The sequence below is a fragment of the Leuresthes tenuis genome, unplaced genomic scaffold, assembly GCF_036924035.1.
Source record: "Leuresthes tenuis unplaced genomic scaffold, fLeuTen1.0.hap1 SCAF_22, whole genome shotgun sequence".
NCBI classification, from domain to species: domain Eukaryota; kingdom Metazoa; phylum Chordata; class Actinopteri; order Atheriniformes; family Atherinopsidae; genus Leuresthes; species Leuresthes tenuis.
In genome coordinates, this window is record NW_027325376.1 from 4545555 (window position 1) to 4831621 (window position 286067).

Genomic DNA, 286067 nt, shown 5'->3' on the forward strand with positions numbered 1-286067 from the left:
TGTTTCTGTATTTATCAGACGCTTTTATCCAAGGCGACTTACAAGTAAAGATACTAGCTATATAAAAAGCTCACAATAAGCTACATAGAAGGAACCCAGGAGTCCGACTCTGTCAGAGGGGACAGAGTAGAGATAGGGTGCAGGCATAGAAGGAAGAGCAGAAAGATAAAGTGCAGAGATAGAGGGGGTAGGGAAGTACAAGGTAAGTGCTGGGATAGGAGATGCTCTCTGAAGAGCTGGGTTTTCAGGAGCTTCTTGAAGATAGACAGGGACGCCCCTGTTCTGGTAGCGCTCGGTAGGTCATTCCACCATCGTGGGACGACACATGAACAGAGTTTGGATTGTCTTAGGCGTGGTGTAGGAGCTGCTAGACGACAATCCTGGGACCAACGGAGGGACCCAGTTGGGACAGAAGCCTTTGCAAGAGCATTCAAGTAGATGGAGCCGTTCCATTAAGCTCTTTGTAGCTAACATCAGGGACTTGAATCTGATGCAGATCTAAGGGCAGCCAGAGGAGCTCAATGAACAGAGGGGGGGGCGTGTTCTTTTAGGCTCTTTTAGGTTATTAAAACAATCAGGTCACTTCAAGTAGCCACCTGGACAACAGCTGATGCTTCTACCATCTGTTTTTCTTTTAGTAGCCTCTTATCCTTCCTCTGACATTATTTATTAAACCAAATTAACTTGTCCAATCTACATTTTTCTGGTACTGGGCCAATGTGTAAAAGCTGTGTACTCAAAACAGAAAGAAACATCAGCACATGTACAGAATCAGTATCTGATAGATTTTTATGTCATGCAGTGAAGCAGCTGCACCTGAATGGTTAAAGTGCCCAAAAAATACGTCTCCGTTGAGTTTCATATGAGAACAATGTGCAAAAGAAAGGTTTTGTGCCCCCGAGGGTCCCTCACCAAAAGTGACAAGTAATAAAAGGCATCAACTGACTCACATTCAGAGTTGAGAGCACTCTACATGGCTGGTGAAAGAGACTGAAAGGAAACAAACCCACCTGTGCATTGGGGCAAAGGAGCTCCTGATCAGTGGTGGCCACTGGACGTACCTGCGGGCCTAAGACCAGCTGCTGGAGCTCTGTGTACGTGGCCCTTTGGAGGGCCTCGCAGTCACCATTCAGACGAGCTGCGGTGTAGCGCTGCTCACGGCGGACACCGGCCAGAGCGTCTCGGGTGAGCTGGAGGTTGTTTGCCAGATCTCCAGCAGCCTTGTCCAATGCTTCAAATGTTCGAAAAGGCTCTGACCGACTGTGGTCTGAATCAAGGTCGAGGATCTGGAGTAGCCTGAAGAAAGGATGGGAAATAACAGCAAGTTACATTTCAAACTGAGACAGTCTTCTTTCAGAGTGTCACGAGTATAAAACCACAGCAGGGATCAGGTGCACTTTACGGCAGGTAAAACTCCCGTTATAAGAAGCTTTAAACACACGTCTTAAGTTCCCACAGAGCAGAGCTTCCTACCTGCTGAATGCAGCATCCTTGCAGCTGATGATGGGGTTCGGTCTTGGGTTGATTGCCAGGTCTGGGTGTGCCAGAGACTCAATTCTTTCAGACGCTGCTTTGCTTTCTTTCAGCAGTCTGCCGTCGAGTTCTCTCAGCTGCTTGTGACACGTTTTCCACCTCCTCATCTCCATCTCCTGAGCCAGGAGGACCAAGTCAAAGGACGCTTTCTGACGTAGTAAGTAGTTACAAACCTGTGTGGAAAGATTAGTGTTTCATTTAGTTTATTGCAGATGATTTCATTTACATTGTCCTACAATCATAACACATTGTTTTTTCTTAATGTCCAAAACCAGGATCTTAATCTTTAATGAACTCTGATGACTCTCGGCCCTTTAAGAGCACAAATGTTTGCTAATATGTGCTCCATAACAATGTTTTAGAGCAAGTCATATCAATTCTCACTTGTCTGGCTCTGACGGTTTACAAGTCTGCTGTTTATAATGTATTTGTATCACAGAAATGGTCTCAAGGGGAAACTAGTGGTGTCAGATAGTGACCTGGTCCTGTCTGGAAGTGTAGTAGTCTTGTCTGGCCAGTTGTAGCGCAAGGTCTCCCCTCACAACTGGAACATTAAGCAACCTGGCCGACTCCCTGAGGGCAGCAGGAACTGGTCCATGAAGCAGAGCTTCCAGCTCAGCCTCCACAGCCTGCAGCTCTTTTCTGGACACGACTTCACGCACATGCAGGGAGGAGGAGGTGGAAATGCTCTGGTAGAGTGAGGTGAGAGATACAAGAGATTTAGAAAATAAGTCAGGGCAGTTTAAGAACACTACAAACTAAAAAAAAAAAAGTCATTTTACCTTAGTATGACAAGCATTTTCAGAGAGCCAGTCCAATCCAGCTTTGACACTCTTCTCCTCTGCCATGGCCAGCATCAGTTGGTGCTGAGCCACAAGATGTGACCACTGAAGTCTGGCCATCTCCGTCCTCCTTCGCTCAACTGCACTATTTGCCCCGTCTCCTCCTTCGTGCTCATTCTCTTCCTCCTCTTTATCGTCACAACAACTGAGGTCAAGAACCTGAAAGCGCTTAGAACAAGAAGTTTCCACAATGTCTGAGATTCCCTGGAAGAAATGCTTTCTTGTGAACTCAGCAAGTGTTTTGGTATTGAGCTCCTCCTGCTGCAGGTAGGGACTCAACGACAGCTGAGACAGGAGGGCAGAGGATCTCCGAGAGATAGATGGGTTTGAGTGGACCGCAGGGTCTCCTTTTTGCTTGGCTCCTGACTGAGGGAGATATGACGCAAGCTTGTTCACCTCATTGTTTAGGTTTTGTAGCAGTGTGTTGGTGTCGGCATTCTCAGCACCAACAGAGGCACTGGCTTCCTTTAGCTTACACGCAGTGCTGTCCAGCTCTGCGGTCAGTTTCAGGTCAACATCTGCACGGGACGTGGCCACAACTTGCAACTTATTGTATCGCCGCTGCTTCAGCTCTTTCTCTTTGCAGAGTGCCTTTAGCTCTGCTTCCAAATCCTCTATGGCTAAATCCTCCCCCTCTGGAAACAGGGAGGATGAGGAAGAAACGGGCCCAAGGATATTTGCACTGCTCTGATCTGAAGGCCCGAGGGTTTTAAGGACCTCACCCAAGGCTGCCTCATCCAGAACTGGTTTGCCAGACTTCCGTAGCTGCTGAAATGCAAGCGCCTCCTCGGTGGTGAGGACATTGCTCCGGTTGAGGGTCCGACAGACAAAGCGCAACAAGTGAAGGTTCTCCGGAGCGCAGTCAAACAGCCAATCGAACTCTGAGGCCTTCAGTGAAGATGCACCAGGATAACCTAAACGGCCCAGGGCCTCCACAAACTGGGCACCGTCTAACATATTTAGTCTCTGTCCCCACTTACACTGTGCTGTACAATGTAGATTAAGAAGGAATAGATAGAAAGCAAATAAAGTGAGAAAACATACAGCAAATATATTTACAAACTTTTGAGATAGGGTAGAGAGACATCAAAGCTTAAAAAATACAAATATAACACATATAACACAACACAATATTTATTATAACATAATAAATGTGTTTTATATGGCCATAGATTAAATATAGTAATGTTTTTGTTAATTAGGACTAAATAGAAAAGTCTAGTGGTAAAGTTGACATAAAATCACGTTAGTAAGTCATGTTTTACTAGGACAATGTCTTCAACCCAGAAGTAAATTACACCTCAACCACGTCAATTTAATATGACTTAATCAATTGAAACAAAAGTGGCTCCTCGTAACAGTAACGAAATGGTAACTTCTACGTCTATAGGTCTTTTTCCTTTTACACCGTCGACCGACTTTCTGAAAAAAATTTGATATTGTTGGAGAGATATAGAAAGATTTGAAAGACTACGGTCGTAAAGCCACAAGCTCTGCATTTAGCATGCAAACAAATCTGACTACTAGCTCGCGAGCTAAAGTTAACGGTTGCTATACGTTGGCCCGTTTACGGCTAGTGAGACGAGCTAGCCTCGAAAGTTTCATGGTTTTGGTCAGTTGCGATAGTACCGTTTCACAACAATACTTACAAATTTATTCAAAAATTAAATTTTGTTTGCATTTTGTCCGTTGTTCTTCCTGTCGGATATCTGCCCGCGCCAAACCTCCAAACTGAGTGTGCGTCATCACGTAGTAACACCCTTACACCTTGCGTCATACGTCCACAGTTACGTTACATTTTCAGCCAATCGTATTTGAGTATAGAGGCTGGTCTCCCGCCCCTCCTCCTCCCAAGTTTCTAAATAAAATCACAGGCGTCAACTCATGCTGTCAGTGCATTAACAGCATCTGCTTTATATTCTACAGAACAAATATCGGTGAGTGAATTGAATTAAACGAGGAAGAAATGGTTAACACAAGGAAGTGCAGCGGTACATTTTTATTTCTAAGTTGGCTTTTTGTATCTTGCTGTAGATTATCTGTAGATTATATTAATAACAATTTCAAGACCAGTGAAATTGCATGATCAGAGAATAGAAAGTGTTAAGTCGTTGACATGGCTGTGTGTTACTGTTGTTTGTCTGTTTTTGACCACTATGATGTGCTGCCTTTCTTTGTGAAAAAGGCCGTGATCTCAATGTTTTTTTGTTTTTTTTTATCTGGTTAAAAAAGCTTATAAGTATAAAGTTGATATTTATTGTCTTATTCCTGGTCTGTGTGTGATATTTATACATATACTTGTGTTGGTGGGTCAAGATTTTATAATTTCTCGAGAATTACTATGTTTTAACAGAGTGTAATTACAGAAAGGCAATTCAGGTGAGCAAAAATAGTAACAAATAGCACCACCTACTGAAACTAAGTTTATCTCTACAGGTGCTGTAGTCGCTACCAAATAGTTTCAAAATAAAGAGGTTTACTTGACCTGTCATCTAGTTTCAGAAACTGTTGTGTCAGTGTTTAAATCTTGTAAAGGTTCTAAAGCTTTTTATCAAACAGAGTATGGGCAACTATTTGATTTGAAGCTTAAAAATGAAGTTAAAATCTGTATCAAATCAAAGGAATTAGCAGGTTAAAATAATTTACACTTATTATGTTCAGCAGAAACATTAGAAGCTCTCAAAAGCTCAATAATTGTGAATGAAATTATGTGTGCAGTTCTTTTAATAGTTGTGTTATCTGATTATTAGTTATTGTAACGTCTTAACACAAGTTTTTGTTCTTATCGAGCACCAGTGAAGAGAATGTCTGACAGTTGTTATGAATAAGTTAGATTAGTTTTATTTTTCATGTTTTCTTTTCAATTTCATGACTGAATTGGACTTTACTGAAGTAATTGTTTTAATATTAAAGTATTGCATCTAAATAGCCTAATTTTTCACAACGTTGGGTGTGACACTGCTGGACCATATGCTCAGTGTCGGTTTGTTGGCAACTAACAGCTTTTATTGTTTGCAGCTGCCAAAAATAAACAATCATGGTCCAGGCTAAGTCGTGGATTCTGGCCAAGCACTTTGACGGCTTCCCAAAGAAAAGCGACTTCCAGCTGCAGGTGGAGGAGCTCCCTGAGCCCAAAGATGGAGGCAAGATGACTCTCTTTGTCAACTTTAACATGAGGCATTTTAAACAAGTGTGCATCTAAAACCTGTTTCCTTTCAGAGGTTCTGCTGGAAGCAGTTTTTCTCAGCGTGGATCCGTACATGAGGTGTGTGGAGAGTCCGAGGAGCAATCTGCATGACTGAGCCCATTATTAAGATTACAAAATCATTTCTAGAGCTAAAAAAGATGTAATATCTGCTGTTGGTATCCCCAGGCCGTTCAGTAAGCTTTACATGAAGGAAGGCGACACGATGATTGGAACTCAAGTGGCAAAGTAAGAAAAACAAACCCACCTGCAGTCACACAAAAATTCTTTTATCTGTCATGATGTTTTGCAGATTGATTTGTGTTTATTTGAAGAAGAATTAAAAAGAAAAAGTGAAAGTTCAGTTTCTTGATTTTAAATTAGTAAAAATATAAAATCAAATCAAATTTTATTCATATGGCACATTTCATACTTTAAAAGCAATACAAAGTGCCTAAAAAGAACAAGATAGAGGCTAAAAGAGGCTAAAAACAACAATGATAAAACACACAAACCCTCCCACCCCCATAAATACCCAGAGAGACACGGGGAGGCACCTATCAGACAGAGACAGCCGGGCACCCAGAGCCAAGGCAAGGAAAAAGCCACACTGACACCGACCCGGGCAGACAAGAGGCCCCACACCAAGGTGCAGAGTCCTCCAGCCAGCCGGGCCAGAGCAGTCCACAGAACAGCACCCCCCCATTGGACCAAAAGCAGCTCCCAGTGTGGTCGGCCCCCATGAGGAAACACTGGAGCTAAAAAATGAAAGACTAAAACAGTAAAACAAGATAAAAAGGTGTAAAATGAACAAAATAGATACAAAGCTTTTCAGCTCACATAGTTAAAATGTCGAACTAAAACATGGAGTTTAAAACATACAATTAATACAAATTAATTAATTAATTAATACAAATAATATAGAACAAAAAAAAAAACAGATCCAGATTTTTTTAGACATGAAACTACTTTTAATTTAAACATTTTGCCTGTTTGACATGCATAAGAACGCCTGTGCAGCTGTTATCAGGATTGTTTTGTTGAACAAATGATCTCAGTCAGTCCAAAATATCACTGATCCTGAAAACCTGTTCAAGGAAGTAAAGGAGAGAGAGAAAAACTGCAATTAAGAACACAAAAGGAAATCCAAACAGCCCATTTTTGTGTGATCATTTTAAGACTTTGCAAACCCTGAATATGAATCTTGACTGACAGCTTTCTGTTTTTTTCATCTCTTTTTCATGATCATTTTCGTTCAGAGTGATCCAGAGTAAAAACCCAGCATTTCCCGTGGGAAGCCATGTTGTTGGTAACTGTGGATGGCGGTCCCACGTGCTCTCTGATGGGACGGGCCTCATTCCCCTTATGTCTGACTGGCCTAAAGATGTCTCACTGTCGCTGGCTCTTGGTACCATCGGCATGCCAGGGTAAGACATGCGAAAAACAGTCTATAAAAGGTGATTTAGTGGACAAGAATCCCTTTATCGAGCAGCTAAGGGCATCTAGAACTGAAAATATGAATGTTATTATCCCAGGACTAACTGTTAGCTTCTGTTCAGCAGCTGGGTGAAAACAAAGTTGTTGCTGAAGTCATCTCAAAGACTTGATTAGTGGCGAAAAGAAGCCAGCAACAAGAACTAAAAGACAGCAAGGAAAGAAATATCTTTTAGAGGACAAACAACTTGTTTAGAAGGATGAAGTCGTCCTGCCACTGCAGTTTCAAATGTTTAGCTTTGGTATAAATGGGGAAAATAGTGTCCTGAATTGCTTTTGCACCTTTTGCATCAGACTGGGTTGCAGGGGCGGCCGGCCCATAGGGGGCGCCACCCTCCCTGATAAGAGGGGAAATGTAAAATATCCATCCATCCATTTTCTATACCGTCAATCCGTTAATCGGGTAGCGGGTGGGCTGGAGCCTATCCCAGCAGTCGAAATGTAAAATATATTTTTACAAATTCGGTTAAAAATGTCGGTTTACACTCTAGTGTGTGTCTACATACATTATGGATTATATACACAACATTTCACACCTACTGACGTTCATTCACCTGTGAATTTCCACAGACAGACTCGTTTCTGTCATGGGGCTGTTGCCAGGGCAATTTAATAAATAATTGGCCAATCAGTGTCGCAGAGTTTTATGGGCTTGGGGCGCTGAAAATAGCGCAAAGGCAGCAGATTTCAGGTTTAAAAAAGGCTTGTGCAGCGCGATAAATCAGCGGGGTGATGGCGAACTTCAGGAGATTCTTATTTATCTAGTATTGTGCAACTGAAAATGATTAATTTACCTGATCTGTGAAACTGGTGATATGGTTTTAATGCAGATTCTGGGCTAAATGATCTCGAGGTAGGAATAGTCCGGAGGTTAGCTCCATTCCCTTCCAGGGTTCGGGTTGCAGGATCGACACTATAACCCGTAAATTGTTCAGTGGGGTGATTGAGGAAAAAAGAAAGTTTTCTTGTGAAAATAAACAGGTGAGGCTCCTTTAGTCCGTTTCCAGTCACTGGGAACGTTTTTATGGAAACTATTACACAGAGTTTTCATGACTGAAATCAAAGATGTGAAACTGGAAGGAAAACATCCGTTTTAGAAGCGGTGTTTTAGCCGTTCTCCTTGTCTCCAGACTGACGGCTCTGTTCGGGACAGAAGAAGTTTTGAAACTGCAGAAGGGCGAGACCCTGCTGGTGAATGCCGCAGCTGGAGCAGTGGGCACCGTGGTGGGACAGATTGCCAAGATCAAGGGCTGTAAGGTGGTGGGTTCAGCGGGGTCTGATGCGAAAGTAGCTTACCTGAAGGAGCTGGGATTCGATGAGGCCTTCAACTACAAAACTGTCAGCTCCCTGGAGGAGGCTCTGAAGAAGGCCTCTCCTGATGGATATGACTGCTTCTTTGAAAATGTAAGAAAGGCTGAGTTGGACTTATTACAGCTGGTGTTTTTTTTTATATTTGTTTCAGTAAAACTTCTGTCTTGGGTTTAGGTTGGAGGCATTTTTTCAAGTGTTGCCATCCAACAGATGAAGAACTTTGGCAGAATAGCTGTTTGTGGAAGTATCTCCACCTACAATGATGCTGCACCCCAGACAGGTTGGTTTTTGTCTGTAGTTCAACTTTATGCTTGTTAAAACACAATTAAAATGCAGTTAAGAAAGTCAAAGCTTGAGGGCAACATTATCTCCCTGAAAAGTCACAAGAACTGTGCATAATTTAAAAACATACATTGTTTCACCTCTCTCTCAGGTCCGTATCCATTGATAACCATAAACATGAAGCAGCTTAAGATCGAAGGTTTAATGCAGAGCCGATGGGAAAAAGATCATCCTGAAGGCCTCAAGAAACTGATGGCTTGGCTGAAACAGGTATTGTTTTGACACCAGATTATTTTAATACTCTTTATATGTTTTAAGTAAATATCTAAACTTCAAGTGTCTGTGCCTGAGTGTAATTAATCAGATTTATAAATTCTGCCTCCGCAGGAGAAACTCAAGTGCAGGGAGCACATCACAAACGGCTTTGAGAACATGCCAGCAGCTTTTATGGGGATGCTGCAGGGAGAAAACACCGGCAAGGCCATCATTGCAGTCTGATGTGTTACCAGTTAATGACGTTATTTTATAATTCATACCTGCAGGAATCAACATGTCACTGTATATTTTTTTTATGAACAGTGTCAACAAAATCTAAATAAAAGTATTTCTGGGCTCAGCTCTCTCTGTTTGATCTTTTAAAGACGTGACGTACAATTTCAAGCATTACTTTGACAATTCATACCTGAAGGAAAGAGCAGTTTATCCAAATAGAATCATATAAACATGTCGATGTGAATGTTTTTTTGTAACCTTTTCATAAAAAAATGTTAAGAAAGTGTAAATGAAAGCAGTTATTGGTCCTAATCTGATGGTATATTCGTTCAAAGACATGTGATGTATTAATCCATGAAAATAGTTTTTCTCCCATTTGTAAACAAAAGTCCAACATTTTTCGTACCTGAAGGATTCTGTTTTCTTATATTTATTTTAATGCAAATTTGTTTTCACACAAAACACAAGATAAGAATCTTTTCTGCACCACTTCATGGGTACATTATTGATAAATATAAATAGTCACACAGACTGTGGGACTCAAGCATAAAATTATACATATAAATATTAAAAAAGCGCTCAATTGTATAAATAGTTTTAAAACAAATCTTTCACTCTACCGTAAACTACCGAAATGACAAATGTATTTGCTGAACAAGATATCCACGATGAAATATTACTGAAATGTTTAGTTACATATGATTAAGACGTTTGAAACTGCTGAAAATGTTTAAAGCGGACATGACAAACGAAAAAAAGGGGGAAAATATGAATGAATACAGAGATGTCATGAGGAAAGGGGAAATAATTACTTAAGTACTACTAAAGCAGACGAACGAACCCCTTACAGGAAAATATCGCGTTGTTGGCAATTTTCAAAATAAGTAGCAATAATGTTGAAAGAGTTTGAATAAGTAAGTAAAGAACATGCAATATATACAATTATGATGAATACAACACTTAAGAGAGTGCGGTTAACACCCTTGAGGAGCAGAGGCCTAGTTCTGACTCGTTTATGAACCCAACTATAAGTTATATTGTTTTATTTTGAAAGGCAAGGCCGTCTGACTTCCGCTTGATTTGTGTAACTTTATTCCACTGTAATATAGGCGCGTCGCGTTTGCGGGAAGGAGCGCATTTCCAAACCCGTCAGCTTGTCATTTTACAGGAGGACACACAACCGCTAACAGTCACCATGATTCGCGAAGTGGGAAGTATGGTAAGTCTTTTCATATTCATGATGAAATCTTTATTTTATCGTGATATTTTAACGCCCAACGGCTGATGTTTTATACTTAATTATCAACGTTTGTTGTGCATCCGCGCGCCTCTTCTCCCCCCCCCACTGCTCGTGGCTCGTTCTCATGTTAAAACCCACTTTCGAGGGGTTTATTTAGCTTATAGGAACCGGTAACACCCAAAGAAAACTGCCTGCTAATAGATTACATCCAGAGAAATGCTTTTAGCATCGCGTTTTCTTAAGGTTTCTTTAACGGTGGATAGAAATGGAAGAAAAATACGGGGTCGATAACGTGAACTATTACCGTGTGTGAGGTTGTTGGAGTTTGCCAAAAGTACCTGTACCAACTCGTTGCTTATCCCGGCGCTGCCACATTCAACCGCCTTCCCCTGCAGGCATTTGGACGTTCACTGCGCGTCTCCAGGCGGTGTGTGGGAACCATGGTGTCCTCCTCACCCGAATGAGCCGTTTTAAATGATCCTCAAACGATGCCAATTGTTATTTTAAGAGGTGTGGAAATTACTAAATAAACTCAAGAGGATCAATGCAGGACTGTGTAGTAAAGTATGTTAGAAATGCAGCAAATGGACAGATTAAGGTGTTTGAAACCGTCTGGTTGCGTTGCCATACCGAGGCCTGACTTCAGCAAACTGTGAAATATTTCCGGTATAATGCTGGAAATGTTGCGTGAGAAGCTCCTGCAGCTAACAGCAACAACTAAACCGTGCTGCTCTCACATCTGATGCTGTGATACCTGAATTCAGATCAGTTGGTCCTCTCACAGGTGACTAAACACGAGTATTATGTTGTGTTTTCATCTTTTCTGCAGGATGAGCTCCATTCCATCCTGAAGGAGGCAGGAGACACGCTGGTGGTGGTGTACTTCACAGCTACATTGTGTGGCCCCAGCCTAATGATCGCCCCATTGTTCGCTGTAAGTTCTTGCCAAAACCAGCTGAATTGCTTTTGAAATGTGCCCTAATAAAGACGCACGTTGGTTTATTTCTTCACTCGTCGGGACTGTAGCTTAAAGGCTGTGGCACCTGTTGTATTTTGTTAAGCTCCTCCCACCTTAAAAAGCCTGCTTGACTGGAAAATACGTTGGCTAACTTTGACATCTCTTTAGAAAAAGAGCAAGTAATCCATTTTGTAGACTTATTTTTGGCTCTCTGTGTAAAACGTCGTCTCTTCTGCAGAAACTCTCGGAAAAACCCGAAAACAAGAACGTGATTTTCCTGAAGGTGGATGTGAATGAGGTTGCGGTAAGTCTGTGTTTGACTTTTAATGGATTCACTTCTGAACCTAAGAAGCTGCTGACAGAGGAACTTGTAAACGGAGTCCTGAAGCATTTTTATTTACCGAAACATTTTAAATCTTTCCCACTTGTGAAACATTGAATAAGAACCTCTTGTTTTATGTGAAGATGACATATGAACCTCTTTATTCCGTGGTGAGGGGTAGCTGTGCCACTAATGCTCAAAAACAATGTGAAATATTCCTTAAAATCCATTTCAACAGGCCTTTGGAAACTGCAGGTTGCTCACGTGACCAGTAAAAAGCCAAATATTCTGTCTCCACTACACCGTGCCAAAATACAAGTTTAAAATTTAATTTGGGGACATAAAAATGCAAATTAACACATGAAACAGGACGGACAGGACAGGCTTGTTGGTGTGTTGAAGTGTAACCGCATGGTGTAACTCTCACACATATTGTGACATGAGTGTGTTCACATTTGTTGGCCAAAGAATATAAACGCCACCCGTTTACCGCATTGGATTCTTTGCTAATGAAAAGTTTTATTGATTACGGTCCCGGTACCTCGGTATAAATGTTTCATATGAGCAACGGAGCAAAATCTGAAGACGTTGAGTGTTTTCTTTCCGTTTTTCAGGATTTGGGCCTCATGTACGAGATCAAGATCACGCCAACATTCCACTTCTACAAGAACGGGCTACAGGTGAGTCTCAGTACTTGACGAAGGCGAATTTACTTTGGTAAATGTTTACTGTGTACGTTGAAAAGACTGAAGCGTTAAAATCACTCACTAAAGAAACACAGTTTCTGCATGTCTGGTATCGTGGCAACCCGGCAACGTCACAACGACAACGCGCGAGCACCTGAAAAGCATGTTGTTGTGGCTGATTGTTAGCATCTTGGTAAGCTAACTGGCTAGTTAGCTGCTAAAATTAGCGTAAACAGAGAGTTAACTTGCTACTTACTCGTACTGATAGCTGTAAACGTTAATATTACCCTCCTGACCTAGGGGTGTCAGGGAGGGTCTCGATAGCCTTTGCCGCGACGTCGGTAGGCTGTATGTAAATACAAAAAAAGCAGAGCGATATCGGCCTTTATACTGCAGGATTTATTCTGCAGAAAAATCTAACAATGCACATTAGTAATTATTACAAACCATGCATAAATGTGACGCTTCTGTCCGTCACCACAACAAAACAACACAAAACAAACCCCTTTCTTTCTTGCTTACACTTTACATTGTACCCGGTTAGCTACGTTAGCAGTTAGCAACCGTCACCCCAACGCATGACATTAAAACAGTTAAAACTCAAAATTACTCGGTTGTAACTCCCTATACTTTCCACTCATAACGTTGATACTCTTGAAACTTGTTTTTAAACACAGACATGTACATTTGGTTAAGTTAACCCCACCTGTATGTAAATACAAAAAAAGCAGAGCGATATCGGCCTTTATACAGCGGGACTGCAGGATTTATTCTGCAGAATCTGCGTAGGGGTTTTGGGTCTCTCAGGCGTAAGGCGCCCCCTGTTGACATGAAAGAGTATCGCGCTACTACCGAAAACAACAACAGAACAATGAAATGAGCACTGAAATCCTATTTTCTGATACAACAACATGAAATAAAAAATAAAAAAACATTTATAGAGGTGTCTTGTTTTCTTTTTGTTCGTTTTAAACCATTTCAAACACAAATTTTAATGCACTCAGTATTTTTTTTTACACTTAATGAGCTTAGTTTTTAACCCTTTACATTAACATTAGCGATGACGATTTGATTAATTAGCGTTAGCACACATTTCATGTGTTTTCTGTCACGTTATAACAGTGATGTGTTTGAATAGGAACGCTAATGTTTTCTAACGTTATGTTTCAGTGCTAAAAAAGTACGTTAATCTTCAATGGTCGGCTTGGTTACAAAGCTAGCTACATGCAGGTTACATGCTGCCATTCCGACATCTCGCCATTCCGACATTGGCCTCCAATTGACACTTAATTTTTTATCAAACGTCCCGCCATTCCGACACTTTTTTCCTCCTATGGTCGGAATGGCGGTATGTTTTTTTTTTTTTTTTTTTTTTTAACATACCGCCATTCCGACAGTTCCTTTTAATAGCCTATTTTTTACCCAAAACATTTTGCACTAATGATATGCCGGCGCAAATACGCCCTAAAGTTTGGCGCACAAACTCTGCACATGCGGAGGCCACAGCCTCGCAAACAAACTTGAATAATCTATTATCAAAATCCCCTGAATTTCAAATATAAAAATACAGATATTAATGTAACTCTGGCGAGACTGAAACTGATTAAGCAGAAATACAGTGTCAGTGAGCTGTCAGCAGCCAGCTGGAGCGGAGCTCTCCACAGAGCCCATGCGTCTTTTCATCATATGCAAAAGTAATAATTGCAATTACAGATATCACGGCTACTGCACAGGACACAGTTGCGAGCACTCTGCCTTGCCTTGCCAATAGGAGAAGAGAGAAATGACATCATAGAACGTATAAAACACAACAAAATGCAGTAAAAACGTTTATTCTGTTATTCACGTGATTTATGAGTACTCGCTCCAATTATGGGAAGCGGGGATGGGCTTTGCGCATTTGGCACAAACACACAGCCGTTGCGCAAGGCTTTATACAGCCTGTTGATATATTAAGGACCTAACTGGTCACACCTGGGAGTAAATGTCATGTAGAGATTGTTTTTACAGGACATTACAGCTGAACATATAGCTTTCATCCACAAACCAACGTGGGAGAGCCCGAAGACGCATGTGCCAGACGCACATAGGCATGCGTAAAATTTTGACCACTTCATGCTGTTTATTTGCTTTCTTGTAGTTAACTTTAGTTTCTTTTGGATTCTTGTGCGTGTTATGGAGCCGTTTCGGTCCATATTTGTAAGCCTTTTTTTCCTGGATTAAATTTTCGGAAGTTGAAACAAGTGGCATTGGAGTGTGTGATTGAAAACCACCGCGGTCTGCTTCTCCTCCTCCAGTTGCCGAGACTTTGTGTCTTTAATAACGCTTATCTGTAAACATGTGTTAAACATATAAATTGCATTAACAGAAAGAAGGGACTCGCCTGTTGAGTAACGCACATTTCCTTATACTGAAAGCCTTGTCGGAATGGCGGGATTTCGGAATGGGTGTTGCCACCCTGTGTGAAGTTAGCCGACTGTCACAGAGCACGGAGTAAATAAACTGTGCTGCAGGGGGGCGTGTGGATGAAGTGGGCCCAGTAGAGTGCCTGTGTAGAAATCCCTCCGTTAGCTCTCCTATAGCTGCAAGTAGCCACATAACAGCAGCTATGAGCTAACAGAGCTATAGTACATATATATATAGTATAGGACGTTTGCATGTCGGAATGGCGGGATTTCGGAATGGGTGTTGCCACCCCTACATGCACATCTCAGCAAGCTAACGGAACGGTGCAGCTCAAAGTGCTTCGACTCGGTTCAGTTTCGTGAAGGCGTGCGTCCAGATCAGAGGCTGGTGATTGGGATGTAGCACATCTGTGTCAGCTGGCGTCTTACTGCCAAAGGAAACTGCTCGTCTGAATATCCGTCTATTGGACACTAGTTTATACTAGGGCTGCCACGATTGGTCGACTATGAAAATAATCATTTGGGGCAGCCCCAGTTCATACCTGTGATAACATTATGAGCAGATAGTGAAAGGTTCAACTAGTTTTCACATGTTCAGAGCTTCATCTTTGCTTCAAGGCAGGTGGCACGAAAAGGGTCCATCAGCCAGCATAGAGTGCAACCCCCCCCCCCCCCCCCCCCCCCAAAGCAGCTTCTGGGCCTAAAATGTTGGTTCCCAATCAATCAATCAATCAAAAAAAAAATCTATTTATTTTTAAAGTGCTTAGAAAATTCTGATAGATACTAGAAGATTAAAATCATAATAAATGGATTAAATGAAATAAACGAGCACAGTGCAAAAAAAATGAACCAAATTCAACGGTGAAGAGTTTCATGAGATCTGTGGTTATTTTTCGAGTTTATTCCACATGAAATATGGATTTAAAATCAAAATTTACAACAAAGCCATCGGCTCGGAACAGAAATCGATGAGAGAACGTTGCTCATTTCATAAAAACAGCCGACCTGACTGTGGTTAGGAGCCGATGGCCGGTTGTGTGTTGGTGCTTTCCTGCACTGAAAGCCTCATTAGAGAGACAGCTGTGGCCTCAGGTGGCCCAAAGGTTTTACCTGAAACCAGCCCATCAGAGGCTGGTGATTGGGATGTAGCACATCTGTGTCAGCTGGCGTCTTACTGCCAAAGGAAACTGGTTTAGGATGACGGTGAAAATGCTTGGGGATCGGTGTGTCTGACTTAATGGCTCCTCTTTCCTCTCTTTCAGGTGAATGACTTCTCCGGTGCCTTCGGGTCGAAACTGGAAGAGCTGCTGGCTGACCTGAGATAGATGGAAGTCCCACAGACCAGTCCACACACAGCCACTTTGTACAAACCCTCAGTTGTAGCTGTTTTACCTCTGAAATTGCCTGATTCCACTTTCATTTAATATAACCATCAGATCCTCTGTCGGTGCAGGCAATAATTCATTCCACTCATCATGTGACAGTGACGCAGTCCTGTTAGTTCGGTGTGTGTTGACCGTCTTACCAGCTCGATTCCAACCTGACCGTCACTTTTTATTCTATGTCCCCCAACATCTGTATGTTACGTGTTCAAAGTGGATTTAATAAACCATGACTGGATCAGACTTTGTGTTGTTGCTACTTTTAAACGCCCTCGACTCGCCGCAGCCCGACTTTGACCCAAAAACAAAGAGCTTTCGATGTTTTATGCTTTAATAAAAACGTGAGAATAGTTTACACATATACATTGGACCATCACATCAATAGTTTTTACACATCGTACAAGTTTTTATCCAACTGAGGATTTAACATTACAGCTAACATCAAAGCTAACAATGAGCTATGTGGAAGGAAACCAGCAGTCAGGCTCTGTCGGGGTGACGGTGCAGAGATGAGATGCTCTCTGAAGAGCCTGCACCAGGAGCTGGGTGGCGTGTTGGGTCAGGTACGCCTGATCTTTCTAATTATCTTTTTTCTTGGGGCGTAGAGTGCATGTTACATAAACATTCTTGCCTTTCATCAAAATAACCGAGAAGTAGTTCTTCCAGTTTGAGGACGCTACCTTCGAATTCCTCTGGCTCGCCGCCATTGTCACTGTCTTGTTGTGTTTGGCAGTCAGAGCGTGCTGCGAGACGGCGTGAACGGAGCATGATCCGCCCACCCGGCCGATCCTCATCACACGGATGGGTTTCGATCACATGCTCAACAGCAGATATTGATTTTAGCAAAGAAGCTTTGAAACATTTGCACTAGCAGACACACAAGGCTCTTTTTGTGCAGTTCCGATGGCATTTTCTTGGCATTACACAACATTTCCAGTGTTTAATTACCCCGTTCCAACGGTTTTTGCATTAAATTGCATTAAATAGGGACTGGATAGTGTAGTAGTAGTAAAAAGGTGTAAAATGAACAAAATAGATAAAAAGCTTTTCAGGTCACATAGTTAAAATGTCGAACTAAAACATGGAGTTTAAAACATACAATTAAAATAATATAGAACAAAAAAAAAAAACAGATCCAGATTTTTTTAGACATGAAACTACTTTTAATTTAAACATTTTGCCTGTTTGACATGCATAAGAACGCCTGTGCAGCTGTTATCAGGATTGTTTTGTTGAACAAATGATCTCAGTCAGTCCAAAATATCACTGATCCTGAAAACCTGTTCAAGGAAGTAAAGGAGAGAGAGAAAAACTGCAATTAAAAGCACCTTCCATGTGGGAGACCTGAGTTCAAATCCCCTGCATGAAAGGTACAGTAGGGACAAGTCTAGGCAAGACCCCTTACCCTACATGCCTAACTGTAAGTCGCTTTGGATAAAAGCGTCTGCTAAATACATAAACATGAATTTGAACCTTTTAAACAGTTCCAACATTTCCTATGTTGTCTTTGTGCTTTTCTAAATCAAAGAGTCTAAATGATTCACTTTGTTTCGAGGACAACAGCTTGTTTGGAAACAGCTTTACGCTGACACCAGTGACTCATTTCAATCGAGTAAATCAGTTATTATTAAACCCAGAATACATTCTTCTTTCACTGCTATCTGCCATAAACAGACTGATGATACAACAGTATGTGACACTTATGTTGATAAAAACTGTTGGCGTTCTATGGTGCAGGAAATGTTGGTGCTTTTAAGAAGCAGAGAGAACCACAATAACACATTTTCCCGGGTTTTCCTTTTCTGACTCTGCTCACTGAAAGATATTTGATACTTACGCTCCTCACAGAGCCGACCCATCCAGCCCTCTGGGCAGGCGCAAACGTTGTGCCGCTGGCACACACCTCCATTCTGACACTGCAGCAAACAGGTAATGCAGGAGTGCAGACAGGAATGCAAATAAGCTGCCGAGGGCCCAACCCTCATTATGCACATGTAAAAAACGATACTGGCTTCTCTTTCTCTTCTAGCATGAAACTCAAACACTGGTTGATTCTCTGATTTGTTGCCTGTTCCTTCAGTAGCATTTAATTTAGAAGTGCTTTAACAGAGCACAAGTTTAATTAATACAACCTCATCATATGTTTTGAGTCATTATAACCAAGTAATAACTACAGTATCTGCTTCTTTCTGTGCTGCTGCAACACATTTCTTATTATTGCCTGGATTCAGCTCAAATAAAACAGCTCTCAGCTGAAAAAGCAACATATTTTACACTTTAGTAAATATTCTCTGGCTTTAAAACAACTGAGTTGATGCTTCAGGAGCGACTTCAACTAAAACCTCGACCTAAAATGTTTTATTATTTTCAAAGAATGAAAAAAACTGTGATTCCAACAGTGCTGGAAAGCCAAACGCACGATCAGAAGTTGTGGAGTTGTGGAGCTGCTTTTCAGGTTTCTGCCAGAACAATATCCTCTCCAATCCTCAAGAAATACCAAATAGATCCCCAAAAATTCCTTTTTGGAAATAACTTACATACAACCCTCCTTTTCTCATTTTGTCTGCACAAAATCAAACAAAATCTGATGATTACATGACATAAAGTGTGCTTTCTCTATTAATCTCATGCAGCATATGCTAGTTCAGTGGTGTGTCTCTTTTAACTCTCAATGAAACTTCCCCTCAGACAAAAAGGACACCGATAAGCATGCACAAAGGAGAACAAAAGACCATGCAAATACAGGCAACGTGTCATAGCAACGTCAGCATCTTTGGTATGGATGTAAACGGAGGAAGATGAGCATCTAATTCACTGTAATGTAATCAAATCTGTTTGTTTTTCGCTTGATGTCTGATATGGGAGGTCTGCAGTTTAAACGGTTTATTCTCATCAATCATTTAACATACGATAATAATGTGAACAGAAAAGATTTTATAGGTTTAATTTTGTTAAAATCAAACATTACTTTGGTTCTATCAGACAGACAACAGCCTAAAGATATTTGATTGTTATATCAGGAACTGGAGCCTGAAAATGTCTAAAACTTCGCTTGAAAAATGACTCAAACTAATTATTTCATCTCTCTGACGAGAAGGCCGTTAGACTTGGTTTCATTTTGAGAAAATACCCTGAAATATGAGTCAAAAACCTGTGAAATCTTGCAGAAGATACCAGGAGAAGTGATTAATAGATCATCACAGTCGATGATGCGTAACCGATTAAGAAAGTCTGTGATGTTGCAAAGAATTGCAGCACAGTCTGTGTTGCAAGTGTTTCACAAATCTTCAGGCTTTTTGTGTCAAAAAAAGAGTTGCCACAGCTGTAAAAGCTGTAAAAAGCCCCTCCCACACACACACAACTGCTTTGGGTGTGTCTGAGAGCTGAAGATTCCTCACGTTGGCAGGTGGGGAAGGTGGAGCTCCAGGTGTTGCTGCCCACACACACCACCAGCTGATCCCCCACCAGGTTAAATTAGATCAGTTAAAGCATCAGTGAATTAGCCAAATAACCATAAACTTCGACTTTATGAGTCCTTTACAATAATTCAGTGTGTTTGAACTTGTTTTCTTGTCGCCTCACAAACCTAACCCTCATAAAGATGAATAGATGGATAGATCTACAATTTATCTCACAGAAAGTGAAATTAGGTTTGATATGTGGCTGTTCTAATCAACCATTTAGCATTTAAGTCATTGCTCACATAGGATTTCAGCAGGGGCACAGCCTGGTCACGGTACAGTAACCCCCCCCCCCATGCCCCACACAGGTTAAATGTGTTGAAATAAACATTATAATAACGTTTTTCAATTGAAGACAAATGGTCGTTGTACAGCTCAACTGGTTGCGCAGGTGTACCAGACACAGAGGCTATAGTTCCTCCATGCAGCTTGAGTCTTCCCCGACTCTCTCTGCTCCCTTCCCTGTCTACCAGCTGTCAATTAAAGGCCAGAAGTGCCCCAAAAAACTTTAAAAAGGAATATAATTGGAGAAGAATGTCTGTTTTTTAATATCATCTCCTGGGGGCTAAGCCCCCTTAGTCTGTAAACCCAACATTTCCGATTAGGTTTGTAGAAACTGTCCTCTTCCACAAAACGTGTGAGTTCACAGCACAAAAATGCGATCATTATTTAATGAATAGCGACATCTAGTGAATGAAAGAGCAATTACACGTGAAGTGTTAAAAAGGCGTCCGTGGGGGTAATGGTCGCCTCATTAAAAGAATGTGTTTCAGTCCTGCACGTAATAATTTTGTCACCTTAACCGGGTGTTTTTGATTTCTTACCCAAAGCAAGTGATGATATTTCCTAAACCTAACTAAGGAGGGATCGATTTTTTTTGTGACCGACAGCTAAATTAAACTTTTTTTTTCGAATATTTCTTGAATATTTGTAGTTCCACAGCACATCACAGTTTTTTGTAAGTGTGGTCAGATTCTCGTCTTTTCCTAAGACTTTAAGAATGATTCCAACCTCCTTTCCTTAACTTTATTTTGTTTTCTACCTAAGCCAATGAAAATAGCTTCGGAAAAGGCGACAGGAGGTCACTTTTTAAACTATTCTACCGAAGCTGAGGACTAAGCAGAGGAATCAGGATGGTGCTGCTTTGAGAAATGGAGTTAAACCAGCCACCAGTCTCCTTTCTCCTCGATTCATTCGTCCATATCTCTCCTTAGAGCAGTGTTTCTCAATTCCGGTCCTCATGACCCACTGCCCTGCATGTTTTCAATGTTTCCCTCCTCCACCACACCTGATTCAAATGAATGGCTCCTAATCAGGTCACTGCAGAGCTTGATGACGAGCTGATCATTTGAATCAGGTGTGGTGGAGGAGGGAAACTTCGAAAACATGCAGGGCAGTGGGTCATGAGGACCGGAATTGAGAAACACTGCCTTAGAGGGACAGGGGAGTCATGAGGAGGTATTGAGCAAGTGAAATCTCCTAATTGGGCGTACGTGAGAACGTAAGGAACAAGACGACGCTCTCCGTCATACGTCAGACGCGACGCTCAACTTCCAACCAATCAGATGCAAGAAGAGAAGCTCGCTGGTGGCCCCCCGAAGAGTTCACATCTTCACTCAGCAGTCAGCTCGTGTTTCGAGCGAGTTTTCTCATCTTCTACCTTTTGTTTGAGGAGGAAACCCGCGGGTGAGTGACAGAAACAGAGTCAACGCGCGCAATTTTTAGTAGAAGAGGAAGTGAAAGAGTAGCAGGCTGCAACAGGGAGTTCACCTCTCACGTTGTTTCCTTTCATCGCACGGTATTTATTTTCTCATGTTGCTGGTATTTATAGATACTTATATCAAGAGAAATGACACACTGTGTTGCTTTGTTCTGTTTTCAGAGGAGAATGTAAAAGCAAATGTCATTAAATATCGTCCAATGTTCCGATAAACAAAGACTGCATTTGTATTGTCGTCCGTGTGAAGGCATGTTTGTGTTCAGTGTTTCACATCATCTGTGATTTCTGCTGATCAAACCACAGTTATTTGAGGGAAAGCTACCAGTTTAAAATGTTGAGTAACGGGTAAAATGTTTTATTTGTCAAACTGTCCTCTGTTTTTACTGAATTTTTAATGAGGAAGTCAGCGTTTCTTTTTGTTTCGTTAGTTGATGTGCAGTGCATCCAAATAACCTCGTTTTTCACAACGTTGGGTGTGACACTGCTGGACCATATGCTCAGTGTCGGTTTGTTCGACCTTGTAGTTCCCAAATAAACGATCATGGTCCAGGCTAAGTCGTGGATTCTGGCCAAGCACTTTGACGGCTTCCCAAAGAAAAGCGACTTCCAGCTGCAGGTGGAGGAGCTCCCTGAGCCCAAAGATGGAGGCAAGATGACTCTCTTTGTCAACTTTAACATGAGGCATTTTAAACAAGTGTGCGTCTAAAACCTGTTTCCTTTCAGAGGTGCTGCTGGAAGCAGTTTTTCTCAGCGTGGATCCGTACATGAGGTGTGTGGAGAGTCCGAGGAGCAATCTGCATGATTATCGGAATGATCGTGTCCCGAGTTAAAATGCTGAGAATAACTCCCTCTGTTGGGTTTCAACAGGCCGTTCAGCAGGGTCCGCATGAAGGAGGGAGACGTGATGATCGGAACTCAAGTGGCAAAGTAAGAAAACACACAGCGGAGTCTTTAATCTGTGATGTGCGTGTCTGATTTTCACTGCTGCAGAACACAGCCCTGCACCTGCTATGAATGACCAAAACCTTTGAATGATTAAAGAGCCACAGCATTCCTGGCCGAGTGTTCAGACGCAGAAATCGGTTTCACGTAGAACGTCCTGTTTATACAGACCGGATGAATTACTCAGTGAACATACTTCACACACAGCCTCACTTCTTGGAGTCTCTTTCAAACCCAGATGTTGTGTGTTTTTCTGTTTGTTGGAGGAAGCCACGGTGTGCTGAGAAACATCTGCCGCTGGGTCGTCTTGGTTACCAAACATGTTTACAAATGCACAGTAATTAGTGGGTGAATTATCCGATTAAATGCACATTTTTTTGATGCCCTGACTCATTTTCTGAGTATCTTCGCTTGGCTTTGGGAGGTTTTCCATTGTTTCAGTCAGACTAACTTTGGTCGGACGAAATCAGTTTGTTTTTGTTTTCCAGTGTCATGTAAACCATCTCATTCATATTTCTCTTCATTATATCCTGTATCTATTTCTGAAAAGTCTTATCTGCCAGCACTGGGACGTTGAATCGGCCGATATTAGCCGTTAATATTGGTCAACTCGTGTATCACTTTGATGGAAGCAGCCTCATACTTTTACCGTCCTCCACCATGAAAGCGGATGACCTGAAGGGCTGTGCTCAGCGCTTTAGTGATGAGGCACAGGTACCATCTGCTCCATCATGGGTCAAGAATCTCACTGCTTTCATCTGTCCACAAACGTCTCCCTTCAGGTGTTTCTTGGGTGTTTGCTTCGACTTATCCGTGCTTCAGCCTTATTTAGCTTGGTCATGCCTCCTGGAACTCTGCAAACTTCAGGTAAAAAGCGCCTCTGAAGGATTCCATTTAGCTTTAAGCTACTTTTCCAAATCTGTGTGCTTTTTGCAGGCTTGGTGATGACATGCAAAATATTTTCATCTTCAGAGTCAGCCCTATGAAAGGCACTTTGGACTCTTCACCTCCTGTTAAAGCTCCTCTTTGGCCCTGGTAGGTGGCCCCAATGTCAGGCCCAGAGGCCGTTTGACCTTTTTCTTTCACGTTATTGAATCCGATCCTCCTTGGAAAAGGTTTTCATACAACCCTGATGGAGGCCACATCCTCTCTCGTGACTGTTTGAAACGGGATGAGAAGCTTGAATGACTAATATTTGTCTTTTTTGTTTTTGTACAGAGTGATTCAAAGTAAGAATCCTGCATTTCCTGTGGGAAGCCATGTTGTTGGTCGTTGTGGTTGGAGAACCCACGCGCTCAGCGATGGGACAGACCTCGTTCATGTCATGCCTGACTGGCCTAAAGATGTCTCGCTGTCTCTGGCTCTCGGTACCATTGGCATGCCGGGGTAAGACGGGGGTTAAGCTGCCTGTATCCCAGATAATATAATAGATGTGTTTTAATTGAATAAGAAAAAGAGAGAAACATGGATTCCAAGCTGTTTATGGAAGAAACTCTTTCTTCTGTTAGGAAAATAAACAGATAAGGCTCCAGATGTGCTCTTCCTGTGGCTTTATGCACTGTTAACATTGTTGTGGAACCATGACGAAGCGTTTTCATGATTAGAATCAAAGAAGAGAAGCTGGAAGTGAAACGCTGGCTTCAGAAGCGGTGTTTTAGCCGTTCTCCTTGTCTCCAGACTGACGGCTCTGTTCGGGACAGAAGAAGTTTTGAAACTGCAGAAGGGCGAGACCCTGCTGGTGAATGCCGCAGCTGGAGCAGTGGGCACCGTGGTGGGACAGATTGCCAAGATCAAGGGCTGTAAGGTGGTGGGTTCAGCGGGGTCTGATGCGAAAGTAGCTTACCTGAAGGAGCTGGGATTCGATGAGGCCTTCAACTACAAAACTGTCAGCTCCCTGGAGGAGGCTCTGAAGAAGGCCTCTCCTGATGGATATGACTGCTTCTTTGAAAATGTAAGAAAGGCTGAGTTGGATTTATTACAGCTGGTGTTTTTTTTTTATATTTGTTTCAGTAAAACTTCTGTCTTGGGTTTAGGTTGGAGGCATTTTTTCAAGTGTTGCCATCCAACAGATGAAGAACTTTGGCAGAATAGCTGTTTGTGGAAGTATCTCCACCTACAATGATGCTGCACCCCAGACAGGTTTTTTTTTTTACATATTTTCTACACAAATAGACCATCAAATGTTAATAATTAAACTTTATGCTCGTAAATCGAATCTAATGCAGTTGAAACTGTTTTATGCAATTTAATGTCTTAATACTACATTTTACTTTCACTAGAGGGCGATGTTGTGTTGCTGAAGTTTCACAGAAGACGATAATTTAAGCATAACTTGTTCCAATTTGAATATTTCTCAGGGCCATATCCACACCTGACGATGATCTTCAAGCAGCTTAAGATGGAAGGTTTCATGCAGAGCCGATGGGAACACAAACGTCCCGAAAGCCTCATGAGACTGATGGCCTGGTTTAAAGAGGTATTGTTTTGACACCAGATTATTTTAATACTCTTTATATGTTTTAAGTAAATATCTAAACTTCAAGTGTCTGTGCCTGAGTGTAATTAATCAGATTTATAAATTCTGCCTCCGCAGGAGAAACTCAAGTGCAGGGAGCACATCACAAACGGCTTTGAGAACATGCCAGCAGCTTTTATGGGGATGCTGCAGGGAGAAAACACCGGCAAGGCCATCATTGCAGTCTGATGTGTTACCAGTTAATGACGTTATTTTATAATTCATACCTGCAGGAAAAAGCAATCAAATCAAAATGTCACTGTATATTTTTTTTATAAACGGTTTTAACAAAATGTAGATAAATGTATTTCTGGGCTCAGCTCTCTCTGTTTGATCTTTTAAAGACGTGACGTACAATTTCAAGCATTACTTTGAAAATTCATACCAGTTTATCCAAATAGAATCATATAAATATGTCGATGTGAATGTTTTTTTGTAACCTTTTCATTAAAAAAATGTTAAGAAAGTGTAAATGAAAGCAGTTCTTGGTCCTAATCTGATGGTATATTCGTTCAAAGACATGTGATGTATCATTTCAAGCATTACTTCATGAGTAGACTGTATCCTGAAACATAGTTTATGTTGTATACGTTGAATGGTTTGGCCTGTAACAAGAACATTTTCCGCATCTGAATCTTGGGCATTTACACATTAAACACGAACAAAATGAGCCATGTGGTTTGTTTTTAGTGTAAGACTTTGTGATTTTCTGCATATTTCACTTCATGTTGGAGACTCTGGTTTATGATACAGGATCAAGTTGAAGAAAGAAAAATAACTTGAACATATTCGGTCAGTTGTTAAACTTTTGCTGCCACCTGGAGCCTCTTGTTTGATCAGGAGGCAGACGGCATATTTGAATTTCATGAGGTTGTAGTGGTGCTGAGAGGCGGATCCATGGTTACATTGGTTGTAGTCTGTGTTACAGCCGGTGGTAATCCATGAAAATAGTTTTTCTCCCATTTGTAAATTTGTAAATTATATATTTAAAAAAAAAAGCGCTCAATTGTATAAATAGTTTTAAAACAAATCTTTCACTCTACCGTAAACTACCGAAATGTGAACATGACAAATGTATTTGCTGCACAAGATATCCACGATGAAATATTACTAAAATGTTTAGTTATATATCATAAAGACGTTTGAAACTGCTGAAAATGTTTAAAGATACGTGATAAACGGAAATAAATGGGGGGAAATATGAATGAATACAGAGATGTCATGAGGAAAGGGGCGCTACTCTCTCATTTACGGTAAACCAAGAAATTTGTCAAGTCATTGTGACTTGAATCCCTCTAAACTCCTTCCCGGATGTTTCTAACGTAACAACAAAACATAAATTATTTTTAAAATAGACGCTTATTTTATACAGAGAGCATTTAACAACCGATAACTGCATCACATAGTAGCTCGCAGTTACTAACAGGTTTATTTTTGTGCGTTATGCTCTCACAAATTGATTTGAAAGCAAAATAAAAGCTTCTTGGTACTATTGTGGAAAATGTATACGCAACATTTTCGCAGAAAAAATTAATTAAATACTATTAAAGTAAGAAGACTGACGAACCCCTTACCGGAAAACAAAATATCGCGTTGTTGGCAATTTTCAAAATAAGTAGCAATAATGTTGAAAGAGCTTGAATAAGTAAGTACAGAACATACAATATATACAATTATGATAAATACAACACTTAAGAGAGTGCGGTTAACACCCTTGAGGAGCAGAGGTATAGTTCTGACTCGTTTATGAACCCAACTATAAGTTATATTGTTTTATTTTGAAAGGCAAGGCCCTCTGACTTCCGCTTGATTTGTGTAACTTTATTCCGCTGGAAATAGGGCATTTCCAAAGCCGTTAGCTTGTCATTTTACAGGAGGACACACAACCGCTAACAGTAACCATGGTTCGCGAAGTGGAAAGTTTGGTAAGTCTTTTCATATTCATGGGGAAATCTTTATTTTATCGTGATATTTTAACGCCCAACGGCTGATGTTTTATACTTAATTATCAACGTTTGTTGTGCATCCGCGCGCCTCTTCTCCCTCCCAACTGCTCGTGGCTCGTGACTCGTTCTCATGCTAAAACCCACACTCGAGGGGTTTATTTAGCTTATAGGAGCCGGTTACACCCAAAGAAAACTGCCTGCTAATAGATTACATCCAGATGCTTTTAGTATCGCGTTTTCTTAAGGTTTCTTTAACGGTGGCTAGAAAAAATACGGGGTCGATAACGTGAACTGTTGGACTTTGCTGTCGTCTGGTCCGGCGGACACGTTGCCGCAGTAGAAATGCAAAGAAGGTGTTAAAATCGTCTGGTTTGCCTCGTTCAAACAAGACGAATCTGTTGTGGATGAAGGCGTGTCGGTTGCTGGTGGTTGCAGCGGATGCTAAAGCACCTGCACCAACTCTAAGCTAATCTCAGTTCAAAGCCGAAATAAAAACATACTTATTTGAACTGGTTTTTCACTGAAGCTGTGACTCGCCTTTTTGTTGTTGTCTTGTGTTATATGTAGTCTACTTTTAAATCTATTTCTGGAATTGTGAAGCACTTTGGTCAATCTCCGGTTGTTGTAAGGTGCTATATAAATACATGTTGATTGATTCATTGATTGATTAATCCCGGCCACATAACATTCAACCGCCTTCCGGTATAATGCTGGAAATGTTGCGTGAGAAGCTCCTGCAGCTAACAGCAACAACTAAACCGTGCTGCTCTCACATCTGATGCTGTGATACCTGAATTCAGATCAGTTGGTCCTCTCACAGGTGACTAAACACGAGTATTATGTTGTGGTTTCATCTTTTCTGCAGGATGAGTTCAATTCCATCCTGAAGGAGGCAGGAGACAAGCTGGTGGTGGTGGACTTCACAGCTACGTGGTGTGGCCCCTGCAAACAGATCGGCCCAAAGTTCGTTGTAAGTTCTTGCCAAAACCAGCTGAATTGCTTTTGAAATGTGCCCTAATAAAGACTCACGTTGGTTTATTTCTTCACTCGTCGGGACTGTAGCTTAAAGGCTGTGGCACCTGTTGTATTTTGTTAAGCTCCTCCCACCTTAAAAAGCCTGCTTGACTGGAAAATACGTTGGCTAACTTTGACATCTCTTTAGAAAAAGAGCAAGTAATCCATTTTGTAGACTTATTTTTGGCTCTCTGTGTAAAACGTTGTCTCTTCTGCAGAAACTCTCGGAAAAACCCGAAAACAAGAACGTGATTTTCCTGAAGGTGGATGTGGATGAGGCTGCGGTAAGTCTGTGTTTAACATTTAATGGATTCACTTCTGAACCTAAGAAGCTGCTGACAGAGGAACTTGTAAATAGGGCTGCACAATTATGACCAAAAATCATAATCGCAATTATTAATCATGTCTGGAAAAACATGTATTTTTATTGCACCATTTATAAACAATGTGCCAATTTTAATGGAAAATTAAACTTTAAATTAGAATAAATGATAAATAATGCAAAATAAAAACAAAAACCCAATAATTTAACATTTTAAAGTACTGACTGTATTGATCGGACACATGTCTTAGGCCAAATAAAAAGATATGGCTGTTATTTCTGCGTGTCTTTGGGAGGGAGATGGATCGGGTTCAGGCTGCTGTAATGGTTGTTTGGGTCGGCGCTTTATGTATTCCTCATATTAAGGTTTGTGATGTTTTTTCAGGTGATTTAACAGATTAGTGGTGTTACTCTGACACTACTTTGCTACACTCTTTGCAAATAACTTGTTCTTGTTTAACGTCACTTACACTGAATCTAAAACAAGTTCAGATAATGGATGTCGGCCCGTCTAACTCAGACTGTCCAACGAGCTGCTGCTGCAGGCGCTTGTTATTTTGGCAACTTAATGAAGCCTTAACCATGCTTTCGCCCCCTGGTGGTCGGTGGACTTCTGGTTGAGAACATGTGGTTAGAGGCAGGCAGCAGAGCTGCATTTTGAATGTAAATATCGTTGACGATCAGGTTAATTTAATTGTGGACACCAAAATCAAGATCAAAATACGATTAATTGTGCAGCCCTAAATGTAAACGGAGTCCTGAAGCATTTTTATTTACCGAAACATTTTAAATCTTTCCCACTCGTGAAACATTGAATAAGAACCTCTTGTTTTATGTGAAGATGACATATGAACCTGTTTACTCTGTGGTGAGGGGTAGCTGTGCCACTAATGCTCAAAAACAATGTGAAATATTCCTTAAAATAAATGTTTCTTATGAGCAACGGAGCAAAATCCGAAGACGTTGAGTTTTTTTTCTTTCCGTTTTTCAGGATGTGAGCAGCTTCTGCAAGATCAACTGCATGCCAACATTCCACTTCTACAAGAACGGGCTAAAGGTGAGTCTCAGTAGTTGACGAAGGCGAATTTACTTTGGTAAATGTTTACTGTGTACGTTGAAAAGACTGAAGCGTTAAAATCACTCACTAAAGAAACACAGTTTCTGCATGTCTGGTATCGTGGCAACCCGGCAACGTCACAACGACAACGCGCGAGCACCTGAAAAGCATGTTGTTGTGGCTGATTGTTAGCATCTTGGTAAGCTAACTGGCTAGTTAGCTGCTGAAATTAGCGTAAACAGAGAGTTAACTTGCTACTTACTCGTACTGATAGCTGTAAACGTTAACATTAGCGATGACAAAGCTAGCTACATGCAGCTCAAAGTGCATCGACTCGGTTCAGTTTTGTGAAGCGTCCAGATCAGAGGCTGCTGATTGGGATGTAGCACATCTGTGTCAGCTGGCGTCTTACTGCCAAAGGAAACTGGTTTAGGATGACGGTGAAAATGCTTGGGGATCGGTGTGTCTGACTTAATGGCTCCTCTTTCCTCTCTTTCAGGTGAATGAGTTCTCCGGTGCCAACGAGTCGAAACTGGAAGAGCTGCTGGCTGACCTGAGATAGATGGAAGTCCCACAGACCAGTCCACACACAGCCACTTTGTACAAACCCTCAGTTGTAGCTGTTTTACCTCTGAAATTGCCTGATTCCACTTTCATTTAATATAACCATCAGATCCTCTGTCGGTGCAGGCAATAATTCATTCCACTCATCATGTGACAGTGACGCAGTCCTGTTAGTTCGGTGTGTGTTGACCGTCTTACCAGCTCGATTCCAACCTGACCGTCACTTTTTATTCTATGTCCCCCAACATCTGTATGTTACGTGTTCAAAGTGGATTTAATAAACCATGAATGGATCACACTTTGTGTTGTTGCTACTTTTAAACGCCCTCGACTCGCCGCAGCCCGACTTTGACCCAAAAACAAAGAGCTTTCGATGTTTTATGCTTTAATAAAAACGTGAGAATAGTTTACACATATACATTGGACCATCACATCAATAGTTTTTACACATCGTACAAGTGTATAGCAGCAAATGTTTAATACTGTTGAGTCTTTATATGAAAAAATACAGCTTTATTTTACAAAATGGTTCTTTGCTTCGCAGAGAAATGAGTGAATGGTTTACAGGTGTCAGTTAACTATACAAGGATTCCCTTCATAAGATGATTCACATGGAGGCGAGTGGAGCTTTCAGAAGTGGTAGTATACGGATTTCCTCTTCCTGTAAAGACAAGAAACTGATAAATTCTCAGTTCTGAGCAGCTGTTTAATTAGCATACAGAGTTTAAATGTGACTGGTCTCTGCGCTGAGGCTGAGAACGGGAGCAAGAAGGGTTTAAATTTGTGCTTTGGATCAACGTTCGTTAGGATCTGAGAGCAAAAATGCCTTCAAACTGAATAAAAAGTAAAAGATTCACATCCAAAAACAGTTTATGAAGGCATTGAAGTGTTAATTTGATCTGTAATAAGAGCAAAAGTTGGGGTTCATAAGGCTGAAAGATGAATAAAAAGGTAAAGAGGAAGGTTGTTAGCTTGGTCTTAAAAGCAGAAAGGGGCATAAAGGCTGAAGTATTTAAGGAGCTTTATAAATGACAAGTAGAATCTTTTGTCTTTAAGGGTTGTTTGGATAAAGGCACAGATGCTTCTGAACTTAGTTATTATTATTTAACTTATTTAACCAGAGGCCCGTTTAACGTGTGAATTTAAAGACGAGGCAAAGTAGCTACGTTTAGAGGGTGAAGAAAGTAGAAAATAACAGCTCATCCAGGCCTTAATGTGACCGATTTGTTTCTCTGGGGATCTTCTCCAGTCAGTTTGTTGCAGCAGAAGCTTTAAGCGCAGCAGGTAAATCTGATTTTACAGCAGAACAGACCAAACGAGGCTCTGAGCAGCACTACTTCCTCCCACATGAAGGCTTTCTCCAGTCAGTTTGTTGCAGCAGAAGCTTTAAGCGCAGCAGGTAAATCTGATTTTACAGCAGAACAGACCAAACGAGGCTCTGAGCAGCACTACTTCCTCCCACATGAAGGCTTTCTCCAGTCAGTTTGTTGCAGCAGAAGCTTTAAGCGCAGCAGGTAAATCTGATTTTACAGCAGAACAGACCAAACGAGGCTCTGAGCAGCACTACTTCCTCCCACATGAAGGCTTTCTCCAGTCAGTTTGTTGCAGCAGAAGCTTTAAGCGCAGCAGGTAAATCTGATTTTACAGCAGAACAGACCAAACGAGGCTCTGAGCAGCACTACTTCCTCCCACATGAAGGCTTTCTCCAGCTCAGACGGGCACAAACTGAAACGGTTGAGCTGAAAACACTGAACACATCAGCAGGAAGTAGATCACTGTTCATACAGGGCGTGATAAGATTCAGGAGATATAAGCTCTTTAATCCGAACAAGTCGCTCTTTCTTTGTGTTTTACAGCTTTTCTGGGACTTATGTCCACACAGAGCAGCACATGTAAAATAAAGGTGTGGGTGGATGAGTCATGAAACTGCTGAGCTTGTGGTCAACTTTACTCGTTTCACTTTGATTTTATGATCACATGAATCCTTCTGCGAGTGCAGTGTGGGCAGAGTTACAAACAGTCATTTAAAGGTGGATTTTTTTCACTTAGTCTCCCTAAACAACTAAATTAGAAAAAAGTATGAGAGAAAGAAGCTTTTAGTTGAGTGGTTACTGGTCCATAAAGCTAACAGTTTGGTTAACCCTCCAAATCTGCTGTGGTGCTTTTAGTTAATGTGGTCCAGTTTCATTTGAACAAAGTAGCTGCTGACAACTGTGTCCACGTTCAAAACTGAACTCAAAACATTCCCCTTCTCATAAACCTACATTTAATCCATGTTTTATCACTCAGTGCAGTTACATACGGGCCAGAGGATCGGATTAATGGCTAAATTACAATAATTTTGAGTTATTCAGCTCATGTAGACACCTTAATATGGCAAGAAATCGAAGCAGATCGGGTTACTTGCGATTGAATTCAGACCCCAGATAACTCTATCCAAATGCCCATTTAACGCGCCTGGAGACAACGGTGGATCGGATCGAGCGTTCTGCGCATGCTCGACAATTTTTCCCGCGATCGTCACCCGGAAGTCGAAGGAGACGATATTCCTGTTGTTGTCGCCGCCGCCGTCAGAAAGAAACAAACAACGCGATGGAAAATGCGCCGTTGTGCATAGTCTGTGCCATAACCAGCTCATCACAAATGTAGAGGGACGCAGCTTCATCTTGCTCTGCGTTCGCCATCTTTCTGAATGCCTGAGTTTGTTGTTGTTGGTGATGACGTCAACCGGAAGTGGCTCTATTAGCGATTCGATTCATTCACCGCCAGATATCCAAAGATAATTACCCTCAGATAAGGAGCATAACCCTATACTATAGCTATAATAAAGTTAATCTCATCATGTAGACCCACTGAATGTGAAGCGTTCTCACCTCCTTCATCTTTATTCAGCACCATGGGTTCACGGGTAATTAAATATGTAAATAAAATATTCTGATTAAATACTTTCAGCTTTGTGGCCTGGTTTGAAAGACTAATTCAGGGAGGAAGGACGGTCGTTCCAGGCTAAAATACCTCACTGATGATATTCCATTTTCCCATTTTACATAAGCTGATTGCAGAGTTTGTTACATTTGGTCATTGCAGCGTTCAGGGAGACTAAATGAAATGAGTCAGAGTCAAAGGTAATGTTGTCATCGTCATGAGTCATGTATATTTGATCAAAATACTTAGCTGAAGGAAGTAAAAAATAAGCACAAATTAACCAGTTCAGTAGAAACTGAACATTTAATGGCAGGTGTGAGCTCTCTTTAAAGCTCTGGTCATGGAATTTGGCTCAGGACTAGTTATAGTTCATCTCTTCCTTTTCCTGCTGGATGTCTGCTTCAGGTCGCCGTCCTGCAGCAAGACCGAAAACCTCCACCGCTGTACTTTGTCCCAGTTTAAATGAACGGGAGGGGAATCAAATTAGCTATTAAAGTACGGCCAAGGCCATGATGGTGTGGACTGTGCGAGCAAACTGCCTGTGTGGGAGATCATCGTATTATTCTGAATTGTGACCTGACAGGTGATTTTATCAGATGAAGCAGGATTTTATTAGAGCAGAGCGACCGTCTGGAAATGATTTAAGGGCTCACAAGTCACCACATAATCCTAATTAGCTGATTTTCAATCACAAATGTGAATGACAGCAGCTTTTTTGGGAATTCAGCTGTATTAATACACATTTATCTTTAAATGTTTTTACCAAATAGATACAAAAATCCCAGTTTTTTTTTTTTGAAGTGATGCCTGGTTTACATCATCTCAGGGAGATCACAGTTACAGTTTCTTTCCTTTGCTCTTCGAGGCTCGACTCGTGCAAGGAAGAGTTGAATCTCACAGATCTCACTAACTGAGCTGCTTCCTAACATTTCACACCCTTAAAAAAGAGATTTTAGGTTCTTTAATGAGTCTCTGGTGGCTTCTGTGGCGTAGTTTCACATCTCTCTCAAGTTTTTGGTTATTTCAGGTCATGTGAACACCACTGAGTTTAACTTCTATTTCATTTTGGTTCTCCTTTTACTACATTTTGCTTTTTTTGTTTGTTAAATTTCATCAGAATATCCTCGTTTCACAGAATTTGTTCAGTTTGACCGTAACGCTGAGTAGTTTTCGTGCTAATTTAAAAACAATCGCAGTATTTTTCACTGCTGTCAAACTGTGATATTTGGGTCTGAGAGTACCCTGCAGCTGTCAGAGGTTCTGTTTAGTGCGAGTGTGTCTGTGTGTGTGGTGACCTGGAGCAGTCGTGCCCGCTCCAACCCGGACTGCAGCTACATCTGTTCGGCCTGATGCATCTGCCTCCATTTAGACAGGGTGACGAACACACAGCTGTCAGCGACAAACAGGACAAACCACAATCATTAGAACAAACACTTCTTGTTTCTCACGATGAAACACTGACACTGAAACACTCAGAGGGAGGAAATGCTCATTTTTCCTGATAAGGAAGTCAACTCGTGTTCTGCAGCCAGTGATTCTGGTGTTCCAGGAGTGTTTCATTCACTTCCTGCATTTTTCTGGGTGCCATTTATCATTCTAACCCATTAACTTAGTCTGTGATGAACCAGCTGAGATGCTGTTTAAGATGTTGTCTCTTTCATTGGCACAAAGATGAAAATGTGAGCTTTACAAATGACATCATAATGCTACAATAAAAAGAAGAAGATTTCTTTAAATGCAGGCCACAGAATAACTAAATGATCACCGATAATCCTGGGATAACATGAGCAGTGAAAGCCTCCACTTTAACTCACCAGTGTGACAGCGAGTGCCCGTCCACCCAGAGGGACATTCGCACTGATACGGCGCCACGCAGCGCCCTCCGTTCAGGCACGGTAGGATGCAGATAGCTGTTTTCAAAGGGGAGACGAGCAGCAACAGGAAGTCATTTAGTGGCAATAATCCTGTCTCTCTTTGGCAAGACCACAAACATTTCACTCAGCTTTGAAATCAAGATCTTTGTGACTGCGTCGGCTATGAAGAGCGCAACAGAAGACTAAATCAATATCTATGTTGATTAATATTTCCCCAATTGTGACAAATAATCACAATTAAACTGTTAAATTTTCATTTATGTCAAAAAAAGGCAACAAATCCTTGCGGTTAAGAAGCTCGACTGGATAGATATTGACTTTTTAACTGGACAAAAGGCGTGTAAATGATTATAAAACCTGACTTCTGGTCAGCTCGCAGCTTGTGTCAGTTTATTTAAATAGCTCAGGCATTATAACGCTGCAGAATTAAAGGTTTTAGCTCCAATATTTCTTTATTAACACTGACAGCTGAGGCTGATCAGGGGTTTTACGCTTATTTCGCTCACAACATGAGAAGATCTTAAACTTTGTAATAATATCCTTAAAATCTGATCAGACCACTCATCAATTAAAGATGAATGGTCTCATGACTTGGCTTCTCCTCCAAGCCTGAATTCTGAAAGCTAATCTTTAAAACTTGCACAGATGTGCTGTTCACACAAGTTACCCTCCGGATGAAACGAAACCCGACCTCCAAACAAGCTCCGACTCTGATTAAAACACAAATAAAAGCTGAAAGCAACGATTTGCTAAGTGTTGAAACCTCTCATTGGACAGATAACATATTAAATGTCTAAATTAATGCTTATTTCACCTCTTTTAAAAGCTTTTTGTGGAAATAAGTTGCTGTTTTTTTAGATTTTTGCTTAAAATGTGGCGTTTGAGGCATCCTTCGCCACCTCTTTCATCTTATGATGCACCCTGAACTGCGGGAAGCTCGGTTTTAAAAGAGCCACGTGGCTGTCATTGTGTTGCTGAAATAGACAAAGCCTTGCCTCTAAAACATGTTGTCTGGATATTATGTTGCTTCTAAGCATCTTCTAAGTGTTATAATATTATTCAGAGCTGCCCGAGGGCCTGAAGGTCACAGCCAGCCAGTGTCGGGTCTTCAGCTGAGTACCTTTCGTAGCCTACAGGGATTTTTAGGAATCTTTTAAATCATTTGGAGAAACTAAACCTTCAGCTACACAAGCTCTTTCACAAAGTGAAACCATCCCCATCTTTACTTCTGAAAGCCCCCCTGTGATGCTCATCCGACAGTTGAACTAATTCATTGTTAAATGTTCCACCAGATGCTTCTTTCTTAGCATTACACAACATTTCCAGTGTTTAATTACCCCGTTCCAACGCTTTTTGCATTAAATTTTAACCTTTTAAACAGTTCCAACATTTCCTATGTTGTCTTTGTGCTTTTCTAAATCAAAGAGTCTAAATGATTCACTTTGTTTCCAGGACAACAGCTTGTTTGGAAACAGCTTTACGCTGACACCAGTGACTCATTTCAATAGAGTAAATCAGTTATTATTAAACCCAGAATACATTCTTCTTTCACTGCTATCTGCCATAAACAGACTAATGACACAACAGCATAATTAGCCACTTTAACTCCGTTCCCTCCGACTGTCTTTGTGCTCTGTTGTCTGCTGAAACCTGCTCAGACAGCTGGCTGGATTCCTGACTGCTGTGACTCTTTGTGTGGGCTGTGTGGCTCTAAGGATCGGTTCCCGGGTTTTCCTTTTCTGACTCTGCTCACTGAAAGATATTTGATACTTACGCTCCTCACAGAGCCGACCCATCCAGCCCTCTGGGCAGGCGCAAACGTTGGGCCGCTGGCACACACCTCCATTCTGACACTGCAGCCAACACCTCGCTGTGGGAGAAGAGCATTAAACCGAGGACCAACACACAGAATATGCTCAACCGTGAAATGAGGAAACAGCAGTTAGGGGTTTTATTTATCGTAACCTCATGCATGCAAACAAAAGCAGGATTCACATGCAGCAGATTCATTTACTCAGGAACACCCAGATAATGCAGGAGTGCAGACAGGAATGCAAATAAGCTGCCGAGGGCCCAACCCTCATTATGCACATGTAAAAAACGATACTGGCTTCTCTTTCTCTTCTAGCATGAAACTCAAACACTGGTTGATTCTCTGATTTGTTGCCTGTTCCTTCAGTAGCATTTAATTTAGAAGTGCTTTAACAGAGCACAAGTTTAATTAATACAACCTCATTATATGTTTTGAGTCGTTATAACCAAGTAATAACTACAGTATATGCTTCTTTCTGTGCTGCTGCAACACATTTCTTATTATTGCCTGGATTCAGCTCAAATAAAACAGCTCTCAGTCGAAAAAGCAACATATTTTACACTTTAGTAAATATTCTCTGGCTTTAAAACAGTTGAGTTGATGCTTCAGGAGCGACTTCAACTAAAACCTCGACCTAAAATGTTTTATTATTTTCAAAGAATGAAAAAAACTGCGATTCCAACAGTGCTGGAAAGCCAAACGCACGATCAGAAGTTGTGGAGTTGTGGAGCTGCTTTTCAGGTTTCTGCCTGAACAATATCCTCTCCAATCCTCAAGAAATACCAAATAGATGCATGTGCTGCTGCAACACATTTCTTATTATTGCCTGAATTCAGCTCAAATAAAACAGCCCTCAACAAATTTTACACTTTAGTAAATATTCTCTGGCTTTAAAACAACTGAGTTGATGCTTCAGGAGCTGAAACCTCGACCTAAAATGTTTCTTACGGTTGAATTTTAATGATTTTTTTTCAAAGAATAAAAAGAATGTGATTCCAGCAGTGCTGGAAAGCCAAACGCACGACCAGAAGTTGCTTTCTTACATGTGTAAAGAGGTTTCTTTGCTTGATCCAGGCTACAGTGTCAGAACTGTGTGTTGTGGAGCTGCTTTTCAGGTTTCTACCTGAACAATATCCTCTCCAATCCTCAAGAAATACCAAGTAGATCCCCAAAAGTTCCTTTTTGGAAATAACTTACACACAACCCACTGGAGGCCCACAAGTTTAGGCCCAGAAATTGAAGCGTTGGAGATAAGCAGCTTAGAAAGGGGTTAAAAAGCAGCGTTTTGTGCAGAAGAGACAGTTGGCGGCAGCAGGACGTGTCCTCAGAGAGGGGAGAGTCCCTTCTACCTCTGCATGTGGGAGGTGGCGTCCAGGTGCCGTTCTCCTGACACCTGCTCCTTCCAACGCCCTCCATGGTGTAGCCTCCAAAACACGAGTACACCGCCACGTCCCCGAACTGGAACACCGCCCCCCGCACCACCCCGTTGGCCACATGGAGGGGGGGGCCGCAGGACACCCCTGCACAACAGCCCAGATGGAACGACCCACGAGTTACGAACTAAACCATGTTTTTCTCCTCGTTCTAAGTGTGCGTCCGTCAACAAAATCTTTACAGAAGTTTGGGTGAAAATATCAAAACAATAAACACTTTTAAAGGGAATCATCTGAGATGTCAGCTCAACTTTGCTGCTTCTGATGTTTCACTTTCATACTGAAGCGTCTTTTCTCAGTCATGCACCGACTTTCTGGCTTCATTTAAGGTTAAGACAGAGCTCCATTACTGTTTTCGAAGCTCCTTTTCTCATTTTGTCTGCACAAAATCAAACAAAATCTGATGATTACATGACATAAAGTGTGCTTTCTCTATTAATCTCATGCAGCATATGCTAGTTCAGTGGTGTGTCTCTTTTAACTCTCAATGAAACTTCCCCTCAGACAAAAAGGACACTGATAAGCATGCACAAAGGAGAACAAAAGACCATGCAAATACAGGCAACGTGTCATAGCAACGTCAGCATCTTTGTGCTGCATATTCAGGACAACTGCGCCAAACAAAGATCAAAGTACACCGGACAAAGGTTGCCATAGAAGCTGCAGAGGTGCCTGTAATTAGTTCCACATACAGGACACAGACGCAGTGTTTGATGCAGCTTCATTTGTCCCGATTGAAGCTCATCAAGAGAGACAAAAACAGAGAGAAATGATGCATGAACCAACGGGCAGATTTAAACATGCGAGAGTGAGAAGCACGAGACGAGCATGCAGACATGTGTGGTTTACTCGGTTTTCACATGATCTAAAAGGCCTGGTTTGGTAGTCTGAGTACAGAGAATATAATCCTAATATGCTCCTAATGAGACACTGATAAAAGAGAGTAAATCACACAATCTGAGTCTAAAATCTAATCTAATCTGTGGGAATATATTCAAACATGTTTGCTATAATCAGGGTTTAACTTTAAGTTACATTTAGTTACATATCAGCCAATACTACTGAAACAGTAAGTTATAATATTAGTGATGGTGACTGCAGCACTTTTTCAGCGACTTACAGCTGATTTTCTATAAGAAGATTCCCTTTATATTTACTGTTGTTTGTTGCTCTGACTGAAAAAAAACACTTAAAATAAAAATTAAATCCTCATGACTCACAGTAGAAGTTCATTACTTGATGTGAACATGTCAGCTTTCTTTTCCACCTGGAACATGTGACTGTGATCTTAACAAATCCAGCTGTTAAAGGGGAACTCCGGTATTTTTAAACCTTATTTCTGGCATGAAATACAGAACAGTTTGGTGAAAGTCGGCGTCCTTCGGAAGATATTTAGATAACTAGAGATCCATATAACGGAGTGAACGGGGCTTAGAGGATGCAGCCTCTAAATAAGGCATTATCTGTCTTTATTTCACCAATACTTTAAGAAGAATGAATGAATGAACGTGTGCTATAGCTCTGTTAGCTCATAGCTGCTGTTATGTGGCTACTTGCAGCTATAGGAGAGCTAACGGAGGGATTTCTACACAGGCACTCTACTGGGACCACTTCATCCACACGCCCCCCTGCAGCACAGTTTATTCACTCCGTGCTCTGTGACAGTCGGCTAACTTCACACGGAGTTTGCTGCTGATAGTTTTGTGCAACATGGCAGGATATTTATCAGATTTTGACAACGTGAACGACGACTTTGAGTAAGATGGACGTTCTTACCGGAGTGAATGAGCTGTGCTGCAGCCATGCTGTGGATGAAGTGGTCCCAGTAGAGGTATGTGTAGAAATCCCTCCGTTAGCTCTGTTAGCAGCTATGAGCTAACAGAGCTATAGTACATGTTCGTTCATTCATTCATTCTTCTTAAAGTATTGGTGAAATAAAGACAGATATATGCCGATCGTGAGTTTTCTAAATAGCTTCTGAAGGACGCCGACTTTCACCAAACTGTTCTCAGTAAGTAGATGAACATATTTCATGCCAGAAATAAGGTCCAGGTTTAAAAATACCGGAGTTCCCCTTTAATGCCAGACTGACGGTGCTTTGAATGTTGAACACAGCCTCTTATCTGACATGATGTTACCTACTTTCACACACAGAACTGAGGGGGCTCCAGGTCAGGTCTGGCCTGCAGGAGATGGTCCCGCTGCCTTTCACCTGCTGCCCTTTTGGGCAGCTAACACGGACCGACTGTCCAACGTGGAACTTCTGCTGGGATGTGTTCCCACTACTGTTCTCCCTCCAGCCCGGAGGAGGCAGGCAAGACTTTGCTGTGAGGAACAGAAGCCACAGATTAATCATTTTCCCTCAGTGTATCCACTAGAACATAAATGGGGATTTTTACAGCCGATCTGGGTATTTTTGGGGTTGTTTACATCATAAGCAGTAATTATACTGGTTGGTATGGATGTAAACGGAGGACGATGAGCATCTAATTCACTGTAATGTAATCAAATCTGTTTGTTTTTCGCTTGATGTCTGATATGGGAGGTCTGCAGTTTAAACGGTTTATTCTCATCAATCATTTAACATACGATAATAATGTGAACAGAAAAGATTTTATAGGTTTAATTATGTTAAAATCAAACATTACTTTGGTTCTATCAGACAGACAACAGCCTAAAGATCTTTGATTGTTATATCAGGAACTGGAGCCTGAAAATGTCTAAAACTTCGCTTAAAAAATGACTCAAACTAATTATTTCATCTCTCTGACGAGAAGGCCGTTAGACTTGGTTTCATTTTGAGAAAATACCCTGAAATATGAGTCAAAAACCTGTGAAATCTTGCAGAAGATACCAGGAGAAGTGATTAATAGATCATCACAGTCGATGATGCGTAACCGATTAAGAAAGTCTGTGATGTTGCAAAGAATTGCAGCACAGTCTGTGTTGCAAGTGTTTCACAAATCTTCAGGCTTTTTGTGTCAAAGAAAGAGTTGCTACAGCTGTAACTTGTTTCCTTGTCTTAGTTAGCTCTGTCGCCTCACAAACCTAACCCTCATAAAGATGAATAGATGGATAGATCTACAATTTATCTCACAGAAAGTGAAATTAGGTTTGATATGTGGCTGTTCTAATCAGCCATTTAGCATTTAAGTCATTGCTCACATAGGATTTCAGCAGGGGCACAGCCTGGTCACGGTACAGTAACCCCCCCCCCCCCCCCCCCCCATGCCCCACACAGGTTAAATGTGTTAAAATAAACATTATAATAACGTTTTTCAATTGAAGACAAATGGTCGTTGTACAGCTCAACTGGTTGGGCAGGTGTACCGGACACAGAAATCTTCAGGCTTTTTGTGTCAAAGAAAGAGTTGCCACAGCTGTAAAAGCTGTAAACAGCCCCTCCCATACAACTGCTTTGGGTGTTTTATTTCTGTGTGTCTGGGAGCTGAAGATTCCTCACGTTGGCAGGTGGGGAAGGTGGAGCTCCAGGTGTTGCTGCCCATACACACCACCAGCTGATCCCCCACCAGGTTGTAGCCTTTGTCACACTGGAACTGCAGAGCTCGGCCAGTGTTCAGGTTGTGCTCCTGAACTTTCCCATGCAGCAGCTGTTTGGGGCTCTCACAGCCTCTGGCCACTGACAGAAGAGATGTTAAAAGCAAAAAAGAGACAAATGACCGTCATGATCAATGTGATCTTTGCACTGAAAGCTGGAGGTGCGTCCACCACACCTTCACACGTGGGCGCTGGCAGGCTCCACGTGCCATTGGCCAGACAGGTGAGAGTCTGTGGGCCGACCAGCTGCAGCCCAGCGTTGCACAGGTAGCCGACGCTGTGCAGGTGTGTCTCTCCTGTGGGCTGGAGCTGTGCATTCTTTACTGTGGGAGGAGGCCCGCAGGAGTGTGCAGAGGAGGCTGCAGATAAGAGTGAACAGGTGTCCGAGGTGAGGTGGAAACAGAAAGAGTGAACGTCCCAAAACACGTTAAATTCAGTTTTACAGATGTTACAGAATATGAGTCTTATATTTTTATGATTTTACCCATTTCTTTGGAGCATATATTAAAATGTAAATGTAAATTTATTTCTACAGCCCTTTACAACAATCCATTTCGGTACCAAAGTGCTTTACAGCAGATAATAAATAAAGAAAAGAATAAGAACAAAACAATAAAATAACAGCAAACGCAATAAAATACAGCAAAATTGAATAAGATAATATAAAAGAGTCACCATACTACTGGGTATTAAAGGCCATCTGAAATAAGTAAGTTTTTAGCCCTGATTTAAAGAGGCCCAGGTCAGAAATAAGATGCATCTCGGGGGGGAGCTTATTCCAGAGCCTGGGGGCAGCAACAGAAAAGGCTCGGTCACCCCAGGGCTTGTATTTTGACCTGAACACTTCCAACAAAAGTTGATTTGTTGACCTCAGAGCTCTGCCAGGGTTACGGACAGTTAAAAGCTCAGATAAATACGATGGGGTGAGGCCGTTAAGAGCTTTAAAAACAAACATTAAAAGTTTAAAATCAATTCTATAAAAGAAACAGAAACTATTTTCTCATGACAAGTTAACAGTCATGGTGAACGTCCCAAAACACGTTAAATTCAGTTTTACAGATGTTACAGAATATGAGTCTTATATTTTTATGATATTTACCCATTTCTTTGGAGCATATATTAAAAGAAACAGAAACTATTTTCTCATAAAAAGGATGTTGCAGATTCCATTCGAGGTCTGCTTGGTTTTTTTTCCGCTTTATTCCTCAGTCATTCGATATGTTTTGTGTGACTGGAAACATATTTCTGTGGGCTCCGTTTTTATTACCGTATTTTCACGACCATACGGCGCACCGTACTAAAAGGTCTCAGTTATGTGTGCCGTTACTGTGTTTTTAACACACATAAGGCGCGAGTTTTATATACAATCCACACAAGTTTTTGTATTTAAAAATAGATCGGGAGCAAAACTGAGTTTGTTTGTGCTTTATTTAAAACACACGGTTGAACAAGCAAGTGTGCGTCATAAGTCTTCATCTTCTGTTTCTGCATTGAACAGCTGTGCTAAATCTCCATCAAACATGCCAGGTTCACGGTCTTCACTGTAAAAGCCTCCGAAATGATGCCGGCTTTTGCGAAAGCTCGAACAACAGTGCTAGCAGACACGTTAGCCCAAGCATCTACAATCCACTCACAAGCTGTGGCGCAACTTGCCCGGCGTTGCCTTCCACCCTTAGTGCCTTCCACCCTTAGTCCCTTCCACCCTTAGTCCCTTCCACCCTTAGTGCCTTCCACCCTTAGTCCCTTCCACCCTTAGTCCCTTCCACCCTTAGTCCCTTCCACCCTTAGTGCCTTCCACCCTTAGTGCCTTCCACCCTTAGTCCCTTCCACCCTTAGTCCCTTCCACCCTTAGTGCCTTCCACCCTTAGTCCCTTCCACCCTTAGTCCCTTCCACCCTTAGTGCCTTCCACCCTTAGTGCCTTCCACCCTTAGTGCCTTCCACCCTTAGTCCCTTCCACCCTTAGTCCCTTCCACCCTTAGTGCCTTCCACCCTTAGTGCCTTCCACCCTTAGTGCCTTCCACCCTTAGTCCCTTCCACCCTTAGTCCCTTCCACCCTTAGTCCCTTCCACCCTTAGTCCCTTCCACCCTTAGTGCCTTCCACCCTTAGTGCCTTCCACCCTTAGTGCCTTCCACCCTTAGTGCCTTCCACCCTTAGTCCCTTCCACCCTTAGTCCCTTCCACCCTTAGTCCCTTCCACCCTTAGTGCCTTCCACCCTTAGTGCCTTCCACCCTTAGTGCCTTCCACCCTTAGTCCCTTCCACCCTTAGTCCCTTCCACCCTTAGTGCCTTCCACCCTTAGTGCCTTCCACCCTTAGTCCCTTCCACCCTTAGTCCCTTCCACCCTTAGTCCCTTCCACCCTTAGTGCCTTCCACCCTTAGTCCCTTCCACCCTTAGTGCCTTCCACCCTTAGTCCCTTCCACCCTTAGTGCCTTCCACCCTTAGTGCCTTTCACCCTTAGTGCCTTTCACCCTTAGTCCCTTCCACCCTTAGTGCCTTCCACCCTTAGTCCCTTCCACCCTTAGTCCCTTCCACCCTTAGTGCCTTCCACCCTTAGTGCCTTTCACCCTTAGTGCCTTCCACCCTTAGTGCCTTCCACCCTTAGTCCCTTCCACCCTTAGTGCCTTCCTCCACTTGCGAACCATCGATTCGTTGATCTTAAATTCTCTCACGGCTGCTCGATTCCCATCAGTTTAAACTGTGCTTCATAAGCTCTTTTTCATTTTCAGGGTTGTTAAAACAGAGATGTTCTGCATAACTCACACACCTGTTCTTTTATATACAATCAACGCTCCCACTTCACCCTTTAACTCTAAAACTTTTATGTGCGCCTTATGGTGGTGAAAATACGGTAGTTTGAGTCGCTGGGCGCTGCTCTCAGCCTTGGTGACTGCAGCACTAATAATTTAAATATTTCAGACATCTCCTTGTCTTTATATGTGCACAAACCTTATATTTTTATGATATTCACCCATTTCTTTGGAGCATATATTAAAAGAAACAAACTATTTTCTCATAAAAAGGATGTTGCAGATTCCATTCGAGGTCTGCTTGTTTTTTTGTCATTCGATATGTTTTGTGTGACTGGAAACATATTTCTGTGGGCTCTGTTTTTATTCGTTTGAGTCAGCTCGCTGGGCGCTGCTCTCAGCCTTGGTGACAGCAGCACTAATAATTGAAATATTTCAGACATCTCCTTGTCTTTATATGTGCACAAACCTACCAACACACACTGGCTGAGTGCCACTCCACGTTTTGTCTCCCTGGCAGGTCTGGATAGAGTCTCCCTGAGAGAAAAAGCAAGAAAAACATGGTGAGCAAAGCACAGCAGTGTACACATCCCAGTATTGATCTGCATGAAACGGGATACAGTTCATATCTATGATATAGATTTTTTTTCCACTGCAGGCTGAAGCTAATGAGCTTTTTTTCTTACGAAGCTAAGTGCTATAGTTTGTCCTCTGTGTGCATTTAAAGGCCCTCATTGTGTAAGTATTCAAACTGACCGAGCTGAGTGGGTATCATTGTATCAGGAAGAGTGACTCAGCTCTTTCCATCGGCTTTGTAATCACACACTCCTATTCCCTACTGAGGTGAAATCACGTGACTTTCTGTAATCTCATTGTTACCCATTAGCTCAGTGGTGCCAGTCAGTTGTTGAAAAGCACAGCGGAGGAGAGTTTTATGAGAAATAAGAGGCAGAGTCTGACTTCTTAAAGTCCCTATCCAACAAAATGACCATGTTTTCAAAGAATAATCAAAATCCTGTCGTAGTTCAGAGACAGATATTAAATGTTAAAGCTGAGATTTTGCTTTTTTTTTTTTTAAAGAATTAAAGTTACGGTTAAAGGAAACATTCATATTTTACATTTTTGCACTAATTCTAAGTAAATAAAGGCTTTAAATGACATGCATGCCTCTATTTACATAGAAGTCAGCATATGGGTCTCACATCCTTTCAATGACTGCAACTCTGTGTTAGTTTTCTCCTTGAATAGGTTCACTTATCAAACTCTGGACAACAAAACTTGGCTTTATGAGCAGCACCTTCATATAGAATCCCGGCAGGCAGGAGTACTGGACAGAGTCTCCATAGTTGTAGCTGTCACCCTCAATGACAGCGTTAGGAAGAGAAAGCGGCTTCTCACACACCACCATCTCACAGGAAACTGTGGAGACGCTTGGAGCCCAGCTTCCACCCACCTTATCCCAGAAAAAGAAGAAGACAGCGCCGCGTTACTTTGGCGTCTTTCTCACAGAGAGGGACGTCTTCATGAGTCTTTCCTACCTGACACTCTGCCACTGCTGACCCCTGCAGGTAGAAGCCAGGAGGGCACGAGAGGGTGATGGTTCCCCCGAGAGGAGTGAGCTCCTTCCCGCTGACCAGCAGATGGGGGATGGAGACGTTTGGCAGCAGGCAGGGGCCGGGCCGGCACTGAATAGTGTGTTTGGACCAGCTGCCGTCGCTCTGGCAGGACAGAGCAGCTGTCTGTGTGGCGAGTTTGTAGCCGTCCTCACACCTGGAGAGTAGGAGACATGCTCTATGACAGGGGTCGGGAACCTTTTTGACTAAGAGAGCCATGAAAGCAAAAAATGTGGAAATTTATTTCAATGAGAGCCATATAATGTATTTTAGTAGCTCTTGGCACGCTTTCTTTCTGCTGTCTCCTGCCGGGTATTTTGATGCAAAGGTAGCATGGCGCGTGTCGAGGTGCCGCTTTACATTCGACCGTTTCATCGATGTAATTTTGTCTTTGCAAATTAGACACACCGCAGAATTTGCTCTCTCCACAAAGGCGAATTCTTCAGTCCATTCGGCCTGAAATGTACGATACTCGTCTTCTTCGTCGAAGGGTTAGCTTTGAGCTAATGACCGAGCAGACTGATTCAAAAAGGGGGCGTTTACCTGTTTTACGCTGCCAACGTAGTCCAGTATCATCCAATTAAAATAATGCTCCTGCAGCCCTGAACAGGACATGAGCAGCGAAAAATCGATGGATGGATTAAAACAAGTGAGAATATTTTGTTTTATCTGCGATGCAGTCATCAAAAGAGCCATAGGCTCCCGACCCCTGCTCTATGACATGCTTTAATGATTTAATGTTAGTTAAATGTTGGTTGACGTCTTTAAACTAAATTGAACCCAGACTGCAGAGGTAATCACTTACCTGTATGTGATGTGGCTGGGGAAGGTGAAGACGTCTCCCACCACCTGAGCATGAGCCACTGCAGGTGGGTTTCCACAGCTCACCGGCTCACAGCGCATCCTGGGCTCCCCCCATCTGCCATCTCTTCCACAGGAGAGGAGCGGCGACCCTTTCAGCCGGAAGCCAGGCCGACACCTGTATATAGCTCTGTCTGGGAAGGTGGCAATGCTGCCCTGCAAGACTGCGTTGGGCACCGCAGGCGGGGCGACGTTGCACCTCCCGCGGCCACAGACCGGCACCCCGGGGCTCCACACCCCTCCTTTCTCACATACTGCGTGGGAAGGACCCAGCAGCTTGTAGCCCTCGTCGCACTGGAAGTGGACTCGGTCCCCACAGGCGCGGTCATCGCTGAGAACCATCCCAAATTTAACCTCAGGCGGGGCACAGAGGCAGGCCTGGCACCGGGGCACAGAGCCCACCCAGACGCCCTGATCAGAGCACCGCAGGACGGCGTCCCCCACTACCTCGTAGCCGTCGAAGCAGACGTACTCCACCACGTCGTCATAGTTGAAGCTGGAGCCGTTCAGGAAGCCGTGGCTGATGTCTTCAGGTGGGTCACAGCTGATGATGTCACAGCGGGGTGGCGGTTCGCTCCAAAGTCCGTTTGACTGACAAACAAGTGTAGGGTCTCCACTGAGCTTGTACCCTTCATCACATTCATACTTTACTTTACTGTTGTAGCCAAACTCTGACCCCAAAACACGGCCATGAGGGATTGGGGAAGGTTTCCCGCAGCGGGCTGGAACACAAGAAGGAGACATGTGGCTCCAGGTGCCATCAGCCTGGCAAACGCTTGTAGATTTCCCTTTTAAGACGAAACCAGGCTGACAAGTGAGCTCAATTTCACTATTATAGGTGTAGTCGTTGCCTTCAAAGGTGATGTCACTGGGGATTTTTGGTGGACCACAGGACACAGGCTCACACTGTGGCTTCTGCCCATTCCACCCCCGATCTGCCTGGCAGGCGATGGTGTCAACGCCCTTTAGGACAAATCCAGGATTACACTCAAAGTGCAAAACCTCAGGATAAACGAAATCCCCTCCGTGAGCCGTGCCATTAGCGATAGCGCCGGGATCCCCGCAGGACACTGGCTTACATACAGGGGCATCACTGGTCCACAGCCGGCCTGAGACACACTGCCTCACCGGCTCCCCCTCCAGCTCATACCCCTCCTCACAAGAATATGTGACCGTGCTGCCGAGCGAGGCATCGGTCACGTTCACCCAGCCGTGCTCTGGACCGGGTGGCGATTCACACTCCGCAGGGACACAGGACGGAGCCGTGCCGTTCCACCCGCCATCCTCCTGACACACCAGCCTGGTGTGGCGGGTGATGTCGTAACCTCTGTGGCAACGATACTCGATCAGGGTCCTGTGGAGGAAGTTCAAATCCAGGGTTGCAGCCGTCACAGCATCTTTAGAAGCAGATCCTGACGTTTCTGTGACCCTGACGTAATCTCCAAAGTCAATGTGAGGCGGCAGGCCGCAGTCTGAGGGCACACACATGGGAATGGAGCTCGACCAGCCGAAGTCCTCGCAGGTGAGATGGTCCTGGCCTACGAGCTGGAAACCTGGAAAACAGCTGTAGAAGATAGTGACTCCAAAACTGTGATCCTGGCCCTCAACAAAGCCATTGTCAATTGGTTGGGGGGGGGTGCAGGATATCTGCACACACACAGGTGGCTCCGAGTCCCACTCCCCGCTGGCCTGACACTTCAGAGTCTCCGGTCCTTGGAGGCGATACCCACGTTGACAGGAGTAGGCGGCACTGTGGCCGAACTGGAGCTTTCTATAGGCCACTTTCCCACTGGCGATCTCTTTAGGAACCGAGCACTCAATGGGGCGGCAGGAGGCAACGCCACCAATCCAGAGTCCCTTCTCTCCACACAGGACAGTGGAGTTTCCCACCAAATTATACCCAGTCTTACAACTGTACAGCGCTTTACTGAGGTACATCAGACCCTGGACATCAACAATACCATTGGAAATCTCCACAGGCTGAGGACATTCGACCGGGATGCATTCTGGGTAAGGACTGCTCCACTGTCCGCTGGCGAGGCAGGACACAGAGTCTTCTTTTCTTAAACTGAAGCCATTCATGCATGTGTAGGTCACCACAGAGCTGAAAGGGAAAGGCGGAGAGGCAGAGGAAGGCCCACCGAATGACACTTCAGGCAGGGGTCCACAGAACACTTGCTTGCACTCTGGAAAGGTGTCGTTCCACTCCTGCGACGGGGTGCAGCGGAGGAAGTGAGCTCCCTCCAGGACGAATCCTTCCTCACAGGACAACTCCACCGTTCCAGTCTCAGAGTCCAAGCCCTTCAGGACCAGGTGGTTCTCCTCCAGCGGCGGCTCCGGACACTTGACTGGAGAGCAGCGTGGAGGCCTCGTTTTGTCCCACTTACCGTTCTTCAGACAGGTCCAGATGGCGTCCCTGGCCAGCTCGTACCCTTCATCGCAGACGTACTCCACTTTGCGGCCCACCTGGAACTCAGAGCCCTTGTAGTGTCCGTGGGAAATGTCCGGAGGAGGGTCGCAGGTCAAAAGGACACAGATGGGGGGGTCATTGTTGGACCACTGGCGGTTGGCTTGACATTCTCGCTCCCGTCGACCAAACAGCTTGTAGCCAGCATTACAGGCATACGTCACCTTGTTTTTGAAAGTGTAACGACCTCTGACCTACAGAAGCACAAAAAGGGGGGGGGGTTTACATATAAAACACACGATAGTACATTTAAAGATTAAAGTGCAGACGCTGTTTTTTCAGGCCAACCTGAATGTATCCATTCCTGAGGGCTGGAGGGTCCGAGCAGAGCACAGGAACACAGGTTGGCAGAACCCCCCCCCACTCTCCATCAGCCTTGCACGTCCTCCTCTTCTCCCCCCGGATCAGGTAGCCGGTCTCGCAGCTGTACGCCACCACGGCTCCAAAGCTGTAGTTGGTTCCTCTCACATAGCCCTGATCGATGCTCTCGGGCTTGGAGCACCTCACCGGCACGCAGCCGATATCAAACGGCGAAGGCTCCCACGCCCCCCCCATCAGGCATCTGAGTGTGGCCGTGGTGTTGAGCACGAAGCCCTCCTCACATTTATAGCTCACCTCCGTGTTGCTTGCATACTTGGGTTTACTGACCGAATCTAAAATGGCGTGAAGTAGGTCAGGGGGACGGAGGCAGAAGTTGGCGATGCAGAGAGGAGTCTCCATGCCATCGGGGGGGACCCACACACCCTGAGCGTTGCACACCATCTTGGAGTTGTTGCCGGCCGTGTATCCGTCGGTGCAGTAGTAGCTGGCGGTGTCTCCAAAGAGCTTGTGGGTCTCGTGGGGCACAGCGTGGTCGATGGTGGGCGGCGGGCCGCAGGAGCGAGGGACGCACTGGAGAAAGCCTTCACTCCACTGGCCAGTTGGGAGACATTCTCTGGTCTCTGGGCCAATCAGAGTGTAGCTGCAGGTGAAGAGAGATAAACAAACACATCTTTAAGCATTTTTTACTGTTTAAGGACACGTCAAATATATATATTAGCTGAGTACGTAAATCCACATTTACCCTTCTTTGCAGACATATTGCACCTTGTTTCCCACGTCATAGTTCTCTCCTACAATCACAGCGTCGTTTAGCGCTGGCGGCTCGCTGCACAGGACGTTCACGCAGCGTGGGGCGGGCCGACTCCACTCCCCCGTCGCTTCACAAACCACCTCCATGGAGCCCTGTGGTCTTCTCAACACAAGGGCGTAACCATGGTTTAGACATTGGGGGGGTCCAAGAAAAACAAAAATTGTTGAGTGCATTATCTACAATTCTTTATTTATATATGAAAAATTGGACATTTAGAACATAGTTTAGAGGACTACATTGACCATGTAAGTTCACATCTAAAGGAATAGTGTAATTTCTCCGAGACAGTGACTGCCCCCCCACTTTGTTTTGGTTAGTTGCTTACTGTTTACTGACCTTAAACACACCTACCAATTACAATTATGCTCTTCCAGTAGTTCTGTAGCAAATAGGACAGCTTCCAATGGAAAACGACCAAATACCCAAAGCATGTTTATGGAAATATTTTAATAAGGACAACTAATGATGTAACAAATTACAGACTTTTCCTTTAACAAAAAATGTGCCGAGGACTTTTAAGTCCAGGTTCATTTCTATTGTGTCAATGTCTCAAAATGTGCATTAACAACAAAAAGTCTAATAGTCTAATGTTATTTTTGTTTTAAGTTCTTTTATTTTGAAAGGGAGCGGAAGTTTATTTTGTTGATTCTGTGTTGGATTTCCTGTTCTGGTACGATCTGCTCTGTTGAGTTTGGTGCGGTTGAGCCGCTGCTGAGACGGCGGCGCGCCCGGTGGGTCACTCTCATTGACCGCGGCGCAGCCGTTACCACGGTAACACACGGAAATAAGTTGAAAATAAATAAGACATAACAAGAGACCGATCCCTTGACAGGGTTCATAAAAGGAGAACATGCATTTTACATATTTTCTTCTGTATATTGGGGGGGACAGGTTGGTATTTTCTCAATATTGGGGGGGACACGACCCCCCCAAAGAATGCGTGGTTACGCCATAGTCTCAACAACATACTAATTAGACACTCACCGCACAGAAAATGCAATTTTGGCAGTCTGAACTTTATTTAACTAAGAGGTGGAATTATCCATACCTGTATCCCTCAGCACAGGTGTATTTAACAGTGGACAGGTATGTGTTTGTGTCAAAGACGTAGTCGGCGTGCTCCACAGTTGGCGGTCCCCCGCAGGTCAGTGGATAACAGACAGGCGGCGTCCCGCTCCACCTCAGGCTGGAGAGACACTGGAAGTCATAGGGGATCTGAGGCAGGAAGCCCGTCTTACAGCTGAGGGGGAACAAACAGCAATGTTGTCATTTTCTCTTTCTTTTGTGCCATTATCTTCTGTCACAATGACACCATGTTACTGTGGGGCAGGGATGTCAAACTCCGGTCCTCGAGGGCCGCTGTCCAGCAGGTTTTAGATGTTTCCCTGCTTCAACGCACCTGAATCAGATCAATGCATCATCAGCAGACTTGTGCAGAACTTAATCTTTCGAAGAGATCCATTTAATCTGAATCAGGTGCGTTGAAGCAGGGAAACATCTAAAACCTGCAGGACAGCGGCCCTCGAGGACCGGACTTCGACATATGTGCTGTGGGGGATGCAAATGGTACCTGAAAGTCACCTTGCTTCCATAGGTGAAGTTGCTGCCCTTCATGATGGAGTTCTCTGGAACAGTTGGTGCAGGGCAGGAAAGTGCTAGAGAGCCATGTTAACAGGGTGATCAGTAACTGCAGCTGCTCTCATTTCATCATTTCAGTATGAAAATTAAACCTAAATATTACTTTACACATGTTGAGAACCTCTCCAAGACTTTATCAAATATTAGAAGCGGCATATTAAAAAAACTCCAGATTCTACGTTGAGGTATGAGGGTTCCTAGGAAGAACGGAAATGATTTAACCTTTTATTATTGCTGCCTGTGATGACAGAGCGATAACCTCACACTCATTTGGACAACAGCCAGCCAGTGTGGGATGAAAGCAACAGACTGGAACAGTTCTACTTCCTGTATGTGGAGTATGATTTAGAGCAGGGACGTCCACATCCGGTCCTCGAGGGCCGCTGTCCTGCAGGTTTTAGATGTTTCCCTGCTCACCTGATTCAGATCAATGCATCTTTAGCAGACTTGTGCAGAACTTCACAATCTTTTGAAGAGCTCCATTTCATCTGAATCAGGTGTGTTGAAGCAGGGAAACATCTAAAACCTGCAGGACAGCGGCCCTCGAGGACCAGATGTGGACATCCCTGGTTTAGATGGAGGTCTTTTAGCTCAACGCACAGGACAGCCAGACAGCTGCTTATGTAATCAACCCTTCACAGAACGGTTTATAAGGCACATGTGAGGGTGCATGTGCACTATTTGCTCTCTCATACATCACAGATGTGTTTGTGTTTGTAACTAATCTTCATCTTACATGAGTATTATATGATAAGGTCTGTAGTTTTGGGTCATATCGGCTAATAGATTCGACTGGGAAACTATAAACAGGACCTTTCTAATCTAAATGACCTTCAAACGAATGCCTTATTCAGTTAGAAAGTGTCCTTAAAACTCCCAGCTGGAATAAATAAAACAATTTGATTCTACAAAGTTTGAGAGCCAAGATTAAAAAAGTATTTGGGGAATTATATTTATATATTTTTGTGGCCTTAAAGAAGAGACTAGAAAAGTGAGCACTTTAGATGTTTTACATGGGTTAAGATAAGGAAATCCCACAGACACCAGAGGGTTAAAACTGAGCAAACAGAGCTCATTTCCAGGTGTTGCTTCAGAACATCTGCCCCTGCTCCAACATTTTTAGTAGTTTCTGACATTCACAACTTCCCTTGTGGCCTCAAGCAGAGCAGATCCTTATAAAGACAAAGAAGATGAAAGGTTTTAAACGTCAGTATGTATTCTGGTCCTCTCACCTCTGCAGTATGGGACAGAATCGTTCCAGGTTCCTGAATCCAGGCAGCGGAGTCGGGATGAGCCAATCAGCTCGTAGCCGACGTCACAGTCAAACACGACCTCACCGCCCATCAGAAAGTTGCTGCCATCTCTGTGACCGAACTCCGGAGACTCAGGTTTTGGGCATTTAACAGGCTCTGAAGAAACACACACAGGGTTATACAAAAACAGAAGTCTCTAAAAGTGCATTAAACATGGAAGTTAGTTTCATTTATCATCTTCGATCAGCCTAAAAGAACACGCCCCCCCTCTGTTCATTGAGCTCCTCTGGCTGCCCTTAGATCTGCATCAGATCCAAGTTCCTGATGTTAGCTACAAAGAGCTTAATGAACGGCTCCCATCTACTTGAATGCTCTTGCAAAGGCTTCTGTCCCAACTGGGTCCCTCCGTTGGTCCCAGGATTGTCGTCTAGCAGCTCCTACACCACGCCTAAGACAATCCAAACTCTGTTCATGTGTCGTCCCACGATGGTGGAATGACCTACCGAGCGCTACCAGAACAGGGGCGTCCCTGTCTATCTTCAGGAAGCTCCTGAAAACCCAGCTCTTCAGAGAGCATCTCCTATCCCAGCACTTACCTTGTACTTCCCTCCCCCTCTATCTCTGCACTTTATCTTTCTGCACTTCCTTCTATGCCTGCACCCTATCTCTACTCTGTCACCTCTGACAGAGTCGGACTCCTGGGTTCCTTCTATGTAGCTTATTGTTAGCTTTTATATAGCTTGTTAGCTTTTTATATAGCTTGTTAGCTTTTTATATAGCCTGTTACATCTTTATCTGTAAGTCGCTTTGGATAAAAGCGTCTGATAAATACAGAAACATAAACCACACACACATTATACAAAAACAGAAGTCTCTAAAAGTGCATTAAAAATGGAAGTTCGTTTCATTTATCATCATTAACCGGGTGAAATGCGACGGAGTCATGCTACCTGTGCAGTTCTTGCCATCTCCGGTGTACGGGTGGATGCAGGCGCAGGTGTAGGAGCCCTCCGTGTTTTGACATCTGGCATGATTATCACAGTCGGATCCCAGCGCACACTCGTCCACATCTGGACGCAAACACAATCAAATACACACACACACGATGCTGATATTCCAAGCAGAGTATTCATCTCACGTGCATTACGTCACAGTTTAGTCAGTGCATGTACCCAGACAGGCAGGTGAATGTCCTCCCCACTTGCCGCTGCTGCTGCAGTGCACCTTGGTGTCTCCCAGCAGGTAAAAGCCAGCGTTACACTGATAGACCACAGAGCTGCCGGCATTGAAATCCTCTCCCTCAAACAAGCCGTTCTCCAGAGGATAAGGAGGTCCACATGACACTCCTGTAACACACAAAGAAGGAGGGCTACACATAAGTGTGTCATTCTTTAAACACCTAAAATCTGAAACAGACCTAAATGATAAAATACTGCAAGTTAATCACATAAAAATGCTAAAAATCCTGTGTAATCCGTAAAGGATGACATACCTTAAAGATTGAAGGATCATAAGCTTAATCTGTGTCTCTATTTTGTTTCCTAACTGAGTGAAATATCCCAAAAGTATCGGAGCAGCAGCCGCGATAAGAGCTGTTCGAATGGAATAATTAGAAAAAGAGCTCCGGTGCTTCCTTAAATCATCTCCTTTAGCTTAAGATACACCGGAGCATCCTTATGCCATCCCACATTTTAACTAACTGTGACCCATTAGGACCTTAATACTTAGTCTAAAGCCCTTTTTGTAGAACATTCATTGAATATTTGTAGTTTCAGGGCTGCAGAACCACAGCACAGATTAGTGTTCATGTGGTCTGATTCTCCTTAAGAAAGCATCCTGCCATCTTTCCTAAACTCTGTGCTGTTTTTCACCAGGTCAAAGGAAAAGAACTAATGAAAAGACAGCAGGAGGTCAGTTTTTTTGACTATTGGACGCTCGTCTCCCACCCTCAGCCACTTGAATCCTCATGGACTCAGGAAATACCTCCTTTCTTAAGTCTTAAGATACAATAAGAAGATATTATTCGGTTCAGAATGAGCGATTAAAGAGCATCTTTGAAGATTTAACATTTCAACTAACATTATCTGGTCCAAAAGTAAGAATTAAAACATGTTTTTTCCCTTAAAATGGGTCCTAATGCTAATTGCCAATTAATTACAATTACCCCTAGTTCTCCAGATGATGACACAAATCAACCAAAACAAGTGAAAAAAACATAGATTTTAGTCATTTAGTCACATCTGGGCCTTACGTTCACAGCTGGGTAGGGGGTGGCTCCACTCTCCTTTGTTCTGGCACTGCAGCACTGGCTCCCCCACCAGGTAGAAACCAGGATCACAGGACAGCTGGACCTGAGCACCGGGGCTCACCTCCACAGTGGAGGCATGCATGTGGGGCACAGCGTTCTCCAGCTTGGGGCAGTCTGCAGGAACAGAGGTGGAGCTGAGTCAGAGACTTGCACCCAACACGGCAGGAATAAAGAGCCACACCAGCTGCAGGCAAAAAACATCTCCGTTTCATTCTTACCTGCACAAAAAATGGTGTTGAGGTTTACTTTGACTCGGCCCACCACCCCGCTGAGGAAGTCAGGCCAGGCGAGGACGTTCCCCCTGTGGCTCACATGGGAGGCTGGACAGCTGCTGGACAGGACTTTAATCTGTCGTACGCCCAGGGAAGGTGAGCACAGTTGGTTGGACACAAAAAATACTTCATAAAACCATTATAAATCAAATTATATAGTGGCAAAGACATAGGGTCAAATCTTCCAAAGGAACTCTAAGTCTATGAATAGTTCAGTTTGAACCAAATCTACCGTGTTTACTGAGCTGAATCACGCAGAGGTACAAATACGAGAGCGAACTTTTACCTGCTGTGGTGTGAGAACGCGATCCCAGATGTTGAGCTGGCTGATGGAACCGACAAAGGATTCAACGGGGTTGAAGCCCTCGCCTCTCTGATCCTGGTCCTGACCTAATACGAGAGCCCCTCCACCTACAGAAGACAGGGGGCACCGAGGTTAACCACCCATCAGCGAGCAAGTTAACCTTTTCATCACATATCACAAGACTGTTTTCATCATTAACTTAGATTAAAAAACGATCTTTAATTAAATAAATGGTCTCTTTTGACAGGGGGTTGACCGGGCCGAGGATAGCACTACACCTGGGATAGTGGTGCCCACTGACAGGCCTTTGCCTCCGTCTGAAGGCTTTCCATTAATGTAGATTCTCCAGTCGCCATCCCAGCTCCTCCACGATACCCCGATGTGGTACCAGTGACCCGTGTTGACTGCAGGGCAGTCAGTGATCCGCTCTTTACCGTTCACATACAGCACCCAGCTGGAGGCAAGCGAGACAGCAAGAAAACAGAAGAATACAGTGAAAACGACACAGTGATTTGGGATCTACTGCCTTCCAGGTCCTGCTGCATCACTGACCCGTTGTAATCAATCAGGAGGAAAGCATTGTCGCTGCCCTCCACGGCGTAGGAGACAGGCGTGCCGTAATTAGTGGTGTCCGACGACCTCATCCAGAAGGTGCAGGTGATTTCTGTCAGTGCAGGCATCACGCCGTCCATCATCACATAACCATGGATGCCAGACACCTCAAAGTCCAGGTTGAAGGCAGAGGACATTTCTGAGAGGCCACACAGGAAAAGGATCAATAGGAAGGGGGGAAACGGACATTTCTGTGAGCTACAGGAGAGGAAAATATGACCTAAAATGCTGAAAAAGAACAAGAAAGCTGTGCTTTAACGGAAAAACGCAGCCAGATGTTACTGACAGGTGCATAAAAATGTACGTTCATAATAATTTTCTGTGTTTTCCTCCACTGGAGTTGCCATGGTGATGTGTCATCCGTCCTTTACAGTAGTACCTGTCTCACACCTGGTTCCGTTGAACCCAGGGAGGCATTGGCAGGTGTAGGAGCCCAGACCGTCCAAGCAGCTGGCCCCGTTCACACAGGGGTTTGGATCGCACTCGTCCACATCCACCTCACACAGACGGCCTCGGTAGCCCTGCACACACTGGCACCTGACACACAGAGCCAAGCCAGGGATCAGCAACAGCTCCGCATTTTCTTACAAAGTCATCTTTGAAATACGTTCACGGTAACATGAAAGCATAAATCAGCCCACTGTGAGTGAAAAATACTGCAGAGAACTGACATTATTGTATAAATAGGACTCATATGATGTCTCAGATGCACCAAGCTGTGTCTTTACATCGTAATATTTCTGTTTTTTTTACCTGAAACTGTTCACAGCATCCAGGCACGAGCCTCCATTCAGACAGGGAGCGCTGTAACACTCATCTACGTCGATCTCACAGCGATCCCCTGAGAATCCAACAGCACAGTTACAGCTGTAACCGCCTGTCAGGTCCTCGCAGACGCCTCCGTTCACACAGGGGCCGGATAAGCACTCGTCGATTTCCAGTTCACAACGAGATCCTGTTAAAACACGACAATCACGTTGGAGATTATCCCTGTAGGTCACATATGTCAAAGTCCGGTCCTCGAGGGCCGCTGTCCTGCAGGTTTGAGACGTTTCCCTGCTTCAACACACCTGATTCAGATTAAATGAAGCTCTTCGAAAGATTAAGTTCTGCACAAGTCTGCTAATGATGCATTGATCTGATTCAGTTGTGTTGAAGCAGGGAAACATCTAAAACCTGCCGGACAGCGGCCCTCGAGGACCGGAGTTTGACATCCCTGCTGTAGGTAATTAGTTTAACTGTCCTGTTATCTAACCTGTGAAGCCGGAGGCACAGCTGCAGGCGAACTTGTTAACTTCGTCAACACAGACGCCTTCATTCAGGCAGGGGGAGGAGATGCACTCATTTACCTCCGCCTCACACAGAGAGCCTGAGAAAGTACAGAGAAATGACCTTTTTAAAAGTCTATTAACTCAGGTAAGTGTCATTCGCAGGAGAGACATACAACATACAATCCAACTAATCGGTTTTAATGTAGCATAATCATAAACACGGGACTAAATTACTGAAAAACAGGATCAAATCTTCAAGGATGCTTTTCTAATTTCCTTAAAATAAGTTGAAAACTTCTTCGTGGGATCAAATCAGATAGTTTCGGCTGCTGTTGCAACATGTTCCAAGTCAAAGGGGCAGAGAAGAAGATTATAGTGACCAAATTATCACGGTTAACGATATTATCGCGGTATTCTTAACTGCTGTACAAATGTCCAAAAAACACAAACAATTAAATAATTTCATGAAATCTTGTGATTCTCTTATCATAATAAAACATTTGAAGCCAAAATCTTATCAAAATGAAACTTTGAAACATTAAAGGGACAAACAACTGGCACAGAAAGAGCTTATTTTGTCATTTGTAAACAAAATTTGTTTACATATTTTGTTCATACATAAGAAGTGTGTGTGAGAGAGGAGTGAATTAAATCAACACAGCATTTTATTTTATTATTTTAAGTATTTATTAAGTATTCTATTTTAAATTCACGTTTTTAACTCGTTATTATAAATATCACCGTATGTTCTTCCGAACGTTAATGAATATGTTTACATTAATTTACGCAACATCAGTGAAGCTCAGTGGAGCTAACAGTAGACTGGCTGCCTTCAGTCGCATTTCATTTGGAGACACTTAGCTACACAGCTGCTAACACGGCTAGTAGCTGCTAACACGGCTGGTAGCTGCTAACATGGCTAGTAGCTGCTAACATGGCTGGTAGCTGCTAACATGGCTAGTAGCTGCTAATACGGCTAGTAGCTGCTAACATGGCTAGTAGCTGCTAACACGGCTAGTAGGTGCTAACACGTCTAGTAGCTGCTAACACGGCTAGTAGGTGCTAACATGGCTGGTAGCTGCTAACACGGCTAGTAGTGGCTAACACGGCTAGTAGGTGCTAACACGGCTAGTAGGTGCTAACATGGCTGGTAGCTGCTAACACGGCTAGTAGCGGCTAACACAGCTAGTAGCTGCTAACATGGCTAGTAGCTGCTAAGCGTCTCAAAACGAAAACTGCTGGAAGCTTGGGAGACTTGGATGAGGCTGTTATTGCATGTCCCGATAATCCACTGCGAAATTAGATTAATTTAAACATAAACGGTAATCATTACCGTGTAAAATTCACCACGCTTTACCGTAATACCCGTATGATAACGTCACCATCATCAATAAGAGGTAAAAAGGTGGCAGCAACACACCATTAACTGGCATTGAATAAAAAAAAAAGTTTTATTCCTGTTTTAGTTTCATATTCTTTCAAATATGTTGTAAGGTGGCCTTAAAAGAGCCTGTCATCAATTGCGATGCCTAGATTTTTAAAGGGGCGCCTATAAAATGCACATTGCAGATGATCAAAGAGCACAGATATTCAACATTTGTGTCATCGGCATACAGACGAAGTTAACAAAGACTGGAAAAATAATAGGTCCTAAAACTGAACCCTGGGGCACTCCTTTGGTGATGTTTGGATAACTAGAGGAGAGACTCCTGACTGTCGATCCTTCCGTCCTCCATCGTGTCTATCTTACCTAAAAAGCCAGGCTTGCACTGACACTGGAAGTCTCCCATCCCATCCTTACACAAGCCTTCATTCTGGCATGGAGCAGAGTCACACTCATTTATGTCAATCTCACACTTGGCACCTGAGGGAGAAACATCAGAGGCTGAATTTAATGCTCATAACAAAGCGACACACAACACCGATGTGGTGAAGATGAACGTCTGAAGCCAGAAATGAAAGCACAAAAACACCGGTGTTACGGTAGTTATAGGAAACACAAATGACAACAACCGATGATCATTTTCACAAGCTCAGAAGCCCAATTTCTTCCCTACAGATGCATATAGATGACAGATGGATCAATAGATGTTTTACCTGTGAATCCAGGTGCACAGGTGCAGACATACCCCGCTCCAACCTCCTCACACGTCCCCTTATTCTGACATGGATTCAGGAAGCACTCGTGGAAAACCTGCAGGAACAGCAACCAAAACCTCACTTTGTGCAGTAAAATCCACTCGTAAATTTCTATGTTTTGGCTGTAAACGATGATTAAATGAAAAAACATTAAAAATGAAGTAGGTTTCGGAAAGCTGAGACTTACCTGACTACTGGCTTGGTAGTCCTCACTGACCTCCACCTCTGGAGCAGCAGTAACACTCTCCTCCTTTGGAAGGAAGCTGGAGCCAAAACCTGACAGCGACACCCAAAGAAAATACAGAAAATGTCAGCAAAGTCGAGTTTTCCTTTTGCCACCAGACTGGCAGACGAAGGCAGGCCAGCTGAGCAAAAAACCTGCATTTGTATTCACTGCTGGCAGTTGGTTCTGACCGCTGTTCATTCCCACACTTCGGGAATGAAGCTTTTCATTCCCATTTCGCTCCAGGGCAATAAAAGCCATATTTCCATTTCCCCAGATCCCAAACAGTAATCCAGTTTCCAACTGGAATGAGCTGTCAGAGAACCCATCAGACACCACACAAGTGGAGCAACGGCGACACAAAAACAGGTTCTTTCCTGCTCCGCTGACTCGACCTCACATGTCCTGCAGAGATTTAACATCAAGTACCAACTCATTATTACAGCAGGACTAGTCAAATATAACACTTTAAGGGTCTTTTAAGAGCAAACGTGGTTTTTTTTAACCACTTGTGTCATTTTATTCCTTTAAATACATTTATTAAATACCAACATTTAAAACTGTTCATATGAACACACCCATAGTAAACTCTCTTTTAATATATGTTCTAAATGCACCTTAAAGGGATATTTTTAATACTTTTAACCAACACAGGAGCAGATAAATATGCCTACTTTATGCTAATGCATGTTATATTTCTTCTTGCAACCATTAAAAATCTCAGGGCGGCCTAATTTAGGCGAGATCTCTGCACCGGCCGTTTGTTTTGCTACCAAGTGATATTCAAGCCTCGACATATTCGACACAATTCACATCGAAAGAATGGCAGATACCTTTGGTGTTGTCCAGAGAACCGTCTGGCAGGGTTTGGAAGATGAACAAGTTGCCTTTTATTGATCAATCTTAGCTTGTCATCCTTGTTATAGACACCTGGTGCCATGTTTGTATACTTTAAATCCTGATAAAACAGTCCTAAATCAGGCTCGTCGTGATGTTCCAGACACACAAGAGTTGTGCCTCCGATCATTTTCTCCACCCGCAAAATTAAAGTCAGGGTCATAGAGGGGCTGTAGCTAATCCCAGCTGCTATCAGGCTGGAGGAGTCCTCGAGGTTTTAGACGTTTCCCTGCTTCAAAGCACCTGATTCAAAGTGATGCCTTTGTGCAGAATTTTACCATCTTTTGAAGGGAGCCATTTAATCTAAAATGTTTAACCTCTGAAATGTCTTTTATTTCGTAGTCAGAATTTGTCAAAGGCAGATAAATGAAGGTTTTAGTGGACAATGTCAAACATTCAGGTTGTTTTCGAGCAATAAAAAGGAATCTGAGGTCAGAACCACCTGTGAAACCCCTTGAAACTTAGATTAAAGAGCCACTGCTTTATGATCCTTCTTGACAACTCTGTTCGTCTCAGTCCAGATTTCTCTCATCCGCGGTTCCAAGATGGCGGAACAAGCCTTCAGGTTCGACCTTCAGGAATCATTTAATCATTTAAACTCCTAACCTGAATTTACTCGAACTCGAACCTTGTTCTTCATAAACTTTGTCATTTATATTTATGCTGATTTACCAGGTTTCTTCCTGCACTGAAGTTTGAATGGAATTTCCTAATTTTTAAGTCTCTAAAAGCAATAAAAAGCATCTGCTAAATGTAAAATGTAAGTGTCTTAATGGGTATTTTTAATATAAGTACACAGAAATCGAATTGTTAGGAAATTGTAAATGTGCCTCCTTCCATCACATTTATTCAGACGTGTTTGATTTCTTGTAACAAATCCTCCGCATTTCAGGAAAGTTAGAATGTTTTTGTACTATTTCACAGTATAAAAGAAACAAATAGACAAAGAAAAGCCCGATCTGCTCTGCAGGGTTCAAGCATTTAAGATGAAAAGTAAACGAATCCGTAGCCAGGAGCACTTACTGGAGCAGTGCTGTATGGTGGTCGCTCCAGTAATAGTGGTGGTGCCATAAAAAGGACAGGAGAGGCAGTAAGAGCGGCCATGTTCAGGCTGGTAGTAATCTCTGGGGCAAGGATAGCAAGGAACCAGGCCGGTGCGGGAGAAGTGACCCGCCGTGCAGGGGACTGTGGAGCAGCCGAAAAAAGAGAGGAAACAGAAATGAATGAGTATAAAGGAGCTGATGAGGCGCCAACATCACCCCCAAAATATTGGAAAACATGCCGAGGCGCCAAGCCCGCAGTTTAAAAGGTAGAAGTTATTCATTAATTTAACTGGAAAAACTTGTATCTAAAGTTTCCAAACCTACTTTAAAGGAAAAAGAGTATTTTTTCAAACAGGAATTTGTTATTTTTGAACATACTAATAGAAGCATTTTTGCTTGGAGGCTCGGTTTTCTTTCCAAACGGCCTTCTGAATAACTCAAATATAATTAGGGCTTGTCAAATTTGACACATTTTAAGTGGATAGGACATTAAAGCCGTTTACTTTGAACTGTCAAACTACACATCACCTCCACACTCTGCCTCGTCCACCGCTCCTCTGGTGACTGTGGAGGTCTCGTCAGGACAGAGCAGACACTCTCTGGCTCCAAAACCAGGCTGAAAGTGCCCCAGAGGGCACGACTCACAGATCTCCAAGCCATTCAGAGAGTGACTGCCTGGTTTACACTGCCCTGCAGACACAGACCGGTCACATCGACAGGATTAAGTCTTATTAATACATTAATACATTAGAGAACACGATGAAACCCACCTTTGCACTCGGCGACGCTGCGGGAGTGCAGGTAGGCTGTGGAGGTTCCTTCAGGGCAGGATTTGCACTCCAGCTGGCCTTCCTGGTCCTGGTAGGAACCCAGCCAGCAGCTCTCACATTCATTATATTCCAGAGAGAAGTACGTTCCCACCGGACATTGGACTGCGAGAGCAATTACAGTTAGGGATTTCCTGGGAAAAATTAATCTTGTGGAGCATCTTTACATGATGGATTCACTCTAAGGAAATAAACCCTGAGATTTAATGAATTTAATCCACCTCCATCCACTCACCACACATTCTGCCTTTGAGCACTGAGCCCGGCCGGCAGAACAGAGACGCCTTCTTGCTCTCCAGCGATTTGGGATCAGCTACGATCATCTCCGAGGACACGTGGAAACTGGACAGCGGCTGCTTGGCCAGCGTCCGTTTCAGCCGATTCGTGAGAAGCTCCAGGGTCCGCATGAGCCTTTTCTGATTGGCCACCTCCACTGAGTCATTCCTCGACAGGGGCAGAGGGATGCTTGCTGGGAGAATGGCCAAAGTTTAAAGGACCGAACAGAAGTAACTGATGGAAAATACAAGTGGTTACTCTGCTGAGCAGGCAGAGGGTCCCATTTATTCTACCTGTGATGTTGAAATAGATCTGGATCTTCTGGTCTCTGGTGGGGCCTGTGATCCTTCGGTGCCTCTTGGTGCGTTGGTGAGGTTGCATGCCGCTGTCCCGCTGCCGGCTGGGGAGCTGCCTGCTGCCCGTGGCGAAGCCTGACTCAAAGTAGGCGTAGTCCTGGGCGCCCTGAGGACCCCAGCTGTTGCTCCAACCTCCCGGTGCTGATGAGCGTGAGGCAAGTTAAGAAGATGCTTCACTTTAAATAGCACGTTTCGTTTAAGAGGATGTAAATCCTACCGATAGAAAATCCGTTTTCATAGTCGTAATTGTATTCCAGACAGTGACCCTGTGACATCACCTCCAGCTTACAGGTGACGTCATCACTGCTGCAGATGTTCGGAAGCTGTGGAGAGGGAGGAAGTCAGCAGTGTGTGTCGGAGTTGATTCAAAGCGTGTGTGCAGTTGCTCACCATCCCTCCCAGTTTGGCGTTGAAGTCCCCGGCAAATGACTTGACCAGGTCTGCGTCGTCACACCGAGACGCTTTAAACAGCATCTCGAAGGGCTTGAACCCGTTGTTTGCGATACGATTCACTGGGAAAGAGGAACAGGGGAATATTGAGCACGGCACAAGTCTTAATGAACAAAGTAACCTGCAATGTCCTCGTGCCGCACTCACATGAGCAGTCAGGTCTGTTTGGAGAGTAGGGCGGCTCCCACACACCGTTGTAGGCGCAGAAGTAGCTGTGCACTGTATCCTGAGTGAAGCTATAGCCCTCTTTGCAGTGGAGGGTACAGTTAACTCCCTCCTCTTCTTCGGAGCAGATGAACTCTCCATTCACAGGGACATATGGCTGGTCACACGTCGTCCCTGGACAACATAAATCCACCATAATAACAACCAGCAGCATACATCCATGTATTAAATCTGAAGCAGAGCAAGTGTAATTCAATCAGATCTGGGCCCAGACAACAATAAACTGTGAGCACAGGCTCCACTGTCTTGCTTCACAGTTGATTCCAAGGGCGTAACCATGGTTTAGACATTGGGGGGGGTCCAAGAAAAACAAAATGGTTGAGTGCATTATCTACAATTCTTTATTTATATATGAAAAATTGGACATTTAGAACATAGTTTAGAGGACTACATTGACTGTAAATTCACATCTAAAGGAATAGTGTAATTTCTCCGAGACAGTGACTGCCCCCCCACTTTGTTTTGGTTGGCTGCTTACTGTTTACTGACCTTAAACACACCTACCAATTACAATTATGCTCTTCCAGTAGTTCTGTAGCAAATCGGACAGCTTCCAATGGAAAACGACCAAATACCCAAAGCATGTTTATGGAAATATTTTAATAAGGACAACTAATGATGTAACAAATTACAGACTTTTCCTTTAACAAAAAATGTTCTGAGGACTTTTAAGTCCAGGTTCATTTCTATTGTGTCAATGTCTCAAAATGTGCATTAACAATGAAAAGTCTAATAGTCTAATGTTATTTTTGTTTTAAGTTCTTTTATTTTGAAAGGGGGCGGAAGTTTATTTTGTTGATTCTGTGTTGGATTTCCTGTTCTGGTACAATCTGCTCTGTTGAGCTGCGGCTCCGTCAAAAGTAGAAGTCCAACGTAAAGATAAGGAGAGCCGCTGCTGAGACAGCGCAGCCGTTACCACGGTAACACACGGAAATAAGTTGAAAATAAATAAGACATAACAAGAGACCGATCCCTTGACAGGGTTCATAAAAGGAGAACATGCATTTTACATATTTTCTTCTGTATATTGGGGGGGACAGGTTGGTATTTTCTCAATATTGGGGGGGACACGACCCCCCCAAAGAATGCGTGGTTACGCCATAGGTTGATTCAGACGTGAATCGTAACAAAATAGCTGGTTTTGTTGTGTATTTGAAGTATTTGTTGGGTTTCGCACCTCAGAGCGAACATGAGTTCAACAAAAGAAAAGATAGAGGATAGAAATAAAGGGAGAAACATAAAGTTTATCCCAAAATTAAACTATTAATGGAGAATAAGTCAAATATTTAAACTGAATAATGACAGACTCCTTCAATAATCCCTTCTGACTACGGAGGGAGTTGTTTTTAGAGGACTACATGTTGGGCTTATTATACTGAAAAGGCACTTTTGGAGATTTATCAGATTGTTTCTACGATGCACAGAATATCTTCCAAATCCTATCCCCAAATACCTTGAATACCATTAATTATATTACATTAAGTACGTTTTTTCATGCCACAACTCACGAATTGGTCTTTTGCCATTAGTTATAAGTAATAAGTTATATATTTGACAGGGTTAGAGGTCAGACTAACTACCTTTTAGGGACAATTTGAGTTAAAATCTCCACATATGTGCGCTGAGAAGGCACAACAAAGGCTGTCAGTACGATACCTTGTACAGTTATGGTGAGGTTGCATGTGCGGCTGTTTCCCGCCGCATCGGTCGCAGTGTACTGGACCAGCGTCTCTCCTACAGGACACAGCGAGCCCGGACTGTGGCTGCTGTTTACTGTGAGGCGACCACCTGGAAAAAGGGAAATAGTAATCCCAGTCACTCTGCAGGTTAGGCTGCAGATCATTCACCGTGTTCTGGCTGCAAAATAGCATCATAAAGTATTAGTATTTCCCCTAAATTGAGTAAAATATTCACACAAAACATGATACATAACAGTAACTGTTCCACTGAGAGCTACGTTTCTCATCTATAACTTCTGGATTATCTTGAGTCAGAAATCCTGCAGAGGGCAGTCTTGGCCTTCCTTGACTTTTCAGGATTAAACGGGAGGTTCTTCACTGAACCACCTTAGTTCAAACAGTCTCTCTTTCTGAATTAGAGAGTGATGGAAAAGGGGAGTGTGCGACGCTGCGGGTCGGGAACAAAGAACAATGAGAACATCTGCAATTGTGAGGCACGAGGATGGCATTAAAAAGGAGGGGAAAAGTGACTGATCGGCCTTTCTCTCGACTCCAGTCCACCTCCATTAACAGTAGCGTCGCCGTGCCAACAGGGCTGACACACGTCTGGCCTGCTGGAGTCTCCCTTTATATTTAGCCGAGCGCGTGCGTCTGTCTGCGTGCGCCGAGGGAGTCATGACTAAATATAGAGCTGGCATCAGGGTGTGGGCCTGGAAAAACAAAACACTGACGTCGAAGCAGCGCTGGACTGACGTTGTGTGCACCCAAAGCAGCCGCAGCAGCCTGTTATTATAGTGCACGTAGGGGTGAGTGTGTGTGTGTGATGGGGTGCACCTCTGCAGGCAGGTGGGGAACGACCAGTTTGGGTTTTTAGTGAGTAGGACGTTAAATTTGGGGCCCTGAGTTTGTAAACTACGACAGTGTCGGGGCTATTTGGGTTCTACGCTCCTGGCTGTGGGCTGGAGGCATGAATAGGTCTGGTTTGTTGTCTGTCATCACTCCGGTTTGGGTACAGTAAGAGAAAGAAAGCAATCCCAGTCTACAGTATTCAGCCTGTCTGGTAAAGTGACCCACATCCACTCTATTGGACGATCGGTCTGAACTGGTCGTCTTTTAACTCCTCTTTTAAATCCTGACAAATGTCTCCGTGACAATCAGTCCAAGGTGCATGAATGAAAGTGATTTATTCAACATCTGCATCCTAATATATATCAAATATAATCATTACTGTGTATCAATCACAGTCAGGAGTTAAAAACAATCCATGCACGGCTACTATTAAGTCACAAAAACACAAGAATTTACCCTTAAAAGCCAAAGTATCTGTGTTCCTTCACTTATAAACAACCTATATGCTTAAATTCTTCATGTCTTTCCAGGTTTGGCAACAAAAACATCAGCAGCCAGCAGTGACTCAGACACGGTTACATGGGTATAGACTCACTTTTCAAGGTAAATCAAACACTTAAGTTGGTGATCCAGGTCACTTTTCAGGTAAATCATCCTCTGAGACTTCTTTCCTTTAACCCCCGGCACGGAGGGGAACATTTTCCAAACTCATTTTACTGCTATAAGCATCTTTTTCCAGGTATCGCTTCTTTTGATAGCGTCTTCCTTCATATATCACAGTCTCCCTAACCTCAGACGGCTGGATGCATAAAAATCTGTGCAGATTTACGACTAAACCAAGTCAGACATCCGCATTTCTTTTTACCTGGTGTTAGAAAAGTGTTTGGATGGTCCCTTTAAGGCTATAGTTTCCAGATAAAAACACTCCTTAGTTTTTGGACATGACAACGAAAAGATCAGCGCAGTTTGGTTGAATGTAAATCTGACTGGATGGAAAAAGGTAGTTGGTGCTTAAGACTATTTTAAGATGCATTTTGGGCCATTTTTGGGGCAAGTCGCACCAGTGTGACTTCGACATATAAGATGGCTGCTGTCGCTCCTCTTTGCTCATTCCTTTAACCTATCGACTCGTTTCTAATAACAAAATGTTCATTAAGACCCTTTTGCTCAGACTACAGTCCCAAATTGATCAAAATAAGATGTCGAATCAGCAGGTGACATTAGTCGAGAAACTAATACCAACATTCCTGAGATGAAGCGTTAAAACCTGAAACATGAGTTAGAAAACTAGCTCTTCAACAGTCTGACGTATCTGATATCTGCCAGCAGAAACAAAATAATCAATAAAACTGAGCAGATTAAACCAAAAAGGAGTCAAATTCAGATTAAACCATGTTGTAAAGGAAGACAAAAGGAGTCAAATTCAGATTAAACCATGTTGTAAAGGAAGACAAAAGGAGTCAAATTCAGATTAAACCATGTTGTAAAGGAAGACAAAAGGAGTCAAATTCAGATTAAACCATGTTGTAAAGGAAGACAAAAGGAGTCAAATTCAGATTAAACCATGTTGTAAAGGAAGACAAAAGGAGTCAAATTCAGATTAAACCATGTTGTAAAGGAAGACAAAAGGAGTCAAATTCAGATTAAACCATGTTGTAAAGGAAGACAAAAGGAGTCAAATTCAGATTAAACCATGTTGTAAAGGAAGACAAAAGGAGTCAAATTCAGATTAAACCATGTTGTAAAGGAGGACAAAAGGAGTCAAATTCAGATTAAACCATGTTGTAAAGGAAGACAAAAGGAGTCAAATTTAGATTAAACCATGTTGTAAAGGAAGACAAAAGGAGTCAAATTCAGATTAAACCATGTTGTAAAGGAAGACAAAAGGAGTCAAATTCAGATTAAACCATGTTGTAAAGGAAGACAAAAGGAGTCAAATTCAGATTAAACCATGTTGTAAAGGAAGACAAAAGGAGTCAAATTCAGATTAAACCATGTTGTAAAGGAAGACAAAAGGAGTCAAATTCAGATTAAACCATGTTGTAAAGGAAGACAAAAGGAGTCAAATTCAGATTAAACCATGTTGTAAAGGAGGACAAAAGGAGTCAAATTCAGATTAAACCATGTTGTAAAGGAAGACAAAAGGAGTCAAATTTAGATTAAACCATGTTGTAAAGGAAGACAAAAGGAGTCAAATTCAGATTAAACCATGTTGTAAAGGAAGACAAAAGGAGTCAAATTCAGATTAAACCATGTTGTAAAGGAAGACAAAAGGAGTCAAATTCAGATTAAACCATGTTGTAAAGGAAGACAAAAGGAGTCAAATTCAGATTAAACCATGTTGTAAAGGAAGACAAAAGGAGTCAAATTCAGATTAAACCATGTTGTAAAGGAAGACAAAAGGAGTCAAACTCAGATTAAACCATGTTGTAAAGGAAGACAAAAGGAGTCAAATTTAGCCGAGTTTAAGCGAATCCGACTCAGCTCATTGGAAGTTACTCTGATTTGTCCAATAATTCGCTGACATGCAGCGTAACACAATAAGGTTGATTTATTCTGAACATCAGGGCTGTTTTTTTTGTAATAAACTGACTATTTATCCAACAGAAATACCAAAGTGCTTGTGTTTAAGGAATGGATAAATATTAAGGGATCAATTAAAGCAAAAAATAGTTTAACTGAGCCGACCGATTACATTTAGTCTCACAAAGCTCTTCATTCTCCTTTGTTCTTTGTTTCATTTATTAGCAAAGCAGTCAAGATGGAAAAGTACACGAAAGTTTCTGTTAATTTCAGTTCTTTTGCTTCTGGTGGAAAAAGTTATTCTGGAGTCCTGAGCTCTGCAAGCAAAAGATCTGTGGAAGAGATAAAAATCAGCCTCATGCACAGCCATTATCCACATCTGCACCTATTTAAAACCTCTAAAATCTAATTAAAATGGATGGTGATAACAAGAAGGATGATAAAATCTGCTGTTATGAATTATGCTTTTTTTTTTTTTTTTTTTTAAAAGGAACAATGAATTAATTGTGCAAAAAGAAGCCAAAATGTTAATAAGAACCACAAGTTGTGTTTTATTTCATGGTAAAATGTACTTAATCTTATATGTCATATTTGTGTGCATTAGATCTTCTTTTTTAAATACCAGCTGATGTTTGGGGGCATAGTTTCTATGATTTATTCATCGAGCTCCAGATCACTGCAAAGCCGAGTCTGATTTTAATCTGGAGTCCTACTGAGAACTGATTATTTACACCTTTATTCACGTGGATGTTTTTAGGGCGTGGAGTGACCCAGACGCCTCGCCTCCGCCCGTCTCTTCTTCAGGCTCCGCCCCTTTTGACGAAATAACTCGATATTACAGCTTAAAGGAGCATCACGCTAACAGCTGGAGATCTCAGACAACGCAGCAAACTGGTGGAAAAGTACTTGACTGGCAATTTTACTCTCAAAAACGTACATTTTTCTCTTCTACAGTTGGACCACGGACAGCTGGTAGGCTCCTGATCCCTTTTAGACACGAGCCATGTGTTCAAGTCGCCCACATTGTTGAAACAGGCTCTCTCTTCATCATTCCTCCGGCTCAACAAACTCTGTCGCTGTTGCTCCATTCTTCTAAGTTTTATTTAAGTTGTTAGTTATTAAAACTGCTGAATATATGGACAATATTTCACCATTGTTTGTTTTTGCAACAGCTGGTACCATTTCTGCACTGATGGTGCATTCAATGGCACACAGAAAATCGGAATTTCTAGCTTCCAACTGGTCGAGCCTCCTTTTTGGGATATACAACATTCGTACAAAGAGTGTTATTAGCTCATTTATTTCTTCAGTTAGGTGAACTCTGTTGCTGATGGTGAGATTTAATGTTAACAGCAAAACAAAAGACTTCCAACTCCTCCCTTCCGAGGTACAGCAAACGAAGCATCATCTGAAGTTGAAGTTAGGCAGAAATAACGAGAAAAGGGATCGAATGACTTTGTAAAATGACATAAGTTTCCCCTGTAAATCTGAACGGCTCAGACACAATGTCAGGTGGTGACTTCATACACCCAAATATATGCTCTTTTCCTCGTATTATATCTCCTTTAATTCATCTTTAGTACAACTGGAGGGCATTTTGCTGTAAATATTTCGGTTTTCGTCTAACATTTTAAACACATTGGCCCAAGAAATCTATACTTTGTAAACAAATTATAAACTAAATGAGTATTGCAGAGGGTGGACAATGATTAACACCAATTCTTACTGTGTAAAAGATCTTATGGTGACTTTGTTATAAGAAAAAAACCATTTAAATCAAGCACCGAGTACTGAAAGTCAAATGCAGTATGAGCTCATGTAATTATACAAAGGACTGTGTGAGATATGGTTGGAATGAGTGCATATTCCCACAAAAGAGCCTTTTTCATAGCAATAACACCTGTGGCTCTCCATCTGTTTTAACATTAACGACATTAGCATACACTGTAGCTGCTTCCTCTGTCCACCAGTTCCATTCTCTCTCAATCTCTGTCTTAAACATGGATGCACAGGTCCGGCATCTCCCTCCTTTATTCACTCACACACACACAGCCCCGTCCTGATCCCATTTTTCCAATCTTTCCTTGGAAAGGATCCATCATCCACTGAGACAGAGGGTGGAGCAGAGTGGAACGGAGCTACAAAAGAATAAAGCATCTACAGAGAGGGGAACCAGACATACCTGAGTTGTCGGAAAACTGCGGCACTTCCCAAACGACCGCCGTCTCCGTGTTTGTGGCCTGGACTGTCGGCGGCGACCTGCACCTGTCAATCACCGGGGGCTCCGTATCTGGAAAAAGAGGTTGTTTTTTTTTAACCGTAGGTGTCTTACTTAACGAATTACGATCAAATCAGCACGTTATTATACTTAATTCTGGTAAACATCCAACGACAGCAGTAGAAAACCCAGTTGGTAGCACTGAGCTACACTCTGATCTGACTTTTTAAGTCAGAGGGCACAAGTTAAACACATGTCTCTAATAAAAAACCACAGCGTTCCACCGCCATAATAACACATGGAAATGTTCACGGCTACCATGCTTGAGGTTTTTCCCCCTGACTGCAGTGATTACTGAGCGGCTGACACGGGACACCCTCATTTTTCACTCCCTACAGCAACACTATTTGGCACCTGCTGGGGCAGACGGACTTCCTTACTGATGACGCTGTCAATGAAATCGCATTTTTTACTCGGAAATAACAGAGAAACCTGCAGGAAGACGGAGTGACAAACAAACAGGTCGGTGGCAAAGAGGATTTAGTCTTACTAAAGGGCTCATTTTATTATTTTAAGAGCACATTTCGAGGGTTTTTCCCTGTATTTATGCACTTTCTGTCCAGTGAGAGATGCAGAATCCTGATTAGTTTTATGTAAAAATCTCTGATTTATCTGATTTGGGAAAAGACCAAAGTAAAATCTTTGCCACCCTCTCTGAGGCCACATAAACTACCCGTTATTTGCTGCCCTGAACTCACCGATGACAGTGACAGTGAAGGAGCAGTTGGCCTGGTTCCCGGAGCGGTCGGTGGCGATGTAGGTGATGGTTTCCTCGCCGATGGGGAACAGCTGCGGCGGACTGTAGACCGGTTTCACCTGCACCATCACCTGCAGGAGAGGTTTTTTCTTACTCGTTTCTCAAGCAAAAACGTCCAAACAATATATTTTTCCGGTTTCCAACCTCTTCTTTGGAGTTGTCACTGGGAGCCGGGATGTTCCAGCTGACGTTAGCGGTGCCGCGCCGCTCGTCTGTTTCTGCAACAATGTCCGTGGGGCACTGGATCGACGGCGGCTCGATATCTAAAGGAGACACAGAGTAAAGGAGAGTCGGATAAGGGGCTTAATTAGCTTCAAGCGATTTAAAACAGAATTTCCATCACAATATGATCTCAGCCTGCTCTTCATCATGTGGGAGCAGCACCGTGATGTCATCTGACCTCTGACCTGTCAATCGTGTCACATCACAAACACATTATTGACTATTATCCAATATAAGACAAAGAAAATCCAGCAGCAACAGACCCTTTATCTCGATGTCAAACCGCAGCAGAACAAACATGAATCTGAAGCACGAAAAACAAAGCTATGAAACTTACCGTTATAATGAATAACTAAGGCTATGGATCAAGGATAAGTTACAAAACAAGATGCACTGCAGGAGAGTCGCTCACTGCAGGCTCGAGGGAACGTGGAACAGGACAAGACGAGACAAATGGCTGGTAATGAGGCTCACAATGAGACAACGCAGGAGACAAGGGAAACGCAGACTATTTAAACACATGAGGGACCGAGGGGAACAGGTGGAAACACTTTGGGAATCAGGGAAGACAATCAGACACGGGAGGAAGGGCAAGATACCTGAAAGGAGAGGAGAAGGTCAGTGACTTTTCAAAATAAAACAGGAAGTGACGAGACATGGAAGGGAAAATAAACCGTGACAGAAGCACGAATGCAGTGTCGTGACCTCTGTGTATGACACATAAACGCTGCTGTCAGCGGTCCCAGAGAAGATCGAAGATAAGGACCAGCTTGCATCCGATAGTAGTTCACTGCACCGATCCCAGTAGATCAATCAACCCACAGTCCACGTTCTACCGAGCAAGTTGAGCTACTTTGTGTGTATATCGAAGATGTTGCGTCTCTGTTTTTAAAGGATTAAATTGCTTAAATCAAACTGTCTCCACCTGAAAGTGCTGCAGGGCGACAGCTCAGCCTCTTTGTGGTTTGACTGGAGGGAAAAACTGTTCCAAAAAATCTCTCAGGACAAGTTCAGAGTTGTGTTACATTTTAACTGCTTACTGGCAAACGGCATCTTTGAGAATAGATCCATGCAACTGGAACTCGGGGTCATCCTGGACTCCACCTCTCTTTTAAGTCACAATCGCACCACCAACTCCGCCTTTTTTCATCTGAAAAACATTTCCTGACTCCGCCCCTCGATCTCTGACTGGACCACTGCAACAGAGTCCTGTTCGGGGTTCCCAGCTAAGACCTGGATGTGCAAAACTCACACCAGGTCCATGCAGCCCCCCCCCATCCACCTCCACTGGCTCCCGGTCAAATGCTGCATCCACTACAAACTCCTCCTTCTCACCTTTAAATCCCTTCACACCGTTGCCCCCCAGAACCTGTCTGACCTTCTCCATCAGCCTACCTCATCCTGGACCCTGCGTTCCTCGGACACAGGTTTGCTCTTCACCCCCCCACACCCTCGGGGAAAGAGCCCCCAGCGTCTGGAACGCTCCCCCTCCAGTTACCTGTCACGTCCCAACTCCAGACGCTCTTAAATCTGCCCTAAAGACTCACCTTTTCACAATTAGCTGCTCATTCAACACTTATAATGTGACCTCGGGTTCCTTTAAAGGTGCCAAATATGTACAAACAGAGCCCCGATTAACTCAAACAGCCCTCCTGTGTGGTCAGGAGAGCTGTTTGAGTTGATCGGGGGCTAATCAGGAGGTCAGGCTGATTAGACAGCAGCTGATGATGCTGGATTTTCATCTAAAACATACTAAGAATGACAAAAAAAGTTTATTTAGCACAACTTTACCACACTTTTGTGCCTGTTCGGTCTCACAGACGTGGGAAGGCGGCGCATTCTTACCCTGATCATAACTCACCTGCACCTTCAGAGCTGAGTCTCCCATCAGGAGACTTCATGCATGTTAGAATTGTTCAAGAAAGCCGCTCTGGATCTGCATCTGGACCTTATGACCCATTCATTTAGGCATCCATCTTTGCTCAATGCTTATGTCATTAATCTTGACGAGGGAAGCATATTTCCCTTTGGGTGTCATCGACATGATGTAAAAGGCCAGAAAAAGCCTGTCACATCCTTTGCTTCCTTAATTTCCTCATAAAGTGGCACATAAATTGCATCCCTGCCTCTTTATCCCTTAAAAACGAACTCTCTCAGTGTTTTAGGATCAGCAAAACTCGTCGTCTCTGTGCCAAACTATAAAAAAACACCTAGAGATGACTCATCCACCTCTCTCTGCGTTACCTCTCCATCTTTATGGCAGCTCTTCCCCTCCTTAAAAACAGCAGTTCCTTCATTAGCAAAACTCTCTGTGAGGAAATGAGGGGATGGAGGACATTGGAGGGAGAGGATGGGGGGAGGCAGAGCTGCTTCGCACCACCTGTTTCACCTGCAAGGCATCTGGAGCGCTGCCGTCCATTATAATCACCTCCAGAGCCCAGTCGGAGGCACCAGAGTTCGGAGTCAGCACCGTTCACAAAGCAGAGAAAAAACAGAGGAGGGGGAGAGGAGGAAAAACCTCCTTCCAAGTTCCCTGCTGCTGCTTTCTTTACTCCTTCCTCTTTCAGCAACAATTCCTGAATCTTTTTTGACATTTTTTAACAACCCTCGACCCCCGTTTTAATAAGGCCACATGTTATAAGTGTCACTCATTCTTGCCCTATAAAATTAACCGTAGACTCATTTAACTGCATTAAAACCTACCAAAGCAGGGAAACCTGGCTTCCAGAGCAGATACAGCCAAATAAGGCAATAACTCCCGGCCATGTTTCTGATCTGTTCGTGTTTTTTTACAGGAGGGGAACAGGTTTAAACAGACATAAAACTGTACAAAGAGCAGGTGTGAGCAAGAAGAAGCTACATCCTCAAGCGTCTGACCACCACAGAGGCGTCTTCACCTCACCGTTAGAACCCTGCAGCCAGTTTACAGCTCGGACAGCCGTGACCTCTGACCTCCAAGATGTTTTCTGAGGGGAAGAAGCACAGTGTGTTACCTGCACAGACAGCTTTATGGACGTTAGCCGTCCAGTTCCCGGAGCTCAGGCACACAGCCTTTCTGTTTCCCTGGAGACTGTAACCTTGGCGACAAGTGAGAAGGCAGACGAAGCCCGGAGCGAGGGCCCTTTTCCCGCAGGCAGGGGGCGACAGCAACATGTTCTTCGGGGTCGTGACTGGAGGACAGCGCACCTCTGGGGAGACAGAATGAGAAACATTTCTCATTCATTCATTTAGCATAGAAGCGTCATCCTGCTCAGGGTCGCGGTGGGGAACCCGGTCTATCACAAAGACGAGCAACCACACGCGCTCACTGCTCACCAGACAACTTAAAGTGCATGTTTTAGGACTATGGGAGGAAGCCGGAGGCCTTTCACGTGATTCGCCGGGACAACGTGCAAAATCCCAGCCAAGATTCGAACCACAAGCCTTCCTGCAGTGAGGAGAAAGTGCCGTGGAGCTCGTGTAGCTGCCTCCGTTTGTGCCATTTATAAAAAGAAGTTTCTATTTCTATTCACTGAACATTAGATATGAAACTGAACAAAGGTTCCTAGTGTGATGAAATCTCAATGTTTGCTGAATTCATGACTAATGGAAGTGATTAAGACACTTTTAGTCACTGTGTATCAAACAGTGGCAGAAAAACGACAAACATTCGGTCACTAATCAGGCTCGAGGAGCACTGACCGCAGTATTTATACGCTGGAAGCTCTTTAGGCATTTTCCAGGGAAGCCAGCTAATATGGCTTTCATTTGATGATGGACAGTTCTCCTCCTGTTCCCCTCTGAACTCCAGCTTCAGTGCTCAGGCTGCGGGATGTAAGCTCCAGCTCGGTTGGTGCAGAGCAGCAGAGATGCTGCACACTGATAAGCGGAGAGAGTTTTCCGGAAGCAGTTGTTTTAAATAGCACATCGAGCTGGTTTGGTTGGCAGCGAGTCAGCGCAGGCCGGAGACTTGTGGCTCTGACTTGTGTGCCTGACTCTTTGTGGTGGGCATGAGTGTGCGCAACTATTTTAACTTAACTATCAGTTTTGAAGTGTGTGAGTAATTTAAGTGCTGTGCATGTGCGGTGGCTTCAACTGCCATGAGAGAGCAGCTGCATCTTTCACTGAATATGAGCTCAAATAAACACCATATGTTTAACCGCTGTGCATGTGTGTTTACATACGTGCTTAAAACCACATGATTACGGTAGAAACACACAGATCAAGAGTTACTTTGGGGTCGTTCGGCTGATAAATTCTCTGTTTTTTTAGCAAGCAGAAGCAAAACAAATAAATACGAGCTAAAAAAATGCAGTCGTGCATCTGAATAACCTTACAGCTGCAGAGATTAATCATGGAAAACAATGCAAATTCAATAACCGAGCAATCTAATTCAGCAGATAATGACAGACTATAAGAAAGCGTGCCTGATGAATTCGCTTGGATGTGACACAAATAGTGTTATTAAACTGTGGATGATTTATTTCTTACGAGCATTTTAGCACAAACAGCCAAATCTATGCACGTTTCCTGAACCTCCGAGCAAAAACCTGTCAGCCAAGAGGCTATTGCCAAAAACAAGTCATGAATCACTTAAATAAAAGGAGATTGCAAAATAATAGATGGAGCAACTCTACATTTTCTCTTGCAAAATAAACGCTGACAGCCTTTTTTTGTCCAGTTGATCAGTATTTTTATTCTCTGCTTATTATTCTCCACAAAAGAAAAGAAAACGGATTTTCTTTTACATTTAATAGACGTAAAAAGATGAAATATCCAATTTACTGCTCACACTATGCAGACGGCTCACTTACAAACCGATTACTGCACCTTTTGCAGCCTTTTTTGGGGATGCTTTGCACACATATCCTGGTTGTTCCAACCACAGCGTGTTCAACAGGAGGCATTTTCAGCTCCCATTACAGACGCAGTACACACACTCCAGCCTGAGATACTGTGCATGTAAAGGTTTTATTTCTGGGTCAGAAACCAGGTGATGCCCCATGTCTGTAGCCTCTGAGATTCATTCATCATGCACCTCCCAGCAGGCTGTAGGATATATTCTGGTGAGGAACGGCTTCTGTCTGGTCGCTAACATTAAAGCTCCAGAGGTTGTTTCTCTGTGGAGTTCCCATCTACACAAAGGAGGTCCTTTCCAATCACCTTTGGCTTGCTGGAAGCCGGTCAGACAACAGCTCTTTATTTCTGATTGAAAAGTATTCAAACGACTTGTTGTTTAAAGCCTCTTCCCACAGATGATATTCTCCACCACACAGTTTGGCGTTAACTCTGACTTCTAACCTGTGACACCTTAAACATGCATGTGTCTATCTCTACTCTGTCACCTCTAACAGAGTCGGACTATTGGGTTTCTTCTATGTAGTTTATTGTTAGCTTTTTGTATAGCTGTTATATCTTGATTTGTAATTCGCTTTGGATAAAAGCGTCTGATAAATACAGAAACAGAAACATATTCAGTTTTTGCTTCATCAGATTGGTCTGAAATGTGACAAAATGTGGAAAACCATTTAGAAATGCTTCACTTTAGTTGAAATTTCTACCTTTAGGACTACCACCAATGGCCAAAGAGCTTTTTCACTGTTTTATTTCAGCAACAAATTGTGAGAAATGTGTAAGATGCAGGGTTGATAGTGGAGGGAAGGCTTACCCACACACCGAGGTTGGGGTCCACTCCATTGCGAGTTGGCCTGACAGGTGAGAGTGGAGTCTCCCTCTAATCTGTAGCCTCGATCGCAGCCCACCTGACACTCCGCCCTGTAGGACGCACCCCCGTTGCTGCACCGCAGGAAGCCGCGCTGGGGTCGGCTGAGAGGTGGGCAGGAGCGCTCTGAAAACGCCAGAAAACACAATAAACATGAGAATCCAAACCAGCAAGGCAGACAAACAACAGCCGACATATTTATTGTTGAATCTAACCGGATCCATGTCTTGCTTTATTGTTTCATCGTGGAAAAGTAGTCTTGAATATCTCTGAATCCTGTGATAGGGAAGAAAAACCTCTCGGCTGTAATAATGTCGCTGACGACAAACTGTATTTTCTGATTAACGCTGGTTTTAAATATCATGACAAACTCCACATGCATGCTATCACATATCGTCCTTCTCCTGAGGCCAAAAGCAGCCATTTTAATGCCTCTACTGGACAATGGAGCTGATATTTCAATGCATGCCTCCATGTCCTGGGTTCGCTCTACCATGGAGCACCGAGGTTCATTACAAGCCTTAAAACTCTCCCTCACAGCCCTAAGCTGTATTTTTGGCCCTATCTTCCCCGAAACTGAAGCACCTCTTTTATAACGCGGCTCTCGGTCTTCTCCTATTCTGCCAAATAAAAGCCCACGACATAGTCCTTTAAATTGTGCCCAGAGCTCATGTAGAGTTTGGGAAAAAGGATTTAAATGTGCTGACCCCTCCGCCTGTAATCAGCTGCCTGAATCCTGAAAAGCTGGTGTCACAAAATCCATTAAACTCATCTTAAACATCTGGCTGGAAGTGCTACGGCTGCGATAATTCGATAAGTCTGGAGCCTTTTTCTCAGTTCATGATGTTTATATTCTTGATGGCTTTGCGGTTTAGTTTCATGTGACGTGTTCATGTAATCATTTGTGTATTCGTGTCTGTATTGTTGTAACTTATCGCTGCTCCGAGCTGCTACCTGTCTTAGCAGGACACGCCTGAATCTTCTGTTTAAATAAAGGTTTAAAGAAGAAAGCAGCGAGCAACTGGCGGCAAACAGGAGTGACTCACCTTCAGCGGTAACTTGGGACCTATCATTTAACCCAAAGTGAGAAAGTCCCTCTGAATTAAAACAAAAACATTCTGGTGTGCGTGTGTCTGCTCTGAGTTATGCTGAGGTCTGGGAGAGGGTGTGTGGTGTGTTATTTCTCATCACCACCCATAGACAGACAGGCAGGCAGTTCAGAGGAGACCCCCCCCCCTCAGGGTCTGACGAGCTGGGAGGTCCTACAGTATGTGGCACAGACAAGACTCGGAGAAACACATACAAGCAGACATGTGCACACACACTTAGAAAATATATACTCAAAGCCACATCTATAAATCTCCAACTCACACCCTTAAATATTCAGTGTCTTGGTATTTCTATGAGTCACTCTGCTGCTGCCTTTCTGCTGAAACTAGGATTTTCCTTATTAATCTCTTGACCTCTCGAGCTGCTTCCTCTCTTCTTTCTTTCCATTCAGCTTTTCTGAACTCCCTCACACTTCTGTCCATCCTTTGCTTTTCCCGTTCCTTTCCTCCGACTCTCTCCACCATGAACTCTCGTCTCCGTCTAACCGATCCTCCCTTCCTTTCTTCCTCTAAACATCTGGCCTGGCAAAAAACAGTAGTCTCTTCGATTAATGTCGACTCCTAACTCAGTCTAAGCACACATGATCTCAATCTATGCAAGAAGGCTTTACATGCCGACTCCCACGAGCTGTGATTTGTAGGAGACTCTCAGCAAATCAGCACAACAGATCAGCTCATATCCTTCAGTGTGAAGTTGATTTAGTGCCATATTAATGTTTATGAAGGATTGCAGACATCACAGAGAGGTTTCCAAGGCTCTGATGCAGGTTTCATAGTTTAATTTATAGAACATGGTGTATGAAACCTGCTGCTATCAGGAACACAAACTCCTCTGTAGGAGCATATGAAGGCATGTAAAGACAGAATCCCTGAAAATCTGCTGCTTTTGGTCATTCCTGAGCTGCAAGCAGCAGAGTATCCACTTCATTACAGAGCTGACTGAGGTAATCTGGAAGTTAGACAATTCTTTACAAACACATGAAATCATCTCTACTTTCTCAGCAGTTCTGTTTAGTTTTTATAAGGTTTGTTTTAGGAAGCCAAAAACCAAAGCTGGGCACTGCTTTACAACCTTAGCATGAAATATTGGAAAGAACTTTTACATCTGAAGAGTAACAGTATAAGAGTAGATCTCATTCTGCATGGTTTGATGACATTTATCGATATATCAAGGACCTTTTGAGCAACAACAACCTCACTCTTACACGCTGATAATGGCTAATTTAGCATTTTGTTGAGCTTAAAGCGCTGCGGTGGGTGGTGGCGAGAGCAGAAAGACACACAAGTCAGGAGGTTGTAAAAGAGCTGGAGTTGATTACTTAAAACAGTAATAAAAAGCGGAACCGTATAAACCTAAAGTGACCAAACAAAAGACTAAGAGGTGATCAACAGCGCAAACTGGAACTGAACAGAGAACCATGGCGAGACTACAGAGAGAAACCAGCGAGCTTAAAAACTCAGGAGAACTAATCTGATCTAAAGTAACAGTAATAAAGACAAAATATGAGTGTAACTAATGACAGAAAACTAAAGACCAATGAGTCAAGAACTCAAACAGACTTAAACGAGGAGAACAGAGATCAACCAAAGAGTCATCTGTGATCAAAAAGACTGTGCAGACGGCTCACTTACAAACCGATTACTGCACCTTTTGCAGCCTTTTTTGGGGATGCTTTGCACACATATCCTGGTTGTTCCAACCACAGCGTGTTCAACAGGAGGCATTTTCAGCTCCCATTACAGACGCAGTACACACCCTCCAGCCTGAGATACTGTGCATGTGAAGCTTTTATTTCTGGGTCAGAAACCAGGTGATGCCCCATGTCTGTAGCCTCTGAGATTCATTCATCATGCACCTCCCAGCAGGCTGTAGGATGTATTCTGGTGAGGAACGGCTTCTGTCTGGTCGCTAACATAAAGCTCCAGAGGTTGTTTCTCTGTGGAGTTCCCATCTACACAAAGGAGGTCCTTTCCAATCACCTTTGGCTTGCTGGAAGCCGGTCAGACAACAGCTCTTTATTTCTGATTGAAAAGTATTCAAACGACCTGTTGTTTAAACCTTCTGCAGGTGCTGATATGAATCTAGACCAGAGACAAACAAATTCTAATAAAAAATAATGACTAAGAAAACTAGATAGAAACAAAACCAAAATGCAGTAAAAACACAAAAAACAAAACTTTTTCTGCTTATTAGGGGCGCTTTACCCACCGGGTCCACCCTAACGGTGCCTTTTACTGGTCTAAATGCCTCCCACATGATTGGTTTAAAGAGTGTTTTTCCCACCCAGAGCAGTGATGAGACAGTGTTGTGTAACCAGGTCTGAACATGAGGTGTGTGCCTCACCTCTGCAGCTGGCAGGGGTCCCTGACCAGATGCCGTCAGCCTGGCACAGTCTAATGCCGGTTCCCTGGAGCTCAAACCCTGGCTGGCACCGCACCCCACAGGCAGCTTCGAAGTGGTTGTTGCACACATTTTGCACAAAAAAGCCATTTTCTGGGGGAGACAGTGCTGGACAGTACACCACTGAGAGATGAGAGGGAGGAGAAGAAAACAGTGTGGTTAAGAAAGTCGGCAAAGACAATAAAGCACTTAAACAAACGACTGATTCTGACAGAAAAAACATCACACTCCAGGCTTCATTCTCTTATCTAAAGTAAGGGAGGAAGAGAAAACACAACGCAGTGTGTGAAACCGGTGATTAACGGACAGGAGTGCTGTCAGCTAACCTGCTCAGTGGAAAACTTCTGGCTCAAACTTCAAGGAACCGCAGATCAGATCAAATTAATGGAAGCAGAGTCGTGCCACACGATAGTCCAGCTTGATTTAGTTCTTATCCACCACAAATTCTTACTTAATGAATGCACATGCACGGGTCTTTGTGAACTCAGACGGTCTGAGATACGTTAACCGGCTGCTCTTTGTGGATAAGATGAAGAGCAGAAAGAAAAGTTCACACAGGGAAGGAAGGAAAGCTGCAGCTGTTACTAACCGGTACAGTTTCCCTGCTAATCTGTGTGTTATCAGATGAGTTGTACTGAGTCACAGAAAGGAAATCTGTCTTCTGCACACAGCGATCATGTTAATCATTTGGAAAAAAACACCTTTTTGTCATCACAGTGGAGATTAAACCGCAGCGTCTTACTGTGCAGATCGTACAAATTCATGGTTGCCAACTCTTCTTCTTCTTCACAAAGCTTTATTTAAACCGCACCACCTCCACGGCTGACTAAAACGCAAACATTTACTTAAATATATCAACTTTACACTCAGTTCTCCACAGTGGACACCAGCTGATGTGTGTTTTCTGCATAAACTGTCGTCGTAAAGCCAGAAAAGTAAAAGAAATATTTTCCTGTGCAGCAGAAAAAACAGTTTGACTCTTAATGTTTAGAGAAGCAGAAGGAAAACGTCTGCTGCTTATCTGAAGGCGTGCTCAGCAGGTCGTTTCCTCTTACCCTGACAGGTCATGCCGAGGGGCTGGTGCCCCGGCCTGCAGACGCAGTCGTCGAGGGAGGTGCTGCCGGGCTGGGAGGTGTGCTGTGCGTCAGGGCAGCTCAAGCAGGTGCTCAGACCTCCCGGCGCTCCCTCTGGTTTGTATGTGCCGGGTGGACACGCTGTTCAGGGGAAAGACACAGCGGTTAGAACCCAAAGAATCCCAACTTTTCCCAGCGCGACACATGAAAAGACGCGAGAGCGTCGGCGAAAGGGAAAAAAGCTGCAACGCGGCTGGAAAACAGCTTTACCGACTTATGAGGAGACTTTGATAATATTCATGTCTGGACGTGTTGTGGAGAAAATGTGGCAAAATGACCTCACCGGCGAGCTTAAAAAGACAACTTCTGATCAGAATCCTAATTAATCCAAACAGGCTACACCCTTCTTTTTGGCGCCGAGCTCCATCTTTTATTACAAAGAAATCCAGTAATCAAAGACAGCTTTATGAGCGTCTAAAAGCAGCTTTTTGTTGCATTTAAGAGCATGTGGGCTCTATTAGAAACTCCCTTTTGATCACCTGAATGTGCACACGTAGGCAGGAGTGGTTTTTATTAACATCACCTCAGTCAGATCAGAGGAAAAGCTGCAGCGATGAAGCAGCACAGCTCATATGAAGCTTGCTTTGTTTTGCCATGACTCAACTTCACAATCAGTCCAGTACTTGCACTGCAGTGAAAATGAGTCTTACTGGAGCTGAAACATCCATCTCACAGAGGATTCTTCATCAATTCCCGTTGACCTAATCAATGATGTCATCTGCGATCTTTTGCATTGAACTATTTTCAAAAATCTGATAACGATTACTTTAATAGTGTTATCAGGAAGGACGGTTTCACACATGCAAGCAGTTCCCATAATTCACTGTGACTACCGGAGTTTCCTGTTTTGGTTTCAGAGCGTCCAGGAAACAAATAAACTCTTAAAGATGATTGCAGTTATCGTATAAATCAGCCCACAAATAGTCGTGTTTATGAAAAAACTCCCATTAGAAATGCATCCATGGTCGGCGCCATCTTCTACATACAGAGGCGGCCGTGGCTCCGTGGGGACAGCGGGTCGTCCACTAATCAGAAGGTTGGATCCAAAAGATTGGTGAACTGACAGCTGGAGGGGGGGCAGTCCACCTCCTTGCCAGGGTGCTGTGCATGTCTGCCCAGAGCTTCAGTGCATATGGCATCTGTCTCCATGAGCGTGTGACCCTGTGCATGAGTGTGTTCAACAGGTGCCGACCTGGATGGGTCATGTGACTACATGACAATAAAGTAATCTTAATCTTAATGTACAGCCCAACACATGACCATAATGCTTCTATCCCAGCACTTACCTTGTACTTCCCTACCCCCTCTATCTCTGCACTTTATCTTTCTGCACTTCCTTCTATGCCTGCACCCTATCTCTACTCTGTCCCCTCTGACAGAGTCGGACTCCTGGGCTCCTTCTATGTAGCTTATTGTTAGCTTTTTATATAGCTGTTATATCTTGATTTGTAAGTCGCTTTGGATAAAAGCGAATAAAAATACATAAAGCATGTAAAATATGCATAAAGCATGTAAAATATGCATAAAGCATGTAAAATATGCATAAAGAATGTAAAGCATGTAAAATTACATACATAAAGCATGTAAAGCATGTAAAATTACATAAAGCATGTAAAATATGCATAAAGCATGTAAAGCATGTAAAATTACATACATAAAAGCATGTAAAAATACATAAAGCATGTAAAATATGCATAAAGCATGTAAAGCATGTAAAATTACATACATAAAAGCATGTAAAAATACATAAAGTATGTAAAATATGCATAAAGCATGTAAAGCATGTAAAATTACATAAACATAAACACATTCTTAAAGTTAAAAATAAGATCGCCACATACACTGCGTCGTATTAGAAAAACAAACAACACTGACTCGTCTTTTCTAAATGTAAACAGCCTGTTTGAGTCGGTGCCATGTACTGAAAATGAGAAAATCAGAAACTCCTCAGACCTGTCCAGGTAAAGCCGGCATGGAAAAATGAGCGACCGGGCAAATAAAACCCACAAAGATGACTTAAACGCTTAATAACTTTTTAAAAATGTATTCACGATCTCATGGGATTCGAAGCCCGTTGGAGTCAGCAGAAGGAATTCTGAGCTTTATGACCATTTTAGGACAAAAAAATGATTAACCGACGCTATTAGCCAGTAAATTGAGTTATAACTGAGAATCCAAAGAACTAATACTCTCAGCAACTCATTTAGTATTCTTCAAACCAGAGCCCAGGTGTGAATTTCCACTGCCGAGCCAATGCCAGCTTGGCCTCTGCGGTGAAATGCAACCAGTAAACCACATCAAACACGAACCCACGTGGAAAACCTGGTGTGGTGCAGCCTATGTGTGCCTCAGCCACCGATTCGTCCTCAATTCTGCGTCTTTTAAAGACTCAGAGGAGGCACATTACGGCAGAAAGTGTCCTCTCTGTTCAGGTCTTTGGGAATCTGTTTTACGGCTTCGTTTAAGGTTTACAAGAAACCCTATTTATTTTTAATGTGAAGAATATTTCACCCAGAGAGCAACAGTGGAAATACTGTATCTGAAAAATAAAAAAAGCTTCAATTCCTGGCAGGATGCATGAGCTGGCAGGTAGAAGACCAGGCCTGGCTAATGGAGACTGGAATGAGGGTGAAGAGGAGAGCTTTGAACAGGAAGGGATGGATGATGAAAGAGTTGTGGATCTTAAACAAATGGAGAAAACTGTGCTGCAAAACACAGATCCCATGCTGAAGGGGGAAGTTTTTGGATCCAAAGCAGGTCTGAATTATGCTGAGGCCAAACATCCCACTTTAGGTCCGTCTGCTTAATGCAGATGGCTCTGAAGTTAACTCTGGAGTTAACTCTGAAGTTAACTCTGAAGTTAACTCTGGAGTTAACTCTGGAGTTAACTCTGGAGCTAACTCTGAAGTTAACACTGGAGTTAACTCTGAAGTTAACTCTGAAGTTAACTCTGGAGTTAACTCTGGAGTTAACTCTGGAGCTAACTCTGGATCTAACTCTGGAGCTAACTCTGAAGTTAACTCTGGAGTTAACTCTGGAGCTAACTCTGAAGTTAACTCTGGAGCTAACTCTGGAGCTAACTCTGAAGTTAACTCTGAAGTTAACTCTGGAGTTAACTCTGGAGCTAACTCTGGAGTTAACTCTGGAGCTAACTCTGGAGCTAACTCTGAAGTTAACTCTGGAGTTAACTGAAGTTAACTCTGAAGTTAACTCTGGAGTTAACACTGAAGTTAACTCTGGAGTTAACACTGAAGTTAACTCTGGAGTTAACACTGAAGTTAACTCTGGAGTTAACACTGAAGTTAACTCTGAAGTTAACTCTGAAGTTAACTCTGGAGCTAACTCTGGAGCTAACTCTGGAGTTAACTCTGAAGTTAACTCTGAAGTTAACTCTGGAGTTAACTCTGGAGTTAACTCTGAAGTTAACTCTGGAGTTAACTCTGGAGCTAACTCTGGAGCTAACTCTGGAGCTAACTCTGAAGTTAACTCTGGAGTTAACTCTGAAGTTAACTCTGAAGTTAACTCTGAAGTTAACTCTGGAGTTAACTCTGGAGTTAACTCTGAAGTTAACTCTGGAGCACTGTACCCTCCGTTCAGGGAGGAAGTGAAGCGTCAGCAGATGACCATAAAACAGAAAGATCCCGCTGTGACTGGACCGGCTGCAGCCAAACGGACGGACAGCAGCTGGTCAAAGACATCAAATAACGATATGAGGGGGGGGGGGGGGGGGGGGGGGGGGGGAGCTCTTTACTCAACATCAGAGGAACTTTTGACTAATCCAAACCACTAATTATAAAGTGAAATGACATGTCTTCCACAGAAAGTCTGCAACGTGAGAGAGAGTTATTGCTTTAATAAAGGAAGTTATGAGAAGGCCAAATAAATATCTCTGTGAGGAGATAAGAAACAGACTTATCACAATGGATCTCTGCTTTGGCAGCGAAGCAGGTCTCCTTCATCATTCCTGAACGAAAAGAGGGATTTTCTGAAATCCCTCTTTGATTTCAGAGAGTAAAGCTGTTGATAGCCTTCTTCAAGTGTTCCTGCGGTTCCTCTTTCATTCATCAATAAGCTTCAAAAGGAGCCTGGTAGCGGGAAAATAAAAGCATTTACAGATGTTTCATGCTTTAAAAAAGCAGTGAAGACGCAGGTGAGGCTGGTGATATCAGCGTTACGGCTGAAGCAAGCAGTCCACGATGCCCACTGCTGACACGGCAGAAGTGGAGCTTGAACTGTGGAGGAGAAGCAAACACCTGCAAACACCTGCAAACACCTGCAAACACCTGCAAACATCTGCAAACACCTGCAAACACCTGCAAACATCTGCAAACACCTGCAAACACCTGCAAACATCTGCAAACACCTGCAAACATCTGCAAACACCTGCAAACACCTGCAAACACCTGCAAACACCTGCAAACATCTGCAAACACCTGCAAACATCTGCAAACACCTGCAAACACCTGCAAACACCTGCAAACATCTGCAAACACCTGCAAACATCTGCAAACACCTGCAAACATCTGCAAACACCTGCAAACATCTGCAAACACCTGCAAACACCTGCAAACACCTGCCATCTGTGGCGTGGAAGCAGCCCGCAGACTTCTACCCAAACTCTTCGTTCATCACGATGCTGGGATGGATGCAGGAGCCGTTCAGGAGACGCAGAATGAATCTCTTCTTCTTCTTCTTTCTTCATTTTTAAGGTAGTAATTTGATATAGTTCCCAAGTTGAACAGCTGATCATTACGTCTGTGCTGTTTTCTACCAGGTGATCGGCTCATCTCGCGTTTTGATGACATCAGCGAGTGAAATGGAAAACAAACTCAGATAGCCTTGAGGTGACAGCCAGCTCCACTGAATTGATCCTTCTCCTCTTCTTCTTCTCATGATGTCTGCGCAGTCCAAACCATAAATTCAAAGTTTTCCATATTTGTGAGAAGGTTTTACAACCTTATATTCACCATCTGTGAGTCTTTAAAAACTAAATGTAGAACAAAAAGCCCTACATTAATATGTGAACATACCCCCCCCCCCCCCACCTTTAACATCTATATTAGTAGACATCATTACTCATACAGAGTCATGTTTAAAACCTTGAAACGGTGACTTACAGTTCATGTGAGACTTTCCTATCTAAGCCGTCAGCCATCTATAATGAGGGAAAGTAAGAATAAAAGGAAGCTAAAAAGCACAGACCAGCTCATCTGCTAAAGTCCTTTCTCCTAATATGCAGTAAGTCGGTGAAACTGGCAGAGACGTCGTGTCCGGGAGCCAAAGTAACTATCACACGAGAATCTCCTATATCTCGTGGGGGGACACTGGGTTCGATTAGCCAGGCCTAAAAACAGACTACGACGGAAACGATGAAAGGAGATCCAGAGGGGAAGCCAGGACATCTGCCTCCTCGGCTTAAATGACAAACAGGCTGAGAGGGAGGCAGAAGAGGACACATTCTGCTTAGTCCAACAAAATCCACAAACATATGTTTAAAAACACCCATCCAGCACTCCTGCACTCATCGCTTCCCACATCTCATTTCAAACGTAAATCACTGGCGTTTTATCTCTTTCGAGTCAAAGGCCCAAAGACCATTTCTCTCACTGACTGGAAACGTCTTCTTACTTTGAAATGTTTAAGATTTAAAGCGCAATTTAGATAGGATTTTAAAGCAAAATCTTGGATTTTAAAAAAAAAGGACACTTTACATTTTAATTCAATCCCATTTTTTAAACTTTAAATGTCACCTTCAGCCGTGGGCGGTGATGCTAACGGTGATCGATCTTGGGCTAACGTCTGATCCTCCATTGATCATAGGTACGACTGTGAGCATGAACGGCTGTCTGTGTCTCTGAAAGCACTGGTTTCCACTGTACCTTACAATGATTTTGCATGTTTTTGTGACTCAAGAAGCGAAGAAGAGTCCGGTTTTACATAGTCAATGTTTAGATTTGGATAACTGCCAGCCCAGATCCCTTGAAGGAGGCGCTGAAGGTCTGTTGATCCGCACCAGACAGCCCAAACAAGGACTGAAGAACCAAAATTTCTGTCTTTTCAGGCCTCTGTTTCAGGCAAAATTAGCCTGAAACAATTTATGTAAGCTTAAAATACATAAACATGGGTGAGAGCAGATGAATTTGCTGTTGTTTCTTCTCCCCGAGACTCCAACGTCTCAGGAATTCCACTGGAAGGAAAAGTTAGCATATGTTTGTCAGTCATCTTTAAGCAGCGATTCCTGCGCTGAGATGTTGACAGAGAGAGCTCAAGGTGAAGCAGTCCATCAACTACTCATAGTCTACGTATATTAGGGCTGTGACGAGGTTTCCCGTCGCGCTAAAAATCTGTCAAGCGAGATTTGCGACATCTAAACTTCTATTTGTGGCCTGTGGGGGCAGTAATGCGCCTCTGCTACATCTAGCCTGCCAGAACCTAAAGAAGGAGAAGGAAAAGAAGAAGAAGAGGAGGAGTGGCTGGTGAAAATACCGGTATAACCACTGAAGATGCCCCCCCGCCACTTTCAAATCGTTTGTTTGGCAGCATTCTGGGTACCGGCGGAAATGATAAATGGCAGCAGAGTGACGGATAAGTTGTCAGTGACAGTTTCCGTTTGCACTATTTGCACTTTGTATTGACAGAGTAGAACTTTGATTTGCACATAATATTGTTTAATAATAATATTTAATTTAAGCAATATAACCTTTTCGGGTAATTTTCAGTTAGTTATTTGTTTTAATTGCGATTATACAACTAATGCTAACAAAATAAAACGTATAATCAAAATATATCCATTGCTGATGGACAGTTTGCTCTCAAATTTTTTAATTTTTTCTGGAGTGCGGCGTCGCGTTGCCATGGAAACGCATGGGGTCTGACTAATAACTGAAACACAATCAGTCATGTGTAAAGGAACGTAGTTTACCGCTGCAGCAAATAATCCCTTAGACCCTTAGTTACGACCTAGCAACAGAAAGCATTTTCTAGTCCCAGATGAGTGAACTCAGAGCTGCCGTCGATGTTCTCAGAATTAATATCGAAGAAATGTTTCAGGTGATGAGTCACGCTGATTTGAGCACGTTCTAAATCTCTTCTTGACCAATCAGATTGCTTGGTCGGAACTACTTGTTGTATAATTTATTTTAACTTTTATTTTAGTTTTAGTTTCAATTTGTGGAGGAAGAAGTTTATTAAAAGCTAAGAGTTATAATAAAACATCTTAAAATGCAACCTGTTGGTCCAGTCATATATTTGGTCACCATAGTTTTCTTAAAATCTCGTCTTGTGAGCTGAATGTATCGTCACACCCCGAACGTTTATGGATATGAAAGGAACAGGTAACTTCTCCGGGATGAACCTGCATCACCAGCTCCGGCCCCTCGTTGACTCTTGGGATAAAGTGCGTTTCCCAAAAGACAAATATGTGGCAGCAGCTCATTTAAAAAGAGCTTTGAAAGGGAAAAAGAGACCCATTTATTCTATTCACAAGGCAAATCTTTGGCTTTTTGTTCCAGATATCTAGTTTTATGCTGTGATAAAACCTTTAAAATATACTTCAGTCTGAAGGCAGCCTCCTTTGAGCTCTGAATAACATTCAGATTTAGAAAGAACAAATGTGGTTGACATAAAGTATGGTGACATTGTGGGAATTATGTGGAAAGCAAACAACTGAATCAGCAAATATTTCCGTGAAATTTGCGGTGACATGAATCTGTCTGTCGTCTTCAAAGCTAAAACAGTGGGTTCCAAGGAAGCCTTGCAATTCGACTAATAAGTTACCAAATCTGGACCGAGGCCTGGGCATTTGTGGTCAAAGGGCTTCTCACACGAGAGATGCCGTTAAGATGGGCCTTAAATTTCAGGGCTTTCCCAGAAAAAACACAGTTCACATGCGAGGAAAGTTTCCACTCGCAGCCGAGACTCCTCTTAAACACTTAAAGAGCACAAAAAATGGGAGTAGATGGTTCAAATGTACAGACTGGGCCTCAAAAACAGACGTACATTCACATGAAGGATCTGGAGCATGTATGAGTCTCACTCTGAAATCAAACGGACCACCAACAGAACCTTTTTAGATGCAGCTACAGGCTGCCGAGTCATTGCTCTGATGGTGGCCTCAGCACAGCCGGCTCTGCACATGACACATTCCCAAGCTTCACTCCTCATGGCTGAGGGAGGAAGATCTATACAGGAGGTCTATTGTGAAGAGAAGCAAACAACAACGCCCATTATTACGTCAAATTAAGCTTTTATCTTTTATCTAATATGAGCCAGAGAGGATGTCAGTGGAGATTCTCAGTCAGTCTAAGTCAGACTTCTTCTTCTTGGTTCTTGAAGATGTTTCACCTCTCATCTGAAAGACTTTTCAGGAGCCTAATGACCCACCAAGTGTCTATTATTTATAAGCCGATACACCCTAACAACTAGTTTAGAACTGAAGAAGAAGAAGAAGAAGAAGTCCGGCTGCTCTTATACAAGCTCTTAGGAACATAACATGAGCTAATGACCCACCAAGTGTCTATTATTTATAAGCCGATACACCCTAACAACTAGTTTAGAATTGAAGAAGAAGAAGAAGAAGTCTAGCTGCTCTTATACAAGCTCTTAGGAACATAACATGAGCTAATGACCCACCAATTGTCTATTATTTATAAGCCGATACACCCTAACAACTAGTTTAGAATTGAAGAAGAAGAAGAAGAAGAAGTCCGGCTGCTCTTATACAAGCTCTTAGGAACATAACATGAGGATCAAACCAATATGTCAGGTTTTAGCACAGGTTTTCCAACTCTTAATGCATGAGTCACCTGAAACAGGAAAGGTTTGGGAACCCTGTCCTTACAGAATATTACCAGAGTGCTGCTGAGGTCTGGTCTGCTCTCCAGCTGGATGGGCTGAAAAAAGTGGCTTGTTTTGAGACATGGCTTGCTGCACAGCTGTCAACATACACACAGCCTCCTTTTTGGGAGGAGAACAGACCTCCACAGACCCCCTGATGACAAGAAACCTCTATGAGGTGATGAAAGGAGGTCTGTAGAAAGGAAACTGCACAAGTCCAGTGGCTGCTTCTTCAATGTGTCCCTGCTTATTACTCAATCCTCTTCCTGAAAGGGAATTACTTCACCACAATTGCTAGATACTTCTTACGGATTCTCAAGGACAGCAAGGCTGTCCTGCTCAGTTATTACAGGCTCCAAGAACACTGACGGTCCCTGGAAGAATGAGGCAAACCGCTGAGCAACTGTACAAACACAGGCCTGGTCTCTGGTCAGGTTCGGATGGTTACAGATGTCACTATGCTGAGAAATGCTGTGACAGAAATGCTCTCAGTACACTTGGAATGAGACTCCATGCTGTAACACTAACATGTTTAAAGAGATTGGACTGTTTTCGTGTCCTTTTTAACTGCTTCGACAAACTCCTCAACACGTGCTGACCTGGCTTCAGAGGCCTCAAACTAATGTAAAAAAACAGAACCACTACCACATAAACTCCCATAGTAGCCTGGGAGTGGGGGTCCCCCGGCGGGGTCTGGAGTTCAGTGTTTTTACTGAGCAGATGCACTGACAGAACAGTTTGTGTGGCATGTTTAGGGCTCTGTGTTTATGGCTTTCTCATGTCAGTATATATGGGCTTTGTTTTGTGTGTAAAACCTGCAGAAACAAGCAGAGAAGAAGAAGCTGGAGTTTCTGGCTGGAGTTCTCCTGATACAAACATTTCACACACTCGAATTTGGCGTAAGGAGAGCCGAAAGATGGCAGTTTGAGGACATAAAGGCAGTCTGTTCGGTGGGTCATAACTAAGAGAAAAACAAACAAAGTGACAAATGCTTCTCCTCCACAAAGCTGGCAGCAGCTGACTTCCTCCATCATTAGCCTTTGACCCTGAACGCAGCGTGTGTCCCTCTTCATCGCCTCCTCAGAACGGAGAGCTTTCAGTCAGGAGCTCACAGACGAACACACATCAGAAAGTGTCGGGAAGCAGTTGTGAGCTTAAATCCAGAGACAGACGAGGGTCACCGACAGGGACAAACACGCTGGACTTGAGGAAGGGCAAAGGTCTTGAAGAAAAACACCAGCGAGAAGCACTTAAGATGCTAAAGGAGGCATTCATTCCACCTTCGAGTCCCTCCGGGACATTTTTCGGTTTAATTACGTGTGAGTGATGTGAAAAGGAAGCGCAAAGAAGTCATTTTTCTTTTTTTTCCTGCATACTGAAGGCATCAAAGATCATTTTAAAAGATAAAAGGCATCTATTGTGCATGTCTGACAATGATAAACGCTTCATATTTCATCATAACAGGAAAAACTGGCATGAAATGTGTTGTGTAGCATAACCCTGATTACCTTTGCTGTCTAGAGCCTGTTTCAGGTCAGTTTCAGGAGTTTTACCGGCAATAAAAAGTGTTTTTCCCTGTGTTACTGACAGAGGAATGGAGTATTTACAGCATTTCTCAGAGAGTGTGAAACACTTCCACAAGCATAAATCAAAATTACTCACACAATAACTCACGTTAGTAAAAAGATTCATCAAAACATTTACGGGCAAAGCTTTGAAAGGTTTCCTTCGGCTGATTTAGGGCTAAATAAATAACTCAATAAAGGCAGTAGATGCCACTCTGTGCATGGCTGTGATTAAAAGAGTCGAGAAGGAAAGAAAACTTTAAAGAAACTGTCGACCTGAGTCATTTACGCCAGGAAAACAAAGAGGTTTACATTAGAAATACTCTGATTATTGGCGTGTTTTTTGTTCCTTGGAGCTCATTCATTATATTAACTAAGAAATTAGTCGCAGAATGGTTTGATTAACAAATGCATGCAATGATTTAAATGCAACCAAACTATATGAAGACGTGTAAAAGCATTTATTGAGCACAGATTGATGATTTTCACTCTGGAAACGTTTCCTGTGCATAAATACAGGCTCTAATTGCACAATGTTATGAGATTTTTTTAATGAATTCTCTTCCAGTTCCTCACAGATAAACAAATGCAGTCTGTTTTTAGTGCTGGTGGAAAAATGGGCTGTTTGAAGGTGGGGAGGATGTTTTTCTCTGAAGATAGAAGAGCTCACGGCCTCACAAATATGCATGGAAACAGATGCTTTGGTCCAAAAGGTCCAAAACCTGTCCAAAAGGTTAAAAACGACCAGTATCTCACATTTCAATCGTACAGGTTTACATTTATAGACCTTGAACATGGAAATACAGTCACTGAAATGAGCTTAAATGCAACATGTGTCTCTAATGAATTATTAACAGGTCTTTTTATTTGCTTAAAAGCTGTCAGTGAGTGTCTGATTTACATCTACTGAACCTGAAAAGCCCTCAGCAGCATTAGACCAGAGCTAAATAAAAGAGAAGCTGATGGAGAAAGATGGACAGAGGAGGAGTAGTAATGACACAGTGGGGTTTGGCTGTTTCACGGCTCCTTGTTTTTCATGCTCTCCTGCAGAGGAAGGTCCTATTAGGGCCACTTTACAGCCTCTCTGCCTCCTCACTCCTTCATCTCTGTCTGTTGTTTTTTTCACTCGCAGTGTATAATACAAGTCGTGTCTGTTTTACAGCACCCCGACCTGCAAACGCGGCATCAATTAAGGCTTTTTACAGACCGATATGAGATGTTTAATGAGGGGAAAGAGGGTGGAAGGGAACTGACACATGTGGCACGGAGGGAGGGACTAATATAGATTTCAAAGCTACTCTGTACTTTAAGGCTGATGTATGCAGTCGGAAACAAAGAAAAACCTTCAATAACCAAAGGAAATGGAAGACTAAAACACCTGGGGGCGGCTTTGATAATGAGCTCATTTAAAACTGTATATTTTTTTAATATCTTGTGTGTTTCTTGCCTCCCGGTAGAAGATTTGGGGCCAGTTTAAGGCTTCTGTTTGGGCTGCAATTTAGGTGCAGGTCAAGCTTTAATTTCAACACATTCCCAGGATGGAATGAGGAAGAAAAATGACTTTTCTTCCACTTTTCCCAGTAGAAAAGCCTGTGCTGACAATGGATCCCGTATAAAACCAATTCATCCACAAAACAGCTGGCAGCAGGTCAAAAATGGACTGTTTAAAAGACCTTTTCATCACGGGTGAGAAGATGCTCATCAGCTGAAAAAGGATAGAACCACGAAGGACAAAACACTTCTGGGACGCCCTCAGACTAATGTCAGGATGTCAGAATTTCATAACAGGGGAAATATTATTAGGATTAATCCCAGTGTATCCAACATTTTGCAAGATCTCTCGTCCAAAGCCACAGATGTCAGCCTTAAGGTAGTCAGACTTTCTGGACGTGGACTGCTGGTGTAAGCTTACCAAATTCCCATCCTCCTCCTCAGCTATCTACGTGTTTCCCTTTTCGAACACTGTGCTCTGAGTCTTCAGTTTTTAACCAAAACGCAGAAGTTTTGGCAATGATTCAGGCCTGCCTTGGCTCTTGCAGTAGATGGTTAAAAAGTTTAAGATATCCACAGCCTGACAGACATTTTGCACGCTTGTTGACCAGGTGACAACACATGAGACTGTTAGATGGTGACTTTTGGAGCCAGTCCACGCTGCCACAGTGGTAATAAAACAGAATCAAACTGCTGGGACTGTTTCTTTGTGACACAGCATCTTTCCAGCATTGTAGTAAAGAGCCACTCGACTCAGCCAGAGAGAGCTCTGTGGTACAGATGGCTCTCCCTCTTGGTTCTACACCAACCTAAACTTCCGTCCAATCAGTTAAAGTAATTAATGGTGAGTGGGAGAGAGTCAGGGGCGGGTGGGACCCTGAAAAACCCTCCTTCGCTCATCATCAGGAAATCCCAGGCTTTCGTCCCACACTTTTAGCAGAACAAAAGGAGCCAGAACTCATGTTGAGCAACGTGGGATTTCTTTTTTGCCGTGAAAACATTGGGAAAACATTGGGAAATAAGGATTTGGGACAGAGGCAGACAAACTGAACGGGAGCAGACAGTCTGCAGTGGTTACTGGTGCTGAGGGGGTTTGGGTTTGTACAAAAAAAGGAAATAAAGAGTCTTTATGGGAGACTTTATGTAACAAGCTGGAGGGGTTTACTAAATGTGCTTTTTCTGGTATGAATTTAGCTGTGAAAATATTACAGTAAAAACAACCGAGCGAGCAGAAGGCCGGTGCCAAACACCAGGTAACCTAGGTTACCAGGTAGCCTAATTAAGCCCCAAATAAAATCCTTATTTATAGACCATCTTCATCTGAACAATCCGTTTCTTCTGGCTGGAAATTACCTGAACAAATACCCCGGAAACAACGGTGCGACAAGTCAAACTTTGATTATATTTGCTGGTTGTTAACAAGCTATTGCTCATGTCTTCTGGTCCCAAAGTTTCTGCAGTTGGAGGGTCTCTCATGCTGGTCTTTGGTTCCCTTTCTGGACTTTCACTGGGCCAATCCATTTTCTATGCCCACTTGATCCTGCTCAGAGTCACAGGGACCTGGAGCCGGTCCCAGATTTCATAAGATGAGTGGCGAAACAAATTGACCTGAGGTGCATGTCTTTGGGAACTGGAAACCAGAGAAAACCAGGAGGCTGTGATAACCACCACACCTGTGTTTCCCCAAGCCATCCAGTTTCTAAACATTCATGCTGAAGATGTTCCCCAAGTTTTTATGATGATTCCCCTGGAAATCATTGGGATGGCCCAACACTTCCAACCCATTCAGTCTCAGAACCGATGACCAAATGCTTTTATATTTGCTCATGTGAGCTTTTTGAAGTCATGGTCAAATGGCCGACCTCTCTGGACAGCGCCCTTTTGGACAGTCTTCCTTCAGAGATGCTCAGACTCATCGGATCGACCTTGACGGGGATCCTTGGAATCTGAAGATCTCTTGGAAAGAGTATTTTTGGAAGATTGGACAGCGTTGGACCTTTGAACACAGCAACATATACAGCCAAAGTGGTGAAGGAGAGGTTAAAAGGGATGAGATGCATCTTGTTGAGAGTCAGTTTGGGGAGGATGAAAGGGGGGGGGGGGTACTTTCTGTACTTTCTTTGTCGTTTCCTGTCATAAGAAACCTTCAGTTTTAAATGAAAAAAACACATTAAAAAGCTAAATTTGTCTCATCTTAACTGTGTATTAAATGTTTAAATGTTACAGTTCAGGTATAACTTAATCCTTTGCTTCTCTTCTGTAAAGACGTGACCAAGATCATATCTAAATGACTCTTTCGCTTCTTATCCTTCGTGTATTTAAACAAACTGCACCACTGAGGATGCTTTCATACATTCTTTAAATGTATAAAAGCACATCAGAGACACAGGAAGTCTGTCTCTGTAGTGCTGCTTACATTCAAAAACTCGTGAGATGAGCTGCAGAGTGTCGAGAACTAAAGCAGCGTTAGCCAATGACATGTCACGGTTGGCCACATTCCTCAGAGTTCACACAAAGCATTCATCCTTTGTGGGTTTTCTTATTTTTTGTTTTGACTATGCACTGGAGACCCTCTGCGAGGCCGTGAGGCCAAAAAGAGTGAGAGCAGAGAGGAAATAAGCGATTGCAACATCTTTTCCATCCATTTCAACACTTTTCATAGTCCTCCTCTAACATTGTTCGGTTTATATCTGCCTCGGGGGTTACCCTCCCGGAGTTTCTCAGTCGCTCACATCGAAACCACAAATATTTACAAATGGATGCCTCCCGTCTCAGACAGTTCAGTGCGTCCACAGTGAGGCGGATGCCTTGGGTTCAGGGTCGGGTCAAAGCTCACTGCTGCCACGCGAGGGATCAAGAGGCTTTTGTGAACTTGATGTCGTAAACATTGAGCAATCTATTTACAGAGAAATGTTTTCACAGTATTCCAGTCAACCGTTAATATCCTGACAAAAAAAAGCCTTGAAAATATTTTTCCTCATTACCAAATCACACACATCCATCTTCGACAGCTTTTTACCGTCCGTTTTGGTTTAATTTGTCTGTTTTCAGTCAGTTAGGACGAGGGTAATGATGTGCCATTGGGCAGCTGTACTGGACAGGTTGGCAGTCCACCACAGGACAAACAACCCTCGGATGAATTTAGAGTCACCAGTTAACCCGACATGGTGGGAGGAACCTGGAGGAACCTGGAGGGTAAACATGCAAACACAGAAAGGCCTCAGCAGCGATGCTACCACCACCGATCAGCCTTTGCAGGCTTAAAACCTTAAGGTGGGACGGCTCAGGTGACCCTGAAACATCCCACAGTTATGCTGCTAAAGGCCTCGGCTCCCATGATGCACCTCTCCTCCCTCTGCTGTCTTTTCTCTCCATGTACATCTGTCATTAACTTGTGTTTCTCTCTCTCAGCAGGTATCCCAGGCCTGGTGTTACGGTGCTTGTTGTCCCCTCTTTCCTGTCCTCTCAGCCCCACCCGGTCGAGGCAGATGGCTGACCTTCCTGGTTCTGGTTCTGGTTCTGGTTCTGTAGCCTCGTGCATGCAGGACAGGGGATTGGATCCAGGTGAAGTCGCAGTGCAATCTGTTGGTTTCCGTAGCTACTCTACTGTTTTGTTAATTGGATTAATTGCATCACAATGAATGACTTTTGTTGTGATTTATTGCTATATAAATAAAACTGAATTGAATTTATTCAAAATAACACTTTGTTGGGATAAATTTTGGGTTTTCAGAAGCCAAAATATATTTACAATCAGCTTCTCGCCACTGATTATCTTTTAACAATCTTCTGCTGGGAAAATCTGCCTCCTGGCATCTAAATCTAAACATTTTTGCAGAGCTGTGAGACTCCCAGAACAGAGCAACTGCAACTCAAAGACCATTTCAAAGAGTTTAAGGTGTTCACCCAGCCTTAAAAACCTTAAAACTCCTCAGATTCCAGCAAAGCCAAGTCCACAAATACCTCACCCCACAAACCGCAGGGCCCAAACAATCTATCACTACAGTCCCGGTGCAAAGCACATCAGCCCAGATGTTTTCTGCCCACATCCTGACTGGTCAGAGCTGCTCGGTGGCACGAGGAGGACCAATATAAAGTAGGTGGTCATGTCGGATCCGACAGGTTCAAGCTTAACTGAATGTAATGAATGTGTCAGAACCCCAAACTGAGAAACCCAAACTATCTCTCATAAATGACACATTTAGAGGTCAGGAGAAATGAAAATGTGATTCTCTCTGCTACTCATTCAGAGGTGTTTGCTAGGTTTATTTTCCATTAGCACTAAAAACTAACCCTGTTTATATCACATGATGGGATATTTGGAAGCAAATGAAGGCAAATTACGCACCACAACCACACAGAAAGGCAGGTTATACATGATGTGAACACCACAGAGTTGACACTTTCACATCTTTCACATCTTCTGTTCAAAAGCCTTGCAGTGCATCATTATTTCTTCTTCATCTTGTTTCGATTTCTTGCTCCACTTCCTTCATGCTGTTCCCCGTCTCCGCCCGAGCTGCCGGGAGCAGAACAAAGCCTGTGCTGACACCACGGTAACACAGTCCAGAGCTCCTGTCATTCTCTCGAGCTACAGAAAAGCCCGATAAGCCAGACTGTGTGACAGGGGGAAAACATGTCACCCTTCTGCACCCCCGCTTACTCCATTTATCAACTCCGCCATTCCTGTGCTGATCCTTCGCGATACAGATATTTAGGACTCGGGTTTGGCATTCAAAGGGAGACAGAAATGTTCAGTGTGGCCTGTTAGAGAAAGCCAAAATATGTGGGAACTGGGGTCATCATCCGTTTCTATCTGCTCAGATTCCAGTCATGTTTTGTGGAAGAGGCTGTTTCCCTTGGCTGTCGACAGATTCATAAACAGCAGTGCTGTGCACTGTAGGGATTTGGATAGTGTTTCCAACAGAGTCCTCCAGCCAATGATAATAAGGATCCACTGTCAAGCTGAAAGTTTGGTCTTATTATTCTCAGATGTGTCAAAGATAATCAAATGTGCAAAAGCAAAGTCCAAAAGGCATAAAATCTATACAAACTCCAACTCCAGACAATAAATTCACCTGAGTTCAAACTGGCTATTAAGCATTTTGTGGAGCAGCAGCACTGCAGTCTGCTGCTGTGTTTGTCTGCAGCGCCCTGGCATGGCTGCAGCACATGGCGCACCCATAATTCATGCAACACCTACAGTTCAGCCAATGCCATCTGGGTAAGAGCGACAGAATATTAAAGAAACATGTCCAGACTTTTGCAAAAACAGCAGGAGCTTTACTCGCATGTTTCTTGATTACAAAACTCCTCTCACTGCAAATCTAATTGGTTTTGGAGCCACGGCTACTTCAAAAGAGCCGTGAAAATTGTTAGGGGCTCAATAAATTTTGCATTCAAAAACATATTAGGGACTTTCACTCCAGTTAACGAAACCAAAGCTGTGGTGTGCACAGCTAAATAGTGCCTGAGCTTGCCAGAGTCCCCACCGCAGCATCTGCAGCGACACATATTTCTGCCTCCGTCTGGGTACTTGTCATCTCTGCAATATGAGAGCAACGGCTCAGAGGCAAACAAGCGTCAACAGCAGAACAACCCACTCCCCACCCAAGAAATCTATCTGTATGAGTGAGAGAAAGCCGGGGGAGGCAGTCGAAGCGCCTCGCTGCTTCCTTCCTGCCTCACGTCAGCTGAGCCAAGTCCTGAGTCTGCTCTCTGCGATTAATTAAACCATTAAAAAGGATTAATAAGCAGAGCCGGGCTGCAGTCTCGACAGCATCTGATGAGAATTAAGAGATGTGCGTGTGTTTTGGCGCGATGACCCTGATGCCCTTTCACTTCGCTCTTATTTTCTCTGATTGACTTCTGAACGCTGACCTTAAAAACTCAACCTCCTCGCCTGCTGAAAAGTCTCTTTTTCCGAAGGGTTATCCAACTCTTTGCTGAAAATATGTGGGTATATCACAAAGACCCACAAGGCAAACAAAACACGAGTGTTTCAGATTAAGAGAGGTGATTGTTATCGAGATTTCTGCGATTGTGTCCCCCAAGCAGAGCACTCAAGGTTGGTTAAATCTGAGCCCCTCAACCCCTCCCACCTGTCTCCCCTGACAGCAGGGTAAGCTGTCCAAATGACTGAGGTTTAACACAGCAGTTACTTTCTGTAAACACAGCACCAGTCGGTGCATCTGTTAGCCGCTCTGCTCTCCAACAATCACAGACGGCTTTAATCCTCTGAGTTCAGTGATTGCACATTCAGTAAAAATACGGCATTAGCCTTTAACCTCACACTTCCATGACAAAAACCACCTGCATCAGATTGGGACATTTCCCTGTGTAACTTGGAGATGTAAGAAAATAAAGAATGGACAAATGTATGATTAATTAGCTGACAAGTGCTTTAACTTGATTGTCTGCACTGTGGGATTCTTTTTAACTGCATTGACACAAGTTCAACAAGCATTTGGAGCCATTTCAAGACCTAAAGGCTCATTTTAACGGTTTCACCTCATAAAGACGAGGTATTGCTTTCTGGCAAATGTGTTTCTGTGTTTCTCTTCTCATCTCATGTTAATAAAAGAGAAACGTTGTAATATTTGTGATTGCAAAGAGTCATGGGGTGAAAACCCGAACGAGAACTGTTTTACAGATCCTTAAATCTTAACCCAGACCGTCGGCTGTTATTCTCTGCAGGCTAACACAACATCTCGTTGATTTGATTGTTTGAAGTGAACATTTATAAGGAGATTAAGAGGGGTTACTGACAAAACTCAGGGAAAGATGATAGGAGAGGTAAATGTTTGTGTTCAGGAAGGAGAAAAGCCTTCCAGCATCACATATTTCACCCTCCATTACTCATTCCTGCACCTCAGCCCATTTATGGATGTTTTTCTCAACATGTAATTTCTGTCCTTTATACTTTTAATATTGCTAAACTCAACAATAATCTAACCTTATCCTTTTATTTCTACAAATCAAATGCAATCAAATGTGTTCACATCTCGTTTACCGTTCAACTGGATGTGATTACACACGAATCATCAGTTAAATCCAGCTATCACTGCTGCTATTACACAGAAAATATGAGTGTGCAGCCATAAAATGAGAAGTCCCTGAACCTCAGCACTATAAATAACCAGTAGTAAGGAACATAAGGCTAAAAGCTCGAGCATCCTGGCAACAGATGAAACGGATTCTTCGGTCCTCAGATGGATATGCTTGAAAAAGAAGTAGAGCCACAGTATAAAGTAGTTAGCTTTAAGATGAGAGCAGCATCTTCGGTCAAAGGTGGGGTTGAACACACACAAGAGCATCAGCGTCTCACTCCTCCACCCACACATTAGCCACATTACTGAGTTTGTTGATAGTAATCCTTCCTCTGGACACTTTATACTGATCCAAGTGGACGGGCTGCTTATTTAACATCCACACTTTGAGAGCTCAGCAGCAACCCGAGGCTATAATCCTAAAGTGGAGGACTAAGAAGCAAATAAGGGGCCTTAAAGGTTGTTTTAGTGGAGCAAAGTCTCCAGATAGGGACTGTTTAACTGTAGAAATGATGAAAGTGATGAGACATTGTGATAAAGTGATACCTACACATGAAAATAAGTAAGATTAGGACCAAAAGGACCAATAATTGCTTAAAAAATAAAGCAAAAAGCTCATTTTTGCAATATTTAATGTGTAGAATGTCAAATAAATAGATTTTTCTGCTTCAACGTCCAACTGTTTTATTCTTTTTGTATTAATACTCCAACTTATTCACTTTTCCATCTAATTTTCAATCTATTCTATTGATTTAATCTCAATTCTTTGATCCCTGAGTCTAACAGTCCATTATTTTTCTCTTTGCCTTTTCCCTTTAGTTATCAAACAAATCAAATTTTTATTTATAGACTGATTTATATCAGCTTTTCCTACCACTATTTATGTCACAAAGCCCATTTATTTCCACGTTTTCCTTTTCCATTCTCGGCTTTTTCATGGTGGCGGGGGAAAGACTTCGGAGACGGGGCTTTGATGAAATCGCCTACCTGTGCATTCGTGCTGCAGCCCCTTGCCGTAGTATCCTTTCTCACAGATGCAGTCGTACTGTCCGGTGTGCGTGCCGCACTTACAGCTGGCCATCAGGTCACAGCAATCCCTGCCCGCCTCACAAAGAGCAGAGCAGCGTGACGGGTCGTCCTGGATGTAGCTGCCTGTGGGCAGGTCTGCACGCAGGGAACAAACACAGATTCATATCAACACCAGATTTAACTGCTTGGAAATGACACAGTTTAAGGTGTTCGCTTCACTGGAGTGTTTAACAGCATCATTAAAGTTAAATAAGGCTGAAAAACAGCTAAATGGGCAGAAATCTGGCAGCATTAGAAGAAAATATATCCAGTAAAGTGAAGAATTTTCACCCCATCAGAGACAAAGAGACATGTAAACTGCAGATATGCATGAATCACACTAAACAGCATTCTCAGTATCTTTTTTTTACTGTTTTTTTAAAAAAAGAAGCTCATTATTTTCCTCTTAGACACGGATCCAGAGCAAAGCAGTCACACAACGAAGCGTGAGATGTGGCAGCACAGCGGGCACCGATACTGGGACTCTAACTTGGGTCTGAGCCCCGTCTTTGATGCTGTCGCCACGGTTAAGACGTCAAATTAAATTTATTTCTAGAAATCAACCTAACTCTCCTGATTCTTTTATTCTTTTTTTGGAACTCCAGGACGGCTGCGATGTCTCTGGCATAAATTCAGGATTCATGTGGCTCCACGCCTTGAAAAAAACGAGCGCCTGCTTTGAAGCTGGCGCTGGCAATCGCTTTGGGAGAGTCAGACCGGAGGCTAAGCTGATCATATCTTATGCAGCGGCTTTCATTTTCACAGCCTCGTCCTGGTTCTGTCTCACCGACTTCTACTACTGCCCCTATGTCTAGAATTTCAGACGCTGTGCATGTGAACGTGCACGTTTAGTACCTGCTAACGCATGTGCCTGATTTACAGCTCACTCTACACTTGGCGCTGCACTCAGCTGGGATGTTTTATGGTGATATTTAAAAGTTTAAAACCATGAATGAATCCATCTTTTAACCAAATTATGGGAAGTTGCCCTTTAACTGTGGGAAAAGGGCTTTGCTTTTTTTTTATGTATGGAAGTGAGGTCGATTGGCGGCTGGCAGAACAGAACAGGGGATGTACGTTGTCAGATTCTATGTGAAATATTAGCTGCTTCCTTTTAAGTAAGTATTGAATCTTAACAGGGTCAAACGTGTTGAGATTTTAAGAAATATTGGTGATTATGGGAGTGCTCAAGCTTCAAAGACCCAGAGAAAGCACGAGAAAGCAGTTTCAGCTTCTATTTACGAGACCATAAGTCACATTTCGACCAAAAGTAACAGACACTGTCTTCAAGGAATGAAAAGATCTCCTCAGAGCAGCGTTTTCTCCCTTCCCAAAGTCCTGTAATCAACATTAAAATTAGTCCCGTGTCTGCAGTATTAAGGTTGGATGTTTTCATGTTTATAAAAAGAAACAAACACCACAGATTTGCATGGGAACATGTTATTTGTTTGAGACAATAGATGATTAAAACATGCTAATGGCTTTTACTATATTGTGGAGACGGGCTTTTAAACAGCGTCTTTAGGGCAGGTCTGAAAACATATAGGTTGAGTGTGCAGATCGAGCAAAAGTCAACCCCACCATCATAAATACTCCCACCACAATGGCTCCAACTTTGACTAGCAACTAGCTAGCAAACGGTCCTGCTTGCATAGCAGAAATGCATCTTCCCTGAATGCGAGGAATTGCAGAACTTGTTTATTATTTTGTGGCCTATGAAGCTGAAACACGGCACCACTGAGGCTCTGGTAAAAGATTCATGCTCAGTGGAGTGGAGGACTGGAGTTAAATAACCTGGATTCATTTTGAGAGGAGCCCACACTGCACAGTTGAGGTCCGACGGCTGCTGAAATCTCCAGGAACTGTGGTCAGTGGGTGCTTGGTGGACTGATTCTGCGCAGAGCCACGTTATTGGCTAACTTTTCACCTGTTTTACTAACTTGAACGGATAAACCAGGACACTGCTGCAAATGCCAGACTGAATGTTTCCCATTTATCTCACATACCGACCATGAGAGTGTGATCTGCTCAATTTAACAACGTTGGTGACTTATAAAGCTGTTAAATTACTGGAGCGTTTGTGATTTCACATCTAAGTGACAAAATCACAGGTAGAAAACACAGATTTCCAAAGACTTGCAATAATAATAATAACTAGAAAATTTCTGAAGAAATTTGGATGGGTGCCAAGCTGCTGCCCGTCCACACAGAGACTTATGAGTTAATGTGCTGAGAGTTGAAGGTCCACCATTATATGATCATAATCCAGTCTGAAATATGAGATTCTGGCTTGTTCTGGTGAAATCTGCCTGCTTTAGACAGATAAGGCCCGGCTGATCTGTTCAGATTAATGGAAAACATGAGTTAGTGCGCGCATTTGTCTCATCAGGGGCTGGCATGAACCTGTTAATCTGTTCAGATTGTGAAAAAGGCCTTAAAAATGCCTGGATTGGGTTTTATGATGACATCACAGGAGCACAACACAACTCTCGATGCTTGATGGACTGATTCTGCGCAGAGCCACGTTATTGGCTAACTTTTCACCTGTTTTACAAACTTCAACGGATAAAACAGGACACTGCTGCAAATGCCAGACTGAATGTTTCCCATTTATCTCACATACCGACCATGAGAGTGTGATCTGCTCAATTTAACAATGTTGGTGACTTATAAAGCTGTTCAGTTACTGGAGCGTATATCAAGCATGGTTTAGATGTACCTCCAGGGTGTGAGAAAGGCCTTAAAAATGCCTGGATTGGGTTTTATGATGACATCACAGGAGCACAACACAACTCTCGGGAGATTCTTCCTGATTTCATTCGGACATTTAAAATCTCCTGAAAAATCATGTATACGGCGAGCATCTGAGAGCTGAGAGCGCCGTTCGTTTTCTTATAATTTTGATTCTCTTGGTGATGTGTTAATCATTCATATCTGATGTGATAAATTCAGCTTTACTTTAAAGCGATGATGCAGGTTATAGTGGAGACTGATCAGGAGGAGATGAAACGCTGGGCGTAAGAGAAGCCTTTAAATGGTACTTTCTGAAATGTACTTCCTCCCTGCCAGGGTCGCTTTGGTGTTGAAATGAATCCCTGTTTGTTTAGAATCTGGATCCAAACCCTTAAAAAGTCAAATTTGTCCTGAGAAGTACTTAAAAGGGGTAAGTGTGAACCGGCTGGGATCTATTCTGTTTTTAATGCAGTGGGATGAGATCACAGATGTCCACTTGAACTGTGTTAAAGAAGCACCAGAGAACTTTTTTTCAGGTTTTTTTGCTCTTTGCCTCCCCATGCAGTCGCCGGATGTAACGCCTCTGTCATAAAAACAAACCGCTGTGTGAGTCCTGCTCACGTACAGCCATACATGTGACATGCTCTCCTAACTGGTCTCCTAACTGGTCTCCTAACTGGTCTCCAGCCTGTGCTGTGAAACCTCTGCAGATGGTCCAGAACGCGGCGGTGCGTCTGGTCTTGGATCAGCCTAAAAGAACACGTCCCCCCTCTGTTCATTGAGCTCCTCTGGCTGCCCTTAGCCGCCCGCATCAGATCCAAGTCCCTGATGTTAGCTACAAAGAGCTTAATGGAACGGCTCCCATCTACTTGAATGCTCTTGCAAAGGCTTCTGTCCCAACTGGGTCCCTCCGTTGGTCCCAGGATTGTCGTCTAGCAGCTCCTACACCACGCCTAAGACAATCCAAACTCTGTTCATGTGTCGTCCCACGATGGTGGAATGACCTACCGAGCGCTACCAGAACAGGGGCGTCCCTGTCTATCTTCAAGAAGCTCCTGAAAACCCAGCTCTTCAGAGAGCATCTCCTATCCCAGCACTTACCTTGTACTTCCCTACCCCCTCTATCTCTGCACTTTATCTTTCTGCACTTCCTTCTATGCCTGCACCCTATCTCTGCTCTGTCCCCTCTGACAGAGTCGGACTCCTGGGTTCCTTCTATGGAGCTTATTGTTAGCTTTTTATAAAGCTGTTATATCTTCATTTGTAAGTCGCTTTGGATAAAAGCGTCTGATAAATACAGAAACAGAAACATGAGCTTTTTGTCACGTTGAAAAGGCCACAAAGACACCATCAAAAGCCCCAAAAATGTCAAGCAACTGTAAAGCAACATGCTGTGTTGCAGGGCTGGAAACCAAAGTTGTGACCTGCGGTGACTCAGGCTATCGGTGCTCTAGCACAGCATCTATGTGCAAAACAAAGCTTTAGGTACTTCAAAACAATCATAGTTAAAAGGTTAACAAACGTCTCTAGTGTTGCTTTAACGTCATCTTAGGAAGTTCTATTCATCACGGATTCTTACCTTCATGCAGAGCGCGACGAGCCAGGGCCTCAAACTCAGCAAAGTTGTGCACCAGGTAGCAGTGCTGGTCTTTGGGGTGTGAGGCCATGTCATGGAGCTCCCTGATGTTCCCCTGCCAGATGCCCAGAGTGAAGATCTCCACGCCTCGCTCTCTCAGAGCTGCCGCCACCGGCCGAGGGTCTCCACCGTTTGAGTAGCCATCGGTGATGAGGAAGATCACCTTGGTGGCATTACCGCGGGAGAGACGGAGTATTTGCTGTAAGAAAACATAAACTCATAAGTAAGAGGAAGTAACTCAGTTCATGTTTGCATTTGTAATAAAACCTTTCGCATTTGGTTAATGTTTGAGGCAGATTTTTCAGTATTTGCACAGCTAATATAATCTTAACGGTTATATTTTTCCACTGTTTTTGAGCAATAGTTTCACTTTGAGGTGATTTTGTGCCATATTTGTCTTATTTTTGTCCTTCTGTGCATCTTTTTAACCTCTTTGTCATCATTCGGTTCCTTTTCATGGCTACCATGTGTCTGGGTTTCATCAGCTTTGCATCACTTGGGAATCTGAGTATAATTTTTGCTGTTTTGGGTCCATTTTCAGTTATTTACAATGTCTTTGTGGCGTTTCTATCCCCATTTCAAGGAATTTTATGAAACAGTTTATGTTTTATTCTGTTTCTTTTGTCCTATTCTGATTCTTTTCTTTGAGTTTATGTTCATTGTAAATCTTTTTGTAGCCATTTCATGTGTCTTTTGGGTCATTTTTATCTCCTGGTGGTTGCTAATTTCTGTGTTATTTTCAATCTGCTTGAATTATGTATCTTTATCAAACACTTTCTTGATAATTAAGAGTTTCTCCTCTGGATGCAAAGCAGCTTCCCTCCATCCTGGGGCTGAAGGACGGCCTATTCAGTAATTTCTATATATATATATATATACATCTAAAGTACATTTCCCAGTAAATGAAACTCATAATAGCACAAAGAACCAGCAAAATTAAGTTGACAGGCGTGATGAAATTATGTGTTATTTAATATAATCCTGCTTTCACTGCAAATCTTGTAAAGTTTGACCATTTAAACGTGCACATTGCATGCATACTATCATGCTACCCAAACAACCTCAGTTTCAGTGACATGACTAAGTTGAATGACGAAAAACGTCACACAAGACCACTAAAAACAGCCCTCAATTCTAGGGTTCCTAAAAACCCTTCATCAGCAAAGCAGGCAACAAGGGTAGGATGAGGAAAAGGGACAAAAAAAAAGGGAGAAAGCTCTACAATTGTAATTATTTCTCCTACTGACTGTGTAGCTGCTTGCCAGAGGTCTAAAACCACCAGAGAACACTGAGCACAGACACCAGCTACAGTTCTCAAACTAACTTTAGCCAGCGTTTACAACCCACCACATACAATTAGAAAGGACGTTAAAGTCAGACAAACATATCTTTATTTTCAATATCGTCGAGAAAAGATTCCGACACGACCATCTGGTAAATTCACCGCCGAGACTGAGCTGAGAGGGTCTTGGTTTGCTTTAAATCAGGTTAAAATGACACGTAAAGAAGCTCAAGCAATGAGACAGACGGACGATGAAAGAAGGGAAAAGAGGCAAAATGAGCTGAGATGAAGTCAGAAGGACAGATATCCACTCACTGACTGACTTAAAGAAAGCAAGGTGGTTGTGCACGATAAAGAATAGAAAAAGAGACCAAGGAAGTACGTCAGGGACGAGCTATTTTCTTTATTCTCAACCCAAACAGGATATAATAGAATATTAGGGGTGAAGAGAGAGGAGACACACAAGGGTGTGACCACAGAGGGAGGGAGGGAACCCGAGCAAGAATGAAAGCTCTGGTCTTTGTTGTCTAATTGGCTAAACTTCAAGCAGCTTTGGCAGAAGTGGTGTAATTACAGAGCCCTTGCAGCAAAGAAGTAACGGAATAAAACGAGGACGGAGAGAGAATAGACGAGAATTAGAGACTAGTCGAGACTGATTCTCAAAGCTCCGAGGTGCCTGCTGGCTATGCCCACTCCCAGCTGTCAGCATGGCCTGCCAGGCTGCTCATTTATCCTCCCCGGTCCTCCTCGAATCCGACTACCAACTGTCAGCGTGGCTTCGTTAGCATCCAAGGGTTAGCATTGCTGCTCAAAGTGGTGTTGGGCCACAGTGGTTTCTCTGTTAGCCTTGAGTCAGTGGCTGGTGTGAGAGACTGTGGAGATGCCACCAAACGGAGCATACGCATGCATACCCACTAATAATAGCCTCCCGAATAGCCTCCACATATTTTAGGTCAGAGTATTAACATAAAGGCGACCGCAGGAGCCAGAGTGTGGGAAGGCGCTGCCCTTTACAGAAGCTCTCAGCATGCACCTTATCATTCATGGTATACACAAGGCAGAGCAGTAAATCATATATGCTGCTAACGGAGACAGCTGGTTGTTCTCCTCATAAAACATTGTAAGACTGGAGGGGCAAAGATAAATAAATCCTGACATTTAACCTTCAAAGAGTATAAAAGCCACCAAACTGTAAAAGTTATGACGGATAAAAGCAATTTAATGTCTAGCGACAACTTTTAAGATGTTATTCCTTCTTAAACCACATAAAAAAGATGGTGAGGTCATTTTTTCTTTGTCATTTCCAGAAATAAAGACAATTGCAGCATCTATATCGTTTTAATTGCAAAAGAAGTCCTTTTTTCCTGGGAGTGCTAAACTGATCTGACGTTGAAGCTCCACTTCGAAAGCAGGTTAAAGGCTGCTGAAGCTACTCCTCTCATACTTCACATGCTTTTGAGGCCCCCTGAAAGGCTAAATGTCAGCCTGAGGCTCGTCTGTGTCATTCATCCTTTGCATCTCTTGAATTACACGCTTGGCAGAGGAGTTGATGTACGACACAGCTCCAGAGACGACATAATCAGCACTCAGTGATGGGACAGTTTAAGTGTATCTGGTTTAGGGCCAATGATATCCATCAAAAACAGTGGTGATAGTGCAGGGACCAGCAGGCCAGGAGGGAACGGTGGTAAGCAGATCTTGGCAGGAAGCAACGGAGAGATGAGCAGCTCACTTCGAGAGTCTACAGGAAAATCATACTGTCTTCCACAAACACAGGATTGCACAGTTAGAACACTGACTTGTATTCATTACAGACACCCTGAAGCTAACCCGGACCTTAACCATTAACCACTAACAGTTCATAACTCACCCTAACCTTGACAGTTCAAAACTCAGCCCAAACCATAACCAGGATCTCAGAAATGTTGTTCTGCCTCATGATGACAACGACTACTACTACTAAAGAGGTCCTTATGAGGTAACAGAACCAAGAACACAGTCAACTGTACACACCGCAGTCCAATAAAAAGATGGTCCCGAAGCTAAACTCTGAACCAGAGGTTTCAGTTCAGGGCTTTTTTTTCCTTCCCCGGGCCATAAGAACACCAAACAAACACTTATCTTGGTCTTTATGAATATTCTGGTGCATTAATGCTGCTGTAAGTACGCCTTGGTGTGTGTTAATGTGTCCTGATACTTTCAGAAACACAAATGGTGTGGCGTAGCTCCTCCAGTCTCATCATATAATGATAATAAAGCTCTCTAGCTCAGCTGCTTAGCATGACACAGTTAGCTGCCAATAAGAGCTTTTCAGATTAACTCCATTAAAACTTAACTGATGCCGTTCTTTCGCCCAAAGGTTGGAGGATCCAGTGTGGCTCTGTTATTGTGTGAGGTTTATTTTATTCTGCATGTCTTCTTCAAGCCCTTCTGTCCTTTTCTTATCACACAACACAACAAATTCTTTGTTTCCAAGCACCTACTCGGCTTGCTTGTCACTGTCTGATGCGAGATACACATGTGCAAGAACTGTGACATGCATCCATTAAACCTGGATACTGGTCATTTATTTGTGTGAGATTTCGTTAATATAGGCTTTTTCGTGCCAATATCTAACCCTTTGAATGGCAACGACTACCTAGATATAAATCAGGTTATGACAGCTTGCAGAAATTATACACAAATTTGTACTTTTAGTACATTAAAAAGTTGGTGCAAAACTCAAACTTCATATATGGAAGAACTCATCGAGGCTGAAATACTACATAAAATGCATCTTTTTAGACGTTATATTAGATCCACCCAGAGTAGATGAATTTACTAAAAGTAATCACTATATTATCCCATTTCTCACATCTATAACGAACACAATCTCATGAGATTGTTCAAGAATTACGGTCAATTTTGGCGATCAGATGCACAGCAGAAATATCCATAATTTATGCATAAGTGCTGAAAGAGGCACAGAGGGAGGGTCTGTTCACAATGTGCATACCGAAGTCTTATCTGAGCACCAGCACACTCGGGTCGAGGGTGTTCACATTCCCGGTCCAGCTAAAATCATACGGCTGGTTCGTGATACTGTGCACAGTTTTTCTTCCTTCTATTTTCGTTAGAAAGCTGTGTTTTTCATCCAAAGTCAAATGTATTTGTAGCACTTTTCATGTACAAAACAATTCAAAGTGCTTTACATAAAATAAAAGCATTGCAGCGGGGAGAGGAAGCATTAAAAATATGTAAATGAATATAAATAGAATCATTTAAATGAATTAAAATGAATAAAAACAAGCTACAGTCTGGATAAGTTAAGAGATATCCTGCAGATTTCATGCACAGACACACGAGAAAAGAAATGTTTTTAACCTGGATTTAAAAACATTTGCTGACAGTTTAATCTCCTCTGGCAGTTTCTTCCACTTGTTTGTAGCATTAACAGCTAAATGCTGCTTCTTCATGTAAAAAACTGCAAGAAAGCAATTTATTCCCCCCCCGGCCGTCAACCAGGGCCTTCGATTCGTGCTCCAGAAGCTTCCTCCATGCAACAACCGCAGGGACGGCCCAGGGCTCCATACTTCATCATCTGATGTGCCGCCTCGCCGTATCCTCCGGTAACAGGCGTGGTTAAGAATCTGAACAATTACGCCCATGATGGAGCATGCTGCTTACGCAAACGTGTGATTAAAAAGCCAGCGTATTTTTGGCCTAAGAGAAAATCAGGGGAGGCAGCAGAACATTGGTGAAGTATGTCAGAAAGAAGAAGAAAAATACTAAAATACAAGCAGGTGGGCAGAGTCCTGCACCACCACAAACTTCTGCTGAATCATAAAAGATCAGAGGGAGGACTTACTTTTGAACAACTCTGTTCTTTTTTAAGAGGAGGAGGAGGAATACCACTCTTGGTCTTCCTTTTACCCCCAATAAAAAGATGGATCCTCACCCTGAGCAACTCCAAACAGATGTTTGTACGACTGGAACTTCAAAAGCAGGCATCTCATTGCATTTGGCAACAGAAACCACGAAACCTTTCCACACCTTGAGGGGCTAATGATGGTGCCAAGGCACCACAGCTTGTAATCAGAGGCTTTTCTATTCATGGCAGCGATCCTGAATGATAAATGAAGACCTCATTTACTCATTTCTCCATTTGCAACAATAAAAGAAGCGGTGAAAAAGAAAAGAAAAGACACGTTGGAGCAAGTCCACACTTGGTTCTAAGATAAATGTTTCTTTGTATTTATGTGTTTGTAACTATTAAATTAAATCACTAATAAACTAAGTGCTTTTTTTATATATTAAACATATAAATATGTCTTAAATGTGCTTGCTGATGATCCCAACTATAAAATGCTTTAAAGGGATTCCTTGAACGGCTGTTTTCCTTCTTCCATTGTGTTTATCAATGAATGTATCTGAGGCTGCATGCTATCATCTTAAATGGTCTTTTACTTCCCTGAGATCCACCTTGCAAAAACAAAAACTTTAATCCACATTCCACAGGGGATGAAAAAAAGGAACCCGACAGCATCCGTTCGGAAAGCCCTCTCCCCATCGGTCGGAAGTTAGGCTGCTTGTTTTGACAGGCTATCTGTCCTTAGCTTGGGTGGTAAGAATAACAACAACAGCTCTGCAGGGGCCCAACAGAACAACACTCACACACACATTCATGCAGCCACAGACACGAGATTCAGCTTCTAACGGACACATACTTTGGATATTCCACAGTTAAAGTCTTCATTCCGTGACAAAAAAGCCTCTTTTTCTGACTCACTTCGTGCCTCAGAGACATTTCAAACCTCCTCAGATCTATGAGGAGGATTAAGATTGAAAAGTCTCTTCTTTATTAAAAGCTGGTTGGATCCCATTTTTAAGGCAAATGAAGTATGAAGAGTTTTGATTGAGAGAATTGAATTTTTTCTGGATCCACTGGTGAAAATTCTCCTCCAAGCTTTTGGTTCCAGTTGTTCCATGCTCCCCACATATGGCACATCATCTCCGTTACACTGAGTTAATTTAAAAAAAACTTTCCATGCTCTTGTTTTGCTCGGTATGCAGCAATGAGACTGACGTGGTGGGGGTAAGTGGATTGGTTTCCACATAAAGAAGGCCACCCAGCTTTGAATGTTTCATCCTTTGTATTACAGGCTGTTTCAGATAAAGCAGGCAGATAAATGTCTCTGATTCTGATGCATTTCAGGGGGGCTTCAAACCCCAACGTGACTTTTCCTCTAACAATTGCCTTGCTTGTGACAGTCTTCAACAGTCCAGGATCTCAGCAGCACGATGACTAAATATTTCAAGTGAATGACTGTTCCCTGTTATGCTGTCTAAATATTTATGGATCGCTTTAGAGGACAGTCTGTCGTGGTGTACACAGAGGCTGATATCAGCTTACTAAAACATGCTGAGCCGTCCGTCTTTACTGCCATCGCAGTCGTGGAAAGATTAACACAATGACAGCCACACAACCAAAGACCCTAATGACAGTGGACGGGTCTGTGTGCCGCCTGTCAGTGTCACGCTGCAGCCTGTCTGTTCTCAGGCCAGCTGTAAAGATGCAAAAACTCACAACAAATACTGTCAGACAGCATACCGGGCCACTTAAACTGGTAGCAACAGAGAAATACATGTGAGCATGTGCATCTGAGACGTATCTGTGACCCAGTTTTTGGTGCTAAAAATGTCACCATCGTAGTAAATTGTCATTTTTTCAGGCGTAATAAATCATTCTTTAATTGGGAGCGTGAAGACACCTTCACAGAGTGATGAGTTGCAGCTCTGCTCCATGTGTTCCTGAATGTTTCTTACCCCCTTAATTGGTTTGGGTAAAATTCCCATGCATGCACCGACCCATCCTGGAGAATTTCTTTAAATCGAGGCATCTCCTTTCAGTACATGCATCAAAGTGCAGCTAAAAAGAAGAAGAAAGCCTCAAACGCCACCTATATGTGTTTATATCTTTGTAGTTTTACAAAGAAGAAGAAAGCCTCAAACGCCACCTATATGTGTTCATATCTTTGTAGTTTTACAAAGAAGAAGAAAGCCTCAAACGCCACCTATATATGTTCATATCTTTGTAGTTTTACAAAAAAAGAAGAAAGCCTCAAACGCCACCTATATGTGTTCATATCTTTGTAGTTTTACAAAGAAGAAGAAAGCCTCAAACGCCACCTATATGTGTTCATATCTTTGTAGTTTTACAAAGAAGAAAGCCTCAAACGCCACCTATATGTGTTCATATCTTTGTAGTTTTAAAAAGAAGAAGAAAGCCTCAAACGCCACCTATATGTGTTCATATCTTTGTAGTTTTACAAAGAAGAAGAAAGCCTCAAACACCACCTATATGTGTTCATATCTTTGTAGTTTTACAAAGAAGAAGAAAGCCTCAAACGCCACCTATATATGTTCATATCTTTGTAGTTTTACAAAGAAGAAGAAAGCCTCAAACGCCACCTATATGTGTTCATATCTTTGTAGTTTTACAAAGAAGAAGAAAGCCTCAAACGCCACCTATATGTGTTCATATCTTTGTAGTTTTACAAAGAAGAAGAAAGCCTCAAACGCCACCTATATGTGTTCATATCTTTGTAGTTTTACAAAGAAGAAAGCCTCAAACGCCACCTATATGTGTTCATATCTTTGTAGTTTTAAAAAGAAGAAGAAAGCCTCAAACGCCACCTATATGTGTTCATATCTTTGTAGTTTTACAAAGAAGAAGAAAGCCTCAAACACCACCTATATGTGTTCATATCTTTGTAGTTTTACAAAGAAGAAGAAAGCCTCAAACGCCACCTATATGTGTTCATATCTTTGTAGTTTTACAAAGAAGAAGAAAGCCTCAAACGCCACCTATATGTGTTCATATCTTTGTAGTTTTACAAAGAAGAAGAAAGCCTCAAACGCCACCTATATATGTTCATATCTTTGTAGTTTTACAAAGAAGAAGAAAGCCTCAAACGCCACCTATATGTGTTCATATCTTTGTAGTTTTACAAAGAAGAAGAAAGCCTCAAACGCCACCTATATGTGTTCATATCTTTGTAGTTTTACAAAGAAGAAAGCCTCAAACGCCACCTATATGTGTTCATATCTTTGTAGTTTTAAAAAGAAGAAGAAAGCCTCAAACGCCACCTATATGTGTTCATATCTTTGTAGTTTTACAAAGAAGAAGAAAGCCTCAAACACCACCTATATGTGTTCATATCTTTGTAGTTTTACAAAGAAGAAGAAAGCCTCAAACACCACCTATATGTGTTCATATCTTTGTAGTTTTACAAAGAAGAAGAAAGCCTCAAACGCCACCTATATGTGTTCATATCTTTGTAGTTTTAAGAAGAAGAAAGCCTCAAACACCACCTATAAGTGTTCATATCTTTGTAGTTTTACAAAGAAGAAGAAAGCCTCAAACGCCACCTATATGTGTTCATATCTTTGTAGTTTTACAAAGAAGAAAGCCTCAAACGCCACCTATATGTGTTCATATCTTTGTAGTTTTACAAAGAAGAAGAAAGCCTCAAACGCCACCTATATGTGTTCATATCTTTGTAGTTTTAAGAAGAAGAAAGCCTCAAACACCACCTATAAGTGTTCATATCTTTGTAGTTTTAAAAAGAAGAAGAAAGCCTCAAACTCCACCTATATGTGTTCATATCTTTGTAGTTTTAAGAAGAAGAAAGCCTCAAACACCACCTATAAGTGTTCATATCTTTGTAGTTTTACAAAGAAGAAGAAAGCCTCAAACGCCACCTATATGTGTTCATATCTTTGTAGTTTTACAAAGAAGAAGAAAGCCTCAAACGCCACCTATATGTGTTCATATCTTTGTAGTTTTACAAAGAAGAAGAAAGCCTCAAACGCCACCTATATATGTTCATATCTTTGTAGTTTTACAAAGAAGAAGAAAGCCTCAAACTCCACCTATATGTGTTCATATCTTTGTAGTTTTACAAAGAAGAAGAAAGCCTCAAACGCCACCTATATGTGTTCATATCTTTGTAGTTTTACAAAGAAGAAAGCCTCAAACGCCACCTATATGTGTTCATATCTTTGTAGTTTTAAAAAGAAGAAGAAAGCCTCAAACGCCACCTATATGTGTTCATATCTTTGTAGTTTTACAAAGAAGAAGAAAGCCTCAAACACCACCTATATGTGTTCATATCTTTGTAGTTTTACAAAGAAGAAGAAAGCCTCAAACGCCACCTATATGTGTTCATATCTTTGTAGTTTTAAGAAGAAGAAAGCCTCAAACGCCACCTATATGTGTTCATATCTTTGTAGTTTTACAAAGAAGAAGAAAGCCTCAAACGCCACCTATATGTGTTCATATCTTTGTAGTTTTACAAAGAAGAAGAAAGCCTCAAACGCCACCTATATGTGTTCATATCTTTGTAGTTTTAAGAAGAAGAAAGCCTCAAACACCACCTATAAGTGTTCATATCTTTGTAGTTTTACAAAGAAGAAGAAAGCCTCAAACGCCACCTATATGTGTTCATATCTTTGTAGTTTTACAAAGAAGAAGAAAGCCTCAAACGCCACCTATATGTGTTCATATCTTTGTAGTTTTACAAAGAAGAAGAAAGCCTCAAACGCCACCTATATGTGTTCATATCTTTGTAGTTTTACAAAGAAGAAGAAAGCCTCAAACGCCACCTATATGTGTTCATATCTTTGTAGTTTTAAGAAGAAGAAAGCCTCAAACGCCACCTATATGTGTTCATATCTTTGTAGTTTTAAAAAGAAGAAGAAAGCCTCAAACTCCACCTATATGTGTTCATATCTTTGTAGTTTTAAGAAGAAGAAAGCCTCAAACACCACCTATAAGTGTTCATATCTTTGTAGTTTTACAAAGAAGAAGAAAGCCTCAAACGCCACCTATATGTGTTCATATCTTTGTAGTTTTACAAAGAAGAAGAAAGCCTCAAACGCCACCTATATGTGTTCATATCTTTGTAGTTTTACAAAGAAGAAGAAAGCCTCAAACGCCACCTATATGTGTTCATATCTTTGTAGTTTTAAAAAGAAGAAGAAAGCCTCAAACGCCACCTATATGTGTTCATATCTTTGTAGTTTTACAAAGAAGAAGAAAGCCTCAAACTCCACCTATATGTGTTCATATCTTTGTAGTTTTAAGAAGAAGAAAGCCTCAAACACCACCTATAAGTGTTCATATCTTTGTAGTTTTACAAAGAAGAAGAAAGCCTCAAACGCCACCTATATGTGTTCATATCTTTGTAGTTTTACAAAGAAGAAGAAAGCCTCAAACGCCACCTATATGTGTTCATATCTTTGTAGTTTTACAAAGAAGAAGAAAGCCTCAAACGCCACCTATATGTGTTCATATCTTTGTAGTTTTACAAAGAAGAAGAAAGCCTCAAACGCCACCTATATGTGTTCATATCTTTGTAGTTTTAAGAAGAAGAAAGCCTCAAACGCCACCTATATGTGTTCATATCTTTGTAGTTTTAAAAAGAAGAAGAAAGCCTCAAACGCCACCTATATGTGTTCATATCTTTGTAGTTTTAAGAAGAAAGCCTCAAACGCCACCTATATGTGTTCATATCTTTGTAGTTTTAAAAAGAAGAAAGCCTCAAACGCCACCTATATGTGTTCATATCTTTGTAGTTTTAAGAAGAAGAAAGCCTCAAACGCCACCTATATGTGTTCATATCTTTGTAGTTTTAAAAAGAAGAAGAAAGCCTCAAACGCCACCTATATATGTTCATATCTTTGTAGTTTTAAGAAGAAGAAGAAAGCCTCAAACGCCACCTATATGTGTTCATATCTTTGTAGTTTTAAGAAGAAGAAGAAAGCCTCAAACACCACCTATATGTGTTCATATCTTTGTAGTTTTACAAAGAAGAAGAAAGCCTCAAACGCCACCTATATGTGTTCATATCTTTGTAGTTTTACAAAGAAGAAGAAAGCCTCAAACTCCACCTATATGTGTTCATATCTTTGTAGTTTTAAGAAGAAGAAAGCCTCAAACACCACCTATAAGTGTTCATATCTTTGTAGTTTTACAAAGAAGAAGAAAGCCTCAAACGCCACCTATATGTGTTCATATCTTTGTAGTTTTACAAAGAAGAAGAAAGCCTCAAACGCCACCTATATGTGTTCATATCTTTGTAGTTTTACAAAGAAGAAGAAAGCCTCAAACGCCACCTATATGTGTTCATATCTTTGTAGTTTTACAAAGAAGAAGAAAGCCTCAAACGCCACCTATATGTGTTCATATCTTTGTAGTTTTAAGAAGAAGAAAGCCTCAAACGCCACCTATATGTGTTCATATCTTTGTAGTTTTAAGAAGAAAGCCTCAAACGCCACCTATATGTGTTCATATCTTTGTAGTTTTAAAAAGAAGAAGAAAGCCTCAAACGCCACCTATATGTGTTCATATCTTTGTAGTTTTAAGAAGAAAGCCTCAAACGCCACCTATATGTGTTCATATCTTTGTAGTTTTAAAAAGAAGAAAGCCTCAAACGCCACCTATATGTGTTCATATCTTTGTAGTTTTAAGAAGAAGAAAGCCTCAAACGCCACCTATATGTGTTCATATCTTTGTAGTTTTAAAAAGAAGAAGAAAGCCTCAAACGCCACCTATATATGTTCATATCTTTGTAGTTTTAAGAAGAAGAAGAAAGCCTCAAACGCCACCTATATGTGTTCATATCTTTGTAGTTTTAAGAAGAAGAAGAAAGCCTCAAACACCACCTATATGTGTTCATATCTTTGTAGTTTTAAGAAGAAGAAGAAAGCCTCAAACGCCACCTATATGTGTTCATATCTTTGTAGTTTTAAGAAGAAGAAGAAAGCCTCAAACGCCACCTATATGTGTTCATATCTTTGTAGTTTTAAGAAGAAGAAAGCCTCAAACGCCACCTATATGTGTTCATATCTTTGTAGTTTTAAGAAGAAGAAGAAGAAAGCCTCAAACGCCACCTATATGTGTTCATATCTTTGTAGTTTTAAAAAGAAGAAGAAGAAAGCCTCAAACGCCACCTATATGTGTTCATATCTTTGTAGTTTTAAAAAGAAGAAGAAGAAAGCCTCAAACGCCACCTATATGTGTTCATATCTTTGTAGTTATAAGAAGAAGAAAGCCTCAAACGCCACCTATATGTGTTCATATCTTTGTAGTTTTAAAAAGAAGAAGAAAGCCTCAAACACCACCTATATGTGTTCATATCTTTGTAGTTTTAAGAAGAAGAAGAAAGCCTCAAACGCCACCTATATGTGTTCATATCTTTGTAGTTTTAAGAAGAAGAAAGCCTCAAACGCCACCTATGTGTGTTCATATCTTTGTAGTTTTAAGAAGAAGAAAGCCTCAAACACCACCTATAAGTGTTCATATCTTTGTAGTTTTACAAAGAAGAAGAAAGCCTCAAACGCCACCTATATGTGTTCATATCTTTGTAGTTTTAAAAAGAAGAAGAAAGCCTCAAACGCCACCTATATGTGTTCATATCTTTGTAGTTTTAAGAAGAAGAAAGCCTCAAACGCCACCTATATGTGTTCATATCTTTGTAGTTTTAAGTAGAAGAAAGCCTCAAACTCCACCTATATGTGTTCATATCTTTGTAGTTTTAAGAAGAAGAAAGCCTCAAACGCCACCTATATGTGTTCATATCTTTGTAGTTTTACAAAGAAGAAGAAAGCCTCAAACGCCACCTATATGTGTTCATATCTTTGTAGTTATAAGAAGAAGAAAGCCTCAAACGCCACCTATATGTGTTCATATCTTTGTAGTTTTAAGAAGAAGAAGAAAGCCTCAAACGCCACCTATATGTGTTCATATCTTTGTAGTTTTAAGAAGAAGAAGAAAGCCTCAAACGCCACCTATATGTGTTCATATCTTTGTAGTTTTAAGAAGAAGAAAGCCTCAAACGCCACCTATATGTGTTCATATCTTTGTAGTTTTAAGAAGAAGAAAGCCTCAAACGCCACCTATATGTGTTCATATCTTTGTAGTTTTAAGAAGAAGAAAGCCTCAAACGCCACCTATATGTGTTCATATCTTTGTAGTTTTAAGAAGAAGAAAGCCTCAAACGCCACCTATATGTGTTCATATCTTTGTAGTTTTAAGAAGAAGAAAGCCTCAAACGCCACCTATATGTGTTCATATCTTTGTAGTTTTAAAAAGAAGAAGAAAGCCTCAAACGCCACCTATATGTGTTCATATCTTTGTAGTTTTAAGAAGAAGAAAGCCTCAAACGCCACCTATATGTGTTCATATCTTCGTAGAAAAAGAAGAAGAAGAAGGTCTCTTGGTAAACTGAGCAGCATCCCTTTTTCTTTCAGTCGGCTGCAGAGATCTGTCATGGTCTGTGTTTAACAGACAGCAGCTCGATTGTTTGTAGAGTCTCAGTAATTCAGACTTGCACCTTGGTGGAACGTCCTTTAAAAGAGAGCTCAGGACAAGTGATTTATAAAGCAGATATGTGCACCGTAGCAGACAAAAAAAACACGGCTAATTTCAGCTCAACTTCAGGAACGATCACTCATCAATCACTCTGCTCGGAGGAGAGGTTCCCAAACCCACAGAAGATGTTTTTCAAGTTACGAAGGCACTGCTTAGATAATTGTTAACCTGTCTGGGGTGTATTTGGCAAAGTTTTAGGAATAGAAAACTGTTCCTAGAACAAGAAAGCCGTTCCAGGAAATTGCTCCAAATTTGGCAACCGCTGAATTACTTCCCACCGCCTAATAATTTAAAAGTATTCATCAAGGTTTGCTTATGCAATGTGCCTTTGCAACAAGGCCAGGAATGAAGCCGGTCTGACGTAGAAGTGCGATGCCGTCCAAAGTGTTGGAGCAGGGAGTGTGGACAGCCGGTTAATTACCAGACACGGCAGCTGCGTGTGTTACCTTGACAGCTTCTGTCACAACACCATTCATCACACTCAGCGACTCAACAAGAGGCGACACGAGAAGAACAGACGCAGAGAGAAAGAGGGAAGCTCATTCCATGCTGCGATGCCAGGGGTAGAGGCTATCTGAGCTGGCAAATGAGACGCTCATCCAATTATCTCCTTCCACTGGCCTCCAGCCTGCGCTGGCAGGATGCAGCACTCCACAGAACATTTTCAGCAGTGACTGTGATCCAATCAGACTCGGCCGTCCTGGTTTGCTGGGTGAGGAAGGCTGGTTTGATTGAGAGGGTGAGAAGAACAGGAGCGAGTTCGGTGCCAGTTGGAGGACGGTGGGGCCGGGCAGACTCAGCAAACTGCCTCGTGTAATGCTTATGGCAGGTGTTGGACATCTTTTAGAGTGAGTTGGTGCACGATGCAGATACAGAGAAACGTATTAAAGCACATTTACCCATCAGCCTTCTGCATCTGCTCACATTTTTCATGAATTTCAAACTTTCGGTTAATTTTTCTCCATATTTTTCTTCTTTCATATCTTTGTAGTTTTACAAAGAAGAAGAAAGCCTCAAACGCCACCTATATGTGTTCACATCTTTGTAGTTTTACAAAGAAGAAGAAAGCCTCAAACACCACCTATATGTGTTCACATCTTTGTAGTTTTACAAAGAAGAAGAAAGCCTCAAACACCACCTATATGTGTTCATATCTTTGTAGTTTTAAAAAGAAGAAGAAAGCCTCAAACTCCACCTATATGTGTTCATATCTTTGTAGTTTTACAAAGAAGAAGAAAGCCTCAAACGCCACCTATATGTGTTCATATCTTTGTAGTTTTAAAAAGAAGAAGAAAGCCTCAAACGCCACCTATATGTGTTCATATCTTTGTAGTTTTACAAAGAAGAAGAAAGCCTCAAACGCCACCTATATGTGTTCATATCTTTGTAGTTTTAAAAAGAAGAAGAAAGCTTCAAACGCCACCTATATGTGTTCATATCTTTGTAGTTTTACAAAGAAGAAGAAAGCCTCAAACGCCACCTATATGTGTTCATATCTTTGTAGTTTTACAAAGAAGAAGAAAGCCTCAAACGCCACCTATATGTGTTCATATCTTTGTAGTTTTACAAAGAAGAAGAAAGCCTCAAACGCCACCTATATGTGTTCATATCTTTGTAGTTTTACAAAGAAGAAGAAAGCCTCAAACGCCACCTATATGTGTTCATATCTTTGTAGTTTTACAAAGAAGAAGAAAGCCTCAAACGCCACCTATATGTGTTCATATCTTTGTAGTTTTAAAAAGAAGAAGAAAGCCTCAAACTCCACCTATATGTGTTCATATCTTTGTAGTTTTAAGAAGAAGAAGAAAGCCTCAAACGCCACCTATATGTGTTCATATCTTTGTAGTTTTAAAAAGAAGAAGAAAGCCTCAAACGCCACCTATATGTGTTCATATCTTTGTAGTTTTACAAAGAAGAAGAAAGCCTCAAACGCCACCTATATGTGTTCATATCTTTGTAGTTTTACAAAGAAGAAGAAAGCCTCAAACGCCACCTATATGTGTTCATATCTTTGTAGTTTTACAAAGAAGAAGAAAGCCTCAAACGCCACCTATATGTGTTCATATCTTTGTAGTTTTACAAAGAAGAAGAAAGCCTCAAATGCCACCTATATGTGTTCATATCTTTGTAGTTTTACAAAGAAGAAGAAAGCCTCAAACGCCACCTATATGTGTTCATATCTTTGTAGTTTTAAGAAGAAGAAGAAAGCCTCAAACGCCACCTATATGTGTTCATATCTTTGTAGTTTTAAGAAGAAGAAGAAAGCCTCAAACGCCACCTATATGTGTTCATATCTTTGTAGTTTTACAAAGAAGAAGAAAGCCTCAAACGCCACCTATATGTGTTCATATCTTTGTAGTTTTACAAAGAAGAAGAAAGCCTCAAACGCCACCTATATGTGTTCATATCTTTGTAGTTTTACAAAGAAGAAGAAAGCCTCAAACGCCACCTATATGTGTTCATATCTTTGTAGTTTTAAGAAGAAGAAGAAAGCCTCAAACGCCACCTATATGTGTTCATATCTTTGTAGTTTTACAAAGAAGAAGAAAGCCTCAAACGCCACCTATATGTGTTCATATCTTTGTAGTTTTACAAAGAAGAAGAAAGCCTCAAACGCCACCTATATGTGTTCATATCTTTGTAGTTTTAAGAAGAAGAAGAAAGCCTCAAACGCCACCTATATGTGTTCACATCTTTGTAGTTTTAAGAAGAATTTCAAACTTTCGGTTCATTTTTCTCCATATTTTTCTTAATCAAAGAAAAATTAGCAGATTTACTCTGCTTAAAACAGGAGAAATATTGTGTATTTAATCAAAAAAAGGTAAAAGATAATCTCTAAGATCTTATTTTAGGTACCGGCAAAGTGCTTTGTCCTGGAGTTAAGCAGAGGTTACATCAAGAAATAACATTTTCATCCAGTCTAAACTGCTGGGAGAGCTTCTGTTTCCACTCTGTTGCTCCGTTTACACGCCTGGACATTTTGTTTACCATTATAGTTTGTAAAAAGGGAAATTAAGCTGTCAGATCTAACCGATCTGGGGACCCATCAGCTACCATCTCGTGACTTACATCTCCAGTGTTGTAAGGCTTCTGCTGCGATCAACAGATTCAAATTAAAAAAGCTCCTAATGAGCTAAATCAGATGAGAAATAATGGTTTTCAGGTTGTATTTGGGTCAATGTTGTGACATCACCCGGTGATTTGGGGACTACTGTCGCCATAAAAGCCTTTTCTGGAGCCAATAATAGAAACAGAGCTGCAGAACTTGTTCCCGGATTGGATAAAAATAATTCTGAGGTCTAATATCTAGCAGATGAATCTGGCTAATAACACAACTAATGACTTGTGGAAAAAAACATTAATTTACAGAGTTTTTAACCCAAGAAACTGATGCTTTTGTGAGTCTAAGCGAGTCTTTGAGAAGCCGGATGTTTTAGCTCCTGATAAGACGTTAGTTTTACATTCAACGGTGTGAATGTCAGGTCGGACCCTCGTGGGATCAGCTGCACGGCGCCTTTAAGCCGCCAGAAAACGTATACAGCCAGGAAGTGACTTTCTGTTTTTATTACATTTAAGCCTTTTCCTGCAAGATACACGAGACATTCATGGTTTTATCCATGTGTTCAAGGGATGGCATTCATTCATTCACTCATTCATTCATTAACTCATTCATTCACTCATTCATTCATTAACTCATTCATTCATTCACTCATTCATTCATTCATTCATTCATTAACTCATTCATTCATTCATTCATTAACTCATTCATTCATTCATTCATTAACTCATTCATTCATTCATTAACTCATTCATTCACTCACTCATTCATTCACTCATTCATTCACTCATTCATTAATTCACTCATTCATTCATTCACCCATTCATTCATTCATTCATTCATTAACTCATTCATTCATTCATTCACTCATTTATTCATTAACTCATTCATTCACACACACACTCATTCAAACATTCATTCACACACTCATTCATTCACTCATTCATTCATTCACACACTAATTAATTCACACACATTCATTCATTCACACATTCATTCACTCATTCACTCATTCACTCATTCATTAATTCACTCATTCATTCACTCACTGCTCACTTACAGTTTCTCACCATTCATTCATTCACCATAACTCTGGAGAAGTAACAGAATGAGCCCTTTAGAGCTCGGGGTGATTTGCACAGACTGAGGATGATTTATTCACTCCGTGCTCTGTGACAGTCGGCTAACTTCACACAGAGTTTGTAGCTGATAGTTTTGTGCAACATGGCAGGATATTTATCAGATTTTGACAATGTGAACAACGACTTTGAGTAAGATGGACGTTCTTACCAGAGTGAATAAACTGTGCTGCAGGCGGGCGTCGATGACGTCATCCCAGTAGACGAGTGTGTAGAAATCTCTCTATGAGCCCCCCGATAGCCGCCAATAACAACAACACAGCAGCTCTGAGCTAACAGAGCTATAGCACACGTTCATTCATTCATTCTTCTTAAAGTATTGGTGAAATAAAGACAGATAATGCCTTATTTAGAGGCTGCATCCTCTAAGCCCCGTTCACTCCGTTATATGGATCTCCAGTTATCTAAATATCTTCCGAAGGACGCCAACTTTCACCAAACTGTTCTCTGTGAGAAGATGAACGTATTTCATGCCAGAAATAAGGTTTAAAAACACCGGAGTTCCCCTTTAAATGCACTTAATCAACTGCACAGCCGCAGCAGGTTGTCAGCGGAGAAGCCGCATCATCACACAAAAACTAAGATGCAATAAGAACTCACACCAAGCCGGACGGCTGCTGCTGCATTGTTGTTATAATCTGAAATAATCTGAAAGACGGCAGAAGCTTAAACAAGTTTCTCTCCTTCATTTATTTCAGATACAGAGCAAAAACCGACTTATTCAATACTGCAAGTGTTCCTGAGTGAGTCACCACTGCATCCTCAGCAGTTTAGGCTCGCACCGTGTTGAAAGTGACACAGACGGCGAGCTCCAACCCGGGCAGATTCCCCCCTCGACATGTTCCGTCGCCACCAGATTAATGGAAAAGGGTGTGAAAGGGGCTTCAGTGTTTAATCACGTTTTAACCACCTGTAAATGTACTTCACTCATCAGAGCTGTTTCCAAGAGTGGAACAAAACCCCAGCAGTAATGTTATATTTGCAGAGGAGCGATCATTACATCACTGCCCGAGCCCCACCACATCATCTCTAAGGCCGAACTTTGATTTTCATATAAACAGAGGCAACAGTGTGGTGAGGCACGATGCTTTCCTTGACTCCAGACTGGCGTGCTGAAAGTGCTTATGTGGAGGGAATGATCTGGTGACTGTAACTGGCTTAAAGCATCCATGAAAATGTATCCCATCTCATCCAGACTTAGCTCCGACCACAGACAGACGCAGCACTTTCCGGTGTTTTGCTGACTGTTGTTGCCGTAGTTGCATTTATTCCTCGTGTTCGTCATGGACACATCCTCCCAGTTGTTTTTTATCTCTCCCGGGGGATCGATCTGTCTTGGCACCAGTTGCAGGTGAAGAGTTTATGTTTATGCATTTATCAGACGCTTTTATCCACTTACAGGTAGGCAGATAGGGTAAAGGGGTCTTGCTTAAGGACCCCTACTGGAGGTAATACCTTTAATGCAGGGGATATGAACCCAGGTCTCCCACATGGAAGGTGGCAATCATACCACATACTATCCAGTCCAGAGTTCCTCTGAAAGGACGGCAGAACTGAGAAATCAGCAAATATACACCGATATATGGAGAGTTTTTCATCGATTAATGTTCCAGACTCGGCACTTGTTGGCAGAACTCACGTGAGCACGAGTGAAATGACCGTACCTGTGCAGAAAAGGAACCATCGGATGGGTTATGTTTGTTATGTTTATGCATTTTATCCAAAGCTACTTACAGATAAGCAGATAGGGTAAAGGGGTCTTGCCTAAGGACCCCTAACTGGAGACAGTACCTTTCATGCAGGGGATTTGAACCCAGGTCACCTACATGGAAGGTAGCAATCATACCACATACTATCCAGTCCTCAGGTTAGCTTCTTAAGAGCTTCTTAAGAGCTTCTTAAGAGAAGCTAACCTGGGTTTTTGGTGGAAATGTACTGAGTGCTGGGAGAGCATTTTCCTGCCAGTTTCACGTTGAACTGATTAAAGTCAAAGCCAACTAAAAGCCCTTAACGTGACATATTGCACAACCAGACCTGAAGGATGTTTCACCTGAAGAGCTCCGAAATTAAGAACATGCCTGGTACTCATGAGCCACTCATTTGCAGCCTGTACACAAACAGAGACAGAAAGACTAACATGCGCTCACTCCCCAAAGAAAACAACCCGGTGGAATCTGGCAAATCTCTCAAACTCTAACCTCAACATAGCAAGTGGTTTGCTAATAGACCTACACGCCTCAGCTCATAAAAACATGTTATTTAGTCTGCCACTACTGGTCCTCTGAAATAGTTCTGGTCTCTTCAGGGTCCAGCGTGTGACGCGTTCGCTGAAGTCTGATCTCAAGATGCCAAAGTAAATCCATGTGTTTAAGGAATTTGTGAGATTTGTGCCTTTAATCAGACGGCGGCGGACATGTCGGAGCGTGATAAGCGGTGACGAGATGAAAGGTTCACAGGTGAAAATCAGCGCTACGGCGTTCAAACGCCGGTTATTCCCTGAAGGTAACGTGGCGAAAGGTGTCCCCATTCACTTTGAATGGTTAGCTGGGTCCAAACTGTTGATTTTAAGGGTCATTCAAAGGTCGAATTCACAGTCTTATGAGTTGTTTTAGTCGAGCAGCAACAACTGAAAGTGAATATCCTTGTTCGTAAACGCCTTTTAAAGCTGGGACCGATGCGCCGTTGCTGCCTGTCGAGTTGAAGTCGATCCGTCGCTGTTACAGAGGCGAATCGGTTCCTTCTGTTATGTGTGGCCAGGTAATGGCACACCTGGAGTGTCCTGGTGTGCTGCCATCTCCTTCCTCTTTGTCCTCCTCCACAGGCCAGGAGGCAGTTGGTAATCAGGTCGAGGATAAAGAGGGAGAAGAAGAAGGCCGTGTTTTCTCACTCAGCTACATGGATGGTTTGCTTTCTTTTGATTTAATTGTTAACCCTTGTTTTCTTTCTTCTAATTATTCATCTGTCTTAGAGGACAGAGTGTTTGTTTTTCCTATTTTAGTTTGTTAAGTTCGTTTGAGTTTTGTTTCAGGTTATCTTTGGGTTTTTTTTTCAGTAAGTGGCCCTGTGTTTCCCCCTTTTGTTCCTTTTGGCCGGGTCTCCATCTCTAGTTTTGGTTCATAACTTTATGGGTTACCCATTAACTTTTCTTTCCCCTTTTCCTTTTCAGTGGCAACCTTTAATAAATAAACATTGTGTGGCGTCCTAATATGTTATGGTCTCATTGAACCTATGAATTATTTCTATTTTGTAACACCTTCACACATTAAACTGGAGCATTTTTTCAGGGCTGCAACAATAACTGGATAATAAATATGAAGGTAAATACAACACAAGTCATGTCTTTAAGTTTAACGCTTCGTTTCTGATAGAACTTTTACTGGAAAACATACCGTGAACAACAGCAGCTGGATGGGATTTTTTTTATGCCTTCATTAAAGGCCCAAAGTACCCAGAAAAATCTAAATCAGGACGATTTCAAATGATCCACAGCAAATCAGGACTGAACTTTGAGGTCAACGTGGGAAAGAACCCGGTAACACCACTGAAGGCATTCAGTGGAATATGCCGGCGAACACAGGCCATCTCAGCCGATGACAGTCGGTTCCTGTGCCTGCTGACTCCTCCCTGACCTTTGACCCTGCCAGAGAAAGAATCTTCAAAGCCTCCGAGTTGCACATTTTACTACGTGCCTCTCCACCCAAACGCTGTCACTGACCCAACTGACTCGCCTGTCAGCCATCGCTCTCACACACACGTGCACACAGAGCCTTGCAAGGCAGATGTCAGCAGCACCTATCAACTGCTGAGCAGTATTTTAAGTGAGAGCGAGCAGGACGTTTGCAGGAATGCGAGTTCACAAACACTTTTTTGGTGTATTTCTGAACATCTGAGAGACCAAAGAGCTTAAAGCTGCAGGTATCTTGGTTCCGAATACATCGTGGAGCAAGTCGTCAGGTTGAAAGACATCTAATCATAGAACAATGCAGAAATAAACCCAGCAGAATCGGCATTACTGACCTTTCCTTGTCAGACATTTGCACGTCATGGCTGAAAGAGCAGAGCTGTAATTAAACCTCTAAATAAGGCATTATCTGTCTTTATTTCACCAATACTTTAAGACGAATGAATGAATGAACGTGTGCTATAGCTCTGTTAGCTCATAGCTGCTGTTATGTGGCTACTTGCAGCTATAGGAGAGCTAACAGAGGGATTTCTACACAGGCACTCTACTGGGACCACTTCATCCACACGCCCCCCTGCAGCACAGTTTATTCACTCCGGTAAGAACGTCCATCTTACTCAAAGTTGTCGTTCACATTGTCAGAATCTGATAAATATCCTGCCATGTTGCACAAAACTATCAGCAGCAAACTCTGTGTGAAGTTAGCCGACTGTCACAGAGCACGGAGTGAATAAGCTGTGCTGCAGGGGGGCGTGTGGATGAAGTGGTCCCAGTAGAGTGCCTGTGTAGAAATCCCTCCGTTAGCTCTCCTATAGCCGCAAGTAGCCACATAACAGCAGCTATGAGCTAACAGAGCTATAGCACACGTTCATTCATTCATTCGTCTTAAAGTATTGGTGAAATAAAGACAGATGATGCCTTATTTAGAGGCTGCATCCTCTAAGCCCCGTTCACTCCGTTATATGGATCTCCAGTTATCTAAATATCTTCTGAAGGACGCCGACTTTCACCAAACTGTTCTGTGTGAGCAGATGAACGTATTTCATGCCAGAAATAAAGTCCAGGTTTAAATATACCGGAGTTCCCCTTTAAAAACCCGAATGTAGATTGTAATGCAGCGCTCAGGTCCTCATTATGGAACATACTGACCCATTTTCAACACTAATGGTGCACAGACATCATGTAATTGTGTTTTGTATGTCGAGTGTGGAAAAAAAGACTGTTTCCAGTGCTACAAGAGGAACAAAATCTGTGTCAACCGCCATGTTGAGCACAGTTTATACAACAGGTGGCTCCAGTGGTGAGCTTCTTACAGAGAAGGGCTTCAGAGAAGCGTCAGGATATACTTTAAAACAAGACACAATGACAGATTTGTGTGGTTGTTGTGGAAATGCCTGAAATAACAGCTGCGTCTGTGAAGAAGGTGGTTACTGACGCCTCAGAGGTGTTTTCAAGCTCTCACACATGAAGATTAAAGTCGTTTTATGGACTTGAAGTGGGGGTGAGGGATAAGAGAGAGAAAAGAGAAGATCCTAGTACTGAGGTCTAAGATCACTGTTAGATCGTATGTATAAAAGCTGGAGAATAAAGCAGAACTGATGCATAAACGTGGCCCAATCTCCTCTTTTCTAACTGGAGTCACAGGTCTTAGCCAGAGCAAAGCAAAGTTATTTGACCACAGAAAACTTAGCCCAGACGCCAAGTAGGACACTCTCTGAAGCAGCCAAACCAGCACATACTATATACACTGACGTCGACTGAAAAACACTGGAGCATATCCCCGAGGCAGAAAAATTAGGCGTGATGCATGTCGGAAAAACTGAAAACAGAAGTGCAAGAGAGATGGAGTCTCAGAGGCTGTGAGGCTTCCACAGTTTGTCATCTTTCTCCAGTGGATTCAGTTTTTTTCCCCTCATCAGTCTCAGCGCAGATCCTAACGAGGATTAAACAAAGTCAGGCTGTTTGCAAATTTAGCAAAAACTAAGAAGAAAAATAACAAAGAAGCTTTCCAACATTTTTTAACTTGGTAATCGGGGATGAGTGGCCTTGGACTGGATGTGGAGAATATAAAGCAGTCCGGAGCTAAAACGCTCTCCGGGGTGCTCATTATCCCAGACTGAGGCAAAGGTTTAGATTTCAGCAAGACAGCAACCTCGAAGCATAACAACAAGGAAGAATGTTCAAATCCTGCCGTGACCCAGCCTGAGACTGGACCTGAAATTAGTGGAGCACTTGTAAAGACAGCGGCTGCACACATGCTATCCACCGCCCCCCCGGCTGAATGTTTCTGCCATGAAGACATGAGGGCGGACTGGGCAAAGGAATGACTGTGGAGTGGTGGGAGGGTCTGTATAAGTAATAAGGGATGCTTAGTTAGTACAAACATAGCCATGTCTGCAAAGTATTCAGATGTTAGCATCTGATATTGGTAATCTTTGAACTATTTGGGCTTTAAAGTAGCTGCAGGAGCAGGTTTCAGCTGTCATCGTATTGGATTTAAATGTCACTTCCTGTTTAATTAGGTTCGCAGCTTCCCTGTCACACCTGGTCTCCTTTGCTGATCGCCTCACCTGCAGAGCATTTGTAATTATTTCCCTCTGTGTACCTAATCCCAGATTTCAGTCGATCCCTGTCGGAGTATCGCTCACGCTACTCTCTTCTCGGCTTGTTTTCTTTCATTAAACGCCTCAGAGACCATCGTCCTCCACAAACCGTCACTCTGCCATGATGTGCAGTAGGAGGGCAAGGAAAGAAACAGGCTGATACAAGTCAGACAGATGGGAATAAGACTTATCAGTTTAACAGTTTGTTCAAGCAAACCTTTCTGCTTCTAAGCTAAAATAACTAAATACAGCTGTCAGCTAGGCCAAAACAGCTGATACCGCTGAAAAGAGCCAAAGCAGCTCGCTCATAATGAACCTGACCATGTCGCTGGTGTTTTCTCTGGCTGAGCGCTGCATTAACTGAGACTGAGACATCCCTGCCGTCCGTCTCACACCGAATGCAGCAGCAACAAAAGACATTCTGATGCACCTGCCTCCAGAAGCTTTCTTTTGATCTCTTCTGCGTATCGGCACGTTTTTTTTTATCCAAACACGTGAAAGCGGCTCGGACGAACATGACTGGAAGAAGCCAGGTGTCATCAGGTCAGAAAACCAGTAGATTTTACCCTTTTTTTTAGCCCTACATGCTTTACTGGCCTGATTCCTGATCAACCCACCGGGAAAACTCCTGAAAGCCAGAGAGAAACTAACAAAAAGGTCAGTTCTAGGCTCCTCCCAAAGGAGACTTGAGGCTGCTGTTCGTTGCTGCCAAAGATGCTTAAATCTAAGTGAAGGCTGTAAATAGTTTGTCTCTAAAAGATGCAGGTTGCTGCTGTATGTAAGCACACTCTGTATTTGCATTTTATCATTTTGAACCTTTGAAAGAAGTCTTTCAACAGTCCAAGAAAAGAAAAGTTCTTGTCAGTAAGACAGCTGTAAAACTGCTGTTCACTGGGTTTCACTGGAACTCTGTCCTCATGTTTAATGTCACGTTGTTGCTAAAACAGTCAGGAAATCAGTCAAAGATCTAAAGAAGACCAAGAGGGATTTAAAAAAATCCGCTAAGGTATTACAACACCGAGTCTGTGGTAAAGTAATGAATCTGGACCGGGATGCTGGGAGAGCTGATGGAGGAATTCTGTAACCTTGGATTGTCAGTGCTTTCCCATACTGAGGGGTTTTGTTCCATCAGAAATATCCAGGGTCTGGAAAATCTATTGCTTAACAGGCAAAAAGAAACGGGATTCTAATTCAGACAATTTACATCAGTACTTGCTGGACTTAGACTGCAGTTTTTAACGACTCTTAAGCAGGAAAGGGTGTTGAAAGAGAATTGGTTGATAAAGTAAACCTGCCTGACCCGTCTCTACAACTCACTTTAGGTATATAAAGCTAAAACCATGTCAGATTTTGAGATATTCCCTATAAAGTCATGTCTGAACCATATTCTTGCCCCAAGGAAATGACCAAGTTCAATGGGGACATGAAAGGACTAATGACTGCATCTGTTTCACAGATATCTGTGAGAGCATCCAGTGCCCGGCACACATATTTGGGCCATGTCCGGTCCTTCATGAGCCTTTCTGCACTCCAGGGAGCTGCAGATAAACCCAACGCCATGACCGATGAACTCAGCTGACCTCTCGCTGCCCGGGTCTCTGCGCTACCTGAACGTCTGTCAACGCCTCGCCACAGATAGAGAATTTAAGGAGTTGTAAGTCATCGACTGGCGGTGACAGCTGTTAGGGAGTGAAGGGATTAGCTGAGCTACATCTGTTGACCGTGTCTTTGAAGGTAAATTCATTCGATGGGACGTCTGTACGGAGGTTTAAAAGAATCCAATAACATCAAGTCATAAAGCATTCACATTTTGGGTTGAAATGACATCACGGTTACGCCGTACCACACAACTTAAAGCACAACGCTGATTTATGAAGTTAAGTTTGATTTCTGCCTCTCACAGTTCTTCCTTTGAGGTCTCGCATGAGGCCAGTGTGCACGTGCACGTGCGTGCGTGTGCACGTGCGTGTGCGTGTGACACACCAACGGTGAATGAGGAGGCCTCCAGACGTTCAGGGGTCGGAAAGTAGGCTTCTGTTGCTGGAAAATATTTGGTTTCCATTTCAGAAAGGAGGGCAGGGGTGAGAGAAGTGGGACGAGTGAAGGAAGACGAGTGTGAAGGACGCTGTTAAGGAACAATTAGCTTCAGGAGGAGGGTGCAGTCGCTCTAATGTTGGAGGCAAACACCATGCAGCACCACTTCAACAAGCCTGACATACAAGGTTACAGTTTTAGCTCAGCTGGATCTGGGCCTTGCTGTGGGAGAAGGGATTTCAGAGTCTAACGATCTGCAGATCACTCTGTTGAGCTATGCTGCCAGAAGCTAAACGCTCGATAAAAGCCAGGGGTGGGAGTCCAGAGACAAACCTTTAGACAATTACAAAAGAGGGAAACAGAAAAATCAAAGCCCTGCCAATAAATCAGGACCTGAGAATGCAGCTAAGTTAACCGAGGAGCGTCCGATGGCCGCGTCGCTCACAGAACCTCGTCAGGCTCGTCCCGCCACCAGCCTCTAGAGCAGGGGTCGGGAACCTATGGCTCGCGAGCCAGGTGTGGCTCTTTTGATGATTGCATCTGGCTCGCAGATAAAACAAAATATTCTCACTTGTTTTAATCCATCCATCGATTTTTCGCTGCTCATGTCCTGTTCAGGGCTGCAGGAGCATTATTTTAATTGGATGATACTGGACTACGTTGGCAGCGTAAAACAGGTAAACGCCCCCTTTTGACTCAGTCTGCTCGGTCATTAGCTCAAAGCTAACCCTTCGACGGAGAAGATGGCGAAAAGAAAAAAAGATGACGAGTATCGTACATTTCAGGCCGAATGGACTGAAGAATTCGCCTTTGTGGAGAGAGCAAATTCTGCGGTGTGTCTAATTTGCAAAGACAAAATTACATCGATGAAACGGCACTTCGACACGCGCCATGCTACCTTTGCATCAAAATACAGCAGGAGGCAGCAGAAAGAAAGCGTGCCAAGAGCTACAAAAATACATTATATGGCTCTCATTGAAATAAATTTCCATTTTTTTTTTGCTTTCATGGCTCTCTTAGTGAAAAAGGTTCCCGACTCCTGCTCTAGAGGATGAATCACAAAATCTGGAAATAGAAACTATCTCCTGGTATTTGAAGCTTCCCGTTGCCGGGTCTCCACCTGGTTTCCCTGAGCAGACGGCTGCCACACAGCCAGAAATCCTCTGTGCCACTTTGGGTTGCAGAAACAAACACGTCCTGTTACCCATCAGCACAGCAGAGCTGGAATGAAGGCAGCTGGACTTCTTTCTCTTGATTCTTGAATAAGTAATGGAGTCTGAGTTGCAATCTGCTCTGCTTCAGAGTTTCAGTGCTGCACTTTTTCCAGCTGACCTATTACATCACAAACCAAAACAACTGACAAACAATTTGGCGATGAATCAGTGCCAGTTTCAGCAGTGAATGGGCCGGGTTTACAGCTCTGGATCCACTTAACAGCTTCTTCTTCTGTTTATTGGTTTACCTCTGAATCAAAGACAGGAACTCTGCATCTAGACCAGTTTAACTATCCTTTTACGTATACATCGAGGAGAAATCTGAGTACCAAACACATATAGGTGCTCGTCCAACTGTGAAAATACCAAAGTCTGTAACATTGTCTTGGGCCACCTGTAGCTTTGATCGTGGCATCAGTTCAATAAGCTGATGAACTACCACAACATGCATTTCTGTTTAATTCATTTAATTAATTTCCCCCCAAAGTCTTACACTGATGCTGAACAATCGGACTGCTGCATGATGCCTTTTCCAGAACTTCCCAAAGATTTCCTGTGGGGTTCTGGCCAATCCTGGACTGAAAATGATGTCTAATGCTTCCTGAACCACTCTTTCAGAATTTGACTGTGACAAATCCTGGCCTTGCTACTGCAGAATATGCCCATGCTGTTAGTTTTTTAAATAAAAAACATAGCTGACTTTAACTTTTGGGCACATAACGTAGCTGAACTTCGACCTAACGAGCTGCAGCAGCCCCAGATCACAGGGGCTTCATCTGCTGGGGCAAAAGGGTAAATCTGGGCAAACCCGATCAAGTCCAATCTGGTTTTATTTAAGCCGCGCAGCCATTTAGGCTCAATCCTTTGTGTGAAAATGCTCCTACTTGTTGTTTTGTTTGCTCAGTGCAGATCCAACAACCACAGGATGCATCTTCCACCGTGGTTCGGTTAGGGTTAAGTAACTCGAAACATGTCACTGCAGCAGTTTTCTTACCTATTTGCTTAGTTAAATCCAGGTGGTGACCTTTATTGGCCAGCCGGCATATTCTAGGCGTCTGGTTTTAGTTGGAATAACACAGTAATCACATTTTTTTTCTTACTTACTGAAAAAGACAATTTTCAAACCCAACGAAGTTCATGAATGTTCGTGGTAACAAACCACCTTTAAGAAATGAAGTCAATCCCTGACGTTTGAGCCATTTCACCTGATCAAAGGTGACATGTTATAGATATTTATGCTGTGGACTAAACCTAAAGCACAGGATGGTGGAAGCTTTACAGGCCTTTACAAGACTGAGAAGGGGCCAAAAAACGAGATTTAGAGTGGTTTTGTTTCTATAGGATGGACGTTAAATGAAACAAGTTTCACTTTTTCATGCAAAACAAAGCGTATTTACTGTATTGTACATCTAAAGATGACATTTCAATTATTCCACCAAAGGATATCAAAGGAATCAGTTAAAAATGCTGTTTTATTGACCCAAAGTCTCTGCTTAATTTCCAAGCAACATTGGCATATAATACCACACGAATTTGATATCGTTTTGCGCTTTTAATACCATTATTTCATCTATTTATACATATTTTTTTACTGTTTTATTTGATTTTCTGTAAAGCAGTTTGCGACACACGTTCTTGAAAAGCACTAAATAAGTAAAATCTACTAGATTTGCTGCTTTTCCTCTACCTTTGGTCATATATAGGACTAAAAACTCCACTTTGGGAAGAAAATAACTGACAGAATAACCTGTTTTTGAACGTAATGTTTAGCTGGCAAGAATGGCATAAAAAGCTAAAACAGCAGCCTAAAAAAACAATAATCTGTTGAAAAAAGCAGCGTCTTCTATCTCAAATGCTGGCATGATGACAGCAGACAAAGAGCAGCTCAGAGGAGCCTCTCAGAAGAAAATATTTAAGGTTGAACAACAAAGTTATGACAGAAGAGGATGGAGCCAGTTTCTGTCTGAGTCATTCAAGAGAAAAAAGGCCGAGAAGAACAAAACCAAAACACACGCAGAGACTGAAGCGCACATACACACACACACGCAGAGACTAAAGCGCACACACACACACACAGACTAAAGAGCGCAAACACACACACACGCAGAGACTGAAGCGCACACACACACACACGCAGAGACTAAAGTGCGCAAACACACACGCAGAGACTAAAGTGCGCAAACACACACGCAGAGACTAAAGCGCGCACACACACACGCAGAGACTGAAGCGCACACACACACACGCAGAGACTGAAGCGCACACACACACACGCAGAGACTGAAGCGCACACACACACACACAGAGACTAAAGCGCGCAAACACACACGCAGAGACTAAAGTGCGCAAACACACACGCAGAGACTAAAGCGCGCACACACACACGCAGAGACTGAAGCGCACACACACACACGCAGAGACTGAAGCGCACACACACACACGCAGAGACTGAAGCGCACACACACACGCAGAGACTAAAGCGCACACACACACGCAGAGACTGAAGCGCACACACACACGCAGAGACTAAAGCGCACACACACACACGCAAAGACTGAAGCACACACACACACGCAGAGACTAAAGCGCACAAACACACACGCAGAGACTAAAACGCACACACACACGCGGAGACTGAAGCGCACACACACACGCAGAGACTGAAGCGCACACACACACACGCAGAGACTGAAGCGCACACACACACACGCAGAGACTGAAGCGCACACACACACACGCAGAGACTGAAGCGCACACACACACACGCAGAGACTGAAGCGCACACACACACGCAGAGACTGAAGCGCACACACACACACACGCAGAGACTAAAGCGCACACACACACACACGCAGAGACTAAAGCGCACACACACACACGCAGAGACTGAAGCGCGCACACACACACGCAGAGACTAAAGCGCGCACACACACACGCAAAGACTGAAGCACACACACACACGCAGAGACTAAAGCGCACACACACACACGCAGAGACTAAAGCGCACACACACACACGCAGAGACTGAAGCGCAAACACACACACGCAGAGACTAAAGCGCACAAACACACACGCAGAGACTGAAGCGCACACACACACACGCAGAGACTAAAGAGCGCACACACACACGCAGAGACTGAAGCGCACACACACACACGCAAAGACTGAAGCACACACACACACGCAGAGACTAAAGCGCACACACACACACGCAGAGACTAAAGCGCACACACACACACGCAGAGACTAAAGCGCACACACACACACGCAGAGACTAAAGCGCACACACACACACGCAGAGACTAAAGCGCACACACACACACGCAGAGACTAAAGCGCACACACACACGCAAAGACTGAAGCACACACACACACGCAGAGACTAAAGCGCACACACACACACGCAGAGACTAAAGAGCGCACACACACACGCAGAGACTGAAGCACACACACACACGCAGAGACTAAAGCGCACACACACACACGCAGAGACTAAAGCGCACACACACACACGCAGAGACTAAAGCGCACACACACACACGCAGAGACTGAAGCGCACACACACACGCAGAGACTGAAGCGCAAACACACACACGCAGAGACTAAAGAGCGCACACACACACGCAGAGACTGAAGCGCAAACACACACACGCAGAGACTAAAGCGCACAAACACACACGCAGAGACTAAAGCGCACACACACACAGAGACTGAAGCGCACACACACACGCAGAGACTAAAGCGCACACACACACACGCAGAGACTAAAGAGCGCACACACACACGCAGAGACTGAAGCGCACACACACACACGCAGAGACTGAAGCGCACACACACACGCAGAGACTGAAGCGCAAACACACACACGCAGAGACTGAAGCGCACACACACACGCAGAGACTGAAGCGCACACACACACGCAGAGACTAAAGAGCGCACACACGCAGAGACTAAAGCGCACACACACACATGTGGAGACTAAAGCGCGCACACACACACGCAGAGACTGAAGCGCACACACACACACGCGGAGACTGAAGCGCACACACACACACGTGGAGACTAAAGCGCACACACACACACGCAGAGACTAAAGCGCACACACACACACGCAGAGACTGAAGCGCACACACACACACGTGGAGACTAAAGCGCACACACACACACGCAGAGACTAAAGCGCACACACACACACGCAGAGACTGAAGCGCACACACACACACACGCAGAGACTAAAGCGCACACACACACACGCAGAGACTGAAGCGCACACACACACACAGAGACTGAAGCGCACACACACACGCAGAGACTAAAGCGCACACACACACACATGTGGAGACTGAAGCGCACACACACACACGCGGAGACTAAAGCGCACACACACACACGCAGAGACTGAAGCGCACACACACACGCAGAGACTAAAGCGCACACACACACACATGTGGAGACTGAAGCGCACACACACACACGCGGAGACTAAAGCGCACACACACACACGCAGAGACTGAAGCGCACACACACACATGTGGAGACTAAAGCGCACACACACACACGCAGAGACTGAAGCGCACACACACACATGTGGAGACTAAAGCGCACACACACACACGCAGAGACTAAAGCGCACACACACACACGCAGAGACTGAAGCGCACACACACACATGTGGAGACTAAAGCGCACACACACACACGCAGAGACTGAAGCGCACACACACACATGTGGAGACTGAAGCGCACACACACACACACGCGGAGACTGAAGCGCACACACACACACGCAGAGACTGAAGCGCACACACACACACGCAGAGACTGAAGCGCACACACACACACGTGGAGACTAAAGCGCACACACACACACGCAGAGACTAAAGCGCACACACACACACGCAGAGACTGAAGCGCACACACACACACACGCAGAGACTAAAGCGCACACACACACACGCAGAGACTGAAGCGCACACACACACACAGAGACTGAAGCGCACACACACACGCAGAGACTAAAGCGCACACACACACACATGTGGAGACTGAAGCGCACACACACACACGCGGAGACTAAAGCGCACACACACACACGCAGAGACTGAAGCGCACACACACACGCAGAGACTGAAGCGCACACACACACGCAGAGACTGAAGCGCACACACACACACGCAGAGACTGAAGCGCACACACACACACGTGGAGACTAAAGCGCACACACACACACGCAGAGACTAAAGCGCACACACACACACGCAGAGACTGAAGCGCACACACACACACACGCAGAGACTAAAGCGCACACACACACACGCAGAGACTGAAGCGCACACACACACACAGAGACTGAAGCGCACACACACACGCAGAGACTAAAGCGCACACACACACACATGTGGAGACTGAAGCGCACACACACACACGCGGAGACTGAAGCGCACACACACACACGCAGAGACTGAAGCGCACACACACACGCAGAGACTAAAGCGCACACACACACACAGACACTAAAGCGCACACACACACGCAGAGACTGAAGCGCACACACACACATGTGGAGACTAAAGCGCACACACACACACGCAGAGACTGAAGCGCACACACACACATGTGGAGACTAAAGCGCACACACACACACGCAGAGACTAAAGCGCACACACACACACGCAGAGACTGAAGCGCACACACACACATGTGGAGACTAAAGCGCACACACACACACGCAGAGACTAAAGCGCACACACACACACGCAGAGACTAAAGCGCACACACACACACGCAGAGACTGAAGCGCACACACACACATGTGGAGACTAAAGCGCACACACACACACGCAGAGACTGAAGCGCACACACACACATGTGGAGACTGAAGCGCACACACACACACACGCGGAGACTGAAGCGCACACACACACACGCAGAGACTGAAGCGCACACACACACACGCAGAGACTGAAGCGCACACACACACACGTGGAGACTAAAGCGCACACACACACACGCAGAGACTAAAGCGCACACACACACACGCAGAGACTGAAGCGCACACACACACACACGCAGAGACTAAAGCGCACACACACACACGCAGAGACTGAAGCGCACACACACACACAGAGACTGAAGCGCACACACACACGCAGAGACTAAAGCGCACACACACACACATGTGGAGACTGAAGCGCACACACACACACGCGGAGACTAAAGCGCACACACACACACGCAGAGACTGAAGCGCACACACACACATGTGGAGACTAAAGCGCACACACACACACGCAGAGACTGAAGCGCACACACACACATGTGGAGACTGAAGCGCACACACACACACACGCGGAGACTGAAGCGCACACACACACACGCAGAGACTGAAGCGCACACACACACACGCAGAGACTGAAGCGCACACACACACACGTGGAGACTAAAGCGCACACACACACACGCAGAGACTAAAGCGCACACACACACACGCAGAGACTGAAGCGCACACACACACACACGCAGAGACTAAAGCGCACACACACACACGCAGAGACTGAAGCGCACACACACACACAGAGACTGAAGCGCACACACACACGCAGAGACTAAAGCGCACACACACACACATGTGGAGACTGAAGCGCACACACACACACGCGGAGACTAAAGCGCACACACACACACGCAGAGACTAAAGCGCGCACACACACACGCAAAGACTGAAGCACACACACACACGCAGAGACTAAAGCGCACACACACACACGCAGAGACTGAAGCACACACACACGCAGAGACTAAAGCGCACACACACACACGCAGAGACTGAAGCGCACAAACACACACGCAGAGACTGAAGCGCACACACACACACGCAGAGACTGAAGCGCACACACACACGCAGAGACTAAAGCGCACACACACACGCAGAGACTGAAGCGCACACACACACGCAGAGACTGAAGCGCACACACACACATGTGGAGACTAAAGCGCACACACACACACGCAGAGACTGAAGCGCACACACACACATGTGGAGACTAAAGCGCACACACACACACGCAGAGACTAAAGCGCACACACACACACGCAGAGACTGAAGCGCACACACACACATGTGGAGACTAAAGCGCACACACACACACGCAGAGACTAAAGCGCACACACACACACGCAGAGACTAAAGCGCACACACACACACGCAGAGACTGAAGCGCACACACACACATGTGGAGACTAAAGCGCACACACACACACGCAGAGACTGAAGCGCACACACACACATGTGGAGACTGAAGCGCACACACACACACACGCGGAGACTGAAGCGCACACACACACACGCAGAGACTAAAGCGCACACACACACACACAGAGACTGAAGCGCACACACACACACGCGGAGACTGAAGCGCACACACACACACATGTGGAGACTAAAGCGCACACACACACACGCAGAGACTGAAGCGCACACACACACACGCAGAGACTGAAGCGCACACACACACACGCGGAGACTGAAGCGCACACACACACACATGTGGAGACTAAAGCGCACACACACACACGCAGAGACTGAAGCGCACACACACACACGCGGAGACTGAAGCGCACACACACACACGCGGAGACTGAAGCGCACACACACACACATGTGGAGACTAAAGCGCACACACACACACACGCAGAGACTAAAGCGCACACACACACACGCGGAGACTGAAGCGCACACACACACACGCGGAGACTGAAGCGCACACACACACACGCAGAGACTAAAGCGCACACACACACACACACATGTGGAGACTAAAGCGCACACACACACACGCAGAGACTAAAGAGCGCACACACACACACACATGTGGAGACTAAAGCGCACACACACACACGCGGAGACTGAAGCGCACACACACACATGTGGAGACTAAAGCGCACACACGCAGAGACTAAAGCGCACACACACACATGTGGAGACTAAAGCGCACACACACACACGCAGAGACTAAAGCGCACACACACACACGCAGAGACTAAAGCGCACACACGCAGAGACTGAAGCGCACACACACACATGTGGAGACTAAAGCGCACACACACACACGCAGAGACTAAAGCGCACACACACACACGCAGAGACTAAAGCGCACACACGCAGAGACTGAAGCGCACACACACACATGTGGAGACTTAAGCGCACACACACACACGCAGAGACTGAAGCGCACACACACACATGTGGAGACTGAAGCGCACACACACACATGTGGAGACTGAAGCGCACACACACACACGCGGAGACTGAAGCGCACACACACACACGCAGAGACTGAAGCGCACACACACACACGCAGAGACTGAAGCGCACACACACACATGTGGAGACTGAAGCGCACACACACACATGTGGAGACTGAAGCGCACACACACACACGCGGAGACTGAAGCGCACACACACACACGCAGAGACTGAAGCGCACACACACACATGTGGAGACTGAAGCGCACACACACACACGCAGAGACTGAAGCGCACACACACACACGCGGAGACTGAAGCGCACACACACACACGCAGAGACTGAAGCGCACACACACACACGCAGAGACTAAAGCGCACACACACACACGCAGAGACTAAAGCGCACACACACACACACACACGCAGACTAAAGAGCGCAAACACACACACACACAGACTAAAGAGCGCAAACACACACACACGCAGAGACTAAAGCGCACACACACACACACACACACAGACTAAAGAGCGCAAACACACACACACGCAGAGACTAAAGAGCGCAAACACACACACACACGCAGAGACTAAAGACCGCAAATACACACACGCAGAGACTGAAGCACACACACACACGCAGAGACTGAAGCGCACACACACACACACACACACACACGCAGAGACTAAAGAGCGCAAACACACACACGCAGAGACTAAAGCGCGCAAAAACACAAACACACACGCAGAGACTGAAGCGCACACACACACGCAGAGACTGAAGCACACACACACACAGAGACTAAAGACCGCAAAAACACACACACAGAGACTGAAGGGCGCAAACACACACACACAGAGACTAAAGGGCGCAAACACACACACGCAGAGACTAAAGGGCGCAAACACACACACAGAGACTAAAGCGCGCACACACACACGCAGAGACTAAAGCGCTCAAACACACACGCAGAGACTAAAGCGCGCACACACACACGCAGAGACTAAAGAGCGCAAACACACACACGCAGAGACTAAAGCGCTCAAACACACACGCAGAGACTAAAGCGCAAACACACACACGCAGAGACTAAAGGGCGCAAACACACACACGCAGAGACTAAAGCGCTCAAACACACACGCAGAGAATAAAGCGCTCAAACACACACACGCAGAGACTAAAGAGCGCAAAAACACACACGCAGAGACTAAAGCGCTCAAACACACACGCAGAGACTAAAGCGCGCAAAAACACACACGCAGAGACTAAAGAGCGCAAAAACACACACGCAGAGACTAAAGCGCGCAAACACACACGCAGAGACTGAAGCGCACACACACGCAGAGACTAAAGCGCGCAAACACACACAAACGCACACTAAAGAGCGCAAACACACACACAGACTAAAGAGCGCAAACACACACAAACGCAGAGACTAAAGAGCGCAAACACACACACGCAGAGACTAAAGCGCTCAAACACACACGCAGAGACTAAAGAGCGCAAACACACACAAACGCAGAGACTAAAGAGCGCAAACACACACAAACGCAGAGACTAAAGCGCACACACACACACGCAGAGACTAAAGCGCTCAAACACACACGCAGAGACTGAAGCGCACACACACACGCAGAGACTAAAGCGCACACACACACACGCAGAGACTAAAGCGCGCACACACACACACGCAGAGACTAAAGCGCACACACACACACGCAGAGACTAAAGCGCACACACACACACGCAGAGACTAAAGACCGCACACACACACACGCAGAGACTAAAGCGCACACACACACACGCAGAGACTGAAGCGCACACACACGCAGAGACTAAAGCGCACACACACACACGCAGAGACTAAAGAGCGCACACACACACACAGACACTAAAGCGCACACACACACACACAGAGACTGAAGCGCACACACACACACGCAGAGACTAAAGCGCACACACACACACAGACACTAAAGCGCACACACACACACAGACACTAAAGCGCACACACACACACGCAGAGACTGAAGCGCACACACACACACAGACACTAAAGCGCACACACACACACACAGAGACTGAAGCGCACACACACACACGCAGAGACTAAAGCGCACACACACACACAGACACTAAAGCGCACACACACACACGCAGAGACTAAAGAGCGCACACACACACACACAGACACTAAAGCGCACACACACACACGCAGAGACTAAAGCGCACACACACACACGCAGAGACTGAAGCGCACACACACACACGCGGAGACTGAAGCGCACACACACACACGCAGAGACTAAAGCGCACACACACACACGCAGAGACTGAAGCGCACACACACGCAGAGACTAAAGCGCACACACACACACGCAGAGACTGAAGCGCACACACACGCAGAGACTAAAGCGCACACACACACACGCAGAGACTGAAGCGCACACACACGCAGAGACTAAAGCGCACACACACACACGCAGAGACTGAAGCGCACACACACACACGCGGAGACTGAAGCGCACACACACACACGCAGAGACTAAAGCGCACACACACACACGCAGAGACTGAAGCGCACACACACGCAGAGACTAAAGCGCACACACACACACGCGGAGACTGAAGCGCACACACACACACGCGGAGACTGAAGCGCACACACACACACGCGGAGACTGAAGCGCACACACACACACGCAGAGACTGAAGCGCACACACACACACGCAGAGACTAAAGCGCACACACACACACGCAGAGACTAAAGCGCACACACACACACACACACGCAGACTAAAGAGCGCAAACACACACACACACAGACTAAAGAGCGCAAACACACACACACGCAGAGACTAAAGCGCACACACACACACACACACACAGACTAAAGAGCGCAAACACACACACACACGCAGAGACTAAAGACCGCAAATACACACACGCAGAGACTGAAGCGCACACACACACACACACACACACACGCAGAGACTAAAGAGCGCAAACACACACACGCAGAGACTAAAGCGCGCAAAAACACAAACACACACGCAGAGACTGAAGCGCACACACACACGCAGAGACTGAAGCACACACACACACAGAGACTAAAGACCGCAAACACACACACGCAGAGACTAAAGACCGCAAAAACACACACGCAGAGACTGAAGCACACACACACACAGAGACTGAAGGGCGCAAACACACACACACAGAGACTAAAGGGCGCAAACACACACACGCAGAGACTAAAGCGCTCAAACACACACGCAGAGACTAAAGAGCGCACACACGCAGAGAATAAAGCGCTCAAACACACACACGCAGAGACTAAAGAGCGCAAAAACACACACGCAGAGACTAAAGCGCTCAAACACACACGCAGAGACTAAAGCGCTCAAACACACACGCAGAGACTAAAGAGCGCAAAAACACACACGCAGAGACTGAAGCGCACACACACGCAGAGACTAAAGCGCGCAAACACACACAAACGCACACTAAAGAGCGCAAACACACACAAACGCAGAGACTAAAGAGCGCACACACGCAGAGACTAAAGCGCTCAAACACACACGCAGAGACTAAAGAGCGCAAACACACACAAACGCAGAGACTAAAGAGCGCAAACACACACAAACGCAGAGACTAAAGCGCACACACACACACGCAGAGACTAAAGCGCTCAAACACACACGCAGAGACTGAAGCGCACACACACACGCAGAGACTAAAGCGCACACACACACACGCAGAGACTAAAGCGCGCACACACACACGCAGAGACTAAAGACCGCACACACACACACGCAGAGACTAAAGCGCACACACACACACGCAGAGACTAAAGCGCACACACACACACGCAGAGACTAAAGCGCACACACACACACGCAGAGACTGAAGCGCACACACACGCAGAGACTAAAGCGCACACACACACACGCAGAGACTAAAGACCGCACACACACACACGCAGAGACTAAAGAGCGCACACACACACACAGACACTAAAGCGCACACACACACACACAGAGACTGAAGCGCACACACACACACGCAGAGACTAAAGCGCACACACACACACAGACACTAAAGCGCACACACACACACGCAGAGACTGAAGCGCACACACACACACGCAGAGACTAAAGAGCGCACACACACACACACAGACACTAAAGCGCACACACACACACGCAGAGACTAAAGCGCACACACACACACGCAGAGACTGAAGCGCACACACACACACGCAGAGACTAAAGCGCACACACACACACGCAGAGACTGAAGCGCACACACACGCAGAGACTAAAGAGCGCACACACACACACACAGAGACTAAAGACCGCACACACACACACGCAGAGACTAAAGCGCACACACACGCAGAGACTAAAGAGCGCACACACACACACACAGAGACTAAAGACCGCACACACACACACACAGAGACTAAAGAGCGCACACACACACACGCAGAGACTAAAGCGCACACACACACACACAGACACTAAAGCGCACACACACACACGCAGAGACTGAAGCGCACACACACACACGCAGAGACTAAAGCGCACACACACACACACAGACACTAAAGCGCACACACACACACGCAGAGACTGAAGCGCACACACACACACGCAGAGACTAAAGCGCACACACACGCAGAGACTAAAGCGCACACACACACACACAGAGACTGAAGCGCACACACACACACGCAGAGACTAAAGCGCACACACACGCAGAGACTAAAGCGCACACACACACACACAGACACTAAAGCGCACACACACACACGCAGAGACTGAAGCGCACACACACACACGCAGAGACTAAAGAGCGCACACACACACACACAGAGACTGAAGCGCACACACACACACGCAGAGACTAAAGCGCACACACACGCAGAGACTAAAGCGCACACACACACACACAGACACTAAAGCGCACACACACACACGCAGAGACTAAAGCGCACACACACACACGCAGAGACTGAAGCGCACACACACACACGCAGAGACTAAAGCGCAAACACACACACGCAGAGACTGAAGCGCACACACACGCAGAGACTAAAGCGCACACACACGCAGAGACTAAAGGGCGCACACACACACACAGAGACTAAAGCGCACACACACACGCAGAGACTAAAGCGCACACACACACGCAGAGACTAAAGGGCGCACACACACACGCAGAGACTAAAGCGCACACACACACGCAGAGACTAAAGGGCGCACACACACACACAGAGACTAAAGACCGCACACACACACACGCAGAGACTGAAGCGCACACACACGCAGAGACTAAAGCGCTCAAACACACACACACACAGACTAAAGCGCACACACACACACAGAGACTAAAGCGCACACACACACACGCAGAGACTGAAGCGCACACACACACACACAGACTAAAGCGCACACACACACGCAGAGACTAAAGGGCACACACACACACGCAGAGACTGAAGCGCACACACACGCAGAGACTAAAGCGCTCAAACACACACTCAGAGACTGAAGCGCACACACACAGACTAAAGCGCACACACAGAGACTAAAGCGCACACACACACACTCAGAGACTGAAGCGCACACACACACGCAGAGACTAAAGTGCGCAAACACACACACGCAGAGACTAAAGCGCTCAAACACACACTCAGAGACTGAAGCGCACACACAGAGACTAAAGCGCACACACACACACTCAGAGACTGAAGCGCACACACACACGCAGAGACTAAAGGGCACACACACACACACGCAGAGATTAAAGCGCACACACACACACAGAGACTAAAGCGCACACACACACACACACACACAGACTAAAGCGCACACACAGAGACTAAAGCGCACACACACACGCAGAGACTAAAGCGCACACACACACACTCAGAGACTGAAGCACACACACACACGCAGAGATTAAAGCGCACACACACACACAGAGACTAAAGCGCACACACACACGCAGAGACTAAAGGGCTCAAACAGACACACACACAGACTAAAGCGCACACACACACGCAGAGACTAAAGCGCACACACACACACACACACAGACTAAAGCGCACACACACACGCAGAGACTGAAGCGCTCAAACAGACACACACACAGACTAAAGCGCACACACACACGCAGAGACTGAAGCGCACACACACGCAGAGACTAAAGCGCTCAAACACACACACACACAGACTAAAGCGCACACACACACACAGAGACTAAAGCGCACACACACACACGCAGAGACTGAAGCGCACACACACACACACACACAGACTAAAGCGCACACACACACACGCAGAGACTGAAGCGCACACACACACACACACACAGACTAAAGCGCACACACACACTCAGAGACTGAAGCGCACACACACACACAGAGACTAAAGAGCGCACACACACACACACGCAGAGATTAAAGCGCACACACACACACAGAGACTAAAGCGCACACACACACACACACACAGACTAAAGCGCACACACACACGCGGAGACTAAAGGGCACACACACACACGCAGAGACTGAAGCGCACACACACACACGCAGAGACTAAAGCGCTCAAACACACACACGCAGAGACTAAAGCGCACACACACACACGCAGAGACTGAAGCGCAAACACACACACTCACAGACTAAAGCGCGCACACACACACACACACAGACTAAAGCGCGCACACACACAGAGACTAAAAAGCTCAAACACACACACACGCAGAGACTAAAGCGCGCAAACACACAAACGCAGAGACTAAAGAGCGCACACACACACACACACAGACTAAAGCGCGCAAACACACACACACTCAGAGACTAAAGCGCGCAAACACACACACACACACAGACTAAAGAGCGCAAACACACACACGCAGAGACTAAAGCGCGCAAACACACACACACAGACTAAAGAGCGCAAACACACACACACAGACTAAAGCGCGCAAACACACACACGCAGAGACTAAAGCGCGCAAACACACACACACACAGACTAAAGAGCGCAAACACACACACAGAGACTAAAGAGCGCAAACACACACACTCACAGACTAAAGCGCGCACACACACACAGACTAAAGCGCGCACACACACAGAGACTAAAAAGCTCAAACACACACACACGCAGAGACTAAAGCGCACACACGCAGAGACTAAAGCGCGCAAACACACACACATATGCAGAGACTAAAGCGCACACACACACACATATGCAGAGACTAAAGAGCGCACACACACACACACAGACAAAAGCGCGCAAACACACACACGCAGAGACTAAAGCGCACACACACTCACACACGCAGAGACTAAAGCGCGCAAACACACACGCAGAGACTAAAGCGCACACACGCAGAGACTAAAGAGCGCAAACACACACAAACGCACACTAAAGAGCGCACACACACACGCAGAGACTAAAGCGCGCAAACACACACACGCAGAGACTAAAGCGCGCAAACACACACACGCAGAGACTAAAGAGCACACACACACACAGAGACTAAAGCACACACACACACACAAACGCAGACTAAAGAGCGCAAACACACACGCAGAGACTAAAGCGCACACACACACACAGATACTAAAGCGCACACACACACACAAACGCAGACTAAAGAGCGCTAACACACACACACAGAGACTAAAGCGCACACACACAGATACTAAAGCGCAAACACACACGCAGAGACTAAAGCGCACACACACACACAGATACTAAAGCGCAAACACACACACAAACGCAGACTAAAGAGCGCTAACACACACACACAGAGACTAAAGCGCACACACACACACAGATACTAAAGCGCACACACACACACAAACGCAGACTAAAGAGCGCTAACACACACACGCAGAGACTAAAGCGCGCAAACACACACACGCAGAGACTAAAGCGCACACACGCAGAGACTAAAGCGCGCAAACACACACACGCAGAGACTAAAGCGCACACACGCAGAGACTAAAGCGCGCAAACACACACAAACGCACACTAAAGAGCGCACACACACACGCAGAGACTAAAGCGCGCAAACACACACACGCAGAGACTAAAGCGCGCAAACACACACACGCAGAGACTAAAGAGCACACACACACACAAACACACTAAAGAGCGCAAACACACACGCAGAGACTAAAGCGCACACACACACACAAACGCAGACTAAAGAGCGCTAACACACACACAGAGACTAAAGCGCACACACAAACACACTAAAGAGCGCAAACACACACACAGAGACTAAAGCGCACACACAAACACACTAAAGAGCGCAAACACACACGCAGAGACTAAAGCGCAAACACACACACAGAGACTAAAGCGCACACACACACACAAACGCAGACTAAAGAGCGCTAACACACACACAGAGACTAAAGCGCACACACAAACACACTAAAGAGCGCTAACACACACACAGAGACTAAAGCGCACACACAAACACACTAAAGAGCGCAAACACACACGCAGAGACTAAAGCGCAAACACACACGCAGAGACTAAAGCGCACACACACACACACTAAAGAGCGCTAACACACACACAGAGACTAAAGCGCACACACAAACACACTAAAGAGCGCAAACACACACGCAGAGACTAAAGCGCACACACAAACACACTAAAGAGCGCTAACACACACACAGAGACTAAAGCGCACACACAAACACACTAAAGAGCGCAAACACACACGCAGAGACTAAAGCGCAAACACACACGCAGAGACTAAAGCGCACACACACACACACGCAGAGACTAAAGAGCGCACACACACACACGCAGAGACTAAAGCACACACACACACACACGCAGAGACTAAAGAGCGCACACACACACACGCAGAGACTAAAGCGCACACACACAAACGCAGACTAAAGAGCGCAAACACACACGCAGAGACTAAAGCGCACACACACACACAAACGCAGACTAAAGAGCGCAAACACACACACTAAAGAGCGCAAACACACACACACGCAGAGACTAAAGCGCACACACACACTAAAGCGCGCAAACACACACACACACAGACTAAAGAGCGCAAACACACACACAAACACACTAAAGAGCGCAAACACACACACACGCAGAGACTAAAGCGCACACACACACACACTAAAGCGCGCAAACACACACACGCAGAGACTAAAGCGCACACACACACTAAAGCGCGCAAACACACACACACACAGACTAAAGAGCGCAAACACACACACACGCAGACTAAAGAGCGCAAACACACACACGCAGAGACTAAAGCGCACACACACACACAGACTAAAGAGCGCAAACACACACACACGCAGACTAAAGAGCGCAAACACACACAAACGCAGAGACTAAAGCGCACACACACGCAGACTAAAGCGCACACACACAGACAAACGCACACTAAAGAGCGCACACACACACACACAGACTAAAGCACACACACAAACACACTAAAGAGCGCAAACACACACACACGCAGAGACTAAAGAGCGCAAACACACACACACGCAGACTAAAGAGCGCAAACACACACACACAGAGACTAAAGAGCGCAAACACACACAAACGCACACTAAAGAGCGCAAACACACACACAGACTAAAGAGCGCAAACACACACAAACGCAGAGACTAAAGAGCGCAAACACACACACACGCAGAGACTAAAGAGCGCAAACACACACACACGCAGACTAAAGAGCGCAAACACACACACACAGAGACTAAAGAGCGCAAACACACACAAACGCACACTAAAGAGCGCAAACACACACACAGACTAAAGAGCGCAAACACACACACACGCAGAGACTAAAGAGCGCAAACACACACACACGCAGACTAAAGAGCGCAAACACACACACACAGAGACTAAAGAGCGCAAACACACACAAACGCACACTAAAGAGCGCACACACACAAACACACTAAAGAGCGCAAACACACACACACGCAGAGACTAAAGAGCGCAAACACACACAAACGCACACTAAAGAGCGCAAACACACACACAGACTAAAGAGCGCAAACACACACAAACGCAGAGACTAAAGAGCGCAAACACACACAAACGCAGAGACTAAAGAGCGCAAACACACACAAACGCAGAGACTAAAGGGCGCAAACACACACACACACACAGAGACTAAAGCGCGCAAACACACACAAACGCACACTAAAGAGCGCAAACACACACACACACAGACTAAAGAGCGCAAACACACACACACGCAGACTAAAGAGCGCAAACACACACACACGCAGACTAAAGAGCGCAAACACACACAAACGCACACTAAAGAGCGCAAACACACACACACACAGACTAAAGAGCGCAAACACACACACACGCAGACTAAAGAGCGCAAACACACACACACGCAGACTAAAGAGCGCAAACACACACACACGCAGACTAAAGAGCGCAAACACACACACACGCAGACTAAAGAGCGCAAACACACACAAACGCACACTAAAGAGCGCAAACACACACACACACAGACTAAAGAGCGCAAACACACACAAAACGCAGACTAAAGAGCGCAAACACACACAAACACACTAAAGAGCGCAAACACACACAAAACGCAGACTAAAGAGCGCAAACACACACACGCAGAGACTAAAGAGCGCAAACACACACACGCACAGACTAAAGAGCGCAAACACACAAAACGCAGACTAAAGAGCGCAAACACACACACACACAGACTAAAGAGCGCAAACACACACACACGCAGAGACTAAAGAGCGCAAACACACACACGCACACTAAAGAGCGCAAACACACACAAAACGCAGACTAAAGAGCGCAAACACACACACGCAGAGACTAAAGAGCGCAAACACACACACGCAGAGACTAAAGAGCGCAAACACACAAAACGCAGACTAAAGAGCGCAAACACACACACACGCAGACTAAAGAGCGCAAACACACACAAAACGCAGACTAAAGAGCGCAAACACACACACGCAGACTAAAGAGCGCAAACACACAAAACGCAGACTAAAGAGCGCAAACACACACACGCAGACTAAAGAGCGCAAACACACAAAACGCAGAGACTAAAGAGCGCAAACACACACAAACGCACACTAAAGAGCGCAAACACACACACACACAGACTAAAGAGCGCAAACACACACACACAGAGACTAAAGAGCGCAAACACACACACGCACACTAAAGAGCGCAAACACACACAAACACACACTAAAGAGCGCAAACACACACACGCAGAGACTAAAGAGCGCAAACACACACACGCACACTAAAGAGCGCAAACACACACACGCAGAGACTAAAGAGCGCAAACACACAAACACACACTAAAGCGCGCAAACACACACAAACGCAGAGACTAAAGAGCGCAAACACACACACGCGCACACTAAAGCGCGCAAACACACACACACACAGACTAAAGAGCGCAAACACACACACGCAGACACTAAAGAGCGCAAACACACACACGCAGAGACTAAAGAGCGCAAACACACACACGCACACTAAAGAGCGCAAACACACACACACGCAGACTAAAGCGCGCATACACACACACACGCAGAGACTAAAGAGCGCAAACACACACACACGCAGAGACTAAAGAGCGCAAACACACAAACGCAGAGACTAAAGAGCGCAAACACACAAACGCACACTAAAGAGCGCAAACACACACACACGCACACTAAAGAGCGCAAACACACACACACGCAGACTAAAGAGCGCAAACACACACAAACGCAGACTAAAGAGCGCAAACACACACAAACGCAGAGACTAAAGAGCGCAAACACACACACACGCAGACTAAAGCGCGCAAACACACAAACGCAGAGACTAAAGAGCGCAAACACACAAACGCACACTAAAGAGCGCAAACACACACAAACGCACACTAAAGAGCGCAAACACACACACACACAGACTAAAGAGCGCAAACACACACACACGCAGACTAAAGAGCGCAAACACACACACACGCAGACTAAAGAGCGCAAACACACACACACACAGACTAAAGAGCGCAAACACACACACACACAGACTAAAGAGCGCAAACACACACAAACGCACACTAAAGAGCGCAAACACACACACACGCACACTAAAGAGCGCAAACACACACACACACAGACTAAAGAGCGCAAACACACACAAACGCAGAGACTAAAGAGCGCAAACACACACAAACGCACACTAAAGAGCGCAAACACACACAAACGCACACTAAAGAGCGCAAACACACACACACACAGACTAAAGAGCGCAAACACACACACACGCAGACTAAAGAGCGCAAACACACACAAACGCAGAGACTAAAGAGCGCAAACACACACAAACGCACACTAAAGAGCGCAAACACACACACACACAGACTAAAGAGCGCAAACACACACAAAACGCAGACTAAAGAGCGCAAACACACACACGCAGAGACTAAAGAGCGCAAACACACACACGCACACTAAAGAGCGCAAACACACACAAAACGCAGACTAAAGAGCGCAAACACACACACGCAGAGACTAAAGAGCGCAAACACACAAAACGCAGACTAAAGAGCGCAAACACACACAAACGCACACTAAAGAGCGCAAACACACACAAACGCACACTAAAGAGCGCAAACACACACACACACAGACTAAAGAGCGCAAACACACACACACGCAGACTAAAGAGCGCAAACACACACAAAACGCAGACTAAAGAGCGCAAACACACACAAAACGCAGACTAAAGAGCGCAAACACACACACACGCAGACTAAAGAGCGCAAACACACAAAACGCAGACTAAAGAGCGCAAACACACACACACGCAGACTAAAGAGCGCAAACACACACAAACGCAGAGACTAAAGAGCGCAAACACACACAAACGCACACTAAAGAGCGCAAACACACACACACACAGACTAAAGAGCGCAAACACACACAAAACGCACACTAAAGAGCGCAAACACACACACGCAGAGACTAAAGAGCGCAAACACACACACGCACACTAAAGAGCGCAAACACACACAAACACACACTAAAGCGCGCAAACACACACAAACGCAGAGACTAAAGAGCGCAAACACACACACGCGCACACTAAAGCGCGCAAACACACACACGCAGAGACTAAAGAGCGCAAACACACACACGCAGAGACTAAAGAGCGCAAACACACACACGCACACTAAAGAGCGCAAACACACACACACAGAGACTAAAGAGCGCAAACACACACACACGCAGAGACTAAAGCGCGCATACACACACACGCAGAGACTAAAGCGCGCATACACACACACGCAGAGACTAAAGAGCGCAAACACACAAACGCACACTAAAGAGCGCAAACACACACACACGCAGAGACTAAAGAGCGCAAATACACACACGCACACTAAAGAGCGCAAACACACACACACGCACACTAAAGCGCGCAAACACACACACACGCAGAGACTAAAGCGCGCAAACACACACACACACAGAGACTAAAGCGCGCATACACACACACGCAGAGACTAAAGAGCGCAAACACACAAACGCACACTAAAGAGCGCAAACACACACACACGCAGAGACTAAAGAGCGCAAACACACACACACGCACACTAAAGCGCGCAAACACACACACGATGTCGATCACCATGAAAGTGTCGGAGCAACTTTCCAGCTACAACCTGAGCCTGAGAGCCACGTCTGCACCTGACGTGATGAGTGTGTGTGTTTGCGTGAGTGTGTGTGTGTTTTTGTGTGTGTGTGTTTGTGTGTGTGTGATCGTTTTGAGACTCTTTATGATCTAAACTCCGTTACACCCGGAGGTCCCAGCAGACGTGTAGAAAGCCCTCAATAAGCCCCCCAATAACAACAACACAGCAGCTATGAGCTAACAGAGCTATGAGCTAACAGAGCTATAGCACACGTTCATTCATTCATTCTTCTTAAAGTATTGGTGAAATAAAGACAGATGATGCCTTATTTAGAGGCTGCATCCTCTAAGCCCCGTTCACTCCGTTATATGGATCTCCAGTTATCTAAATATCTTCCGAAGGACGCCGACTTTCACCAAACTGTTCTCGGTGAGCAGATGAACGCATTTCATGCCAGAAATAAGGTTTAAAATACCGGAGTTCCCCTTTAAATCTTGCCTGTGGTGGTGGTTGTCTGGCCGCTGTGAACCAGCGCTTTGGGGTCTGAAGGTGCTTTCTATCTCACCCCCTGAGCCCCTCTGATACTGAGGAGGAGGAAATGATTTAGGCTGAGGTGGCTCCACAGACGGGAAACAGTCCTCGCTTATCGTGTTATCGTGGTTGGGTCCAGGATCAAAGCGATGCACCTTGCTTTCATTTGTGCTTTTTCTCTTGGCTTCGGGTCTGTGACTGAAACTTTACCCGTTTTCTTTTCTCTGAGCTGGAAGACTCAGCTGGGTTTTGTCCAGATAGCAGAAATTCACCTGAGCTCAGCCAATAACAGACTCAATGTTTCAGTGTTCTGGGGACCGATGGGTCCGTTTCCCCAAATCAGAGGTGAAGAAGTTCAGGAAAAACCTCAAACATCGACTACGTGAGTGCGTTTTCTTGTGTTTGTGTGTTTCAGACAAGCCCAGAATGTACAGAAACCCTGCAGATCATCTCCACAGGCCAAATATTAGCAATTTACTCAGCCCTCATTTAATCTAATAGGCAGTGTTTTGAGGAATAAAACCGCATATTTCGGCTGTGAAGCATCAAAGCTGATGACGCCCGCCTGACAGGCCGCTGGGCAGGTGACAGAAAGGAGTAATAAACCCGAGCTTAAAAAGTTCTCCGTTTAGATTATCATAGATTATCTGGTTCACAGGATTACGCTGCACCTGAACTAATAATAAGTTAAACAAAGGCGTAAATGCATGGATCAATAACACAAGCTGCAGTTGTAATATTCTCCATTTCATATCTACTGAAAACTACTGAAATTCAGGCACTTTTTAAGGACCTTTGGGAGCCTCTGAGTTCAGATTAAAGACTAAACCGTCTCCTGACTGGATCAGCTTTCATATCTCTGGTTTGGTTTATGTTCGAACACGCTGACCTTTCACCTTTCCTGACATCCCTCAAACACACAGTACCTCTTTAAATGCGAGTACCTGCAGTTTACAGTCTATAACGTGACCTCTGTGACCTGCAGATGATGACAACCATGTAAAGGCACGCAGCTGCTTCAGAAACCCAGCGTAAGTGCGCATTTGTGCGTGAATAATGACCGTGAATGAGTGTTTCTATGGTGATCCAGACACATTAGGAGCGAATGGAAAGTTTCTGTCACCAAAAAGGAAGAAAATGACCCACCTGCAGGTCACCAGAGACACTGGCAGGGTAAGAAGTTCTGTTATTAAGTGGCTCGCGCTGATGGACCACTCGTATGTCTGTTTTGATCTAGATATGAGCATTACACATCACCAAGAGTGAGGTAATAACATTACCCTCAGCTTTTTTCCTCTCATTCTTCCATCTCTTTTCATACGCTGCCCATCTGTGTGTCTTATGCAAGACTGACACAGAAAAGTCCAGTTTAGTGCTGGAAAGAGCAAAAGGGGGAGGAGGGGGGTGTTATCTGGCAACCCAAGGCAACGCAGTGCTACATCTTCAGGGCAAAGACAAACAATGACAGAAAATAGAAGTGATGGTGGAGACGTTTCGCTGGCTCGAACAGACGAATGCAGTCATGTCTTTCCCTGTTATTTTACAGCTGAAACTCGTATCCAAACCAAAGGTATTAAAAAAAAAAAAGAAACAATGGAAAAAGCTGTAATTCATGGACCAACAAGCCCACTATGAACCAGTGGAATAAAACAGGGAGCTCTGAGCCTTTTTACCTTCAAAATATTTAGTAATTTACAAGCCATATGCTTGGAAAATAAATCAGAGCTTCAAAAAACAGAAAAACGGACGATAATCATGGATGTCAGTCATTGTGACAAAGGGTTACATGTCGAATGTTGTCGTTTTTATTCACCTCTATTGATTACAAACACAGGTACAGAATGGTGTCAGTAAAGGCCCGGTGTGAAACCTGCTGAGTGGATTAAATACTTAAAGGGGAACTCCAGTATTTTTAAACCTTATTTCTGGCATGAAATACGTTCATCTACTCACAGAGAACAGTTTGGTGAAAGTCGGCGTCCTTCGGAAGATATTTAGATAACTGGAGATCCATATAACGGAGTGAACGGGGCTTAGAGGATGCAGCCTCTAAATAAGGCATTATCTGTCTTTATTTCACCAATACTTTAAGAAGAATGAATGAATGAACGTGTGCTATAGCTCTGTTAGCTCATAGCTGCTGTGTTGTTGTTATTGGCGGCTATCGGGGGGCTTATTGAGGGCTTTCTACACACTCGTCTACCGGGATGACGTCATAGACGCGCCGCAGCAGCACAGCTCATTTACTCTGGTAAGGACGTCCATCTTACTCAAAGTCGTCGTTCACGTCGTTAAAATTTGATAAATATCCTGCCATGTTGCACAAAACTATCAGCAGCAAACTCTGAGTGAAGTTAGCCGACTGTCACAGAGCACGGAGTGAATAAACTGTGCTGCAGGGGGGCGTGTGGATGAAGTGGTCCCAGTAGAGTGTGTAGAAAGCCCTCTATAAGCCCCCCGATAGCCGCCAATAACAAAAACACAGCAGCTATGAGCTAACAGAGCTATAGTACACGTTCGTTCATTCATTCTTCTTAAAGTATTGGTGAAATAAAGACAGATAATGCCTTATTTAGAGGCTGTCTAAGCCCCGTTCACTCCGTTATATGGATCTCGAGTTATCTAAATATCTTCTGAAGGACGCCGACTTTCACCAAACTGTTCTCAGTGAGTAGATGAACGTATTTCATGCCAGAAATAAGATCCAGGTTTAAAAATACCGGAGTTCCCCTTTAATAATCTGCATCAGATAATGTTAAAGAGGCAGAAATGGCAACATTATTCCTGCAGCAGAACTGTGGGGGCAGCTTTGAATTTGTGTGTCACTGACCAGATGTGCAGATATATGAAAGTAAGCACTTTCCAACGCTATTACACCACAATTTGAACATTCTACGCATTCAAACAAGTGCAGAAAAATGTCAACCTTTGTCTCCATTTCACCACTTCAACGGCTTCTTTAAAGGCTTCTTGCCACAGCATGAGAAAAACTTGGAGAATATTTAATTAGCTGCGAGGACGCTAGCTCCTCAGCTTGGTTGAGAAATGATTCAGTTGCACTTCTTAGCCTCGGGGTGTCTGTGAAAGTCTGAGATTCTGTAAAAACTGCATAACATCGATCTCTAAGGACAACTTAAAAAAACATTTGATTGCTCTTAGGCTTAAAACCGTAAGACTGAACTTTGTTAAAGGACACAAAAAGAGCTTTTTATGTCTTAAATGAGATTTAAAGATGGAACCATGAGCAGCTAAAACAATCCACAGCGAATTAACCTCATCACAGGATTCAGATTCTGCCGAAGCCAAAATTAGACAAAGAAGAAGAAGAAGGGAAAAAGCGAGCTGGCCTTTTTGGAACCCAATAAAACACCTTTGGGATCATTTAGAGAAACAGAGAGCAACATAACCTTTTAAGTAAAGAGCAGCATGAACAACCGTCTCTGAAGAAAGGCAGAACACCTCCTCAGAAAGACCTGCACAAAGGTATCCATCATGCCGAGGAGCCATCAAAACCGAAGCTGGTGCGAAAACAACAGATTGGAGTCTGTTCATTTGTTCCGTGGTAATAAGTCATTCTCTGCATATTTTAATCACATTTAATGGTCTTTAACTGTTCAAACATCCACCGCGGTGTCGACTACAACATGCAGACCTGCCATATGCTCGCACACTGATGCGTTTAACCTATTGGGAGACGAATTTGGTGAGAAGAGAGACGGCAGCCAGACAGACGGAGCTGAGACAGAGATGAAGAGTGTTGGAGGTGAGCCCTGTCTCTACATGCACGGCTGGTGGAAAAATGTCTCTCTTAATGGATCCCAGCTTTCTACAGCACTCAGAACAGCCAAGACCCGCCAAGGGAATAAAATATGGGATAATTATCGATATACTGCAATTACCAATTATCCTCCCTCTCCCACGGTTTCGTTCTGCACAGAAACGCACAGATTTATTCCCGCATGCATCCCTAATTTATCCCTGAGATGGGCACAGAGGACCACAGCAGAGGTGCTTGTTAATTATGTGCCCTCAGAAACTTCAAAAACCTCCCAGGTCATATACTGCTTTACTGCAGTTTCGCTGCTACTCGATGACAAGCGGATATGCGCCTTGTTTAGTGCTAGCTGACCCATCTTTTATGTGGCTAATAGAAAAGGACAACAAACCCCTTTTTTTCCCTCTTTCCAGTCAGATTCAGACAGGCAATTAAAACGGAAATAAAAAAAAATCTCCTGTGATAAGGTTATAAATCACCGACAGCTTGTTTTTTCTCTCCTTTTTCCCTTTAACTTCACTTCTTTAATCATGTGAAGACACGCAGTAAACGTCAGACTAAATCTATCAGGTGCAGGGGGGTTTCTGGAGCACCACTTGATGTGATGCATCTAGGTCTGTATCTGCTAGGCTCATCTATCTTTGGGGGGAAAAAAACCTCAGCTGAGTGTAGACGGCGCGTAGCTCTCCTGTTACTCACGTTGCTAAAGTCTGTCTGCAGATACTACAGTGGAAAGAAGGAGTGTTACTTGGCTCAGATACGGGAAAAACAGTAAAATCAAACTGTTTAATCAGACGTTTGAGCAATCACAGACAACTTGAGTACCTGAGGAGAAGATGGCCTGATTTTTCTGTGGAACTGACCTTTTTAGCTCACTTGATGAATCACCTAAAACACTGTGAGTGTTTCTGAATAATGATAAGGAACTAAAGCATGCCCCAAATGCCTTTTCTTGTTATTGTTGTGGTCTTTAGTAGCTGGGACACGTCCAGCAGTCTGCTTATCAGCACTTAGTGGTGGACTTTTCATGGAAAACCTGTCCTGGGGGCCAAGCTTTTAGCGCTAAGCCAGAGGATTGAGTCCAATGAAACGTATTGGCTTCAACCAGAGACCTGCCAAAACTCAGCTCACCTTTGTTTAAGTTAGGCTCTTTTTAATGATGCTTAGGCTGTAATCAGTTTGACACTTTTATAGTTATTGGAGTGCGACTGCGGTTGAGTCAGTGCAGTTTGAGACCATTATCTGAGCACATCTGTTTTCGGCTGCATTTCTTTCACCTCGCCATGATTATAGCCGATCGTTCGCTCACCTGGATGCAAAACAGAGACTCTCTTCGGGAGTTTGCAGACCTCCCAAATCCCCTGCTCTGCTTAAATGAAAAATACTGGTGGAACTAACAGCAGGCAGACCTGAGGCATGAGCTCCGGGGTGTGTGTTTGTACAGGACCGCTCCCTTTACCACCAACATGGCTTTTACAGCTGGGCCGTTTGGACTTGACTGATGAGCTGTGCCATATGTCCAGCTTACACCAGTGTGTGAGGGTTCGGGAGTGTCAGGTGGACCCCGTGTGACCCCTAAATGCCAGCCTGTACGACAAATTCAGCCATAGACCCTGTAATGCTGCTGAGGATAAAACCTCACCCGTTCATTCAGGAAGCTTCAAACGCATCACTTATAAAGGACACACTGAGTCGTAATTTGTTCAACTTTTCTGAACATGCTTCCCGGTGTTTATCCACTTTAAATGTGTGCATGTGTGTATTTCAGCGCGTGAATGGGCTCACTCTTGGGTATTTGCATCACTGGAAACCCCTGAACAATTACCCAGCACGCAGCTTCCCCTCGCTGTCTGCTGCTGTGTAATTTAGAGGAAGCAGCAACAGCAAAGCCACGCAGAGCCTCATTAACATCAACCCTGAGCAACAATTACTCCCTGCTCACACACACACACAGCAGGCTGCAGACGGCCACGCACTAAAAGCAAATACCTCCATAAGTCAGCTCATTTCCCCACACCACTGACACATGAATCCCCCGGTCTGACTCACCGCTGCCCTCTGGAAGGCTCCTTTGGTGTAGGTGCCCCCTCCTCGGTAGGTGATGGCCGGGATCTCCTGGTTGAACAGGGAGCACTTGTGCTGGTGGGACTTGGGCGCTGAGATGTGGTCCACCCTGGTCACCACATGGGACTTGGATGAGAAAGTCACCAGCGCCACCCGCGTGTCCTCCGGCGCAACCGGGAAGTCGGACAGCATCTTGCGTACAAACCTCAGCTCGCTCTGGAAGTTATTGGCGCCTACGCTCGATGACTCGTCCACCAGGAAGACCAGGTCCAAACACGAGCTTTTCTCGCGCAGCTCGCGGACGTTTCGCTTGAACGCCTGGCCAAGGCGCTCCACTTTGCTCTCGGCGCTTTCTGACAGGTTGCCGGCTGATGACAAGGACGACAGGGGTGGCATCTGTCTGGACCTCCGGGACTGCAGCCGCGGCTGGGACTGCTGGGCAGCCGGCCAGGCTGAGCTCCACGCATCCAGGATGCACAGAGCCAGAAGGCACGTCGTCCATGATGGCGTTGAAGAGGACCTCGGGGAAAACATAGTAGCAGTCAGCACAGCCAATCAGCTGAGGGACTGTGAAGTTAAGAAAAAATCACACGTTGATCCTCTTCTGGGGAGGAATTCACTTTCAATACAAGTATCTCAGTCTCTGATGAGCGTCCGAAGCATAACTCAGAGCAGAGTTCCTCAGAAGCATTGCTCGATGAAGAGGAAGTCTCTCATTCAAAATGTGCTCCTGAGGAAAATGTTTGCAGAAATAAATCAGTATATCTGACTTTCTCCTTGGTCTCCCGACACTCTCACTGTGCAAATGTGCTAATTTAAGAGTCTCTACAATCTACACTTCTTTATCTGTCCTTCTGCCTGCCCGTCAATCACCCATTTAGTCCGCATATCAGATCCAAACCCCCCAAAGCCTCCTCAGTCCTCTTTAGTCCCAATGTGCAGCGCCTCGGGCTCCTGTTTGACTATGTGACGCTCCTGCATGCACCGTCAGCCCAGCTCTGAACGCTTGTTCCCCTCTTCTCCCCGAATCATAAAAAAAGAAAACGCACACACAGAGGAGGAGGAGGGAGGAAAAAGTTGAGAGACAGAGAGAGGTTGAGGGGAAAAAAGGGGGCAGTCCAGTCATGGCGTGAAGTCATTTTTTTCCCTTCATCTCTCCTCCTCTTTTCCTCTCACCTCCCCCCTCTATCACTATCTCTTTCTGTCTCTCACCCCCTCCTCCCACGTCTCCCGCCCTGCGTTTGTCAATCTCTCCCATCCAGACAGTGGAGTGTCAGCGGTGCTTCTCGCCTGTCAAATAGTCGGCATTCCCCGAGGAAAATATGGGGAACGGGCGCCGTGATCACCTCCATATGTCCACACGTCAGGGTGAGGAAGACCGGTGACATCAGGCTGAGATCAAACAAAGTGAGGTGGGAGAGAGCGAGATTCATTCTTGGACCAGGTTAAAGTAATTCCAGCAGACATTTGGCAGAGTTACAAATAAAGGCTCGATTTGTACAATCTGTGCTGGAGTTAGGAGAGTTAAGTCTGCTCTGCCGTGTCAAATCATCACTTCCTCCCCCTCCTGCCCTCTCAACCTTTATCTGCATAATGTTTAAAGAAGGAACCTTCTCACACTTTGGATCGGTCTCTTCTTCGGGATTTCATTTGTGCCATTTTCCTACATCTCCTCGCTCTCCCTCCTCCTCCTCCTCCTCCTTCTCTCTGCTGTTGTTTTCCTTCACTGATTTTATCTGTAACCAAAACAAAGGCAGCCGGTGTTACAGAGGCACACTGTGCCTGTTAAAGCAAAACCCTGAGTTTTACAGCAAAGAGCTGCCTGCTCGTGGAGCTCCAGAGGCCGGGGAAGAGGAAGGGTACAGTGTGCAGTCTGTGGCCTCCTAAAGATTATGTTTATAAGCGATTGTGGAACATTTAACTCCAAAGCGTGGCCATTTGTTCAGGGAGGACATTTGGCTGCAGGGATCTTCTCTCACTCATCCATAAAAGCATAACTGAAGTCATGGATGGGTGGCTGGACGATAAGAAATGACTCACAGTTGGTATTTTACTTCAGCCCAAAGATGTTGGAAGAGCTTGAGGTCAGGGAATCTCGGCAGACTGGACGAGTTCTTCCACACTTAAGAGGGAAAATTCGTAATGGAGCCGAATGCACACAGGGGACGAGTCTCCTCAAAGGTTGAAGCATTTTATGGTATATAATTTATCTGCATGCTGCAGCGCAAAGTGATCCTTTGATCGAAAGCTGAGTTGAAAGCAATGGTGCGCTCTATTTGACATCGGAAGTCAGTATTTCCGAGTTCCCTGGAGGAGAAAAACCTACTGGAATTTCACCTCAGAGTTGGATTCCAACTTGGAAAGTTGGAGGAACCTAAATATCCAACATGGCAGCACATAGCGAGTGGTGAGAGTGGTGATGAGACTTCTGTCCGTTTGTGTCTTTAGGAATTAGTCACACACAAAGTAATCCACAGCTTCTATCAGAGAAAATGCTGCTGGAGGAAAATGTCACCACTGCATCCCAGGAAGAGCATTAAATAAGCTGCACGGGGACTAACTAACTGACTAACTAACTGACTAACTAACTGACTGACTGACTGACTGACTGACTGACTGACTAACTAACTAACTGACTAACTGACTAACTAACTAACTAACTGACTGACTGACTAACTGACTGACTGACTAACTGACTGACTAACTAACTAACTGACTAACTAACTAACTAACTAACTAACTGACTGACTGACTAACTAACTAACTAACTGACTAACTAACTGACTAACTAACTGACTAACTAACTGACTGACTGACTGACTAACTAACTAACTGACTAACTGACTGACTAACTAACTAACTGACTGACTGACTGACTAACTAACTAACTGACTGACTGACTGACTGACTGACTAACTAACTAACTAACTAACTGACTGACTGACTGACTGACTAACTAACTAACTAACTAACTGACTAACTAACTAACTGACTGACTGACTGACTGACTGACTAATTGACTGACTGACTGACTGACTAGCTAACTAACTAACTGACTAACTGACTGACTAACTAACTAACTAACTAACTGACTGACTGACTGACTGACTGACTGACTGACTAACTGACTAACTAACTGACTAACTGACTAACTGACTGACTGACTGACTGACTGACTGACTGACTGACTGACTAACTGACTAACTAACTAACTGACTGACTGACTGACTGAATAACTAACTGACTAACTAACTAATTCACTAACTAACTAACTAACTGAGCCTTCTTGGGTAACAGCCACCATAATAAATAACAAATAATAATAATTATCCACAGTGTGAGAAGTAAAACACAGCAGCAGACAGGCAGTGAAGACATAAAGCAAAGAGCGGAAACAGTAAAAGAGTTGAAAGTGCACGTAGTTTGTGAGTCTGTCTCCACCCGAGCGGCTCAACGCCGTCAGCCTTGAACTGTTAGTTAGCTGCAGCGGCGCGCAGCTCGGGAGCAGCGGGTGTTTATAAGGCCGTATAAGCTCGGCTTTAACTGCTCTGGAAACTTGTGCAGAGAAGAAATGGGAACAGGCGGCCAGATAAACTGGATGGGAGAGCGACTGAGACACAAACACAGGCATTCAGAGACTAAAACACACACCCTGACCCAAATCCTCACACAGATGCAGAGACAGACTCAAAAACATACACTCTTGGTCTCAAACAGACTGAAAGGGGGAAGAGCACAGCTGTGATTTCCTGCGTTTTGGCTCTGGAGACCCCTCACCAGACTTCTGTGAGGGTCCCAAGAGGGACGGGGGGGTGGTGGAGGAAGTTTGTGGGAGTGTGTTGATGGGGGTTGTGTGTTGATCGCTGAATATTTAGAAGAGAAATATGTGAAGAAGAATGACGAAGAGGATAATCAACAGACTTTCTTCTTCTTCTTTTGGGGGTTAAAATGTAGAAAGTCCCAAAAAAAGCAGTGGAAATCGTTTCTTGAACCAACATTAAACAAAACACAAAAAAAGGTAGAACAAACAAGCAATCATGTGCTCATCTAGCCTGCCATAGATCACATTTAATGTTTACCCTCCGTAGATTTCTAACAATTTGGAGACCTATTTTTGGACTCCAAAAACCAAACCGTTTGAAGACTTTTTAAGGATATGAAGGAGGCATGTGAGGACAGGAAGTGTGCAAAGTTACACACACGAGGTTCACAGAAACACAGCAAGAAACATGAGCAGCACAAAAGAGAAGCCGATAGGGAGCAGCTTGTATGGCGGCGTGGGCCCGTGTCACGCATAATTTGGATAAAAGTACCAATGAAGGGCGTTGTTTCAAAGTCAGTCAATCTGTTTGTTAAAGCTGGAAAAGTGCACGTGATGACAGAGGCCGGCCTGTGAAAACGTGAACACCAAAGTGTGTTCAAGTACCCACAGGGAGAAAATGTGGCTTTTTCCTTCGCTGTTTAACAAGAGATCAACACAGTTAACACCATCTTCTAAAAACCAGACCTGAATGCTGCCGCCAAACAGCTAGGATCTCTGAAGGGAAACTCCCGTTTTCTGCAGCTCTCACACACCTGGTCCTTGGTGCGTCGGCCGGCTCCTGCGGGCAGGCTGGAGCGGCAGATCCAGCAGCAACAGGTGATGACACATTCTTCATATTTCTTGGCGTTTTTAGCCTGAAGGATCAAACAGAGCTCAGCAGGAGTTTCGCCTTTTCCAAAGCATTCCTTCCCTCTTTGGTTTTATCCAAAGTATGTCTGTGTGGCAAAGAAAAACAGTTTAAAACGGTAAATTTAAGGTAAATGTGGGTTATATAGTGAGTTTATTGGTGTGTTGCCAGCAGCTCAACATTTTCCTTTCAAATTAGGGCAGAAACTATTCGGCAGTTCAGTCATAATCTGATCCACAAAGCGATTTTTACATTTATCTACCGCCCCAAACCAGGAAAAGCTGCAACTAACTGACCTTTTATTTCTTTGCAGATGTCTTTTCTCATGAACCTGGCACCTTTGTCCTCCACACGCTGATTGCTTGAATAACACATGACATAAATTCATCGTTTCTCGTGCATTTGTGGCCAAACTGGAGCTCCTCAAAGCATCGTGGATGTTGCTTTTGTCCCAAATGTTGACGTCACTCGTTTGAAATCACCAGAATTTGACTCTTTCCTCATTGCTAGAACTAAACCACCTCAAAAGCAAACTTTATCTGCTCTCAGCTTCAATGTGAACACCTACTTCTTGTCTTTATCTCACATGTTTGTAAGTGTCAGACAAATCAGACACACTTTGCCTGAGATATCTGGCTAAATGTAATTGGCATTCTACGAATTTCCATGGTGAAATGGATTGATTTAAAGCCCTATTACAATGTTGTCATGTGTTTGGATATCTATTAAAAACAGGGGGTTTAATAGATATAAAACTGCCTGTGTTTCTTGTTTCACCTACAATAAAAAGACAGTTCTTCTGCTCGACCTTATAAAACTACAACTGCCTTTTGAAGACTTTGATCTAGTGTGTGAGAGAAAAGCTTTGATGCCCTGTTCATGGCTAATGTCATCAATTAGGAATGTTATAAAACTCTTAAAACAACCTTAAAGAAGCACCACGGACCATTTACAGCAGAGCCTCCACTGTAAAACGAGGTAATTAGCCGAAATTAGCTAACTTTACAGTCTTAATTTGTTAATTAGCAGCGCCAGGCTGATGTAAGCGCCACTAAAACATTTTGACAGGCGCCAACCAAAAATTAGGAAGCCACAAATTGTTCTATTTTTATCTAAATTAACTGTATAAAAAACTTTAAAACCTACAAACCTGTTAACTGCCAGCTGCTCGTGTTTCTCCAAGCTGTGGTAGACTTGTTTAACACTGCCTCCTGCTGGCGACGCAGCGTCATTACACTATATTAAATGTTATGACACAACTTGGCCGCTAGATGGAGTACTAACGTAGATTAAGTATGACGAGTTCAGTTAAAATCACAGACGAACAAGAACTCAAGAAAATAAGATATTTAAATGATGTAATTGCAGCATCAGTAAGGTTACACTGGGGTAACTAAGTTTGGTCAAACGTGGGTATTTCACGGAGAAAAATGAATGTTACAAAAGAACTATACTGAAAAAAGGTTGGGATATATGCTCACCTGCCACTTTATTAGGTACACCTCAATTGCCTGTTAACACAAATAGCTAATCAGCCAATCGTATGGCCGCAACTCAATGCATTTAGGCATGTAGAGGTGGTCAAGACAACCTGCTGAAGTTCAAACCAAGCATCAGAATAGGGAAGAAAGGGATTTAAGTGACTTTGAACATGGCATGGTTGTTGCACAGTCTATGAATATGTCAAATTTAACGCGTTAACGGATATATATCTATAGATGTGTGTGTATGTGTATACATATTTACAATTAACTAATTAATTTTGACAGTACTTGTACATACATATATATATATCCATCCCTTTATGAGCACAGTGCACCATCTTCTGATGCTACTTCCAGCAGGATAATGCACCATGTCACAGAGCTCATTTCATCTCAAACTGGTTTCTTGAACATGACAATGAGTTCACTGTCCTCCAATGGCCTCCACAGTCTGCAGATCTCAATTCAACAGAGCAGCTTTGGGATGTGCTGGAACGGGAGGTTTGAATCATTGATGTGCAGCCGACACATCTGCAGCAGCTGCATGATGCTGTCGGGTCCAAATGGAGAAAAGTCTCTGAGGAATGTTTCCGGCTCCTTGTTGAAAGTACGCCACGAAGAATTAAGGCCGTTCTGAAGGCAAAAGGGGGTCCAACCTTCTACTATCAAGGTGTATCTAATTAAGGTGGTCGTGAGTTATTTTTAGAACTGAAAATCGGAGTATCACCATTTAACTCCTTAAATGAAAAAGGTTGAAAAAACATTTCCAGTGAAGCAGCAGGGCTGTGAATATGTGTTTCCATGTTCTTACCTGTAGGTGTCCACATAGCATTTGTACACGTTTCTGTGACTACATCCAGTTAAGAAGGTCAGATAAAGTGCAAGTGATGACTTCAAATCTGCTGAACACAACAGTTTGCTGTGGTTGGTAGTTTTAAAGGTCACCTCAGTAAATATCAAAGCATTTTGTCAGACATAATTATGGGTGGGTGCAGAGGAAACCAGGTGAGCTTACGTCAAACAATCCTAAGCATGCAAATTCACACGAATATTGACAAGTACCCAGATCTACTCATACAAACTAAACGCAAAGTTATTACTCAGCTCATTAAGGGCAAAGTCTACCATACAAGCAATCAGACGCATTTGCATCACCTTTAAACTTTGATATGTGAGATACAACTTCAGAAAACCACTGGATGTCACACAAGAAGAGCAGAATCACTCTGAAAAACAAAATGGAGCCAAAACTGGTAGCAAAACTTTACCTGGAGCCTGTCTCTGCGACTCTGGTCCTTTCAATCTGAAGTCGGATTTGTTTACTGGAGAAAAATTAACTCACAAACACCGTTATGCATGTGTGGGCGTCAAACCAAATCAAACCAAAAGAGGTTAGATTTCATGTACAAAGGCAGCGTTAAGAACACTATTATGCTGCTATCTTTAAGTATTCAAGTATTTTATGTTGTTTTATTGCATAAATTACTGTGTATCAAATGAATACAGAAATGCTACAGACAGTTTAACATGTGATTTAGGGTTCCTGCAACTAACAGCTTTTCTCAGTACAAACTCAGTTACTTGGCCTGTAAAGCATAAGAAAATATATTTTTATATAAATGTACATTTTTGAGAGTTGTAGTCAGTTATTTTATTGATTTATTTTTCCATCAATCAGTTTGACTTCTGACAAGGTTTAAGTCATTATTCTGACACATTAAACCAGTTAATTAAAATCAATTAATTAATCAGTTTAATGATTAAACTGATTAATTTAATTGAAAATCTTCATGCACAGAAGCTGAAAACCAAGCTGGACACAGACTGCATGTTGTGTGAGTTCTGCACAGTCATCCAGAATATCAATATGTCCGTGTGATCAGAATGCAGCACGTATCTGACATGCCAGTGAGGCTGTGGAATAATGCAGGTGCTTGTGAGTAAGACATGAAACTTTGTGAGATGGCACTGGTAAAAATAATGGTTTTATGTTCAGCTGAAGCTATTTATGGGCCCGACTGCACTCACACATCTCTTGAATATTTTATAAAACCAACCAGCTTGCAAGAAAATACCGTCCTTGAGGTAAAAAAAATCATTCACAAATGACAGATTTATCATCCTTTTTCTTTTTTACTGGCAAGTCTTACATTACAGTCTTTAGTGTACCACTGCAAAATGAATCTCCTTTTAATTTCTAGCAATCACACAACACTGTGGCTGGTTTTGACAGCAGCCAAGGGTACAATCAATCAGTTTTATAATTAATAAATAACGTCAAATACATTCTTGTTGCCAGGTAACAATGAATTAATTTCTACATTGTTATATTTTCACTAGGGTTGGCACAGGCAAGCAAGCAAACATGCAAAAAATAATCAGTTACTAACTGAAGTCAAACCTAACAGCTAATCAGGCATGAAAATACATACTTTAAACCATTATTATATCAGTATGTTCACATCTGGATTCTGGAAACAACAGCTGGCTTCTGGAGACCGCTTGAGTGAAAATGCATAATATGCTTTGTGCAGTTGCCCTTTAGCAGAAATGACCTTGACTTACTATTTGTTTAAATAGGCCCTTCTGATGTGTGAGGTTGAAAGAGAACAAAATGATTGCAAACATTAAAGATGGAGTTTGTATCTCTGTGTGTTCCATTTTTTTTTGCTTGTGAGGCTATTTGTAGTAATTTTGCATTGATGACTTGCTATTCAAGTGGTGCAATGTAGGATTCTCAATCCAGAAGCTCTGGTCACTAAATTCTGAATTCAGTGTCTTTTTCATTAAAGTTTTCACGTCCCTCACAACACAAGTCAAAGTTAAATTAGTAATAAGAGTAGGGATGAGCTACCGAGAACAACACAGTAATGCAGTCCATGGAGAGAGAAGATGATTAATTAATAATCAATATAACATATAGACAAAGCTGTACAATTAAAGCTGTGTTGCGGCCCTTCTCAAAACCAATGATTGATCGTATGACACCCTAAAAACACAGTTAGCCTTTTTCACACAAGCTTTGCACCCCTGGAATTTTCCCAAAACAGATTTCAGCTAACTTTTTCTAGCATTTGCCAGCTTCTTTGTGTTAAATGGATTTATCTGTGAACACAGTTGGTGATTTTCTGTGAAATTCATGACAAGGGTGTATGCTGACAAGCTGATAATAGTTGCTACTTCATGTTATTTTCTGCTTGCCTATTGCTTTCCAATAATTCATTATACAGAGTTCAGCAGTGAAAATACGTTTTTAAGATATTTGCAGATACAAAAAGAGTTCTTTCTTCACATTCAACTGTCACAGTTATGAAAAAGCGACACTTTGTTTTTGTGATGTATTCTGGGGCTTAGCTTTCCTAGCTAGCTGGCTAACGTTTAGCAGGGTTAAGCTAATGCTAAACCTGAATTAGCTAGCAGTCTCAATGTGGAGAGGATCAGTCCATGAAATGCTGATAATATTTTTCTCTGGGTGTTGTGATACATAATTAAAGAGATGGTGGTGGATGCAAACTTAATCTTGAACCAGTTTATTAGAATAATCAATTGGATCCAAGAGTGTTGCAGGACAAATAATAAAAAAATAACAGGAAAAAGTCCAAGTGAATAAAAAGTAAACTCAAAGAAGCAGCAGGACAGGAAAATGGGGACAGAGACGTCAACACGAGATCTGAGAGCTATAAATACTGGGGGTGGGGGTTAACTAACATGAGACAAGACCAAGACAACTAAGGACATCTAGGGGTATAATAACAAGACTAGAAGGAAACTAAACTAAACCAAAGACTGTAAACAACTAGAAACTAGCACAAACTCTAATGACAGAATCTAATAAAGAGAAAAAAAAAGAATAAAGCTGAAGCAAAACTCCAGAACTTGAAGGAGCTAAACCAAAACCCAGAACAGAGACTAAACCAAGGCTCTAAGAATAATTAAACCAGAGTGATGAACAAAAACCAAAACGATGATTGACAGAAAAATAGACTTCACAAATCAAGTAAAACCAAGAGATGAAAAGGCAAACAATAAACTATAATACAAAAACTAATACACTAAAAGCCCATGAATAGCAAAAATCCACAAACCCTAACAGCAAATCAGTTTCCTACAAAAGAAAAATGCCTGAATTACTTTTGTGAACTGACCAGATTATCATTGAGTCCACCTCCACATGTTGTTCCCGATGCCTGTGTTATTAGTACATTATCCATAGGTTAATGATGTCTGGACACAAATCCAGCATGTTGAACTTAAACTAACACCGACTTTCCAACAAGCTATGTTAACAGTCACTTCAAACAGATGCTCTTGTTCGGGGTGCCCCGTCTGACCCTTTGGGCCTCGGGTCCCGAGCCCATCAGTAATCCTCCCATGACAAAGGTCGATAAATGCACACAATACACAGAGTCACGCAGCGGAGTAGAAAGAAGCGAGGGAAGCATCATCGTGGGAAAGATCCACAAAGAAGAAGGGTGTTAGATTCTGCACCTTCACTAGAGCAGTAGATCATACAGTGCACACACACATATAGACAAACATGCACTCAGATCGAGAAAGCAGGAGTCAAGAACATTTTGTTAACCTGCTGCTTCCAGGGTTGAGTGCAAAGTCGTGTTGCATGTGTACCTTAATAATATTGTTTCTTTTAGAGCTTTCCCTCTGACAGGTGAGCAGGAGCAGCTGTTTTTTTTGTTCATATCCCTTTCAATCCAGCTGTTTTTACAACGTTTTTGCTGCAGACTGTGTGAACCGGGAGCCACGACAGAGCAGTGCTGATGACACACACTGAGGAAATACTCACTTCTCAAATGTCAGCAATTTTGTCGGCTCTTTAGCTGTAAACAAAGCCTGAGATGACACTTCAGAGTGTCGCCTTCTCCTCCGAATGGGTTTCAGGAAAAACAAATATTACAATGTTCAATATGAGTATACTGCCTTTTTGTGTTGTTTGTTTTGCTTCATTTTATTTTCATAATTTATCTTATGTGGCGGTTCATTGTGCCAACCTCAAAGGGAAGTAGTAATAATCATTTAGTCTTTATTTTACCTCGGAAATACACTGAGATCAGGTCCATTAACAATATAGTTGAGTACAAAAACAGTAGCCTCCACACACTTTCTTCATTTTTGTTTTCATTGTGTTGTAGTGGTGCAAATCTAAACCGAATGACCACTAAATCGCGGCTGCACAGACATTTTGTGACATCTTTAAAGGGTCTGGGACGCTGGATCAGCTGATTGACCTGCTCTGCTAACACTACCAACGAGTTACATACTGACACTTGACCAGGAGACACTTTTCTAGTACAATGGGTGCAATCACAGCTGGGATGGGCAGCCATTTTACTTTAGATAAACATGATGGATGGTTGAGTTCAGCCATTTGAAGGCTGGTGGAGGCGGATGGCCACCCTTCCTGAGTCTGGTTCTGCTAGAGGTTTCTTCCTGTTAAAAGGGAGTCGTTTCTCTCCAGATTCACCTCATCCACGCTCAGGACGGGGGATTGGGCCGAAGAGAAGTTTCAGTGCAATCTGCAGGTTTCCTTAACTAGGAAATAGTGTTTTTTAATCGTCTCTGTATGTATGAATTGGACTAATTCTGATTTAATTAACTGGATTTTATTGGATTATAAGTACAATGAATTTGACTGTAATTGGCTTGAATTGGACTGCATGTAGTGCCCATGTTTCGTCACCAGGTTGTAAATACGTTGTGTGTTGAAATGGTAAAAGGTTACTGGGCTTTGGATTGATTGTCTGATTGTGACGAGTTGGGAGTGAGGCTCCCTCAACTCCTTTTTTGACTCAGAGCGTCTACATTTGCAGATCAAGTGTCAGTGCGGAAAAAGCTAAACCTTTTTAATGTTTGAAGACACAAATATATTTCAGGTTTTCACATTTTCATGCTTTACTTGTTTTTTTTTTGTTGTTTTTTTTTAGTTGTTGAGCAAATATAAGAGCTGGTGACAGCAGATAAAGGGAGTTCACAGAAGAAAGCACTCTTTCAGGAGCATTAAGCAATGAGCAAAAAGAAATAGAGCACATAGAAGATAAATGGGAAGAATGAGGAGACAAACATCAGTCCAGCAAGGATAAAGAAATAGAAGTGGGAGACGGAGAGTAAGATGAGGAGGTCAGGCTTGGAGGCAGTGTGAACTGGATTCAGCCAGACTTCCACAAAAACAGCCTCGTGCAGACGGTGCTGACTGCAGGGGGGGGGGGGGGGGCTGGAGGAAAATTAATGTGAGCAACACACACACATGCATTCACACATAAAGACGAGGACACTTCCTCTGTTGCTTCACGTGAAAAACAAAAACAGATCCGAGTTTTATTCGGAGTGAGTCACTCTGAAAAAGGCAGCTGTGCTCACTGGATTTGTTTCATGGTCTCTGCAGTGACTAAACTCTGCTGCTGGCGTTCTGCGCTTTATCGTGTTATTCTGTACAGATGTCTGTTTATGGTTTTGGATGATGACTGAGGAATGTAGCCAAAAGAAAGGATGAACATTTAGCTATTCTGCTGGAAATCTGGGTCACAGTTTGGACATTTCTTTTACCCCAGTGACATAGACTTTGTTTTCTCACTAAGCAATCAGCTTTAAAGCGTTTATCTGAAGGTTTTGTTTAAAATAGACTTAGATAAAGCAACAATCACATGTCCTTTGTACTGTTCTTTGCTTCCCCATTATAGGACATTTGATTCTGCAGTGGCTTCATGCTCGACGAGCAATAATGCGAAAACAGACAAGTTCAGACGAGATCAAGTTTAACCTGGAGATATAAAGCAGGGAGACGTTGAACATGATGATGCAACCTTTTTTTTCTTTTTTTAGCATACATCAATTCTATAACCTTCACGCTTTTAATTAGAGGTAATCATTTGTATTTCTGCCAATTTCGTGTATGGAAAGCGTCACCAAAGCAGACTCTGGAAACCACACTGTGCACATTTTAATGCTTAATGCATTTAATCATTCTTTTCCCTTTTCAGGATCATATCTTAAAGTTTCAGCTGGATTTGCTCTGCTGTTTGCACACATTTGTTGTGTAATTGAACATAAAGTCAGTATTTAAGAGGTCATTATGTGTTTGTTTTTCATTTTAAAGCATGTAAAAAGTTGAACTTTCACACCAAAAGAAAGTTATGCTCTTTATTCTTATTATCTTTGCATAAAAAATGTTTTTTTTAATCAAATTTGAAATGGACTTTGAGACTGAGAATACAAAAATTCAGTCAGCAGAATAAAATGTTAAATAAAGATTAAAGCTTTAGGAATAGGAATACGTTTAAGTTCATAACTTCAGCTGTTTTGCGGTTGATATTTCACCTCATCAGTCTGAGTCTGGAAGCTCCTACATGCAAAGAGAATTCCTTTTACAGATGTTTTCATGCAAATTTGTCAAGACAAACACGTAAACTTTTTGGCGTATTTATGGTCAAAGCATTTTTTTGTATCTTTATTTCGACATTTGGGTTTTGGTTTGATTATATCAAACAAATAAATGTAAAAAACACCGACATTTCTTCACCACGATTGCCTTCCTTTGTTTTTTTCTTGTGTAATCTGCGGTTACACCAAAGCAAATGAGTTAGAACATGCAAAATTACTGCTGTGACTCCCTTGAATATAATTAGGTGGAGGATATTAGCAGGATAGCAGTATAGCAAAGGAACACGTTTAATAAATCATTGAGAATTTGTAAAAAGTATAAAACAGCCATCATGGCTGTGACATCATCGCTAAACCCTGTAGATTCCCACTAACAAGAGCAAAAGTACAGATGAATAGGTTTTCACTTTCTTTTGTTTGCAGGTTCGGGCCTGAATATGAATCCACGGACCGGACTCAGTCAACTTGTTTAGATCTCGCTGTGTTTTCGGACTCGCTGTCCCAGCCACTCGTGAGTTTCTGGGGATATGGTAAACACACGGCTCACGTTACCATCTCCACTACCGTGCTCAAACACCTCCTTCACCACTCCCCTACTCCTCCTCCTTTCCCAACCAGTCACTCGCTTCCCTCTCTTCCCTCTTTTATCCAGTTCTCGCTGTAAATTCACACATTCCTCTCTTTCTTGCCAAGGTCAGGGAGATTTCTTGCTTTCCAAACGTGTTCCTCCTCCTGAAACACCTCCCTCTGTCTCCCCCTGCCTCTCCACCCCTCTGTGGTGAAACCCTGTCTTGTGTTTCAGAAAATATGTTTATGGTATATCGGTATGAAGAAGCACTGTGTCACATTACTAACCCACATGCTCCTGAGTGAACATGTGCCCAGCTGCCCTCAGGACTCGAAGACTGAAGAGGTTTCTAGGAAAACAGACAGCTGTGTCCTCATGTCAGCTCTCTGCTTCTTTTACAGTTACCTAAAGAACTATGCATAGGCCTAAATACAGGCTGGGCGAGGCATTTGTCCTCATTTTATCAGGACGGATTTGCATGTTTCCTCACGTAGACAAAACAGTGCATTCAGAGGTTATTCCCTCCTTTTATGCCTCTTCTCAGAAGCATAACCGGAGCAGTTTATGTCTATGCATGGAAATACAAAAGGACATTTCTAGAATGAGGGATTAAAAATGTTACACCGTGTACCTAACATAAATGGGACGGACTAGGAGGGCTGGTTTTGACTTGTCGCCCTCGCGGATCAGCTGAAACGCTCTTTGTTCACTTGCCATCACTCAATCACAGTCAAACGTTTTGCACTCTGTGTGCAAACCTGTGTTTTCTTACCTCTTAATTAGGCTTCTTCACATGGAAAGTTAAATGTTTCGTAACCAGCGGACACCACAACCAGCCACCATGCTACTCCTTCATGATTAAGCTCTTTAGACAGCTAAATCAAATATGTCAATAATTACTTCACGCCTCCTTTGTCTTTCTCTTCGGCCGAACTCTTTTGTTTGATAGCACAACTGTTGAGAAGGCAATAGATTAACAGTATTGGTCCTCAAAAACAGGTTGAAGAGATTACTAAGTAGGTTAAAGAAATGGGGAGGAGACCAGGTGTGTGTTTGCTTTATATCCAATGCCACTCTCCTCCTCCAAGTGAGGAATCTTCATTCTGTGAGCCACTGTGTCACCCTGATCGTTTCCACTGTTCAGGACAATCGTTACAGTCCAACTTGTATGCTAAATACTGGGGACGATGGGTGAAGAACTCAGCTACTGTAAGAAGTAACTAAAAAGGCCCAAACTTTTGATTGCTACTCATTTCCTTTAACTCTGAATTGTCACACCATTGTTGAAAGAGGGGTATTGTTTTGAATATCAAGCCATAAACTCATCTTTTGACACAACAATTCCAGATACTTTGACCCCAGACATTTGCATTTCACTGCATAGATGCAATAGAACCTGAAAAGGAAACCGCTGAGTCGTTATAATCTCCAGATGCACTGCAATCGAACACATTTAAGAAAAAAAACTGATTGTTTTTATCACTGCAATGTCTAAACTTGTTTTATTTGTATTGTAAAAGCTCTCTGTCACATCATAGCAGTCACCGGTACACGAGGTAAAAGAAAACATGATTGGAGAGACAGGCAGCAAACATCTCCTGTTGGAGTGAGTGAAGAGCAGCAGAGCCCAGCTCAGAGCATTACTTTGATTAAGCATCGTGACTCTGGCCCTTCTCCAGGTTCCAAACTCAAAGCTTAACAGGATGAGCACCAAGCATGATTTCTGCCCCTGTAGAAGAATCTGGTGGTGTGTCATTTTTGGTTTTACCCAGTAAAATCTAGCCTCTTTCATCTCTCTTTTAATTGGCTTCTGTTGCGTCTAACCTGAGTCTGACTCTGACAGCTGAGGTGCATGAAAAATGTTCCTGACTTAATCTCAGATCTCATCACGTGATCACAACGCATGAATTAACTGGCAGCGTGAGAAGAACAGCCTCCTCCTTCAGCGCACGGCAGAACTGAAGCAGGCCTTGAGTTTTACATCAGAGAGAAGCTCAAAGAATATTCCTGCACTTTCATTTGCATTCGAGACATTCATTCACTCAATTTAGCGTATATTTACAAGGTTACTGATCAGTTAAAATGACAAAGCACTGCTTTAGGATCTTGAAGCAGATGATAATGGAAATCTGGTCTTTACAGAACACTTTATTGATTAGTTCTCAATGAGTCACCTTAAAATGCTTTTAAAGGTTTGCAGAGGCAGCCTGTACCCTCCGAGCTGTGTTCAGTACCTTGTTGGAGACATGCATCTCCCTGTGGTCTGCCTGCCTGGCACCACAGCCATTACCTCCATGTTTGCGTGTTATTGTTCCAGTTTTCCAGCCACTGAGCAGCAAACAACCTGAGAGAGCAGCGTTAATCATTAATGGGCCTATCTGGAGAATCTCTGCACCTTTCACTATCCGATCTGTCACCTGTCGAGCAAAGAGCCTGAATTCTCTGATGTGCATCTGTTGCAGATGATCATGTCAGCCTCCATGTTGTGGAAAGGCAGAAGGAGTGAGTGTGAGACTCTACCTCTTGGTTCGGTTTACAATCCTGAGCTCTTCGTTGTGTTTGAAACATTCAAGTTAATCCTAAACGCAGATTTTACATTTACTTGTAAATCTTTTAATGTAGTAAGGGGCGTGCTTGTGAGTGTGCATGTGTGAGGACACTGTTCGTGTCCTCTGTGCACTTCCCCAGCTCGCAGCTTTGCGTATTTGAGTGGCGCTATCAGAAGAAAAGGCCCCGGGTCAGCTTTACTACGGTGATAAACTCCCACTAACAGCTGACTCAGGACATGCCGCAGAAGTTCAAACCTCACAGCCACTCCTCTGCAGTCTCCTGTTCGCCAGCATTTGTACTTCTTACAGCTTCCCAAATCTTATCAGTCTCAGTGTAGAAAGCCTCCTCCTTAATATGTGGCTTGTGTTTGACAGTTTCTGACTTGAGTGAGCCTGATAAAGTGATGACTCTTGGCTTTATTAGGCGGTTGTTCACACCAGCAGGGTAATTATCATACAGGCTTTATAAGGCAAAACCTTGTTCTGTGATGTCAGTGACATGATCGCAGCCCAGCCCAGCTCATAATGAGCTTTCTGAAGACTAGACTGGAACTAAAAAGCTCCCAAAAACAAGTTTCTGCCTGTTGTGTTGAAGGGAAAATCAGAAAAAAAAACGTTCAAGCTAACCACAGGGAGGCTAAAGTGGTTAATTTCCTGCACATCTGGTCTAATTTGGATGCAACCACAACTGTTAAAGGTGTGATTCAGGCTCGGTCATTAGTATCAGGAACAGATAGGACTCTCTTACTCCAGCTTACATGCACTAAACACTAAGATGATTCATGTTTTTGGCTTCAGCTCTCTGCAGGGTTCGAACATGCAACCCTCTGACCCTTATCCAACCTGATCTGTGTTGGTTTACTGAACAAAACCTTCCAGTTTCTCAATAATGGCTCCAAAAATGCACGAGTACAATGTTTTCTTTAGACATTTCCCAACAGACTTCGAGGATAATCGCTTCCACTTTACATGCGTCTCTGCACGTTTGGCCCTGTTTATTTATCCATAAACAGCTGATTATCCGCTGTCCCAGATAAAATCTGTACAACATGAAGGAAAAAATGGGGATTTAACTGTAGTTTTATATCAGACAGCGAGAGAGGCTCAAAGATCTCTGTTGTGAACAAAGTTAGTCAGAGACAAACCCCGAATAATGTTAAAAACATGTTGATCCATGTGAAAGTGATGCCTTCGTGTTAAAAACAAAGAAAAAAACAATCAACAGACTCCAGGAACTCAAACAAAAAGCAGATCTGGTTGAGCTGTAGCAGCTGCAGCCTCCTCTGCATGATGTGTCCTCCAGCTCATACGATGAAAGCATGAGACGGTAAAGAGGAGGAATCACAGCTCTTTAAACGAGTAACAAAGCAGCAAACACACTAATACACTCATTTTTCAACCTGCCCTTTTATAAAACCTATTTCAGATTGATACGAGGCTTATACATCTGTGTCCATTCGTCTCTCGTCGTGCTGCCTGAGCGCATCAGACGGGATGTTGTCATGATCATCAGCTGCTTGTTGCACCGTTACAGCGGACGTTTGCTTTTAGGAGGAAGCCGCTAAGAAACAGACTTCCATGCAACATGGAGTTCACCACACTGCACAACTCTTTGCACAACCCTGCTGAAGGGAACATTTTTAGCTGGGACTGGGCTGAACAAACACAGCAGGAATAGGAACACCTGCGATAGCTTCTTAAGCTACTATACGCACACAAAGGAGCATGTGATGAATAAAACAGAGGGTAGTTACTGGTCATTGTTCATGGGAGATAAGCTTGAATGTTTCGTAAAATATAATCATCAAGAGTAAACTTTCCAGAGAGAGTTAAACACATGTTATTTGCATGTTGGAAAGCAGCTACTTATGAAATGTGAGGATCAAAATACAGAAAACTGAAGATATCTGAACATTTTCACTGGAGTGACTGTAAATGTGCAGTTAAGGAGACTTTTACTGAATACATTCAGGATTTAAAATCAATAAGTGCCATTAGGATAAATGTCTGAAAATAAATCCTAACCTTTGCTTTACTAAATCGGAGGATTGTTTGGGGAAAGGTGGACTTCTGACCTGGTATTTCTAAAATCCCTGCTGTGTTGGGTGGACCTAATTACATCATTTCCTCACCTAATCTCCTCTCTCCACACTCAAACAGAAACTATGCTGGCATTCTCCCAGACCTATTATCCCAGAACAATTTGATCAAAGCTCTTTAACTAGCTGTAATTAAAAGTGATGAGATTAGCAGCAAGCTAACATCAACAAGTAAACAATGCAAAATGAAGGATGTTTGGTTTCAGTCACTTTTTGAGGAAGATGATCAGGGTTGTCTTGGAAATCTGCAGCCAGAACAGTGAGGGTCAGTGTGTTTTATCCCAAAGCCTTTTAGTTATATTGATCAGCAGAAAACAACAAGAATTTCCTGACATTAGACCAAACATGGATAAAAGAAATGTCCCTCTATCTTAGATGCTTTTTGGCCGAACTACATGTAGCTGGGAAGCTAGTTTTTAAACAACATGCTGTGTAAAATGACACATAGATTGGGAAGCAATGGACGCCCAGTGGGAAAAATACACAAAATAACCACAAATCATACAGATTAAACAAGTTTTTGTTGTGTTTGTCTCCAAATGTGTAGCTTAGAGGAATGTTTTCATAATTTTGTGACACTTTTGGATCATTTTGCAATAATTTTGTGACTGTTTTGCATCTCATTTCAGTTGTTTTGTGTCCCGGTTTTTGGTTAAGTCACATCTCTGCTTGGTCCATGGCGTTTGCTGGTAATTTATGGTCTCCTCATGGTTGTTAGTAACGCACATCAAGCGGTTTTTCACCTCCTCGTGGTTATTTTGTGCAACACTTTGGTCTATGTCTGCACGCATCCTTCCATTTTCTATTCCCATTTCATTCTATTCAAGGTCAAAAGGGTCAGGATGCTGAAGCCGATCCCAGCAACCGTCGTTTGACAGGCAGGGTGCAGAATTTACTGCACAAAGAGACAAACTGCCATGAACGCTCACATTTACCCCCACAGTCCAGTTTGAATCACCAATTAACCTGACGAACATGCTTTCAGCCTGTGGGGCGAAGCCTAAGGAAGCCAGGGAAGTGAGATTCAAACCAGTTTGGGTTGTCTATGTCATATTAATTCAGATTTAGGGCATTTTGCTTCTAATATATGCAGCATTCCATCAGCCTGGGGTTGGTTTGAGTCCGTTTCCATATTTTATCATTGATAACAACAAGGACTCCTTGTTCCTTGAACCCTTGAGGCTGAGCCCGGTCGTTCTGTTCATTCATCTATAGTATATAATGTATATAGTTTTTCTGAATCCTTTTTGATGGTTTATTCCTGAGGTCACAAAATCACCATTATCATTAGATAATTAGGTTCCCACCTGATGACTTGTTGGTCAGCACTGCTCACTGGTCTATAATGGGATTATAGGGAATTATTCACTGGTCCATTTTCTTTTGTAGCACAAGTTTCTTGTGTTTACTTTGAAGGAGATATATGTATATATGTTCTATATCATACAAGCCATTTAATGTAAACTAAAGAGTTAAGCAATCAAGCAGCTACAGCTGTGACACCAGTTCACAGTGGCAGTCATTTACAGCATTTCAGGAAGTTTTGACCCCTGATTAACCACAACAACCAACCATGGGCGTTCTTGCTGTCTTAAAACTGATCCGTATGCCAGCAAAATGTCAACAAACTGGCCGACTGAGCTCTTTCCTAATGGCTTAGCGTATGTACAGCGAGAGACAGGCATCAGCACAAGGTGTGCCCCTTTCTGCCTCACTGGTTCGGTGCATTTGTACACAGCAGGACCAAACATTTTCCGGTGGATTTGGATTTGGAACACGTGTAAGGACGGACCGGCAGAATACGGCTCACCTCAGCAGCTTCTGCTGTGACTCTAACATCCGAATATGCAGAGCGGGGATTCAGGTGACAGTTGTTTCGACTTGCTCAGATGTGCAGGTTCAGTCGCTGTAGTCATGCAGCTCGCGCCTTCTGTTCTGCACGAGCTATAGTGTGTCACCACTGGTTCAGGAAGAGCTGGGGTTGCTCTGCTGAATGTGAGCTATTAAATCAGAGGAGATTTTATTAAAGCAAAATGTGATGGACAATAACAGGATCATTGACTCTTTACTAAAACAATTAATCCTTAATCCAGGGACTGCAAACTTCAGCTGTGCTCTGATCTTTTTAAAGGAAAAAAAGAGAGAAATTCCCCCCATTTTTTAGGGAAGTGAGATAGAAACTTGCACAGCTGTTTTTAAAGATCCACACCTTTGTTCCACACAGCAACAATAATGAGTTGCTGAAGATGAAAAATCATTCATTGTTGCTATATGTCACATAGACACAGAGATAATGTGACTCCTTTTATCAGGGAGCAACTTACTTTGTGACAAAACTGTGGGAAGTGCTGCCGTCTGTATCCTCTGCGGTGTGAAGATACAGGACACAAAGTCTTTGAGGCATGGAGCATGTAAAGTGAGTTGTGACGTTTCAGGGAGAAGGCTAATTTTAGACCCAGGCTTCTGCTGCCTCTTGAATAATAAGTGTGAATGACTGGGATTCTCTGCGCACGAGGACCAAAAGCTCGGACGCGCGGTGGGGATCTGTAACATTTTAACTCTTTAATTTATTTATTTTTCTTTATCCATACGAGCTGGGAAAGTGGTTTGTTTAGTGTGTTTGAGGCTGAGGGAAGGTGGAGGAACAGCTGATGGTTGAAAGATAAAAAAAAAAGAAAGATGGGAGGTTCCTGGAGAGGCTAAAGGAGGAAAAACAAGCTAGTGAGGCAGAAATAGGGCGGTGCTATAATGTACTCATATGAATGTGAGTATGTATATCTACCCAATACCAGCTTTAGTGTCTTAGCTCCGCACAGGTCGGATGTTTTAGTGGAAGACCTTACTTATGTGCTGTTTGTCCAATACTGGAGCAGTTTTTTGGTTGCGCGCAGAGAGGCTGCTTTTGTCCGCTCACCTCACACCTGGAACGAGGAAAATTAGCTTTTTCATATGATTTTAAGAACTGTTTTGTTGATGTTTGCCAGACCAGAAGAAAAAAGACATTTAATTTAATTTCTTTAAGGGACTGCTATTGGAATATGTTTTTTTCAGCTCGATAAACGGACTTGCCACCAATCACCATCACCTGTGTCACCGAACTGCTTTTGCTCAAGGCTTCTAAATATTTCACTCGTGCGCCTTTGTTTGCTGCATTATTCCGTTTATTTTTGTTGATTTATCCCGTTATTTCATTAACACAGTGATTCTCAAAGGTTGCTGACAAGGCAACATCAAGCAGCCTTCCTCATCTCATTAGTGCGGCACGTTTAAGTGGTTTTGCGCACGGAGCTCCAGGCCGGCATCAGGTGCCGTGAAGTAGGGGAAAAAGCTCGTAAAAGTAAAACACAAGTCCAGCCATCAACATGACGGACGGTCCAAGACAACGGACGAGCACGGCGGGCTCTGCCAAGGATGCTGCCGGTCAGGAGGACTCGGGAGGAGTTGCGCTCAAGAAGGAGATCGGACTTGTGAGCGCTTGTGGTATTATTGTTGGTGAGTGACTGTTCCTTTTGTTCCTTTTGTTAGTTTAACTTTCCCTGCAATACATCTGCGTGAGACAAAGTCAGTACAATAAAAGTCAGTTCAAACGCAGTCACGTGAAGTTTTTGATGATCATGTGGGAATCCTAAGATTAGGATGTTGTATTCTCACCAGTGACGTGCACGGGGGGTTGGGGGGTGGTGTCGTCGTCCCCCTTGTGGCTCAATTGTTGAAAAATGCTAAAGTGTCTTCTTAGGAGCCAAAATGTGTGCTAAAATGTCTTCTTGGGAGCCAAAATGCTTTCTTGGGAGCCAAAACGTGTGCTAAAATGTCTTCTTAGGAGCCAAAACGTGTGCTAAAGTGTCTTCTTGGGAGCCAAAATGTGTGCTAAAGTGTCTTCTTGGGAGCCAAAACGTGTGCTAATGTCTTCTTGGGAGCCAAAATGTGTGCTAAAGTTCCCTCTTGGGAGCCAAAACGTGTGCTAAAGTGCTTTCTTGGGAGCCAAAACGTGTGCTAAAGTGTCTTCTTGGGAGCCAAAATGTGTGCTAAAGTTCCCTCTTGGGAGCCAAAATGTGTGCTAAAGTGTCTTCTTGGGAGCCAAAATGTGTGCTAAAGTGTCTTCTTGGGAGCCAAAACGTGTGCTAATGTCTTCTTGGGAGCCAAAATGTGTGCTAAAGTTCCCTCTTGGGAGCCAAAACGTGTGCTAAAGTGCTTTCTTGGGAGCCAAAACGTGTGCTAAAGTGTCTTCTTGGGAGCCAAAATGTGTGCTAAAGTTCCCTCTTGGGAGCCAAAACGTGTGCTAAAGTGCCATCTTGGGAGCCAAAATGTGTGCTAAAGTGTCTTCTTGGGAGCCAAAACGTGTGCTAAAGTGTCTTCTTGGGAGCCAAAATGTGTGCTAAAGTGCTTTCTTGGGAGCCAAAACGTGTGCTAAAGTGCCTTCTTGGGAGCCAAAACGTGTGCTAAAGTTCCCTCTTGGGAGCCAAAACGTGTGCCAAAGTTCCCTCTTGGGAGCCAAAACGTGTGCTAAAGTGCCATCTTGGGAGCCAAAACGTGTGCTAAAGTGCCATCTTGGGAGCCAAAACGTGTGCTAAAGTGCCTTCTTGGGAGCCAAAATGTGTGCTAAAGTGCTTTCTTGGGAGCCAAAACGTGTGCTAAAGTGCCTTCTTGGGAGCCAAAACGTGTGCTAAAGTTCCCTCTTGGGAGCCAAAACGTGTGCCAAAGTTCCCTCTTGGGAGCCAAAACGTGTGCTAAAGTGCCATCTTGGGAGCCAAAACGTGTGCTAAAGTGCCATCTTGGGAGCCAAAACGTGTGCTAAAGTGCCTTCTTGGGAGCCAAAACGTGTGCTAAAGTTCCCTCTTGGGAGCCAAAATGTGTGCTAAAGTTCCCTCTTGGGAGCCAAAACGTGTGCTAAAGTGCCATCTTGGGAGCCAAAACGTGTGCTAATGTCTTCTTGGGAGCCAAAACGTGTGCTAAAGTGCCATCTTGGGAGCCAAAATGTGTGCTAAAGTGCCCTCTACAGTGATATACCAGGCGCTATATGTGCCCTATATCCGCCCGTGCCCTTCAAAAAGTCTGTGCACGCCACTGATTCTCACACACAGCTGGTGAAATCATCTGTAATTTAAAAAGGCAGGCATAGCTGGTCAAAACTGAGCTCGTCTCGACCGTCTTCCTGCTTTAAAACTCACATATTATGTTAAAAACAACAGCAGGGACTAAAAAATCCGGTTGTATCAGCCCTGATGCACATGTGACAATATCCCAAAGGGGCACTCACACCGATTTAGCTCTAACAGAACCTTGAAACCAAGTCAGCTACTTCTCTGTCTGACATGGAAGAGCCTCCTGATCTCTGCCCTATCTATCAGTGAGGCTTTCATCATATTTATGGAACCATTAATGGTGATGTCGTCACCCCCAATCAGCTCTGATGCTGACAGCATTAGTCCATTCAGAGCTATTTGTAGGCTGATGTGAATTGGACACGGTGAGATGGCTGTAAATGGCAGGGTGTCAGCATGTAGGCAGTCTCAAGCTGCTCTGCTGCTCTCATGTTTGATTTTAAGGTATATATAGAAGGACACTTTGTTGATTTCAATAGAAAAATACTGCTTTTTTTTAAAAAAGGTGCTTTTGAGATGCACTTTAGTTCTGTTTGGCTTGTGCGTGATTATATTGATCAAGAAGTGGCTTATTTATAGCGTATTTTCATACTAAACTATTCCCGTTGATTAAAACGATCACATAACGTCTTACCAGCCTCTTCGTTCTCTTTAATGAAACGTTACATTGCAGAAACGACCCTCTGTGCAGTGGGTTATATTACAGAGTCTGTAATACTGCAGAGAGTCCAGGCAGGGTGGTGAAACTGCAGCAGATGACGAAACAAGTAAAAATAAAACTCCATCAGACGCCACACTGATCGATACGAGCTCAGAGATGAGATACGGCACGGCTTGTCCAAGACAGAGTGTGCCGTGGTCCTCAGGTTGTTCTTCATTGGACGAGAAGGGGACGAGGTGACTCATTCGTGCGTTTCCGTGGTAACGGGAGGAAAGTGGAGGCAGGGCGATGGGGTATTCCCGGGAGGTTTGCCAGATGAGAGGGGATGGGGTGAGAAAAAGATGAAAAGAGAGGCGACCTTCGAATTAAAGCAACAGTTTATCTTGTATTTCCAGCCTTTTTGCAGTCCTTTTGTCATATTTCAACAGTCCTCATGACTTCTTCTGGTAACACTTTCTGAACAAATAAAGAACTGACTGATAGTTAACCAGTATTAATGATAAACTCATAACCGAAGAGAAATAACTGGCAAACTAATGATTAGTGACATACAGCTCAATATTAAATAAGGCACGACTGGGATATTTATTAATCAATAAGTACTTCCCTAACGAAGGATTATGCAGTGATTGGGATTTCCGGTATTACTTAATCAATTGGTTGATTAGTTAATTAATATATTCTCGCCTCTTTATGAGCGTTCTGACTCATTAATGACGAGTTATTTAGATATTAGTTAATGTCTTTTGCCCATCTTCAGTAACTATATATATCACATGTACATTAGCTCTGCTTTGCATGCTTGTCTTCAGATTAATGGGCCATTAATTCTTCAGTATGTGCTGATAACTGCATGATTACCTGTTCATTAGCTGCTCTTTTTATGCAGTAAAGTGTTGCATCATACTCTAGTTCCTCATTTAGTTTCCATTGCCATTTGTTTTTATGTGCTTTCGAGTAATATGTGTTGGTTAGCTGGCATCGGTTAATCATTATTTTCCATCTGTAGTTACTGGTTAACTGTCAGTTAGTTCAACATTTGTTCCTCATATGTTTCTTGCATTTTCTGAGCCTTATTGTGAAGTGTTCGACCTGTTTTTTCAAAATGCATCAGGCTTGTTTGGGTGTTAATTTTGCAAAGTTATGATGAAGATTTTTCTAGTTAGGGGGCGGAAAAAGGTTTTCTTTCGCTTTCTTTTGATTTCTCTCTTTTCGGGTCCTTTGAAGTCAAACAGGGGTCATAATTTACCTTTCTAGCAACCTTAGGAATACATTTCCTGGTGAATCTTTCTGATCTTTCAGCTTTGTCTTGTTTAAAAGGCATCAGTTAGTCTTACTTTCAGAGCGACAGGGAGCCACAAGGAGAAGAGCCCATGTCTGCTGATTGTTGGGAAAAGGTTTAAAGAATCAGTGGATATCTTCATCCCGTCTTTTCCAAACGATGACTGAACAAGCCACAGTTCTAACTAACTGATTAAGGTCTGACAGCTTGGTAGAAGTTATGTGAGAGCTCAAATAAAACCTCATCTCACAACAGAACATGTAACAGTTGTGTTACACACCGAAAAACAAAGCGGTTTCTCAATTAGGGTTAAAAAATTGTACGATGACCATGTTTTCTGTACAAATGACTGGTTCCCCACTCATTTGTCCTCAAGTAGACTTTCAGCGTCTTCTAATGTCTACAGAAGTAATCCTTTCCACCCTCCATGTCTCCTAAGTGTTTGACACTGAGTATCTGGCCACTGAAAGTCTTTTTCCTACATGATGGTGCAGAAATGCATAAAGGTTTAGAGTTTCCACATTTTACAGTGCAGGGGTTGCCCGGCTACATATTTCTCAACTAAAGAAAGTCTAATGGATAATAATGCAACTTCAAATCTTACTCACTGAACTACTTCTACTACAGCTGTGCTGAGAGAGGAATGTTTACCAGGAGGGCGTCTAAACTTTTACACGCCCTCATAACTTAGTAATTCTCTATATATTTTACATTGTACTAAAGGGGCCGTAGTTCTCCTGCAGAAGCTTAAAAGCATTCATCTCCAGCGGACGCTTTTCACACTTTTCCAGGACAATGATCGTCCCAGAATTAAAAAAAAAGATCTTAAAGATCTGAGCAGAAGCAGAAGAAGAACCTTAAAACTGCAGGTTGACATCTTTTCCTTATAATCCCACTGTGTCTTTGCTGGGTCATTTAGATAACTCAGTCTTTTAAGCTATCATTTTAAAATCTACTACAGATGATAAAGGAACAGATTGGCAGTGTGGAGCCAGTCAGTGCGTCTTAGAGGATTTTTACAGCCGTTCAGAGGTCCAGAGTAGTCACCAGACTGTTCTTGGCCGGAGCTCTCGTCCTTCACCAGTAACTCATTCATGCTCGCTCAGCTCACACCGTCACGTGCGACAGAGACGTAAGCTCAGGTGACTCGTCTGATCCCCTCTCAGCGAACACGCAAAGTTCAAACACTTTTATGGCCTATTGTACAGAACATGCTTTATCACTTACACATGCATAAATCCAGGAACGAGCAAAGCCATGCATTTGGATTATAGATAATCTCCCAAGTTAACTTTTGGCCACTTGGAAGGCGGCCTCACCCTGATAATGCTGTTTTATTAGCTTGCTTGACGCCTGAGTCTGATTTGTACTCCAATACACGTGTTCTTTTATTTTTTAAATCAATGGAAATGCTTCTTAAACTTAATCTTGTTAAAATAAATGCTCAGTTATTTACATCACAGCCTTTTCTCTTTTCAGACTGAGTCAGCCTGTAAAGCCTAAATCCTCCCTTTCCTTTAGTAATGATCTTTATTTGCTTCCTCTTTTCCTCTGCTTCACGAATTTCACCAGTGCAATATTAGGTCACATGCATGTGCACAGGCGCAGAAACCTGCAGCATCTGTGGGGCTCTGGTTGAGGGCCAAGCAGCAGGTTGCCTCAGCTTGGTGGCTGTTTGAACAGGGACTTACTGATGGGGAGAATACAAGAAAGCTAAACCCTAATGCTGAACAAATACACAGATGCTCGTCAGTGTTTATAGTCTGCAGCTGCTGACTGAATGCATTCAGTTTCTAGTATGGAGCATTTAGCAAATTCCAGCCAAAACACAGTCTAAAGAAGCATGAAGAAGCATGTAAATTAAATAGGTGAAAGCTGAGGATTGGGATGTTGTGGTCTGAAAACATCGGTGTTAAAGAGGATCACGAGTCTGCAGCTGAGTGTCTTCCTTTGTGAAACAGCAGTCCGACAGCAAAAGAGGATATCAAAATATCCTACGTGAAACTAGGCCAGCAGAAATCTGTGAAAAGAGGAAACGTCAGAGGACGCATCTCACGTGTCACCAAAGGAAACAAACCTTTTGGTTTTTTCAATCCGCTGCTTCTTGAAATCGATGCTGTGCTCAACTGGTCTGAGATCCAGCTCCAGAGCAGCCGGCAGCTGGTTTTAAAAGAGCAAAGAGTCACATCCCAGAGACCAAAAGGATGTGAAAACGACTGCAAGAACAGGAAACCTGAAGATTTCTCATTAGTCAGCAGTCTTACGCACGCACATGATGACATTTACAAAGAAAAAAAAACACCCAGAAGCAGCACATTCCCTTTAAACTGTGCCTGTAAACTTTACCAAACATTTGTGTTGCAGAAGCTTATCAGAGAGAGCGCAACGGAGGAATGTTAATGCTGAGTAAGGTGCTTTTTCATCAGAAGTCATAGGCCATGCCCTGTAGACCCCATCTGCCATAAAGATGTCAATGTAATCAGGAGAGGGGAGGTTTGTTTGTGTCCTCTACCTTTTACCTGCAACTGGATTTACATAAGCAAGCAGCTGTCCTCACAAACTGCATGTGTCCAGTTTAGCAAGAGAGCAGATGTAGCAGATGTTCTTCAAGATAACTGTTTAAATATGTATATAATCATTTATCTCATTCAAAATAATTAGATGTATGGAAAATTGAAAGAAAATAGTGAGAAGAACCCATCAGAATTATCTAAAGCCCAACACAACATCTTTAAATTCCACGTTTTGCATTGAAAATCCACCAAATATTTAAATTTTCCAATATAAAACTGAAGCAAATCAAGAAAGTCATCGATCTGAGAAGCTGAGAGCGGCAGACTTTTGGACTTTGTCTTACTGACACACACTGTAGCTGGATGTCTCCGGCACTTTATTGGTAGTAAAAGAAGCTAAAGACAATCCAGACACTCAGTTCGAGTGAATCTGCAGGAACAATGAGACGGTATCATTCAAACCTTTGACTTTTGTACTGTGAAGTGCCACTAAGCCTATAATCCAGCTGTTATGATTCAAACCTGCAACCTTTGACCCTGGCGCCTTTTTAACCGTTCAAGCGCACTGTAGTCAACCCTGAACATGGCTGGGCTGACCTCGGACCTCTGCCGCATCAGAGGAGGCAATTCTTTCGCGTTTGAACACAGACATCCGCCCCTCCATCTTTCAGATCTTGTGTAAACTGTTTTCTGATGCTCATCGAGTGTGTCAGGACATTATTCTCCCCCCTCTGCATCCACCTTTGATTCCTCCTTCCTCTATGCACTCATTCACCCTGCTCTCTGTCTTGCTCCATCTCCTCATAGACATGCTAAGTCAGCATTTTACTTCTTTTTTTCTTTTGGCACCGTCTCCGTCTTTTAGCTTTGCTCATTCATTGTTTCCTGTTGAATTTGTGTCTGGCTGCTCAAAATCCTATTAACTGAATTCCCACAATAACCATCTACAAGTGAGCAATAGCTAATTGCTAATCATTTCTTTAACTATTCTTATTAATAACTTATAGAAATTAATCATGGACAGATTAGTGAGCAACATATCTGACAAAAATCAGACACAGACCATTAAAATGAGACACAAAATTAGCAAAAAAAGATACAAAATGACCACAATGAGGACCTAAAAATAAATGCAAATTTACCTGAATGCCAGAGAAAGTGGCATCAGTTAATGGAAAAACATGAGTGAGAGCCAAATTAACCAAAATGAGAACTAAACCAGTGATGAAGAGATACAAAAATTTAAATTTGTCTTTAAAATGATTCTCAGACTGATACAAAAGGACCAAAATGGCCCCAAAAAAGCATGAAGAGATGCAAAATGATCCACATGAGACACAAAATTACCTAAATGAGTCCAAATGAGAAAGAATAAATGAATAATTTGACATTTGGGACACAAAATAAACAATATGAGGTTAAAAAAAAGGCCAGAACACACATGTAAGTCACAGAATAACCTAAAAGTAACATTGAATGGTAGCAAAATTAGATATAAACATTTACATTGATTCAAAACTTGTATCTGCATGGTTTATAGTTGCCTTGCCTCCCCTAACACTTCTTTCAAAGTCTATAATCAAGTACAGAGCAACCCAAAAACCTGCCAATATGCTGCCAATATGTGGCTAAGTTTGTTTGTTGTAATACTTTTGCAGAACTTTATATAAAGTTAGATTAGCTGCTTCTGTCTTTGTGCTAAGCTTTCTACACTTCTTCTGCGTCTTAGCTGGCAACGATCCTTTTACCTGTCAATTATCCATTAAAAAGACTCGATTTAAGTGGGAATGAAGTGCAAACTTCATGAGTTAGTCGGCTGAACTTCATGATGTTCACAAACAAACAAATCAAAGCAGATTTGGACGTCTGGATAATGTACGTTCAGATTTATAAGCCTGCAGATCCGATCCTTCCCATTTACTCAACTTAAAATCACATTTTCTATCCCTTATCTGGTAAATTCAAGTTTGTTTGAATCTTTTCAAGCTGAGGCAAGCGTCACAAACTGTTGGGTGTGTGACAGTCAGAGCATTCTTACTACTTACTAATCCCCACCGAAAGCTGAACCTCTCCCTCCCTTCCTCCAGGTAACATTATCGGCTCAGGTATCTTCGTCAGTCCGAAGGGAGTGATGGAGAATGCGAGCTCGGTGGGCGTGGCCCTGATCGTCTGGATCATCACGGGCATCATCACCGCCATCGGGGCGCTGTGCTACGCTGAGCTGGGCGTCACCATCCCCAAATCAGGAGGAGACTACTCCTATGTGAAGGACATCTTCGGTGGACTGGCTGGGTGAGTTCTCCCATTTAGTCTTTCACCTCTGGTTGGAAGCGATTAGATTGAATCTAGGCTTTCTGTTTATTTTGTTGCATGTTTCTCAGACTTTTGGTGGTGGTTCGGCTGAACTTCAGTACAGCTTTTGCAGAACATGATTTAGAGATATTACAGATGTGCAATCATTTCGCAAAATTCTGTCATGGGAAAAGGAGGAGCAGGTTTCATCTTGGTGTGGCTCAGATTTATATAAATATTTCTGTTTTTTTATTAGAAACTGCACAAAAGGGCATTAGCATTGGAGGAAGATATGCCCCCTTTAATGGCCTTAACCTGTTAATGTCATGTTAATGGGGAAAAAGTAGAGGAAAATTGCTTTTTTTTGTCTCTTAGGGCAGTAATAATCCAAATTAAAGCTTTTTGCAAATGGTTGGGGTGAAGCTTTGAGATAAAAGTGTCAAGATTTGAAAAAGTTATGGCTTAATGTATAATTTCATATCTAAAAATGAGTATCAGAGATGGTTTTAGGTTGGTTTAACCTCCACATTTTATCAAAAAGATACAGAGTAGATGCTGAAAAATGGGCTCAGTGACACGGTAGAACGGGACAGTAAAGGGTTAAAAGGCTGTCGAGACCTTTTCCTTCACAGTAATTAAAGTTATCGTGGATAAACAGCTGATTTTTTTAAAGCTACTTGTTTTCAAAGACATATTTTCAACCACAAGTCAAACCTTCAGTCGAGCCTCAAAATTCTTAAGCTGAACCAGCTGATGTCGTTCAGACATATTGATCCAAATAAAGATTTCTTGAGCTCATGGTTTACAGCAGAAGTCAGATAATTAAACATCAAATGATTGAAACACTGCCATAGGGATTTTTCCCTGTTGTTGACTCACAGCCCAGCTTTCCATTCGTCCATATATGTCCCGCTTTAAGGTTATAATTCTTACACTGAAAGCTTGGGAACCACGCAAAGTAAAATTCCTTGCGAGACAATATCGATTGTTAGCATAGATTTCACACGCAGTGCGTCTTTGCTCAGACTGTAAACACAGGTTAGAGCATTGTTTTTTTCAACTATCACAAGGATACATATTATCAGGATATTTTGGGAGAGGAATTTAACCAGACATAACAGCCTAAGACTGTTTTGGTCTCTTTGTAGAGCAGCTATCAATACACATCAGCAAAGTTTTACCTCTGAAGACTTTGTAGTTTGTGGCTCCAGATGCTCAGTTTGAAGTGCTTCCCTGTGCCCTCTGACTAGCATAAATAAACCATGTTCAATGGCTGTTTATATTTTTGTTGTACTGCTGCTTTTGTCCCCATGTGTGTATGTGTTTGTATATGGGGGAGTGGAGGGTTGAAGCTGTGTTTGAGTGTTCTTATAGATCAATTACAGTAATGTCGCAGCGGTTGGGCAAAGTTGAGCTCGCAGAAGTGTACATGCATGAACGGATAGTGTTTCAAGTACAAAGGGACATTGTTATTTCAGACCGATGAGGGTTATGTAGCACAGTTAGCGTCCAATGCACAGACAGTTAGATGCAACAGGTTGAAGAAAATGTTGGTGTAAAATTAGCTCAGATGGAATATGAAAAATGGGAAAATGGTTAACAGGTCAGGTTTTATCTCCTGGGAAGCTGTTAAAGATGCTTTCAGGTCCTTTAGAAAGTCAAAGTAAACTCTCACAGGATTTATTTGTTGATATAATCTCCAAAGAGATTTAAGAGAAATGTAATGTTATATATCTTAAAGGAGACATATTATGACCCTTTTTGACACAATTTCTTGATGTCTTAATGAAATATCCTTGACTTACTTTTATAAAATACCACAGGGATACAGACCATAGCTCCCTTTTAAACCTTGTTCTACATCTGGTTTGTAAGGGGTAAACTAAGCCAATTGACTCGACTCCATCCTTCTCTTCGGTCATATCGCTTTCCTGTACCATGCAAATGTGAATTTAGACACAATATCAATACTCAGTGACCCTGGAAGCATGAGAGAGTGTAAACTACGTAGCCTGAGAGCTAATATTAGCTCATACTTCTTCATAGTTAACTGAGAGGCAGATTTATTCTCAAATACTTTAATTTCTGTTGGATACACTTCAATCATATGGAGTTGCTGCTCTACCCTCTTCTACAAGTCATGGGTTGAACCAGCCCAGGTTGGGAGAATACTGCACCCAGATAGTGACGTTTTGACCCCGTAACAAACAGCTGGTGGTTGGTAAAGGAGTAAAAATCTGTCATGAGGCTTGTTGGGTGGAGGTTTGGGGCCTAAATGCAGGACCAAACAGGCGGGAACCTGACAAGGACAGGAATAGGAAGCTTTAATAAAACCAAACAAAAATCCAAGACCAAGAGCTGAACGTGGAGTAATGACCAAATAAGATGGTGGAGACGAGGATCTGACCCTGAACGAAGGAAAACCTGGAGAATTTATACCGAGGGAGATGATTACAAACAAGGAGTTGGTCCAGGAAGCAAGACAATGAAGGTGCAGGAGATAAACTGATGGGAAGAAGAAGGGAAAGAAACCAAGAAAGCTAAAATCAAAGTAAAAAACAGACCACAGAAAACTAATAGCTTCACTGCGGGAGGCCAACGCATGTGATGGCGATCTCAGACGAGCTGCTGCATTCAAGACAAGTAGGAATTTAGAAAGTCGACTTCAAACTGGAAAAATTAAAGAACACACCGACAAGAAGTCGAATATCCAAGTCGGGATATTATTAATAACTATTAATAACTATTTAACTATGAAATTAAAACCCTTAATTTGGTGTTTTTGGTCTAATAAAACACTGTAGAAAGTACAAGTCGAGCATCATTTGTGAATCTTTTTCTTAAGTTCAAGGCAACTGCCAGTGAAGGATTAGCTTCTTATGGTTTACAGGTACCTGAACTATAGGTGAGGATAATTCTACTCTGAGCCGTAGCTGTGAGCTCCAAACAGATGACACATAAATGACTTTCTTCCAGGACTAATGCTCGTAATCTTTCAAAGAATTTCATGACAAACTGCCATGTGCAGGTCTACTTGTGTCCTATAACGTGCGCTGTCAGGTTGTCGCTCGGACAAATCAGTGTTTGTTTCCTTTGTTTTGCTGCCTTTTTTGTTCTTATCTTATGTGCGTACTCTAATTAAGTCAATATTCAGTCTTTTCTCGCTTATCACCCTTGAGCATCAGCTGTTGAGCTGGACAGACGACTCTGGTCTGTCTTTACAACAGTAAATTGTGTCAGTTTGACCTTCCTGATTTCACTTGTATGCATTCCTATGTTAAAGATCATGTCTTCAAAAAGTTAGTCAGGTACAGAAAGAATAAGCAGAGGTTTTACTGGTTTCTTCTGGTTTAAACTACCGTTGTTTGATTGAACAAGTGAGAGTAAAATCAGGGGAAATGGGAGGAAGTCTCAGCTGCCTGTAAGTGAACATCAAAGTGGGTCAACACCAGGAATGTCAGTGTGTTACAGCACTGGTTGCCCCCTGTTTGTTTTGTTCCCATTGCTGTAAGAAATAATCATTTATTTTAATTCTTTCTATTCATGTCCACTCCTTTAACAGTTTTCTATGGGCTTTTTCGTGTTTTTCACCTCTTAAATACCGAATTTGTAGAAAAGAAACAATGATTTCCTTGAATCTAAGATGACTTCTTCAGACACATTTACTGAACATGTGGTTTCTGCTTCACGAATGATTCAGTGATCCCTAACTTAACCCAAGCAGTTATCTGATAGTGTATTAAAAGTGACTTTTAAAGTCCTGTCATGGTTAAATGGCAGCGGATTGGCATTACTTTTACCAGAGGCCAAATTAGAGCACACATATGTGCCAGAAATAAATCTCTCTGTAAACCGTGATATTTTCCTTCTTTTGCTTTAGGTTCCTGCGGCTGTGGATTGCCGTGTTGGTCATCTACCCGACCAACCAGGCTGTGATTGCACTGACTTTCTCCAACTACGTCCTCCAGCCTTTGTTCCCCACCTGCTTCCCGCCAGAGAACGGCTTGCGGCTGCTGGCTGGCGTCTGTCTCTGTGAGTATCACAAAAAAAGCTCATTTAAAGGGGAACGCCGGTATTTTTAAACCTTATATCTGGCATGAAATACGTTCATCTACTCACTGAGAACAGTTTGGCGAAAGTCGGCGTCCTTCGGAAGATATTTAGATTCCTCGAGATCCATATAACGGCTCTAAATAAGGCATTATCTGTCTTTATTTCACCAATACTTTAAGAAGAATGAATGAATGAACGTGTGCTATAGTTCTGTTAGCTCATAGCTCTGTTAGCTCATAGCTGCTGTTATGTGGCTACTTGCAGCTAAAGGAGAGCTAACGGAGGGATTTCTACACAGGCACTCTACTGGGACCACTTCATCCACACGCCCCCCTGCAGCACAGTTTATTTACTCCGTGCTCTGTGACAGTCGGCTAACTTCACACAGAGTTTGCTGCTGATAGTTTTGTGCAACATGGCAGGATATTTATCAGATTTTGACAACGTGGACGACGACTTTGAGTAAGATGGACGTTCTTACCGGAGTGAATGAGCTGTGCTGCAGGGGGGCGTGTGGATGAAGTGGTCCCAGTAGAGTGCCTGTGTAGAAATCCCTCTGTTAGCTCTCCTATAGCTGCAAGTAGCCACATAACAGCAGCTATGAGCTAACAGAGCTATAGTAATTAATTATCATTAATTCATTCTTCTTAAAGTATTATATATAGTATACAGCAAATCTGAATTTTTTAAACTTACTTTAAACATAGTAAATGAGTTACTGTTGATATTTTTAACTGTGTAGTGAGAGCTTAACTTTTGAAGAGACACCAATCCAGTTTTTCAGAATATAAAGGCATTTATGCCCTTAATTTAAATGTTTTTAGCACAAAAGTTAGATGATATCTCTTGGCAGAAGCTGAGTGAGTTTAGATCATGCCGAAGTAATTAAAGTAAGGTAAAACTCTTTTTGAATGCACTTGTTGAGACAGCTTCATAACCACGGTTACAAAACAGCTGACAAATCCTGCTGGACACACTGAACAAGACTGAAACACTGCATCGGCTTTTGCTTTGCAGGTTTCTGAATTGTCGCTTCATTTACCGCGTTTGTCCCACTTTTCTGCCCTAGTTTATATTTAGGAAGGTGTGGCATTATTTAAACCTTCCTTTGGCTGTCATCTTAAAGAGATACAGCCTCAGAAAGATAAAAACCAGGAACTCTGGATTGTAGCAGTGAGTGATGAATGCGCTGGCGCTGACATGACAGTTTGAAGCCCTCAACAGTTCACACGAACAGGTTAAATACTGCAGGCAGCCTTCAGACACAAAAAGACAGGCACTGACACTGTAGAAGAGTGTGTGTGTGTTGCATGTAGGCGTGTTTATTACCGAAAAGCTCCCTGTTAATAGCTCGATCTGACACACATCCTGTTTTCCAAAAGTGTTCCATAAACACTGGTCCAACTCCTGCTGCTCTTATAAGATTTGTGGGGGAATAATGAGTGTAAATATTCATTTAAATCCATGCTCAGCACTTTCTCCTTTCTTTAATAATTATGGATTTTTGCAAGTGAACTGGCTCTGGCATGTTGCTCCGAAGGTTCGGGGAGAAGAATTCACAGAAAACTGGAGCTGCCATATTCACAGTAGCACTGCTCAGATTTCAAATGTCTCTCAATTATTAAAGTAAAACTGAAGTCACCTTTATGAGCTTAGTTTTAAGATTTCTTTTTCCTGTAAAAATAAAATGGGCTGTAAACTCAGCTGGCTGCCCCGATTAGCCTAAAAATATGGAAACCTTCATTTTCAACAGCCTGAACAACATATTTAAACTCTGCAAACTAAGAGATGCACTGTAGCAAAAAGCAGCTAATTTCAGGAGTCTTGCGATTGTCTTCTGCTTAAACTGGGATCTTAAAGGTGGCAGTTTGAAAAAGCTCCCAGGATTAGCATACAAGAAGCTAACGCTATCCTGATGTCTTTTACATGTAAAGGTAGAAGCAAGAGAAATGTCTGCATTACTGTCCACTGCATCGATCTTACATTATCCACCATGGCCCAAGCTTGCCATGCAGATTAGTCAAACAGGCTAATAGATTAAATTTGAAATGGTCAGATCATCATCTGACCCTCTTCTCCCCGCCACCTCCTCCGGCTCTTCCAAGAGGACAACATGTCCTTCCCAACCCAGCTGAGAGAAACAATCTCTGCCCTTCGGCCTCCTCCTGGTGGGACATGTCCAAAACACCTCCACTGGGAGGCATTCAGGAGGCATCCTGACCAGATGCTGGAACCACCTCAGCTGGCTCCTTTAAATGCAAAGGAGCAGCAATTCATCCTTAAGGGTGAGGCCGCAGCCACCCTTCAGGAGAAGCTCAGTTCCACCGCTCATTCTTTCGGTCACTTCCCATGTTTTGGGACCATAGCTGAAGCTGGTAAATTGACAGCTTCGCTTTCTAACTCAGCTCTTATTCACCAGAACAGATGCAGGGTGCAGTGTCCACATCGTCTGCAGACATGGCCCCAATCTGGCTGTAACTTTCCTGCTCCTTTCTACTCCTTTCTACTGGTGACACACACCAAACCTGGAGTGGTGAATCCACCCATTTCCAACTGAAAACCATGACCTTAGAAGTAATAATCCTCATCCCAGCGGATTCACACTCAGCTGCAAACTGCCCCAATTGGTGCCAGCTTGAAATCTCCACTCAATGAAGCCAAGTGGGCCTCATCAAATCCCGAGTCACCGAAATGGAAACCTTTGCAGAGTCCAACACGCACCGGAAATGTGAACCCAGCTCTCGCTCTGGTTGTAGAGGGACCGAATGGTCCACAGCAACATTATCCTGAAGCACCTCCCACAGGTTACCACAAGAAAAACAGCCATAAACCTGCAGCAAATCCACAAAACGCACAAAGACCGCTCGGACAAACTCCTATACATCTTCCAATAGCATCTAAACATACTTTGCTAAACTCTCAGCTTTAATATCTGTTCTGACAGTGGTACAAAAAAAGTACTTTAGTAAAACAACGAAGACAATTATTTCAGATTGCATGTCAGTGCATTTGCAGAATATCCGAGATTTCCCCTTATTGACACTGTCAGCACCCGTTTCAAGCAGATTATACTTTTCCCCACAATTCCAGCCTCATACTCGAGTTTTAGGTCAGTCTAGTTGAAATTTCACACAGAAAACAAGCTCTCTGTCAGTAGTAAGGAGGGCAGAGCAGCTTTGGTAGAAGCAGGCTCTGTTTGAACACTTTGTTCTGCATTTCTGGCTCACTGACCTACATTCACCTGGCTTTCTTGCCCCATCTATTTGTGCTTTGTTTAGGACAGAACAGCCTGCTGACATTTTACAGCCCAACTGGTTTGCTTACACTTTCTCTTTTTGGCTGACAGGACACATGTTACCAGTGAGCTGTCAGCAGAAGAAGCTGATTTTTTTCCTGTTTGTCTGCTGTTGTTTTTCAGAGCAAAAGTGGGTGAGAGGTTAACAGTTTCCTCTAAACTATGATGTCAAGCTTGTTTAGAGGGCCGGCCTGTACTGTATGTCTTTATCTGTGCTTGCCTTTGGCAGATCTGGGATTTCCTAAAATTGGAGCTTTGCAGGACATTTTGTAACCGTTTGCAGGGAATGACTTTAACTGTTTACATACAGGCCATGAGCAGACTCAGTAAAGGTTAAATCAGTTGCCACCCGTTGCTGGTGAGCTCATCCTGGAGTACACAGAGTTTTTTAACCTGTGCCATTTTAAAAATTCACTTTGGGGTGAGACTCTTGGTACAGAAAGCAGAAGTCATAGCTGGATTGTGCTTTCCAGGAAGCTCACAGTCACACTCAACTTTCACACAGCTCCACGATTTATAGAGCGTATCCTCGGGTTTTTATCCTCAGATTGTCAGCTAACAAAGAAAAGTGGCTTTGAGTTGTTTATTCAGCACATTTCATTACATGTAAACTCAATGTGCTGAACAAAGAGAGAGCCGTGCACAAAATCCCAGAAGAAAGGGAGCAGGGCATCCTCTGCGGTGGCAAAAAATCAACAACTCTGTTATTAAGAGGTTTAAGGTGTGTTTTATTCTGAGAATCCAGTTCAACGCGCCTGTCTGTGTGCGCGTTGGCATAGAAAGCATAAATCATGGGCTAGTCTGCGTATGCAGCATTTCGATTACCTTTAAACGCAGCACTTTTATGTGGGTGTGAAAAAGACGGCCTCAGTCCCAGAACTTTTAACATGCCCAGAGTGCAAACCCCACCGTGTGCCTCTCTGCTCTTTTGCATCCACCACACGGTGTGTTCCTATGAGTGCAGATGCATGCATGTCTGCCCTCGTGCATCTGTCTTTGCTCCCTGTGGTGGCAGCTCAGAGTTACTTAATGTGACGAACCTAATCCCCCTGGCCTCTCGTTTAATGGCACCCTATTGTCCTGAACCCGGTGGCCTGCTGTACTCGACAGTACAGTTCAAATCCTTTGGATTTTGTGTGCTATGTCTTATGTCATCCTCGAGCTGAAGTGAGTCGTAAAGCTTTTTCAAACACTTTCTTTTCTTTTTTTTAAAAAATCCCTGCTAATTGTTACACGAGCTTCATTAGTTTGGTGTCTTTGTATCTTGTCCCATAAAATCAACTCAGCAGCAGCTACTCTACAAACTCTAAGATCAAAGAGTATCATCCAAAATTCAACAAATATGTCCTATTTCATGTCTAATAATCTCCAATATAAAGTATCTCCAGCACTTCCGGAGACTAATTAAGAGCTGCAGGTATGAGGGTTTACTGCCGTGCTGCGTTCAAATGTCCAGCTTTTAATCTGCTGTCATTCATTGACCTGACGGCATCTTAAGAATAAAAGTTTATCAGTTACAACAACCGGTTTTATTGCATATAATCTACTACATACGATGTTGAGCGGTGTAGGTTTGCACGTTTCTGACTCATAAACAGCACAGTTTCCCACCTTGTTAAAACAGTTAAAACTCACTTTAAAAATTATTAAAATGTCAGGTTTAGTTCTTTTGAAAGATATTAAATTAGATAAGCAGGATAAACTTATCTATCCATTCAAACTGAGAGAAGCATGGCGATGTAGTACGAAATATGCATCAGGTCATGTCAGACAGCGTGGAATCAGAGGATTTCTTTCTACTGGTGACACACACCAAACCTGGAGTGGTGAATCCACCCATTTCCAACTGAAAACCACGATCTTAGAAGTAATAATCCTCATCCCAGCTGATTCACACTCAGCTGCAAACTGCCCCAATTGGTGCCGAAATATGCATCAGGTCATGTCAGACAGCGTGGAATCAGAGGATTTTACCGACTATTAAGCCATTTAGGCAGAAACAGTCAAATAAACGGCTAATCTATATTTTGATGTGTTACTTTTTTCTCCATTTAGTGCTGCTGACATGGGTGAATTGCTCCAGTGTGAGGTGGGCCACCAGAGTGCAGGACATCTTTACCGCCGGCAAGCTGCTGGCCCTGGCCCTCATCATCATTATGGGCATCGTGCAGATCTGTAAGGGTAAGCGTACCGCCGCCGTCTGCGTTTCCAAGAATGCATCCATCCCCAGCATGTTGCACGCCACTGTGTGTGTGTGAGAAAAGCAAAATCTCAGACACACATTCGCTCTCAGTGGGAACGTCCTCCTGATTGGGGACAGTAGAGACACAGGGCGGCTGCCGCAGAGGTCGGCGAGTTGCTGGGGCCCTTTAGGTTAAAACTCACATTGCTAGCATCAGCACGACGGTGGGGGTGTACAGTGCAAACATGGCTGAGCACCAGTTATTATAGGGGGCACAGAAAGTGGGCCCCTGAAACAACAATTTGCACATGACTGTTTGAAGTTTTTGACGATGATGGAGAGGTCAGTGGATGATTTGACGGGAGATTTCAGGCCGTATAGGAGGGTAGTTTGCATTAGAGTTTTACCCCAAACAGACATGAGCATCACGCTTTACGGGGATTAACCACCATGCTTTATACTATTTATTTTGCACACTGATTTCATTAGCTGATGGTTTTCAGCTGGAGTTCCTCACAACAAGCCCGGACTTCAATGAAAAACCCGTTCACCCCCCCCAGGAAGGGAAGCTTATGTAACCAGTGATGAATGATCAGTGGCAGTTGACTGGTGTAGCTCATATGAATTTAAGCAATAAATAAAGAAGAGGTTGAGTTTGCCTCAGGGTTACATAAGAAAATTCTATGAAACTGCAGCTGTGAATTAAAGATGTTGCCTCCTCTTTTGCATGATCTGCCCCCCCGCCTGTAGGAGAGTACTACTGGTTGGAGCCTGCCAATGCCTTTGAGCCCTTCCAGGAGTATGATGTGGGTTTGATAGCCTTAGCTTTTCTGCAAGGCTCCTTCGCCTACGGGGGCTGGAACTTTCTCAACTACGTCACAGAGGAGCTGGTGGATCCCTACGTGTAAGACCCTTTACTCTGCCTGTTCTGTACCTCCTAATATCTATTTGGTGTGCTGTCAGAGGCCTGCCTTTGCTCAGTTCTAGTCACCACAGGAAAATGGCTGATTTTAAAGACGCTTGTTGCTATTCGGTGATTAGCAGTCACATTCCGACAAGGCTTCCCATTTTAATCCTTGATCCTTTTTGACAAAACCCGAGTTCAGCACGGGAGAATTCTCACTGTAATGTTATTTTCAAAGGAAATCCCTTTGATTTTCATCCAACTCTGAGTTTACAATCAACTCTTTGTCCATTATTATCTCCCCTGTAAGATAACGGTCTTAATTCCCAGTTTAATTCCCTCCTTACATTTATTTTCTTTAGCTTTTCTCTTCTTCTGTGCACTAAAAAGCGTGTTTTATCGTCTCCAGGAACCTTCCTCGTGCCATCTTCATCTCTATCCCTCTTGTGACCTTCGTTTACGTCTTCGCCAACATCGCCTACGTCACAGCCATGAGTCCAACGGAGCTGCTCGCTTCAAACGCTGTTGCCGTGGTGAGTCCTGTGACCTCATTCAACTGTCGCCCTCTTGTGGTCCATGATGGTTGATGCACGAGTCCGAACATCAGTGCCCGTTGTACCACCCTTACATCCAACACCTAACCCTAATTCTCCCATCTCTCCACCCAGACCTTTGGTGAAAAGCTGCTGGGAGTCATGGCGTGGATCATGCCCATCTCTGTGGCTCTCTCCACCTTCGGGGGAGTCAACGGTTCCCTCTTCACCTCTTCACGGTTAGTCTTGCAACACGTGGGTAAGAGACATGCACAACTTGAAGCAAAAACATACACGGAGCAGCTCTATAATGATTAAACACGAACATGTCGTCAAATTACCGCCCGAAAACCTAAATTCCACCTTTAAAATGTTCCTTAAAGCATGTGTAAAGAAGGCTCGGCACAGTAGACAGTGAGGAGTGACATATTTACTGGAAGAAAAGCCAGTTTGTGGCTTTCACCGTATGACACAGCTGTTTCAAGCCTTTAAGTTGTGCACATGCATGTTTGTGCTAATAAATTCTCCATTTCATTCCAGTCAAATGTAAATTTTTGTCTTTCTGTGTTGTCTGGATCCTTTGCAGATTGTTCTTTGCTGGAGCCAGAGAGGGCCACCTCCCCAGTCTGCTGGCCATGATTCATGTAAAACGTTGCACTCCCATCCCTGCTCTGCTCTTCACGGTGAGTCCTGCTCAAACCCAGAAACAAACGAACGAAAAGGAAGAAGCCGCAGCTGCAGGCAACTAGAAACTACTGTCCCTCTCTTATTTCTCAGTGCCTGTCCACCCTGCTGATGCTGTGCACCAGTGACATGTACACCCTCATCAACTACGTGGGATTCATCAACTACCTCTTCTACGGAGTCACTGTTGCCGGGCAGATCGTCCTGCGGATTAAACAGCCCGACATGCACCGGCCAATCAAGGTGTGTTCACGTGATGTTTTTGTGTGTTTTTGGTCATTTTACACTGGCATGTTGTATGTTTTACACTTTGATAACTGTATGACATGTGATCTTACACGAATTATACTAAATGTTTGTGTGGTATTTGGGTTTTTTTTTGTCTAAATTGGCACCAACAAGTGTTCTTGTTCATGTGTTCACATGGAAGCATGATTACAATTTTATCAGATATCTAAAGATAAAAAGATAAAAGTAATTTCATATTATTGGCATCTCGTGTGCTTTTCTGTTGCTTTTTTTTACAGTTTTTTCCTCTCTTCCAGGTCAGTCTGGTATGGCCAGTTATTTACCTCCTATTCTGGGCCTTCCTGCTCATCTTCTCCCTTTACTCGGAGCCCGTGGTGTGCGGCATCGGCCTCGCCATCATGCTGACCGGTGTCCCCGTCTATTTCCTGGGGGTCTACTGGGACAACAAGCCCCAGTGCATTAATACCTTTGTTGGTAAGTAAGCTCAGAACAGGCACATCGTTTCTCTTTATCTCAGTAGAGCAATGATTTGACATCAGGAAAACTTTTTGGACCCAGACATTAGATGATGGGGGTTCAGGTTTTGACCATCTGATTGTAATTCATTTGATGGCCACTTTTATTAGGATTCATAACAATTCAATTAGGATTCAACACGTTCTGAGAGGAGACAAAGTAAAAGTACTGTAAAACTTATATAAGAGCATCAAATACAACCTGCCAGTATTTCTTTCATTTGGGCTGGACTACAAAATATGTGTGATTTCCAACGTGTTGTCCAACATTTATCTAAACCTGCTTTATTCCATTGTCTGATACGAGCTGGGATCTAAGCTATCTTGTTATTACATTCCAGCAGTTATTCATCCCCCGAAAAACTCTCAAATTGTACTGTTCAAAGTGTTTGTAATAGCCTCAAAATGGCTTAGGTATGACTTAACACCTTTGGGCTAATCTGGCCACACCGCCATGAAATGAGAAGCTTGTGCAGGTGAGGAGAAGTTAGCCTGTGTTGGTGTCTCCTGCTAACATGACCCAGGCTGCGTCTCGGCTGCCTCCAGCTTGCTCTGCTTGTCCCACATCAGGCAGCTTATTGTCACACTTAAAGACGCATCTTAAGTTTGTTTTTTACGAAGCCTTTGGGTCTCAGGGCATCATCACTGCCTCCTCCTTCCTCACACCTCCAGAAAACACCTCCAGACCATGAAAACCGACACTTCTGAGTGACTGAAGTCCAGTTTGACAGTGCTAAACGTCAACATCGGTGCTTTTAGACATTTATTCCTCAGGATTCTCAATCTTACAGGTGTTGAGTTAACAAATCTTTTGGAGTTGGTTAAAGCCCCGAAACAGCAACCGAAAAGCAGACACCGTAAAAGTCATCGAACAGGAAGAAAAAGCAGCCTTGCTGAGACCAGAAAAAACCACCACCACACTTAATCCCTACTCCGACACATGTGAATGCCTGCGTGAGAACAGTTTCTAGACCTTTCTTGGTGTCATACAGTGAAAATATTTTTGTAGCTTCTTCCTAATTATGCTCAAATAACTTTTTTGAGCTTTTTGTGGGTGTATAAATAATAGAAAAGAACATTTCTTCTAATTCATACCATTAATTCAAAGACGTTTTAGTGCAATATTGCTACACGCACCAGCAAAAACTAAGCATGCACCCACTAACGAACCCTTAGCATCTATAATGCTGCATATTACATTAACGACACTGCTTCACACTTAAAGACGCATCTTAAGTTTGTTTTTTACGAAGCCTTTGGGTCTCAGGGCATCATCACTGCCTCCTCCTTCCTCACACCTCCAGAAAACACCTCCAGACCATGAAAACCGACACTTCTGAGTGACTGAAGTCCAGTTTGACAGTGCTAAACGCCAACATCGGTGCTTTTAGACATTTATTCCTCAGGATTCTCAATCTTACAGGTGTTGAGTTAACAAATCTTTCTTTAACATTTGGCCAGTACTGTGCACGTTGTCAGGCTGTAGAGGAACGGGGTGTTTTTACCGGGACAATAATGTGTTTTGTGTCATCAGGCTTTTACATTATAGAAAGATGTCACAGCAGTCTGTATATCGTCTATATCTGAAATGAGAAGCTTGTGCAGGTGAGGAGAAGTTAGCCTGTGTTGGTGTCTCCTGCTAACATGACCCAGGCTGCGTCTCGGCTGCCTCCAGCTTGCTCTGCTTGTCCCACATCAGGCAGCTTATTGTCGGGTTTAGTTCCTCTGATGTTCTACGAGGAAATTACCGACCCTTACTGACCAGATTCAAAGCATTTTACTCCAGATGTGTGTTGTAACACATCCTGACAATCAGTAATAATGGAACCTGGTGGTTTTCGCTGTCCTCTCAAACTCTTTGCTGCTCTCCTCTCGCAGATAAGATGACGTACGTGGGCCAGAAGATGTGCATGGTTGTTTATCCAGCTGTAGGCGGCGGCAGCAGCGGGAGCGGAGAGGACGGGGAGGAGATGAAGGAGGCCACGTCTCCTTTGTCGAAGGACGGCGACTGCTGAAGTTTCTTTTTAAATTCCCACCACAAACATGCACGTGGGCGTGCACAAACACCATTCACAGTTCTGTTTACTGATCCCCGCCTTAGTTTTCTGGCTCAAGTTTCATATCAATCAGTAATTTTCTTTGCCAAATGTAAGTGTTGAAGTAATAAAAGACAGTTTGAGTCTGGGGCCAATCAAAAGTGCAATAAGGTTAGCACCTTCCAGCTCTTCAATCCACGCAACATCAGACACATTTAGCCATGAGCAGCAGCTTTACTCTGTCCACATCTGTACAACTGCACCTGAGACGTTTTTTTAAGGATGTTTTTTTATAATCAAAGAGACTCTAACTGAGCAAACACTTCTTTTTGTTTTTCATTGTTAATTTTGTCTCATTCAACACACCAAAGCTGGATTTTTTGATTGTCAAAGCAGAAAATCTGTTTAAGATCATTTCATCTTGTTGAATTCAACATTTGTCTTTGTTTTAAAAGTGACTTTAATTGTGTTATATCTCCTTTTTGTAATTGTGATTTTTTTCTTATATAATTTCTTAGCTTTAACATGTTAATTTTTCTTTTTTCTAACATTTTCATCTGGTTTTATTATTATTTTTTACTCTTTAAACTGCAGATGGTGGATGTGAGACCTGTACTTTATATTTACCTGTACGTGCTGGTAACACTTTTCTTAATGGCCTTAATTAAGACGACAGTATTCCGTGCTTTAGCGCCATTGTAGATGTGTTTCGACGGATGTGAAGAGTTGGTTAAAGCCCCGAAACAGCAACCGAAAAGCAGACACCGTAAAAGTCATCGAACAGGAAGAAAAAGCAGCCTTGCTGAGACCAGAAAAAACCACCACCACACTTAATCCCTACTCCGACACATGTGAATGCCTGCGTGAGAACAGTTTCTAGACCTTTCTTGGTGTCATACAGTGAAAATATTTTTGTAGCTTCTTCCTAATTATGCTCAAATAACCTTTTGAGCTTTTTGTGGGTGTATAAATAATAGAAAAGAACATTTCTTCTAATTCATACCATTAATTCAAAGACGTTTTAGTGCAATATTGCTACACGCACCAGCAAAAACTAAGCATGCACCCACTAACGAACCCTTAGCATCTATAATGCTGCATATTACATTAACGACACTGCTTCACACTTAAAGACGCATCTTAAGTTTGTTTTTTACGAAGCCTTTGGGTCTCAGGGCATCATCACTGCCTCCTCCTTCCTCACACCTCCAGAAAACACCTCCAGACCATGAAAACCGACACTTCTGAGTGACTGAAGTCCAGTTTGACAGTGCTAAACGCCAACATCGGTGCTTTTAGACATTTATTCCTCAGGATTCTCAATCTTACAGGTGTTGAGTTAAGAAATCTTTCTTTAACATTTGGCCAGTACTGTGCACGTTGTCAGGCTGTAGAGGAACAGGGTGTCCAGGGTGTTTTTACCGGGACAATAATGTGTTTTGTGTCATCAGGCTTTTACATTATAGAAAGATGTCACAGCAGTCTGTATATCGTCACTTACTTAATTAAAAAAAACACTGTTTGAATTTCTAATTTAAGGCCTTGTTGATATTAAGTCACATTTTACAGAATGTGATTTAATTCTTCTCACATTGAGTAAATTAAACAATGACTTTATAGTTTCCACACTTCACGGTGTGTTAAACGAGGCTCTTTCTCACCTAACAAACTAAATGTTTCAGCTTTGTCTGACGTAACAATGTCCGTGGAGCAAGCTGAAGCAGCTTTAACCTTAAAAAGCTTGTTGATTTTTCTATTTCTCGCGCTGCCTGGCGTTCCCGATAAGCTGCAACATTCACTTCTTGTCCAATTTCAGACGAAAACGGGCCTTTGCTGTTGTGGAATTATCAAGTTTTAGGCATCAACAGCGTGTCCTGACAAGCAAAATGTTCTTTTAGCAAAGCAATATCATGCTGTGATGAGAGGTTTTCTACATCGTGTACAAAAAGGTTTCTAATTGGCCTTTAACTGTTTAGTCTACCTACCGTACTGAGACATGTCTCTCAATCGTGTGTCTTATTTTATGTTTAAATGTAAATGTACATATTGGTGGTGAGTGTTTGACAATAAAAACAAAACAAAACAAGTGAATTTAAGTTTCCTTCTTTCGCTGAGCTGCACAGGAAATTCTAACGCGAGACATTTTCAGCATTAACTTTATTCTACCGACAAACCGGTCAGTTTCACACACACAGAGGAGCCGAACAGGAACTAACAGCAAACTTTACAGAAGTAAACACACAGTGACGCTGGAGACTGAAGCCGCTGTCGGGCAACTGTGCCACAGCAGTGACATAAGAAGGCGGAACCAAAACAGATTGCTCTTAGCAAGCTAAATAAGCCGTGAACACGGCCAGTCTACCCACCAAGAGAGAGGAAAGGGAGCAGCGTGCTGCATGATTTGGTGCGAGCAGACGGTTTCCTGACAAAACTTTTGCTTATTTCTTTTCTCTTGCAGGTGAAGTTGAACATTTTGGGGAAATGCAGATGTTCTGCTGCAGAACCTTAACTTCTCTCATATCTATTGCGCACCTGCATTTGTGGCGACTGCAGCGGCAGCCTAAAGCCAAAGCTTTGGTAAAATCTGCACAACTTTTCTGCTCACGTGTTTAATATCGTGCCTTTGACGTGTTACAGTGTGGTTTTTACAGGCCAGACATTAAAGGCTAAACGGAGGTGGATGCCAAGGTAGAACCTGATAGAACTATGTTTACCAACGGCTCTGTGCTGCCTTCAGTGTCACCTGGTGATTCTACAACCGGTGGCTGTGTGTCTTCAGTGTTTAGTGAAGGCATCTTTTTGTTTTTTCTCTCTCTAGCAGAGCATGCGTCCTCCTCGCAGGGCAAGAACCAGGTGCAGAACAGAGCCTCCCTGGATCTTATAGTCTGCTGCTGTTTTCTCGTCATTCCTGAAAACAGAGGAAAGGAAAGCAGAGTTTTTTTAAAAGGCCACTGAAGCAAACCTTTTCTCTAAACTAGCTTAATGATAAGCCTCTTAGGTCTAAAAATGGACTTTCTGATACACAGCAGTCTATATTTGAATGATCCGATGTTGTCAAATAAAACAGAGCCTGAGCTTTCATTGAATTCCTTTTCCTTTAAAATAAAGATTAAAGCTTTATCTCCATTAGTTTTATGTTACAACTCTTAACTTTACTTCCTCAGCTTTCACATTTGAGCTGAATTCAAATATCCCGAACTAAGTAGAGACCACATTTAATTCAGTTGTACCACAACTTCAATAAGTTCTTGAATAAAAACGTCTTTACAGCATCATTTTTTGTTTAAAACCACCAATTAACAGACAGGATTACTGGCTTTGTGAGGTAACTTCAGGTTCAGCTCGTGGTTCCAGTATCATGAAGCTGGTTGAAGCCTCTTATCGGGTCGTATCACCATGGTGACTTACTCTGGAAACCTAACGTGCCCTGGAGCAGGGTAGGTTTCGAGATAAGAGCTCAACAACACGCATAAAAGCACCACCTCCAGACCAATTACTTCTCTTAGAAAATGAAAAAATAACATTGACATAATTGCACAAACAGTGAAAGAATCTCTGTCCTCCTCCTATCGGAGACAAAGACCGAATAAGCATCTTTATTCGAGCAGTTTCCACCAAAGGGAACGTTTATGTCGTCTAAAACAGGGACCGTTTACTCTAAAGCTTGTTCCCGCTGTCTTTTAAAGATTTAGAACAAACATTTATGACTCAATTCATCACTGACATACAAACCAGTTCTTTGCCTTTTTCTAATACTTTGTCTGGAGGCTCATTTTCATATTCACAAACATCTTATGACACAAGTGTTTTAAAAAGGAGTTAAAATCATCAAACAACTAAGAACTCATTTGTTCAGCATTTCAGAGCGTGGATGATAGAAAATTAACTTGCTTTTTCTTTATTTGGTGCAAAGAGCATTTAGAACAGCCAGTGTTAGATCTGACCGAAAAAGAGCGAAACTTCCTAAAACTCTTAAAAAATACATCAATTAAATAATATGCTCAAATTGCTGAGATCTGTGGGCTGCTGGGCTTGTTTTTCCTTCTCTTTTATCGACTTTCCTTCCTGCTTTGGCTGTAAAGTCTGCGCTGCTCGTCAGTCTGATAGAATCATGGACTCGGATCAGTCGACTCCATCCATTTTACACAGATAACCAGAGTCAGAAAACCCGGCAAACTTTCCACGTTAATAATGACGTCACTGCTCTGGTCCGTTGGTCTCCCAGCTTCCTTTCCTTTCTGTCCTTTTTAAATCTCCCTTCAGACACCAGCACCAGCCTTCCTAACTCTACCTTCTCCAGTTGCCCAAAACAAAGCCTCAACAGAAGCTTACAATCAGCATCTCCACTCCAGGAATTTCCTGTCATCCATCATGTCACGTTCCATCTTGATGTAGCATCCGAGTCTAAGCTGATTCTAAATCTTTGTATCTTTTTTTTTACCTCTCCTTATTGAACTAAACTGACTATTAACACCTTATACTGTTTATTTCTTATTGTATCGGGGACAATATTCATTCCGAGTTCATAAGACAAGGGGCCACATACTGCACCAGGATTAAGTGCATTATGTGGGATTTACTCTAAATAATCTACAACACATTTTATTGCTTTTGAACAACTATCAACAAAAGCAATTCGCAGCTGAGTTTCATCCAAACATCATTCTTAATTAGGAAAGTGCGTGTTGATCTTACATCTGTTTTCCGCTGTAGATCAACCTCTGTTGTTGGGGAGGGATCCCCTCTTTCTCCTCCACCCTTTCTTTAATTCGCTCCACCTGGATGGACATTTATTACAATAATGACACGATGCTCGGTGCTCAAACACGAAGTGAATACTGCGTCATTATGAGTAAAGCACAAATGCTGAAGTAAAACACCGTCATATACCTTATCTGTGGGCTCTATGTCAATCTCTATCTCCTTGCCCGTGAGCGTCTGTGATAAAGATACTTTGAAATTATTCATATCTGCGATAATAACTGTTATAATTGGCTGTTAAACAGTCTAGTGATTATGTTTGACATCCCTTACCTTCACTTTAATCAGCATCTTTGTAGACTTGATGAAACAAATGCCACTCAGGGGGGTTAAGTAATATTATTGTATGTTAGCTCACTCTCCTCTACGCTTTCAGTGGGATGAAAATAATCTTTCTGTTGGTATTGTGGTGGAGAACCTCGATATTTCTTCTTTTCCAGAAATTCTATTTCCGGTGTTTCTGGTCGGATCCTACCGCCTCCTTGACTGTGTCAGCGACGGTTCCGCTTAACTTGACCTCGGTGTAATTTACGACATTCAGAGTGACCAAACCTCATAATTTGGTCTAAAAACGTGTACCATTACCTCCAGAAGAGCATCAACACAAGCAAACCAAAACGTGTTCAGTGAGTACGTCAAACAATCATTTACGACATCAACGCGACGTGGCGTAAAAAGACCCTCCAGCGTTTGTAGTTTTTTACGGGGGACTTGCCATTAAGCTAACGCTCTTGAAAAACTACAAGGCGGCTGTCAGTTGGTGTCCGCCGCTGTAAAACTTCCCGCGCAAACAGTGGAAAGGAAGCCGAGGAGGCAGTGCGGCACAGATCAAATACATCATACTTTCCTAACGGTAAATGCTTTGTTTTACATGTGATAATCCATTGTTTGTAATGACTTCTTTACGCTTATACAAACTTCTTCAGTTCTTATAAAGTGGCTTCAACGAGAGTAATCTTGAATTTTGACATCGCGGCTGACGAAGCAACGCTGATCTTTTCTGTACTCTCGCGCATGTAGGCACCGTTAGCAGGCTAAATATACTTTTTTTTACATTTAAACAATATAGCTATTGTCATAAGTTGGGCTAGTTTTACCAAGCGAGAAGGGCGGTGGACTCTTTACTTTTCCCACCCCTTTTTTGTACCTTAAACCCAGTTGAACTGGGGTTTGGTTGCGTAATGTCTGCGTTAGTGTACATTATGAGGAGAGGAACACGGGAACATAACATCCATTGTGACACCTGATATCTATCTCTTTTGCAGAGCCAGATTCCTGGAAACTCTGCCTCAGTGCACTTTTTCCCCCTCTGTTACATCCTGTTTCCAAGATGCCTCGCATCGAGAATGACATCAAGCTGGACTTCAAGGATGTGCTGCTTCGGCCAAAGCGGAGCACTCTCAAGTCTCGGAGTGAGGTGGGAAATCCAGCTGTGGATTCTTTCCACATGAAACCCGACTCACCCAGAAGCAGATGTTGCCATGATGAAGCTGTCGTTGCACATATGGAACCGTGGACAAAACTGCTTAGTTAAAGATTGATAAATGCTGGATGAGTTAGTCAGACTGTGTGGTGTTGACTCTCAACAGCTCCAAAACTCAAACATTGATCCAGATCCTACCTACTTATTCAAGGGTTTCTTATTCCAACTTCCAGGGTTTACATACAATCTAAGAGCTCTCCAGGACTACCAAGAATTGTCCTGGTTCAGAGGGTCCAGCTGCATTTCCAGCTGCTCCTCAGTAGATAGGATGGACCCCCACAGCTGCTCTTATTGCCTCATAAGGGCCATGAACATGTCCTTTATTTTTACCCTGCAGTGTTCAATATTCCACCACTCATTACTAAGAGTGGAATAATTATTTATATATGTATAATAACGTCTTACTGATCTGATTCATGCACCTGTACGATACTCATTAGTTTTTTTCTCTTCTACTTCAGGTGGACCTGATAAGGAGCTTCACTTTCAGGAACTCAAAGGGCAGCTATCGCGGGATCCCCATCGTCGCTGCCAACATGGACACCGTAGGAACGTTTGAGATGGCCCTGGCTCTGCATCAGGTAGGCTGTGGCCTCGTCAGCTGGTTGTTAAGGTAGTCCAAATGTAGTCTGAGGTGTCAGCACTGTTATCCTTTCTAAGCTCTTTATTACGCAGCAGGCAACGCGAGGACAGACTCCACTAACTGTTGTCTTCTGTTGGCTGTTCTCTCCAGCCCACGTGACTTAGGTTGAAACTAACTCTGTTTTTTCTGCTAGTTCACGCTCTTCACCACAATCCACAAACATTACAGCGTAGACGAGTGGATACAGTTTGCGACAAAGCATCCTGAATGCCTGGAGGTACTTCAAAATGCTCATTATTCGTGATTTAATGCCTTTATTAGCGGTGGAGTTTTCTGATAGCACTTTCCCTCCTCTTTGTGTTTCCGTTAGAGTTTAGCTGTCAGCACGGGGACCGGAGACGGAGACTTTGAGAAGATCTCAGCCATCGTGGCGGCAGTGCCACAGCTGAAGTACATCTGTGTGGATGTGGCGAATGGCTACTCTGAGCACTTTGTCCACTTTGTCAAAGACGTCAGGGAGAAGTTCCCTTCACACACTATAATGGTAAGTAAAGTCCCGGTGGAGCCTTTAAACTGCAGTTTGTGTTTCTGGAATAAAAATGCAAAGGAAAACCTCTCAGGCAGGAAACGTGGTGACAGGAGAGATGGTGGAAGAGCTGATCCTCGCAGGCGCTGACATCATCAAAGTCGGCATCGGACCAGGTGATTAAACCATCTCAATTTTATCCTTGACCTGTTTCACACTCAGGAGGAAGTCTGAACACTTTGGTCCAGACAAGCCCATCAAAGCGGGAGACTTTCTGACCGATATTTGCTCTCCAGATGTGCCGGAGGCTGCTTATCGCGTTGATATGCGACGGTCCGTGTGCGCTATAGCAGGGACCGAACTGAAAGCAGCGCACAGTCCAGCAGAAACTCTCACCAACACACACGTGCACGTGCAGACACTCGTGTTCTCACATTTCCCAGTAGTATGGTGACACTTTTATATATATATCTTATTCAATTTTGCTGTATTTTATTGCGTTTACTGTTATTTTATTGTTTTATTGTTTTGTCCTTATTCTTTTCTTTATTTATTATCTGCTGTAAAGCACCAAAGTGCTTTAAAAGTGCTTTTTAAAGTGCTTTACAGCAATTTAAAAATACCGAAATGGATTGTTGTAAAGCGCTGTATAAATAAATTACATTTACATTTACACATGCCGCCACTCTGGAGCATCTCCAGAACGTTTCCGGACTCCAGTGCATGTGTGACTATAACTTTAACCCTGTGACATAAACACATTCAGGGCTCTGGACACATTTGCTGAGTGAAATCTTCTAACTGCAGATCGCAGCTTTTGCAGCTGAGATGTTATTCTAATCTTTCTGCCATTCAGAATGAATAAAAGTTGCATACTTTGCTGTATCTATAGCAACAGGCATTCATATTTGTTATGTTTATGTATTTAGCAGACGCTTTTATCCAAAGCGACTTACAGATAGGGTGGGGGTCTTGCCTAAGGACCCCTACTGGAGACAGAACCTTTCATGCAGGGGATATGAACCCAGATCTCCCACATGAAAGGTGGCAATCGTACCACATACTATCCAGTCCTCTATATTTGCCCCACACACGGAGGAAGTATTTTCCTATTGACTCGTGAGACTCACAGTCCTCCCTTCACTCTTCTTCCTCAGGCTCTGTTTGCACCACCAGGAAGAAGACGGGGGTGGGCTACCCTCAGCTCAGCGCTGTCATTGAGTGTGCAGATGCAGCCCATGGCCTGGGTGGCCACATCATCTCTGTGAGTGTCCTGAATCATAAAGTTACATTCAGGCAGCAGACGCAGTTTGGCCTCAGAGGTGGACCAAAGGAATCAGTATCAGGGATTCACAGAGAGTCTTGTGTCCTTTTTTAACCTGAATAAGCCTCAAATTTTCTCTGTGAGGAACTGAAAAGCTTCTTTATCGTGTTCACAGTTAGCATGTTGTTCAATCTTAGCATTAGCTCCCTCGTTGTGCTCAGTCGTCTGAGGGCTGCACATCTTTATCTCTGCGAAGTGTAGCACATTTTTACGTTTTTCAGGACATATGCAGCATTCTGCTGCTGCTGGTACAGTAAACAAGTAGAACTGAGAGCAAATTCCAGCTTTGCGGTGTGAAATAACTTTGCATCGCAGCTTTTCTCTCACAGATGTATGAATCTGGATCAGAATACTCTGGCGTCTGTATTTTGCCGCTCTTGGATTTTTCTTTGCGTGAAAATGATCGAAATTGTAAAGCAAATGAAACGTCACCTGGTTTTCTGTTTTCTTGAGCTGATTATAAACCAGATGTTGACTCCAGCTTCATGCAATTTCAATAGAAGTTCAACTATTCCTTTAAATTCCTCTCGTGCCAAACATGGGGTCACAGTCTCTTCCATCTCTATCACACAGGATGGTGGGTGTACCTGCCCAGGAGACGTCTCAAAGGCTTTTGGTAAGTTGAACTGTTTTCATAATTGAGCAACCGCTGTTATCTCTGGTAAAAAACGCGTCCCGTGTGACCCTCAGGGGCCGGAGCGGACTTCGTGATGCTGGGCGGGATGCTGGCTGGACACTCGGAGAGCAGCGGGGAGGTCATCGAGAAAAACGGCAAGAAATACAAGCTGTTTTACGGAATGAGCTCCGACACGGCGATGAAGAAGCACGCGGGAGGCGTGGCCGAATACAGGTTTGCTTCTGTCGCTTTTAAAAACATCCAGGAGTAGATGAGTGTCTGTTTTTCCACGAGGGGAAACTCTTTGCCTTGTGTGCTGACGCCTGCAGAGCGTCGGAGGGGAAGACGGTGGAGGTCCCTTACAAAGGGCCGGTGGACGAGACCATACGAGACATCCTGGGGGGGGTTCGCTCCACCTGCACCTACGTTGGAGCCGGCAAGCTGAAGGAGCTGAGCCGCAGGACGACTTTCATCAGAGTCACCCAGCAGCTCAACACCGTCTTTGGCAACGACAGCTGAACCTCCACCGTGCCTCACATCGAACATCTGCAACACTGCCTCCCTGACCTCCAGATGCTGCCAGTGCGTTAATAATGTCAGAAAACACACTGATAGATATCCCAGCTCTTAGATACTGTCCTTTTTATCCTCTTTTAATCCAGGTTCTCATTATTTAGACTTCTGTAAAGAATCTTTGAAGTATTCCAGGGGATAAGGCTGCGAAAACATCTGTCCCCAACCTGTAAAACCAGAACAGATGTCTTAAATTATTTATAATTCCTAAATCTATATGCAAAAGAATATCTATCTATTTTTAAAAAGAATCTATCATTCCATCCCCCACGTTTTGCACTTTAATGCGTTCCAGTTTCTGAGTCTGTTAGCTTATATGTTCAGAGGCTACAGTGTCGAACCGTGGGACCACAAGCAGTATGCTGGGGTGAGGAGCTGGATTAGAAGCAGAGGTGTCATTCAGCTTCAGTATATCTGCAGTTTTTTGTCTTCTGTGGTACTAGCTGCTCCTGATACACACCAAAGTTTGTGGGGCTTTATATAAACTGCTCCATCAGCAGTGGACATGACTTAATCTCACACATTTGATTGAATTACCATTTCAAGCTGTTCTCATGTTATCTGTTTAAAGAAAGTAAAGAAAAGAGTTTCTATGTTGCCAAAACACACAAAAAATGTTGTTTTCATTTTGCTTCAATTCAATAAAACATTCCACATCTTAATGTTTTAGTGGCTTTAATGTTGATTAAATCCCTTACAGCGTTCCTATGAAATAAAATGCATACATTGCTATGAAAACTCAGGGCTAAATCAGGCTCCTAACTACCAACAGATGGAGACAAACACTTGAATATATGATAGAATATATCACAGGCATTAAAAGCAAATCTCAAAACAAAATGAATCCCAAAAAGATGAATTCAGCCGAGGATATTTAACTGACATCAGTGTAAAATGTGTAGTTTTAACATTGAACTCACATCCCAAGATTAACCCTTTTTATTAGTCTAAATGCATCAATCAGTTAGATGTTTGCTCAGTTATTAGCAGAATCTTAACAGTTAACGAAGTTCACAAACCAGCTCTGTGGTGAATGGGCCAGGAAACATTTTTTTACAATATTTGCAAAATGACTGTGAAGAGGAATTAAATCTTCCACATGAACACAGCCACTGCTGCTGGGTGCTGTTCTGAACATTTTCCTTCCCCAGACGGACAAAAGGGACCAGGTCCCAGTTGTTGAGGCTCATCTCCAGTGTGATCATTTCTTCCCTCTGGTACTGTCCGGTTCTGCTGAAGAAGGACAGCGTGGAAGCAGTAAAGTTCCAAAACACCTCCACTGTTTCAGGTATTGGTGCATCCTCATCTCCATCCTCCCCCTGATGTGAGAGTAATGAAGAGGAAACCCTGCATTGGCCAGTTTTCTGCACTCTCAAACCCTCTGAACTGGATGATGCATCGGTACTGACATCATCCACCATCATGGCACAGCTGAGGCGGTTATCTTCACAGTGCAGCCCGTAGACGGGTCCATTCTGGAGGTTCGTTGCAGACTTCTTATCGCACAGTCCAACCATCCAGTCAGACTCTTTGGTGAGACTGACCGTCCACCTCTGAAAGTTAGGAGTTGACTCGTCACCACCTATTAGAAGAGTGGCGGAGCATTGTCCCAGCCAGCTGTTGTAGAACACCTTCCTCTTGTCTTTGGACAGTGACATGCTGGGAGCAGCGGTCTGTGGTTCAAAGATCAGGTCTGAACCAGTGGCACCGAGCTCCTGGTGGTTTTCAGGGTCAACCAGGGTCAGCAACGATCCCAAGAAGTGGGACGCTTGCTTCAGCATCTTCTCACCACTCTGTCTTATCTCCTCCACCAGTTTGTCACGATCGTTTCCCGGCTCCAGCCCTCTTCTCAGATCCACAGCTTTGGCCTTCTCCAAATCCTGATGCACCTGAGAATACAGCTGCAGGAATCTGAAGGCGTCCTTCTCGCTCTGGGCTGCCTGCATGCTGCTCTTGCTGGTTCTGATGGACACCATACGAGCAGAGACTGAACTCTGGACACTGGTCAGAGAAATATCTCGCAGCTTAGTCACTGCCTCGAGGAGACGCACACTACAGCGACCCACCTTTTCTCTTTCCTTCTTCTCCCACTTCTCCAGACCCACATTCTCATCATCAGTTTTCTCCTGTAAGGCCTGCTGCTCGGCTCTGAGTTTCTCCATGAGCTCCCTGTGGGCTGTGGGGAAAGTCTTCATATTGTGCAGGCGGTGCTGGTCTTCGATGGCGCAGGAAACGCACACACAGGTCATGTCATCCAGGCAGTAGTACTCCAGGAGTTTTCCATGCTGAGGACACTTAGTGTTGCCATCTAAAGCCATGGGTTCAGTCAGAGGATGAGTCTGCAGTAACACAGGGGTGGTCAGGTGGGCCTGAAGGTGCTGGACGCACATGGAGATCTCACATTTCATGCAGGTCTTCCGAGCTGGTTTCCTGTCCTCGTCTGAGCACATGTCGCAGAGAATAGTTTGAGGAGCCGTTTGCATGTTGTCAGACATGTTTTCAAAAGCAGGAAGTAGTCCAGGTTAGAGTTACTGGAATAAAGAGTTCTTTTTGATCCAATTTTGTCAGAAAACTAAATATGAAATCAAATTTGCTGAATTTTCAGACTAATTTTGTTTTTGGTCTCCGTCTCTCGTGTGCCGCAGCAGCAATGCACAACAGTTTCGATTTCCTGAATATATTGGCACTATGAAACGTTGATGGGGTGGAGTCAGGCAGTTCCTGCAGCCAGCCAAGTTTCATTTCTCACGACACAAACAAGCACCACCCTGTAAGGAGCTCGTCAAAACACTGATTTGCTGAGAAGACTTTTGAGAAAAGAATCCTCTGTATTGACTTCTGTCACTAAAGTCAGAGTTAAGCTTCCCACAGGAGCATTTTACCTGCTTCTGGCATTGTTGCTGAAATGATGCAACAAGCCCAGTTGTAACAATAATTGGTGCCTGCTGACCTGATTTACATTATATAATCTGCACTCAACACAAAACCATTAGTAACAGGTCTATAAAGACTTTTAACCTCATGCTACACAATCAAAGACTTCTCAAAGCCTCAGACAAGTTAGTAAAAATTCAAACACATCACAGGTCACAAGCGCTGCTTTCAAGCAGCTCCCACCCTCTTAATGTCCCCATCTCCAAAGAATCTGCTTTTTTTTAGCCAGCCAAAAGGCAGATCAGACAGCCTGAATGTTCTACATGAACTATTCGGAGGTACAAGCATCAAACTAAGTCTGACGACTTGGGGGACGGGGCTTTGTCAAGTCATAGGAAAGGCTGGTGCCAGCTTTGCCATGTCTCTTTCTAAATTCACTTGAAAATATCTGAAATAAGCCGAAACTGAGTTGCTTATTAAGGCTGTTATCTGTTTCAACAAGCATAAAATACACAGTTTGTCCTGTACAGCAGAATCTGTCACAGCCCCGTCTCCTCCACCCCGCTGCTTCATGCACAAAGTTGACAGCTGGTCAGTGAGACAAACGCAATAACACGATTAACAGAGTCTCTGCAGCTAGTTTTCTAACAACGCGGAGGATTTGATGGATGGATTGTGGAGAACTACAGCAAAGAGTGAGTTAAAGAACTGGATTCGGCTGCAAATGAGCGTATTTTAAAGGCTGTTTGCTGCAGGAACAGACTGGATGCAGATTTAGTGAGTCCCAGAGAACTGTTAAAAAAAAGCAGCTCCACTGTTGAGGACTGCTGTAGAGACTAGACTGAAAACTGAGCTAAAGGTCGCTTTTTGACGTTAGCTTGTAGCCTGTTTTTGCAGACTGAAATATACAGTAAAATATATCCAATGCTGGTTTGTAGCTCTACTGTTTTTCCACAATCATTCAGGGAAGATGGTGCAATTTGTGCTCCAGTATGTTGATCTTAAAAAGTTTACTTTTTATGTTGCAAATTTAGATTTTTTAGGATATTTCACACATATGTATTTATAAGGACTTGGTTGCTTGTTTCAGTCAAAAGATCTGACGTCACTCTTTAGCACAAGTGAGGCTAAAATGACAGATGTGACGTATTTGAGCAATGAAGTCAATACATTTCCAACTGGTTTGCCTCAAAGTCACAATTAAAGAGTGGATGTAACCCGAAGTAAAGCATCCAGAGACCTGTTCATTTTTTCAAATTAGCTTCCTTCACCAGCAGTGGACATGACTTAATCTCACACATTGATTGAATTACCATTTCAAGCTGTTCTCATGTTATCTGTTTAAAGAAAGTAAAGAAAAGAGTTTCTATGTTGCCAAAACACACAAAAAATGTTGTTTTCATTTTGCTTCAATTCAATAAAACATTCCACATCTTAATGTTTTAGTGGCTTTATTGTTGATTAAATCCCTTACAGCGTTCTTATGAAATAAAATGCATACATTGCTATGAAAACTCAGGGCTAAATCAGGCTCCTAACTACCAACAGATGGAGACAAACACTTGAATATATGATAGAATATATCACAGGCATTAAAAGCAAATCTCAAAACAAAATGAATCCCAAAAAGATGAATTCAGCCGAGGATATTTAACTGACGTCAGTGTAAAATGTGTAGTTTTAACATTGAACTCACATCCCAAGATTAACCCTTTTTATTAGTCTAAATGCATCAATCAGTTAGATGTTTGCTCAGTTATTAGCAGAATCTTAACAGTTAACGAAGTTCACAAACCAGCTCTGTGGTGAATGGGCCAGGAAACATTTTTCCACAATTTTTGCAAAATGACTGTGAAGAGGAATTAAATCTTCCACATGAACACAGCCACTGCTGCTGGGTGCTGTTCTGAACATTTTCCTTCCCCAGACGGACAAAAGGGACCAGGTCCCAGTTGTTGAGGCAAGTTTGTACAATGGTTTATTCACATTTTACAAACCATCCCAACGTAAAAACTCATTAAAGTTGTGCATGCAATCTGATCCGAAAGTAAATTGGTTCAATTTAAATTATTTTGTTGTAATTCGTCTGGTATTTTAACCATATAATCAGAAAAACAGGACATAGATATCCTATTTTATACATTAGCCCTGTTATGGGGGTATAATAAACTGAATTGCTGTAGATGTGACAGGTTTTATAATATAAATAGTTTATATTAGTGATTTTTAATGTACATTTCTATGGGGGGAAATTGTCACATATTTTTGTTCCATTTGAAGGTATAAATTCCAAACCAAAACTGAATAAGGTAAAATTACCATCTTTTAACTTCTAATTAACAAATAATTAGTTAATACTTTTTTAAAAAAGGTTAAATATTTATGAGAATCGTTATTTGTCAAAATAACCTAAACCGCGCATCACTCGTAGAGAGCTAGCTAAACTTTCCAACTGATGTTAGCGCGAAATGCTAACAGACCAACGGCTGCGGGAAAGTCGCTGAATCAATAAAGGAAGGTAATCAATATTTAGTAACGCTGGTGTTGTGGAAGTGTAGTCTAGTGTAGTCTCTACGGGCTCAATTTGATTTGTTAGGAGGATCACAAAAATGAGAATAAGTTACATAAGACAATGTTGGAGATTAACTAGCAAGATTTCGTGAAGCAAATTAGTTTTAGCCCACGTTCACCCTTTTATTGATTTCGTGTCGATTAATCCATGTTTTAATTGTTATTAAATTATTTATTTGTCATCTTCCACCATCAAAGATACTGGATTTTACACATTCTCCATTATTGAGGTGACTTTCATATATATGCGGTGACTGGTGTTGTAAATTATTCAGTATTTCAGGAGGTCAGTAGAGTTTTAGCTGTGGTGTAGCATATAACCCAATATATTATATATTAAGTATATTATATAATAATAGATAAACCTCAAACGGTTTTGCATTGAATGCTCCTGAATGCATCAGTAGCCTGGGCATTTTTGAAGAAATATTAGCTATTCAATTTCTTATCAAAAGGAGAAAACATAAAACAATGTGAATGTGTGCTATTTGGTTGAGGAGACAGTTCATGACTACTTTACTTTGAGAGGAATTAGTCACACAGAGTCGAGACATTCAGAGAAATGCACAAAATATAAAAAAAGAGTCAAAACAACCTTAAAGATGCAACCACAGCGACACTAAACTGCTACCAAAACAGGCAAATCTACCATGATTAAAACACAACATGACAACAAAGACTCTCTTAATATGACCACTGTGAAAAATGTGAAACAACCAAAAAAATTGCATAACAACTAACTCAAAACTCAAAACAACCACGGAGAGTTGGGCAAAAAAATGCTAAGACACCATAAACAACAATGAAGAGACTCAAAACAACCAGAAATGACCTGAAAATGACCTCATGGAGAGACAAAAATCCCACAAAGAGAGAGAAAAGGTAACAAAGACACCCAAAAATGAACATAGAAGCAAACAAATAAGAGCCTCCAGATGCTTTCCATGAGTTGGAAGCTGATAAATACTTTTGGAAATACTTTATTCTGTTTTATTCCTCTCTTTGTTTGAAGGGAGGCCCACAGTCCCTGTGTCTTCTGACAGTGACACTCATGAACTCAGTCCGATAAAACAGAGTAGACTCTGCTAAGTCTGATCTGAATGTTTGTGACAGAATACAATAATAAACTGTAGCATTGTTATAAACTTTTATTTTTGTGTGCTCTTTCCTGAAGCTGTTCCCACTGAAATGAGGCAGTTTGCTGATGGAGGGCCTCCCGGGCCCACACAAACGACACCTTCATCAGACATCAGAACTGCCCCCATGACCCCAAACAGCCTCGTGTGTCTCCCCCTGGTCTCTGAGAGTAAGAAGCTCATGTGGGTGCGCTCAGACCAGATCGACCTGCAGCTGAACGATGCAGCAGAGCTGGACAAGGCCTTCGACAGGTTTCCATATCTGACACACAGGCAGACCGCTGCACTGGCGCAGCGCTGCTCCCTGCACCCAGACCAGGTGAGGGTGTGGTTCATGGCCCAAAGGCTGCGCTATGGTATCAGCTGGGAGTACAATGACATCCGTGAGGTGTGGAGCAAGTTCAAAACCAGTCAGGGAGGGGCTGCGGGAGCTGAAGAGCTAGAAAATGGGATGGAGGGAGACAAGAAGAAGAAGGAGAAGGAAAATATGATAGAGTGTGGTGGGAAGAAGGCAGGAGACGGGCAAAAGAGTGCACAAGAGGGAAAAACCATAGGGCAAAACGTAGCAGTCACTGAGCAGCTGGAGGAGCTGTGGATGAAGAAAGAGGCGAATCGAAGCGTGGAAGAAGACAAAACTGACGCTCCAAAAAGGCAGAAAAGGATGGCAGTGATGGACAAGATGGGAAAGAAGAAAATGAAGCACGATAATGAAGGTGTCACCGAGAGGGCAACAGAAGTGGAAGCAAAGAGTGAGAAAGACAAGGGGCAAAAGTCAGAGGGCGCGTCTTGCACCGGGAAAAAGAAGAACGGAAAGAAAAGACTCATTTGCATCCAACCGAAGCCAGCCAACAGGAGCGATGTGGTGCCTCTGGGTGCCGAGTCTCTGCTCTTTCTCCAGCCTCAAACCCAAACATTTAATGCAGTTCCTCTGGCTGACCACAAGGTGGAGCTGCTGGGCCGCGCTGATGTTCCCTGCTGCAGCCCAGATGTTCCCTGCTGCAGCCCAGATGTTCTCACGACCCCTGTGAGCGGCGGCTTTCAGGGGGGAACACAAGCGCTGTCGGGGCTGGTGGGAGATCTGCTCATGGACGCCACAAACCACAGCGTTTTGGTCACTGATGTGCGCAAATTTAAAGAGCTCACAGAAGCCAACAGCAGCCTCTTCGTTGGCGCCGATCAACCCACCGTTGCTCAACAGCAGAGCTCCGGGGCTGAAGACGCAGCTCCGCGCCGGTTCCGCTGCAACGCAAAGACGCACTCCCAGCTGACGATGTTGAGGATGGCGTTCCTGCGCTGCCAGTATCCAGACAGTGAGCATTACAGGCGGCTGGCGGCAGTGATTGGCGTCCCTCGCCATGTTTTGGTCCAGTGGTACGGCGACATGCGCTACTACATCAAGAGATCAATGCCTCGCTGGATGAACAAGGAGCAGCACAGGCACGTGCTGGCGAGCGTCCGGTATCGGCAGTACATGAGCACGCTGGCAAAGGAGCAGCAAAGGCCAAGTGATGGCGCCGAAGCTGGAGGGGAAAGAAAGCTCGACGGCGTCGCTTCGCTAGAGTAGATATGACTCCGAGTCCTCTGTTCAGAAAAGGCGGCCGCTTTACGGCCGCTTCACATGTTTGTTGGTGTTGAAAGATTAACAGTCAGGATGCAGTTCGACTTTGCTGTGCAAACGTTTGTTTTTTTATTTGCCGTTCTAATAAAACACTTTTAATGCTCGTTCAAACGGGACTCGCCTCACCGTGAGTTACAGTCTTTCTCTGAAGGGCTTCAGATCAAAACAAACGTGATTTACGTCAAATTAACAAAAATATAGGACAGTTCTCTGACATTATGAAAAATATATTGCACAATAAAAACTACATTAACATTTTGACACTCATTCTCTTTTTATCCCTCCGTTTAATCTGTGTTTTTCTTTAAAATATCACAAGCTTGTATTTTGATGCTGTAAAAATCACACAGTCAGCACAAAACCACCTCTGTTAAGACGTACAGATACGACAGAAGCAGATGTTTGTGTCCCAAAAGCATTTAAAACAAAGAATTGACGTCAGGATGAGCGGTTACTCGATGGTGAAGGATATCGGATCTCGTGGCCCTGTCAGTTCCAGCTGGCGGTGTACTCTGCCCTCTGAGGCTGCCAAAGCTCAGTCCCTTCAATAATGCGGCGAATGATGGAGGCAGATTTGATAAGAAGGTGCCCGGCGGCCTGTAGGAGGGTGGAGGCGAGGCGGAGTGTTTCTCTGGGAACAGAACCAAAGTGTTATCAGTGTTAATGCCTGATTTAATGTACAGAAACCAAGCTTTAATGCGGTTAGCATTAGCGCTACACTGAAATACCGTATTAGCACCGAAACAAAGTCAATTCTGTGATTATTTCATAATTATGGCACTTGCACTGCCTCATGCTTCAGTTCCACTGTAAATATGATATTATGCCTTCCTAAACTGGGATTTAAGATTAAGATTTTCCATTAAAAACAAAGTTATTTAGCTTTATGAGACACAATGACTGTCAAAGACAGTTGACCTACAAGCTCAACTTTTTCTGTTGCTTGAGGAAGCCTAAATTAGTTATAATTCTCTTTTCCTACCAACAATGTCAGACAACTTGATGGATTTTTTTGGTCGTCTCTTTGATTTGGATCAAACTGGCAACCTAAAATAAAATGGAGGGTTTTGACATAATAGTTTTACTTATAAAAACCCTTCTGCTTTGGAAAGATTTGTGCAGCAACGGGCCAAAATGTGCAAAAGAAGCATCATATTTAGCATCTTTGTAGTTGATTTGGCTCACCTGAGGATCTTCTTGGGCCCCAGACACTGGAAGTCAGCGCTCACAGAGTACAGGCCTTGAAAGGTGGCCTTCACATTCAGGGAGCCAAACACATCCTTGGGGCTAAGCCGGTAAAGGTCAAAGGTGACTCGGGCTATGTCTCTGCCAGTGCGAGGCTTGTCTTTGAGGTCTTTGAGCACAACTGGACCCTGGAGTGGACGAGAAACAACAGTACGATAAGAGCCGTCTGAAATAAAGCAGAAACTCGATATATCTGGTGACATTTGGTGTCTGTGGTCCAACCTACCGGCACTGGTTTCCACGTCTGTCCCGGCTCCAGGGCCATGAGCACGATGTTGTCAGGTAAGGTAATGAGGAACTCATCAGAGTCCACCTCGGTACCGTCGTCCTCACAGACCAGAAACAGAGACGCTGCAGACAGGGACAGCAGCAGAGCCTGGCAAACCTACCAGGGGACATTTGAATTATTACTGTCTCACATTAGGCCCCATCTATGTACGCCACATATGTCAAAGTCCGGTCCTCGAGGGCCGCTGTCCGGCAGGTTTTGATCTGATTCAGGTGTGTTGAAGCAGTGAAACATCTAAAACCTGCCGGACAGCGGCCCTCGAGGACCGGAGTTTGACATCCCTGATGTACGCCAATGGTTTCATATCGGAATAGTTGGTGAATGTGAGGACTCAGATGGCTTTAGTCAATATATTTTCTCCTTTGAATAATAGTTTTGGGGCATTTTGCGCTTCTCAAGGCATCAAAGACCTGCTCATACTGACTCATTTCTGTGGATAGTTGACCAATTGACCCCTGATTGACCCCTGAGCTACTTCCTCAGATTCAATGTGACCAACCTTTGGATGATTCTGAACTGCAGTAGATGTCCTTATCAACACCTTTATGTAACTTTTCCATTTCTTTTGATTCTTTTACTACAAATACAGCCAGAACCAGTGCACTGAGTCATGAAGTAACAGTTTAATGTCTCATCAGTTATGAAACATGACGCAGTAACTTGTTAAAATGATGAATTTTAAATTAAATTAAAACTTTAAATTAGTGTCAGTTACTTGTGTAAAATAAATAAATGTATATGCTAATAAATCTGGTTCCTGCTGCATCTTATCTTTGTATTATTGTGAGCAAAGATTCAGAGCTTTGAGATAATTAATCAAATCTTTACAATTTAACATTAGATTACCTTTATGTCTTAATCCACTTGTTAAATGATGATATAATAAAATAATGATTTCTTCTAGTTTTTTTTACTTGAATATTTACTCAATCATCATTAAATGTACAACTTCTCAGTCCGATCACCCATTTGTCCTTAAATGTTTTATTAAACAGCTGCTACTGTAGTCATGACATCGATATTTGACCTTTGCCGTCGCTCTCACCCTCTCCTTCAGCTCCTCCAGGGTCCCGGCCGTGAGGCCTTTCTTGGTCTCCCTCTTGTGGCAGCACACTCTGAAGGGTCGCTGAGGTGGGGACCAGACTCGCCTGGTCACAGATCTGAGTACAGATCACACAGGAAAGTAATAAAACTACTGATTAACACTGTCCTCATTGCCCGACATTTTTACCTGCTTTGAATTGAAAAGCAATGGTGTTCCTCATCAGATAAACAGCGACTCTTGTCACATGTCCCAGTAAATCATAACAGGAAGCCATTTTTATTTTAATGATAACCGGTAATTCTCTTCTTTGTAATCGGCTTAATTCGGTCGTCCTTTTTCCCCAATCCTGGTCTCATGGATTTAATGGCCTTATTATGATCATAGACCTCACTTACTTGAAAATTGTTGACGTGGTATCCATGCTCGCGAGCTTCTTCCTCTCCCTCCCCGCAGCCGTATTTCTTGTGAGGTGTTTCAGAGCAGAGAAAATGTTAGAAGTGCCTGTTTGCGACCCAGAAGCTGACTTTGTCCTCAGTCTGGTGATATTGCAGATACAGAGCAGAACGGGCAAAGTTCATGTTGCCTATGTGTGTGTTGATGATAACCACAGGTTGATACTGATAATGATGTTTGACAAAATGATCAAATGACATAATAAACCACTTAGATAAGGATCCCTCACATTGTTTTTCTATAAAATACCTCTAGGTTATGTAACGGTGGGTGTTTAATGCCATTCTGAATATCTTCAAAGCCATTAATTCTGTCAAATACTAACTACAAGAACAAGCATGTCATTTGCATTCAATTGCTGACTGTGCTTCAAAGTGATCTGACCAAACCCTCCTTTTTGCAGACATTTATGTCACTTCTACAGCTACAGAAAGGTTAGTTTGTCTACCACTAGTAGCTCATCTTTGAAGGTAAATCCATATGACAATATTAAGAAATAAATACGGTATGAAAGACTTTGTAAAATTTAATAGTCATTTTAATGTCTGTTCACGTTGGTTTTCTTGTTTTCATATTTTTGTGTTGAAGCTTTTTTTTCCATGGTTACAAAGATTTAATGATTTATTTGAAACATTTTTATTATGTATTTACTTTCATAACATCACAATCCACTAAAATCACTTTTTCGTTTATTTTAAAAACTCATAACATACAAGCGTCGCTTGGCAGGCGACGTTTGTACGTCATATCCTGTTTATTTGCGTTTGTTTAATTCAGCAGAGTGCCCGTCTGGGCGGTGTTTGTTGTTTGAACCGTTGCTCTGTATTCGCATCCTGAAAACACCGCCCATTCGGGATATTTCATGAAAATATTGAATTGACAGCTGACATCTCATTGAAGGCGGGAGGATGAGAAGCAGAATTTTTGACAGAAAGCTGTTCTTTTCTTTGTTTGTAGAGGTTTAAGAACAATAGTGTCACTGATGCCTAACGATAGCTAACCATTGGCACCACCGGAGTTGGTAAACCTTGTCGCAGCAGCATCTGTTGGACAACATTGTTAGCTCCGCGTTAGTTTTCTGGAGCACTTTAAGTTGCTAAGCTAACGTTAATTAACCTCAACTCTTGGTCTGCGATCCTCGCTAGCAGAGCTTACTTTAGCCGATTCAGCGGGATGGCCAATAGAAAAACCAACGACAGCGGTAAGTGTTTATAACTCATGCACTCATTGTGGTGGAAAGCGTTGATGTAAAGTTGTATTTAAGGTCGGGACAGTTGTGATTGTCTTCGTTTATGCCCAGCAGACATTTAAATGTGTCGCTTTGCAAGCTACGTAGATCCATAAGTGTTTGACGACTGATTAGACTCTGCTGCATTGCCATCAATGCATAAGGCTCAACAGAAAACCATGCTCCAGCTCATGGCTGGTTTTGGTCAGATTTGGTGGATGTGGACAGTTTCTAACTTCAGTCTCCTGCACAGATGTCTGCCTCCCTTTCGCTGCTCTTCAGCTCCTGGCCCCGCCTGTCCGCCTGGTGTCTGCAGCACTCTGGAAAGTGCTGAAGCAGAGGGATGTGATGCAGTATGGGGTTGTGGAGGAATTTGTGACATCAGCCTGTGAGAACATCCCTGGGTTGCTCACCTTGCGACACCAAGGCAAGCTGGCACTTGGACTGAGAGCGCGGGTGAGTGTAGCCCAACATGCCCTGTCCCTTTTTGCTCCTGTCATTCTCCGTTTGAGATCTTCTTGTCTTGTCAAACATTGATTACCCCACATGTTCACCTTCTTTTCAGCTAATCTTAGAGCTGTGCCGCACACAGCCTGATGCCAAAGTGATTGCGCCACATCTGGAAAGGATTCGTGTTCCAGCTGCCCCTTCATGCTCCTCCGCCTCCACTATGGTAAACCGCAACTTAAGCTCAAAACAACTCATTTTGCACCTCACTCATTCAATTTAGTCACCAACAACTAATCACGGAGGTGATAACACAGTCAAAGCGTGGTATTTTTGACTCTTTCCTTTGATGTAGATGAACTTGTGATATTTCAGGGATGCATTTTTCTGTTTTACTGAACAGAATATTCTACAAATCCAACACACTCCCTGTTAAAATGTAAGGGTTCAGCAGTGTTTATGAAAAATACGTTCACATTATTTCTAAACTGTGGGTAAAGTAAGAGCAATTATCAAGTAGTTGAAAGATAAAGACCACTATGAAGCGACCAGGGGATAACAGACCAGGGAGGTCGCCAAAATGCTGTATGTTCTGGACTTTGGGGTAGTAAAGCATCATTTTCCATCATTAATTACCTTAGTTAATGAGAGTTAATGATGATGGTGAACTTTCAAGCATATTTTAGGAAGCTGAAGTCTTTTAGTGTGACTACGACCCAAAGCAAGCATCCATCCCAGAACAGACAAGAAAGCGAATGGCCTTAATAAAAGAGAATAAGCTTTCAGGATTGGCCCAGAGCAGAATCCAGCTGAAAACCTGTGGATTTAGCTGGAGTGGAGATTTCCCTGCAGTTTGACTGGACTGGGTGGGATCAGAAAATAAGCTAATGTGCTAGTAGAAATGAACTTGATCAAATCAAAAGCCCCCTTCTGCACAGTATTAGTTTAGGAATGTGCACGCTTCATGGTAAACTCGGTGAAACGCTGGTTTTGTAGTTGGAGGAAACCAAGAAGCTGGAAGGATAATCCTGCTTGAGAATTTGAACCTCAATCAGAGGCGCTTTGGTGGAATAAGCACACAAACCATTACTGAACAAGGAATTGAATGCAATCTGTTCCCTTTGAACACAGCGAGGTCCTTGATCATTAAAGCGTGAGCACACTTTCTGGTTTGTTCCCACTTTCCTTGTGTGGTTTGCTGATTATCAGCGGCTGTGGAAAAGGCTCCAACATCAATCGTTTTGCTTTAATGTCACAGAAGGAGCTGCTGGTTGTAAACTTCCAATGTAGCAACGGGAGCTGCTTGTTTCTGCCCCCAAAACTGTTGCTTTAAGCAGATTTTATTTAAAAACCGACAGACGCTGCTCACCAGAAATGTGTGGGTTTAGCAAAGGAGGCCTAGATGATGGTAATAAAGAGGCTGTTTTGGGTAATTTGATGAAAAATGGTGTAATTTCTGCTTTTTTGTCTCCCAGAGGAAGGATGTTAAAATCCTGAGAACAGTGGAAAGCTTCCATTCCTTCGTTGACGCGTTGCTGAAAGGCCCGACAGAGAGAGAGCGGTTCTTCAGGGTAGGCACCTCTCCTCCTAAGTGTCTCTTTACTGTAGCTGTAAAGTAAATTGAGTCTTTCCTCTCACAGGAGCAGTTTCTTGTGGATTATGGCCCAACGTTTGACCAGGAGCTGGAGAAGCTGCTGTGGGAGTTTTTGCTCCGGCTGGACCAGTTGCTTCCAGTTCCAAACCTTGCTCAGGTGGCTCATTTTCCTCTCTGCTGTGATGCAGTTTGCTTCTCCTGCTTCTCTGAAAATACTTTAAAAGTGTTCTGTTTGTGTTTTCCGACAGAATTAAATCTTCATGTTTAATGATTTGTTTTCAGACGGTGTCGTGGCTCAGCGATGCCCCCCCTGTCCTGGAGGAGTGTGCACAGGCAGCCACCCAACCCCAACTCCTTAAGATCCTGCTTCAGCATCAGACTTGCTTGGGTCACCTGGAGTCAGCAGGTTGAATAAGACAATTTCCCGTGTAGTAGAAGTAGTAACTGTGACAGGATAAGTTAGGGTGCAAAGCCTCAACGTGTCCAATAATCTGTTGTTATTCCAGCATCCCTGCCTCCAAACATGGGAGACTCCATCCTGGCTTCTCTTTCTCTGCCACTATCTGGAAAAGTAGCATCAAATCAACCAACGGGAGACGGCAAGGCTTCTGCTGAGCTGCTCAACGGCACACATCCAAGAGACAAAACACCGTTTATTAAACCGGTTATTGGACTCATTTTGAATGAGGATGTACCAGCCGTGAGAGGAGCTCTGAGAGATGACAAGGCATCCAACTCAGAAGATGCAGCAAGCGAGCAGCTGGGTCCGAAAGAGGACCAGAAATTCACTGTGGTCAAACAGAGACCAAAGCCCAAAGACGATGAGGGAAAAGGGGGCCGAGAACAGCCGGAGGAGCAGTTGGACAGTTTGAATCGAAGCCGTGGAAGGAAGCGGAAGCAAGCGTCTGCAACAGAGAGTGAATCTGAGGAGGAGGAGGTTTCAACTGTGGCCAGAGCTGGGGGAAAGAAAACAAGCATGTGTGGGAAGGCTGAAGGCCACCAGAGAACAGATGAGGGGGAAGAAGGTGGAGCAGAAAGAACCGAGGGCAGTGATGGAGAACTCCTGACCAGCTACGCCAGCAAGCTTGGCATCGGGAAGCTCAACTTACCCGAGGACCCGTCCCTCAGCTCTATGTTTGTTTCCTGCCTGAGCACCCAGCCCAGAGTTGTTATAGAAAAGCTGCCGGTGGCGTCTGATGGCACGAGTGGGTCCAGGAGAAGAGCAACGTCCGCCTCTACAGAAGGACGGCATCAGAACAGGAAGCCGCCGGCACGCAAACGCACCAACAGCCGGCCGACGCCCGAGTGGCCCGGCCTGGATGATAAAGAGTAAGCTCTGAAGCTTGTTTGCAAGCCTTTTATCATGTCTGCCGGGGATCCTGGTCATTTTGGTTGAATTAGACATTGATTTCTTGGTCTCTGTACTTAAAGGACACCTGGAATAAGAAGTTTTTGTTTCAAATTAAGTGAAACACATTGAGCAGATTATCGGTTAGCATTGTAGAGCCTAGTTTTACACATTAAAGTACAATAAAAACTTCTAATTTAGCTCAATGTCTCTGGTTTCTTTTGGTTTATCCGACTATAGACGGTTTGAACGTGTATCTCAGGATTATTTAGAGTTTCTGTGTTCTCCCGGTTGTCTTTGGGGATGAATTAGCTGTCCTTACATGGCAGATCAGCAGCTCGGTTCAGAACTGTTCTCCCCCTTTTACCTCTTACATATTGTTTGTGCTTGACAGAAACCGTCCTGTTTTACTGAGTGAGGGCAACTCTTCTCAGCAGCGGAGTAACTCAGGTGATTTAACACAGCGGGCAACACTCATTCAGGGATTTAGGGAAACATCCCGAGCAGCTCCGAGCTTTCAGTTGACCGTTTTGTGTTTTTGTGTGGCGGCTCCTCCAGGCGACGGTGACGACTACGTAGCAGATTCTGAGGATGAGGCGACAAAGAACTTCAAAGGCAGGGTAAGTAAACCCCAAATATCCCCAAACATTTTCTGTTGGAGGCAGATATTAATGCCTGTATGATCTGCATTTATGTAGAAACTTAAGTTCAGGAAGCACTGCAGTCGTCTTGTCTCTGATTTGCTGATATTGTGCACGTGCTGCCGACGTGCACGTGCTGCTGATGGGCCGTCGGCTCGTACTCTCTGAATAAGAAGTGCCACAAATCGAGCTTTCCACTGTTTTTTCTCCTTGTTTTTGTCTCCCCCAGCTGTTCGTGAAGCGCTACTACAAGACCAAACACGGCACTTATGTTCCCACTCTGAGGGAGTTCTGGAGGCCCGGGATGACCCGGCGAGACGCGCTGCCTGCGAGCAGCAAAAGCAGGTGATGAAGTGGCCTTAAAGCGCCACGTTTGCTGTTACTGGACAGAAACACGCCAGTGGACTGTTGATTCCATCCAGAAACTGCCTGAAAGCAGCCGTCGCCCCGGCTGACGGACATTTACCTCGGTTACCTTCAGCGTGGTTTATTTTAAAGCCGTCATCATGGAAAACAAGCCTTCAAACAGCACTGTGACTGATTACGGACGCCATTATGTTATTTTGAATCAGTAGTGTGCAGTTTTTGTCCACAAATAACGAATTTATCCGGATTATCTCTGCCACAGATAAGTAGCTCTTAGAAACATTTTAACCTCATATTCTGTAATATTCTCTAATAAAGTTTTTAAAAGAGCTTTTTGCCTTTGCTCTGATGTATTCTGCGTTAAAACATCAGCTTAATAGACCAGCTGTAGTTCTCCTGAATGGGTTTCTGTAGGTTTCTAAACCAACAGCATGTCACAGTCGGAGAAATGTGCTCAGGAGCCCCAAATCTTCAGTTAAAGGTTAATTCATTTAGTTAGTTACCAAGTTTATATCATTGCACTGATGTTTCAGATTTAGTGAAAAACATCTTCTCTTTCCAGCTTCTGTTCGTTTGCTGTGTTTTTCTGCCTCTATCTGAATCAGATTCTCTGCTTGTTTCTACTTCATCGGCACCATAAAGTTGGTCAGTGGAGACACTGAGAATCATTAAAGAAAGACTCAGACAAATGAATAATTTAGAGCTTCCGTTGCTTTTAAGAAAGTCCTCCCAACGTTTTCTGGAAATGGGATTAGTAGAATCCAAAAATGATTCCACAGAAAGGCTTAATGAAGAGCACATTTGTCCTGAGGGCTCAGAGTCGGCAGCTCATCCCTCCAGTCACTGTGATGGTCTCTCCCGTGATGTAGGAAGCCTCCTCGGAGCACAGGAACGCAATCACGCCTCCAATTTCCTCTGGCTCCCCAACTCTGAAGTGACGGATCAACGAGCAAATGTGTGAAATCTCACCTGTGAGAGGATTGTGCAGAAGAAGTTGTGTGAGCGTCACCTTTTAATGCTCAGCTGCTTTTTAAACTCGTCCACGATGTCTTCGTTTTGCCACAACTGGGAAGTAAAAGAAACTCATTATAGACTCAACAAATACACCCCCCCCTGTCTGAAGGTCTGTTTGCCTCCTCACCGCAGAGCTGAAGCGGGTCTTGATGACTCCTGGAGCCACACAGTTCACTCTTATGTTGCTCTGAGCCAGCTCGGGGGCCAGCGCCCGGGTCAGACCCAGCAGGGCCGTCTTACTCACACTGTAAGGACCCAAGGCCTGAAGAGAGGGTGCAAGTCTGAGGTGACTCCAGAAAGGTGTTTCTCTAGTAAAGCATCAGGTTTTAACCCCTTAAAACTCCTGGAATTTTGGCCTAAAAGTAGATTTAAAGCAGCTCTTGAACCACTTGGAGCAGAGACGTGCTCTGATGTAAGGCTTGTTGTGGACCAACTATATTACAGGAGCACTCTAACTGGACTTTTACCAACACAACAGGATCATTTGTGAGGCTTCATAGGCGAGTCGCATAATTTTTTTGTATTTGCGGTTGTGTTTAGGGTGTCTACAGTTATGATTATATCCTGAAATGACAAACATCACTGAAACATGTCGGTACACAGAAGGAGGCTGAGGAAAACCCCAAATTTGTCATGAAATATGCAAATAAGGAAGACGCCAGTTCACAAATAATGAGTGAAATTCACACATAAACAAGCTGCATCAGAACCAAACGCATCAATCTTAAAGCTAACTGGTCTTTCACAGCTTTTAAACTGTTCCTTTTTTCTAAATTAATCTTCCGTGTGTGCTGTCGCCGACCTGCATTGGTTGGTATCCAGCCACAGATGAGACAAATACTACATTCCCCCCTCTGAAAGAAAAACACAGACGCATCAAAACAAGTCGCAGAAATACAGCGGAGAGTTTTATAGTCGGTCCTTTGGGGTCTTTGTGGCTGCATTCAGGGAAAGTGCCGTCACTCACCCCCTCTTCACCATATGAGGCATCACCAGCTGGGTCAGGAGGAAGGCGGATTTCACGTTTACAGCCAGGATCTGGAAAGAAATATAGAGCTGATGATGATAAAAACAACGTGATGCAATAATCTATTCAGAATTTAAACAAACGAAAGGCGGAAGGCAACAGAAGCCTTAAACATTTTTCTAATTCAGGTTGAAGTAATCAGCACCTTGTCCCAAACGTCCTCTGTGGAGTCCATGATGTTTCCAAAGAAGGGGTTGACAGCAGCGTTGGACACCAAGATGTCGATGCCCCCGCACTGGTCCAGAGTCTGGGCCAAACACAGACAGCAATTCACACAATGTGACACCCTAAAGCCACAAGTACTGATCAATACAGTTTTATAATCAATAGCTGTTGATTTTAATCAAGGTGGAGGAGACACTGACAAACAAAGTGCGTCTTAAAAAACCAGATGAGAGCGTTTAGTGAAGATGAGTCAAAAAGCAGAGAGTTAAGGCCTGAATGAATCACTGGAGCCGGTTACCATGACGATTTTATGAGTCTACCATATGCAAATGATTGCAAAAGCACAGTTTCCATGAAAGGACTCCATGGAGGAATCCACTGCTCTCCAAGACAAACAAAACTGCATGCTTGCGGTTTTCCAAAGTACACCTAAACACTGCTGAGAAAATGTTTAAAGGCGGCCAAAAGTAAGATAGAATAAGTTGGGGAAAACACCGAGGCACCTTCTTCAAAAAGGGAGCAGAGGTGAAGTGTAATGCAATGTCAGCGAGGCTCGAGCAGCAGGAAAATGACCCCAAACACTGACGTAAAACTACTACTGAACGGCCATCAGCCCCAGATCCTGTGGAATGACTTCAGCAGAGCTGTTCAGTCCAGACATCGGAAGAATGCAGCCGAGCCGAAGCAGAACTTTAAAGGAGGCAGGGTTCAAAATCCCTCCTGAACATTTTGCAGGTCTGCTCAGCAGCCACAGGAAATATTTGAGGTTTTTGTGGCAAAAAGAGGTTCAACCGGTTATTATTTCCAAGGGTTCACTCATCTTTTCCACCACTGTTATGAGAAAAACAGCAAAGATTAGCATCTGTCCGTTAATGGATTCGGGTCATTGTGTTTATCTACTTTTTTTTTTTTACTTGTGACTCAAATGAGGATCAGATTTTTTTTGCCTGGTAGTTTCACACTTTTTACTACTTCTCAGGAACGTACCATTTGAACTAGCTTCTCTCTGTCCTCGCCCTTGCCAACGTTACAGGTGGTTCCAATCACTTTGATGCTCTGGCTCTCCAGCAGGGCCACAGCCTTGTCCACGTTGGCCTGCCGCCGGCTGCTCACGACCACATGGGCCCCTCTCTTGCCCAGAGCCTGAGCTGCTGCCAGACCAATTCTGAGGAGGAGGAGAGGGGCACAAGTGAGCCTACTACAGTTATTATTATTATTATCATGAATGTGCCTAAAGAAACATGCCTGCTTCTTGCTTATCTGTATCACACACAATGACTGCAGATAAATAGGTGTGCACTGGGGGCTGCCTGCCTTATGTAAAATATTCTGTACCACTGATTTGTGAAAACTGCAGACCACAGTCACTCCCTCAGCCACTGTTTTGCCTATTTTAGGACAGTAAAAACAAAGTCATTCTCACCCATCTGTGGAGGCAGTGACGATGGCTACTTTCCCTGCAAGACTACTTTGAGACATGCTTCTTTGGCCGGCAACAGGAATGGACCTAAGAAACCTGAACGCACTCCTCATCATCACCTGAGAACAAAGAATAATAGATTTATTTCATGCAGGCACTCGTCAAGTAGGGCAGAGGTCATGATGGACTAACAGGATAAGTAAATGGACGGATTCTGGCCCATAAAAGCGTGAAAGGCGGTGAAAACAAAAAAATATATTAGTCAAACTTGTGACATTGGCTGATAAACGAAACAGCAACATTAATATTAACACATTTGATCAGTATTTATGAAGGAAAACACCGACAAATCGTTTCAACTTTATGTTTGAACGCAGTGCTCGACATTGCACAAAGTAATACAACACTTAAAATGCTACCAAGACGATTATCTCACCATGCAGCTCATACAAACTTAAAATCAAGTTCTACCGAGGAGTTTTGATAAAAGATCTTCCTGCATGGACCTTTGACTTTCGCAGCTACAGTTACTGTTTTCCGGGTAAACGTCGCACTGTCAAATTAAAAGCCTTATTTAGCTACTTTCAATTAGCTTTCGAGCCGTTATTATAATATCAGCCATTATATTTGATCAAGTGAAATAGAGAGTCGTGCCATGACGAGCATATATAGTAGTATATTGATTTTTTTTCATCTTTCTTCAGCGTGTGAGGCTTAGTTGTGTGATTAACGATCGAATCGGTCGTACTTAAACGCACCCGCAAGAACGAGCCAATCATACGAGCCGTGTGTTGCAGGCTGCGGTTGGCTACGCGATTTCACAACCGTTGGATGGGTCTGAAGCATCGAACTCTCGCGAACGTATTGCTTTAAGATCAGCGATGTATCCAAACCGCTGAGGAGGCGGAGAAAATGTTGTTGTCATCGAAGACGATTGAACGCGAATGGCTACAGATTTTCACGCCTGCAATGAAGTGATTTTACATTATCACAGACTGGATGTGGACTGGAAGTTTGCTGGTCGTTGGCTTTGTTTTAAATTTTACTGGTAAACAAATCGGTTTTTCATTTTTATCCGTTGTTGTGTCGAACTGGGCTTTAGCGTTAGCACCCGGAGTCTGTGTAGAAAACCACCGTTAACGCAACGTTAGCCAGCGTTTAAAATTCAGCCAGGGTTAATAGCTAGGCCGCGACACGATTTACTGTGTTCTTATTAGTCGCTGGTTATATTAATTTGCGTTAACTTGGATAACAATCGCATATACGACTATAAAAGATACATTTGGTAGCGAGCTCGCATTGCTTACTTATGAACGATGTTAAGCTAACGCCAGCTTTCTTGAACGGGTTGCTTTAACATAACGTTACTGGGCGTGGAAAAGCGTACACAGGTGTTGCCTCTGCCTGGCCACCTTTTAATCCCACATGCGTGTTGCAACGTACGTTTTGAGGTTTCTGTAACGCTGTTCCTTGCGATCAGTGCGTGAAAAGGGTTTTCACATGTTTGCAGGATCCGAATGAAGACGGTGACGTAGAGGCAACCAGATCTGGAAATGTGTCCTGCCCAGAACCAGCTGTGCCTCGGCATCGAGTCTCGCTGCCCACCGACACATCCGTGAGAACCACAGCGGATCTAGATGGACGACCCGACTGATCCAAACTCTTGAGTTATAGTTTCTCAGAGACATAACTGATACCCTTGCAGCGATGTCTGTTTCAGTGAGTACAGTTCTTGTGTCTTTGTATGCACGAATTGAAATTAACTCAGTTCAATTGTGGTTGTATCACTGTGTTGTGAAAACGAAAATAAGAAATTGCCGTTTTCACGGTATTCTGAGTGATCTCATTATGTTTTATGAGGGTTACCTCCATTACAGGTCTGAGGGGGACCCACATGGCTCACTGGAGCCTATCTGTCCCTTGGGGGGTTGGGTTAGAGAATGAAAGGGGGTCTGACTCTCTGGCTTTGGGTTGGCAATTAAACCCTAAACAGCGAGGGACAGATGTGCCTCTCATCCCCTCCCCCCACCCTCTCATCCCGCTCATTAGCATTAAGCCTCTGTGTCCATTTGATCATTGATCCTCCTGACTGTGCTCCTCTTTCTCTCCTCACCATCATTACTAACCCAGCTGGGAGTTTTAAGATAAACATGACGTGAGCTCTGCATTTTCCGTGTTTTTTGTTCACCATTCTTCCTCCTGGTTACCTGTTACTCATACTTGCATTTCGTGAGATCCCTCGCTGTTCGCTCCTATTCACTACCCATTTATCAGCTCTAAACAATCAAGCTTTTTATTCTCTGGACTTGGCACTGCCATGTCAGTGTGCATGTTTGTTCCCAGCTGTGGGAAGATGTGTGGATGTTATGCTGCTGGTTAAAACCTTCATCCATATAGCTAACTGGTTTGTAAGTGTTAATGAATTCTCCTCTCTCCTAGACGGTTTTGGCAAAGGCGCTGTTTGACAACACAGCAGAAAGCCCAGAGGAGTTGGCTTTCCGGAAGGGCGACATCCTCATGGTTCTTGAACAGGAGCAGAGCGGCGGGACAGGCTGGTGGCTTTGCTCCCTGCATGGCAGACAGGGCATTGCCCCTGCCAATCGCCTTCGACTCCTGCAAACTGCGCCGCCTCCAGGCTCCGACCCTCGCCTCGGCCCCAGTGAAGACTCTGTCTGCCTGTCGCCTGGTCTTCCGTTGACCCGGCCCGCTGGCAGCAGCAGTACGGACGATATAGAAGGAGTTTATCGCTCCCCACCGGCTGCAGGTGAGGCCCGAGGAGGGGGAGTTTCCTCTCGGGCTGGGGAGCTACGCAGGGTGGAGGGCCGCCCACGCTCGCATTCTAGTTCTGGCACTCGGCCCAGACCCGACTGGGACATTGGGGGGGCAGGACGGCCACGCTCACCCTCTCTAAGGGGACGTGGCACAGAAATGACAGGAACACTTTATCAGACCCCAGTAAGTCCCATGCCTTCTGCAGCTCAGCATGCCAGACAGCCCGGGGTGTTCATGTCCTCGGAGTCGGTCTATCTCTCCCCCAGTGGAGTGCAAAGGGCAGCTGACGAACCAGAGGACACGACATATCTCATCCCCAGAGAAACACTAACTGGACAGTCGGACGACTGCTACTTGGTGCCCAAAGGTACTCCCCTGGCAAGTGATGATGTTTACCAATCCCCAACAGGCGGAGCTGTGGCCACTGCTCTCTGCTCCAATGGCCCCTCAATAATCAGTGGAAGTCCCCAATCCAAAGTGAGCCAGGAGACTTCTGGGATGTACCAAACACCCACCCCTGTGGGAGCAAACCTGCACAGGCCATCAGCGACGGCTCTGGCCCACCAACACCCGTGTCAGTTGACCCCCGTCAAAGTGTCTCCTCAGGAGGTGCTCAAACGGATTCCCCCGAGCCCTGCTGCTGCCAGGGCCAAAGCCGCCCTGGCCAGTAACCGGGGCTCCCCTTTGTTGATCAGAGCTGGGCAAGTGAGAGCTCCTGGATCACCAAATTCTGCCCGCAAACCTCCTCCGCCAGCACCTCCAGTGAGGGGTGTCACCAGGAAAGACGGACCACCATCATCTGACTCTAACTCCTCCCCCAAACCCACCGCTCAGGTGACTCCGTCAGGCCTGCAGCAGCCGCAGGATAAGCAGAGGGGAGCTCTGCAGAGTAAAGGCGAGAGGATAAGCAACGGCCTGGAGAAAAGCAACAACTCGCAGAGCAAAAAGGGAGAAACTCAGGATTACTTGGATGCTGTGGATGACCAAGTATGTGACACAGTTCTTCATGTTGTAGTTAAGCTCATTTTTATTTAATTAGAATTTAAAACAAAGGGATAAAAAGCTGTATAAAGTTGCATTTCTTGGAAGCTGTGACATCGTTCTCTGTCTCCTTCCTGTGTGGCGCTCTGCTCTGCTTTCATAGTTTACAGCAGGTATCTTAGAGTTTCATATCTTTCAAATCTCCAGCCATGGTCTGATTTTTGTTTTTTTACTGCCACGGTAGGTGTACGATACCCCTCCCAGTGGCAGGTGGCAACAGCCAGTCCCATCTGCCCTCGGGGATGATGAAGGCATCTATGATACCCCCCGCAGTGTCCCCCCTCAAGCCGACTCGGAGACGGAGGTAAATATAACTTTGCTTTGCTTGCCGGGCTGTGTGTAGACTTGTCTTATTAGAACTGTGTCTTTCTTGCATTTCTTTCCAAAAATGTTGACATTATTACACTTATCAACTTAAGAATCCCAAAGTTTAATAAAAGTTTCTATTCTTGGTTAAACTGAAATGGCATCGTATTAATTTAGCATTTCGGTCGTTTCCTCTCCTCTTTGTGATGTCGTAATGCTGCATTTAATATACCTGCAAGTGAGATTTCAGGACTTAAAATCACCTCACTGTCAAACTCGTTGTTGAGTTAAATAAACTTTTGTGTTAACTAAGTTAAGAGGAAACGAGGGAAACACCAACAGGTCGCTGTCTCTACAGAGAAACGCACCGCCGCACACTTCTACTGTGCGACTGTATATTTTATTCATCAGTTTTCAGCTGCTCATCAGGTTCAAACAGCATTCTTATCTCTAGTTAAAACTATTTGTTATGTAAACAATGATAATTCCAAAGAGCAACTGAAATAGTGTTTTTCTCTCAGTTTGTGAACCCTGCTGCAAAGTGATTTACTTGGAAATGACTGTTCTGAAATCATATCTATACCAGTGAAGTGATTCGTGAGCAAACTGTGACTTATCAGAAACGTTTGTCACCACTTCTGGTCTCTCTCTCCCTGCCCCCCTCCAAAGCAAGGCCACACCTGTCTCTGTCTGCTGTGGAGCCAGTCTATCCAGTCCAAATGCTGCTTCTATTTTCTCCCAGTCACACCCATTTCATGGCCATGCCATGGGTGTCCCACCACCACGCTGGGCCCAACGGCCTCCCCTTTAATCTTACTTGAAAATGTGTGCCAGCTGTTGGGAGTCTGTTTTTCTTCTCGGTCTGCAGTTGCCGTATGTGGATTGCAGACACTTTGTTAATGGCTGTGAATGTCTCTCACCCTCTGGTGGTCAGTATCTCTTTGTTGTGTGTTTTTTTACAGACTTCCGGTGGGTTTTTGTCACCAGAATTAGATTATATCCTGTGTGTATAATGGTTTTAAATGAGACTGATAGACTTCCACGTGCACAGAGCAGCATTTCATGAAGAGAAACTCGGCGGCTCCCTGGTGGTTTTAGTTGAGCAGTCATATAAATCTCATAAAAAGATCTTCCTTTCCCGCAGTCGCACAGTTTGAAAAAGTGCTGTTTTCTCTCCTCCTGTAGGTCTACGATGTCCCAACAATCACTCTGAACAAACCCACGTCAGATATCCAGCCTGATGAAGTTGATGAAGAAGTCTACAGTGTCCCTACGCTTCCGGGTGTTCCTCTGGGACCGGCAGAGTCCACCACCAGCCTCTCCGGTGAGGAGGTGGGACAGGTGTGCTGCGCCCCCGGACCTGAGCGAGCCGGCAGTGGAGATCACAGAGATTCCCCCGAGCCTGAATGTGGCATTTATGACATGCCTGCTCTGACTGTCAAAATTCTTCCTCATTCCTCGTCATCCTCCTCCACCTCCACTCACCGCCTCTCCATCTCCAGTAACGGCTCTGGCGACCTGCAGTGGAGAGCCTCGCTCTCAAACCTCGTCCACTCGGCTCTGAGCTCGGCCTCCTGCTCGGCCTCCACTCTGTCGTCACGGGACCTGGCCACCTCATTGGCTGAGATCCTGTCCACCTGGAAAGCCAGTCATTCGGGGGATCCTCCACCGCCCCTGCAGCAGGCCTGGGCTCGTCTATCAGACCTGCTCCCTGCGTTGACCACCACTGGCAGTGCTCCTCCATCTGAAAAGCTCTTGTTGCTGGTCCAGCGCTCTCTTGAGGAGAGCTCCCTCCTCTTGCAGGCTCAGGGCCGGCCTCGCCTCCCTTCCCAAGAATCTCTGTCACGTAGGCCTTTGCCGGCGCTTCCGGTGCCTGATGGGAAGTCTTCTGGTGGAGGAATGGGGTCCCGTAAAGGTAGCTGGATCCAGGAGAGACCACTGCCTCCAACCCCCCAGCCTAATTTCCCCATTCCTCCCGCTCCAACCACTGTGACTCTCACTGTGGGCTCTGTCAATGGAGAAGATGACCCCAGCAGTGAGTATGCAGGCATTGGCTTGACTCCAATCCCAGCCCCAGTACCTACTGGAGACAGTGTTGGATACGTCAAACTGCAGGTCAGTCCACCTTGTGATGGGTTTTTGCTGATATGAAATGAAAACCAGTATCATTTACACTCAGATCGTATTGGTACTGACAGTTTTCTGTCTCCCACACCAGGGTAAACCAGAGCCGCCTCCTGATCACCTCAATGAGAACGGACAGATACAAACTATCTCCTCAGAGCCCAGGGCAAGTGCTTTACTCACTGTATTTTCACCCTTTCTATCAGCACACAGGCTGTGATGGAGGGTTTCTGAAGCACAATCAGCAGCTCTGCACAAATAGGTCACTGATTCACCCTGTGTTGACAGTGCACTCTGTTTACAAGTGAGCACCATGATCCAGTAATCCAGCTTTCAGTGGCTGCTTGCCTCCCAATGTGGTGAAAACACTCCCACTGTTTACCCAGCATCATATATGTTTTTTATCATATTAAAGCTATCTTTTGCTTTTCTGAGAATCCCTTCTTGTGTCGGCTGCCTTGGACCAGAGTGAGCTCGTGTCTTTTTCGTGCTCGGTCTCTCTGCCGTGCCACAGACGAGCAACAAGAGGTCACTTGTGATCCTCAACAATCTTGCCTTGCATGCGAAGGAGGCTGCAGGACAATAAGTGACAGAAAAGCCCAGTCATGCCTTCAGCAGTGCCTTCTCTTGTTTTGACGTACTGTGCGCGCTTGTGTGTTTGTGTCTGACTTACTCAGACATTTGGGTTAACTGTCAGACTCTGTTAGCTTCATTTAAAAAGAATTTGACTGCACACGCTTTATGTTAATGCTACAACAGATGGGATCCTGTACATTCGATGGTTTTTCTTCCCTTTTAGACGGCTCTGATTCTCCTTTGATTTTATGAATGAAGAAAGTTGTTGTGTGGTAGTAATTATTGATAAAGAAGCAGTGAGATCTGTCGGATTAACTGGGATTGCCGTGCACCTCAGCTGTTTGGACGGGTGCCTCATGTTTGGAGGCTGTAGGTCATCGTTGCAGCCGGCCCGCACCCCCCCACCCCCGCCCTTTTTCTTCCTTCTGTTCTTGTGCAGCAACCAGTGCCAGAAAAGACGAAGGAGGGAGGGGGCGACTCACTATTAGCTGGTTATTTGCTGCTTTTCTTTGTGAAGTCGAAGGGTTTATGGCTTTTAACTTATTCTTTATAGCCTTCACTCGGAACCATGTGGTTGATTATTAAAGTTCTGGACACATTGATGTGGCCCAGTTTACGATGTGACTAATGTTGATCTGAATCCAGGATTTTTTTTATTACCAATTTATTTATTTTGGTTTGCAGTCTATAATTGTTCTTGTGGGTTTTTTTTGACTGTTGTTAAGAGAAACTATGTGAGGAAGCCATGTTGGACTCGTGCACATTAATATGTGTCATCTCCTGTCTGGCCGTGAAGCGTAACTTTCCCATTAATGACCAGAACTCGTGTTTCCCCCGTACAGCTGACTCCGTCGCCTCCTCTGCCCGGGTCGCTCTCGCTGGAGGACTCGGAGCTGCTGTCCTTTTACTCCTCTCAGAGCCTCGCCCACCTCTCCTGCCTGGCGGACGCAATCGACGTGCTCTTCAGCAGCGTGCAGGGGAACCAGCCGCCCCGTGTCTTTGTCGCCAAAGGAAAGAGCCTCATCGTGACCGCGCACAAGCTGGTGTTCATCGGGGACACGCTGTCCCGTCTTCTCACTTCCTCAGACCTCCAGACGAAAGTATGCTCCCTCACTGCAGTGCATCAAAGCTGCATCATAAGTCCTTTTTTTTAACATCTTCATCCCCATTTCAGATCGCCACTTCGAGGGGGCGACTCTGCCAGTCATTGAAGGCTGTTGTCGTGGCGACAAAGGGCGCTGCACAGAACTACCCATCGGTATCCGCCGCCCAGGAGATGGTGGATCGCGTCGCTGAGCTCTCCCAGCAAGCGGCTGGTTTCTCCACTCTGCTTCAGCGCCTGACAGAGATATCATCATGATGTTTTTGTATCACCCGTGTAAAAACTTTGTCTACACTACACCTTTATTTCCCCTTTGAAATGCCTTATGTGTCGTCGCACTCTTCCGTTTCCTTACGACTGACCGGGATTGAAGCTGAATCCTCCAGGAAGTGTTTTTCCCACATTGCAGCTGTTACCAAGCTGGGTTTAGACTGTGGTTCTGTCATCCCAAGAGAGAGTTGCTTCGTTTGTTTATGACGTTTTTTTGCTTTGATGCCAGGCGCTCCTGTTTTTTCTGTTTTTATGTGTTAACTTATTGAGTATTTGAAACCCCTCTGTGGTTTGAATGCTTATTTTGGGAGCTTTGCTTTAATATGCTTGCCACGTTTCCTTTTCCCTCACATGACAGACGTTTTTCTTCCTTCCTCTATTTATTTAGCTGGCCCCCCCGGTTCCAAAAATAGTCCAAGCCTTACATCCTGGTTCTGGCCCGCTTTTTACAATGATACCTGAAAGGCCTTTTTGTTAGTCTGAAACTGATTACGCTGCATGTTGAGGATTTTGTGCTTTTTATGAGAGAAATTTAACAGAGTGGAGTGCCCCCATATTCTATTCTTGATCCATTGTTGCTTGTGTAGTTTCCCTTTCTTTTGGAGAACAAATGTCACCTTTAGTATTGCTTACAGTTGACTTAGTTTTACAAGAAACGTATCTCAACACATTCTGCAGTTTACCGTCATGATTGGAAGTGCAGGTCCTTTCTGAGAGGAGATAATCTATTCGACATGAGGGAAGAGTGTGACTAATGGTAGTTGGGTGAGAAAATGCCTGAGTTTGTTCTTTCCCACAGTCAGGTGGTAAGAAACCTGTTCACCAGGTTCACCTGTCTCCACATGTCTCATTACCATCATTACTCATCTTTTTTTAATCTATCACATCACCTAAAAATGTCTGTCAGCGATGCTTACTCTAATCTGCTTTAGTAGCTTGAGGTCTGCAGCCTTGCTGTGAAGCTGTCTGATATAAGGCTGATTATCAAATGCGTCATTATCATCATTATTTCACACTTTTTGTGCAATTTACATCAAAATTTGACCATTCAGGTTACTGGTTTGATAACGACCTTTATTCTGTTTCCCAGCCCTTGTGAAAAACTACACTAAGAAGCACGGTTCACTTTTTAATTAAAAGGGAGAATGAATCAAAACAGGTTTTCCTTGTGAAACTAAAACTTGTGTGAGGCTGTCGCACCTCTGATTTCACACATTTACGCTGAGTGAGTTGCTGCTCTGTGCAACAACAACACCTCTTAAACGTACACTACACATCTTAACTGTGTGAACACTCGGCCAACTTCCTTCTGAGAGATAAAGTTGGAATATAATTCTTAAGTGTTGGGACCTATCAATCATTTTACTTAACCTGACTGCACGTTTTGTTTCATATTCAAACTGCCGTGGTATTTCATAATCATGATTTTCTTCCCCGTGTGGCTGAGTTGAGTTTGTTCTTTTGAGAAATACTGTATTTCTCTGCCTTGGCATTTTCTTTGCTGCAGTGCCACCTTTTGGGAGTTTGAAGTATTACTAAAGGAATATCTGCCTGCTAAAACAGGCTGTATGTGTGTAAGAGCGCATGAGAGACAAGTAACCTTTAGATATATATTTATTAATGTGCTTTTTTTATTCTTTCCCATTTGCATGGCTTTAATTTGCTTCTTTTATATGCACATCCTACACCAGGGAGATCCTACTCGGTGATTTGCAATGCTTAAATATGTTGTTTTCTTTTTTTAAATATATATATTTTACATTACAATTCAAATATATGGCTGTTTTCTTTTATACAGGGAGCTTTTTTTACACCATGTGAACTCTCTAGAATCTCGTGTATTTGCTGACATATAAAAGTGAATCTTGGACTTCTCACCTACAGAAATGTCAAACCTAAACCTTCTTACTTTTAACACTACATTTGATGTCTGTGTGTATTCCTGTTCAGAATGCAAAAATACATCTTTTACAATTAAGCAAATGTGTTTGCTTATGTGAATACTCTTATTCAGATGTGTTTGTATTGTATTTTTCAGTCTGGTTTGATATAAAAAAAAAAAAACAAAACATGTTATTTATTGATCCTGCAGGATATTTCTTTGTCGGTGGCCTAGTTTTTCGTAAAAAAAAATAAAAATAATAATAATACAAATATATAATTCCGAATAAACCCCGTTTATGAATTAAAAAAAAAGACAAATAACTGTGGCTGGGGTGCTAAAATGGGCCAGTAATATTTAAACTGACACTACTGTAATGTGATCAGGACAAACCGAGCTCTTCCGGAAACTGCCGAGTTGTGACGCCGAGCAGCAGCCGTAGCGACGCTTGTTGGAGTTTAGACAAGCGGAGGGAGCAAAATGGCGGACGAAGATATTACGCTTGATGGAAAACCTCTACAGTCGCTCCGAGTTGCGGATTTGAAAGCGGCTCTGGAGCAAAGAAACCTCCCAAAAAGCGGGCAGAAAAACACACTTATAAAGCGGCTCAAAGGGGTAAGTTTTTGCACGTGTTTTGGCCGTCTGTGTCGAGTCTAGCTAAGTTCAGCAGGAGGCGAGAGACGGTGGGGGGGTTAACGTTAGAGGCCGTAACGGTGTGTGGGCTCCGAAGCGGGAATACATAAATCGCCTTGCACTCGTTATTACACGTAAACAACAGTAAATTTTAATTGGCAGCGCTATCTGTCTGCCCAGAAAGTTTATACGTAATTGGTAACTACTCGCGGAACACCGTGTTGCACACAGTTGAACTGTGCACCTGTCAAGTCGAGGCCTAAGCTGAGAGTAAGCAAGCCAACAGCCGCACATAGTGTACAGTACATGACAGTGACCGCGCGCGCGGTCCGTGTGCTGGGGTTACGGGGGCGCGCCTTGCGATGTAAACACAATTTTACGAACGTCTTCAACGGCTAATTTGTGGAAATTTCCGACCAGTTTTGCATATTTTTGAATATACAGGAACATATTTCGCAAAGGGCAGCCAGTCTACGAATAACCAGGTCGATATGACCATAAATGTATTAAGAATTGAGTCCAACTGCCCCTTCCCCCCCGTTGCCAAACATTTTTATTCGCCATAAAATAGGAAGAAAAGCTTTCTTATTTTTTTTCTAAACTCACATTATTGCCAGAACTTTGTTTCTCTGAAAGTCTAATTTGCTCAAATTGAATTTAAAGTTGTGTTTTAAAGACCTTGGTAGGAATTATATATATATTTATCTATTGAGAGTGTACCGGCACTTCCTGAAATGCTTATTGTGAACTGTCTGTGTAAGTAATAACATTAATAACAGTAAGAACAATGAAGAGTACGGTGAATTGACTTATTGTCCCCAAATTAGTACAGCTTACTTAATACAAAAGTACTTGAATGATGCATTATATATCGGTCGTTGTCCATGGTATATTAGCTGCTTTTTTCAGGACTGTGTATGTAAACCAGTGTTTGTCAAATTACTTATTGGCATCATCCACTAATTTTAAAGTAGACATAACATCCTCTTTTTTATTTTAAAAAGCTAGCATGTTTTCTGAGGTGTTTTTAAAATGTGTAAAACATGAATTGGTCAAAATATCATTCGGCCGAGGCACAGCAGCTGTCTTCTCACCTCTACTGAAGCAACAGTTCCCAGATCAGCCTGTTTTAGAGGTGGACAGTGGGGCAGTTACCTTATACTCTGCCCCCCTCTGTCTGACGGTTTCTCCCTACCGCGGTAACAGAGTCAGACCCAGAAAAAGAAGGAGCTTCTGAAAAACTTATGTTTTGTACCTTCATACGAGTTCATCATACGGTGTGTTTCTCTGATCAAAACCTTGTCCTCTGGTGTACAGTTTAATAAAAATGTAATGAAGCCATTCATCCAGTCATACCAATAACGCTCGAGCTCTCTCTATAGATATAGCTCCTTTATTGATCCCATGAGGGTAATTGCTTTGTACTACAGCTTTGTAAGTTATAGGTGCGATTAAAACAATGCTTTCTCATCAACCCTAATGGACCAAGATGTACACGGTATCAGTTGTATATTTGTTGCTGCATTTAAATGTTTTGTATATATGACCATGATTAAACAATTGTACTCGGAGACCTACATCTTTATTAACAACATGCTAATAAACTACACATACAGCATGTGTTTTCCTTTGTTATGGTGATATCATGAAGTTTTACAACATAACAACATAGTAAATTCTCCTTTTCTCGATCCCTACAGGCTCTGATGCTGGAAAACCTACAAAAGTCATCTTCCTCGCACATTGGGCTGCAGCCAAACTCTCAGGTAGGAGATTATGACAAAAGATTGGTCTAGTTTAGTAATCTTTCAGAAACACTTCATGCCGTTTGACCCATGTTTTTGTGTAATTCTGTGGTGTAGATAGGGGAAGAGATGTGCCAGAACAGCTTCATAAAGCAGTATCTGGCCAAGCAGCAGGAGCTCCTTCGTCAGAGACTGGAGCGAGAGGCCCAGGAAGAAGACGACGCTGATGGTAGAATATTTCTATGAACACACATAATAGCAAAACAGATAGTAAACACATTTGGTTATTGTAAACATTACTGTTACCCTTTCTCATAGAAAGCCCAGCTGGACCGGAGGAGGATGAAGACCACTCTGAAGACAATGACAGTTCTTCATATGTCCCCGATAAGGTCAGTAACCTCTAAATGCTTAAAACAGGATTTATGCGTTAGAACAGCTTCCGTTTTCTTATATTACACAATGTTACGTCGTATTAAACTATGTTTAAGTGACTTGAACACTATCAGAGTTGGTACAAACATTATATTTTTCTGTAAAAACTTGTAAATGAATCATTTTCCGTGCCCAGCAGCACCGAAACTTACTGCCCCAGCCTTCAGGGGCCAAGCCTGATATTAGAGGAGGAGGAGATTTTGTGATGGGTCATGGCCAGGAGTCCCCTCAGGCTCCAGGAGGTAGGATGCAGCGATCCACCTTTCAGCAAGGACACAAGGAGCCCCCAGCACCCTCCCCTCCCCGTGCTGTTGCCTCCCTGTCAGTGCGTGTCCTGGGACAGCCTGACAGCCAGGGACCATCCCCAGTTGTTCCCCGAGCCCAGGAGAAGGAGGGCAATGCACCGAGTGAACCCGGATCAGCTCATCCCGTCCTCCACTTTGGTCGATCTGCCAGGAGTTCAGCGAGCAATCATGCTCCCAATGACAGTGATGAAGATGATGATGATGAGAGTGATGACGATGAGGACTGGGGTCCGAGTCTGGGTGGGGCACGAAAGGGAAAGAGAGTTCCTCCTCCGGTGGTGCCGGTGGCCCCCAGTGTCCCACCTGCAAATGCAAGATCCAAACGCAAACTCCAGCCCCCGCAGCACATCCCTCCACCACAGGTACACCAGCTGCGCCATCCCACCCCTCCTCCCTCTCCGCCGCCGAACCTGTTCCCGCTACCTGACACTCCCAAGCAAAGCCCACCAGACACAGACGACCAGGAAGGAGAAGGCCCCCAGGCCGCACGCCGCTCAGGGGTGGTGTCTTTCCCACCTCCCACCATGCAGAGGCAAGATTCTGACTCAAGCTCTCGTTCCAGCAGTCCTGAACCTCCTGTGAAGCGCAGGCCTGGGCCTCTTTCTCTGCTCGTACACAAGATGGAAACAGAGGAAGCAACCTCAGCCCCGGGTGTGTCAGGGGAGACGGCACACTCCAGTGCTGGGTGTTCAAGTGCATCTCCACTGCAAGGCTCAGAAACAAAGAGGCAACAAGAGAGCAAAAACATGGAAGAAGAGAGGCGGCTGAAGGAGGAGAAGGAAGAGAAGGAGAGACAACGACAGCAGGAGCTGGAAAGAGAAAGAAAAAAAACACAAGAACAGGAGCTGGAGAAGAAACGCTTGGAGCAGGAGAGGAAAAGACTAGAAGAGGAGAGGAAACACAGACAAGAGGAAGAGGAAAAGGAGAAGAAACGCCAGGAAGTGGAGAAGAGTCGAGAGGAGAAACGTCTCAAAGAGGAACAGGAAAAGAAAAATAAGAGAGCCGGCAGAGACAAGGTGGTGGCGCAAGATTCAGGTTCCTCATCAGACTCTGACTCCAAGTCAGACTCCTCATCACAGTCATCCTCCGACTCCAGGGATAAAACACATCCTCCCGATCAGCTGAAGGTTAGTGATTTAACTGCTGTGGGTGTCAGTCACTGTCAAAGGCACAGATGCTGAAAGGAAACAGTGTTTGTAATGAAATCTAGCATCACTCCCATGTTTCACTCCTACTAAACGTCCATGAACCAGCTTGAAATGTGTTTTATTATGTGTCTTTAAGCACAGACGTCCTAAATATATACGACCTGGTTGTATTTTTACTTCTAATTTGTTATATTCTGGTCTTTCTTTATGCGTTTAGAACAAACCATACTGTACATGTCTCGATATCGAGTGCATTTTAAAGGTTAATTGCGTCAGAATGCCATCTGCCTTTCCTTTGTCTTACTTACTTTTAATCATCTTACAGAAGGCGGACAAAGGACAAGAGGCAGAGGATGAGAAAAAGAATAACTCCAGTAAAGCGTTGGAGAAACGATACCTTTCAAAAAGGTCAGTAACCATGTTTAAGACACAGATAACCTATGGAAATTACTGTGGGATTCACTCTATATCCACACCACAGTTTAGTTTTAAGACAAGGTTTTCATAAGAGACTGACTCAAAAACTGCACACACAACATGAACATGACTAACCAGTGGAGGACCCATAGTTACTCAGTCAAGAAGTGGATGTGGGCGCCTCTTTTTTCATTGTTGAAAGTGTTAAAAAGAGCAAATTGAGTTTCTGAATATCAGAAGAAGCTCCAAAAGCCTGGAAGAAGTTCTTAAAAGGTCAGTTTTCAGGCTCAGATGAAACTGCATATGTGTATGTGTGTAATGTTAAAATGTACAGATGAAGCTACATTTATGTGCGTGTGGTGTTCAAGGACTTCAAGGATTTAAAATACTAGCTTTTTGTGGTTTGAATAATTTCCAAACAAATTTAACAAATTGTCATATATTGTCTGTATTGCTTCTTTATTTCTACATAGAGTTTGCTGTTTGGTGTGATGTAACATATGATTTAACCAAACAGATCCCTGTAATTTTGTGCAACGAGGTTATTTATTTAACTTTTATTGAGTTTAACCACTCTATCCATGGGCGTGTAGCCCTCTGAATTGTATCTCTGTTAAACAGAACAAAGGTTTTATTCACTTGAAGACCTTAATTGCATTTTTGTCACATGTAGGACTAAACTGTGTAAACATGCCATTGTGAGCAACATCAGTAAGAATTCACTGGTTGATGATAAACGTCCTCCACAGCACTTTATTTTATCATTTACAGAGTAATTTATCAGACACACGACACAGTAGTGCATTTTTTTATTGATTTTCCTTTGATGGCAGGAGTGATTTCCATATATTTCCACATCATATTTCAGGATTAACCATCTGTTGTTGTGAAATTAAAAAAAAAGGAGTACTGCATCTTATTAATGACATCCAGGTGCATTTTTCACCCTCAATAATAAACGTCTTCTCCACTCGAAAGTCTGTTAACAAGATGGACTGATTAGCACATTTGTAGCTCCTTTTTCGTGCTTCTTTCCCCCTCAGAGCAGAAATTGTCTCGATTTGTGAGGCATGTAGAGAGACATGAGAGCAAAAATGTTTGTCCTTTTCTGAGAAGTTGTGGGTTAATCACATTTCTGCAGTGTTTGTTACTACAACCAAAGGACAGTGACTGCACTAAAATTAGATGTGCATCATGATTTTATGCCTGTTGAATTTAAACTTACAAGTAAGAAAACACTACTTTGTTTACACGATTTAAAGTAAAATGCCTGGTCACCATAAGAAAGGAAATAACATGTATTTGTGTTTTATTTGTCGACTTGTTTAGGCATATAACAGCCTGAATGCATTTCTATTCAGGCGTTTAATGCGGCACCCCTACAGCGTTTGCTCCTTTTCTCCCGAGAGAAGGGGTCCTTTCCGCCTCTTCTCGTCGCCTGTTGTCTTTTTCGTGTAATTTTCCTTTGCTGCTGGCAGATGAAATCCAATTTCCACCCAACGTTGTTTGCTAATTATTCACCAATTTTCTTAAATTTCTGTGTGCGCCACGTTTGCGCGCCCGACATTTATTTTGGAAATCTTGGACCGGAAGGAGGTTATATATACTGATAGACTTGTCCGCGCTAGCCAACATGGCCGTCCTGCACGCATTGCATCCCTGATACAGACGCAGTATACGGCTAATCAGAAATAGAAACAGCAGCGCTTGATCTGTTGTTTTGCGTTTCCGATTTCAACCCAAACCTGAGTGAAATATCAGCCAGCCACAGAGTGTCATCCTCTAATCCCCGTGGGTTCCTTTTCAAGGCCGGTCATAATGCTCTCCGAAGGCAACAAAAACGGGTAAGAGTGAGCCAGGAGGCGACTAAAGGCTTCGGGTTCGTGGTTATGCTTTAACACCAGCTCTACGGGTATGAAAATGGGTAAATCGGCCGCTCTCGGTGAGCCTTTCTCTGTCGGTGTGTGCTGCCGGTTAGCCAGCAGCTCCTCCCTGGCTGTGAAATATCATGTCATCAGTTCACTTTGGCCTGATTGTGAGCGGTGTTACATGTTCGTCCATGTGAAGTAGACCGGGGGTGGGGACGTGGGTGAAAGCCTTTTGTTGGGTGAAGGAGCAGGGAAGATTTTGTTGGGGGAAGGGGTGTGTGTGTGGTGGGGGGGGGGGTTTCTCCTTTTCTTTGATCGTTGCGTAAAATAGCTTTTCACTGAAGGACACTGGTGAATAAATAATGGCCTCAGGTTTTATGGTGTGATGAGGAGAAACACGTGGACACAGATTTCTCCCTTTTTCTACTCTCTTATTGTGTTCCTCAGAACCCGTCATGGTCGTTCTCTGCATGCGTTTTGATGTCTAAAGGAAGAAGAGCAATATATTTTTGGCTTTATGTGGCTGTAGCTGTTAATGATCTCACTGTTGTCAGGGGAGATCATTAAAGCAGACATCTGTTAGCTCTACAGTCAGTGTGAATGGTCCCTTATGGTGTGATATGATTCTCCAGCTGGCACCAGCTCTCACAGTCTCCTCTCATGGGAGTTGACTTTGTGTCTGGTTTGATCTGTGACAAATGATTTGATGCGTATTATCTGGTGGTTTCTACTCGATCTGAATACTCGCTGATTGCACTTGCTCAGCATTTTAAGCTAAACCAGCAGAAATTGATTTTTTTTGCAGCTTGTTCCTCGGGCTACAGTCTGATTCGACTTTGCTTCCTCGTTCCTGACTCGTCATATGAATACATAATTACTGGAAAAGTAGAGCAAGGGGGCTTCGAAGCTGCTATTTGAGAAGAATGAGCCAAACGCTTCTGTGTGAGATCATTTCATCCTCTTGCCCTCTCCTGAATCTTCGGGGTCATATTTCTCGTGACATCTGTCTCGCTTTATAGTCTGTGCAGGTGTGCCGCTGGCTTTCACCACAACTAGGGCAAATGTGGAAAAAATGTGTGCTGCGTGAAGGAAGGAGGAAAAAGCTGTCCTTTGGCTGAAACTCCCACCACAGATTAATCATTAGAGATGCCCTGGATATACTTAACATTTAAGTCAATCCTCTGAAAGATGCTTTGAAACCACCTTCTTAAAGCTGACCAGGACATGTGAGACAGAGTAATTATTAAGTTAGATGTTTTACAGGTGTTGTTTTCAGACTTGAAAGGCGGTTAAGGGATCAGCTTCTTCATTTAAACAACATATCACCTGGTAAAAGCATTATTTATGTATAGTTTGGTAAAGATGACTCAGTTACTACAGAAAGTTTCCTCCCACCGTGTCAAATTGAGTGCGTATCACATTCAGATCAGAGGCCCGTTGACTGATTGTGGCAACAAATTGTCGATTAATCACTAAGTCGGTTGACACTAAATAGATGCTTTGTTGAAAAATGATAAATATGTAGGTTTGTTGCTGCTTCTCCAATCTGAAAATGTTCTTATTTTTTATTTTATCGCAGTAATTCTAATAAAGTGGCCAGAAAAAAAAAACCTGCAAAGTAAAAACCGGTTTGTTCAAGTTTTTGATGATAAAAATATGACAGATGGAGACACAGATTATTATATTTGCTTCTTAAATTAATAATTACTCCCAAAACTAGTGTTCTATTATATGTTTACATGCAAACTGTGGTTTACAAATCCTAAAAACTCACAGGAACACAGTACAGGTACAGGAAAATGAGCAGCTACAGGATGCTACTCTCCCACGCACAGGGTGCTGCCTCGGTGTCATCAGATGGAGGCAGCAGAGCTTCTGATTCTGCTGGCATGGGAAGTCGAGAGTTGTCTAAAAATATAATAAAGCCCCATTTTATGTTATCCGTTTTAGATTACCTCTAAGACATAAAAAGGTGCCCGACTGTGTGAGGTCTGACTCATAGTGACCACAGTGCGTAGCTTGAACGACCCGGCGTGGATCAGACGGGAGGCCACACACGGAGTCATCTGGAAGTGCACGTCTTAAAGTATGAGTTGGTTTTAGGAGTGTTTGTGACCCTGGGTGTCAGTTGGCTCGTGAGTTATTTATAGCAGGAGTGACCCAGATCACTGGCTTCCAGCACCCTTCCTCTGACGGTTTCTGTGATTTTGTCTGTCTCTTGACCTACTCATTTAGTCTCTCGCTGCACAAACCCCCTCGTTGCTCTTTGTCCAGCTAAAGTAGACTGCAGCAGCGGTTATCCCTGTGTGGATTGAGTTTGATATGGACAACATTAACGACTTCTTACAGGTGACGATGGGGGACTGGACACCAGCTAGCGATCGAACCTGTGACCTTTGCGATTGATGGACAGCCACTCCTGAGCCATAAAAGACTCGCTGATAAATAACTGTCCAGAAAATGTCAGATAGTGGTGTAAAGTTCACAGTTTAAGCTTAAAGTGCTTGAAAATGACTTCAAATCATCATGATAATTAGCATTTTACTTCTTATAGCTGCTTGTATTAAAGATGCCCAGAAACAACAGTCCCTCTGTCACACTGACACACTTTTTTTAATTCATCCACAATCTCATTTCAGCACCATATATGTAAGGAACCATGAGGGCCTTTTAGCAAAGGTATTGACTGTGTGGTTTTCTGCTTTTTCTCATGCTGACCCTGTTGCTCTTACAGAGAGGTGTCGGAGCCCAGCGCAGCGGCCGTCACGGAGGTGGAACCAGACTCTGAGAGCTCCATGGCCCAGCAGCCCGCCTCTGGGGCCCAGCCAGAGAACAGCGAGAGCCGCCCGGAGGAGGTAAGGTCACTGGGAGGGTGCGGGTGCCTGAGTTTTGGCTCTCTTCCACTAACCTGCATCCTCACTCGTATATTAAAGCATGTGTAATTAGAAGTGCGAGTTCAGCGGCTCACTCAGAACCAACACATCCCCGGTAGTTTGTGGATAAAGTAGCTGCATCCTTTTATTCCAAGTAAAATGTTTGATGAATTATTGAACTGAATCTTTGGATAAATTACCGGTGAAATGAAAGGGTCTGTGTTGGAACTGAGTCTCGGGATAAGTTGGAATGATCTCACCCCTTTCATATGCTTTTAATGCTTCTTAGATCTCATTACAAGCTCATTCACAAAGATGATCTCTCACACACTCGTTCACGGCCTGTCTGGTCCCTGCAGACGTTTGTTAAGTGCTGATACTGCTGGAATGAAAGTATTAATGGACATTGTGTTTTAAATTGGACATCCTTGCTGCAGAGAATGCATGCTTATTATTAGTATTATTGCTGCTGTGTGTTGGGGAGAGGAAGCCAGGGCATTAAAATGAATGGCCCTCACTCATTGAGATGGCAGCTATTGCTTAGCAACTGCGCCATCGTTTTTATTGTTTGTACATTAAGTTCCCTGTTTAAATGATTGAGAGGGGTGAATTAATGTGAATTAATGGCAGAGATAGTAGTTTAGAAGCAGCTCTTTAACTGGTTCGATGCTTTAGGTCCAGTTTGCATTCATCTTATCTTTTTTACGTACAATATATGTTGGTGAAACCAGAACATTTAACGCAAAGCCAGACTTTGTCAGCACAGTACAGTGGGGTATGTCAGGGTCTTAAGACCAGAAACACTGCATGAGATCAGATTGTGTTGCTTTTCGTACCGTTTTCTTTCTCTAAATTACATAATGAACACCTTTTATATTCAGTAGCAGCCAAAGTTTGGACATAACTACATTTAAACTGCTTCAGATTTGTTTTGTCACAACCTAACGATGCTTTAGTTTTTTGTTTTTCTGTATAAGTTTGTGGATTTTCTGCATTTATTTAAAACTCTTTAGTTTGCACGAGTAATGGACCTTGACGGTGTGTGTAGAGATGCATCAGGGCTTGTTTCTTGCTGTTTATTTTCCACAGTTTTCATTGCCTTTGTTTTCCCAGTTGCTCCTTTCTCTCTGCCTCTCTCTTACTCTTTTTCATCCTTTCTGCCTCACTGTCTCTCCTCCCTCTCTGCCCCCTTATTTTCCATCTTTTGCCTTTGTATCCCATCATGATCACTTCTCTCTCACTATATATATTTATGGTGTGATTGCTGTTTAAAACCCCATTGATTGCTTTGTTATGAAGGTGCCCATGCCTCTTCCATTGCCCCTATTGGTACCTGCTGCGTACTACTACCACCAACACCACCAACAACACCTCTTCCACTCCTCCTACTCCTTCTACAACTCCTGTCCCGCTATGCGAAAGTGCGTCGCTGGTGCCTGAGTTAGGCCCAGAGTCTGCAACCTCATGGCACAGAGTAAAGCCTGCCAGGGCTTCGGTTTTTCCCTCCAGTGACTTGCTGTCTGAGCTGGAGCTAGAGCTTCCCTCAGACCAACAGCAGTGGCAGCTATGGGCTTGAGAGTCTACTTGCTGTTCTGAACTGAGCCGAACTGGACGGCACTGCGCTGCTTGGTGATAAAGAATGAAGGTTGAGGGGGAGGGTGTCCTATCCCGCCTCTCCCATCGACCACGATGAGGATTAACTCAGTCTGTGAGAGTCGTCCTCCATAAACAGAGACATCAGGAAGTCACAGGAGTCTCCGATTCCAGTTCTGACTCCCACTCTGCTACTAATCCCATGCTGCCCTCTGCTTGTAGGGTGGAGAAATGACTTTGGACTGAGAACTGCTGCAGTACCTCACTCGGTGATGAGGGTGTAAGGATTAGTATGATCACTATTTTGGGGTGTAATGCTTTTAAACACACTCCAGCGGACCGACTGAAGCTATTTGGACTGTTTTTCTGTGGAAATGACACAAGTGGAACATTGAACATCATCATCATCCTCTGCCGGCAGCTGTTTAAAAGGAACTACTTCGCAGATTTGATGGCGTTGCCACGGACGACGCTGTTCTCCTCATTTCTGCGCAACGTCCAGTTTCAGTTGACTTTCAAAGGACACACTGGAGAGGACAAGTGACACCGATTATTTACTGTGGCTCTTTGTGAGTGCACAGTGATTATTGATCATCCAGATTAGTCCCGGAAAGCTGGATATACTCAACAAAGCGCTGCCTCCTCAGGGATTGTGGCTTTTTCATCAGGATGTTGTGATATTCTTCCACAGCTGTTGCTGCAACTAATTTCTACAGCCAGCATTTCTACAAGCCTCCTTATTTTTATCCCTTGCATGGATATAAGAGACTTTTTTTCTTTTTTTTTAACCTTTTAAGAGACTGAAATACACACCTTCTCTTCTATAAAGCTATAAAACATCTAAAGAATCATGGATCTACAAACTCCTACTGAAACCAGCAACTTAAACGCCTCTCGGCCAACCTCCTGTTGTCATGTGGACATTTTGACGTGTCAGAAATGCTTTCAGGACTTGTGTTTTGGACTTATGACAAAGAAAGTCTACGTCCTCAAGCTTCACTTTTTCTTTCTTTTCTTTTTTGTTGCTGAACACATCAGAGACTCTTATCAAAGTAAACTTCAACCCCCTACGCGCATCAGCATCCAACACTTTGAAACCTCTGCTTCCTAAAAGACTGAAATGTGACTGCCAGCCGTTAGCCAAGAAATGTCCAACCCCAGCCCTGTTCAAGACAAAAAGTCCAATCCAGTCATCACATCCTGCCTGGTGGTTAATCTGCACACTCAAATCGAGCCCTGCCCTCACTCCTCTGCCTTCTCTGATTGGATCCTTGTTGCCTAGATACAATGCACACTGTCGTGTGGTTGGGCCATAGTCAAAACCAGTAAGGAATCAGGTGTTAAATGGTACCAGGAAATGTAATTATTCCTCTATTTAAAATGTATTCAATTTTAGAGACACAACAGAGTAATATAATCTTCTTTTTGTATATATGAGAAGTGAATTATTTCCTCTGTAGATTTTTATCAAATGTTTTAATGAGAAGTTTTTACAACAAGCTTACATTTAAACACATACTGTGGATTTAAGCCATTTTAGCTGCAGACTTGATAATCCTGTTTACAGATTATTGATGGTTTCCAACACTCGGTTCTCCACCTATGCTCAACGGCACCAACATAAAACACTCAGTTACAGCACTGGTTTTAGCTGCTTGACATGACTCGGGACACTTATTGAGCAGAAAGAAGGAAAGAAAACAGAGAATTATAGTTTCTTTGCATTGACAGGATTCACACAAATGCACTGACGGACTCTTTACTGAACTGCTTTCATGAAATGTTAAGCTATGCACACATCAGGGTTTTTATGGTGGACATTACGCTCCTCTGAGGCTTTAGTTTGTCTTGACTTTCACACACACGTATGTTAAAGGATAAAGATGCATTTTAACGCCATTGAGCAGAGGTGGATGACTTAAATGTGTATCAATCAAAGAAACCCAGCCCTTAAAGTGGTGCAGTTAGATCCTGCAGGCCTCTGTTACTCTAACCTCCGTCCCCCCCACCCCTCCTACACCTTTTCCTGTTTCACCTCCTCTTTGTTGCCTGTTTGGGTCTGGACTCTTGGTTCTGATCTTGCCCCGCACCCCTGGGGTTTCTGTATGTTCTTTTTGTCTCCCTCTCTTTCCAGAGCACCACTCCTAAGGCTTTTGCTGCTCGCAAGATATCCCTAACCAGTAAGTGTCGCAGTTACTTGGTCTCCCGACTCCTGGAACACCTGTAAGAATGAACAAAACAGACTGGATTTATTTATTTATTTCCTCATTTATCCCAAAACCTGAACTTTCTGACTTATGGGTTTGAATCTGAGGGCTAGAATACATCAATAAGTTTCTAACTTAACAGGGAATTTAAGCACTTGACACTTAGCCCTCCCTCCGGTCTCCTAAAACCATTCTGATTGAAGTGCTTCAGGTCATTGACCTTTTTTAAAAAACTGTGCAGAACCAAAACACTTGAAAAAGCTTCTTCAAGCCACAGCAAAAGCAATCAGCCAATCAAGCTGAAAACCAGCTGATCGATCGGGGCTTCTCTCGGTATTTAAACACCTGTCGTGTCCAAACAGCTGGAGAGCCGCTGTATTACAGTAAATTAGTAACACAGCAGCATGCAGTGTTCGTGCCAGCTCTCCTTTCTTTATTTATAGATTTAATTTGATTTCAACATGCTGCAGAAAGACATCTGTCCACACTGTTTATGTTCTTCATGTTTCCTTTGCTTTCCCAATCATAATAAAGCTCTTCCTGTGCTCTTTCAGCAGCAGGTAAAGCCTTTTTCACACTCCTCAGTCAATGCGCTAACATCTGGCTTTTGAGGTGTCGGCACTACAGCAGAAAAGACTTTCTGAACGCGTTACATTTGGTGCAGAAAGCGATTCTAACGCAGTCCGTTGCAACTCAACTAAATCTTACCTTGAGCAATTGCATATTATTAATGGAAATTGTTTAATGCTCTTCTAAATTCTGTAAACTCTGACTACTTACTGCCAACCCTTGGCTAAAGTATTTGGGTCAAAGCAATTATTTCTGCATTTCGGGAATGAGCTTGCAGCAACTTGTCTGTTAATTAGCGTTCACGGGTGAGCAAATAATCTGTCTGCTGATGATTTAACTGGTTTTTTGTTTGTTTTTTAACTCCTGCAGACAACAAGGCTTCTCCAGCCACCACAGATGGAGGAGCAGGAGACCCTGACGCAGGAAATGCAGCGGGGAGGAAGAGACGATGGGGTTCCAGCACAGCGGTCACTGCTAAAAAACCGTCAATCAGCATCACCACCGACTCCCTGAAGGTAGCGACGCGTCACAGGGAGGAGGGCCTGGTGTCCAGCACAAGGACAACGCTGTCAAACTGCAGTTGGAGCAAATTATTGCTCATTTTTCTGGGCTAGAACTTTTAATTGGAGTTTAGATTTGGGAAAACCACCGTTAACATTTGCTTGTGAGAACATGAGCCTTAATTTATTATAATTTATTAACATAGAGACACGACTCTTAATGTAAAACTCACATAAAGCACAATATTGAGGTCATCCTGTCCTGGTTTGAATTATAAAATAAACTCTGTAGATGAGGAAAAAAGTAATTTTTTTTGTATTTTTCTTCCTTTTCCTCCTGTTTCTGCTCCTCAGTCTTTGATTCCAGACATAAAGGTGAACCAGGAGGCAGTCGTGGAGCTTCACCCAGAGGAGCTGCAGATGTCTGGGGATGAGGAGAACTTGGACACCAGCCGGCCAGATCCGGACAAAGGCCTCAAGATCCGGCGTACCGTCACGCAGGTAAGAGCAAGCTTATTCCAGCTGTGGACTGATTGTTTTAACCTTGTATTTTACCATTAAGTTGAAGGTCATAACCCTGCTATTCCTTCCTAGATTGTCCCAAGTGACAACCAGGAAAATGGCCAGATGAATGAGGAGGAGGAACAGGTGGAGAAAACAGAGAAGGAAAAACAACGCAGGACTTCCAAAGACAAAAGGAAGAACAGTCTTTCTGAGGAAGCCTCAGAGATGCAGGTGTCTGTGAACCTCGATGGAGACACAGCAAAAGGTAGACTTCCTCACTGAGAAGTGAGGGTATAAACGCCGTCCATCGGTCAAACGCTGTGGCTCATTTCTGTTTTTCTCCGCTCTCTCGCCTCCATCTTTCCTTCAGTCACCCCCAGCGACAGCCTGGTGCGCCGCTCCATCAGTCAACAGAAGTCCGGCGTGTCCGTGACGATCGACGATCCCGTTCGCACGACCAGTCAGCCCTCGCCACCTCGTGGAAAAGTTTCAAACATCATCCATGTGACCAACCTGGTAAGTCTGTAGCTCGGTCTGTAGCTCTGTCCCGTAACTCTGTCCCGTAACTCTGTCCCGTAGCTCTGTCCCGTAACTCTGTCCCGTAACTCTGTCCCGTAGCTCTGTCCCGTAACTCTGTCCCGTAGCTCTGTCCCGTAACTCTGTCCCGTAACTCTGTCCCGTAACTCTGTCCGTAGCTCTGTCCCGTAGCTCTGTCCCGTAGCTCTGTCCCGTAGCTCTGTCCCGTAACTCTGTCCGTAACTCTGTCCCGTAACTCTGTCCGTAACTCTGTCCGTAACTCTGTCCCGTAACTCTGTCCCGTAACTCTGTCCCGTAACTCTGTCCCGTAACTCTGTCCCGTAGCTCTGTCCCGTAGCTCTGTCCCGTAGCTCTGTCCCGTAGCTCTGTCCCGTAACTCTGTCCGTAACTCTGTCCCGTAGCTCTGTCCCGTAACTCTGTCCCGTAACTCGGTCCGTAGCTCTGTCCCGTAGCTCTGTCCCGTAACTCTGTCCGTAACTCTGTCCCGTAGCTCTGTCCCGTAGCTCTGTCCCGTAGCTCTGTCCCGTAGCTCTGTCCCGTAGCTCTGTCCCGTAGCTCTGTCCCGTAGCTCTGTCCCGTAGCTCTGTCCCGTAGCTCTGTCCCGTAACTCTGTCCCGTAACTCTGTCCCGTAACTCTGTCCCGTAACTCGGTCCGTAGCTCTGGCCCGTAGCTCTGTCCCGTAGCTCGGTCCGTAGCTCTGTCCCGTAGCTCTGTCCCGTAGCTCTGTCCCGTAGCTCTGTCCCGTAGCTCTGTCCCGTAACTCTGTCCGTAACTCTGTCCCGTAACTCTGTCCCGTAACTCTGTCCCGTAACTCTGTCCCGTAACTCTGTCCCGTAACTCTGTCCCGTAGCTCTGTCCCGTAGCTCTGTCCCGTAGCTCTGTCCCGTAGCTCTGTCCCGTAGCTCTGTCCGTAACTCTGTCCCGTAGCTCTGTCCCGTAACTCTGTCCCGTAACTCGGTCCGTAGCTCTGTCCCGTAACTCTGTCCGTAACTCTGTCCCGTAACTCTGTCCCGTAACTCTGTCCCGTAACTCTGTCCCGTAACTCTGTCCCGTAACTCTGTCCCGTAACTCTGTCCCGTAACTCTGTCCCGTAACTCTGTCCCGTAACTCTGTCCCGTAACTCGGTCCGTAGCTCTGGCCCGTAGCTCTGTCCCGTAGCTCTGTCCCGTAACTCTGTCCGTAACTCTGTCCCGTAGCTCTGTCCCGTAACTCTGTCCCGTAACTCTGTCCGTAACTCTGTCCCGTAGCTCTGTCCCGTAGCTCTGTCCCGTAGCTCTGTCCCGTAGCTCTGTCCCGTAACTCTGTCCGTAGCTCTGTCCCGTAGCTCTGTCCCGTAGCTCTGTCCCGTAGCTCTGTCCCGTAGCTCTGTCCCGTAACTCTGTCCCGTAACTCTGTCCCGTAGCTCTGTCCGTAGCTCTGTCCCGTAGCTCTGTCCCGTAACTCTGTCCGTAGCTCTGTCCCGTAGCTCTGTCCCGTAGCTCTGTCCCGTAGCTCTGTCCCGTAGCTCTGTCCCGTAGCTCTGGCCCGTAGCTCTGTCCCGTAACTCTGTCCCGTAACTCTGTCCCGTAGCTCTGTCCCGTAGCTCTGTCCCGTAGCTCTGTCCCGTAGCTCTGTCCCGTAGCTCTGTCCCGTAGCTCTGTCCCGTAGCTCTGTCCCGTAGCTCGGTCCCGTAGCTCGGTCCCGTAGCTCTGTCCCGTAGCTCTGGCCCGTAGCTCTGGCCCGTAGCTCTGGCCCGTAGCTCTGTCCCGTAGCTCTGTCCCGTAGCTCTGTCCGTAGCTCGGTCCCGTAGCTCTGTCCCGTAGCTCTGTCCCGTAGCTCTGTCCCGTAGCTCTGTCCCGTAGCTCTGTCCCGTAGCTCGGTCCCGTAGCTCTGGCCCGTAGCTCGGTCCCGTAGCTCTGGCCCGTAGCTCTGGCCCGTAGCTCTGGCCCGTAGCTCTGGCCCGTAGCTCTGGCCCGTAGCTCTGGCCCGTAACTCTGTCTGTAGCTCGGTCCGAGTCTCTAACTCAGTGCCTCGGGTTACTCAGAGAACATTAACTGAATTTATAGCCTCTTTTATTCTTCATTTATTAGAGAATTAAGTAACATTTTTCATGAATGAGGCATACAGTTAATCCCAGTGGTAACCACATCGCTGCCATAGCCATAATTACAGTTGGAGGTAATTACCCAGGTGTTAATGCTGCAGCCACTAAGGAGCACAGAGCATGACTAATCAGACTCTGACAAGATGAGACATTACCCATTAAATGACTACTATTTGTGGGGTTTTTTTGGCTTACGTCACCGAGGTAAGACTTGAGGTTACACATTAGTCAAAGGTTGCCGCCCAGTGTCACTAATTCCAGTTTAAGGCCAAACAGAATCTTAGCAAACAGGACTAAGACTGAAGCTGAGGTGTGAGGCTGTGATTCTCATGGTAAACGTTCAGTTTTACGGATGATTGGATGAATGCAGAAAACGATGGAACATTCCTTTTTACCTTTGGAGTAAACAAGCTGTTCTGCAACTCGATTACGAAAGCGAAGCTAGTGCAGGTTCAGTGCTTGTGTTTGATTTATGTCGAGGGCGAGTCCTCTCGACACACGAATGTCTGCACCAGATTTCTGTTCCACACCTTTCGTGGTTGACCTTTGTTGTCCCGCAGGTTCGACCCTTCACTCTGCTGCAGCTTAAGGAGCTGCTGAATCGGACCGGCAGCGTGGTGGAGGAGGGCTTCTGGATCGACAAGATCAAGTCTCACTGCTTTGTTACGGTAATGAACCTTTTTCAGTGAAACCGGGAGCAATGATGCGTGATGTGAAGAAGCTGCATGTGGAGATTTGTCAGGATTGTTGAAACATCACCTCTGTGTCCTTCTGGCTCCACTTGTTCCCGCTTTGGTCTGTTTCTGTGTTTATTTGTGTGTCTGTTAACCACCTTCTGCTCTGTCCTCGCAGTACGCCACAGCAGAGGAGGCAGTCGCCACCAGAACAGCGCTCCACGGAGTCAAATGGCCCCCGAGCAATCCCAAAGTGCTGAACGTGGACTTCTGTGAGCAGGATGAGGTAAAACACTTGGTGTCCTATCCTTAAGATGGATGTTGTTCTTGTATTTGGTGTATTTTTCGCTCTCAGTCGTCTGTTTTTATTGCTAAACATTAACACTCCCGCCGTTTGCCTGTTTCTTTGTATCTTTCCTCATTTTCCTCCTCAGCTGGACTTCCACAAAGGCGTCCTGAAGCCAGACAGAGAAGAGGATCAAGCTGCTCCGTCAAGTGTTCCTCAGAACCGGCTGCCCCCTCTGATGCCCGAGCGCGACAAAGACCGAGACCGGGAGCGTGACCGAGACCGGGAGCGTGACCGAGGAGTGCGGGATCTGTGGGCAGAGCGCCAGAGGGAGATGGAGCGCCGGGAAAGGGCGCGAGGCGAGCGTGAATGGGACCGGGACAAGATCCGGGAATTCGCAAGACCGGGAGAGGACGGGCGCAGATCTAGATCCAGAGAGCGAGATCGAAAGAGGAGGGACAGAGCCAAGAGCAAGGAGAAGAAGACCGATAAGAAGGGTAAGGCCACTGTGATCGATTGGAAATGTGGGAGAGAAAAGGAATCCTGTAAAAAACCCATAAAAACTTCAGTCTTCACTCCCAGGGCGACTTGTGCTCCATTGTTGGATTCATTCATGTCTTTTCTTAGCAGCAGAGAAGGGAGATGAACCTCCAGCCAAACTGTTAGATGACTTGTTCCTGAAGACCAAAGCAGCGCCGTGCATTTACTGGCTCCCCCTCACTGAGGAGCAGGTGGGTCCCGCGTTCACCGACCGTCTGTTGCATTGATTTAAACATTTGTGGCGTACCTAAATGTTTGTGTGTGTCCATCAGGCAGCGCAGAGGATTTTGGACCGCACCGAGCGCCAAAAGGAGCGTGAGCGAAGGCGCAAAGAGCAAGAGGAGGAGGAGGACAAGAAACGTGAAGAGGAGAAAAAAGAGAGGCTGAAAGGCCGTGAGAAGGATGGCAACGTGGCGGCCAGCGGGGGAGCAGCCGGGCGAGGAGCAGACGGAGACCGAGAGCGCGGCCGAGACAGAGAGGGCGACAAGAGGAGGGACAGCAGCCATCGGTCCAGACGGCCCTCGCAAGGTGCTGGCAGCGGACGGCGCTCTCGTAGTCGTAGCAACCCCAGGGACAGACGCCGCTGAGGGCCCGAGAAGCTGAAGGGAAAGGGAGGCAGAGTAGCAGAAGAAGAAGCCGACAGGAAGTCTGGAGAAGAAGCGTTTCCACGTGGCGAAACATCTCTTTTGCCTCGTATTCAGGATTTGTGTCTGCTCCCCGTGATCCGCCCCATCCTGCTTTAATTCGTCCACTTTGACGCCAGCGTTGTCTTCCACACACTTCTGCCATTTCTCCTCTCCTTCTCAACGTCGACGCGAGAAACACGCTTTCTGTTTCTGTCCTCGGAAAAAAACGTCAGCTCCTGTCCATCTCTGGTTCTCACGCCTCTCCGGAGGCTAAATTCTGTCCTTTGTCCTGTAGAGAGCAGCGTTCTTCTTCTTCTTCTTCTTCTTCATCTCCGTGTAATGCTGTTCATTTTCCTTTCATTGAAGAAAAGTAGCTGAGGGCGGTTGTTTTCCGGCTCCCCTCTTCATTTTGTCCCACTGAGGTTTGGGAACCAACCTCATTATTTTAGCTCTGTGGCCACAGTTCCTTCCTCCTCCGAGCCCTGTAATAAAAAACGGTCCAAAATAGATCCCCGACCATGACCTCACATATTTTCAAGGATCCGTTTCGATGTTCGACTTTTCAGCACTAAGATTTTTTATATATATCTTTATGTATACACAACGACATTTACAGGCAATCCTTCGTCAAAGCGAAGGTGGTTTTATTTTGAAGTTTTATGAATGGCGTTTGTCCTTCCTTTGGCCACGGAGGCGTTGTTATGTCGCAGCAGGTGAGCGATGACCTCCCACCTGAGATGCTGCTGGTGTCAACACTGTAACCTGTAGAAATGCAACGGGATGCGTTAATGAGGCTGAGTTTGTGTTTAGTGGATGTTTTGGGGGAGGGGGGGTGCGTGGTGAGGCGTTTAAATCTGTTATCGTTGTGGGACGCTGGCCTTCCCAGCACTGAGGTCTCCGTTTGGAAATGCCACCTCTGACCCTTCATATTTAAGGAAGCAAAAAAAATAGATCGTCTAATAGAGCAACAGTTGCAATTTTAATATTTTTAATTTTGTTTTTAGTTAAAGTTTGATTTTTGTTGCCGTTTTCTCCTCCTGCAAGTGCTGAATGTACTAAGAACTTGAGAAATTAATAAACTTAAATTGGTTTATCACAGTCTGCTTTAATGTTTTTGCTTGCATCCGACCTGTTTAATGTCTTTTAATGATTTAAATTGGACACTAAATACACACAAATCAGAGCACAGATGAAAATATTTATTACAACATACAGAAATTACAGTTTTTACCTGACAGATTCATGGACAAAAGTTAAATTTAAGTGCAAAATGTTTGCTAGCAATAATGTATATACAAAACAATTCAGCAAAATCCCTTGTTCTTCTACAGCAAACAGTAGCCACATTGGGGTTAAAAAAGCAGTAGTTTCTTCGTTCCCTTTTCATGATGGTACAGTAAATCGTACGAGAAGTACAGCAGGCAGCAACAAAAGGGACTGATCCACCTCAAAGACAATATGAAATGTGAGCTATGAAATGTCTAAACGTCAGCAGATTCTTCTCGGAGAAGAAGAAGAACGAGGAGGAAAGAAGCAGGAGAGAACTACGGGATATTAAGACGAGCTTTTTCCAAGAGTCCACAGCTGCATAGAGGGTGATCAGTGTGTGTTGTGTGGGGGAATGTTAAGTGAAGCACACACTCTGCTCATGTGACAGGAGTGGCAGAGGAGATGAGAGTCCAGAGGGAAGCACTGCGAGCCGGGCTTATCAGAGAGCTGCTTACCACACTCCTGAAAGAAGAGGGGGGGGGGGGAGAACTCAGATAAGGAGAGGAATGCACACATGGGAGGTGAGATCAGTTATTAAACCGCTTCATAACTAAAGTCGGAGCGACACAGTCTGGACAGGAATTTGGCGAAATTAGCCGGCGTGCATTTGTTTCTCACCTCACAGTGGTAGCACTCGAAGTGGTAGTCTTTGTTCATGGACACGACCCTGAGGATCTCCTCGCTGCCCTGAGACACACAACAGAGCGATGTCAGAGGTCAGCAGTCAGTATTCGCCAATAATCTGTTTTGAATTTATCTGAAAAAGTAACGGGAATCACTACTAATACACTTCAAGTAACCCAGCTCTGGAAAGGGCTCTTCCACCGGCTGTAATGGTGAAATTATTGTAAAAAGAAGGTTCTTTTGGGGCATTTCTTGCTCTTTAGACTTTGTGGAACCACATCAGAGTCAGTCTTTGGCTCATTAGATCTCCAGAGACTTTGTAAAAAACATGTATGTTACTCACCTCAGTAGGTAAGATGGGTTGTAAACAGGCAGCACACTTTGGGGCAAAAGTCCTGCGGCGGGACAGTAGAAAGTTTATTTACTGTAGAAACATTCTTCAAACATTAGAAAAAATCCCATGAATGTCGAGTTAAATGCGGTCTGCTTCCTCTTCTGCACGTTTTTTTGCTGAATTTGAGCTCAAACGAGCAACCACAGACACCGAATCTGTCTAAGATGTTTTAACAAGTCTTCAAAGCACACAATAAATCTCACTTGTTGTAATCGGCAACGCAGTAAATGTTGCTGTGTTGGTCCACGGTGAAAGGCACCCCATCCAGAGCCTTGGAGCACACCACACAGCGGAAACAGCCGGGATGGTACGAATTCCCAAGAGCCTGCAGGATCTGAGAAGCACAGCAGCAATTACCCAGTAAATCTTGGCTTTAAGGCCCTCGGTTTCAGTTATAAATGTGAATTTATTGTTTCAGGCAGCAACATTAGCTTGTTGCCTTGTTGTTTTACCTCCTTCCTCTCTATCCAGCAGCGTTTAAACGTAAACTTCCGGTTAAATGAAGCACAAATGCACTTCTCAGGTAGATCTGAATGATGGCGAATCCTTTTTTTTGGTCTCTACCAACACCAGAAGGAAGCGTCTGCTGCTAACAGCTGCCTGCTGGGGCCGCTAACAACGTGAGAACCAGTGTACGAGATGATGAGCTGAAGAATGCGTCACACCCAGGTGGCATTTCTCTTCAGGCTGAGCTTCACAACAAACCACCAGTATGTCTTTTACACTCTTTCAATTAATAGAGAACTATCACACTCCATCTTAAGCTACTGAGTCCTGAAAATGCAAACAGGCTACGGGGAGACTTTAACTGGACCGAGCCACTGGTGCAGGAAATAACTGCTTCTTTTTAGGGTTTATATATTTATGGTAAAAATGTTTTAAGAAGAGATTTATTTATTTATCAAAAACCCAAGGCAAACATTCCAGTGACAATCTGCCGTGGGAACCCAGGGAGAAGCCAACAGAAAGACGTCACTGCATTTCTCCATCCTCTGGAGGCTTCTTGAAAGGAATTATGGGAAACGTAGGATGTAATTATTTAAAGATTAGAGTGTTATTGGTGTATTTTGTTTAAATAGAATGTAAATATAAATGTTTAGGAGGCTGTTAATGTTCACGTGGCCGGCTCTCACACACACACACACACACACACTCACCTGTTCGAGAATAAGGTGGCCACACACACTACACTTCTCAGCAGCTGCCTGGAATCCTGAAAACTGTAATTAAAACAAAGAGATTAGAAGCGGCACAAACGATCTTCTGACTCTGAACTTTCTGAGTGAGAGCGACGGATGACAAAACATGCCTTGACCTCAGCTCTTACCATATAATCCTCTTTACAGTACACAGAGCCGTTGACATTGTAGAAGTCCTTGTTTCTCAGGGTGCGTTCTGCAGGGGGTCAGAGGTGGCAGACAGCTGAATAAACATGTCAAACTCGGGACATTTCCATGGTAAATGGGTCCCAAAAGCTTCAGATCATCATTGTTGTGTTTGTAGGAGGCGGGGGGGGGGGCACTCACCACAGGACACACAGGTGAAACAGCGAGTGTGATAGAGGTTGTCCAAAGCCTGGCAGGCATTATCCGCCCCGTACACACCTTTCCCACACTTCACACAGGTCCCTGTCGGCACAACACAACGGACACAAACATGCATTTAGTGGAGAGGAATCGTGTGGCGGCTCATCTGCCACTTTGTTTACGACGCATTCCAGGAGGATGTGTCTGAAATCCAACTCCACGCAAAGTGTCAACACTTGTAAATCCTCTCGTTCGCACCACCTAGGGGATTTTCACACAGTTAAAACCCAGTTACCCATGCCAGCCTGTTTGCTCATCCACTCAAGTGTCTGTTATTAAAGGGAAACTCCACCGGATCCGACTTTCTTGGCAGTCCTTCCAGAAAATAGAAGCCTCTTTCTTCAGGTATTTAGAGCTTAGACGTGCCTTTAAATTTGATTCAAACCCCACATTTAGAGCAATTTGGGAGATTTAAAGCGATAGGACTCTTTTCTCCTCTGCCTCGAGGCAACAGTGGCAGAATTAGTTCATTACAAAATGATATTTCTGCTCCCCTGACAGTATTCGCTCAGCTGTCACTTGAGCCGCTCTTAAGTTTAGGGTGAGGTCTAAGGTCTCCGCTGACACTGTTGTCAGGACCAGGAAGGTAAATAATCAACCTTTCTTGGTTAAAATTGGTTAAAAGTAGCTGTAAAAATGCTGCCTCTCTCAAACACAAATCCCTAAAAAGTCAGTGGAGATGTCCAAAAGGCAGCCAACTAAATGTAAAGCAGGAAAGTGCTGGTGGCTGACTGAGCGTCACTCCTTCTCTGATCTATTTATGCCGTTTTTCTCCTCTTTCTTATGTGGTTGAGGGAGTGCCACACGAATCAAGAATTCCTACACTCTGCCACTACGAGCTCGTACGGACTCTTAAACGTTTTAGAACAAACACAAGCCGGTGCCAAAGCCAGAAACCTTAAATATAGCGTCTGAAGCTGCTACATATAGAGCGCACTGAAAAAGCAACTGGGACAGACTCTAAGGACATTACTTCTTAGGTTTAAAACGACTGTATGAGTGAAAATTAAGCGCATCACCTCCCAAATCATCAGCTCTAAATCTAATTGTTGGTTTATGGTTTTCTTTTTACTTTCTTTATGAATATAAAAAGATTTTTTCCCTCCTTTACTCGGCGTTTCCCCTAAATTGAGGTGTGCGTCGGCCTCCGTGCCTCAGAGCTTCTGATTTCATTTTAAATGGCTGAGAGGAGTACAGTTGAATGTCCCCTCCGGGCACACATACCTGAGCAGGAAAACAGGCTACAGCACACCGCCCCTGCACACGCCGAGGCAGCGTAACACACACATGTGTGAGTCACTCTCACACACACAGCGTTACTGTGACCTGAAGTCACTGGGGGGGAAAAACACACCCTTCCACAGGAAAACAATGCACACACACACGAGAAGCCTGAGCCCTAATCTTCCGTGACTCACAGTAATGGCCAGAGCCGTGTTTAGATGGAACCATGTAATTTGTGTCTGAATGTTACAGCAGAATTTCGCAGTTTAATGACCATGTGGATCCGCTGTATTAGCCCTGCATCTGCCCAGAACCCCAGCCGATTCTGCTCAATGTTCTGGGTGCAGATGTGAGCCCCAACAAGCTGCTCGTCTACTTTAACTTTTAGTGATTGCGGCACCTCAGCCACGTCTACTTGTCTGGATCGGTTTGTGAAGCCCGAGCATTTCTTTCCCTCTTTATGCTTTGCGTGTTATGACCCAGCATGTCTCTGCAGGCTCCATGGCACCATCCAGCTATCCATATGCTCTTTCATCTAATAATCTGTCCATCTACCCATTCAACCCTTTCATTTAGAGAGAAACCTGTGATCTGACACCAAGCAGCAAGGATGATGATAATAATAACCCAGGGAGGGAGACGCCGGGTGACCCGGCGCTCGTACATGAATGTGTGGGTTGCCGTGTGTAAACAGTGACATCGTTTGCTAAAATTAGGGAAGTGACTTTACCATTTGGGTTAAAAGCAGCTACGTTAGACTGGATACCTTTCTCTTTCAACTGAGTGGGCTGAAAACTGTAGCTGAACAAGAATCTCACCAAAGAACTCCTGGCGTTTTTCCACGGTCTCTCTTCCAGCTACTGCGTCCTCTGGAGGTTTGACTGGGACGCCAGCCGAGGAGGGCCCTGTCGCCGTTGTGCCTGCTTTGGAAAGCGTAGTTATGGCTGAAGACTGCAGACTCCGCAGTCTCTCGCCTTCTTTCAGCAGAATTCGGGTCAGCTCTTCTTGGTACCGGGTGCCGGGCAGGTCTGAGTACCGGGCCCTCTCTCCTAACACACCTGCCTCTTTGCCTCTCACTCCAGCCTGATGATCGTCCCACCAGTCGGGGCCTCCCTGGTAGCAGGCTGCTGCTGGACTCCCCACAGCAGGTGGGTAGGAGTGACGGCTGTCGTGTGGAACTAGACACATCCCCCCCTCCAGGTACTGAGTCCAGGCCTCCACAGAGGTCACCCCGGCCCTGCCCGGAGCCCCATAACCAGCCGCAGAGCCCCCAGTCTGCATGGATTGCTGCTGAGGAGGGAAGCCGCCAGATGCAGAGTAGCGAGAGTCATAACCTAAACTGATGCCACTGGTTCGGTTACTGCTGCAGCGGCTCCCCATGGGGCTCCCTCCTCCTCCTCCGCTGGCTGTGCTGGAGGCAAAGCTGGACCTGGGGCTGACCAGCACAGACTCCTGGAGGCTGAATGAGGAGCATGGGCTCAGGGCTGGTCCTGGGGGGTAGAACAAGCCACCTGCTCCAGTTTTATCAGATGGACGATGCGGCGGGTGAGAAAGGGATGCAGGCCTGGCGCTTTCCCACAGTTCACAGCCGGTACTCATGCGTTTGTAAAACAGAGCCTCCTGGAGTGAGAGCCGTTTGTGCCGCTCAGGTTCGGGGAGGTAACCGGGCTCTGCCAGGCCGCCTCCGCTCCCCCTGGAAGCCGACCCATATCCTGTGGTGGCCGAGTATAACGGGGGGACAGAGTGAGGAGGCGGCTGGGAGAGGAGCTGCTGTCGTCTGACCAGCTGCTGCAGCTCCAGGGAGTACCGCCGTTGATTGAGGGACCCCTTAGAGCCAAACACTCCCAGAGGGTCACCCTCAGGGCCCGGGCCAGACTCACGCCTCAGGTGGGAATCCACGCCTTCACTAAGGTAACAGGAAGCTCGCTGTTGGGAGGAGGGATGCCTCAGTTGTGCGAAGGTGGAAGGATTAAGCGATTGCTCGCCATCTGGAGGTATGGTGCCCACCGTGGAGGAAGTGGGTGGAGTGGTGAGGAGCTGAGAGGGAGCCATTCCCATCCCTCCTCCTCCTCCTCCTCCTCTCCCACTCGCTGGAACACATGAATCGCTTGTGGTTGCAGAGGCAAGCGAGAACTGGCCAGGTCTTGAGGGCGAGGCAGCTGCAGAGCTGGGAGCTGGTGGCAGAGCGCTGCCCCCTCCGCTGCCTGCCGAGATGCCTGTGTTGGCGTTGCTGTTGTTAGAGTTGTTGGCAGCGTCATGTTTTTTCTTTGAGCTGTTGAATTTCACACTGCCCGCGTCGGTTAGCTTCAACTTCCCCAACAGCTTGCTGATCGGCTTGTCCATGATGAAAGCCTTCTAGTGTTTGGACCTGCCTCGGCAAAAGCCAAAAGCTCACAGCTACTCCTTTTTAAATTACAGATGAATGAGCTCAAATACAGTGTGAGAGGATATACAGCAGAACAAAGATGATCAAGTACGTCTACAGGTGAAATGTTAGCTTTCAAAGTGAAAAAACTGGCCTTAAATCTTGCGTGAGGTCTTTAAAAGGACCCCTTCTATACACACAATAAATACAGAACATATAAATAAAAACTATTAAGACATTTCAAAGTGGTTACATGACTTAAGTCCACCGAGTCATCTGGTTTGCTCCCACATCTGTAGGATGTGGTGAGAAAGACTCCATGAATTATTAAAAGAATACGAGGAATTCAAGTCAGTCCAGCCAGGAAATAGGAAAACCTACATCCAGGACACTTCGGCGTGACCTGTGGTCGTTGAGGGCCTCTTTTTGTGGACCCTCAGGTGGCTCCACATCTGTAACTTCTCCTCTGGTTAAACTGTCTAAAGTAAACTTCAGTGAAGTCGGCTTGATAACCAGTGCGGAGTGGGGGGTGTCCCTCCGTTTGAATTTTCTTTTTGCACAAAAGCACAAAGCGGAGAGGTTCAGCAGGATGCAGACTATCGCCACTTCATGTGGGTCCAGTGTAGACGAGAAAATAAACCCGCTCGTGCACCGACAGTCGACTCAGCCAACTTCTGCCATTCATCTCAGGACAAAATGTGCTCAAGAGAACATTTTTACCTCTACGAAAGGCAACAGAAAACACACACACGGCACTGGTAAGAGTCCTCCGTCCGTCCGTCCATCCGCTTGAGCTCGACTCCTTTTATCATTCCCGTTTTCAAAGGAGAAACCCTGTCCGGGACTCGGCGGAATAGCAGCGGAGAAGTTTGGAGACTGAGAAGGAAATGAGGGAAACCGGCGCGCCGTTACACTTACATCCCAACAGACCGGTGCTGGACTAAACGAGTCGCTGGAGATAAATAAAATCCCTCCCCGTGTGCATCGTACGGTCGAGAACTTGGTTTCTTTCTTTCTTCCCCCTCAATAATTACTTACCTCCCCCTCTTTTTTTACTCAACGTTGAGCTAGCTCTAACGGTCTCTTAGTTCCGGCTACAATATTATAAAATAAACTTCCCATTCACGGTTGACAGGTTTAAAACACACATCAAAACAACTTAATGGTCAACTTTGGAGCTTTTGTTTAGTTTCAGATGTAAAACAGCGTTTCGGGTTTGTTTTAAAGTAAAAATCACGTTCCCTAACCATCATAATACTGAATTTATTAACTTAAATTTCGAACATACCAGTGAGTTTGCTTTTATTTTGAAGGTCAATCCACATCCGTGTGTTACGTCGACTGCCGTTGGTACGTTGCGATTGACGCGCAGTATTTCTTTATCAGTCAGCGGCGGCTCGTTTTCCCCAGCAAGCCGGAACACCTTTCCAGTAGCCATGGCTGTTTCGTCATTCATACGCAGAAGTCCCCCCCAATAAGATGTGTCCACTCAACGAGACCTGCTTTTTATTCTCTTAAAAGTTAACAGTTTTCTTTTTTAAAAAGTGCTCTAATGCCAACCTTAGGACTTGTACTTTTGAACTAGTAACCTCAAACTCACCTGACTGAGTCTATCCAGAAGTTTTCAGCAGCAGGTTGTTGAGTTAAACAATTGTCAAACCTAGAAAAAAAAACGCTGGCTCCACAAATTCTCTTCCATTTTAAGTGAAGACTTCAAACTACCCACTACTGAGGTCTAAAGCAGTGGAAGGGGTAATAACACCCTTTACTTAACTAGCAATTCCACTGTTACACGCTGCACTTATCATTAAAGTAAATAGGTAATTTCTAAATAATATGCATTATATCTCACACTTTAATTAATGACGCATTAAGCTGTGGACGTTGCAGCTGGCAAAGTCTGCTTTACATTTGGTCATTCATTGTATTGATTTTTGAAGTAGCAACTAGTATAAATGTATTGAAGTGAAAAGTATAATCCATCTTCTCTGTGTGAAGATGCTATGAATAGTAGCATCGAGCGTGGAAATACTTAACCTAAGAACCTAAATGTAAACAATTCAGTTCCACTTTATTGTCATTTATGCATGGATACAATCTTATATGAACGTGACAGGGCACAGTAGTGCAAACAACAGTACAAATCTATAATGAAACTGGGCTGAATACCTGAGTTATGTAACAGAAAACAAGCTGAAAGCATAATGTAGCGTCCTATAACAACTAATAGAAACGCTGTATTCACTGTTGTAGCACAGAAATGTTTTAGGCCTTATTATGGTGTGAAATGTGCTGCAGTAAAGCTGTACAAACGGAATAAAGTGCTTAACAGTAAAAGCTAAATGACAGTTTGGGTCGAAGCTACATGTGGTCGGAGGTATTTTGCAGCACAACCTCCTCGGTTTTAAATGCAGTCTAACTATGGCCCTGTAACTGAGGAACAACTGAAAACCAGTATAAAGAGTGAAGACACATATATATATATCTCATGGCTTTGTTAAGGATTTAACTCTGTCTCATGTTTCAAGTATAAACAATCTACCCACTGTGCCATATTTAAATGTAATTAACCCACGTTATGTACTTGTTTATACTTTAAAATGACAGTTTCTACAGTAAATAGCATGTTTCTTTAGCCCAAAAAGGCCCAGATCTGTAGCCATTTTCGCTGTGATATGCAGCATGGGCCTTTGAGGGTTAGACACATTTCTCATATACTAACATCGCCATTATTAGCTTATAATGTCTCTGTTATTGTGGCACCAAAAGTAGCACAGTGGCTAACCTTTCGGTGAACGCCTATTGGGATTTTGCTCCGAATACTTGGCAGTTGAGCCTAAATTGTAAAATGACCACCAAGCCAAAACACCAGGATAAGCATTTTGTCTTTGTTTTCCCCGTGTAACTGTTGCCAAAACCTAATTTTCTGCATTCATGGTGGTGTTTTGAGCAGCTAGCTGTAATGCCAACAATCTGTTTGAATGTTTTAAGTACATCTGAGCTCAATTATGAAATGGGTAAATTGTATATTTGCTTTCTGGCACACTAAATCTCACCATATTTGTTGACACATTCAGTCTTTTACAAGCTGCTTTTCTGTCCTTTTATTTACAAGCATAGTTCACTGCCAAAACATCTACACAACAGCATTTATGGGCCTTTAAAAAAAAAAAAAAAAGCTCCACTCATGGTGACAACACATTAATGCATCAATGGCAACATGAATATAATGTCTCCTTAATATTACTTGTTGTATCCCACTAACGTGGTTTTGAACATTTAAAAGCGCTGTTTTCCAGCTTTACGTGAACTTTTAAACTTAGTTGTTGAAGCAACGGCACTATTTTATTGTACCACCAGCCTGTGGAATGCGCGGAGGGACACAGTGCAGAGTGACTCTGGTGAATTTTTGCGGCGTGTCTGAGTTCTCCAAGGACGATACAGAGTAAACATCCCGCCACTATTTCAGGGCTGGCCGGCATTAGTCAAAGGTGATTCCGGCCGGTTTGTGGCAGTTAACGGATACACCATAACACAACAAAGCCCTGATAAAGTGAAAAACCGTGTCTGACCCGGCGTGTTTGGATAGGCTCGTTGGCTCTCTGTGTGCCCTGGAGTCCCCTCCACATGCTGCCTTTCGTGGCCTTGCTGTTCACCGGAGTCCCTGCAGCAGCCTCTGCAGACTCTGGTGTTCACCTCAGGCTGCGAGTGGGAACTTGTCTGAAAAGCTAACAGAGAAATTCTTCAGGGCTTAGTGGTGGAGCAGCGCATACAAAAACAATACTTTGAAGAGCTGCGAGAGCGCCTGTGCTCCGTCAATTTCTGGTCCACCACAACTCACTGATGACGATTATATTTACAGATAGTCTCATGAAGTGTGCCTTTACACCCGTCTCCAGCTCGGCTTTGCAGTTCAGTAAATATGCGTAGTTGCTCCAAAGGGCAAAGATGCACATTTTTTATCCTTATGAAAGAAATGTTTTGCACTTTTGTCATTAAAGTAACTGTTAAAATCTAAGGGTACATACCTAAATAATGCACTTTGCATTAAAATTCACATTAAACTCATCAAAAGTACACATAACAACCTTTTAAGGAGTCAAACGACAAAAATAAGGTGACTGTGATTCACTACATTTAGAAATGTTTTTAAAAAGTACATCACTATGACCATTAAACCTTTCAGGTTGTTTACTTATACTCAGATTATTAAATTTGGTATGTTTTTGAATGTGGGCCTTTAAAACAGCTTGTAAGTGGAAACTACTGGTCACTGATCCATATTTATACCAGAACTATATCACCACGGAGCTCCACGGGTATCAAATAAGCACTGATACCTGCAAATTTCCAATAAACTAAATCAAGTACTTTGGAAGATCTGCATTCATCCAAAAAAAAGACACGTTTTTAAGGGAAAACTGACCCGGTTTGGGCCGGTTTGCTCTTTAGCCTGTCAGTACGTTTATGGTATGAAGTTTGTCGATGTGCATTTTCATGCCGGGCCTAATTTCACAAGTAGGGCTTACTAACCACTGGACACACCCTTAAGCTACTAATTCAGGCCTCACTTGTTTGTTTCCTTTGTGAATACTTTGTGTTTGGTTTCCATTGGGGCTATTTTTGACATCCGGTTGCTACAGAACCTAAAACGAGGCACGCATCTGCTTTTTCCTCAAGTTGCTCTCCACTTGAAGCACATTTTCTATCATGATCGCTTTGCTTATTCGTGTGAAACGTTCTCGTCTGTGGGTGTAATTCTTCAGCTTGTCAGGTTGCATGATAGACCCTCACTGACTGAAGTGCAAGCAGGGAATGAAACTGATATATTTTGATTTACAGCAGCAAAATTAAAGCATACTAAAGATGAAGCACCTGGATGATGGACAACCTCTAAAGTTGATGGTTATAGCTGCAGCTTTGGGTGGAGGATGATGATCACTAAAGGCTGCTCTGTATGACTTATTGTCTCCATCATGCTGTGCACACACTGGAACATCTATGGCCAACATCTAGATACCAACCAGTACACATGTAGTTGTGTTATAATGATAATAATAAAACAGGTTTTATTATCTGTGTGTTGATTTGTTTTAGGCATCTGTTGTTTTTAGGAAAAAGGAGCTCAACAAGAACTGAAATAGGTTCTCTTACACCTGATTTGAATAAGCTATGGTGCACGGGATGCCACTGTCCAGTTTTTGTTCACTGGATCTATCTTTAACTTTCCACTTTATACTTGTTTATGCTTAATTTTGGATGAAGAATGACCTCCAAACTGTTTCTCACACCACAAGCCGTGCTCCTAAAATTAGATTTATCACGAAGAGAGAGAAAATGTACAGTTTTCCTACTGGAAACAACCTGTTAAAGTTAAATTCAATTACAGGAAGAAGAAGAAGGACAGAGTTTTGACTCATTATGCAGAGCAGTGTTCAAGGATGATGTTTTATTTTATTGAATCTTTTTGTTTCAGTATCCTGTTGATTTAACCAACAGCAATGTGCCATATTCCATAAGATCGTCACATGTTTGTCACGTTGATCAGCTGTTCATGAGCTAAGAATTTAATTTATATTTACAGCTTTGTATTTTCCAGCAGACCAAAGGCTGTTTGGTATTGATTGAGCATGTTTAAGTAGCTTTGGCTGTGATTCCCTTGTTTCATTACAGTCAGTTTTAAACTTAAAACAGGCTAATTAGCTAATTAGCTGTAACAGACATACTTAAACAAAGCAAAAATGCAGTATTCATAGGTGAATAATACAAATAAAAAATCCCACACTGAGAGCTCATGATCTTATCGAGGTTTTCTTTTTTTTTTTTCTTTTTTTTTTTTCAGCAAGTTATACTTAATTCTTGGATTTTTGGTGCATTTGGCGCCGCCTGGTGGTCATAACAGACCAGTGCAGAAAAACATGGCGGCCTCCGTCAGGACGTTGTGTTGCTCAGGTGAGACAGAGGTTATCGACCAAGTTCTTGTGTGTGTGGTATTCGTTATTTTTAAGTGCCAGCATATAGTTCCGTTGTAGTGGTTACTTTCTATTTTTAATTGTTACTGCGTTTGAAAAAGGTTTATTTAAAGGTAACTGGCGTGCAATGCCAATGCTAAAGCTAATGCTAACATCAGATTCGGTGCATCGTCTTCGCTCATAAACATAAACAAAGCTGTGATTTAAGTGTATCTTATAGAGTTCGAGTGATTGTATGTATAACTATTTTGATTCTTCTTGCTGTTTTTGAAGTGTTGAGACACTCCAGCAGACAGTTCAGCACAACATGTTCAGTGCAAGCTGGGGGGCAATGGAGGAAAGAGTAAGTTTTCAATTTACAGCCTTCGCCAACTTACGTGCATTTTTTTCTCGGTTTTAAAGAAAATGATTCAGATTTGCACTAAAATATCATTAGTTAATTTGTTGCTCCTGTGCGCCGCCTCTCCAAGAGTTTTTACATAATTCGGCCTTGTAATTTTTGTGTATCTTCCAAAAAAACCCATTCAGACAGCGCTGAAAACATTCACAAGGGAGCAGCTGTTTTAATGATCATTGATCAGTGAATGAGGCCACAGTGTTTTTATTAAAACAAACGATTTATTTAACCTTAAATTAACCAGACAAGTCATTACAAATTCTTATTTACAATTACAATTACATCCAAAAACATGTTTGGATACAACTAAATCACTCTGGTCAAGAAAATTGTAATAATCAGTTCAGTTTAGTCATTTTATTGTCTACTGGGAAACTTGGTTTACAGACAGGCTCTCAAAAACCATCCACCAAAAAAAGAAAACAGTACAAAGTAACATAAACATACACAACAACAAAAGACTGATTATTCTTCTGTTTATGGGGAGAAAAAGGAGTTGATTTTGAGTTCAAGCCACGTTGAAATAAATGTTAAACTGTTGAGAACAGTGAGAAATTAAGTGAAATCTTGGAGAATTGCAGAAAAATGTGTGCATTTGCTTGCAGGCATGGACTTGCCAGAAGCGGCACGGAATACGGACCCATGACAGATCTGCCCGACTGGTCTTTTGCAGGTATTTATCACACTTGTTTTTTTGGTGGACAAACAAAGCGATTATCTGTGTATTTTACATTTAACTGTCTGCATGTTGTTAGAGGTGCTATTACCTCCTTTACTTCTATTATTTCTATTCCATTTGTGTTGATTAACATGCTCACTTGTGTTGTTTGCTTAACAGTCAGAAAATGCGATCTGCTTGTGTCACGTTTCGTTTTAAACTGTTTATGTTTGTGTGCATCTTTTCCTGTTGGTGCACAGATGGACGGCCGGCACCTCCACTGAAGGGCCAGCTGAGAAGAAGGCAGACGCGAGAAGTTCTAGCTGTGAGTACCTTCGTTTTCTTCCTTTCTCTTCTTTGCTTTCTTTAAGGTGAACTCACCTGGTCTCTGTTGCTTTTCTCAGAGACGTATTGTGCTGCTGAGCTCAGAGATGGACAGAGGGATAGAAGCCTTGAAGGAGAAGCAGGAAGAGGCCAAACGAATGGAGGAACACAAAAAGTCTCTTTTACTTAAACCCAAAGGGAAGTTACTCAAGAAGAACAAATCTAACAGTTAGATTAATCGTCAATTCTCTGTTCCTGCTTCATCCTGTTCAGTCTTTTTTGGGGTTCCGGCTGAGGTCACGAGGCCACCAAAGGGCACAGATGTTCTTTCTTTGTTTTTCTTTCTTAATATACATACAATAAATGTTTATTTAAAGCTGTTGAGTTCTTGTTTTCTGAGGCTGCTGTAAGGAGAAGGTGAAAAAAAGACTTGAGATGCTGTTTGAGGTAGTGTCGCTCTGCTTCCTCTAGATGGCAGCATTTCTCCCCTGTGGACCAACCCGAGGGCTCATATATCATTTTGAAGGGAGGAGCTGGCCAACATAAAGCAGCACTGATTCAGAACCTTCCTGTGCGTTTTACAGACTGAGGGTATTGTTTTAAACACATTCAGTCCAGACGACCTCCATGACAGATGTTGTGTTAAAATAATACGTACAGTTTCAAGATTCAAGTAGAATCTCCTAAGATAGAAGACATGTGGGATATTTGGCTCATAAAGGGCTTTATGTTCTGTTTACCAGCCTGAATTCTGCAAAGATGATAGGCTGCCGTTGTTTAATCTCACAGAGAGGGATGTTTTCCTGTAAAAAAACACAGATTTAAGGTGGATTCAGTCTTCTTGAAGGTGCTGAAACAATACAGTGTTTTCATTATTATACAAATAAGCCTAAGATGCTAAAAGTCCACATAAACTCTCATTTGTGAACACTTTTGTGAATGTTTTTCCGGATAAATTAGATCTAAAAGTAATAAAAGAACCAAGTACATCAACATATTGGCGATTTATTCAGGAAAATTAGCCAGTTTTACATATCTGGTGGGAGAAAAGTTTGTGAATATCAAGGATTACCAATTCATGTGAAGGTGAATTTAAATTCACTGATGAAGATCAGTGGGAAGTGAGCGCTCTGTTTGATTTAAGCCCAGCCCAAATCCTCTCCTTAGCCCTTGGCCTTAACCCTCTGTTTTGAAGAGATAAGATGCCCATTTTATTACTTTACCTCTGCACAACAGAAGGATCTGGTTCAATATAAGCAATATATTCCTTCTATAAAACACGGTGGTAGTATGATGGTATGGGACAACTTGGCATCAATTCTGCTGTTGCACCAGAGGATGGTTTAAGGAGAATAAAGGTCATATTTTAGGAGTGAAAGATACAGTAAATCTAATAGAAATGCTTTAATTGTATACTTTATGTGAAGAAAATCCCCCAACATTCAAAAGATGAATGACTCCTGCACAAAGAGGTCAGATACTCAGAGCTAATGTTAACATAGTTTTCCTGCTCTTGGATATGTGACAGGGAATAGCTTTGTGTCATTTTTGTAGCTGGATTGTTTTTATCTTCTCTAAGAACTTGTGTGGAAATGTTCTTTTTAATCATCTTTATGCAGTAACACAGAAAACTCTGAAGGGTGAAATGTGCAGGGACTTTTGCAGCTGCGCTTTTGTCTGCTCAGCATTAATTTGGTGTGACTTTGACTCATAAAGTGACTTTACAAAATGAGGTAAGCCTCTCCTCTCGGTCCCCCTCTGCTCACCCTTTTTCTGGTGAATTTTCTTCTCCCCTCCTCACGCCTTTTCTCCTCCCTTCAGCCTCCTTCTCGCTCTGTCTTTGCCCTAGTTTTGTTGCAGACTTCAGCAAAGCCCCACTGTAATTAGGGCTGCTAGCCGCTGAGTTGCAGATTCTTTTCTGTGGATAAGGGAGTGTTCTTCCCACCTCCCCTCCTCCTTGTCTTAACATTTTTCATACAGTTGACCAAAGGAGCTGACTGTTTGTCGTGCTACAGAAGTGTGGGAGGACATGGAGCCGACCACAGAGGCTGTTGAAGAAAAAGAAAAGCTGTAAGATGAGTAAAAGTGGTCAGCGAGGCGACAGTCTCCCTTCACGCACATCCTCACACCTGCGCCATCAAAGACCTCCAACTGCAGCAGCAGTGAAAAATGTGACTTTTCACATGCTGCTTCTCTTGAATGTCTTTCCTCTCAACAGCCCCCCCCCACACTCCCTTCCTCTCCTCCTTGTGTTGTTTTGGTTTTGTGGAAATGAGAACCAGATGTTGCTTATTGTGCAGAAGTCAGCGATGGAAAGGAGGGAGGGAGGGAGGGTGGAAGTTTTAGATGGGGGACGAGGGGGGTGTTAGATGAAGTCGGTCTGCTAGGATGGAAGACAAATGGAAGGAGGGAGCTTAAAGGATGAGACAGATGTGGTTGGATTTGAGGATTAACCGGCAGACGAGACACAGGGAGGATTTCCTGGCAGATATGACTGAGATGGGGGGGTGCAGCGTTGTTGGTGCAGGGGGTTTATGGAGGGTCTGATTCAGCAACTTGCTCATAAAGGCTGCTTCCTGACCTGGGTGCACCTGGGGTTCACCCAGCCTTTGCTACATCTTTGCCAAACTCCCCAATCTGAACATTTTGAACTGTTTATTACTGTCTGAGAACCAGCACAACAGGCTCCACTTATCCTCATTTGTTGCTTGTTAGAAAGTAAACCCCGTCCCCTTCTTTCAAGTCAGTTTGTAAAAAGGCTTATTTGATGACAAAGATGAGGCTGGACTGACGTTAAGTGCCAATATGCAGGGACTGACGAGTGAACCCGACACATTTTGAGCTGTTTATGCATAAGAATAACTTGAAATGATGATAAAAGAAACAGAAAAGAAAAATACAGTGAAATTAAACATACAGACTTCTCACATATTGTGGGATATTGATATTTTAGGCAGCATAAAGTAGAATATTTGAGTACTTTGATTATTTTCCACCCCTGAAAGCCAGGTAAAGTGTGAAAATAATGTAGGTCACCCAAAGTCCCAGGTTGAATTGCTAGCAGCTGTCCTGGCCACTTCCTGCCTGGCATGGAGAAGGACTGCTGAGCCCGACGGTTGTTCCTGCACCGCCCTGCCACACTGTACGTGTTCAGCATTAAAATGGCTGACAGCAAGAGTGAGGAGGACAGAGAGAAGAGGGTGGGGAGGCAGAAAAAAGGACTGCCAATGAGATAAAAAGC

The 286067-nt window shown here is 43.7% G+C and overlaps 17 protein-coding genes across 21 annotated transcripts in view; 10 read left to right on the plus strand and 7 right to left on the minus strand.

Moving 5' to 3' along the window:
• The window catches only part of haus3 (HAUS augmin-like complex, subunit 3), a 5698-nt gene extending 1566 nt beyond the window's left edge, over nt 1-4132 (minus strand). The window contains exons 1-5 of the mRNA XM_072376601.1: nt 4025-4132; nt 2316-3361; nt 2013-2222; nt 1474-1706; nt 1011-1296 (exon numbers count right to left, since the gene is read on the minus strand). Coding sequence (XP_072232702.1) covers nt 1011-1296; nt 1474-1706; nt 2013-2222; nt 2316-3332 — 1746 coding nt within the window. The 5' untranslated portion in view covers nt 3333-3361; nt 4025-4132. The remainder of the gene's footprint in view (nt 1-1010; nt 1297-1473; nt 1707-2012; nt 2223-2315; nt 3362-4024) is intronic.
• Nucleotides 4133-5364: 1232 nt separating this feature from the next.
• On the plus strand, nt 5365-9162 carry LOC140281598 (prostaglandin reductase 1-like). Its single transcript, XM_072376084.1, has 8 exons — nt 5365-5518; nt 5595-5640; nt 5749-5808; nt 6819-6986; nt 8184-8457; nt 8539-8644; nt 8798-8916; nt 9034-9162. The coding sequence occupies exons 1-8, from the start codon at nt 5413-5415 to the stop codon at nt 9142-9144; spliced, it is 990 nt and encodes a 329-aa protein (XP_072232185.1). The 5' UTR covers nt 5365-5412; the 3' UTR covers nt 9145-9162.
• A 1134-nt stretch (nt 9163-10296) lies between these two features.
• Nucleotides 10297-16372, plus strand: LOC140281596 (thioredoxin-like). The gene is made up of 5 exons (XM_072376082.1): nt 10297-10357; nt 11208-11312; nt 11575-11640; nt 12273-12338; nt 16012-16372. The coding sequence occupies exons 1-5, from the start codon at nt 10334-10336 to the stop codon at nt 16072-16074; spliced, it is 324 nt and encodes a 107-aa protein (XP_072232183.1). The 5' UTR covers nt 10297-10333; the 3' UTR covers nt 16075-16372.
• Nucleotides 16373-21194: 4822 nt separating this feature from the next.
• Nucleotides 21195-25437, plus strand: LOC140281597 (prostaglandin reductase 1-like). Its single transcript, XM_072376083.1, has 9 exons — nt 21195-21278; nt 21837-21959; nt 22036-22081; nt 22180-22239; nt 23473-23640; nt 23932-24205; nt 24288-24393; nt 24612-24730; nt 24848-25437. Exons 2-9 carry the CDS (start codon nt 21854-21856, stop codon nt 24956-24958), a joined length of 990 nt encoding a protein of 329 aa, XP_072232184.1. The 5' UTR covers nt 21195-21278; nt 21837-21853; the 3' UTR covers nt 24959-25437.
• A 1164-nt stretch (nt 25438-26601) lies between these two features.
• On the plus strand, nt 26602-29970 carry LOC140282069 (thioredoxin-like). The gene is made up of 5 exons (XM_072376619.1): nt 26602-26694; nt 27581-27685; nt 27948-28013; nt 29043-29108; nt 29608-29970. The coding sequence occupies exons 1-5, from the start codon at nt 26671-26673 to the stop codon at nt 29668-29670; spliced, it is 324 nt and encodes a 107-aa protein (XP_072232720.1). The 5' UTR covers nt 26602-26670; the 3' UTR covers nt 29671-29970.
• Nucleotides 29971-30040: 70 nt separating this feature from the next.
• Nucleotides 30041-163736, minus strand: svep1 (sushi, von Willebrand factor type A, EGF and pentraxin domain containing 1). Its single transcript, XM_072376281.1, has 49 exons — nt 162971-163736; nt 107164-107419; nt 102771-102947; nt 82766-82924; nt 81654-81833; nt 78147-78326; nt 75493-75687; nt 72422-72540; nt 72219-72348; nt 71425-71532; nt 65848-65979; nt 64114-64305; nt 63907-64028; nt 63734-63839; nt 63454-63657; nt 63120-63353; nt 62828-62989; nt 62586-62747; nt 62038-62199; nt 60082-60170; nt 59853-59949; nt 59506-59619; nt 57740-57853; nt 57238-57439; nt 56864-57021; nt 56425-56623; nt 56151-56326; nt 55855-55979; nt 55515-55644; nt 55240-55410; nt 54161-54334; nt 53939-54058; nt 52968-53144; nt 51668-51752; nt 51146-51337; nt 50029-50196; nt 49254-49926; nt 46443-49159; nt 45563-45794; nt 45322-45477; nt 44498-44561; nt 41452-41634; nt 41181-41357; nt 39860-40042; nt 37634-37804; nt 36246-36341; nt 34412-34507; nt 33893-33986; nt 30041-30333 (listed from the first exon to the last, which is right to left on the minus strand). Exons 1-49 carry the CDS (start codon nt 163517-163519, stop codon nt 30303-30305), a joined length of 10893 nt encoding a protein of 3630 aa, XP_072232382.1. The 5' UTR covers nt 163520-163736; the 3' UTR covers nt 30041-30302.
• A 20635-nt stretch (nt 163737-184371) lies between these two features.
• On the plus strand, nt 184372-210139 carry slc7a8a (solute carrier family 7 member 8a). The gene is made up of 11 exons (XM_072376249.1): nt 184372-185239; nt 193393-193597; nt 197478-197629; nt 203001-203126; nt 203878-204031; nt 204441-204564; nt 204700-204803; nt 205151-205247; nt 205342-205491; nt 205794-205971; nt 207891-210139. The coding sequence occupies exons 1-11, from the start codon at nt 185110-185112 to the stop codon at nt 208025-208027; spliced, it is 1557 nt and encodes a 518-aa protein (XP_072232350.1). The 5' UTR covers nt 184372-185109; the 3' UTR covers nt 208028-210139.
• Nucleotides 210140-210538: 399 nt separating this feature from the next.
• nedd8 (NEDD8 ubiquitin like modifier) lies at nt 210539-213442 on the minus strand. The gene is made up of 4 exons (XM_072376250.1): nt 213083-213442; nt 212939-212986; nt 212744-212826; nt 210539-210956 (listed from the first exon to the last, which is right to left on the minus strand). The coding sequence occupies exons 1-4, from the start codon at nt 213098-213100 to the stop codon at nt 210863-210865; spliced, it is 243 nt and encodes an 80-aa protein (XP_072232351.1). The 5' UTR covers nt 213101-213442; the 3' UTR covers nt 210539-210862.
• A 121-nt stretch (nt 213443-213563) lies between these two features.
• gmpr2 (guanosine monophosphate reductase 2) lies at nt 213564-218576 on the plus strand. The gene is made up of 10 exons (XM_072376315.1): nt 213564-213662; nt 214075-214226; nt 214754-214873; nt 215069-215152; nt 215246-215419; nt 215496-215577; nt 216559-216665; nt 217299-217341; nt 217416-217575; nt 217671-218576. The coding sequence occupies exons 2-10, from the start codon at nt 214140-214142 to the stop codon at nt 217858-217860; spliced, it is 1047 nt and encodes a 348-aa protein (XP_072232416.1). The 5' UTR covers nt 213564-213662; nt 214075-214139; the 3' UTR covers nt 217861-218576.
• On the minus strand, nt 218564-220680 carry LOC140281815 (uncharacterized). Its single transcript, XM_072376314.1, has one exon. The coding sequence runs from the start codon at nt 220407-220409 to the stop codon at nt 218916-218918; it is 1494 nt and encodes a 497-aa protein (XP_072232415.1). The 5' UTR covers nt 220410-220680; the 3' UTR covers nt 218564-218915.
• Nucleotides 220681-226289: 5609 nt separating this feature from the next.
• cideb (cell death inducing DFFA like effector b) lies at nt 226290-229240 on the minus strand. The gene is made up of 5 exons (XM_072376561.1): nt 229088-229240; nt 228693-228807; nt 227585-227743; nt 227299-227486; nt 226290-226744 (listed from the first exon to the last, which is right to left on the minus strand). The coding sequence occupies exons 1-5, from the start codon at nt 229111-229113 to the stop codon at nt 226603-226605; spliced, it is 630 nt and encodes a 209-aa protein (XP_072232662.1). The 5' UTR covers nt 229114-229240; the 3' UTR covers nt 226290-226602.
• A 739-nt stretch (nt 229241-229979) lies between these two features.
• On the plus strand, nt 229980-235090 carry tinf2 (TERF1 (TRF1)-interacting nuclear factor 2). The gene is made up of 10 exons (XM_072376627.1): nt 229980-230346; nt 230627-230829; nt 230939-231046; nt 232296-232391; nt 232461-232571; nt 232697-232820; nt 232921-233743; nt 234157-234212; nt 234321-234382; nt 234633-235090. The coding sequence occupies exons 1-10, from the start codon at nt 230319-230321 to the stop codon at nt 234750-234752; spliced, it is 1731 nt and encodes a 576-aa protein (XP_072232728.1). The 5' UTR covers nt 229980-230318; the 3' UTR covers nt 234753-235090.
• A 322-nt stretch (nt 235091-235412) lies between these two features.
• dhrs4 (dehydrogenase/reductase (SDR family) member 4) lies at nt 235413-238937 on the minus strand. The gene is made up of 9 exons (XM_072376861.1): nt 238832-238937; nt 238399-238514; nt 237963-238140; nt 236956-237057; nt 236751-236821; nt 236586-236637; nt 235911-236045; nt 235779-235834; nt 235413-235698 (listed from the first exon to the last, which is right to left on the minus strand). The coding sequence occupies exons 1-9, from the start codon at nt 238841-238843 to the stop codon at nt 235584-235586; spliced, it is 837 nt and encodes a 278-aa protein (XP_072232962.1). The 5' UTR covers nt 238844-238937; the 3' UTR covers nt 235413-235583.
• A 273-nt stretch (nt 238938-239210) lies between these two features.
• Nucleotides 239211-248697, plus strand: efs (embryonal Fyn-associated substrate). Its single transcript, XM_072376860.1, has 8 exons — nt 239211-239443; nt 239906-240114; nt 240835-242154; nt 242393-242512; nt 243700-244629; nt 244733-244804; nt 246057-246314; nt 246389-248697. The coding sequence occupies exons 2-8, from the start codon at nt 240103-240105 to the stop codon at nt 246572-246574; spliced, it is 2898 nt and encodes a 965-aa protein (XP_072232961.1). The 5' UTR covers nt 239211-239443; nt 239906-240102; the 3' UTR covers nt 246575-248697.
• A 208-nt stretch (nt 248698-248905) lies between these two features.
• acin1b (apoptotic chromatin condensation inducer 1b) lies at nt 248906-268963 on the plus strand. 4 transcript variants are annotated; one of them, XM_072376363.1, is made up of 17 exons: nt 248906-249083; nt 250802-250867; nt 250964-251075; nt 251165-251238; nt 251418-252713; nt 253060-253142; nt 257754-257874; nt 261620-261665; nt 262632-262777; nt 263117-263263; nt 263357-263531; nt 263637-263782; nt 266448-266555; nt 266740-266847; nt 266996-267344; nt 267475-267578; nt 267660-268963. In XM_072376363.1, exons 1-17 carry the CDS (start codon nt 248949-248951, stop codon nt 267972-267974), a joined length of 3531 nt encoding a protein of 1176 aa, XP_072232464.1. In that variant the 5' UTR covers nt 248906-248948; the 3' UTR covers nt 267975-268963. The 4 variants fall into 4 exon arrangements, with proteins under 4 accessions (XP_072232464.1, XP_072232465.1, XP_072232467.1 ...); XM_072376364.1 differs by having other exon boundaries at nt 267478-267578; XM_072376366.1 differs by having other exon boundaries at nt 267481-267578.
• A 214-nt stretch (nt 268964-269177) lies between these two features.
• On the minus strand, nt 269178-276514 carry ajuba (ajuba LIM protein). 2 transcript variants are annotated; one of them, XM_072376378.1, is made up of 8 exons: nt 273929-276514; nt 271827-271928; nt 271628-271695; nt 271458-271520; nt 270504-270634; nt 270250-270301; nt 269901-269969; nt 269178-269744 (listed from the first exon to the last, which is right to left on the minus strand). In XM_072376378.1, the coding sequence occupies exons 1-8, from the start codon at nt 275451-275453 to the stop codon at nt 269613-269615; spliced, it is 2142 nt and encodes a 713-aa protein (XP_072232479.1). In that variant the 5' UTR covers nt 275454-276514; the 3' UTR covers nt 269178-269612. The 2 variants fall into 2 exon arrangements, with proteins under 2 accessions (XP_072232479.1, XP_072232480.1); XM_072376379.1 differs by lacking the exons at nt 269178-269744; nt 269901-269969; nt 270250-270301; nt 270504-270634 and adding an exon at nt 270676-271302.
• A 4871-nt stretch (nt 276515-281385) lies between these two features.
• Nucleotides 281386-283206, plus strand: mrpl52 (mitochondrial ribosomal protein L52). Its single transcript, XM_072376308.1, has 5 exons — nt 281386-281427; nt 281721-281790; nt 282450-282517; nt 282763-282827; nt 282907-283206. Exons 1-5 carry the CDS (start codon nt 281394-281396, stop codon nt 283057-283059), a joined length of 390 nt encoding a protein of 129 aa, XP_072232409.1. The 5' UTR covers nt 281386-281393; the 3' UTR covers nt 283060-283206.
• Nucleotides 283207-286067: the final 2861 nt, after the last annotated feature.

Excerpts from the sequence above, each read along its gene's own strand:
- acin1b (XM_072376363.1), top strand. The coding sequence starts at position 248,949 with ATGGCGGACGAAGATATTACGCTTGATGGAAAACCTCTACAGTCGCTC. Across the intron at positions 249,084-250,801 it reads TTATAAAGCGGCTCAAAGGG|GCTCTGATGCTGGAAAACCT; the intron begins GTAAGTTTTTGC and ends CGATCCCTACAG. Across the intron at positions 251,239-251,417 it reads CTTCATATGTCCCCGATAAG|CAGCACCGAAACTTACTGCC; the intron begins GTCAGTAACCTC and ends TTCCGTGCCCAG.
- gmpr2 (XM_072376315.1), top strand. The coding sequence starts at position 214,140 with ATGCCTCGCATCGAGAATGACATCAAGCTGGACTTCAAGGATGTGCTG. Across the intron at positions 214,227-214,753 it reads CTCTCAAGTCTCGGAGTGAG|GTGGACCTGATAAGGAGCTT; the intron begins GTGGGAAATCCA and ends CTTCTACTTCAG. Across the intron at positions 215,153-215,245 it reads AGCATCCTGAATGCCTGGAG|AGTTTAGCTGTCAGCACGGG; the intron begins GTACTTCAAAAT and ends TGTTTCCGTTAG.
- LOC140281815 (XM_072376314.1), bottom strand. The coding sequence starts at position 220,409 with ATGTCTGACAACATGCAAACGGCTCCTCAAACTATTCTCTGCGACATG.
- cideb (XM_072376561.1), bottom strand. The coding sequence starts at position 229,113 with ATGGATACCACGTCAACAATTTTCAA. Across the intron at positions 227,744-228,692 it reads TGGAGGAGCTGAAGGAGAGG|GTTTGCCAGGCTCTGCTGCT; the intron begins GTGAGAGCGACG and ends GTCCCCTGGTAG. Across the intron at positions 227,487-227,584 it reads AGACGTGGAAACCAGTGCCG|GGTCCAGTTGTGCTCAAAGA; the intron begins GTAGGTTGGACC and ends CGTCCACTCCAG.
- efs (XM_072376860.1), top strand. Across the intron at positions 244,805-246,056 it reads CTATCTCCTCAGAGCCCAGG|CTGACTCCGTCGCCTCCTCT; the intron begins GCAAGTGCTTTA and ends TCCCCCGTACAG. Across the intron at positions 246,315-246,388 it reads CCTCAGACCTCCAGACGAAA|ATCGCCACTTCGAGGGGGCG; the intron begins GTATGCTCCCTC and ends TCCCCATTTCAG.
- ajuba (XM_072376378.1), bottom strand. The coding sequence starts at position 275,453 with ATGGACAAGCCGATCAGCAAGCTGTTGGGGAAGTTGAAGCTAACCGAC. Across the intron at positions 270,635-271,457 it reads GCCACCTTATTCTCGAACAG|ATCCTGCAGGCTCTTGGGAA; the intron begins GTGAGTGTGTGT and ends TGTGCTTCTCAG. Across the intron at positions 269,745-269,900 it reads TCGAGTGCTACCACTGTGAG|GAGTGTGGTAAGCAGCTCTC; the intron begins GTGAGAAACAAA and ends CTCTTCTTTCAG.
- LOC140282069 (XM_072376619.1), top strand. The coding sequence starts at position 26,671 with ATGGTTCGCGAAGTGGAAAGTTTG. Across the intron at positions 26,695-27,580 it reads TTCGCGAAGTGGAAAGTTTG|GATGAGTTCAATTCCATCCT; the intron begins GTAAGTCTTTTC and ends TCTTTTCTGCAG. Across the intron at positions 28,014-29,042 it reads TGGATGTGGATGAGGCTGCG|GATGTGAGCAGCTTCTGCAA; the intron begins GTAAGTCTGTGT and ends TCCGTTTTTCAG.
- svep1 (XM_072376281.1), bottom strand. The coding sequence starts at position 163,519 with ATGTTTTCCCCGAGGTCCTCTTCAACGCCATCATGGACGACGTGCCTT. Across the intron at positions 63,840-63,906 it reads ACGCCAAACTGGGAGGGATG|CTTCCGAACATCTGCAGCAG; the intron begins GTGAGCAACTGC and ends CCCTCTCCACAG. Across the intron at positions 36,342-37,633 it reads GCCACCTCCCACATGCAGAG|CGAGGTGTTGGCTGCAGTGT; the intron begins GTAGAAGGGACT and ends CTTCTCCCACAG.
- mrpl52 (XM_072376308.1), top strand. The coding sequence starts at position 281,394 with ATGGCGGCCTCCGTCAGGACGTTGTGTTGCTCAG. Across the intron at positions 281,428-281,720 it reads CAGGACGTTGTGTTGCTCAG|TGTTGAGACACTCCAGCAGA; the intron begins GTGAGACAGAGG and ends CTGTTTTTGAAG. Across the intron at positions 281,791-282,449 it reads GGGGGGCAATGGAGGAAAGA|GCATGGACTTGCCAGAAGCG; the intron begins GTAAGTTTTCAA and ends ATTTGCTTGCAG.
- LOC140281598 (XM_072376084.1), top strand. The coding sequence starts at position 5,413 with ATGGTCCAGGCTAAGTCGTGGATTCTGGCCAAGCACTTTGACGGCTTC. Across the intron at positions 8,458-8,538 it reads ATGACTGCTTCTTTGAAAAT|GTTGGAGGCATTTTTTCAAG; the intron begins GTAAGAAAGGCT and ends TCTTGGGTTTAG. Across the intron at positions 8,645-8,797 it reads TGATGCTGCACCCCAGACAG|GTCCGTATCCATTGATAACC; the intron begins GTTGGTTTTTGT and ends CCTCTCTCTCAG.
- LOC140281597 (XM_072376083.1), top strand. The coding sequence starts at position 21,854 with ATGGTCCAGGCTAAGTCGTGGATTCTGGCCAAGCACTTTGACGGCTTC. Across the intron at positions 21,960-22,035 it reads CCCTGAGCCCAAAGATGGAG|AGGTGCTGCTGGAAGCAGTT; the intron begins GCAAGATGACTC and ends GTTTCCTTTCAG. Across the intron at positions 22,082-22,179 it reads AGCGTGGATCCGTACATGAG|GCCGTTCAGCAGGGTCCGCA; the intron begins GTGTGTGGAGAG and ends GGGTTTCAACAG.
- tinf2 (XM_072376627.1), top strand. The coding sequence starts at position 230,319 with ATGGCCAATAGAAAAACCAACGACAGCG. Across the intron at positions 230,830-230,938 it reads CACTTGGACTGAGAGCGCGG|CTAATCTTAGAGCTGTGCCG; the intron begins GTGAGTGTAGCC and ends CCTTCTTTTCAG. Across the intron at positions 234,213-234,320 it reads TCAGCAGCGGAGTAACTCAG|GCGACGGTGACGACTACGTA; the intron begins GTGATTTAACAC and ends CGGCTCCTCCAG.
- nedd8 (XM_072376250.1), bottom strand. Across the intron at positions 212,827-212,938 it reads ACATAGAGCCCACAGATAAG|GTGGAGCGAATTAAAGAAAG; the intron begins GTATATGACGGT and ends ATGTCCATCCAG. Across the intron at positions 210,957-212,743 it reads ATCTACAGCGGAAAACAGAT|GAATGACGAGAAAACAGCAG; the intron begins GTAAGATCAACA and ends CTCTGTTTTCAG.
- LOC140281596 (XM_072376082.1), top strand. The coding sequence starts at position 10,334 with ATGATTCGCGAAGTGGGAAGTATG. Across the intron at positions 10,358-11,207 it reads TTCGCGAAGTGGGAAGTATG|GATGAGCTCCATTCCATCCT; the intron begins GTAAGTCTTTTC and ends TCTTTTCTGCAG. Across the intron at positions 11,641-12,272 it reads TGGATGTGAATGAGGTTGCG|GATTTGGGCCTCATGTACGA; the intron begins GTAAGTCTGTGT and ends TCCGTTTTTCAG.
- slc7a8a (XM_072376249.1), top strand. The coding sequence starts at position 185,110 with ATGACGGACGGTCCAAGACAACGGACGAGCACGGCGGGCTCTGCCAAG. Across the intron at positions 197,630-203,000 it reads GCTGGCTGGCGTCTGTCTCT|TGCTGCTGACATGGGTGAAT; the intron begins GTGAGTATCACA and ends TTCTCCATTTAG. Across the intron at positions 203,127-203,877 it reads CATCGTGCAGATCTGTAAGG|GAGAGTACTACTGGTTGGAG; the intron begins GTAAGCGTACCG and ends CCCCGCCTGTAG.
- dhrs4 (XM_072376861.1), bottom strand. Across the intron at positions 238,141-238,398 it reads GTCACTGCCTCCACAGATGG|AATTGGTCTGGCAGCAGCTC; the intron begins GTGAGAATGACT and ends CCTCCTCCTCAG. Across the intron at positions 235,835-235,910 it reads AGACCCGCTTCAGCTCTGCG|TTGTGGCAAAACGAAGACAT; the intron begins GTGAGGAGGCAA and ends TTTACTTCCCAG.